The 288,358-nt window shown below is 39.6% G+C and overlaps 3 protein-coding genes across 13 annotated transcripts; all 3 read right to left on the bottom strand.

Moving 5' to 3' along the window:
- Positions 1-98,446: 98,446 nt before the first annotated feature.
- LPIN1 (lipin 1) lies at positions 98,447-175,763 on the bottom strand. Of its 4 annotated transcripts, XM_030446845.1 has the most exons (22): positions 175,600-175,763; positions 154,166-154,222; positions 135,042-135,242; positions 134,012-134,107; positions 132,410-132,744; positions 131,928-132,047; positions 130,963-131,070; positions 126,668-126,797; positions 125,796-126,105; positions 124,460-124,553; positions 122,955-123,142; positions 121,738-121,831; positions 120,147-120,216; positions 117,589-117,681; positions 116,164-116,237; positions 113,690-113,834; positions 111,562-111,710; positions 109,972-110,058; positions 107,638-107,790; positions 105,712-105,826; positions 102,646-102,749; positions 98,447-101,971 (listed from the first exon to the last, which is right to left on the bottom strand). In XM_030446845.1, the coding sequence occupies exons 1-22, from the start codon at positions 175,654-175,656 to the stop codon at positions 101,812-101,814; spliced, it is 2,940 nt and encodes a 979-aa protein (XP_030302705.1). In that variant the 5' UTR covers positions 175,657-175,763; the 3' UTR covers positions 98,447-101,811. The 4 variants fall into 4 exon arrangements, with proteins under 4 accessions (XP_030302705.1, XP_008493249.2, XP_030302706.1 ...); XM_008495027.2 differs by lacking the exon at positions 130,963-131,070; XM_030446846.1 differs by lacking the exon at positions 154,166-154,222.
- Positions 175,764-184,268: 8,505 nt separating this feature from the next.
- GREB1 (growth regulating estrogen receptor binding 1) lies at positions 184,269-235,223 on the bottom strand. Of its 2 annotated transcripts, none has more exons than XM_030447813.1 (32): positions 235,067-235,223; positions 230,214-230,336; positions 229,296-229,472; positions 222,221-222,403; positions 221,771-221,914; positions 220,341-220,466; positions 218,384-218,506; positions 217,462-217,599; positions 217,103-217,288; positions 216,220-216,570; positions 215,429-215,557; positions 213,901-214,026; positions 213,242-213,439; positions 212,984-213,164; positions 210,978-211,170; positions 210,247-210,383; positions 208,361-208,700; positions 206,613-206,728; positions 205,734-205,933; positions 203,876-203,965; positions 202,651-203,285; positions 199,670-199,772; positions 197,905-198,063; positions 196,296-196,438; positions 195,409-195,570; positions 193,339-193,543; positions 191,966-192,140; positions 190,799-191,017; positions 187,205-187,340; positions 186,764-186,964; positions 185,437-185,575; positions 184,269-184,432 (listed from the first exon to the last, which is right to left on the bottom strand). In XM_030447813.1, the coding sequence occupies exons 1-32, from the start codon at positions 235,221-235,223 to the stop codon at positions 184,269-184,271; spliced, it is 5,859 nt and encodes a 1,952-aa protein (XP_030303673.1). The 2 variants fall into 2 exon arrangements, with proteins under 2 accessions (XP_030303673.1, XP_008493275.2); XM_008495053.2 differs by having other exon boundaries at positions 202,669-203,285.
- A 37,880-nt stretch (positions 235,224-273,103) lies between these two features.
- On the bottom strand, positions 273,104-281,449 carry LOC103529858 (transcription factor E2F6). 7 transcript variants are annotated; one of them, XR_003987400.1, is made up of 9 exons: positions 281,065-281,425; positions 279,887-279,935; positions 278,320-278,530; positions 277,871-278,029; positions 276,607-276,721; positions 275,736-275,883; positions 274,577-275,048; positions 274,105-274,183; positions 273,104-273,829 (listed from the first exon to the last, which is right to left on the bottom strand). XR_003987400.1 is itself a non-coding variant. In XM_030448214.1 (8 exons), exons 1-7 carry the CDS (start codon positions 281,128-281,130, stop codon positions 274,999-275,001), a joined length of 798 nt encoding a protein of 265 aa, XP_030304074.1. In that variant the 5' UTR covers positions 281,131-281,377; the 3' UTR covers positions 273,104-274,183; positions 274,972-274,998. The 7 variants fall into 7 exon arrangements, 2 of the variants coding, with proteins under 2 accessions (XP_030304074.1, XP_030304073.1); XR_003987401.1 differs by having other exon boundaries at positions 274,972-275,048; positions 281,065-281,377; XR_003987399.1 differs by lacking the exon at positions 274,105-274,183 and having other exon boundaries at positions 281,065-281,449.
- Positions 281,450-288,358: the final 6,909 nt, after the last annotated feature.

Genomic DNA, 288,358 nt, shown 5'->3' with positions numbered 1-288,358 from the left:
TTATTAATGGGTTTGTTACACTCATACCTCTAGAAGTGAAGGATGGACATATAGACCCTGGGTTGCCTCACAGATCAACGGCCATGTGGTACAATTCTTAACTTCACCTTCATGTCACACACAAATTCAGTGATCTCAAAGTTATGGGATTTGAATTCTTCAGTTGTATATACCAAATCCAAGTATCAAATAAGACAGATCACACACAATGTGTCATAATGTAAGAGTTATGTACATAATGATTAACAGACTAATATTGGGACTTTACCTAGGGTGGGATTTATCTCATCTACTCAACATATCTAGAAGATGTACATGTAGTGTATAAATGCTTCAATAGTCAGTGGAAAGAGACAGGTGCCTGTGAATATTGATTATCTCCATGCATCTTAAATCCCTTATTTTGGAGAAGAACCTGGAGTTCCATCTTAAACAAGACTAACATTTAAATAAAAAAGATGAAGTGAAATTCCTAGTCACTCATCCTTGAAAATCCATCTGCTTTCCATAAGCACCTTTCTTCATCAAAAACAAGAGTTTAACAAGGATTATATTGTCTTGTATGAATCTACATTTGTTTGTTCTTGCTCTATCATGTGTCCAGCCTGTACCTCCACTGTGTTCAGCTGTCTTTCTGACTTTTCTTCTTTTAAATAGTAGTAATCAACTAAATCTCCCTCTCCCATCTGCCTACTCACCTCTGCTGTGAGGTTTATTACATACTGCACAAAGGCTGGGCAGCTGAGATGGAAAGGATACAGCTTATTATGCAGATCATGTTTGTTTCATTGCTGCCTGATCTTCTCCCTACTTGTTTGTTTAACTCCCGTATTATATATGTAATTTTATGCTCAGATTGTGAATCTGTGGTATAATTAATCTAATTTTTTAACTACATCTGATACAACATATAGAATAACAGTGCCCAGACCCTCAGTGAAATGCCTAGACATTACCATAATTTGAATGAACAGCAATTTTAAACAGTAGATGTATAATGAAAGGATAGAAAATATAAAATAAATTCATCATGGGTGAGTCAGTGTTTCCATTGGCGTTAACTGAGCCATGAATCAGTGCAGCATTAAGTATTTTTAAATGTATACATACCTCTGTCTATCTCTCTCTCTGAGGAAAAGTTAAATATACAGAAAAAAAATCTTGTCAGTGTTCCAAAGTAAATTGGCTATTACTTGTTACCTAAAGGGACAGTTTGCACAGAATAGCTCTTGAACCATTTATAGTTAATGTCCTATATGCCTGCTCTTATTCACAGAAAAATGTTACCTTGTTTTTTTTTGCAAACAAGCTCTATACACTATAGATAAAATCCATTTAAAGCACAGTACTTGCATTCTGGAGTAAGCATGTCCAATCGGCTATCCTTCCCACCACTGGGCAACTGATGCTCAATTTCCTTCCTTTTGACACAGACTATCAAATTCAATGTTATAGCAATATATCAATATTCTTTCCAAGTAAAGCAGTAGATCTTTAAAGTCCATTTAGACTTTCTGGTGTGTGTAACTGGGACTTGACTGATTTTTTTCCCTTACATACACAACCCTTAATATTTTCAACATCTTGATTCTGGGAATACAGGACTAATTCTTCGTTCTTTGTTCTGCATCCCTCTTTGTGACCAATTATTTGCAAAGCACTTTGGAAATTTCATTAGCAAGATATAAAGTCTATTCACCACTTCTTACAATGAACAGGATAAAGAAAAACCTTAATAGCTTAGTTTCTGATAAAAATCAATCATTTCCCTTCAGCAATCAGAATTCTACATGCAGTCTGATTCCAGTAAATAGGAACTGGTTAGAGAAAAGGCTTGAAAATCAAGACTTTCCAGGTTATTGGGATTTCTCATGTCTCTTCATAATCCTTAACATGGCATGTCCTCAGTTTACAGTTTACAAACTGATGACTGCAATAAAATTTTGTTTCATAAGGTATTATACTCCTTCAGTTTGCTAATATTTTTATTAGAAATTTTTTCTTTCTTAAATAACAGAGCTACATAAAGTGAATAGTATTTTTGCTATTAGACCCCAAGACTTTGAGACTTATTAGCTAAAAGTAAGCCAGCTCAGAACAAAAAAAGTCTGTAAACGTACCTACTAAATGTTTAAAATGGCCTGCACTGTAGCAAACCAAGGAAAAGCTGGCCTTGCTTCAGATGCTGAGGATTCCCTCTTTGGACTGCATGAAATATACTTCAACTGAAGCCACACAGCTCCCAGTTTGAAGCTGCCTGTAGCTAACAAGTGAAGGGTCAATTTTGGTGCAGTAGGAAGTACTTTACTCCTACAGGTCACCACCTGCACGTGGTGCATTCTTAGATATAAACATTCCCACAGAACATGGGAACAACTTGTTTATGAGAAGAAACAGTGCACCCATTTTTCTCAGTCCAAAAATACGGAAGTTCAGAGGTTGATATAAGCTTTCCCCAGAAGGAATGAACTGCGAACTGCCTTTTCCAATTTTTTCAGTAGTTTAAGGGAAGGATAGGGGAAAGAATCAGGGGTGAAGTGTGAAAAATTCCCACAGTAGGACAATGGTTTAAATATGACCCAGTCATATGGTCTAAAAGTCTTTACTATTATAGGCAGTTTGGTAGTCTATATAAAATGGTCTTGTGGAATTAGGTGGTTTCACATCACAAAAAAAAAATATCACTGCTGTTCTGGAGCTAACCAAACGCCTATGTTTATAATGCCAGTCCTCCCACGTTGGGACTGACAAACCTGACCAGGCTGCCCTGCCAGAGGCATTCCCAGCTTCTAAACACTTCTGCAAAGGTGTCCTACAGTGCATTTTCACTTGTTGAAAATACTCATAAATATCTCACTGCTTTCTGCTGTTGAGTACCTGGGACACTGATGACACAAACAGAATCAGCAGCAACACTAGCTGGTCTGCAAACAAAACTCTTTAAAAGTCTCACCATCCTTCATATAGTATTTCTTCCAAGGTACAATAAACCATTTATTCCTTTGACCAGACTTTGCATGATGATCTTTAACAGCACCATCTGGTGAACTCCAGCAGGGTAAAAGGTTTTAGCTGGAGTGAACTTGAAATATAAAAAAAATTATCACTTTAACACCAGAAGGTTGTATGAAGCTCACTCTTTTGAGTAGGAGTCAATTACATACCTTTCAGTATCTGACAGTATTGTGCCCTAAGTAGGAACAAGTGCATTGAATTTTTGCAAACACTACAGCCAGTTCTGTAAAACTGCCTCTGGATGATGTTGAGGAAATACAATTTGGGTGCGTGCAGCTGCTGTTGTTTTGAAATTCTTATGTTACATTTTGAGACACGAGTTTTGTAAGAATCTGTTTCTACATTTGAAAGCTTGTGTAATATGCATAGTTTCTTTATGAGATGTGATATCCTGTTTGGATTTTTTTATTTTATGCCTGAAAGAACACAGTTCAAGCTCATGGTACCAGACCAAAAGAAAAAGAAGTGTTGTGCCTCTACATACACAGAAGAAATATTAGTTTTCAAAAAACTTTATTTAGATATAAATAAGAAACACCAGTGTTAGGTTGGAATAATTAGAAAAATTATGTGAGGAGGGAACAGTCTACAGTAGCAAATTCTTATTAATATTTCAGTCACTGGAATCAATATACACTTTACTTGGGTTACCCATATATCTAATAAGCAAAAAAAAAAAAAAATAAGTCTAAGGAGGCCACGAAGACCTTCAGGAAAGTTACTGGAATCAAAATGTTTGACTAGCTATTTTACTGCCAACTTGTTGTTCAGTATCTCCAAACCTAATGGATTTGGGCCCACAAATCTCCCTGGTAGCCTGAACCCACAGCCTGGGAGGAGGCCGTGCTGGTTCTGAACAACAGGTGTTGCCTTTATTTTTGTTGCTCCCTGGAATGCTCTGGCCTCTGATCTGAGACATTCTGCTTTTTCTTTCCTGCTTTCAACCCCAGATTTAATGAAAATTCTCTTTACCTAAATATTTGGTGCAGCAATATTTTTAGATTATGTGTTATTAGCATTTAAGAAACAGTTTATGTAGAGGGTGCCTTGGTGGAAAGGTGTCCTCCAAATAAAATGTACTTTTGTGGAGCATAGACCCAATATAACCATCCTGAATATGATGTTATCTTTGGATATCAGATGTACTCAGAAACTCCAACCAGTGCATTTTTAAACACTAATATCCAATATAACATGTGGAATACATAAAAGACTTATTCAAGGCATTTCACTTGGAATTTTTTTAAGCCAGAGGTTGAGATCATCCTCTTCTTAGTATTACAGCTAGGAATACTGATTGAAAAATAATACTGGGCATGTAAAAGCCTAGATTTACATTTTATATTTTCTTCTATTTCCAATTTAAAATGTGATTTCGGATCTTTGTTAAAAAATACTCTGCAAATCTAGGAAGCTCTACATGCAATCTCTAAACACGGTAAAAAAAATTGTAGGAACTTCTTATTCTGTTGGTTTCTTTTTACAGAACCATTTCTTCATCCTCTGTTGAGAGGCGGTTTTTCCAAAGAGAAAAAAAAACGTACAAATGGTGAGGAGCAGAAAATCCCCAATAGGGTACATTGATATTTCCACGATACAAATGGGAAGTGAAAATAGATCTAAATTTCTTTAAATTTCTTTTAATTTCTGGGAAAATGAATAACTGAAGAACATTAGACCTTAAATGCATCTTTGCAAGAGATGCAGCTATTTAACATGCCACCCATGGAAAGCAGGGGAGCTCCCAAGCCAGGGACAGCTGGCGTGGGAGTTACCTGAACCAATCTTGTACAGTAGCCCTTTCCCTATGCAGTCAAGGGAATAGCCCAGCAGAGTTGTGCTACAATGACCTGGTTTCAGAGGTGAACATTATCAGAAGTATTTACTTGTTAAATTATGGCAAGGTCCAGATGCTGAGATCCAGACCATCAGCTGCCCGTACAGCTGAGCTGCACTGTAACTTCACAAAGAAGGCACCAGACCTTGTGTTAGAAGCCTTCCTGATGGAGAAATGTTGAGTCATTGGTAGCTGACTCATCTCAGATGAAACTGAAGTTGTGTGTAGGAAATCATGAATGATGGAAATATCTCCATACTGCACAAGATAAAGTCAGAGTGATCAGGAGGTACATCCAGTGGCAGAATATTCCTGCCTAAAAAGATATACACAAGCTGGTGATCAGTGCATGGCTGACATATTCAACCTCTTTTAGCAGGAGTGATGCACACAGAGAGGCTTCTGCACCTCTGCAAGTCAAGGTTGCAACAACAACTAGCCCAAAGATAATTTTTCCTGTTTTTCTTTCTAAGGTCCTATCCATCCCTATCACATCAGCTTTTACTTGCCAAACTATTTAAACATGTAAGAGTGCAATAAAAAGAGGAATTATATGTTAAAGGAAAAAATGTCATTTGATTTCTCCTGTGATGTTTTATCACCTTACTTTATCCCATATCTCAAATTCAGTGTGGCAGTAAAAATTTCAGATTAAAAACAAATACATTTCAAAGAGAAAAACCAAAAAGCTAAAGAAACTAGGAAAATAGAAAGGTTTGTGTTGGAAAGACCTTCACCTCCCACTAGACCAGGTTGCTCAAAACCCCATCCAATATGGCCTTGAACACTTCCAGGAATGGGGCAATCACAACCTCCCTGGGCAACCTGGACCAGTGTCTCACCACCCTCACTCTATAGAATTTTTTTCCTAATTCACAATCTACATTTAACTTCATTCGGTTTTAAACCATTTCCCCCCATCCTATCACTGCATGCTCTTGTAAAAAGTCCTCTCCAGCATTTCTGTAGGTCCCTTCAGGTACTTACTGAACTAGATATTAACCAGCCCAGCCACATTAAACACCATTCAATCCATCAAATAAAACTGCTCTATTGCAAAAAAACAAACAAACAAAAAAAAAACCCAACCAACAAACAAAAAAGAAACAAACAAAAAAGAAACAAACAAAAAAACCCCAAAAACCTTCTAAGTTCTTTACAATCAAGCCAAACACAACATGCTGATTTTGTAAACAAAATCATAGAAGGGGACTGCTGTTAATTTCAGCAAGATTTGACAAGCAGGTACAATGATTTATCAGTGCAGACAGGGAAAAAAATCCAAGATTGACATGAGCAATTCACATAATAAATAAAATACAAATAAAACTTAAAACAAAGATTATATAAGTTCTCTGACATAACAGGAAGGCATTTTCTCATCATGCTATGCCTGCCAAAATATTATTTTGGGATGTTAAAGTAATGACTGCTATGTATACAGCCACAGAGATGTTTAAGTGTTTCAGCTGCACCTGGACATTTTATTTATCTTCAAAAAATAGTATCTTCCCAGTAAGTATAGATGATATTATCTCAAAATTATTTTAGGTATCAGTTGAATAAGTATTCACAGTTGCACATGCAAACAATTTTCTCACAAGGCTGTAGCTACTTTACTGCCAACAACCAAGTCAGTGTCCCCACTATCATATAGCAAAGTGCTAATGGAGGTTGATGGGAACGTGGCTTTCCCTGCTATTGTACTGAGAAATCACCTACATGTCCCTGCCCCCAGAGGGTGAGCAAAGTGGTGATGCTCTCAATATCTCTGCTTGTGGCTGCTTTACATTATAGCATTGCTAAATTTTCACAGGCATGAGAACAGGTTATCCACCTGCCTGACAACTGTCCTTGTTATTAGGCTAGAAATAATTTTGTCAGTCTCAGACCTGGAGTATGCCCCATTCAACCAGGACATGCTGTTGCCTGATCAGTAGGACAGTCATTGGACTTCAGTTCCCTACCTGAAATCAGACATCTCGTTGTGAGCACACTTCTCAAACTATTTATACAGCCAGCAGTCTGGCAGTACTTTGAGGAACAGTTCCCTTCATCCTGCTTCAACAGGTCTTTATTCCTATTGATCAAATGAGGAACAACTAGCAAAATTCACTCCATCCCTTACCTCCACACCTACCCTTTGTTACTATTGACAAACGTGTCACCTCTTCCATCCACGCACTCAGTATGCAGGAACAGGGGAAAATTGCATCTTCTTGAAATTTTCTAAGGGGATCCTTCATTCATTTCTTGAAAGCAAAAAAAAACCAACAAAAAAAAAAAAAAAAAAAAAAAAAAAAAAAAAAAAAAAAACAAAGAAACATTTGATTTCAGCTTTGTGATAAAACATTTTGAGAGGGCTTAGGCAACAATCCCAAACAGATTTACCATTGAATGCTTCATCCTGAATTGCCTGTCCCCTCTATTTTGGCAGCCAAAGAAACAAATATCAACGATTTTAAACTGGCAGAGTTATAGCTAAAGTTGCTGTTTAGTTGAATCCTGACCTCTTAGTCTAAATTTTCTTGAGAATTATAGGGACTTTCAATATTAATCTTAATTATAGGACTAAAAATACTTAAATAATTTTAGCCACTATTGTAATGAAGAACAAGTACAAAGTAGCAGGAATCCAGTTAAATTACTCTTTAGTGTCCAATATCTATGGCACGTCTAACAATTAGACTTCTGTCCATCTATAAAGAATTATAATTATGTGCATTTATTACTATCAAACCCAGTAACTTGGGTGATTACTACAAAGAGTAGTTAACATATTTTCAGTCTGCAGTAATATTTCTTAATTTCTAATTATCACTATGTCCTTTAAGTTTCTTGTTCCTCACACAATTTAGATTTGGTGAGGTATGAGAAATAAGCATTCCAAAGTTTCTTAGTAATATATTCTTTTTTATTCAAACAATGGATTTTCATCAGTACTTGAGCATGTCTCTATATATTACTTGGAAACACAATGCAGCCTGTAGCTTTCAGTGGGCACAGGACCATTCAATGGCAAATATCTCTCATATCGTTATAGCCCTTTTTGTCTTCTACATAAAGACATGCAGTGCCTCACTATGAGGCCTGCAGCAGTTTTGAAATCAAAGCATTTGAACCTTACCCTAAGAGGCTGTCATTAATGGGCTGCCCAGGGAGGTGGTGGATTCTCTATCCCTGGAGGTTTTTAAGAGACTGATGTGGCACTCAGTGCCATGGCCTGATAACCATGGTGGACATGGATCAAGAGTTGGACTTGATGATCTCAGAGGTCCTTTCCAACCCATCTGATTCTGTGATACTGAAATACTATTGAATTTGTAGGAATAATTCCTAATTTATGAAAGTGTTATACATAGATTGTAACTTTTGGAGCCAACCTTGAAAAATGAGAGATGTATAAACTACGCCAGCTCAAAAGCATTTGAACAAAGCAGTATGGGCAGAACTTGTCAGAATCTAACACTAGAGGCAATATTGGCCCACTAAGGAATGAGATGGGAGCCCTGGTGACAGAGGATATAAAGAAGGCAGAGGTGCTGAATGCCTTCTTTGCCTCTGTCTTTACTCCTGCGGGGTTTCCACATGAGCCCCAGATTCATTTAGCCCCAGAAGTAGTCGAGATAGATGAGGAGTCAGACATAGTAGATGAGGATTGGGTTAGGGATCAGCTGAGTAATCTGGACATCCATAAGTCGATGGGTCCAGATGGAATGCATCCAAGGGTGCTGAGGGAGCTGGCGGAGGTCATTGCTAGGCCACTCTCCATCTTCAGTAAGTCATGGGTAACAGGAGAGGTGCCTGAGGACTGGAGGATAGCAAATGTCACTCCAGTCTACAAGAAGGGCAAGAAGGAGGACCCGGGTAACTATAGACCGGTCAGCCTCACCTCCATCCCTGGAAAGGTGATGGAACAACTTGTTCTTGTCACTATCTCCAGGCATATCAAGGACATGGGAGTCATCAAGAGCAGTCAGCATGGTTTTATCAAGGGTAAATCATGTTTGACTAACCTCATAGCCTTCTATGAGGAAATTACTAGGTGGATAGATGATGGAAGAGCAGTAGATGTGGTTTATCTTGATTTCAGTAAAGCATTTGACACTGTCTCTCACACCATCCTTGTAGATAAGTTGATCAAATATGGGTTTGGTGATCAGGTAGTGAGGTGGATCAGGAACTGGTTGAAAGGAAGGAGTCAGAGAGTTGTAGTCAATGGGGCAGAATCTGGTTGGAGGTGTGTGACTAGTGGAGTCCCTCAGGGGTCGGTACTGGGACCGGTGTTGTTTAATATCTTCATCAACGACTTGGATGAGGGTATAGAATGTACCCTCAGCAAGTTTGCTGATGACACTAAGCTGGGAGGAGTGGCTGACACACCAGAAGGCTGTGCTGCCATTCAGAGAGACTTGGACAGGCTGGAGAGTTGGGCAGGGAGAAACATGATCAAATTCAACAAGGGGAAGTGTAGAGTCTTGCATTTGGGGAAGAACAACCCGATGTCCCAGTATAGGTTGGGGGCTGACCTGCTGGGGAGCAGTGTAGATGAAAGAGACCTGGGGGTCCTGGTTGACAAGAAGATGACCATAAGCCAGCAATGTGCCCTTGTGGCCAAGAAGGCCAATGGCATCCTGGGGTGCATTAGAAAGGGTGTGGTTAGTAGGTCAAGAGAGGTTCTCCTCCCCCTCTATTCTGCATTGGTGAGGCCGCACCTGGAGTATTGTGTCCAGTTCTGGGCCCCTCAGTTCAAGAAGGACAGGGAAGTGCTTGAAAGAGTCCAGCGCAGAGCTACTAAGATGATTAAGGGAGTGGAACATCTCCCTTATGAGGAAAGGCTGAGGGAGCTGGGTCTCTTTAGTTTGGAGAAAAGGAGACTGAGGGGTGACCTCATCAATGTTTTCAAATATGTAAGGGGTGAGTGTCAGGGAGATGGAGTTAGGCTCTTCTCAGTAGTGACCAGTGATAGGACAAGTGGTAATGGGTGTAAATTGGAGCATAGGAGGTTCAAGTTGAATATTCGAAAAAATTTTTTTACTGTAAGGGTGACAGAGCCCTGGAACAGGCTGCCTAGGGAGGTTGTGGAGTCTCCTTCACTGGAGACATTCAAAACCTGCCTGGACACGTTCCTGCACGATGTACTCTAGGTGGCCCTGCTCTGGCAGGGGGGGTTGGACTAGATGATCTTTCGAGGTCCCTTCCAACCCCTAGGATTCTGTGATTCTGTGATTCTGTGATTTTTTTAGCAAGATATTGTTGTGCCATAGAATATTGTTTCATAGAAATCAAAATATTCCATTGAGACTTTTCAATGCACCCTGGAATCCAAATTCCCTCAGGACCCAGCCTGCTAGGCATATTCCCAACATATGCATCTTCTGACCTCCTGGTCTGCTCCCTCAGCAGTGCATCTGAGGGGCTAGCAAACAAGAGAGAGTGGAAATCTTGGATTTTACCACCTCAGATGCCCCACAGCCTGTTCCTGCAGCTTCCAGGTTTCTAATTAAGAAGAGGGCAACTTATTAGTTTCCAATTTATTAGTCCTCAGGAACACACACTCCCAGACTACCAGCTGATTGTAGCAAGAAACCACCAGGCCCATGGCTGGTGACTCTGAATCAGACTATTAGAAAGTTCACTCTTATAACATCTATGTTTACTCTAGTAGGAAATATCATAATTCCTGTCATCCATTCCTTCACAAACACAGAATTGCTTTTTATCACATAACTCTAATTGAGACTGTGGTTGTGCATCAGGCTTTTATGAGCAGTGAACTGTAACATTTGCTTTTTGCCTGTTCCGCCTGATCATTTTCACACATCCCAATTCACAGTCTGGACAGCACAAAAAGTCTCTTACACTTTGTGTGAACATATAGTTCAGGTCACCACTTATCCACAGGGAAGTTCAGAATAAGGGGATGTGCTGTTTAAAGCCTTAAGCCTTTCAGTGCTATTTGCCACCTCTCACAGAGCCTGCAAAATAATTTCCCATTCTACCTTGATTGTAGTTTATACCTAGAAGAAGATACAGCAGCAAAAAATGAAGAAATTCAAGGTATTTTCACAGACTGCAAATAACAGCCCCATAAAAACCATGAGACATTGTTCAACTTCCAATTATATTCATTATACAAATAAAATCCAAAATTAGCACCATTCATTCCTCTCCCCTGGAAACATTCTGAGCTGGGTAAGCTCTTGGGTTTGCTGCTCACTATTTGCTTTTTTAGTGAGATGAAAGAGCTCATGAAACATAGAAAGGGGGTGGAAGCTTCCTTGCCCTGATCAGAATAAAGAAGTTTAATTTTTAAAAAGACAGAGGAGATAGTTCTGGCTGATGTGGGAGGGAAGCCCACACGTGCATGTTAGAGTAGAGGAGCCATTCATGAATCACACTTCCTTACCCCAATGTTAGCCCTGCAGTGCTACCAAAGTCAGCATGGGCTCATGTTACCAAGTACACAAGCACTGGCTTTGAAACATGGACCTGCCCAAGGGCTGGTTTAATTGACACAGAGTTTCTGAAAATGTTGTGTGCTTGTAAATTTGAAAGACTGATACGCTGCAACAATGCATCCCCTTGTAGTCATTCCCCATGACCTGTCATCTTGCAAGGCCTTTGCTGCTCAGCTGGTTTACTCTGTTATCCCTTGAGAAACTTGGGATGGCTGCCATAGGTTTCTGGGTGATCCTGGCTAGTCATCTGGGATCAGAATTTTACTCACACTTAATGTGAAAGTTGTTCCCTTGGTTTTACAAGAATGACTCAAGGCATGAATTATTGTACAGGAAGAGTGGAGTTGTGAAACTTTAGCCCTTTAGATATTTTTGAAAGGGCTGGGTCAAGAACCCTGTAATTGTATTTTGGTACATGGATAAATAGTCCTTTTGGTCCTAAATAAATTTGGGTAAGACAAATTCTGAAGAAAATTTGCAAGGGACATCCACAAAGTAAATCTTCTTGTCGATCCAAGAGCTCCTTGAACACTTTGGTACTGGTATACATTAAGATGTCACTTATTTTGCCAGAGGATTTAAGTTTAAAAATGCTTTTAGGAACATTGAGTTCTCCCTTGCAACATCCAGGACGATTCTCCTGAATTACTTCTTCCTGCTCATAAGTACAGAGAGTACAGTGGGTGATGGACAACCTTGACATCCAGAGTGGGGCAGTGGACAAGCTCTCAAGGCATCTACCATGGTACACAGGTTCAGTGTTTCTCCCTGTTGAATGAACTATAACTTAGCAGCCACTGAAGAGCTGGCCAATTACCTTTACTGCTGAACACAGAGAAAAGCCACCAACTGCAAGCTCTTTGTTCCTTGGTCTCTCCTCAGGACATTTATGCTATGCTCAGGGAGGAGCTGGAGAAGACATGGGAAACAGATTTCTAGTTCCTTCTTTCTTTTTGACCTTCTTTTCTTTCTTTGACCCTTTTCTTTCTTTTCACTTTCTTACCAGTCTGATTAACATAGCATGTTTATAAATACTTCCTTTCCTAATGTCAGGGAATTCCAGACAAAATAGCATGAGTAAATGTATGTCTTTTTCTAAGTGGATGCTCAGAATTATGAGAATTCATTAAGAGCTCAGAAAGGTTTGCACAAAGGTTGTAGATAATGTTAGATGATAATGGAAATGTGAGAACAAATATGCTTTCCACTGTTTTTCTTAGCTGTCCAGTGTAAACAGCTTTGGTGTCTAGTATTTTGTAAGCTTTTATACGAACTCCAGTTTAGCCAATTAATTTTGGCCCCTTGAGGTTAGAAATTTGAGTCTAGACCTATACAAGTCCTCAAAGGTTCTGTAAGCACCTGTTGAATGTTTGTGCATTTATTTACTTCCCATTGTTCAGTCCTGAACTTTGATCATCCCTGTGTTGGAAAATTTCTCAGCACATGACATTTTTAATATTTGCTCTCATAAGTTCAAAACTAGAAAGAGTTTCTTACCTGTGCCAGCAAATTTTTCCAAAAGCTGGTACCTGAGGCTGTCTGCTTAATCCATTGTCAGAGATATCTAATATAAAAAAAGATTCTGTAGAAGATGAAAAAGTGCTATTCAAGAAAAAATCCTTAGATTCTCTTCATGTCTCATGCAACTCAACAGAGTAGATACTTTATGCAACTTACCCTTTGGCTTCTACGCAGAAAGCAAACAGAAAACCAGTGTAAAAAATAGCTATGCCATTCATGCTCATTGGTAGTGGTTTTACACTTGCCCATATTTTTTTTTTCCTACCACTGAAAAGTGGATTTTGGCAACTGAATGGCTGGTTCAGACATGTTTTTTGGAGATAGATGTTTGGTTTCTAACATCTCTTATTCCTGAACCATAAACATCTGTGTAAAGTGCCCATAAGGCATAAATTACAGAACACCAAGCTTTGGTTTTTCAACTTGTGCCATTTACAGAAGAAAAATATTACCATTCAGTTTTGTTTCCTTATATTTTCCCTTTGTAAGCATAATGTACTTACAGATGTTACTCATCAATTCAAAGCATTCCTTTACTTCAGTTTGGGTCCAAAATTAATTCATCTCTAATAAAGGTGTCTCATTATGCTTTAGCTTGAGGTCTAGCAAGTCCACAAGGCTTCCAGTAGGTTACTGAATCTGTGGAACCCTGTCACAGAGTTCTGCCCCCACCTGCATCTCATGTGCTAAGAGATCAGGCATTTCTGAGTCCCTTCAGAGCTGAGTGAATGTCCCATGCCTGAAGTGCAGGAATTTGAGAGGTCCACATCTGGAGTACAGCATTTTGAATACAATGAAATATATTTCTCTTGGGAGCTTAGAAACTGATTACTGACAAAGAGTCCTCGTCCTTTGTCCTACTGACAAAGGAGTTCTTACTCCCCTCTACATGACTAAAACAGAGACTTAGTGTAACTTGTAAGGAAACAGTCATGTAGAGAACAATGTGAAGTTTTTCAGTCTTGACTTAAAACAAGGCAAAAGGTAGGTAAAAAAAGGCTACTGAATTTAATAGAAATAAGCAATTTTTGAATGCTGCTATGGAAAAAGAAAAACTGGCTCATGAAAGAGTTTCAAGGAAAAATATTAACAAGTGCTCAGCAAAAACAGGGCAGGCCAAGTATCTACAAGCTGCTTTCTATGGCTTTGATTATTTGTCTGTATTTTTCTTTCTGTATTTCAGCCTTACACTCCAGAAAAGATGATGGTTTTCTTTTAAAACACTGTGATACCTACTGACTCTTGCGTAAATGAGCTTGAAACAAGCTGTTAAACTATAGATTATTTTAAAGCTGTTAATTTAAGTAAACTGCATTTTGATTCTATTTTCTTAATATTCCTTAGGCAAAACAGCTCTGTTTGTTTTGCCTTATGTCTGTGTACAGTTGTACTACTTTGAACTGTAGAAGACAACAGTTCAGGCTGGCCAAAAGGTGTCATGCAGAGGACACTAAGAGATTTTGATGAATAATGCTGGAAAATCCACACTCTTCCCACAAGTAAATCAAACTCTCCAAAAAAAAAACCTAAAGCTGATTTTCAGGGGATAAGATTTATTTTTTTTTAATAAAGAACTTGTTCATATAAATACATATGAGACCAGTCCTAAATTCAGAACCAAACCTGAAACTTCTGTGGTTCACCCAAATCTGTGTCCTAGATAAACAGATTGAATCCATGGAAATTCAAAAGGTAGATAGAAACAGGGTAAATAAAAGACATTTTAAATGTAGGGATAAGTCACTATATAATGTTGCTTGTATCATTACAAACAAAGAAAAATAAAAAGGCACACTGGATACCAAAATTACAAGGAAATCACTCTGAGCACTTTTCTGAAGTGTATATAATTGTATTTCCTAACATTTTAGATTTCCACTTTGTCATCTGTCATCTTGAGAAGATTTCCTGAGATTTAATCTGAATACAACAGAGAGATTTTCTTTTGAGATTTTCAACAGAAGAATGCAAGTCTTGTTCCATGGACAAAATTTGCAAACAATCTTGCTTATTAGTTCTCTTTAGATAGATGGACCAAATTTAAAAGGTTTCAAACAACAAGACTTGCAAAGGTGTGTAAAGATTTTATACTTATCTCCCTTGACACATAGAGGAAAAAATTAGTGCAGTGTAGAAACCAGTAGCTCAGCTCTTTGAAAAAGCATTTAAACCCTCCTCCTGTGTTTGACAACATATATCCTGGACTTACATCAAAACTGAGGCAAGTCTCCCTTTAAATTATTGAATAAGATACAATTTAGGTACTATTGGAAAATGAAATATTCAAATGGAAAAAAAAAAAAAAAAAAAAAAAAACCCTTAAAAAAAAAAAAAAAAAAAAAAAAAAAAAAAGCAACAAACTGATTCGTTTCTATGAATTCCAGCCTGTTTCATGCAATAATTCATTGTGATGGCCTGGATTTGCCACATACTTGCATATTTTTTCCCAGAATACTGAACAGAACTCATAGCATAAGTGCTGGCTGTAAATGGTAACTGTAGGAAACAAATAAAGATTCAAGCAGATGGGGATTATGCAGAAGCAACCCTGTGTCAGGGGAATAAGTTGCTTTCCTCAGCCTGCCACCAACTGCTTATCATGCCCTCATCTCAAAGGTTATCCTATCTCACAGCAGAACAGCTGAAGAGGAAACTACTGTACCTGCTGCAGTCAAGATAAGACAAATTATCAAAAAACAAGTCAGGCTAACATCATTTTGACTGAGACAGACTAGGTGGCCTTCATTGGACAGGTCTCTTCCTGGCCATGAAAAAGCAGTAGCCTTCAAAAGAAACACAAGACCAAGGATCCCAAAGCTATGTCTGCTAACATGGAGAGATGGACATTTATCTGCAGCCTAAAATACACATTCTTCAGACCATGTCTTCCTAATACATCCAGTTGACATTCAGAGCGACAAGAAAGTAGAGAGCAGAGATTGTCTTAGGGAAGTACTCCTGACAGACAACATTAATATTCCAGTTACTGTTTTTAAAGCCATGCTCATGCTGGTTGATTTTATTGGATAGGAATATTTGAGAATTTCTGCTATGTTTGGAACTCTTTTAGTATTGGAACTGACTATGAACAGATATTATTCTCCATTTCCTCAATCTTACATTCCTGGTCACTTGTTTTACAACTGTCTGTTGCACAATCCAGCTCCAAATCCTTGGCACAAATGGCTTTGATATAATTCCAAGCACTACTCTGTTTTTTTTAACAAATTAATGGCTCCCCAAATTCATATGATTTGGAAGTCTGGTTTATTCTTGCCCGCTTTCTTTTATTTTCCTAAAAAATACTACCTTTCTTATATCATTCTTTCTTTTTAAGAGCTCTGCTCAATACTCAGCCAGGATCCTTTTCAGTTCTTCTTTGTCTGCCTTTCTATAAAGCACAAAGAAATTAAGGGGTCAAATTTTCAGATACGGAACTTGTAAACTGTCTCTGTGCCCCTAGAGAGGGAAAAGAGAGCAAGTAAAGTTTTAAAAAGCTTCAGAAAGGACAATGTAACTGAATATCAGAGGCTAAACACAACACAGTCTAAGGGTCTGTCTACCCAGAGAGAGTTTAGTCCTTTGATTATAATGTTGTAGGTAAAGAATTTGAGCTTCTTCAAGAAGGACAGGGAAGTGCTTGAAAGAGTCCAGCGCAGAGCTACTAAGATGATTAAGGGAGTGGAACATCTCCCTTATGAGGAAAGGCTGAGGGAGCTGGGTCTCTTTAGTTTGGAGAAAAGGAGACTGAGGGGTGACCTCATCAATGTTTTCAAATATGTAAGGAGTGAGTGTCAGGGAGATGGAGTTAGGCTTTTCTCAGTGATGACCAGTGATAGGACAAGGGGTAATGGGTGTAAATTGGAGCATAGGAGGTTCAAGTTGAATATTCGAAAAAATTTTTTTACTGTAAGGGTGACAGAGCCCTGGAACAGGCTGCCCAGGGGGGTCGTGGAGTCTCCTTCACTGGAGACATTCAAAACCCGCTTGGACACGTTCCTGCACGATGTACTCTAGGTGGCCCTGCTCTGGCAGGGGGGGTTGGACTAGATGATCTCTCGAGGTCCCTTCTAACCCCTATGATTCTATGATTCTATGATTCTTCATTCCCAAATATGTTCATTTCCCTTTTGTTCATGCCAGCTGTTATTGTTTTAGAGGGAGAGAGATTATGCTTATGAAATTATTCTTCCACTTTGACTGAGACGGCCATCAAATAGATGAACATCTTAAAGCACGTTTGTATCAGACTAGCAATTGTTGATTCTTCTATAATCCTAAGTGACATGAGTTAAGGATGGGGGGAAATAGTAGCCTATAGCAAGGAAAAACACCAGCTTCTCCCAGAGCCAGGGAAATGTTGCTAAGGGTTAGAGCAGAGGGCTCTTTCAGTAGACCCATACCAAATATTTTCAACACTGTGAAAAAGAAATTAGTTACACCAGCCAAGGGAAGAAGGAAAATGCCTGGCAGGAACAGGACTGATCCTGCCATAGGCTGGAGTAAGAATAGGAAGTGGCAAAAGTGGCACAAAGAGCAAGTGAAGCATCTGAAAGCAGGACAGTCTGCTCCCTGCTGCTGTGAAGGAAATGATTTGGATGAAGGGCAACAAAGAGACTGCTACTTCTTGTAGATCCAGGTCTCTGGCCACAACACTGCATACTCTAAGCAACAGCAGCACCCAACCTGGCTTCCCAGAGTTTGTTTAAAGGCAAAGCAGGAAGCAAAACCAGAGCATTTTTGCTGTTGTAGACTAGCTTCTAGACATCTGCCTACCCTGTCCATATGCAAACACCTGATCAGCTCTTGGGATCTCAAGTGAATCCAGTTCCCAGATTAATTTTTCCTCTGATGGGGAAGTTATCTATGTATTTGGGGGGATAATATATGAATGCCTGGTTTCTAGGTGATCAAGGGGAACTAGAGGGGCTTTGAATCACTTCCAGAGCCTTAGCTCTGAAGACTGAGAAATGGCTTCCTTTCCTGCCTTCCTCTGTACTGGTGTTACGTTTCCCACATTTATAGTGCTGTAAGGCTGGACAAGATCTGTTAGGAATCTGAATGAGGTCAGGGGTAAAGTCTCTCAGCCAAGGACAGCACATTAATTTTTATATTCTATAGGAGATAGCTTAGCTTGAAGCTCAGTCTCTTCAGCCCCAAATTTGCAGGCATTCAATATGCAGCAATTTCAAAAGATCTCATATAATTCAAGGTCACTTTTATTCAGCATTTAGTTACAGACCAAATTGTAGTAAGGGAAGAATTTTAGCTGGCCCCCAGAGTACAGACATCATCAGTTTTATGCCTCAGAAACCCTTCAGGAGCATATTTTTTGCCTGTGTGATTCTGTACCATCCCTGAAAGGCATCCTGTTATGAAGTAGATAGTAAGAAAAAAGCACATGCTTCTGACATGCAAGGGCCCAGAGCTGTTATTAAAAGAAGTAAATCCCCCTCAAGCTCCCTCGGCCATTCCTTCCTCTTTCCTTTACATAAAGAAGTGAACTCAAGAAAGATTATTGCAAAAAATATTGTCAAGGTTGCAGCATTGCAGGCTATGGCTACATCTGTAACAACAAAATGAAATGGTATTAAGTTAAATTCTCTCAGCCAGAGGACAACCAGCACAACCTGGCCATGCCTGTATCCTCAAAATTCAAAACAAGGTGTCATATCCAAGCATCCTGTTGGGAATTGGACTTGGCCCATGAGACCTGCCAGTTTATGACCAGGAATAGTTTGGGAAACTATTAGTAGTCCCCTGCTGAAAGTATATCAAATATTCTGCTAATAATTTAAGAGATTATTACATTTCATTGCTTGTGCTTGGACTCTGACCCATTTTAATATATTAAAATAATTTTAACCTGACAGGTCATTACAGAGAGAATTCAAATAAGGTTAGAACAGAAATCACAGTCGGTCTGATCACAAATGCTGCATGGGCAGCTACACCATTCCTCTCTCCAACCAGGCTTCCCAGCTGCATTTCATCTCCCATACTTGGTCTGTAGAAAAGCAGTGAGAGAAGGGGTTGTGATGACCCATGGGAAGTGGCATCCAGCATGGCACACTGAAAGCCTTGACACACACAGATGCATGAGGTACCCAAAATGCAGCATGCTGCTAAAAAGAAGCTCACTAATTACTATTATATGCTACTTTAATCAATAAAACAAATGTTATTCTGTAGGGATATTCAGTCTGCAAAAAGCTTAATTTGCCATTAAAATATTTTGACAGAAGTTTTTCTGTTTGTTTCAATGTGTTATACTAACTGACTGCCACAGGGCAGAATAACTCTGCCTAAAGCCTTCCTCCCTGTGGCATCCATTCTGCATGCAAGGCAGATGAACATTTGCTTTTCACTCTCTCACATTTTCTGCCACATTTCCTTCAAAGCTGTATTTGCCTGATGGTTCTGAATGGTTATATTTTAATCTTTATCTGCCACTATGCAAGAAATTTTGCTAGTGCACCTGGTAGAAAGAAGTATGGTTGCACAAGGTATAAATAGGGCTAGTTTCAAATGAAGTACCTATCAAAATATTCTTCTTACTTCACAATATACACAGCAGTTTTACATTGCTGTCATTTCACTAAAGCAGTTAGACCCATGTTTCAAATCAACCTTCAGTGCTTGTTTAGAATGAAACCAGGCCCAGTTTTGCTGAATAGAGATAAGCTTCAGTGACACCAAAAGGTCTGCTATTAGTAAGTCACAGAGGAATCTCTTTTTAATAAAGTGATTTCAAAAAAGGCAATAGAACAATGCGAGTTCAACATGTGTTCTATTGTTTTGGTGAATCTGAGGCTCTAAGATACTGTTCAGCTATTCCTGTTCCCAGTGAAATGTCCCAGACAAAATGGAATGAATAAGTGGAGCTATGAAAATGAGAAATATCTCTTTTATTGAAGAAAATAGAATGAGACTAATAGGAAACAGAAAAATAAATACACACTCTGCACCACTGAAGTCAGGAAGAACTGATTTCAATAGGTCAAGAGCAAAAGTCCCAGAAAATGAAGCAGGATACAAAAAGTTCATGAATACTCAGAATTAAACAAAAATAAAAGAGGAAGAGAACAGATGGAGGGAAAGTCCTGCCGGGATTAAAGATTTAATCTAATCTGGCAACAATTTGGACAGACTTCGTAAAAGGAGAGATGTATGATGGAATATAGTTAATACAGAATGAAGCCCAGTGGTTCATAAGATTTTAATAAGACCATAGCAAACAACATTGAAGGATAAGTAGGAATTTATTTGTGAAATCTTAATCTTTTGCCTGGAGCAAGGATGCTTAGCATTATGCCTTGTACTGATTATTTTCTAAAATATATTTGGAGAGAAAACAGATAAGCAATGCAACACAGATCACTGTCTGTTTTTATTAATATCTAAGAATAATTTAGCTGTCATAAGATAAATTCTGAAATTGCTTGGATTAAAAGATATAACAGTGAAGTTGCTCTGGGTTTTGACAAATTAGATGTTTGCATTGAAAGCCAATGAGTTGAAATGGCCAGAGCACAATTGCCTGGCTCCACTCTGCCTGAATCTAAATAAAACAAAGCAAGCAAGTTTTGGCAGAGGACCAGAAGAATCATGGTCCCATAGTACATGTAGGATGGAGAGAGTAGAAGCAGTAGTGAGAAATGAGTTAGTGAGAACATTCTGTCCCTGGGGCAGAGGAGGAGAATGTGACCTCAGTAAGAGTGACGAAGAAGTCAGGAAGATTCTTTAGCACTCAAAGGTGTAATAGCACTGGAGGACCCATACCCTTATCTCACCTGATAAAGTATAATTTATTTCACCTGGGGTTTCTGGTCCTTTCCAGGTTTTAGGTCAGCATAGGCTGGTTTACAATGGCAGATTGAAACCTCTGAAGAATCAGTACTCCATACTTGTATCTTTCTTCAAAACCCCACTAAGCTTTCCAAGCCCTTTTCCACATTTTTCCTTCACACATTACTCTTAGGTTGCTATAAAACCAAACTTTGCAACTGCCAACACCAGGAGATGCTGCATTATTTGTATATGGGAAGGCTTGCAGGGCTGGAGCATAGAGAGTGACCCTTAAAGCAGGCTGGGGGCTGTGGGAACAGGTTGGGGCTGCCACGTGCTGGAAAAGAGAGCCCTTTTGCAGGACAAGACCAAGGCCATCAGCAAATTTTGTGGTGCCTCTGTGAAAATATGTTTATGAAATTGCAGAAAACACTGGAAATGCAAAGAGGGAGAAGGAGGGAACAAAAGAGAAACAGCAGAGGGAACAGTGAGGCCAGAGGAGGATGAGACAGTCCACTGCAGATGAGATAATGCCAAAAGGACTGCAGCATATGGAGGCCCCATGCCAGAGAAATGGCTGCATAAACACACCCTGCTTCCCTTTGCTCGAATAAAGGGACAAAGTATCAACTGAGTTGATAATAACCAAAAAGGAGAAGAGTCAGAAGATGAGGGGATTGAGTCCATCATCAGCAAATTCGCAGACAACACTAAGCTGGGGGGAAGTGTGGATCAGCTGGAAGGCAGGAGGGCTCTGCAGAGGGACCTGGACAGGCTGGAGAGTTGGGCTGATTCCAATGGGATGGGGTTCAACAAGGCCAAGTGCCAGGTCCTGCACTTTGGCCACAACAACCCCATGCAGCACTACAGGCTGGGGACAGAGTGGCTTGAGAGCAGCCAGGCAGAAAGGGACCTGGGAGTCTGGATTGACAGGAAGCTGAACATGAGCCAGCAGTGTGCCCAGGTGGCCAAGAAGGCCAATGGCATCCTGGCCTGTATCCGGAACAGCGTGGCCAGCAGGTCCAAGGAAGTGATTCTGCCCCTGTACTCAGCACTGGTGAGGCCACACCTCGAGTACTGTTTCCAGTTCTGGGCCCCTCAGTTTAGGAAGGATATTGAGGTCCTGGAGCAGCTCTAAAGCAGGGCAACTGGGCTGGTGAAGGGACTCGAGCACAGACCCTATGAGGAGAGGCTGAGGGAGCTGGGGCTGTTCAGCCTAAAGAAGAGGCGGCTCAGGGGAGACCTCATCGCTCTCTACAGCTCGCTGAAAGAAGGGTGTAGCCAGGCGGGCATTGGTCTCTTTTGCCAGACGACTTTCAACAAGACAAGAGGGCATGGTCTTAAGTTGTGCCAGGGGAAGTTTAGGTTAGATATTAGAAAGAATTTCTTTACCGAGAGGGTCATCAAGCATTGGAATGGGCTGCCCAGGGAAGTAGTGGATTCTCCGTCCCTGGAGATATTAAAAAGAGACTGGATGTGGCACTCAGTGCCATGGTCTAGCAACCGCAACGGTGGTTCAAGGGTTGGACTTGATGATCTCTGAAGTCCCTTCCAACCCAGTCAATTTTGTGATTCTGTGATTCTGTGACTGAAACTGAGCCTGGGAATAGGGGAGGAAGGATGTTTTCTTTTTTGTTTTTCCTTACCAATACCCTAATCAGTACTCAAATATTAATTGCAAATAAATCAAGTTAAATTCTCCAAAGTTGAGTCTGATTTGCCTGCATTAGTAACCAGTAAGTGACCTCCCTGTCTTTATTTTGACCCACCAGTCTTCTCACTCTTTCATCCTTACTATTTTCTCACCCTCCATATCACTTTGTTAGGGGGAGAGATAAAGTGGCTGAGTGAGTGCTTGACTGCAAGCCAAGGCCAACCCACTACAAATGCATCATCCATGAAGATGACAAGATTCAATATTGTATACACTTTGTAGAAATATAAGATTGGTTCAATATAATGTTCAATTACTTTATCTCTCATATGGTACCAAGGTGATTCAAGACTTTCCTATGGAGGAAGTGTTTTTAAATTAATATATTTCAAAAGGGAAAATGGAAAACTGCTCCTATTTTAATGTTTTTGTTATGAGGAAGAGATGAAGATCATAATTCACTATGATTGCACTGGGAGCAATGGGGTTGTTCAGGATCTGACCATAATATTACTCAGTTTGGAATATGAATCAAAGAATTCTCTGTTAACAAAGACATATCATGAAAACCAGCACATTCATGTAGAATACAGGAGAAAGTCAATTCTTCCACCTAGAAAGTTAGAAAAAGCAAACCTAAGGATTCAACATCTTCCCACTACAACCAGAATAATCTTCACTGTACCTCCCAGGTACTATAATATAATCAGAAGCATGCAAGTATCATTCCATATTCAACTGCAGTATGCGATAAATGACAAGATTTTAATGGTGCATGCTGGTAGAAAATCTAATATTGGCTTGTTTATCTAATTCTCTTTTTTAAGTTTATCTGTAAAGATGCTGTGAAAATTACAAGATCCTGAGCACAGAGTTTAAATATATTTTTCTTCTCTATGATTAAATGTCAATATTATTTTATCTCCCACCATTAGTGTTACATAGATGTTTTACATTTAAATCTTCCACAGTTTTTGAGCCAAAGAACCTGTAGAAATCAAATTGTATGTCTTGGAAAATAGCACTGAAATTACTTCTTCTTCATCATAAAGTAGGTCAGCGATGGAAACAGTACTAAATTTGGATCTCACAATTCCATATCTATCACCCAGTCTCAAGAAGATACGCTTTCATCTTATATAGTATTAATCTGGTTTGTAACTGTTAAACACACAAGGGCCTCCAGCCCTATTTAGCTTCTTCTTCCTTCTAAAAGTAGAAGCAGATCTGCTGACTTGTACTATTGGATTTTTTGATGCAGGCACCTTTTCTCAATAAACTTCACTTTACCTACCAGTGCATTTTACACAGGCTGCTAAGCATCCATCAGATGCAAATGATTCACAGTCTTTACTGATCAGGTCATACTGGAGCCAGTGACCTAGAGCTGAAGAATAATGACACCTTATATTGCTTTCTGCCATTCTGAAAACAGCCACACGATGAAATACAGTTGAAATAAGCAATTTAGAATACTTTCATTTTATAACGAGCAGTTATCTGTTGCAGCTTAAATTCCGGTCAAAGCAAAACCTTTGACAGTTCACTACTTACAAAGTACTAACCAACCAAATATAGTTATGAGGAACTGGGAATGCAGGCATTTGCACACAGAGATCAACAGTGATTTTGTGTGGTTTTTTTCAACAGCTGTGGAGTGTTGTCAGCATACCAAATGCTTCATTTCATCTTCTCAAAGTTTGTTAGTGTTAAGATCCAGAGACAGAAGGAAAATCTGTGAAAGAATTACAAGAAAAGTTGTTGCAGTTGCAGCATTCTTAGTATAATCAAGTCTACTTTGTGTGGTTTGAAAGTACCAAATCAGAACTTTATAGTTTTTTTTTTCCTTTGGCTGATTCTTTCAGAGAATCAAATATTTGGTAAATGGCAGTAAATGCCAAATGATTATATTAACCAAATGATAATAATTTTTAACAGTGGCTTTCTAGGTTGTGTCCACTGTTAACTCAAGTGGAAGGTGATGTGATCGCATTAATAAACTTCTTAGGACACTACCATAGTGCCTTCCATATCAAAAGAAGAATTCCTGGGCCTTTTGTGTGTTGTTTAAATAAAGGCAATAGATCTGCAAAGAAACAGCTACTCTTCCATCCTTCATTTATAACATGAATTCAAATCTGATTTTCATTCAAGATAGCATATGAATTTTCCCTTATATTCACTTTCAAGTGTATTGAGGGAAAGTGAATTTGGTTCAGTTTTATGCAGACCTGAATATAAATCACAGCTGTACTTGACATCTCATTGTTCTCTTACTGAAAAAATGGTGTTTGTTCAAGAGACTTTCTATGCCAGCTGCAGTTTTCACACTAAAGAAAGAAAGAAAGAAAGACCACACAGAACAGTTAAAACCAAGTTTTAGCTCCCTATAGTGTATTCTGTGAATTTAAAATTCTTGCTCTCTCTCTTCACATTTTAGCATTGGTAACTACATTTGCTCTAATAAATCTGACCACAAAAAGTATTGCTTATCTAATGATGTTTGCTATACTGCCCGGTACACTGCTGATATCCCTGTAGAAGTATCTTCTTTTATGCCTTGAATATAATGCATAGTTAGTATTTGAGAACATATTTTTCCACAGGTATCTAAAGTAAATTTGTCATTTCAGTGACATTTCATTTTCAGTGAAATCATGCACATTACCAAATAGCATGTGGGTTAGACCAGCAGTAATTCAGAAGAAGATTAATGTAGACATTAAGACACTAATTTTTCTGACTGTTTTCCTGCATGATCATGTGCTAACATTACAATATTTGAAAAGATCTTAAAGTCTTACTGTTTATTCCCACAGTATAGACTAAACAGACTCTAATTTATAATCTCTACAAAGATTATGTACAACATCTACATGTATGCAGAACCAGGAAAAAGATGACGTTCATTGGCATTATATCGATTTGGTTGCTGTTTTTTCTTGGTTTTCTTTGTAAAAACAGCATACATTTTGGTTTACACCCTGCCCAGTTCCCTCTGAAAAACTTCTCCGTCCTATTGACTGTTCTACCCTGTCTGCTGTCATCTGTGAGGGTACTGACAGATGTTAGATTGACCAGCCTAAAGTTCCCAAGAGTATCCATGTTTAGCTGTGACAGTCATGAGAAGCCTCCTCTAATCATCACAATCTTCCTGTGAAGAAAGAGAGCAACCTTGCAATGACATCACACAGGCTGTCTCAGCAATCTTGGATACACTCCTTCTTGCTGCATGGACAGGTGTATGTCTAATTTGTTTACTCGCTCCTTATTCAACCTTTCTCTTTTCCATTCACAGAATCACAGAATCACCCAGGTTGGAAAGGACCTCTGAGATGATCAAGTCCAACCCTTGATCCACTGCCACTGCGGTTACGAGATCATGTCACTGAGTGCCACATACAATGTCTTTAAAAACATCCAGGGATGTTTCCCTTTATCCCATTTAGCAGTGTGCTCTTGGTTTCATCAGGCTTCCATCTGGTGCAGATGTATTTATAAAAGTCCTCAACCATCTATAAGCGGTGGTGTCTTCCTGTACTCTCTGTTGATACTGGAAATGAGGCCACCTGCAACATCAGAGCTGCACCAAGATTTCCTGATCAATAGCACCAGACATTCTGCTCAGTTAGTGGAAAACTGTGTTTACCAGATCTTTGGACAAGATGTAGAAAGTTCAATAGTATGCAAAGAAGTGACCAGATCATGTATGCTGACTTTGATCCTGTCACAGTCAATCAGAGACACACCTGAGCTCCTGGTGCAAACTTAAGCAACTAAATGAAGTCTCTGTAGGGAGGTCACTGACTAGCTGAACAAGAAAATTCAGGGGAAAAAGGACAAAATACAGGAGTTTACAGTTCAGAGACACCATAACAACAAGATTTTGTCTTCTGAGGAACAGGAGCATCAACCTGCCAGTAGCTGAAGATGGTGAGCTCTGAAGAACAGGAATTTCATGTATTTAGCTTGTGAATGCTATCATTATGTTCCTACAACATCCCTCATGATAACTGAGGGCCTGGAAGATCAGTAATTTATATCTTTTCTAAATGCAATAGTTGTAAACAGTGGTGTTGCACATTATAAGTCATGAGGCATCCAACACTCTCTTCCCACAGACTTCCTTAAAAACAAAAAAATAAAAATTACAAATACAAATAAAAAAACAAAAAATAAAAAATACAATAACCCTCACTTTCTGTTCTGTTGTCTGACTAGTAAGGTGTGTGCCAATCCTATTCACCTGAGGTTTTAATGCTGAAGCCTCCCTAACATCTATTGTTCCTCTTCAGCACAGTCCTGGAACTTCCTTTGTCTTGGCAGACCTCTGCATCATGATGCCTGTTGTCATGTGCTCTCAAACCCAAAACTGATTCTATAAATGAGGTAGTCTTCTCTGTCATCTTTGAGCTCTCCATAGGCATGCTCTGAATGCAACCAGCCAGAGCTGAGCCCACACAAAACTGATCTCTGTCTCCAAAGCTCACCTGCTCAAGCCAGGTCCTTCCATGCAGCAATTCCTGCTCTGCCACAAGCAGTGCATGATAAAGGCAAAACTGGGAGGTGGAGGTCGTGGCAGTCAGCACATGTTAGTGACACCTCAGGCAGCAGTACTGAAAGAGATTATCACACCAAGAGGCTTAAAGGACTCTTAGGAGTCTGTACGGGTAAAAACAGAGAACTAGCATTGTCAATTTTGGCATAGAAACACACCAGAAATATCTTCTATAAAAACACACATGTTTAACAGAAGCTTTCTCCTGTTCTCTCTGTCCTGTTTCCCCTGCCATGAGTGGAAAATCTTACTTTCCTCTATATTTCTCTAAATGGTAGATAATCAGAAAATATCCCTGAAACTGAGCATTTGGTTAGACAGTCTTGCTTATGGATATGTTTCTCAGATGCTGAAACCCCATTGAGATTTGTATTCCAGTATGAGTCATATTTCATCACAGTATGTTAATTTAGTTATTCGTTTCCATTGAGGGATTGTCTTATAGAACATGTCAATGGAGGCCTTATTGTTTCCAAAAGAATATTATGTCATCTTAATGCAGTTTAGATCCAGTGCCTGCAGCTGCCTTCTGTTTAAGACTTGTTTCATTTAAGTTTATAACATTCTGAGAGACTTAATTCCCATTCATAGCTACTTGGATCTAGGTCTTTAGTTTTATTATTGATGTGATGCAGCATGAGTTATCCCTCTAAAAGCTGTTCTCAGCTGAATGGTTAAGCAAAACATCAATCTGGCCCCAGGGCTCAAAGCTAATCTTTCAGCTCATTACATTTTAAAGATTGCAAACAGTCAAAAGGCCTGGAATTTATATAACTTGGGCTATATACAGTAAAAGCATGTAAAAGTTATATAACTTAATGTTCATATCAGATGCTGAAAAATAATAGGTATATCAGACACAGGAACATAGCAAAAATGTCTCAGAGGAGTACTTAAGGTTATCCTTTGACTAAACATACACAAAGAGCAGTGTACTTTCACATATAAAATTAATTGTCTCACCATTTAAAAATGAAATGCATATTTTTCCACTATTTGACTTTTATAATAATATTCTCATAAGTGCTTTAATAATATTTTCAAATCTTTGCAGGTTTAAATTGAGTTTATGAACAGGTTAATTAATTTTGCTGTTCTCATTACGGGAACATCAAAGTTCCTATTTACCTGGGCTGTTAATAGCTTGGCTGTAGACAAATATTACAACTAACACCAAGATTTTTTCACAGATATGTTGAAGGAAGTGCACAGTCAGATTTTTAGGTAGAAAGACAAAAATTGTGCCAGTTTAAATACAAGACCAAGAACCCTTGCTTTTAATCTCTTAGAACATATTCTAAGGTGTTGACACTAAGCTGTGTGGTGTGGCTGACACGCTGGAGTGAAGGGATGCCATCCAGAGGCTGGAGAGGTGGGCCCATGCCAACATCATGAAGTTCAACAAGACCAAGTGCAAGGTCCTGCATCTGGGTCGAGGCAACACCAAGCACTGATGCAAGCTGGGCAGTGACTGGCTTGACAGCAGCCCTGAGGAAAAGGACTTGGGAGTGCTGGTGTATGAGAAGTTCAACATGAGCCATCAGTGTACACTTGCAGCCCAGAAAGCCAACCCTGTCCTGGGCTGCATCAAGAGAAGTGTGGCCAGCAGGTCGAGGGAAGTGATTCTCCCCCTCTACTCTACTCGCATGAGACCCCACCTGGAGTGCTGTGCCAGTTCTGGAGCCCCTATTACAAGAAAGACATAGACATGCTGGAGTGTGTCCAGAGAAGGGCCACAAGGATGATCAGAGCTGGAGCACCTCTCCTGTGAAGACAGACCGAGAGAGTTGGGATTATTCAGTCCAGAGAGGAGAAGGCTCTGAGGAGCCCTTATTGTAGTCTTTCAGTATCTGAAGAGTACACAAGAAAGCTGGTGAGGGACTTTTTAGGATGTCAGGTAGTGATAGGACTAGGGGGAATGGAAGATGTGAGGAAGAAATTCTTTACCATGAGGATGGTGAGACACTGGAGCAGGTTACGCAGAGAGGTGGTGGAAGCACATTTCTTAAGGCCAGGCTGGACATGGCTCTGAGCAACCTGATCTAGTGAAAGGTGTCCCTGCCCATGGCAGGGAGGGTTGGAACTAGATGATCATAAATAACCCTTCCAACCCTGAAAATTCTGAAATTCTATGGACTTAGTGAACAGAATTCCTCTATCAGAATAATCGAGACTTTCTGTATTTAATTTAGAATGGATATCTCCTCTTTCAGGTATGAGTCAGATGAAGAAATTCCTATGTGGTCCTCCAGGCTGTATTATTAAGGAAGCCAAGTGAGAAGTTCCTAGGCATTCTTTCTGACCTTAAACTCTATAAATCCATCTGACACACTCTATACTTAAAAGAGCACAGAATTTTAAAAGTCACTGTTTGGATTTTTTTTCTTTAGCTATGTCAAAGAATCATAGAATCAAAGAATAATTTGAGTTGGAAGGGACCTCTAAAAGTTGTCTAATCCAGCCCTCCTGCAGTAAGCAGGGACATTCTCAACTATATAAGACTGTCCAGTTGTAAAGCCTCACCAGGGAATATCTCTAGGGATAAGAGCTCAACTATCTCCCTGGGGAACCTGCTCTATTTTTCCACTACTCTCATGGTAAAGAACTTTTTCCTAATATCCAGTTCTCAATTATCTCCTGTCAAGCTGTGGTGTAACACTGTGGCCTTTTCCTACCCAAACAGCCTACTTAATGCATGAGATACCTCCAGGCAGTGGAATACAAAGGGCATCACTTTCAAAAGAGTCACAAGAGCTGGCATATGCCTCAGATGTGGAACAGCACTTTTGTCTCTCCTGTGCTAGGCATGTACTTGGCCTGGGATGGCTCATTTCCCAGCAGTCAAGCTATCACATTCATACCTGGATTGCTCCATGCCACCTGATTATCAAGCATACAGGGAATAGCAACAAGAAGCTGGGAAAGAGAGAAGTCTGAAGGTCACTGTATAAGGTGGTTGAAGAAATCATGCTGCATTTATTCCAGTAAATATAATTCCTCACTTCTTTTAATTTTTCTGATGGCACTGATACAGTCATTTATTCCATCATAATTGCAGCACTTAACAAGAGCTAAATTAAGACTAAAGTCCTCTCAGTATCCCTTCCTCCTCAGTGGAAAATAAAAGGCTTCTACTGAGGGCAATTTAACCCAACCAAAACCCAAATCAGTTCCTGAGATTCTGCCACTATATTAAGATCTATTACCACAGAGTCCTTCTGGGACAGGAAGGCTTCTGCTGCAGTGAGACCAAGCCTAGGAGTACCCACTGAAGGATTCAGTAGCGGATGTTGTGGTTCTCAAAGGCGTCCAATATTTTTCTGGCTGTTTGCCACTCTGTTCACCTACTCACAAGGAGAAAGTACCAAGTTCAAAAAGGTTTCATTTAAAATATTATTCTCATGGAATCCTTTAATCCCTGGGTAGTCATGGACAAAATGCATCTCTGTTTTTAAAAGTGTATCAACAGACCAGCCCACTGCAGTCGACCTAATGGAAAACAGCTTACCTCCTGCTTACATTAAAATCAGTTTCAGAGGGATTAGAAGGAGTTCTTTAATAATTTAGATATTTTTTTTATATACCTGGGAAGGAGAAGACTCTATTCCCATTGAAGTTAATGGGAGTTTTGCCATTAATTTCCAGAGGAAGAGGATGAGGCCCCAAACTTTTGAAAAAATGATGCAGTAGTGCTTAATGGATCGTGCAGACCTCCGCAGCTGAAAATACCTCTGTGGTTCCAAGTTTCCATCTACCTTTCCCGGATAAACATGAACATTTAGTTCTCTGTTTCAAACTGTTTCCAACTAACATTTGCAACATAGTCGTATACCCTTTTTGTCTTCTGTTAAAAAAAGAAATATTCCATGATGTTAGGAAATGCCAAGGAATGATTCCAGCAAGTAAAATTTCATACATCTAGCTGGCTAGAAAGGATAAATAATGACCTTTTCCACATGCCAGCAAATATAAAACGTTCATATTTCCACAGGCAAAAGCTTAATGGCCATCTGAGATGTCTGATTCATTTATGATTTAAACACTGTTTATAGAATTTGACCAAAGAATTTACTTGATATCACTGAGGAATGCAAAACATATTACTATATTATACAATGCAGATATCCACATGCAACTCATGAGAGGTGAAATAAAGCACATTTACCCTAGAAAAGTAAATTTTTGCATGCACACCCACCTCTATACATTCATGCAGTCCCAGTCTCCATCATTTCAAATCAGTCCTGCAGTTTTTCACTTAGCATATTACAATATCATATTGGAAGCCTGAACCTAACTGATACCTCTCATTTTCTTGATTTTCCTCCCACCCACTAATCTCCACCTCTGTGTTGTGCCTATGCTTACTAATGGGCTGCTACCAACTGCAGCCCCTACCCCATGCCGTAATGTTGTTTATATGAGTAGAACTACTACCACTACTCCCTTATCCAGAATAGGCAAATAGAGCCTTTGGAATCTGGGTGCTTGTCTGGAAGATGCTGCTGCATAAGACTGTGGAGCTCCAGAGGTCAAGTGCTGAATTTGACAGACTTTAGCAGATAGTGTTAAATGTGTATGGCAAACAAGGGACAGCAATTTAGGTGTGTGCTACGCTGCATTAAAGCTCTTTCAATGTACTCTCACCACAAGGTACCCAGGCCTCACCCCAGTCAACACAGGAACCTCCAATAGGTTAACCTCCTGTATTGTAGATGGTCATTGATGGGTGCAATGAATCAGCCTCTGATAGTTCCCATCTCTCTTCAGTGCCTATGCTTACATTTAAATTAATAAAGTAATTATGGCTAGTGTACATGGCCACCCCTTGGCATGCCATTGTCCGTACTGCTTAATTTTTATCATAATTCCTGATGCATTTTTGACCTGAGTCAATTTATATTCTCCAAAATGAAGTCTGGACATATTTCAGTAGCTGGGGTTTTCCCAGTACTGATGAAAGAATGGCCTTGTCTTTTTTTTAGTTACATATATATAACATACATAACTAGCTTAGATGATGTACTTACAGCATGGCTCTAGACTAGATGAGATAAATCCCATCTGGTATGACTAAAATGTTCATAGCGGCACAGTGACTGCAGACTTTCACTAGGGAGAAGAACTCTGGGCTACTTTTGGTTACTCCTTCAAAATTATGTCTGACTCTAAAATGTTTGTCATAGGATTTTTCAGTCTTACTTAGATTTGGCCTCAGGGTGCTAACTGCTCTACAAAAAAGACCTAGCAGAAAACATCTCAATTACCCTGAATGAAACAAAGAATATGAAAAGGAAAGGAGGCAGATGGGGTTTAAACTGTTAGAGTTTGTAACAACAACAATATAATAATTTCAGTGAAGCAGTGAAAATTTTATAGAATTGCAGAATAGGCAGGAACATAGATCACTAGATCACATTGCTCAAAGATCCTTCCAGCCTGACCTTGAACACCTTCAGGGGTGAAGCATCCACAGCCCCTCTGGGCAACCTGTGCCAGTGTCTGACCACCCTCACTGTACTAAAATTCTTCCTCATGTCCAAACTAAATCTAGCTTCTTTCAGTTTACAACCATTATCCTTAGTCCTGTTTCTACAGGCCCCAGTAAAAAGTCTCCCTCCATCGTTCTTGCAAGTTCCCTTTAGCTGTTGAAAGACTGCAGTAATGTCTCCCCAGAGGCTTCTCCAGGCTAACCAACTCTAACTCTGTCAAGCCTTCCATCCCAGAGGAGGTGCTTCAGCTCTGACCATTTTCCTGGCCCTCCTCTGGATCCGCTCTGACAGCTCCATGTCTTTCTTGTACTGGGAATCACAGTTTGAAATGTTTGGCTATTCATCTTCTCATGGTTGTCCAGCACAGATATAATATTTCACTTTAAAACAGATATGCCATGTTGCACAGCAGATATAGTACCATGGTGCATACACTGGCATGCCATGGATAAGACATTTCCTTGAGTGCTTCATCTGGCTGCTGGAAATTAGGCAGGATCAGTGAAGGCTGCTGCACCTAAAGGAAAAAATTCATATTTCTTCTTATGTTAAATATAGTCACACAACATGATAACATGTAAAAACAACATGAGCAATGTGTTTCCCTTTACAGTCTCTCATCCTACCTGTACACTATTTCCTCCATGTGGACTTCTCAAAAGCATTAGGTAATCTGGATGTAAATACTGGACTTATACTCTTCAGGGTCCTATTCTCCTTATTCCACAAAGGACTTGCATAAAGAGCATTCCAGAGCACAGGCAGACTTCAGAAGATGGTTTTTTTTTTCAAAGCAGTAAACTGGCTGCTTATTATGGCCTATTATGTGGAACATAGTCAAAAGGTACAAGTAACCTGAGTGTCTAGTCTCAGTTAAGTGGAGAGTGGGACTTGATTCATGGTCAAATACTTAGACTCCGTGGAACAATTTATTCGATTCCTGGAAGAGCTGACTTGGCCACTGAGATTTCCAAGGTTCCACTGGATGCCATGGAACTCACTGTGGGAGCGGCTGCAGTCTGCTAGCCAAAAAATTAGAAACCTGAAGTTCTCTTACTTGTGGTAAACTTTACACACTGCAGCAAGTTTCACATGACTCAAATGAGTCACGACCTGTGGCCAAAGTAGTACTTGTAGTGCAGCAGTATAAAGTATGTCATTGTGGTTATTTGGCTACTTCTGTCATCCCAGTTGTAGCTCTAGGTAAAAGCTCTTGATGGTTAGCAATAAAATACACTTTAAGATCATCTGGAATGAAAAAAGTTCTGAAGTGATGCAACATTCACAGGTATTGGTACAAAATGTCCCATAAACTTCTCATGGGTTTTAGCTCAGGCCCTGCAGGGACATACTTTACTAAGTGGGCAGGGAGAGTAGGCAGTGAGGAGGTGATTATCATCTTTACATAAGCCTCACGCCTGACTACTGGGAGTAGGAATTCCAGCTGGGAATGTTTAAGCCACTGTCTGTGTTGAGGTTATGTCATCCATAATGTAGCTCTTGGCTGGAGAAATTTCAAATTATAAAAAGTCGCTGTAGTTTGTAAAACTGGGTTTTGGATATATAGAAGGCAGCCTAATGTCTCACAATTACACTCCAAACATCATCTTTCACTCTTAAACAGTGTTAAGGTCCAAATTCTCTGTATGGCTTCAACCCAGACCCCAACACTGCAGCTGTAAATTCTGCACAAGGTGAGAAGCCATCTAAATATACTGTTCTTGAGGAGTGCAAGGTTTAATTCACACACTACCCAGCAACGAATGGCAATGGACCAGCACAGAGAGTGAATATTCATAAACAAGCCAGAACATTTAATTTGTTTCTTTTTTTAAAAAAAATATGTCAGGAGTGCTGGGGAGTTTTATTAGAAGGGAAGCTGGAAGGAAAAAAATGCATCAGGTTAAATCAAAAAGAACAGAATGAGGTTCCATAATGCCTCATAATTCATAGTAAGGTTTAAACCAAGCAGAGTAGAAACATGTGATAAGTCTCAGAGTCACTCGTGGGAAAAAGAGAGCCAAAGAAAGTGTAAGAGTGAGCTCTTCCTGCCCTGTAGGATCCTAAGCACTCACTTCCTTGGGGTTATTGTGCTCAGCTACCAGTGCAGCTGCAGCGTATACAACCACTGCTCTAAGTTGCTGAAGTTATAAGAAAATGTAGCACACTGTGAGTCATAATCTATTGCACATTGACTTTGGAAAAGTTAGATGCATTTTATTAATCTCACGTGGGATATAATCTCCCTAATTCAAGATATAGTTTTTTAAAAAAGCAGAGCTAGGGCATGAGCATGAATGACTGAATCCAGCCATCCACACTTCTAATTTGCTGGCATGATTCCTGCACATTTTCAGCCATTTTGGAGTCTTCCAGGCATGGTTTGGGCACTGACATGCACCAGGGACCCTTCTAGTAGGTGAGGTGTTCTTTCAGAGGGGGAGGAAAAGGAGTGAAAACTTTAACAACATGTGCATGGCTACTCTGTGCTATGTGGCCTCAGAGATGGAGACCAGGCCCTTGCTCTGCCGAGTTTATTAGCTTGGGTCCTGTCTTGGATGCCTGGGCAACCACAGGGGTTCTCACTCTAGAAATTTCTAAAACATCCAGCTCTCTGCATGTGGGGAATCTGCAGTATTCTGCTTGGTACTCAGTGTTTCATTGGGCTCCTATTTTGATTAGGCAGCCAGCTCCACACATTGATTTGCTAGAGCTAAGGAGCACTACAGGGTGTGCCCAGCAGAAATCAACATACTGCAGTCTGATAACATCAATGTGTCCTTAATAGCAGTGATATTAATTAATGAGCTATGAAGTATTCCCAGCATAGAACATGTTCAACAAAATAAGTCTCTTCTTTGAATTAATTATTTTAATAAAGATGAAGATTTTCTTAACTCAGAGCAAATCACTTGAACAAACTGTATCATGCAGACTAACATTTTAATTGCATAAGTAATTCAAGGCAGAGCAAAACAGCGCTACTTACATTTGCAGACCCACAGTGTCATAATTTTTTAAATTTTCAGAGTCAACCTCACTTCTAGCATATTCTGTACTCAGCTTTTGACTTTTTAAAAGACTCACAAGAGTGAAGAATTTCTGGTGTTAATAAAGGAGCCACAAATACAAGCAATTCTTTTTAAAAATCATCTGTATGTTCTACTACCCACCATAAACTTCTCTTTGCACCAAACACACCTCTTGCTTTAATCCCACTTTTACCCAGAAGCATCTTTTTTAACAGGCTTGAAGCCTCCTTTTGTTAGCAGCAGCAGCTGAAATAATAACTTTTAGTGCACCACTCCCAGCAGCACCAGTTCTCTTGGACAGACCAAAGACTGGGAAGTGTTACTCCCCACATGCACTCCATGTAGCACTCACCTATGCTGGAGCCTTTCACTGATTCTACTGGAATCTGAAGGAAATATCCAGATGACATTGTTCAGTGATGACTTTGTCATTCATGCAAGTTTTCATGAAAGTTGTTTATCCCAGTTTGTTCCACCCCTTCAGATTTAAAGAGACAGCCCTATACCTCCTGGCAAACAGCAGAATTTATCATTCAGAGAGATGACAGTAGCAACCCTGGCAGGAAGGTATGAAGTATCTAGCATGTCTTTAGCATTTTGAGAAAAGAAAGTAGAATAGAAAAATCTTCTGAGGTTGTTTGGCTGGTCAAGTTTAGACACTGGTGAGTACAAAACAAACCAGAGAGTAAATAAAGTTTATGAAACAGATATTTGTCACATTAGTTAATACAAGACTGGATGTTTCACTGATAGACATTTATTCTAACTCTTGCATTGAAAAAGCATTGGGCACCCATTATGCTCCTAGCATATTGAACCACCAACCTTTCCTAGCCTCCCAGGCTGACCTTGAGACATCCCTAGGGATAGGAAGGGGTAGGCACACAGTAATTCAAGCTGCTTTTTTTTTTTTTCACAGACAGAAAAAGATTCAGATTAACTTCAGTAGTATCATTCAGTTCTGAGTCTCCACCATAATAATAAGCAGTGGACACTTACTGTATTCACATGCAAAATGGAGGGTAGTTGTAAGCAGGACAGTAATCAGAAACCTATTCTACGTCTGGAGTGATTAAAAGAGGATGTGCTAATATGTCTTTTTATTTCCTCCTTAGGAAAAACACTCCATTACACCTAAAAAGTTTATTACATTTTTTGGCTAAACATCATGTCAATTAAAGTAGTAATAGCTACAGTGTTCAAACAGTTGTAACCAGGTTCCAAAGTCAACAGCCCATTATAAAAAAAGAGGGAATTTCTCATCTTTCTAGATCTTCTCATTTGACTTTAACGACAGAGAAGTTAAGACTATGAAATAACATTATGAGCTATGAAAAATGTTTTTACGGTAAGAGTTCAAAAGGTAATCCCAGAATTTCAGCTCTGCTTCAGAGTCCTCTGATGTGACACAGACCTTGAGCAGTGGCCCAACCGCTCAGCCTGTCTCACAAAGCAGAGCAAGAAGGAAACTTGTCAGCTATTACAGATTAATAATTTATTATCATATTTTATTGTAGCTCTCCTGCTCCATGACAGATAAGCAGTGTCAAGAAATTTACAGGTCTTTTGAACTTCTAGGCTAAAGTGACAGTGGCTATTAAATCATGAACTGCTATAAAAGAAGCTGAGGTCCCATAAAAGGAGTAAAATGGTATGAAAAGTGTCTCCACAGATCTTCATCTCATCTCTGACACACTTATACTAGTCCACCAATTTCTGATTAATATCTCATTAGAGGCTGGAGTAAATTTCTAGGAGGAAAATAAAACCTGTAATAAAGTGGCATGATTTGCTAAAAGCAGCAGATATCACCTCCTTCTTCTCAGTGCAGGTAAACAAGTACTTAGTGAAAAATAAGTATGGTCATTAAGCATCAGCTACTTTTATACTGACAATTCACAATTACATGAGGTGAAATCTGAGAGAACTTGAGCTTTCCATTAAAAGTCACCAGTCTTCCAAAATTTTCTGGGCTAGATTGATTAAATCACGTTTTCTTCTTTTGTACATGCATGCCTGAGGGGGAAAAATAAAATTACAGGTACATATCATGTCACTTGGATACTTAAGTTAACCCTATTTAAGGATATTCAGCACATTACATTCCATCAGCTCTGTAGGTCCAAAGGAGATACTGCCAGAAATATTTTGGGGAGGAAAAGTTGGGGTACTTTATTTCATTTTTAAAAGAAAGAGTCAAAAGGGTTTGGGTTCAGTTGGTTTTTGGTTTACCTTCATGGATGTTTTCAGTTCAGGTAAACCAGCATTTTTGAAAAATCTACCTTTTGGTCTCTAAAGTGTCTTGCAACCAAATATATAGGCTCAAAAATACAGTGCCCAGCTGTCATAGTGTATTCACTTCTTGAAGACAGTGAATGTAAAATTAATTCTATAGAATTATAGCCTAAGAAAGGGAGATAGGATCAGAATCCCACTCAAAGTCAGGCATCTGAAGGATTCATAAGACTCACCTATTAAGTGGGTTACAGCAGACATGCAATCTGCTTCTACTTTATGAGGCCAACTGGTAAATTTAGCAGAATTCCCAAAGTGTTGGCCGAAACCATATATTTTCAAGGAAAGGTTTGTGGGAGATGTGAAAGATGACTGCATGCACCAGCCTACTTCTGGGGCCATGTTTTAGCCCTCATTGCAACCAACCAGTTTCATCAACTGTGGAGCTGTCAGTGAGGACCACTGTGCTACCCAAAACACTGATCTTTAGTTTTCTAGGCCCTCCCAGGGGGCATGACAGTCCCCTCTGATTCATTTCTTCCTTTCTTCCACTCTCCAGACATGTGACAATATCCTCCTGTCACTCTTGCTATTGCAAAACCAGTCTCATTTCTCTATTTCAATAAACATCTCCAGCATGAACATCTATATATATTTTGAAGTAATTTCTCTTCTGTTACTTTACTCAGTCCTCCCTTAAACTCGTGTTTATTTTAAATAGCTGTACCACTTCTTTTTGTTCCTTCTGGACTTGTCTTTGTGTGCCCTCTTTTGATGTCTGTGTTCTTATAGGGGACAAAAGAGCACAGGTCAATGAAATTCCACCGTACATGACTTCCTTATGCTTGTTCAACAGCTTAGCAGCAGGTCTGAAGATTAAGAGCACTTTGTCTGCAAAGTTACTTTTCTGTCTCTGCAGAAAGATGTCTTACAGTTTTCTGACTCATTCCTGAAGCTAGAAGAAGTGTCTTCCTTATTTTGCATTCAGAAAAATTCATTCACCCAAAGATGGTCTCCCAGTGATTAAAGGCCATCAGATCTTACTCACAGATGTTACTATGGGGGAACAAATTGCCCATAGCATTGTTGCCAGAATTTCAGGCCTGAATTCAGCACCTTGTTAAAGCAGTAACTACAGCAAACCTTATCTTTGCATCTTTTGTGCTTTTTCTCCAGTCATTTAGGAGGTGGAGCTGTCCTGGTCAGCATCAATACAGAGCCCACCAGTGTTTCTGTTCCTCATCTTGTCTTTGAAGCAGTGAAGATCAGCAAAGACATTGCCTTCCCATGGAAATTTCCATCCAAACATCTTACATTTCAGCCCTGCTGTTCACATCTCTATGTGTCATGTTTAAATGAAACCACTCTTCGTCTTCCTTGATGGTGTCCTAGCTCTGTGCTGCTCACATCATTGTGCCATATGTGCAGTATGGATGTGTTGTTCTTAGTGTAGCTGTTAAGCCCCATATGCTTCAGCCTGTGGGAAAGAAAATATTATATACACAATCGACAGGCTATTTCTTGTGTAAGTTATTCTTCAATGCATTAAAATGGATTTTCCAGTGACATTTAATATTCATGATTCATAAATCCTGACTTATTCAAGCAAATCCCAGAAACATGTTTGATATTTATTTATTTATTTATTCCCTCGAGGTCAGGGGCTGTATTTGCCACTGCAATGTGAAAATCCCGCGTAAATAGCAACCAGTACACAAGAGGAAATGAGAAGAAAGTTGTCTCTACAGTCAGCATATGTTATCTGATATTTTTAAATGTTATGCAAGTAACTTAATTCTGCAGTTCTTCACCTCTGGAATAATGCTTAAGGATAACTCCTTATTGTTCCAGAATCAAGCACTATGTATTGCAGAGATAACCTAGCACCCTTCCAATGGAAAGAATAAAGCAAGGAGATGACATAACAGTAGGAAACTGATTGACATACACAGAAGTAGACTGTGCTCTGTTCAAATCACTTCATGATGAATTCCCATTTTATGAAGTGATGCCCTTAAATAAGAGAAGTTCATGACTATTAATTGTCTTCCAGGGTGAGACCTTAACAGCAGACAGATTTTACAATGAGGCTGTAATTCTAATGCAGCTAGGATAGCTAGTATTCCCTGCATGCCTTGGGAGTACCCAGGCTAATATAAATTATTTAAATAATATGCAAAAGAACATTTGAGGATTTAAACTGTGACACCCATATTCTCAGTAAAACCACATGCTGTGTGCTTTGCAAGCCTGTTCTTGATTTACAGATTGTAGAAGGTACAATAAAATGCTATTATTGAAATTACCACAGTCAGGAGCTTTTTTTAAGCTAGTCTACTAGCTATTCAAAGTATCAGTGTCTATTATGATCTTCAGAACAACTAAGTTTTACTCTTCTTCTTGATGTGGTGCTCTTTGCTTTCCTTCAAGCATTTCTCATATATCTGAAGACAGATGAAGTCTTCAAAACTACTCAAACAAAAGCAATGCAAGAGACAATTATCTCAAGTTTGTGTCTTGAAAAAATCAGAATAACACAAGTTTAATAGAAACCATCACTTCTTTTAGCATGTCACTCTTGATTGTTACTAACTCATAGATGACAGTATAAATGGTATGATTCATATCCAATGCTATGTAGCAGACAGTGATGAGAACAATGTACTCAAGCTCCTAACTGGTCAAATTGACTTGTCTGACTAAGACACAGGAGGCTGAAAAACAGGTCTAGCTGAAGCTTGCAGACTGCTTAGGCATGTGGAGAGCAAAACTAGCAGACCACTTCTGTCCATCATTGTCTTCTTCATGGCCTAATAATGTTGATGAGAACCAATTGAAAAGTAGAAGTGAATAAACAAAACTGATCCTCAGTCTATGTCTATGTAAGTCTAAGGAGCATCAGAGAGCTGCATAAGATAATTACTTATATTATATGCAAGCAGCTGCCTGCAAGCATGTTTCCTGGAATGATTTTTGGCTCAGGTAGAGCTCAGGAGTTAGCATGGACCAGGCATTGCTCTCAGTGGATAGCTGCATATGGCACATCTTGTTTCATCCTTTTTTTGCCACAACAAATCTGTTGGCCTTCAGGCTAGAAATCAGGTCCTGTCATTATTTAGTTTGCATATCTGAATTTCAGTTTAATTTAATTTATCTCTGAGCCTGGAAAGCCTGTTGCACCACAAGATTAGAATACAGTGCAAGACATGATGTGTGAGTGCCTGTGTAAATTCATCCACCATTCCCAGGCAGAGGAGGAAAGTGAAGGGAATAAGCTAGCAGCCAAGCTCTGGGGAGGGCATCCCTGAAGGGACAGCACCAGGAGCTGTTGCACAGAAAAGCAATGAGAAAAACCTCCATCATTTATTCAGCTTCTCACAGCTTAAAAGGCCCATGCAGTTCTCACAACCCCTCTTCAGATATGTAAGCCAAATTGTGTTTCAATCTCTCCGGAGGAAAGAAAAAAATGGCTATTGAAAATAGCTGAACAACAAGGAAGTTAAAAGGTGTTGGTCTTCTCCCTCTCCATGACACCTAGGTTTTCACCAAAAAATGTGGCAAGAAAAAGGCTGAAATTTAAAATGTAGCTTTGTTTGGCTTAATCTATTGAATTAATGCTTAGTTATTAGGCTATTGGCCTATGAGGTAGTTATTTTTTACTGTTTCAGTCACTGAAAACATTTGTGAAGATATTTTCTTCGGTTTTTGTTTTTACTATCACAGATCAAAAAAATAAGCTAATGATGCAGCACATTATGGGATTCTTTGGTACTTAGCAAGCTGCAGAATTAGTGAATCATCACAGCAAAAGCACTACATTGTCAAAGTAGGTCCACTGATTGACTCTGAGATCATAGTTCTGCAGTTAATGAAGGCCCTGATCTCTTTGGATGATGAGGCCAGATGGAGACCATGTGAGCCTGCCTTAGCAGGGGCTCCAGCCCAGATTCTGGAATCTGCTTGCATATAAGATAATTCTCCAGTGTCAAAGAAGGAATTTAAACCTTTGATTTAAAGTATGCCTGTCAATCTGCTACTTTTACCAAACTCCTAGATTCCCAAATTGACCTCTTTGTAATATGGTCCCTCAGACAGAAGACCTCCTTATTCTAATGGGAACAGTGAGGGAATGAGCGAGTGAGAACATACACGCATGCATGCACACGCTCTTTGAAATGCACATCAACAGAAGAGAGAATTTCAAGCTGTATGATAATACAGTGCATTAAAATGCACTCCTAATACATTATTTGTTGTGTGACTGAGTAGAAACAGCATATGCAAATTGATTCCAAGCGTGCGATGTAATTCCCATGTATATGAGCTGTGCAAATGAGAATTCAGGTTTGTTATGAGCACTGACTGAGACATGATCCTTGGTTGTTTCATTTTTTTCCCAACTCTGAGTCATCAGTCTCACTGTCTGATAACGAATTTGAATGCAAGTCTGTGTAATTCTTTCTCATTCTCAATCACATACCCTCCTGTCATCATGTCATTTCTAAGGAAATACAGTTCAAATCACATCTTGCAGCGATGAGGTGAGAGATAGCTTTTTCTAGAGAAGGAGAAAATATTTGTCACATTTATAACTTAAAAATTGATGCTTTTTAGATTTGTCTGTGACAGTTTCATTGAGCTCAGGAGCATTGTGCTATTTGCTTGGGGAGTTTCATTTTCGTGGCAAGTGAGTACATGCCCCTCCAGCTCACAAAGGGTTTCATTTTCATGGCAAGTGAGTGTGTGCCCCTCCAGCTCACAGAGGGGGATAAAATATGAGTGAAGTGACACTGTATGGTATGCAACAATGACAATCAAATACAGGATGAATCTTCCATTTGTGGGAGCAGTGTTGTCCATTGCTGCAACTTTCAGCATTCTTTTCTTAAAAAATTATGATGTCTTTGAGTGGACTCTTCCTCTACTCCTCTCATTAGTCTATTTTTTATCATAAACACTCCTTTAAGTGGCTTTATGAAATTATGACCATAAAGACAATATATACCCTGGGGTAATCTGTCAGAGATGTATGCTATATTTGCTACTAGAAAAATAATATTATGTGTGGGATGAGAGATCTAGGAACAGACTGCCCGTTCCCTGCAATAATCCTGGGTCTGCTGTAAAGAGCAAAAGGTGATCAGCTAAAAATCAAGGAAGTATTTCCAAGTCTTTGAAATAGGAATAGGGTTTGGGAAGCCATGGGAGGACAGAAACTGTATGGAGATTGTGGCTTGGAGTCAGCAGGTCTGACAGCTCTCTTTCTTCCTATATGCATCTCATGAAATTTGGTGTGAGAGCAGCTTAAATCATTACTAATTGCACCCAGCCCAATCAGATCACCAGCACAGTTCACATTTCTAATGGGATGTGGCTCTTACAAAAGGGGAAAAAATGGCAGCCTCAAAGGGAAAAACCTGCTAGCAGCAGAGCACACCCAGTAGAGCCAGGGTTGCAACTTTCCATCCCCAGTCATAGGCAGAAATAGCTGCCTGCAGAGAGCAGAGAAGACAGTTTCCTCTGTTCTCTGACACACAACAGTAAACATTGGCATCCATGTGAACATGGAGCAGCCTTGAGCTAACAGATGAAGAAAGACCCACACAAGACGTGTCTTCTGAAGTCTTCTCTGTAATTCAGGAACCTCAGCTCCTTGCCAGTCCAGGAGCTGACAGGCTCATCCATGATGCCCTGGGATCCCATCCAGTTTCATACAGCAACCTGAGCACACAGTTCTGCAGCAAAAGGTCTAGGTCCTGCAGCCACAGGTCAAGCTGGTTTTAGCCCTCAGACCATCACTGAAGCAGTTAAGGACATCCTCCACTCCTCCTGATGAAGTATTCTACATAACACTGAAGTTTAGTGATGACAGCACTTAACCAGGCTATGGGAAAGCCTAGATACTGGTACCTACTTACATATTTTTGTGTTATGTACTGTGGATGGATAGTTCAGGCATAAAGATCAGGACCAATGCTTCTTTTTCAGTGCCCTAAACACTCGCACAGATGAAAAAGCACTTTCTTAGCTCTTATTTTTCTACTTTTCTACTTCTATTGTTTTTGCTTTTATTTTTTTTTTTTTTTTTTTAGAGCAGGGCACAGTCATGTTGTAGAATGGAAGATTCCTTGGGGAAGGGGCAGAGTTGACAGAAAGATAGATGGAGAATTAGCAAGCAGTGGGAACGTCCAGAGGCAAAAGCAAGGTTCAGAAAAGAGAAAGAAGTCTCCTGAGGAGAATGTATTTGCTCAGGAGCTGGAAACAGATTTCAGATCACAAGCAAAAGGGCAGAGCATCAACTCTGAACAGCAGGTGGTAATAATGGTAAGGAAGGAATGTGGAGAACTACCACAAGACTTAGAGGTCCAAAATTTAATAAGCAAAAGCCAAAGGGAAGGTATGAGAACAGAAGGTAATAGGGATGATAGAGCCACAGCACACCTTGCTTTTAAGAATTTGCTTATCGATGTCTTACTCATCTGCTTTTCCGTTCTAACAAATTGTTGACACGCAGGCATAAGTGTGTGTTTCCATCGCCCTCTAGTGCCAGGTCCACCGATGAGATGCGTGGAAACTCAGCCCTTTGGCCACACAAGGCAGCAGGTCTGGAGCCCAGCCTTATTGATAACCTAGAAAAAGAGATCAAGAATAGGGAACTAGATCTTTTTTGCCCGAAATCACATCAAAAAGTTTAAAGTAAAGGATAACTGAACACAAATAGCCACTCATATGACTTCTTAAGAAAACAACAGGCAGTTGTTATCTGGTGTTGTCAACCTTGCTTGACTTTGTGCTTGGTAATATTCATGTTCATTTAGCATTATTTGCACAGATATTGTGCAAAACGTGTGTGAGAGAGGGGCTCTAGTAATACTAATTCACACTCTTCACACTGCATTTGTTTCTTCATACTAGTTGTACAAGTTTATCCTTCTTCCAGGCTTGAGGACCAACTGAAGAAACAGAAGCATGTAAATGGGGCAGTGGAGAGGAGAGATTTATAGACTGCATAAAACCCTGTTGATCTTCTTTTGGTAGTTTTTCCTTGTTGAATTTTCATCTGGACTCAGTTTTACTTGTGCAAACTTGGCACTAAGTGGCAGAATACTGTGCATTCATGTAAAATGCAGAAATATTTACTTTCAAAACTAATGTTTATGTATTTCAGGTAGTGAAGTGGAAACTTTAGGGAAGGTCTTCTCTACACAGAGGTTATTTCAACAGGTGCAAATTTCTGGTATTAAACCAAGTGCTGAGGTTTGGTTTAGTCTTATTTAATTAAACCTCTGGTAAATCACAGTCATTCTAAAAATGCCTTTAAAACTTGTAGTACAGCCTGTTCCTTAAAGCTGCCTCATCTCACCCAAGCTGTCTTACCATAATTGTTTAACCCATTGCAGACTTTCTCCAGTTCTTCACTAAACCAGCTTAAACTCAGAACCAGCATTTCTTGGCCTCTCAAGGTAGTTGTAGAATAATTTCTGCTCTTTAGAACCAAGAAGTGAGTCAAAATTGTCTCTCAAGGAAGATGTAGAATGATGTCTGCTTCTTGGAACCAAGAAATGATTCAAAAAAGTATATTGGCTTGCAGTTTTGACCTAATGCATCAGAGGGACACATCTGGAAAATAAGAAAACTGTGTGGCCCCTCTGAAGGACCAGACTTGTTATCCACTAAAGGCAAGGATGTAACTCCAGAGCAGATACACTGATGGAAACGAGCCTTTGTTCAAACTTGTGACTCCTCCATTCAAAACAGGAATGAAAACATGTTAACTGCTCAGGCCCCATAAGTCATTACAAACCTCCACGGCTGGCCACACACCTTGTGTATTTGCTAATCATCATTTGTGAAAAGAAAAAAACATAGGACTGATGGCTGCATGAAAAACAGCTGTGGGTCATTTCTAGCACCCAAGGCTCTAAGTTGTCACTCAGAGATTGCAGACTAACTAGATACTATTAATTTCAGATCTCTAGCAGCTCCCCTGGAGTGATGGCATTTCTGATAGTTCTGAAGCCAAAAAGCCAAACAAAATCCAGCCATGAAATCCAGCATCCTTTCCTCCTTTTAACATCCCAGAACAAGATAATTGGGGCGAAAAGACACAACAACTTACTTCTTCTACATAAGCCTTGCTAAGTTTTTAAAAAACATTAAGGAATCATTCAAACATTGGTTACACTATGAAAAACAAGAAAAATATTTTAACTGGATCATAGAAACATTAAGTTTGGAAAAGACTTCTAGGATCATCAAATTCAACTGTCAGCCCAACAGCACCATGACAACTAAACCATGTCCTGAAGTGCTATAGCCACACACTTTTTGAATGACTTCAGGGACAGTGACTCTACCATTTCCCTGGGCAGCCTGTTCAAGTGCCTGAACCCCTTCAGTAAAGATATCTTTCCTATTATCCAATTTGAACCTCTTCTGGAACAACTTGAGTCCATTTACTCTCATTTAAGCACCAGTTACATGGTAGAAGAGACCCTCACCTCACTACAACCTCCTTTCAGGCAGTTGTAGAGAACAAAAAGGTCTCTCATAGCCTCCTTTTTTCTAGACTAAACAATGCCAATTCCCTCAGCTTTTCCTCATAAAACTTGTTCTCCAGACCCTTCACCAAATCCATTCCTGTTCTCTGGATGCACTCCAGCAACAAAATGTCCTTCCTGTAGTGAAGGGCCAAAACCGAACATTGCATTTGAGGTGCAATTTCAGAGATCTATCTTTAAAATCAAAAGATAGACAGGACTTAGCAGTCAGGGTGGCTGATGCACTCACTGTTTGAAAAATGTGCATGGCCCCCAGTATGTGTTTTATAAAACTATGTTTAACGCTTTATAGAGCTTGAACTGGCCATGCACACTTTCTTAAGTATGTTGAAGCAGCTGCTCACAATTAAGTTCTTTATTCTTCAAATATCTACTACTGGGCACAGAATTGACTGCCATATGTAATCCAAGTTAGTGACCTACACCTCCATATAGACATACTCCACATTATCCTTAAACTTTGTTTAGTTTTCCTGTGTAGTAAAAAATGGAAACTCAGAATCTAATTCTTGTCTCATTCTTAAACATCTGGAGACTTTTCTTTTCCTCCTCTTGGTAATTTCAACATGCATCAAGGCAATGGAACTGCGCTGATGAAAGCAGACGTAATCCCTAGAGCCCATTCTAATTTTTGCAAGCTGCATATCCAAAAACTAAACCAAACACCTGCCAAGGTGTTTGTTTTTACTGCTACCAGTAAAAAAAAAGGTCAGTCTTTCAGGCAACAGCAGAACTTCTCTTTGTGACAGATATCTCTTCCACAGGAAGGAGGAATTTTTTGTCCCCACTGTTACGCATAAACCATGGGAACAGGCATCAGCAGCCTGGTCAGAAAGCTGTTTTCCTTGACTCTGCATACACCTTTTCCCTTGGCATTATTAAAATACTCAAGAACGGAATATTCTGTTACTTCTGCAGAACAAGATACGCAAAGGAAATGATTTGGCAAGCTTGTTTCCAAGTGTAAAGGGCTTTCTGAGTTCCCAGTAGCCCTGCCAACAAAATTAAAGCTCTTCAAACAACACTCAAGTTGGTCTTTCCTTAGGATACATTTAAATGTTCCTAAGTCCACTAAGCTACTCCTTTCTTTAGAGTTCTTTGTGTCCCAATGTCAAGTACTAATGATGAACAAACATGTTCCAACAGATCCTTAATAACAAGTATAATAAATATCCTTTAAAAAAGGACATTTCAGGCTGTCTGATACAGCAAGGTGTTTAAACAGGTGTTCAGACTGAACCAACACCCAATGCTGCTGGATGCATAAGCAGAGTGAAAACATGAATCAACAGTTTACAGAGGACATGTGTGCTAATGTCTGCATTGGTAACTGAGAGTTCAGTCACTCCTCTGCTTGTTAACTCTGTCCTGCCCCAAGACATCCATGTGCAGCAGAAGAGCAGGGTTTGTGGCATGCCTTTTTCCTGCAACTTGCAATAGGATCTGTATGCAGCTCTTCTTTGGAACAGCTTCCCTTTGGAACTCAATCTCACCAAGACAGCATAAATACAGCCCAAAAGAGAGCTGGTTCCCAAGCAGCATTCACAGTGAGATGTGTTTGGCTGGGGGGTTTTTAATGGCATGGGACACACTGTCAGCCAAGAGCATGTGGGATTTATAATTGCAGCCTCAGCATTTCACTGTAGAAATGAAGGTATTTGAAACTATTCTAATGTCAGTTCTGTAGAAATCTAGATTAAGTAAGATTTGTAATAGACATTAGTTTATCTAATATATGACAATCACATATCCTTGAGTATATGATAGTAACTTAATAGGTAATATTTTAATACCAACCATGGCTTAAGCACTACAGATACAGTTGCTGGGAGAAAAGTCTGAGCACAAGGACTGAGTTAGTCTGTGTTTGCCAAACTCACAGAATTTAGCCACGGTAATGAAATAACTAGCTGTTACCTCACATTTTTCATATTAATTTCCCTGATGAAATTATGTTTTTTAATGCTCAGACTAATAACTCTTTCTTTGCACCGATGGGCTGAAGACATGTGAAAACTGGTGTTTCCTTGAAAGCAAGGAGGAAATTGAGGTTTAGCTTGGACATCCTTGGAATAGCAACACAAATCTTCATTAGAGTTGTAATGAGCATTAATGCACTGTAACTAAAATGGTCTGTTACCTCTTCTTCTTAGAAACAGTGATAGATGGAGAACATCATTCTGATTACAGTTGCAATTCTAATGAGTTTGGTGAATGAATACATGATTGAACAAATCATGGCAAAAAAAGAGAGCATAAGGCAGTGATTTGATCATATAGCTACCTTTCTTCCCTAGAGACAAAGCTATTTAGTTTTAATGGCTAAGAACATGGGTGCTACAGAATGACAAAAATGTTCACATGCGTTCCGATGAATTTTGGAGGGATGTGTTCTGTTATTTTCTCTCTAGTATTATAAGACCTATTCTAGGTGATGAACGTAAAAGAAATAAACTTAATTTCCATGGTTTTGCTCTCCTTCTCACTATTTCTTGTGTCCTACTATTCTCCTGGTTCTATTTCAAAACAGCTTTCTAGTTTCATTTTATGAGGACATCAGATCATGCACTGTGTTCCACTATTTTACAACACTTTTAAAGGCTCAAGAAAATTATGGGGTTTTGACACATAACAGCAGCCTTCAATATACTTTTCCTTTATAATAACTTTTTAATAACAACTGTGAGAAATATGAGTTGTAAGTGAATATATGAATATATATTATCAAGAAAAAAATACTTACAAGCTGCATATATATCATACTTAGGATAAAAAGTGTTCCTCATATGTTGCAATTATCCCATTGTTGAGTAGTCAAAAAATCAGAAGTAGGATGTAAAGTTCTCCTGAAAAGCAATCCATGCTTTAAGGTATGAAACTGTGTAAGAAAGGCACTAAAAACTAACTCCACTGTCCAGCTGCACCCTGTAACAAAAACCCAATAATTTTACAAAATCTCAAAGTATTATTATAGAAGTTTTTCAATATTTGTGATTCTTTTTTTAAACCATTTCAAAGATAAATTCAAATCTTTAAATACATTTTTCTTCTCCAGTACAATTTCAATATCATAACGCTATGTACAGCACATAATCTAGATTACCTGTTTTTCAAGGCAGAAGATAGAAATTGTAGTTTCATTCATTGTAGTTTTTCTTCTGATCAAAGCAATGTATGGGCATACTTAGGGGAACAGCAAGAAATCTGGTGCATCCTAGCACATATTCAAAAGTACACAACAAAAATGTGTATCAGTTCTTTCCAATATGATGTCTTCAGTCACTTCCAAGCAAAGCACTTCACAGATGGCCATGAATTGTGGCTTACAGGCAAAGTGGGGAAGTACAGCACAAATCAAGTTGTACTTTAGATGATAGGAAAATCCTAACTCTCACTTCATATCATCTTGACTGAACATGAGCGAGCAGTGTGCCCAGGTTGTGTCAGAAATAATGTGCTCATCCCTCTCTACTCAGCACTGGTGAGGTCACACCCTGAATACTGTGTTCAGTTTTGGGTCTCAAACCACAAGAAGGACCTTGAGGTGCTGCAATATGCCCAGAGAAGGGCAACAAAGTCAGTAAGGGCTGAGCACAGGCCTAGCAAAGAGCATTTGAAGGAACTGGAAATGTTTAGCCTAGAGAATAGAAGGCTGAAGGGAGACCTTATTGCATGCTATAACTACCTGAAAGGAGGTTGTAACCAGGTGGGAGTTTGTCTCTTCTGCCAGGTGATAGGATGATAGGAAATTGACTCAATTTGTTCCAGGGAAGGTTCAGATTGAATATTAGGAAAAAATACTTTCACCAAAAGGATTGTTAAGCATTGGAACAGGCTGCCCAGGGAAGTGGTTAAATCCCCATCCCTGGAGGTATTTAAAACCATGTTGATATGGCACTTCAGGACACAGTGGACTTGGCAGTGTTAGGTTTATGCTTGGGCTTTACAGTCTTAAGGGTCTTTCCCAGCTCAAATGATTCTATGCTGTCATGACCACTTTTCACTTTTTCTGTTACATAGTAACAAGCCCATAGGTTTATAGCCTTATCTAATAGCCCACTATGTTCCCCTGCTTTCTAGTTCTCATTCCTGTAGTAGGGTTGCCAAGGACAGCAGTGCCAGGAATAGAAATAAACCCTTATCCAGTGAGACAACAGTGTTTGCCACATCCCCAACAATATCTGTATGCCTAACTCATTTGGTTATGTCCTGGCACTGGCCCTTTAGGTCAGGTAATGAACTTGTGGTTTTGTTCTTGAGGAACCACACAGAAGCCATAGTGAAGAAAGCAGGCAGCTTCCCACATTTGTATGGACATACAGTTTAGGGAATTTTTTTATAGTACCAACCAAAAGAGGAAAAAAGCAGCACCTTTTACATCTAGATTTTCTTGTCAGAGAAGAGGCATTTAATCTTGATAGATTTTTACTGATAAATATTTCTCAGTGTGTTTTATGTCACAGTTCCTCACACAGAATGTTTAGTGGAAAAATCCTTCTACTCATAAATATCAGTTCAGCCATTGAAAATTGTATCTTTACAAACAGCCACTGTCGTGGACTTGGTTCTTGAAGCGATCAAGGAAAGTGTGACCCAAGTGGGACTAATGTGGCCCTTCACATATGGCATATAAACATATGCATAGGAGACCACTATTCCAGGGAAGAGGCCAGCCTAGCATTTATTGTGTCTCTAGGCTACACATTCTTCCATTTAAGCAAGTGAAAAAGTACAGATGTCACTTTGGCCCATGAACAGATCCTGTATTTTTTTATGGATGCCATAGGAAAGCTGATCACAAGCAAAGCAGCCAATATAAAAGCATATAATACAAATGCTCTCAAGTTCAAACAATTCACTGCTTCACACCAAAATATTTTTCAAAGTAAGTTTCTCAATGCAGTTCTTGCAGCAAAGAACTTTCCAGAACTTGCCATGTTTTGGCTATAAATGTCTTCATAAAAATAGCACCTATTAATATGAATTTTAAATCATATTAAAGCACAAAAAACTCATAAAGAAATATACCATGAAATACAATTTTCCTTTGTGTTGTGTCTTTCCCATAAACTATGTCCCCAAATCATTTGCAGAATGAAATCATACTATTTAATTTTATGATTTAGATTATTGGTTCATATAACTATAAGGCCATGTACCTGGGTTCTCCACAGACCTAGTTGGAATGGGTCATGTAGTCACTTTGTCTGGTCTTAACAGGCTAAGCGGACAGAGGCTGAGCCAGCATGAGTGCCCAACAAAACCCTTTTTGCCTTTTATGTCTCCCCTCTTTCTTCCCTGCAACAGCACTCAAAATTTATTCACAGCTGCCTTTCTTCAGGTTTTATAAACCTGTCATGAGCCATGCTTCCAAAAGGGAGAAGTCAAGCTCGGGCACTGCAACGCATTTAAATTCCACCGACACCTACTATTAAGTGCAGAGTTTAATCATTTATTAAGGGCAGAGATGTGGAAAGAGACTGAGCTTTGAAATGCTGCTGCTGCTGCTGCTAGGTAGGATACTAACAGGGACACACGTTTGGTCTTTAGGACATGTTGCATAGTGCTCTGTTGCTTTCCTGTAGGGGATTCAAGAAGTCCTGCTGTGACTCCTCTCCTGTACTGGTGGAATGTCCCAGTGGCATGTGATTACAGAGCTCTGGGATACTCCATGCTCTGGAAATATGTTCCAGTGCCCTTACCCCTACAAGCATCATAGAAGAGAGGAAAAGACATTCCAGCCATTGAGCCATTGTCTCAGCTGCAGCACATAACATCTCACTATCTGGGCAATCCAGGACCCGCAGCACACAACACATCCTTCACCATAAGACAGAGTCAAGCAAACTGCAAACTGGAATACTAATTCAGAGAATACCATGTCTGTCTTATGTCACCTTGCTGGCACAGAAGATAAAAGCAAAATTCCCACTATTTTCAGTGCCAGAAAGCATCATGAACGACCTTGAACTAGCTGACCTCATGCTATTTGGAAAAATCAGGCCTTTTATTTTTTTCTAGCTTGATGCTGCAGAGACAGCTGGACAAATTATTTACTTCCTATCCTAAACCATTCTGCTCTGCTGCTGTGTGGTTCCAGACAGCTGCTGTTTTCCCCCCCAGTCTCTGCGGGCAGAGATGAGCAGGATCCTTGGCCAGCAGCCAGGTGGCAGCGGGGTATCGGGCACAGGGTCAGAGGCAGCGCAGGAGGCACAGGGCACACAGAGTCGCACAGCCCTCACCATCTGCCCAGGGGCCACACCCCAGGAGGTCAAGGACTTTTCTGTGGAAGAATGAGAAAATAAGGCTTAGGGAGACGTTCCACAGCAGGGTCTGACGTTTTGGGTTACCTTCAAAATTCTGGTGAATTTAAAATCCACTGGGTTGCCCTGATTGCTCCTGGTTTTTAGCAGCTCTGCTTCAGTGGAGTCATGACTGAAACAAAAATGTCTCTGCCAAGCAGAGAGTACAGACGTGAAATGTTAATGCCACTACTGAGAAGTAGCCGCCTTACATAAAAGAGAATTATTTTTTAAATCCTCTGCAATCCTGATCTGTTGCAATCAAGTGTTATATATATGTATGATAACGTTGTGGTTTACCAGACCACTTTCTCTTTTGCTTCTCATTTTCCCAACACCTGGAAGAGCTTAGTATAAAATTTTGCAGCCATGTTTCTGATTCACAAGCAATGATTTAACCTTTTTTTTTTTTCTTTAACTCACACCACCAGCTCATACAATCATACCAAGTAAGGCTCAGCTTCCCCTGGTGATGTGCAGATCTCCTTGAAGCCCTTGCCGCTGTTAACAAATATTCCAGTGATGGTGCAGAGAGCATCTCTCAGAAACTGCAGCTTGATTTAAATTCAGGCACTGCAGCTCCTCATCTCAGCTGGTGCCCTGCTGTGTTTAATTGGCCCTCTGAAAGTACATCTTCCTTATATCTTGATTATTTTGAATAGGAGGTGAGAGGGAAGGAGAGCACTGAGGAGGGGATCTGTGAGGAGTGGAAGAGGATGGAGGAGTGGCAGTAGGCAAGTGCTGCAGCAGTGGAGTGAGTTATTGCAACGTGCTCCTCAGAAACACAGCTATGAATACAGGTAATTGCTCTTTTTCCTACAAGAAATTAATTTTAAATTCTTTGGAATAATCTATTTAGTAAAGTTCGTCAACATTGGCAAATGAAACAGTGACATGGTGTGTCCCAAGGATATGAATTTCATTGTCTACACTGATAAATTTTAAGAATGGCCCTTGGCAGCACTTGGCCTAAGCCAGGCAGAATTCATTCAAAGAGTTCCCAGTTGGGAACTGGCACAGTTCTGGAGTTAGCAAAGGCCAGGACCCATCCCCAACAGGCAGTCTGGATGCAGCCACCTGTTCCAGATGGCAACTGAGTTCAATAAGATGAAATCAGTTACACCAGAGCAGGACCTCATGCTCAGAAGAGACCATTGTATTCAGAGATCTTAGTGAGGTTACCAGTACATCCCAACATAAATGGATACTGTACTGTTTAGGATTAAAGATGTATTTACAGCTCAACTTCACAAGCCATTCTCAAAAATACAAAATTTACAGTCATAATCTGTTTAAATTTCTTCCAGACTGACAACACAAACCTCTATTCACTGTTTTCTGGGTAAATGCTGCATCCAGGAGGCTATTTTGAAGATAATGTTATGAAATTCCTTCCCCTGAGACATCTGATGAAAGATGAGCCCACCATAAGGCAGAGCTGAGGAGTTGCCATACCATGCGGCTGGTGTGCTAAATGGGATCACCTCTCTGCTCAGCTTGGACCATTTATCAAGACTCTTCAGTCACAAAATCATAGAATCACAGAATGTCTTTGGTTGGAAGAGACTTTCAAGATCATCCAGTCCAACCTTTGACCAACACCACTAAGCCATGTCCCTAAGGACCACGTCCACATGCCATTTAAATACCTCCAGGGTTGGTGACTCTACCACTGCCCTGGGCAGACTGTTCCAATGTCTGACGACCCTTTCAGAGAAAAAATATTTCCTAACAACAAGCCTAAACATCACCTTGTATAGCTTGCATCCATTTCTTCTGGTCTGTCACACACGACCAAGGAGAAACCAAGGAGAAGAGGCTATCTCCCTTCTCCCTCCACCCTCCTATGAGGTAGTTAAAGAGAGCTGTAAGGTCTCCTCCCAGCCTCCTCTTCTCCAGACCAAACAACCCCAGCTCCCTCAGCTGCTCCTCACAGGACTTGTGCTCCAGGCCCTTCATGAGCTTTGTTACCCTTCTCTGGACACTCCCCAGCATTTCTGTGTCCCTCCTATAGTGAGGTGCCCAGAACTGAACACAGTACTCAGCATGTGGCTTCACTAGTGTCAAGTACAGAGGGATGACCACCTCCTTATTCCTGCTGGCCACAGTGTTTCTAATAGAAGCCAGAATGCCATTGGACCTCTTGGCCACCTGCACACACTGCTGACTCATATTTAGTCGACTATTTAGTCCATGCATGTCCCTAAAAATCAAGGGCTGGATCCACATGAGATACAAACAACACCCTCATGGGCTTCAGAGGGACTACTCACATGATTCTACATCAGCATCTAGGTTACCTTTAGAAGTTTGGTTGGTTCTGTAGCTAAACAAAGTGCCAAATCCAGCAAAAAGTATTATTTCTATCTACAAAGGCATGTACTGGCACTCTATCTTCATCCTAGAGGGAAAATCATGCTTGTAATTAATTTAAGAATGTGTCCTTTATAAACCACACTTCAATTGGGTTGTATTTTTGAATAATTAAGCTTTAGAAAGAATATCTAATGAGACTAATGGCTATCAAATTACTAGATTTTGAAAATCATTGATTTTCTCATTTACACTCATACATGGCTGCTAAAATTAATTGAATTCATTTGCATATAGAGATTGCATTTGCTTTGACTTCCAGAATGTTTCTCTCTCAAGTTTCTCATCAAACTTTCAATATTCATTTTCATAAAAAGGCAAGTGATCCTTTAACTATGCTCATTTGCATAGGAACTGAGACATTATCCCTCATCTAAATAAGGACTATTTTAATTATCCTTTTTGTTTGAATATATTCTATCCCAGACTGCTTAGATATTTCAGCTGTGCTCATCACCATGGTATCTGAATACCTTGCTAAAATTATAATAGCTCTAACATTAGATTGTTTCAAACATTTTGCTTTCTCTGTCTTCTTAGAGAACAGCTTCTCTTTCTCTTTTCTACCACATCATTCTTTCCATTTCCTACTAACTTTCTGCCTCACAGATTCTGCTCCTTCTCTAATTCCCTGGTTGAATGGGAAGGCTGAGCTGTTCATGTATTTGGAAAAGGTTAAGGTGCCAAATGACTCGTCTTTCCCCTACTCTAAAAACTAACACTAAGAAATGCAGATTTTTTTTTTCCAAGAGGACCTATTCCTACCAGCAGAGACAGAAATAAAACAAGAAACCCAGATAATGATGTGTTGATTTCATACTAGTAAAATATTTTGGTGCAAACTATTTATCCAGAGAAATCTCTACTTAGTATAAATAGTTAGCCTTTATCAACAAGGAAGATGCATCATGTACATTTCTCCTTGTCATCTCTCATTCATGCTGTGCTAAGCTGCCTGTATGATTTATTCTCTATTTTTGAAGTATGAAATGATGCTTGTCGCTTCACAAAGTATATCAGCGCTTTTGAAAATAATTAAAATGAGAATCTTTATTTCATTTTCAGAATCTTCTCTTGCCCAGTCCTTCCTCCCACCATCCTCCATTGTGCAAAGATCTGATTTATTGCTTGGTTGCCGTGGGAGTTCTTTTCTTTTAAAAACTGCTTTTGTCAAATTTTGGACAGAAGGCTAGATTAAATAAGTGGAGTTAAAATTATATTCTGATTTTTATGTATTTTTGGTAGCACACAGTCCCATCCCTCCCCAGTGAGGGAGCCACTGCAGAAAAGCCTCTTCTCTTGATTAGCAGAGCTTTACCAACCAAACCACCTGTGCCCTGAGCCTTCAGGATGTATGTGCCATAAGAGACTGTGAGCCCCTCACCCACAGAAGGCTGTGAAGAGCTCTCAATCAGCAAACCAAGCTGTCCTGAATGAAAGGAGTGGTTCTCTAATTTAGGTGGAGAGACATTTTGAACTAGCAACTTTCCTTCACTGCACAATTTTATTCAAAGCAATAATTTATCAGAGGAAGAGCCAGGGATACCCTGGTCTTCTCAGTCTCTCATGATTGATGGTACTTTAGTAAAACAAAGTCTTGTTGCTTGGCTATCCAGTATCATTATCCAGGAGCAGCTCAAGTCAAGTGCATGTCCACCCAGTCCTTTGCCTCTCTGCCAGGAAGGGTGGCACTTTTAATGGGACAGTATATTTCATTGCAACTTCTTTTGTTGCAGTTCAATGACCTTTAGATACCAAAATGTAACATTTTAACACAAGTTAACCTCCATATCTGTGTATGTGTGTGTGTGTGAAATTTAGTTTAGAGGTAGGAGTCGGAAACCAAGATGAAACCTACAAGAAAGATGGAGAGGGACTTTTCACAATGGCATGTAGTGGCAGGCCAAGAGGTAATGATTTTAAGATGGATGAGAGTAGATTTAGGCTAGACATCAGAATGAAATTCTTTAGTATGAGGATGATGAGACACTGGCACAGGTTGCTCAGGGGAGATGTGTCTGTCTCCTCCCTGGTAGTGTTCAAAACCGGCTTGGATGGGGCTTTGAGCAACCTGGTCTAGTGGGAGGTGTCCCTGCCCATGCAGGGCAGTTGGAGCTAAATCATCTCTAAGGGCATTTCTAACTGAAACCATTCTATGATTCTGTGAGTCTATGGTGATTTTCTGCAGGTGAGGTTTTCCAAAGATGAAAAAGTCCACGTGATAGAACCACTGAGAAAAACAGGAGCATATTTAATCCAGTAAATGATCTGCTGTAGTACTGGGTCAGAAATGTATTCAGTGAAAATTTACTTTGAAAAAAGTGTTCTGCAGTAACATGCAGGCCTGGCAACTATTTCAAATGTACTGAACCACCAAATCCCTACTATTTTGATTGTCTAAGTGTTTGGTTTTTCAGTTTCCAAATCTTAATTATTTTTCTCTTTACCTTCGTAATAGTTTAACTATAGCTATGCCAGACTGAATGCACCCTGTCTGGTCTCATCACAAATAAACAGTTCTGTGCTTCTTACAGAGACCAGCTGAAAATGCTTTGCTATATGAATTAGCCAAGGAATCATGGTCAAATACTAGACCACAGAAATTAAATGAGTAGGAGGAATACTTCTTTGCCTGTATCATCTCTACTAAGATGATTGATGTGAACAGAACAAGAAATAAAACAAAAGATGTGTTTGCCTTACCAAAGGAGAACATTTTGAAAATTATTCTCTGTCACTGTCTGCACTGGTTTTGAGAATTATCATCTGTACTTGCACAGAAATGGAGTGGGGTAAAGATCCCCTCACCAAAACTGAACAATAATTAGTATCAGATGGTCATCTCATTTTTGGTGCTTAGTGATGCTTAGTTAGAAAGCTGTACAGGTGATATGCCACAAAGGCAGACTGTAAAAAACATAACACCAAATGCAATTAGGCGCCTGACCACTAATAGTTCCACTAGCATTTGGTTTGTGCATCATTTAGGAGTTGGGTAACATCTTAAGATCCATGAGTTCTCTGTAGTCTGCAAGAAACATATTTTGGCATTTGTAGGGAGAGTGCAGAGAATATAATTTTGAAAGGCTGGACAGAAAATCTCTGTACAGAAAAGAAAAGAGGGGAAGTTCAGTCCTATAAATACAAACCTGAAGTCCTGATTCAGACACATGAACATATGTGTAACCTTAGGCTCAGAATTCTTACTATTGACATTTAAAATAAGGTTTTTAATTACTGATATTTTCCCCACAACTCTCATATATCCTCATATTCTCTAAAGCAGATTTCACTAAATCATTTAATCTGAATGAAGACAATGAAGAGCTATTGGTATTCTTCTTCAGATGTTTTGTCTGTGTTCTTACTTAAAATTCAATTGCAGACCTAGCTATAAAACTTTTCACATACACCTCTGAAGAAGAAAATGAGGGGGATTGGTTTTAGTCATTTAGCAGACAAAATATATTCTTTCCTGAAAGCACTGAATTATGCTTCTCTATAAAAAAAACATGATGATAGTTAAAGGACCAGAAATATATTTTGTTGCCAATAATGAACCTAATACTTTCTTTATACAGTTAATATCAAAAGGAGAATATGGTATACTTGTTTATATACTTGTGTACACATTTATTTGAATAAGACAATTCACCTTCAAAGTAGGGGATTTTCCATCTGATTTGATAGGACATTCCAGGTGATTGAGGGCTGACAGCACTCACTGCTAATTTGATAAAAGATGCTGATTATTATAAATATTGGGAAATTTTTTAAATTTATGTGTGCAGTGTGTTAGACTAAAATGTATGCAACTTTGCCATTTCTAAACAATAATGCCACAGACAGGCTTAATGAAGTAAATTATGGGTCACTACAGTCTCTATAAAGAAAGGGATGTAGAAGAATGGAAAAACCCTGCATTTTCAGGCCAGAATACTAACCAGAATTTCATAATTACAGCTTGCAATAGTGATGTGTTGTGCTGATATCTTAGAGCCAAATAAATCTGAGAAACAAAGAGATTTTTGTCCTTCTTACAGTCACAGTATTAATATTGTAGATCGATCCTTTTACTTCAAGAATAGCACTATTGTAAAAAAGAGCACCCTGAGGCTTCCTGCTTAAAAATAAAAGACCAACCAGAGGATTTTTTTGGTTGGAGGTTTTTTCGTGTGTGAATTATAACCATCTTCTTACCTTGAAATTGCCCCTTTTGGCAAGGAAAATGTTAAATCCTGAGTGTGTTCATTAGATGCTCTTGAAGAACAAAATGCAGAGCTAAATGAAGCATGAATACCATCCAGAAATTGCTCTGAAGATGTACTTGGAGTCCTAGATTTGAAACTGGCTTTGCTGGTTTGTGTGCAACCTTTATTTGGGGGGTTGTTTAGGGATTTTTTAAAGTGAATTACATGAAGGCATGTTGTAGGGTAATGAAGCAAGGCATTTTACTACATAGCTCACAGTATGGCTATTGTTCATCATGGCTATCAAAATTTTGATATAGAAAATTACTTTAGGATGCAAAAATCACCAAAAATACATGATCCATCACTGCAAAATGTAATAATAATAATATTTAACACATCTGGGTCATTCCACTACTGAAGTGCAGGCATTATGGACTACAAGCTGTGGCTCTAAGGCACAGGCTTGGCTGATTAAAAAATAATGGTCCGGTGATTCTGCAGGACGGGTGATGTGCCCAAAGGCATCGCTAAGGACAGAAGCACAAACCCATAATTGAAGGGTTCTGCATACTGCAGTGTGTACTCCTCCTGGCCACTCTGTGCTCTGTCATTAGTGTGTCCAGTGTACAAAGGAAGGAAATTTCTAGCAAGAGCAGAGCCTTTTAGGGCTGTGGCCTGGTTCAGTGCTTCTCAGAGACTCAGGTAGATATTTATTGCAGTTGACAGGAAGAGGAAGTGCAGACATCTTGAAAAGCTGTAGGGAGAGTGAGGACAAAGTATGACTTTTGTTCTTTTCCTTAAAAGCTGAAGGAAGAGTGTAAATTATTTCAAGATTTTAAAAACTAGATTTGTTTTTTATTTAAATTGAACTGAAAATCTGGGACAAGTCTTGTTTTGTTTGGTCTTCCCTAACAAAAATTTTGCTTCAATTACAAATAAGGAAAAAAAAAAAAAAAAAAAAAAGGAAGGGGAATGAAGCTGACTTGGAGCACAAGTCTTATGAGGAATGGTTGTGGGAACTGAGGTTGTTTAGATTAGAGCAAAGGAGGCTGAAGGGAGACCTTATTGCTCTCTACAACTGCCTGAAAGGAGGTTGTGGCGAGGTAGGGGTTGACCTCTTATCCCACATAACAAGTTATAGAACAAGCAGAAATAGCCTCAAGTTGTGCAGAAGGATGTTTAGATTGGATATTGGGAAAAATTTCTTCACTGAAAGGGTTGTCAAGCACTGAAACAAGCTCTCCATCCCTGAAGGAATTTAAAAGATATTTAGACATGACTCTAAAGGACATAGTTTAGTGGTGGGCTCGGTAGTGTTAGGTTTATGGTTAAACTCAATGATATTAATGGACTTTTCCAACCTAAATGATTATATGATTCCATGGTTCTATTAAAACTCTTCATAGCTCACTTACTATGTTTGCTCAAGTTCATAATAATTAGCAGTAATTGGCCTGAAAAGCAATTTCCTATGCAGGATCTTCCATGTTAGAGCTGAATCTGTGCCTGTGCTTGGGACACCAGAAAGATCAAGCCACATCCAAAGCAATAAATATCTAAAACCCTTCCCTTTTCTTATCTCTTAGTGTGGAAGGGCACAGATTCTTCTGTGCTTTACACAGCAGATATAAAGAGAGCATGATTAAGAAAAGGCTTTACAGAATGCTATCTCTTGAGGTAAGCATATGCAAACATTTCTGTAGGATACACTGAGAAGGATGTGTATTAAAACCTTCTTTCTAGGGATAAGGTTCTATATTGTGGACTGGGACCTGGAAAAACCTGGCCACAGTTCTCTTTTTCATGTGGATATTGTCCTGACTCAGGTGCCTAATTCATTTCTCAAACCAGAACTGGGTTACCTGAACATAGGCATCTAATGAAACTTGAGTCCCACAAGTCCTTCATCACATCTGTGATCCCTGAAGAATCCTGGAATGGCAAGGGATGTCTCAAAAAAGCAGTGAGCACCTACACCTTGGCAACTCTTTTCCAGCCAAGGTAATTCTGTAAGTAAATCCCATCCTTCACCCTCAGTTCATTTGCCCAAACATTGAACATTGAGATATATCCTTTTCTACCTGGTCTTCTTACACTGCTTCTGCTCCTAAAAGATGGAGTTCATTTCAAGGCCCTGTATCATACCTGCTAAGTCCATATAGATGTTGTGCATATCTTACAGCATCTCCAGTGGCAGTGGGTGACCTTGGTTGGAAGACAGACTTCCAGGTGCAATTCTATTCAAGCATAGGACACTTAAATAAAGGTAGATATATGCTGGAAGGGCTACTTAATACAGCCAGCAAAGTTATTCAGTGGATCCTATAGGATCCACTGGTCATCTAAATTGCTCCTCAGGATACTCTGCCTGTACTGTCCCATTTACTGTCATTGGAGTTTAAACTCTTCTAGCATAAATCAACAATTTGGTATAGCACTCAGATATCTTAAGATGAAGGTAAATCATCTGGTGACATTTGGAAGCTCTAACCCTTAGGCAATAGGCTGCTCTTAATAGTGGTAAACCAGGTAAGGTAAGAGGTTTTAATCCCTTTTTAGAAGCTGGTGTATTTTACGGAGAAAAAATAAATAATATCTGCACAATTGAGAGACAAATAGATTAGTATTCAAGTTCAAAGAGATGTTCAGAAGGATCTTGAGGTAAATAAGGATCATTTATTTCTGCCCAGAAAGACAAAACATTGTCAGAGTTCCTTATTTTCAGGAAAAAGATCTGTCGGCCACAGTTAAACAGAATGGGCAAGCAAGAAAATTGGAGTAGAGAGTTCAGAAACATTAAAATCAGGCAATCAATATAAAATATTTTAAGTACTCTCTTCTAAAAATAATAAGGACCTGTTAATTGCCCCTGCTGTTCTTTAAATGGTGTTTCTGTCCAAAGAAGTAATCCAATTTTAATCGGCCAGCTTTGTTGTTCGTGGGTTTGTTTGTTTGTTTAAGTTAGGCTGCACATCCTTGTCAGCTGCTCCTAGGAGCAAAAGAAAAATGTTGCCTGCTTAACATCTGCTGTCACATTTTGTTGCCTCTGCTATCAGAAATGAATGCAGAAGACCAATTCAAGTTCCTGTCAGCTGTGATGCCTTTTGGACATGTTTCAATCAAGCAGCAGGCTTTTCTTTACACTTAAAGAATCATTAGAACAGCCAAAGTCTTAGGGAAAACACACATTGATTGCAATTGTAAACTTATGTCTAATTCATTTAAATTATCATGTATTAAGTAAATATTTTAACTACTTTTGAGATCCATCATGCGTAATTGTAGCTGTATCTTATGGTTTAAATATTTCTCCCTCCTTTAAGCTCTAATCAATAGAAAGCAAAACATCTTTTAGATTCAGCACTGCAGCACTCTGATGTGCCAGTGTATACGCCCCCAAATTCTCCCTGAGGGTTCTCTGACATATTTGCATATTAACTATCGATGGTTTTCACATTTCAGGCTGAACTTAGTCAAAGTCAATGATAAGCCTGAACATCCCTCAGATGGCTCATTTCCATCTGATGTGTCAGCTAACCTTGGATTCTGGTGACCTGACGTCTGGCAAATCTTTAAGGTGCCCCTGCACCCCCTATGTATGGCAATGGAAGGTGCAATGTGACTCTATCTGAATTCTCTTTATGTTAAATAATCACAACAATCTGAAATCAGAGATGAATAAGAAGGAATCAAACTTATTGTTTGCAAAAGGGCTGTATGGGCTCCTGTTAGAAACGCCTTTTTCCCATCCAAGAACTCGTCAACAACTGCAGTTCTGCCATTTTCCACAAAGAAAGAAACAAAATGTTATGACACCTATTCTAGTAATGTAATTACAACATTTGGTGTTCTCCCAAAGCCTCTATTTCTAGAGCCAAGTGATTAGCCAAGTATCTCAGTTTTCAGCCTCTGTCAGAGGCTTCCAGGAGAAAACTTGGAAATGTTATGTTACCCCTACAGGCTCATAAACCAAAAGCAAGCAAAAGTAGTTAATAATGTTTCCTCATTTCTAAAGCTCACTATTTCAATCCAGTCACATGCCTTCAGATGGCCTATTTCATGATATGGTTTTGGCTATACTGGTTTCATCTCCAATGTTGATGTTAGTATTCCCTTCTCACACCTGCAAAGAGGACCCTCATACTGTTAATTTTCTGGGCTAAAAACCTGTAGTGCTGACTCATTTGAAATCAATTAATCTGTTCAATTTAAAGTAGTCAGCTGAAGTTAGTTTCTGGATGAGCAGTGTCCAGCTGATCCCATTATAGTGGTGTCACCATGTTATTTTCTTTTTGAACAGCTTCCAAAGATTTCCATCAGGCCTGTTACAGATCTACTGTCTTCATCAGACTGAATGTGTCCAACCTAATCTAGATGTCTTACCAGGAAAGAACGAAAGAAAAGAAGTTGAATATCCCGGATAGGTTGGTGAGCAGCCTCAGAGTAATAGTGTTCAGACACAGAAAAGCAGCTGCAAAGAGACAAATACTCTTTTGTCTGTCTAGTGGAAGAAAGGAAAAAAGAATAATAAGCTTAAATGACAATGTAAAGAATCATAAAATTTTCAGGATTAGAAGGGACCTTAAAGGTCCCTTTAAGATCATGCTGTTCCAACCCCCCTGCCATGGGCAGGGACACTTCCCACTAGATCAGGTTGCTCAGAGCCCTATCCAGCCTGGCCTCAGCACTGAGGCAGCTCAAGATCTCAGAAACATCTTTCCCATCTGTTGGGGAAGAAGGATTGGGCAGAGGAAAGCAGTGTGCCATCTTCACACTGAACAGAGCAGTTTGTTCAGTGGAGAGAGCATAATGGTGCTATCATGACTATGCTTCAGGAGCAAGCAGGTGCTAATGGGGTGTTGGGTGTCCCCAATTGGCAGCAGTGGGCCACGGTGGGCTGGGTGCTGCTCTGCCCCATTCTACCTTACAGCTCCTGGATGCTCCAAAAAGGGAGCATGATGGGCACAGAGCTGCACAACACAGGCAGGGCAGCAGTGGCTAAACAAAGGAGTCTGCAGCTTCAGTGGCCTCAGGTTGGTAGTTTTTATTTAGTTAGGTCGCAATTTGTATTTAAGCTCAACATAGAATCATAGAATCATAGAATCCTAGGGGTTAGAAGGGACCTCGAAAGATCATCTAGTCCAACCCCCCCTGCCAGAGCAGGGCCACCTAGAGTACATCGTGCAGGAACGTGTCCAAGCGGGTTTTGAATGTCTCCAGTGAAGGAGACTCCACGACCCCCCTGGGCAGCCTGTTCCAGGGCTCTGTCACCCTTACAGTAAAAAAATTTTTTCGAATATTCAACTTGAACCTCCTGTGCTCCAATTTACACCCATTACCACTTGTCCTATCACTGGTCATCACTGAGAAGAGCCTAACTCCATCTCCCTGACACTCACTCCTTACATATTTGAAAACATTGATGAGGTCACCCCTCAGTCTCCTTTTCTCCAAACTAAAGAGACCCAGCTCCCTCAGCCTTTCCTCATAAGGGAGATGTTCCACTCCCTTAACCATCTTAGTAGCTCTGCGCTGGACTCTTTCAAGCACTTCCCTGTCCTTCTTGAACTGAGGGGCCCAGAACTGGACACAATACTCCAGGTGCGGCCTCACCAATGCAGAATAGAGGGGGAGGAGAACCTCTCTTGACCTACTAACCACACCCTTTCTAATGCACCCCAGGATGCCATTGGCCTTCTTGGCCACAAGGGCACATTGCTGGCTCATGGTCATCCTCTTGTCTACCAGGACCCCCAGGTCTCTTTCACCTACACTGCTCTCCAGCAGGTCAGCCCGCAACCTATACTGGGACATTGTGTTGTTCTTCCCCAAATGCAAAACTCTACACTTCTCCTTGTTGAACTTCATCATGTTTCTCTCTGCCCAACTCTCCAGCCTGTCTAAGTCTCTCTGAATGGCAGCACGGCCTTCCGGTGTGTCAGCCACTCCTCCCAGCTTAGTGTCATCAGCAAACTTGCTGAGGGTACATTCTATACCCTCATCCAAGTCGTTGATGAAGATATTGAACAACACCGGTCCCAGTACCGACCCCTGAGGGACTCCACTAGTCACACACCTCCAACCAGATTCTGCCCCATTGACTACAACTCTCTGACTCCTTCCTTTCAACCAGTTCCTGATCCACCTCACTACCTGATCACCAAACCCATATTTGATCAACTTATCTACAAGGATGCTGTGAGAGACGGTGTCAAATGCTTTACTGAAATCAAGATAAACCACATCTACCGCTCTACCATCATCTATCCACCTAGTAATTTCCTCATAGAAGGCTATGAGGTTAGTCAAACATGATTTACCCTTGATAAAACCATGCTGACTGCTCTTGATGACCCCCATGTCCTTGATATGCCTGGAGATAGTGACAAGAACAAGTTGTTCCATCACCTTTCCAGGGATGGAGGTGAGGCTGACCGGTCTATAGTTACCCGGGTCCTCCTTCTTGCCCTTCTTGTAGACTGGGGTGACATTTGCTATTCTCCAGTCCTCAGGCACCTCTCCTGTTACCCATGACTTACTGAAGATGATGGAGAGTGGCCTAGCAATGACCTCCGCCAGCTCCCTCAGCACCCTTGGATGCATTCCATCTGGACCCATCGACTTATGGATGTCCAGATTACTCAGCTGATCCCTAACCCAATCCTCATCTACTATGTCTAACTCCTCATCTATCTTGACTACTTCTGGGGCTAAATGAATCTGGGGCTCATGTGGAAACCCTGCAGGAGTAAAGACAGAGGCAAAGAAGGCGTTCAGCACCTCTGCCTTCTTTATATCCTCTGTCACCAGGGCTCCCATCTCATTCCTTAGTGGGCCAATATTGCCTCTAGCGTTAGTTTTACTAGCTATGTATTTGAAAAAGCCCTTTCTATTATCCTTAACCTGACTTGCAAGGTTAAGTTCCAAGGAGGCCTTAGCTTTCCTAATTGCCTCCCTACATCCTCTGACGACAGTCCTGTATTCCTCCCAAGTGACCAGCCCCCCCTTCCATGATCTGTAGATTTTCCTTTTCCACTTAAGTTTTCCCAGCAGTTCCTTTTTTAACCATGCTGGTCTCCTAGCTCCCTTACTAGATTTCCTAACCATAGGGACGCTCTGATCCTGTGCTTGCAAATAGTGGTCCTTGAATATTGACCAGCTATCTTGAGCCCCTTTATCTTCTAACACCCTGTCCCATGGGATTTCTCTTAACAGTTGATTGAGGAGGCCAAAGTTTGCCCTGTGGAAGTCCAGGGTTTTGGTCCTACTGGGTATTCTGTTCCTTCCACACAGGATCCTGAACTCTACCATCTCATGATCACTGCAGCCAAGGCTGCCATTGACCACCACTTCTTCGACAAGGCCCTCCTTGTTGGTTAGTATAAGATCCAGCAGCGCTCCTCTTCTAGTCGGCTTGTCCACCATCTGCATTAAGAAGTTATCATCAATGCACTGGAGGAACCTCCTAGACTGTGAAAGGCTGGCTGTGTGAGTCAACCAGCAGATATCAGGGTAGTTAAAATCCCCCATGAGGACTAGGGACTGTAGTTGTGAGGCTGCTTTCAGCTGCCTGTAGAAGGCCTCATCAACCTCTTCGCCTTGATCAGGAGGTCTGTAGTAGACCCCCACAACTGTGTCACCCACACCAGCCTGCCCCTTAATTCTTACCCACAGACTTTCAACTTGCCCCTCATCAGCCCCTGCACAAAACTCAACACATTCTAGTTGCTCTCTCACATAAAGAGCAACTCCACCACCTCGCTTCCCCGCCCTATCTTTCCGAAAAAGTACATAACCATCCATGGCCACATTCCAGTCATGTGACCTATCCCACCATGTCTCTGTTATCGCTACCAGATCATAACCCTTAGCCCATACACTGACCTCTAACTCTTCTTGCTTATTCCCCATGCTGCGTGCATTAGCATACAGACATTTCAGGAAACAAACAGAGCACACTGGTGGGACTAAATCCTTCCTAGACCAACTGCCTTTGGGCCCTGGTTTGTTCTTCTTGTGTTTGTCCCTAACAGACCCAGTTTTCTCCCCTTCCCCCTTCACATCTAGTTTAAAGCTCTCTCAATGAGCCCTGCTAAGTCCTGCCCCAAAAGCCTCTTCCCCCTCTGGGACAGGTGCATCCCACCTGTCACCACCAGGCCAGGTGTCTCATATAGCATCCCATGATCAAAAAAACCAAAACCCTGTCTTTGGCACCAGTCTCTTAGCCACTCATTGACCTGTAGACTCTTCCTATATACCTCCCCACCCATTCTTACAGGAGGGATGGAGGCAAACACTACTTGTGCTCCAGACCCCCTAACTAGCCGTCCCAGGGCCCTGAAGTCACTCTTCATTGCCCTTACATTTCTTGTGATAATTTCATCACTGCCAATCTGAAAAATCAGCAGTGGATAGTAATCAGAGGGACCCACAAGATTAGGGAGTTTCCTTTTAACATCTCTAATTCGAGCCCCAGGGAGGCAACAGACCTCCCTGTGGGATGGGTCCGGTCGACAGATGGGCCCTTCTGTCCCCCTCAGAAGGGAGTCACCCACCACAACTACTCTCCTTTCCTTCTTGATTGAAGAAGTCCTAAGTACACGGGGTGACTGACGAGTCCTAGGTGGTTCACTAGGTGAGTCTACCTCTGTAACTACATTTTCATGTCCCTGAATTTCCAAGGCCTCATACCTATTCTTCAAGGGCAATTGGGAGGGAGGAGGGGGTCGGGAGGATTTTTTCTTGCCCTTCCGAGGCCGGACCTCCTTCCATTCATTCATGTCTCTTAAGGCCTCTCCTTCTGTCTGGTGGCAGGAGGGGTGGGGATCCATAATCTCCTCAACCTCTCCCGTCTGCCCCTGCCTCAGGGTGTGATTCCACCAGTCTATTTCCCTCTCACATTCTCTAATGGATCTCAGTCTCTCAACCTCTTCTGTCAGTTTAACCACCTGCCTGAGGAGATCATTTACTTGCTCACAACGCACACATTCGGTGTCACCGGTTCCATTTGATACCAGTGCCAGGCACAGGCATTCACTGCAGCTAGAGACTTGCACTGCTGCATGCCTGCTTGGGAGCTCCGTCTGAGTCCCCACATTCTTTTTCACTGTGGTTTTTGTCCGCGTTGTGACCATGATGTATCTATCTAGTAGTTGCTCCCTGTCTAGCCACGTGCCTGCCCTCTGGAAGCTAGCTGCCGCGCTGCCACGTGCTTACTCCTGCTTTCTTTGCCTGCGCGAACTGCCTCGCAAACTGCCGCGTCCCTTCCTGTTTGCCTGCTCCTGTTCGCCGCGCTCCGGGTCGCTGGCGCTCCCGGAAACCTCTTAAATACCTTCTCTCCGGTGTGGTGGCCGTGCCCTTCACAGCCCTTAACAGCTGATTGGCCTCACCAAAGACCCTCCAGCTGAAAGTTGGGCAGCAGCAGGCTCCCAGCAGCCTTATCTTCACTTAGGTCTTTAAAATCATTAATCTAAACCTACATCACTGCCCCACAGACATTAAGGGCTCAATTCAAAAGCCTGTTCAGCTCTTTAGAAAGGGCAAACACTTTCATACCTATCCTTTCTTAATTTTTTCTTATTTTGACCACTGTATGCCCTTAAACTACGATAAGTAAGACAGGATCCTTCTTTCCAGGATGATAGGGAAACATCTAGAATCCCCCATAGAGAAGTAAAGAATGTCTCTGCTAATATCTTGAAGGAGATGGACAAAGCAGCAAAACAGAAGGGCCTTCTTTTGCTGGTGTTGGAGCACTTTCATTTTCTAAGACCCGTAATCCAGAAACTTCCACTCCCTTCACATTTTGCAAAGATGCATTATCTTGCTCTCAACTTGGATTACGAGCTCCAAGGTCCTGCTGCAGCAGACTGGTGGGGTAGGTCATAGGGAGAAGCCAAAACAAACTTCTAAGACAAACTCATTTGTAACCCTAACTATGAAGAATCACTCCTCAACAATGTTAAAAACAAAATCAGCATCAGCAAGTGGAAAGGGCAGGATAAATACTGTACATGCTGGAGAGCTACCTCTCTCTGCTCTGCTGACTCACAGCTTAAACATTGTAGAAGTCAGGTGACATTACCACAGTGATAAATCTGATCTGTATCTACAGGAGAAGACTCCTGAGCCAATCTTTTGTTGAATGCTGAGGAAATCATTGCCATATGTGAACATTTTTAGTGGTGCCTTCTGACAAAATACATATTTTCCATTCTTTATTGAGCTGTTTATCTAGACTAGAATTATGATAAACTTCTCGAATGGTTCATTTTCCTAAGATTCATGTGGAACAAATTAAAAATAAGTTTCCACAACAAAAATTACTTAGCAGTAAAGATATGAGATCTCCCCCTCCTCCTCCTCTCCGACAAGCTTAACAGCCAGAAAGATGCAAATGGCTCCATTTGTGGCTTCCCAGCACACAGCTGCACGTGCAGGAGGATACACAAGGCCAGGTGCTGCCATTGAGAGGCTCCAAACCAGTGTGGTGAATCAAGCAGGATCTCATATATTCACTTTTCCCATTCCTTTTAAGGTGTTTTAGTTAGTGAACAAGGGAGTCTGGATCTGACTCCTAAAAAAGCCACTGAAGGATGGGGAGGAAGGCATTTGCCCTGTATCTACATGCCTCTATCATTTCAGAGTACTTGAGTATAAGGAGTAGAGATAATCAATCGGCTTCTCAGAAAAATTTTTGCTGAATAACATGTGGACATGGACATACATGGCAGGCCTATTTGTGCTTCTGCTTGTTGTCTATCCTTTCATCCAAGCTAGGGATGCCTGACATTCCTTTTTATATAACCATGTTTTCATTTACAGCTTGTAGAAACTTTGTGAGATTTCACACTTGTCATCTCTCATGATATCTTATTTTTTTAAATCGCTAAGACCTTTTCAAAACCAAAAAGCAAGAGGGAAAAAAGAAAAACAACTGCTAAACAATGTTTTTAAAAATGTAGGTGCAAAGCTTTGAAACTCTGTTTTGCAAAAATCCTGTGTGGAGGAAGAGCACTGCCTTTTTAAGGATAAACCTTATTTATTCATTTTTATTCCCTGTGAAATACATCCCCCTCCTAAAAATGTACAAGTCTTTGACAAGTAGTAGCTTACACATACTTCATAAAGACTTGCTGGAGTTTAATAGCTGAAGTCTCCAGGCAGTCTGTCTTCTCTGAGCATGTTCCAGCTTCTCTAAAGCTCTGTATGTGACTGAATCATTTGTGCTTCATGGCTACTGGAAAATGAAAGTTTTTTAAAATATATATATTTTACAGCACAGGACTACAGGAATGAAATCAGTTTTCCTCTGGAATGGCCAATTTCTTTTGTCCTGGAGCAGTCCTGAGCACTGGGTATAGGAAAAGGGAGCTGGTCTCTCTTGCACTCTCAGCACACCAGCTGCTGAAACAGAGAAGGGAGATACCTGCCTCCTGGTGGGCAAGGACAAGGAGGCAGATCAAAGGCTGTCAGGAAAATGAAGTATGTAGAAAAAGGTTATTTTTTCTGGAGGAGAATGCTGGGTCTAGATGTTGTCAATGACAAGGACTAAAGCATGGGAATGATAGAATCAGATAGTTTAGGTTGGAAGAAACCTTTAAAACTCCACTGGTCCAACACTCCTGTAATGAACAGGGACATCTTCTAGTTGTTTGGATTCCTGTCCAATATGGCCTCAAATGTTTTCAGGGATAGGACATCTACCACCTCTCTGGACAACTTGTTTCAGTGTTTCACCACCCTAATTTTTAATAAAGTCTTTCTTATTTCTGTTCTGAATCTACTGTCTTTCACTTTAAAACCATCACTTCTTGTCCTATTCCTACGGGCTCTGCTAAAAATTCTGTCCCCAAATCTGTCTGGAAAGGACATGGAAAAATGGAAAACCTGGAAAACCTGGAAGAGAAATAAGGGATAGACCTTAAAACAGCAAGGTGTGCCACAGATCCAAGTGGTGAGCATGGCCATGCTGAGGGTAAAGGTATCTCTGTGTGACTGTCCAAAGAAATTCTGCTCAGGAGTGTGCAAGGAATGGGCTGAGGATCCAATGGGAAGAGGCTGGGTGCCAGTGCAGAAAAATAATGCTGACAGAAGGGAGTTTGAGGGCTGGTGAAGACTGATTGAAGATTTAGGGAGGAAAAGGAGTTTTCAGAAAGGAAAAGAGTAAAAAATGGGTGAGAACCCCTAAATGGGGCTTACATGGACTTTCTGAGATTTCTGTGGTGGTAAGCGAAAAGCTAACTGGAACTGGGATGGGACTGGAGTGGGACTGGAACAGGACTGTAACAAGAGCAAGCAGCTCAAAATTCTGCTTAAAGGGCACATACACTGAACAGAACCCTCCTCAGAGCTGCAAACTAAATTCAAAATCCTTCAGCTCCGTCTTTTCCCAGACTGCATGTCCCATGTCTTGCTGGTGTGCATATGGGAAGTCTGCAGCATCCCTGTTACAACAAGGATTCAAGCTCTGCCACACGCAGTAGTGTTGATGGGCAAGAAGGTATCTGCATGGGAATTGCTGGGACGAGAAGGTCAGCTCCAACTTGTTTAATGTGAACAAATTCTATTATTATTCAGTTCTCAAAACAGAGGACAAGATCACAAGATTGATGAGCTAGATGGTCCTCCTTTGGCTGTAGTGAATAGTCTGTGTTGCTGCCTCTCCCAGGACATTTCTGTTTTGTCCTGGATTATTTTCAGAACTGAAGAGCTTTGAAAGTACAACAGACCCTGTAAAGTAATTGCCAAGGTTCTGACTTGGTCCCTACTGGATGAGGAGACTCAGCTACCTAGTACACTCACAGAGCAAGGACAAAGCAGGAGGGTCAGAAAGCATTTGTTTGTAACAGGGAGATACATGAAGGAACTGAAATCAGAACATGGGCAAATGGAAGATCAGTGTAACTTCATAGAATCATAGAATGACATGGGTTGGAAGGGACCTTAAAGAACATCCAGCTCCAACCCCTCTGCATAGAAGAGGACACCTCTCACTAGACCAGGTTGTTCAAAGCTCCATCCAGCCTGGCCTTGAACCCTTCCAGGGAGGGGACATCCACAGCTTCATGGGAAAACGTTTCCCAGTGGTTCTCCAGCCTCAAAGGAAATAATTTCTTCCTAATATCTTATCTCAACCTAGCCTCTTTCAATTTCCCCCATTTCCTATCTCTACTTGCCCTTGTAAAAAGTCCCTTCACACATTTCCTGTAGGACCCCTTTCCACCAAAAGGTCTTTCCAGAGCTTTCTCTTCTCTAGGCTGAACAACCACAACACTTCCAGCCGGTCTTCATAGCAGAAGTGTTCCAGCCCTCTGATCGTCTTCATAATCCTCCTCTGGACTAGTTTCCACTGGCTGATGACTGGAAAGAACAACTCTACTTTAAATGATTTGCACCCTTCCTCATATGATCTTTGTGTCAGAGGCAAGGGTAAAAATCCAGTTCTCTGGCATGACATTTATCAGCCTCAGCCACCAGACAACCCGCGCTCTCCCCACTGTCCCAAGCCTCATTCATTTCACATCCTCCAGCTCCTGAAACAAATGAGTCAGGGGACTTAACAGACAACAGATGCCTTCACACTACAATTCTGATTCATCCTTCTGGCAGAGTGGAAAAAATCATATGTAACTCTTTAATTCAAGACTGCAACCTAAGAAAGTGAACGATAAAACACAGAAAAAAATAATTCTGCTGTTTTGTTAATTTTTTAAATCTTTGTCTATGCAACCCTAAAAATGTTCTTTTAAGAGTGGTTAGATATTGTGGGGGGTGGGGGCAGGGTATTCTGGTACAACCTGACTTAACCTGCACCACATGGAATCAGATTTATCACATTTATCAGTTCTATTCTGGATCACTATACTGAAAAAGATGAAACTACTAATTTAATGTAGCTCTATGCAAAAAGATAGTTATATCCAAATAAAAAGATACCCAAAAGACCTAGACTAACTTACAATTCTATGTGTACTTGATCTGCTTGTACTTGTTCCGTATAAGTGGTTACATCTTTTTCTGATGTGTGCTTCTACAGGAGTCCTAATCCTTGAGGACTTTGGAAATCTGCAGTCTGGCCTGGTGGCAAATGTCATGCACAACCCATGGAACTGTTCTGATATTACAGATGTTCAAAATAGGGTATGCTTGTTATGCAAAGCATACACACAGACACACACACTGGTTAAAATGCCCCAAATGAGTCACATGTTTTCATTATCCATTCCACTGGGCTGCTAACATTTGCCATGGAATATAATAATGTAATAGATTCCCAGCAGAGAAGTTCTCTGCAAAGGAAGAAAAACAAAGTTCTCTACAGAGTACATCACACCAAAGCTGTCGGCCCTTCAAGGGTTCATAGAACTGGCACAGAGATCAGTGTTTGTTTTCATACACCTCTAATCCTCTTCTGTCTCATGGGTTATTATTTGACAGGGATTCTGTGTTCTCATTATCTTCTCTTACATGCTCACAACACACTCCAGAGAGATGCAGACAGTCTGGATGGCAAGAGAAAGCAACCTCAGCAGACTTTTCCTCCCTTACAACAGAGGGACTCACTGAATTTGATGAACTACAATGATTTCTACACAAATCCTTAAAAGGTCTCTAATTTCAAGAATACCTCCCCACACTACCATTAATTGTTCAGGTACTTGGATATAGAAAATTCTCCAAGAAATAAATATGAAGGATATTGGAATATTGTGCCCTATGGCTAGGCTTCTTGAAGTCTCTTGCACTGCAAGTTACTGAGGAGCTGAAGACCATTTAAAGCAAAAAACTGACTTACACACTGTGAGATGAGGTCTGTATCACTCTTCATAACAATACTTGAGATCCAAGTGTCTGATGCAGTGGTATGGACAGTAACCTCAGATCCTGGAGAAAGGTCATGAACAATCCTGCCTAAATTTCCTTTCCTGGAGAACCTATCACTCTCCAGAAACAAGTCAATACAGAGGTGTGTGTGAATTGGGCTCAGGTGTTATCTCACCTGAGCTCATCTGTGACAATACTAAAGGCGGGTTATGAGCATCTGAGGCTTCACCTCTAAGTCATCTTCTGGAAAGTTTTTCTTAAAAAGAAAGATTAAGAAATTTCTGGAGTAAATCATACATCTTTTTGTGACTTTTCCTTCCCTTCCACTCTTATTTTCAAGTCAGGGCTTCTTTTAGCACAGAAACCAATCCAGGCAGGTTCAGAGCCAGCTATCCCCAAGGCTGCTAAACAAACATTTGAACTTCAACATCTCTTTAAGTAGCAATCAATGAGTCTTCAAGTCAAAATTTTTTTCTATCATGCAGCAAACAGCTATATTTGTTATTAGTTGTTCAGTTCTACTCGAAATATGCATACATTGCCATAAATGTCTCCGTCCCTGGAGATATTTAAAAAGAGACTGGATGTGGCACTCAGTGCCATGGTCTAGCAACCGCAACGGTGGTTCAAGGGTTGGACTCGATGATCTCTGAGGTCCCTTCCAACCCAGCCAATTCTATGATTCTATGATTCTATGAAATAGGATGCAGCTTAAAAAGGGCCATCTTCTCATACATATTTGCCTCCTTGTATAAAAATTAGATTACAATGATACATCAAGTCATGAGCAGAAAGGTATTAGGATAAAATTTCTATTAAATTCCAGCATACTTTTCACTGATTCTTATAGTTTCTCTTTGTAGGCACACAGTGGTGCTACACAAAGTACAAATGTCATCAATCTACTGTTTACAGTCTTCCTAACCTGAATGGTTAATAAGTTTAACACATTTGTTTTCCAAATTAAACCTGTCAGAAGTACTCACGTTTCTATATAAAAGAAGTTCCAAACATATTTAAGAGGAAATTTAGCCGTCAAAGTCAGTTAGCTTGTTAAAGTAAGAGGAATTCCATGTTTCTTTGTAACTGTTCAGAGAACAAAATACTTGGCAGATGCAGACCTGTACAAAATGAGTGGTTTCTAAACTTGTTTGTGTATACGTATGTGTGTGTGTGTGAAAGAGAGCGATTACATACTCTAGAGAGCAATTCTGGAGAAGCTGAAGACATATTTCTTTTTCCTTTATTACTACGTAGGGGCTTTCTGTAAGTTAAGTTAGAGAGGTCTGAGGAAGGGCTTGCATGTCCATTTCCCCCCCCCCAGTACATAAGCTGATGTACTGAAAGACATTACTCTCCCTAGAAATCTTGCCTTGCTAGTACCCTCAGTTACAACACTACTGCTTCTTGCACTTCAGGATTATCTTTCATCGCTGGTTTCTGAAATGCTTCATACAAACTTTGGTGCTCAGAATGATCTTTTTATGGGAAAGGATCTAGCAAAGCAAAGATTTAGTAAGTTAAACATGGCTGAAAGCCAAGAAATTCTACCTTAGTTTTTTCCAACCAAAAGGGGGAAAATTCAGAGGTATGAAGGAGTTCGTCAGTTTCATTGGTCAGCTAGTGAAAAACCTAATTTTCTGTTTAGGCATTGTTTCAGTGGAAATATTCTGAAGAGCTCTTAACGAATTCCCTTCTCACATTGTTGGTGAAAGAAGACCTTAGAAAGATGAAATGACAAACCAAGAATGCAGAATAGATTAGCTGCCATCAGTATACCCCATATCTCACCAAGAGACAGGAGGACACTCCTTGAGCTCACTTTGCTGCATTCAGTACTTTGTTTCCCTGTTCAGGCCTGGAGGTCCATACACTGAATTAATTGTTGCCTAAAAGGCATGCTAGTAACTGCCAGCTTATCTGCCTCCAAAGCACAGGCCCCTGTGCAAGTCCAAAATTCACTTCTTGAAATCCTGTCAGAAAGTAAGAATGTCATTTCAATCTCAAGTGCAGAAGACCCATAAAATCCCTGAGTCAAAAAGAAAAAGAAGCAAGAGGAAGCCTAAGTTTGGAGCATAGTGGTGAAAGCACTCAGCTGGAAGGGGGAGGATGCTAGAATGGGAAGATTGACTTATTGCTGAAGACATAAAGGAAAAGGAAACAATATCCTTGCTGATTTACAATGGGTGATGCTGTTTCATTCTGAAAAGGCTGACAATGAGGATTCCAAGTTCCTTCCCCCAGACTCCACTCCTGGACTACAGCCCACATCCCTGAAATGAGGCTATTAAAAAAAATAAAAAATAAAAAATTCTAAAGTCTGAGGTACCTGAGAAGAAGTCTTTCTTTCTAAAGACAGACTGCCCTCATCTTGAGGCTGCCCTCCTCTTCAGGTTACATACATAAGCTTCTTCAATATACTGACCTTAAGAAGCCCCAGTATGCTGCTCTGGATCACATAGAACGGTTGGAGCCTTTTCCTAGGTGTCTTGAAAGCTTATCCAGTGAAGGCATAATTCATGCTGAATATTTGCCTTGTGATTTGTATTCTTGGTCTTTAAACATCAATAAGTCACCTGAGTGACTTTTGTCACCCATGACTTTTTGTGGATTTCAGTCCTTATTTAACCCTTAATGCAACATGTCCCAGCATGCAGCCAGAGCTGAAGAGGGGGGTCACTCTGACTTTTCCTTCTTCTCAGTACCCCTTTCAAAGAGTAGAAAATATTCAACAAAAAATTGTTTGCTTCAGGATAATGAGAAGATCACTTTTGTACCTGCACAATTTTAGAATTACAGTAAAATGCATGTTAATGATGAGACCACTTAACTGAGTCGTTAGAGGTGAAAGGAAGTTTTAACATGCCACTGTCCACTTTTTCTGTGGGCAAATAATGCTGAATTCACCCACTACTGGAATTCCTGCATTTTTAATAGCACATTTGAATGCTCCACTTCTACTCAGAAGACTCTAAATCATACGCATCCTGGGGCGGGTGAGTGCAACGTCTTTTTACAAGGATGATTTTTGAGTAAAATAGGACCCTATTTTCTAGCTCACTTTTCTTTAAACTCTCAGTTTCTTCTACCTGAGCATGTTAATAAGCCAATATGGCATCAACAACAGGTCATGAGAAATTGTTATTACCTAATCAAAAGAAGAATTGCCTTTTTGGAAGATTATCTTTAGTTCCTTTTTGCGAGAAGGGAAAGGAAGCTCAGCATCAGCCAAACTGTTTCAGGTCAGGCCAGTCACCATGGCAACAATTTTTTTCTGATATTAGAAAGTATCACTTGGGAAGTGTGGTTAGTATAATAGCATCATGGGTCATTTTCATGTATTCACTTCAGACTTACAGCTCTCCTTCTGAGAAAGACTGCAATATCATGCACAGCACACAGATTTTAGGTGCAAAAAATTGTACGTATCAGAGAAACAAGGAAATCCCAGCCAAATATAGGCCTTCAGATGTTTGACTGAAACAAACACAGATTTAGCTACCTATTAACCTGATGGACATGCATGGCTGTCCTAGCTCCTTTTTTTCCCCATTGACTATAGTATAACAATATATGTATGCCTTTTACTATAATTAGCTACACATACGCAGAATATTTCTGAGCAGTAGAATATTAACTTGAATAGTGACTGTACTTGAATTGTTTAATTTCTTGTCACATTGGATTGAGCTGGGTTTGCTTTTCACGGTAAGGATAAATATGTAATTTGACTACACTCTGGAATTTTCAGTTTGTAATGTCATTCTTTTCACTTTCTTCCTGTCTGGTGGTAGACTTGAAAAGAGCTGCTTCAGGATATGGTGGATTCTTAAATTAAATCTTTTGGTGTATTTGTTTTCATGGCATGGGAAGTGCTGTATTCAGTGCAGATAGAAGGAATAAAATCTGTTGTGTACAAGGCAGAAGGTCAGACACATCTATAAACTGCAATTAAAGAGTCTTCCTTGTCAGCTAAGCAAGTCCATATTTCATGACCGGAACAAAAAGTCCGGTTACTTCAACTTCACCAATTCAGTCTAAACATAACAGTTCAGGATAAAGCGATGTACCACAAATACATAAACATGTATCTCACAATTTTGTACATGGAAGTAAATAAAACATTTTCCTGGCTACCTTGTTGTGAGGAAAGGTGAGCCAAATTCTCATTTCACTTTAATCTGTGTGAGCCTTGAACTGCCAAGCAAAACTCCTCAGTATTTACAAGCCGGTAAAATGAACTCAGGATACGGCCCAGAGTATTGCATGAGGTAATGCTCACCCATATAGCTGGCTGGAAAGCTTCCTTATGGACCAGGGAAGAGCTGCTCTGCCTGTGCAGGAATCCCCGGGGTGAATGTCTGTGGTCCCTGTTCCACATGAGGTCAGACTAGATAATCAGAGTGTCCCTTTTGGCCTTAAAATCTTATGAATCTCTTAAGTGAAAACAAATGTTACAATTAATCAAGCTGCTTTTCCTCTGCTCCAACCCACAAGGTCAGTCATCAAAAACTGGCCTCTCAAGATATGCTCCTTTATGGCTACTCTGACTGCAGTTCGTTTCAATTTTGCCATGAATTAAAGGCACAAGAGATGTTGATCTTTCAGCTTCATTTTGCATTGGTTACCTACTGCAACTGGAATCAAAATCTTTACACAGTTCTGGCTTAGCTGAATCAAGTTAGATAGGAAGGTCTGAATAAGTCATTTCAGGGACTGGATACAGTAAGTGTTGCTAAAGCAGTAAGATAAAGCTGTAGCAGAGACGTGTCTGTCAGCTGCAGCCTGCAACTGCAGGATGCTGAATAACAACAAAGGTCAATGTCACACACGTGGGCAGAGTTTAACCTAAAATGGAAACCCTGTTGCATCATTCTTGTGTAGAGGATTGAATTATTATAATTGTGTAATTGGAAACAGGATACGTCATATATTTTTACCTGCATCCTGCAGTCATGATCTATTTGTCATGACCATAAACCATGCCCAATGTATGCTGCAAAACCTGAGACACATCTGTGGAAACACAAAGTACATAAAAATAGAGATGCTGACATCACACAGTAAAAATATGACATTTTTACAATACCACCCAATGATTAAACTACCCTGAAAACAATTGTCTTAGTCATATTAGATTTTGAGTACAATAGTTCACTCCTTTCCGTGAAAAAAACAAACAAAAAAAATGGTAAATCTATCTGAGATATTGAGGAATTTACCAGCAGTTAAAACCAGACAAAATGTACAAACTCCAAGATTTACACACTTCAGTTGCAAAATATGATCTTAATTGTCACATGAAGCCTTGGAAAATGGTGAAGATATTCTGATGCATGTAATGGAATTTGTTTACTGTTCTTGGTACAGTGACGTAAATAAAGATCTTTGCACTCAGAATAGTCTTTTCAATGAAATTTTCAGAGCTTACTTTCTAGGCAAGATACAAAGTTAAAAAAAATTCTTCCACCTTTTTTTCAATCATATATCTAGCAGCTCATATTATTTTGAATCACCATAACAGAGTAAGAGATTAGAAGCTTTCAGTTATTCAGTAAAAAAATAGAAAATAGCTGTCATAAAGTTGGTTGAATGTGAAAAAAAAAAAGTATTATTTCATGTTTAAATATATTTTTGTTAACTTGTGCTGTCATTCTTCAGGCTTATGCATGTGAATTACCAAACCTGCTGGTAGAATATGACCTGACAACTCACTGAAGGGAGTTTGAAATGGCAACATCTCCTGTGATTATCAAAACTCGGAATGACTGATATAGGTTTTCCAACCAGATTAAACAAAACCTTCTAATGTGACTATCATCTAAATGAACATATCATTATATGAATGATTCAGAGTATTTTAGTATTTGTATTTAAGTGACTTCATGTAGTACATCCTATGATCTATGATAAAAAATACAGTATTTTGTTGCCCATATGTAGCTTTCTTGCAATTTTTCAAGTGCCATAGAATGTCTGGGACATCTGCATCGAGCTGAGAGAGATGACCTGCCATTTCTGAAGACAGCTGGAGGCCAGCCAGGAGACTAGAGCACCTACCATGACACTAGACATCCAAGTTTACTCATCTGAATTAAGCCTGAGGCATCCCAGTTCTCACTGTATTAGCAGAGACCTACTCAACACAGTTATCAGAGTCTGGAAGGTAATTCAACTTGTCCAGCCATAGATAGATAGCAGCTAAGCAGCCAAATTGCTCTCTAGGTCTCAGTGACTGCATTAACTGGATCTCCTCTGACTATGACAGGATCTATATACCTAGTTCATATGAAAATGGGCATACGTGGGCATGTGGAATTTTAATCTCCAATGGATTCTCAATCATAGGGCTAAGTGCAGCTACCCAAAACATTGTCATTTCAGATACCCAGGACACCACTCATGGCATCTAACTGCTTTTCAAGAAAGGCAAAAGTCTACCATACATCCCGTGGTATACTTGCCATCATTATGGAGGTGTTGCTTTTTGGCATTTCAGCTGGCACCAATGACATAAATTCAGGCAACTGTCCTAAATCCATAATGTCTTGTCTTGGTTCCGTTGCACCTTCAGACACTGCCAGTGCACTCCATAGTGGAAAGACGACAGGCCCTAATAAGGACTAAGAATGCTCAAAGTAAAACATTATATGAAGAACTGGGCAACTAATTAACCAACTGCTCATCCAGTCTGCATGTTGGGAGAAACACAACTCACTGTTGCCTTTATTCAATGGCACTCTCTATCCTTTCTGTCTCATCATCCATCATCACATTCATTTAGTGGCATTTTAAATCCTTCCCGTCTATGACTGCATTGACAGAACAGATTATCAGGGGCAATCAACCTCAGACTGCCCAGAAAAGGGTCAAATTAATAACTGAAGGGGGTGCTCCAAAATTGTCAAGGGCAATCAGAATTAATGCTTGAAAGGAAATAAAATCAAGCAGATGAAAACCAAGAAACTGGGACTTCCCTGAGGGATGACGAAAACACTTTAGGATAATGGCCCAATTATTTAATTTTGAATTTCAGTGAAAATCCTATAAAAGTACTTAAAACACACCCATTAACACTAAATGATCTCATCTTGATTAATGTTATTAAAACAATTGCCAAAGGGTTCAGTAATGATTAAGTCTTTTATCTCAGGTGATAAATTCTTAACATTTGAGCTACATTAGAATAAAGGAAAAAATTATTTAATTTTATTTCTTCTAATTCATTATCTTCTTTCTTCACACCTCAGTCAGACCCAACACCATGTGCATGTTCCCACTCTGATCTTAGTGAGTGCTGCAACCCACTGTTTCACTTAGGTTCTTCACCCTGATCCGTCCACTAAGTTTGGCACTATTCAAGGCACCAGATCAGTAGATTAATCTCTCTAATGACTCTTAGCAGTTAACAGCATGGGACAGGCTCCATTAGTCTAACCCCCCCATCTGACTGCATCTGCCTCTTTGCACTGATTTGCCTTAGACACCTTCATCAAATGCCTACATTTAGGTGGATGAATCCCAGTCTTCAAGCCATGTGCAGGCATGCAATTAGAGTAAGAATCCAAGCCCATCTGAAGCCATCAGTAAGGTACTGGTAGCTGACAATCATGTTTGATAGTTTTCACATCCATCATCCCACAATATCCTTTTCCCTCTCAGGGGCCTCAGAAAGACAATTTGAAAAGAAGTATGAGTTCTTTCCATGGCATACACATGAAAGAGCCAGAACTTGGAAGTCCTGCACCACCCAGGAGCCAGGCATCTCACATGTGGAGCAGGTTTGTTCTCACCCACCTCCATGCCTGTAGGAACAGCAGGGAGAGAAGCCAAGGACTTCTTTCTCTCCTTGCCAGAGGCAGGCAATATCAGTTATGAGCCATGGCACAGAAAGCCATTCTGTCCTTCCAGGGGAGCTTTGCTGCCATGAAAGCCAGGAAAACTACAGCTGCACTGTCTACAGGAGCTGAAGTCTTCCTGTAAGTAATTCTAGATACTCAAAACTTGGTAAGTGCCAAGTATGTTCTCTGTTTGATATGTTCTCTTCCATTTGCATAAAACAAAATATGCTGGATGTTTCTAATGTCATGGCTCAAACCTCAGAGTGCTTAGCAAATTACCTTCTTTGAATAACTTCAGAATTTATGATTATTTTTCCTCATACACACATGAGCATGTGCTAAATCCCTTCCTTCCCTCTGTCCCTATAAGAGCATATTAGTATTACTCTGCTGATGCTGGGTAACAATTTTGCTGTTCTACTTGTTTGAATGGTGTGGTGTGCAAGTCAGAATACCTTGACAAGATCCTTAGAGCCCTTACTTACATTTCTCAAGTTCTTTTGTCTGGCAGCAGGCATTTTCCTTCAGTCAGGGCTGAGAGCAAATGGTGACTCAGGAGTGCTCAAGCTGTGTTACACTGAGAATGTTAGAAGGCTGCTTTCCCTTATCTTCTCCCTCAGAGGCTCTTCTGGCTGCATCAGGGCACACTGAGGCTGGCTCTTGGACAGACATAAAAGGGAGATTTGGGAGGCTTTCTTTTCCTGTGCAGTCAGATGAGCTCTAGTCCTTATCACTGAGTAATCACACAAATATCTCTGGGAAAGCCTTTGGAGACAGGTGCAGAATGCATTATTGCCCTTCCTATACATGGCATCTCCTCCTGAGAGGTACTGGGAGAGTGCTGTCCATGTGCCAAGGAGGTCTGATGATCTCCCATCCTCAGATAGACAGAACAGAGAGAGCTACAGGCTACTCATGAGAAGGAGACACAGTGGACTTACAGCCACCAACTGCAGATCCACCACCCTGCACAACCCCATCCAGCCTTTGGTGAAGCCTGCAATGGCCACAGCTGGGCTGTTCTAGCACATCTGCATGGGCCTCTGCCACAGCTCTGCCATGCACTGCAGACCTAGCTTCTCACCACACTGTGCCTCCAGCTCTTCATTCAAATCCTTGTGGACATCAATACTTCCTTGTGTGTTTCCCAAGCGGCCCCTCAGGGGAACACAGCATGGACTAGAGCAATATATAGGATAAGGATCCTGCTAGCAAATCCCTTCAAGTGACACCAAGAAACTCTGAAGTGGAAAGAAAAGATGACTTCAATCCTGTTAGGTCTCTTGGCAAATCTGCTTCTACATATTGTTATCAAGTTGTTAGTGATGCCGACAGAGAGCTCACTTGATCTGAAATGACCTTTATTCAAAGAAGGATTTTGTTGTTATTTGTGTGCTTGTATACAGGATAGCTCTTGGTCTGTACAAAGGGAAATGACAAAGAAAGTGACTGGGCCTGTAAATACAGGCCTGGGAAATAATTTCACTGAAGGACTTAATAAAATAAAAAAAAAACCCAAACAAGCTTTAATTACCTTTTCTGACTTGAATAAATTTTTTTAAAGTTATTCATGTGTTGTGCAAAACCTCTGGTTTTCCACTTCCTGACATTTATTCGACAGCTTGAAAGATCTGATGAATTCTCTGGAAATGTATAAAGTGTGAAATGTCCTCATGTTTCACAGATCTTTTCCTTCCATCCCACATTTTGCAACACGTGGCCATTACTGGATAGCAGTTTGCAATTTGCTTGTCTTCACCAAAGCTTTTGCAAAATGTCCTCATTTGTTGCTGCCGAAAATCCACTTTGGAGTTTTGGTAGTCATGTAGGAAGACTACATGACAATGAACTGACAGCACATGTGCTTTCTTACAGCTTTCTGAAAAATATATCCTACTCTAGGTCACAGGCTTTGACTCCTAAGGACTCCTTTGGCTCCTGAATTTATTTCTCTCTGGCTTTATTTAGTCTCTTTCTGAAGTGGATGCACTTTTCTCTTTCTGACCCCGAATTTACATTCAGTCTTCCCTATTGACCCTCCATCCAGTTTCTCCTGTCCAAGATGGTTTTCTTTTGTCCAAAAAGAAGATTTCCAAGTCTCTGCAGGTCCTTCTCAGAACTTCTGCAAACAGAAGCAGGTATTTTGGAGGCTGTAACCTGCCCTAATCATTAAATGTCTCCATCTCTTGGAAGAGCACATACCCACAAGTCTGTGAACAAGCCCATGAACACCATTTGCAAATGCAGGTGTTCCTTTTCAGCTGTGCTTTGGCATGGGTTTTCCTGAAACCTCCTCCACATCCAGACACTCCTCACGCCAACAAAATATCCTTCAGTGTTGCTGGCAGGATTGTGCTGAGTGACTACTGCTGTGCAGGTGATGCTAAACTCCCATTGAGAAGTAATGCTGAATTTGGCTGTAGGTGTTTTTCCCCAATTAAAACTGTCAGGACTGTACAGGGGAAAGGGAGCGTGAAAAAACAGAAGAGCCCCATTCAATTGCACAAGCTTCACGAGCAATTAGAGGGGAAAGAAATCATGAACCAGATCATAGGAAATGGCAATGGAGCTGCAAAGATGACATCATAGTTTATTGGCATTATTTAAACATCTTAGACATATGTGCAAAGCTCAGTGGAGAACTCCAGTGCTACATGCCAGTGAAAACCAGCTTTTCATTCAGTATCAAGTCAAATATCCTTCTGACTTCACAATGAAGTGCTTTACTCATCTTTTTATACATGGCATCTAAATAAAGACTCTGTCACAATTAGCTGTGCTGAAAGAACCTTGGGCATCACATGATGATGCATATGCTTTAGCTGATGTGCATCCGGAGAGAAAGCTAACCAGAACCACAGGATATTTCAGACCTCAGGGGGAGGGAAGTGAGCAACTCTGCTGTGGAAAGTAGCTGGAAGTTATCCAGTTTCCCCAGGCCAGTCAGTCATGAATATCCTGCTTTGGCCACAGAGGGGTTGTGGAGGAAGCAGGCTCACAACAATTTGGAAAGGTTTGTAACCACAGGAGTCAAATGAATGAAGCCAAGAGGCTGCCAAGTGATGCAATTCATGGAAAAAGAAAAAAAAAGGAAAAAAGATGAAGAAAACAAAAAAGCTCTCCTCAGCTCCTACACAGCAGCATTCATCATTCACTGTGACCTTCCAGGAATGTGCTGACAGACACAAAGCATTTTGTGTGACATTGTGCCAGTGAACTGGAGTGACTGCTGCTTGCAGCATTGTTTCGTGACAGCAGGGCACCATCTCCTGGAGGCTGCACAGGCTGGAGCAGCACGGGGCAGGCTGGGGCAGGGAAGGGGGGGGAAATGATGCACCAACCCTCTGAAAGCAATTCAGGATCTAAAGTAAATAAATAAATAAATAAATAAAAATACAAATGAGTGTTCAGACCTCATATTAAAACCAGCCGCTGCCTCAATTAGGCAGAGGCGCCTGAGAGCCCAAGAGGGGTGCTGGAAGGGAGGGGGGTGCTGGCAAGGAGAAAGCTTCCAAAAATGTTATATCTTGGGGTAGCCAGCAGATAGGTTTGTGCTGCTCATCAGCACAGCCACTGTTGGACAGGCTGAGAAAGAAAAAAGGATGTATTGCAAAGAGAATAAAGTAAAGTTCTTACCTTTGCTGGGCATTCCCAAATTTTCCAGGGTTAAGAATATATCTCCATTTGTTGGCCCAATGGAGGATAAGTTCTATCCACCGCCTCTGGGTTTGCTGCCTTTCCTGCTGCTGCAGTAGCTGTGGTGCTGGCAGCAGTAAGCTGGTATCTCCTCAGGCCATCAGGATCTGATATCATCTACTTATTCCTAGAAAATTTCAAACACATTTTAATTATAAGTGTATTTTATGGGAGAAAACAACTCATATGCTAGATACAGGCATATGTGGTACACTCTTTTGGCTGCTTTGGTTATGCCACACTTCATTTCTGCTACCACAGCACAGTGTTCCCACCATTTCAGCATTGTCTGGGAACAGCCTCAGTCCCCACAAGCCTGCAGATCCACCCCTGCCCCCTGCTACTACTCATCCATTGGAAAAGAGGAAAACCCACAGCTGCAGCATCCACTTGAGTCTCAGCTTAGCGAGCCAGCCCCTCATCAGCTTTTCACTTAGATGAAATGACTGCTGCAGGTATAGGGAAAGCACAGGTAGGGTGACTGAAATTTGCTTTTATTTTCATTTTAAGAAAACCCTTAGGGAGACCCCCTGCATGGCCCTCTGCTATAAAGATATAAGCAGCACTGTACACAGCATTGAGAGTTGCAGACACTCCTGTAAAATCAGTAGGCAAATCAATAATGAAAAAAAATGAAATCATTAAAAATAAAATAAATTAAAATGTTTTTTGTGAGTCTCAGTCTACACCAAGAAGCTCAGGTCCCAGAGCTGTCTGCTAGGAACAGGAAAGGTCAGAAATGTTACCAAAATCATATTTCCAGCCAAAGTGTTACAGGAGGGGACACTTTTGGGGTGGCAGAGATTTTCCCTTCAGCTCCAGCTTTGCTGAGGGACTTCATTGGCCCAGGTGCTGCTGGCAGAGCTGTAGCAGAGAGGTGTTTACAGACTCACAACATCCAGGGCAGGCTACACTTCTTCATGAGCAGAAGATGGGGTCCTGGAAATTTTGAGGTCATATCAGCCCATCATTAATGCAGATGATAGTGTCTCATTCTTCAGAAACACCTCCAGGGACCTGTTTGTCTCCTTATAAGCAGAGTTAACTTTGTTCCCTGGTGATGAGTCAGGCAACAGATTGCTGGTTCAGCTCTGCCTCCAATGTCATCTCTCAGACCTTCCTTGTATGTCCTATTGCCCTCCCTTTTCTACCCAGTTTGAACACTGAATCAGTACAATGTACATTTTCTTAACTAAAAGTGGATTTTATTCTCCCCCGTGAAATGCTGTTGTCCAAATCCCTAGACTCATAAAAATTTAAAATTATCTGCTCCATTTTATACCTGCAAAAACTCATGAGTCCCAAGCCCTTTGATGTCTTGCTGTTCTGCTCTTATTAAAACAGAAGTCACGTATCTTAGCTGAAGGACAATGCCACAGATAACATGAACAGAAGTGTCTAGGGCTGGGTATGTCTAGGACAAGATGCTCACCATCATTTGAAGGGTGGCTGAGCAGACAAAAGGTTTCCCCTGGTCATCAGTTGCTTTTCCCAAAAACCTTCCAGCTCACCACATAGTGCAAAGGGAAAGGAAGAAGGAGTGATGCAGGGGCATGTGGTGTCCCAGTGCTTGCTTTACTGAGGATTTGAGCAGCCAGGATGGCAATTCAGAGGATGCAGGACAGCAGAAGAGAGGCTGCCACACTGCAAGAAGGGACAGTGCAGCCCTGGCTGCACAAGAGATCTGACTGCTCTTGGCCAAATTTTGTGCCTGAGCAGAGCTGGGGCTCAGCAGCCTCACTGCCAAGAAGGTAGGGATGGAGTCTCTCCCACAGGAGGAATGGATGAGTAGCAAGGTCCTGGAGATCATGGCCATGGCTGGGGTTGCACACCGTGTGATTCCCACAGGTTTTGCTGGATTTCAGTACTGCAGACTGGGATAGGCTCATCTGAACAAGAAGAAATAAAATAGAGTTCCAGTGGAAGGTGCAAAAGGCTATTGGCTCCACTGTGCCCTCTACAGAGCCAGTGAGAGACTCACACCCAGCCAAAGCCAGGATGAGGACACAGGCAGGTGATACAAAGGCAGAGAGGAGGAAGGTAAGAAGCAACTACAGGAATGAGTGTGGGATTATGGTCCTGGCTCAGAGAGGTAGGACATGGGAAAAAGATGGAGAAAATAATAGATGCTATAATCCTTTAATAAAAAGAGTAGAAGAAGCCAGGATAAACTTACTCTTCTGCCCTTGCCTGAAGCTAAATTTTCAGGGCCATCCAGGTGACAAAATTATGTCAGGCAGAGGTAAATGACTCACAGCACCTCTGTGTTGCACTGCCATTGTAAAACTGGGTGCTCAGTGATGTCCAGCATGCTTTTTAAAAGCATTTGGGTTTCTCACATCAAAACCAAACATGCTGCTTTGTTTCTCACAGTCCAGCTGCAGCCCTCAGCCTCCCACTGCTGCTGCTGCCTGCCATCCCCAGGCTGTTCCCATGCCCCTTGCTAGCTTGCTCCTTGGCAGACACTTCTGGGAACAGCCATCCGTGTGCCCCATCTATCTGGGAGCATGTGATCCTGGGCAAGAGCCTTATACCCTGCATGCCTCAGATCATGCTTGCTGGGAACAGTTCCCAGGGACTTCCTCAGTAACTGCCCAGTGGTCTCTTACGGTGTTTACTGGGGAATGGGGAGACAATCAAAGCAAACCAGTAGGGAAGCATAAAAGATCAGATCTAATCTAAGCTGTGGGTAACAGCATGGTTAGACAGTGTAGAAGCTTCCAGATACAATTCACTTAAGAGACTAACTTCCTCCTATTCTGCTTCTGATGCAATAGCTGATTTTCATGAGATAATCAGCCAGAGCTCTCCAGTTATCTAAGGGAAGGCTTCACCTCCCACTGAGCAAAGAAATACTAAACTCATCATGATGTCAAATGGAATAATTTAGCTGGTGGTTATCAAAGAAAGATCTGACTTGATATCAGCAAAGATAATGGTAGTGAAAGGTTGTTTCTGTCCAGTGAACAACTGTGGGTGAGAAATAAAGAGTATTGTCCACTTGGACTTTCATCCTCAGGTTTCCCAGGTCTCTTGAACTTGTTATGTTCTGTGAATATACAAAGATAAGAGAGCTGTGTCTACCTTTCCAAAACAAAGCCTGAATTCCTGCAACCACTTCATTGATTTATGCTGAAGATCTAGAAACCTGGCTTAATACTCTTTGAAAAAAGGTTATAGATAATACAATTTATCAGAAAAAGCAGGGCTACCACACTGTGTAAGGAAATTAACACAATATTTTATTTATCATAAAATCAAGGCATATTGCGTTCAGTAATTGCCAATTTCTTTTTTTCTAATTCCACACATACTGGGACATGGAAATTTGGGTAATGGGAGGCTTTTAGGGAGGAAATTGTATCTTAAAGTTTTTTCTATACTTCCATAACTTCCAAGCTTTTCAAGAATTACTGAGGAATTAGAGGACCTTAGTCCTGAGAGCTGAATTTTAACAACCATAAAAGGGCTTAAATTTCAGATAATGGGTGCTCAGCCATTCTGAAATTCAGGCATCATTACAGTGTTTCCAGTTAGGCACCCAAAGCCATTAGTCACTTCTGAAAACCTTGGCATCCAGTAAAAGAGGAAATCTCCAACTGAGTTAAAAACCTTCATGTACAGTCTACTAAAACAAAAACTAAAAAAAAAAAAAAAAAAAAAATGTCCTAAAGCCTATGAGTGTGTGGGTCAATCTCATTCATCGTGACTGCTGTAAGCTGTAAATTTTTTTTTTACTTAATAATGGGCAGTACCTGGATCTTATACAGGGTTGATTTGGCGTTTTTTTTAGTTTTATCAGTGGGCTATAAATGTATTAGAATGTTTAAATGCAGCATCATGGAGCCATTAGCACAAGAATTTAGTCACTGTAGACAGACCATCATAGCAAAAGAATCTGGCTAAACAAAATATACACCAAAGTATTTGCTCCTTAGAAGACAATGGGAAATTTTAGGCAGGCAAAACTTCTGATGCCTTTCTCACATATTATTCTTGAGAGTGTGTTTGTCAGTCAGATCAAAACAGTTGTGCTGTTATTTCTTTCTGTTTCTTTTGGTTTCTCCTATTAAACCAAAAGGAAGGAGGCTGTAATGCAGATCCCAGCACCAGCTTTTCTATCCTGTCTTTCAGAGCAAAAAGGCAGGAGGAGTGCACGAGTGCACAGCGACTGCTGGGACTGTTTGCACAGAAATTGTTTTAGGCATTTACCCAAGGCTGTACCCTGGAAGAAGCCCTGCCCATAAGTCACAGGAACTGACTTGGAAGTCTAGGGGACGGAATCATCCTCTGCACCATTCTCACCCTGGGGCATTTAAGTACCCTGGGGCACTTATTAAGGTACAAAAAATTTGCTGTGGGAATAGGTTCATTCAGAATGTACCAGCATTTTGTCCCTGCTGGCCAGGCTTGTTTTGCTGCCGTCTGAGCTATCACATGCCTGCAGGAACCTGCCAAGCAGTGGAGCCATTTGCAGATGGGTCTGGCTTTCTCAGGTTCAAAAATTTCAAGTGCATGGCCAGCAAACACCAGCACTGGGCTCCAAAGCAGAAAAGCCAAAGCAGTGGTTACTGCCTGAGCAGGAACACATTTCATCCAGTGCAGCAGCTCTGTGCTGGGTCCATCACTCTGCAGCTTAGATAAGCCCCAAAGTGAGTTTAAGGTGCACAGAGCTCTACTGCTCTCACCACATTTTTGCTGTCTGGGACCAAATTTCCTGCACAGTTTTACATGGGGCTGAAAATATGAACAAAGACAGGCATCATTTTGTTCCTGCCGCAACCCCCCTACAGCCCAGCATCCTGACAACAGAGAAGCAGGCCAGCAGATAGGCAGGATCAGGCCCAGTGCAGCTCCATCTGCCAGTCCATCCAAAGAGAAGCAGCTCCTGACATTGGCATGCAGAGCAGGCAGCTCTTAAGTAAGGCAAGGACAAACTATCTAGGAAGAGGCACACTCTGAAATGCAAGCACAAGTCTCCAGGAAAGAAGGATGGAGAGGCAGATGCAAAAGAAAAAAGAAATACATAATAGCCCATAATTCATCCAGAACAAAAGAGCAACTGTCCTGGGTAGGTGCAGTCAACAGTTTTCTGGATATTTTCTTTCTAGTCCAACCTTAGAATTCTGCGGTTAGGTGGTAGTTTTATACATTCATTTAACAGTCAAACCAACCCTCTCATTTTTATCTAGTTTTAGAAGCTGGAGTTTCATTTGCCTTGCAAATAAAGCTTTCTTGTCCTGTAAAAGGATTCCAGATTTTGAAAAAACAACAAGCCCACACCTGAAAAATAAAACTTTTAAAAGTATTTTAAAGACTTAAGAACTACAATGTATTTTTATAGCACATCACTGAAATAAATACCACTTTTTCATCCCTAAATGCAAAATATGAAATATTCATACAGAATAAAATATTTTGCCAAAAAGGGACATAAAAAAATATTATCTCATTCTGGAAAGGAGGTAATGGTTTTATTAGACTTATGGGCTTACCTCCTGAATTTAATAAGTGTTTGCTCACCACTGTGGAAGTCATTGCATCTGGTTATTAGTAATACATATCCATCAGCCTCAGGTAAATTAGAAAGTACCTAATTTGACTACATATCTGGAATTTTCCATTTTTTTTAATTAACCATTGCAATCAGAGCATTATTTTCAGGAAAGGTTATTTCTATTATCTGCAGTTTTCCCCACCAAATGTTTTCTCTTCAAAGATAATATTTAGAAATTCAGATTAGGCAAATCTCTGCCTCTGTGTTTGTCACCGGTACATTTTGGAAATGTTATCTCTGGGTCGATGCTCATGCTGCTGCATTTTAATGAATGGTGTGAGTCTGTCCAATTTGCATAAAAGCCAATGTTTTCAAATCCAGCTGGAGCTGACACCGTATCATCCCTTTTTACAAGAGTACCTGGATAGCAGTGACCTGGACATGGCACTGTTGCCATTATTCAGTGGATGTCATAAGTGCTCAAAGCTTCTGCAAACCATCCTGCATTTATTAGGTAGCTAAAAACACACAGGCACAGGCTTGCTTATGAGCTGTAACCTTTTAGCCTCCTCACCCTGCCTTCATGCCCATGCCCCCAGCTATTTCATTTTCTTCTTGGCGATGGGGATTAGGAAGTGCTGTGATACATAACTGCATCGCTGTCACTTAGCAACCTTTGCTGTTCTCTAAATGAAGTGTTTTATTGAGGAATTCATGTAAGTTCAGCATTTATAAACAAATCAAAGGCTTTCCTCTCTGTCACCAGGTAATTAAAGTATAATAATTAAAGTTTAAAACCCATGAGAGCTGTTTCTTGCTGATAGAAATAGAAACTAGGAAAAACTGATCTAAGGTTCTGCTGCCAGTTACTGAGGTGACATTTACCTAATTTTTAACCTCTTGCCTGCTTGTTGTGAAAGGACCCTGCTGAGCTGAGGTGCTTGCTGGGAACCACTGCCTTGGAAACTACCTCTTGCCAGAGATTCCATCAAGTCTTACCTACACTTAGAGTTTAGTACAGTAAGAGCAACTCCAGTGGGAGAAGTGATTGTGTCCTGATTTATTTATACCAATGTAATTTTAAGGTTGGGAGAATTTCAGCATTATGATTTATTCCCCTTTTTTATGTTAATGATAATAACAATAAAACACTGTCAAGTATACATGATAAAATTTGAAGAAGCATATCTGCATGAGAGGCTTGTTAAGATTTGTATGGGTAATGCAACAGTAATTTTTGCACGCACCAAGCCCATGACTATTTAAAAATATGGACCAGTAGCCCTGACTGGCTGGAAATGGCTCTAAATCTAATTTCATCTGCTAAGCATACTGTGGGAGATGGGCACCAGTCTGAACCTCCTGACCCTCTCCACCACCAGCCAACCCACCCTTGGCTTACTCTCCCTTGGCTGGTGGAGATGTTTCTGGGTGGGCACTGAAACTGAGGCAAGTCTGCATGTCACTGGAGACACCTTATCCCATGGGTCAACAGAAAGGAAGGCCTTGAGAGGACCATGAATGCTGGATACACAAACCAGGCTGTGTACTCTCAGTTCCATCATCAAGGGCCAGGCTGCAGCTGGGACTGAAAACCACAAGTTGGCTAAGCCAGCTGCATGAGTATGAGTCCTACTCAGCCTTTCTCACAGGAGAAGATCCCCATCCCTGGCTGAGAACTTCCCCCCAAGAAGCTCTGGGAGGCACTAAGCAGGAGACACAGGTGTGTCAGGCTCTTTGAGTGATTTTTTTCCCACAAGAGAGCACTAAAAAAAGAAATGAGAAGTGGCCTGTCATGGCTGAGATTGGCTCTGGAGGGCTGCTTCTCGCCTGCTGCGCTCCTCCCATGTTGCAACACAGGAAATTTGCTTCTGCTCTAACACCTGGTGTTGTTTCAAACAGCCAGATGGTCCTAACCTCAGCCTCCTGTAATTGATGGCCTAGTTGTCTAACCCTGTAACTATCTCTCACTTTAGACACAGATGCTGCATCTCTCTAAATACAGTTCCACATGAAAGCATCCTACCTTCCTGTTTCGCATATCAGTCAGTGCAGCAATCCTTACAGAAACCAGCCATAGCTTGTGTATAAACCAGGAGACAAAGGCTGTAAGCAAGCAGAAGTAAAATTATGCAGGCTTAAACTACTAAATGGATGTGTGGTAGGACTTAGACTTGCTTTGCAGAATTATCTGGGACAAAAGCAGCATGCAAACAACCATCACAGTCACCCCAGGAGCAGACCTCCTGGCTGTTTGGACTTAGCCCCCAAAGGCCAGGATCCCTTGGTATACACTACTCTCTGTTGCAATGACTAATGCAAATTTGGTGTTTCTATGCACCACCCCAACTCCCTGCCCACTTCTACCAAATTGAAATAGCTTTATACTTGTAATATCAACCTTCTGGGTTCTTCTGGGTAGGTGGCTCCCTTTGGGTCTCTTACTTCAGCAATCATTATGAGACATCCAAGGAGCCACCACAGTACCAAAAGCTGTGACACTTCATGAGTCTGAAGGCCAGAAGCTTTTTACTTGACAAATTAGGGTCTGCCCTGAGCTCCTCGCTTCCTCAAAATCTTTGTTTTGAACAGACCAAAAACTGATACTATACCTGGTACCTTCACAATGGACTGAGAAAATTGAAGCTGAAGTTGCTGAGGCTACAAAGTTGTTTTTTTTTTTCCTGATGTTAAATGGAGACCATATTCTTCCATCTCTCATGGACCAGCAAGGACAAGACTTGACTGTCAGGTGTTAGAAGTTAATCCATTGGTGTGGTACAAACATTTTTCAGTTTCACATTGCAGTGTCTCATAGCTGTTGATGCTTTTTGTCCTCAGAGGATACCTGGGACAGAGGAACTGCCATCCTCTCCATCTTGTGCACAGAGAACTGAGGCACAAAGCACACTGAAGGATTCATTTCAGACAACATGTCTGTGTCTAGCACAGGCTGAATCCTGTTCCCGACATGAGACCAGGATTTTGATTCCTACTCAGTCTTTGGGCAGATGGTTTTGATCCTGTGATTTCTTTACTTGTGGTATGTCACCACTCATGATCCCATCTGGATGTGGTTATGTCCACACTCTCAAGTTCACTGATAGACACCAGGCATGCCACATCATAAGATTTGCCCACAATTATGTGATGATTACTATAAGAATAAAGAGACGGCGTGTAGGACAGATATGGACATAGTAAAATTTAGTTTCATGGGACACAGAAAAAAGCCTAAGGTCCTGCGTCCCTCTGAATTCATTTAGCTCACTAATGCAGAATAAAATCTATCCTGGGAGTACAGTGAGGGAGTTAGGTAGAGGATCTGGAGGACCAAAGGAGGAGACAGGGAGAGATAATTTTTCCTTCAGGCAGTAAGAGGCTAGATCAGACCAGTCACCCATGAAACCACAGCCTTTGTTTACAAGAATTTACAGGGTCAAATGAAAATGGAACTGATTCCACACCGATGATATGTGCAGAGGCACAGCCCAGAGGGAGAGAAGAAATTAGCCTTGCGAGGAGGAATATTACTTGTGTGGGCTCTCGGGTTGTGCAGAGACTACTAAAAAGCAGAGCGGGTGTGAACAGCTGACCTGCTCTCTAAGTCACAGTATCTCAATACAGTCTGCTACTGACACAAAACAAACTCCCCCAATAAAACCACCCCATCATACTTTAGACATAAAGACATTTCTCATGTTATTTCCATTCACACTGTACATAGATCAGCAACTAAGTCCACAAAACAGGGCACTGTATTTTTAAATAGCATCTGGATCCCTACAGGAAAGTGAACACGACAATATTGGGTGCTCCTCTTTCTTTCCTCTCAGTACTTTCTGGACAAAAACTGCTTCCATTTCTTAGCCTCACAATTTTTCCTTCCAGCTGTCATCTCTACCAGCCTGAGCTTGACAGATGGGTAACTGAAAGGTCACCTTTTCAATGTGATCTTTTGAATGCCTGCTTTCTTAACGTGTTTATTTGCTCTCCAGTATAATTTTCTGTACATCCCTATCCATGTTTTGCATTTGATTGTTGTTTGGTTTTTTCCTCCAAAAAGCCTGTGCTCACAGAGCTTTTAGATCTTTTTGGCCTTTTTACAGAACTGCAGGGATGAGCTCAGCTTCCCTAACATGCTTTAATATTGCACTAGACAGAGGTGAAAGCAATTTGGGACCAGATAGTGCCCTCTCTTGAAATCAATGTGAACTATTGAAGAACCAAAGCACCTCCTCAAGCCCATAGGAAAAGCCCAGTTTATCCCAAACCCTCTAGAAAGAGAGTTCTCAACATCTTGTTAACTGGCCAGCTGGGATGCACGTGGGGAAGTGAGATACAGCCCAGACCCAAGCCCAAGGCTCTTCCCAGGTACACTGGGAACACATCAGCAGATGGGAAGGACACGAGCCCAAGTTCTGGCAGGCAATCACCCATACTGCTAGCACAGTTCCCAGCCTGACATCAGCCAGGCCAGGCAGTGCCCAGGCACAGACTGAGGGGTAGCAGGGACAGTGATAGTCACGTGGCAGGCAGGCAGCTGGACACTCACCAAAACGTGCCACTTGGCCAGGGGGCTGAAGAACCATCCCTGCCTTTCACTGGGCAATGATTTATCACTACAAACATAGTCCCTGAATCTGAAATATAAATAGCTGTATCTAGCAATAGGGAATGGAAACTGTCGTGGGCATTGGTTTTGATGTATTTATGGCTGCTTTTAACGTAAATCTAAGTTTTCGGTGCTAACGGTCCAAGCTTGCAGAAGAGTCTGTCCTTCCGCCACCATATTTTTGGCAAAAGTTAGAAGCAAATTCATCTGCATTTCCTATGCCTTTACCTCCACTGTCCTAATGGGATGAGTGGGATGGGGAATTGGATGGAAATCTGCAGGGCTCGCTATTCCCACTTCAGAGTGCAGCTGTAGCTGTGCAGATCTGAGCAGCCACCCAGATGCTAGTGGAGTTGCTCCTGTGTCAGTAAGACCAGAAAAGGCCTCCAGTGTTTTTAATTTTTAAATGTTTATTGGCTATAAATCAAAGAGCCATCACATATTAAGGTGCACATATTTTTTGCCTGTGTTAACAGCAATGTTCTAAGATAAGGTTGTTATTTTAAAACATGACCTATGTTCACTTTGCACTACCCTTTTTAACTGACCTGAAAAGTAGGATGTTTATGCAGTTTTGCAAAGAAACATGAACTGGTTTACTCCATTTACCTTTCTTTGTTCTAAAATGTATTCCTCTTGTTGAGATTCCAGCAGACAAGGAAAGCAGACACAGCAGTTACTTTCCAATGTGAAACTTAAAACCACAATCTCCCGCTCAGAAAACACAGAGTGAGTCACAGGAAGGGGCCACTTGCTTGCAAAACTCATTAAAAGCAAGGCAAGGCAAAATGGATTTCCTGTATCAATAAATAGATTGCTGGCAGCAGGCTGAACACCTGATAGTGCTGGAGGCTAAAAACTGGTCCAAGGGTAACCAGATCAATTCTTCAGCTCAGCAACTGTAGCTCAGTACACAGTTTTCTTGGCATTAGTTGGATTAATCCAGCAAAGTCTCCAAGAACATGCACAAACTTCTGTGCAGGGAGGGGTGACTTTAATCACACGCTTAAGTAGGCTGATAAATTCTGTCTGTATCTATTTTCCAAAGCAAGCCTTATGAAAGGGGTGTACTACAAAGGATACTAGAGAGGTGTACATACTGCATGTGAAAATTTCATTTCCCAAGTTCATGAATAAAAATAAACAATCCCTACCTAAATTTAAAATTTAGCTGTTGCAACTTTGTTTTGCCACTAGTAGTAGCCTTTGGATGCTTCAGTAGAGTTTCTTTTGGCCCACACAATTCTCTACGGGGTGGCAAATGAAGACAAAATGGCCTTCTCACCTCTTCCATGCAGTACAGACACAGGAGATTTCAGGCCAGGCTGCTTAAGGGGCAAAAGGCAGAGCCCAGTGCCTGTTACAGCACAGGAATGGAATCAAGAGACTGCTTTTTGGCCACTTGCTCTGTTTTTGTTCTTTCTCTTGTTCTTCCTAGAACTCATTTCTCATTTTGCCTTTATTTTTCTCCCTCACATAGCAAAGGCTGGAAAGGTGCTTGATGAGGATCTCTTCCCCAAAGCATCCAGCAACTGGAATTCCACTGCAGCACTGCCAAGTTTTCTTCAGAGACAGTCTCTCATTCACCATAAGCCCTTTCTTTGCCTATCTTCAACATGATGCAGAACAAAATCAGGGGGCGGATTTTACTGCCAACAACAGGACTGTCTGAGGTTGCAGCACTATCAGTGTACCTCACACATTTTGCTGGACTTTTATAAAAAGTAAAAAAAACAACCACCAAACAACCCAAGAAAACCCCATGCCAAGAACAGTCTCCAGGCTTCACTTGTTATAATTTGCAGAAAAGCTTAATTACTAGTTCTATTTTTATGCACTCGCTCTTAGTATCAATGGTCTTCTTCTTGCAGTGATCTAGACCAAGGTATTTTATGGCATCTGCAATACATAGGAATTAAGGACTATGTAAAAAAATTCATGTATTCTGGTAATATTTCCTACATCAATATTCCCATGTATCAAAAAAAAAACCCAACCCCAGCTTTCCGACCTTTGCTTCTTAGCCTTGCTCCCTCGGAGTTTTCTACCTCTAGAGCTAATGGGATATTCCAGGAGCAATGAATATGTCTTATAAAGTTTGGTTTGCTGATGCAAAAGCTCCCCTTTCTCTGACTTTTAATTAAAAAGGCACCTTCATTTCAAAGCCTGTCTCCAGAGCTCCAATGTAAATGTTTATACAAGCCAGAGACATACAGAAAATAGAGAAGATTGAAGCAGCAGTCACTGCAGGCTGCCCAAATACGGCTGCTCTCGTATTTTTAACACAGAACTTGAGCTGCCACAGACCCTTATCAACCCCAAACATCTTTGTTTTCATACCAACCAACACAAGCTTGGCAGTATCACTACGGCTGCAGTTAGTTTGTTCAGCAAACCCAGCAGAGGCAGCAAAAGGCATCACTGTGTGTTCACAGAGGAAGGTATTTGCTTCTCGCTAGCACAATGGCCAATGTCAAAGAAAAGGAGAAAGAAATGTTAAAATGAGGGGGGAACAAGCTATCAGGTCTCATCACCATGAATGAAAACACTCCCATTCAAAACAGAGAGCTAGTTTTTCTTAGGTCACACTAGAAATTAGACAAAAGGAAGATTCAAGGGGCAGGGTAGGATTCCTGACTGGTCCAATTTGCTTCAGTTCCCATCTGGTTGCTCTTGGCTTTGAGGTGCAGTTCCCATACCCCCAAAAAAGGCAGAGATCAGATCATGGCACAATAAACTCGCTCAATAAACTCTTTCCATTTGAACAGGATCTGGGTCAAATGCTGTAACTGAACAGCAAAAATTTGGCAAGTGCTGGAAGTTACACCGTATGGTTCCAATAAGAGACAGGCAACTGAAAGTGAAGCTACAAAAGCCACATCTTGCTGAGTCTCAGCAGTTCTGTAAAAGCACTCTGCCATTATCATAGCACACAGAAAAATAGAAAAGTCAGGAAAAAAATTAAATTTGCCTTTATTACAATATATATTTCTACCCTTGTTGCATTCAGCAGATCAAAATGAGGTGTTAAAATTATTTTTGTCATTGCAGTAGCACATACATACACAGAGTGAGTACTGTATATATATAGGCTTTGATCTAACAATCCACAACTACAAATTAAAAATTCCCAATATCCTCTTTTCTTCTCCTTCCTCAAAATACAGCAGTAACATTTTAACTTCAACATAACTAATGCAGTAAGTGTGGTATTCTTTCCCTCACATATAAATACTAGTTATAAATACTAGTTATCCCTCACTCCTGCATATTCTAGTTTATGTGCGTTGTATAGAATATACTGTGGTTTAATGAGTTCGCATATTTATCTTACCCAAAAATTCTTTCTTTAACAGAAACCAGCGATACACTTCAAATAAGGCTTAATTTTTTTCTTTCACAGAAAGAGTAGGAATTTGTTAAACCATCCCTTTTCTTCTACATGAATTAACAAAGCAGTTTAAATATTATGCATAAAATCACTCAGCTACCAAATCAACACGTCTTATTGTCTCTGAAAAACATGGAGATGTTTCTAGCAGGTCAAAACTTTGCTTTTTGTGTTTTTTCTGCAAGAAGGTTTGATAAGCATTAGTTATAGAAACACACAGGCTTTTCACTATTCAGCTACATTTCAACTCTCAGATACAAAGCAGTACACATTATGGCAGAAGTAAGGCATTTCACATCGCAGGATCACAGAAGTGCTGGTCAAAAGGGACCCCTTGAGGTCATCCAGTCCAACTTCATGCTGGAAGCAGATGATTGCCAGCATTAGATCAAGTCTGCCATAACTCTAACCCAGGCTCAAAAATAAAACCGAGACGGAGATTCCGCAGCATCTCAGGGCTACCTGTACTGGTGCTGCACTATGCCCACACACCTGACAGAATTAAAATCACCACCCATCCAAACTATCATTTGGTTTGAAATACTTATGGCAACAAACAGCCCCGGATTCGCTACTTATTAAGTAATAAATAAATATATCACAGGATTTAAATGCAGAGAACTTTCAGGGATTGCCCATTATGGTAGAAGCCACCATGTCATACCTTAGGAAAACAGAGCTTAACTACTGCTTAGGATAAAACACAAAACTTACAGCCTCTTACTGAAGAGAAGAATTAGGTTTGTTCTCTTTTGAACAATATATGGCTTGAAATAGGCCTTTACCAAAACTGAACTAAAATAGGATGCAGTCAGTATATTCACCCATTTATTCAAACATTAATGACAAGTATTTAAGAATACTTAAAATATGGCTGTATTTAGAGATTGTAACCTTCTGGTTTGCAACCTGTAGTCCCCACTGATTGTCTTTCAGAAAATTCATAACACATTAATTCCAATCTTAAGTAAAAAGATATTTGCATTTTTTTAAGCTTAATCAGTCTGAGTTGTATGCACTTTTTCCTCTTTGTTTTTGCCTGATCCTGGTATCTCCAAAGTGGGACATGCACCTTGTTCAAAGCAGCAACGTTCATGTGAAAAGAAAGACTCAGGGAGGGCTCACCACTGCACAGTGGAGCTGGATAAAGCACTTACATTCATTACTATTGAAGGCACAGACAAGTCATAAATTGGCCCCCTGACATCCCAGATAAAGTCTGCAGCACGGAAAGTTAGAAAACCTCTGCTGCAGAACCACCCTCCTATCTATGTCACAATCACTCATGACACACAAAACCAGAATTTTCTGAAACAGAACAAATGTGATACAGAGCAGCTGTTTCCAACCTTTTGGGTGCTAAACGACCACAATCACATCTTAAAATTTCTCCTGGACCACTCTGCTGTTCTATTATTAAACGAAAACACTACTAAGCAGCTGCAAAACATGTACCATAGCCTCCCAGATCACAGGCTGGTATAGACCACAGCTTGTGAGCCACTGTTTAAGCTATATTGAAATACAATAAACATGGAACACACTGTTCCATTTTCAGTGTTTCAGAGACCAATTGGGCATTTAAATATATTTTTAAAGAAAAAAAGTTATCCTAGATACCAGCACATTTAAGAATCATTTGGCATATGGTCTCTGATGTCTACATTTTAAGTCAAGTACCACATCATGTAAAGGCAGATCATTTGGAAAACATTATCAACAGATCAACAGATCTGCAGTATTGCTTTTTGCACACACAGTTAGGTCTTTAAGGCTCTCAAAAGCAGGTGACAAAAAAGTATCTACAGCTTGTGTTTGGACAAATAAGGAACAACAACAACAAAAAGATTAAAGAAGAGATTTCATTATCTTGAAGGACAGTAAATTGCACTAAAGGTATCTACTCTTTATGATACAAAACCAAAATAAATCCATACAGTAAATACCTGAGATGCATCATTCTTTAGCATCAAAGTTCACATTTTAGCCAAAATAATGTTTAAAATAAAAACACTCAATTTTGACAGAATCTTCAGTGTTCTTGGCTCAGTAATGATCTTGAAACTCAGCACATTCTGTAGGTAAGATGTCTTCACTGAAAATTGCTGATTTCAATAAGATGGACACTTTGCACAGTAGCCTGTACCCTCCCACTTGCACTCTTACCTTAATCTAAACAGCTATTCCTGAAGCATAGACATTCTCAAACTGAGAAACACTACCAGAATCTAGCCATCTATTTCATTTGCTTTCTATTTGGATTACACAACATGTATTTCCTCAAAAAAGTATTACCATGTCAAAACAAGAAGCTGGGATAAATCAACACAGTTCAAATTGGCTTTGATAGCTACACTTATTTCCAACAGCTGAGGATCTACAGCTGTAATTAACTCTTAAACTGTTGCTGGTCAAGCAAGGGGAAAGAGGAAGGATCATTTGCTCCTTCAGAAATTGGATTTTTAACATATAGATTGCAATTGCCAACCATGTCACCAGATGATGTCAGGAATGGTGAGCACCTTCAGCTATCTCACTTGCAGGGGGTTCTGATGAGATGAAGGATGACTTCAGTGACACAGAAAAGATACAGAACCACTTTACAACCTTATGGCATGTTTCACTGCAACTCCAACATCACTTCACTTTTATTTGATCTTAGATAATGGAACTGTTTGGCACAATTGGAGGAGCTGGGTGAAGAGCTAGAAATGCAACTCCTACTCTTTTTAAGACACCTTCTTGTCATCTGGCAACGTGTCTAAGTATGAAAAAGCATTTCGAAATTTGCTCACAGCAAAAGAAAACAATGCTCACAACATCACAGATTCCACCTGAACTGTCAACAGCAAAAGTCAAGTGGTGTCCCTCCATTACAAGCTAACTCATTCTTTGAACTGAGGCCAACAGTTTGGAGATGCACTTAAGATGAGGCTGGAGTTTCATCCTGAGTTTCAAAAGGTGGCAGAGGTTCTCTCCAGTATGTGAACTGACTGTAGGTATCAGAACAAGGGAAGTCTGAAGAATGGCTTCTTTTCAGCAACGGGAAAATGTGATCTACCACTTCACACAGTCTGACGTAACTGGAAAATAAACAAATAGAAAGTACACTGAACCATTTCAGATCATCTTACTTTGAATTTTTTTAAGTCTCCAACCATTACAGCATGTCTATTCTTAAACAGGCAAGTCACCCTCCTCAAATGAATAAACTAAACTTGATTTTGGTGCCTAGCTTCCAGAGAGGACTCACAGTTCAGATAAGAAATCCATTTATTCTAAGTTTATAATACTTACCTAGTGAGAAACACATGCCCTCCTTCACCCAGATCACTTGCTAAAATAGTCAAGTCCTGTTCTCTGCTCCTCCATTTCTGTCTAGCTTGGCTCAAGCAGCTCCCTGCTCAACTGAGTATTCATTTTCATATGCATATGGCTCTCCTACAGTTAAGGACACTTAATGTTACTGAAAGCTTTTTCCACTCAGTGTTATGTGGCTAGTCTCATTTCTATGCAGCAATAAGTCCTTTACACAATTAAATTGGATGGAATATATTAAACAATTTCTTTTTTACACTTTAACAGAAGGAAAGTGGAAAGCTTGTATTTTACTTTAAACTTCTTATGTTTTGTCTGAGATATTCCAAGGAATCTTTCATTAGTATAATTAAATGCATCTTTGAGCAACTTGACTCATAAATTAAAACAGCTAATTAATTTAGTCTGTAAGGTGTTGAGGACAGGAGAGATTACTTACGATGAGATGTTTGTCTTTGCATGCTCTTGTATAAGCTCTCCTTTGGGGTTAACTGTAAATATCCTGTTTAAAGAAACTCCCACCTGTTTGTATGAATAAACATCCTAAACAGAAGAGAGAAATAAAGAAGAAAAAGAATTTATGAGTCTGCCATTGCACAATAATGTTCATTCTGGCTGGAATAAATTATGCAGAACATATTTGCACAGTATTGGTACTAAATTTACCTAGTTATTGCATATCTAAAATTTCCCATTACGTTACAAACAAGGTCAGTCTAAAAAAATTCTCATGAAACAGACAACTTGCAGCTAGGTGAGGAGTTTGCCACTTCAGTTTAAACTATTGATCAAAATCATGTTCATTTTTTCAGTTGACAGATCTTCCCTTGACACAAAAATAACATTCAATAAAAAACTAATTATATTTGGTGTAAAAGCATTTGCACTTGCATTTTCCTTTCAGAGAATTTAATTTCCTGAGTGTGTTGTACTGAGTATCTTGCAACAGTGTACAGAGGTTAAGATATGAGTGACACAAAAAAACATTATTAGTTTGTAAAGAAAAGAAGACAAAAGGATTGTAACAGTTGTAACAACAGTTATAACAACTGTGCCTGCATTAAAACCCCTGGAAACATCTTAGCTCCCGAGTTCTGTTTTGTGCTATACCCAAACACTGACTCCATATCAGAACAAAGGGGAAAGAAGGGAAAGCAAAGAATATATTCCAAAATAGCAGCAGTGAGCCCTAGCAGGTAATGCAGATGCAACTCTTGGAAGTACAATTAGAAGTAAGAATTAAGAATGTCTTGTAAGGTATTCAAATTGTTAAGCATAGCAATGAATAAGTTTTGATCAGCTCTGAAGAAAAGCTTGACAAAAGCTCCCAGCAGATCAAAGCAAAACATGCTTCCATTTTACTAACATAAACACTGTTTTTAAAAGCTGAGGTAGTGTAAGAAGTGTTTATGAAGATAAAAACATTATTTTTATCTCTATCTTGTAAAGAATGTAAAAAAAAAAAAAATTAGGTAACTGCACAAAAGTGAACAGCAGTCACTTAAAGAATTAAGCATCCTGACAGTCCATGGACTATATACACCTGTAACATCTATGAGTACTGAAATTTCACTGACTTTTCTCTGGAAAAAAATAACAAACAAAAAAACAAACAAACAGAATCTGTGCAGAAAACAAAGTTATGATCATAACCTTCACAAACTTAGTGTCTAATCTCAAACTGGAAGACCACACTCCAACAGTGACCAAAGGAGTGAGTGACCACTAATTCCTTTTGAAACATTTACTTACTGCTTTGCTTCAAATTTAATTGAGGTACATGTGAAAATAATGATCTTAATTTTATTCCCCTGAGGTTCAAAAAAAATGAAACTAGAGGTACATGTCATCTATAATATAAAACCATCAAAGTGTTTAAAAATTTCTTTCAAAATCATATGTCTAAAGGCAGCTTGACAATAGAAATTAAGTTCTGTACAACATAAAAACTTAATATAGCAATTGCACAGTGAGGGCCTCCTGTCCTCACTGACATAATGCTTTAAAAAATGTAATTTGCTGAAAGATGAAGCTGAAATAGTTGCTGCTTATAAATGTCAGAAACCCTAACAAAAACATGAGACAAATGTTAAAACAAAGTCCCACCAAAAAGGCATGGTGAATCCTTTCAAATGTAGCTACAACATCCATGGTTTCAATGCCAAAATATCTTGCCAGGCACTCTGTCCAACACTGAGACATCTAAACTGCCCAGTCTCATCTTCACACTGGCAATGGCCAGTGTCTATATTTATACTTATCATTTCCCAAAAAATATCAATGTTTCTGTTAGTGAACATATTGCAGCTCTTACTGAGCCAAGAAGCTGGGACTGGACTCCATGGTCCTTGGGCACTTAAGTGAGAAGCCTTTAGCTCTCATGAAGTCAGTGGGGAAAGGTGGTCACCTAGCACCTGAATTCCAAATATGTCCCATTTCTCTCTACCAGCTAAAGAAATGAACTGGAAGCAACAAGCCAAGAAATAGGAAAGATCAAGGACCATTCTCTTAAGAACAAACTGCATAGCCTGACATGGGCATATAATTAAGTAGTCCTAGCTTCCAAAACAGGATGGAAACACCCAAGCTGCATGCCAGTGGTCCTTAGCCATAACCACCAAACTGGTACCTGACAGTACCGAGCTGGAGAAGTATCAAATGCTCTGCAGGGCTCCTGGGCACACATAAAGAGATTATATGCCTAATTTAGCCAGCATGTAAACCTAGGTGGCTGGTGAAACTTTAATCATCTAAAGAAGCAGATTTGGTACACATTTTCTTCTGAAAGTGAGATGCTCTGAGTGAAACAAAGACTGTGTCCCTCCTCAGGGACCTGTAATGATTTCTGCACTAGTAATCTGAACAGTGTGAGTGCCCATTCTCAGACTTAGAAAGTCTCTGACACTGTCAGTATTACTAAATTCTCTCTACTTCTTCCCTCAAAAAAACCTCAAACCTCCCCCCCTCAAAAAAATACCAAAACAAAAAACAAAACAAGCAAGCAATTAAAAAAAAAACAGAGAAAAGCCTATAGCCCAAATTCTACAGCCTTCCAGTGAGTGACCGAAATCTGTCTTCTCCTCTCCATGTCAAAGAATGTATCACTTCTCATGCAAAGTAGAACCTTTAGATTTCAGTGAGATACCCAAGTGCTTTTGAATGTACTTAAGAGTTAAAAGTATAAGTCCCACCAATATTCACGTCAAAGATTTTCTGTCTGTCCACAAGTATCTCACTGACACTGTATTGGTGTGGATTAAAATGAGATCAGTGTTTTCATACAAGCTTAACTGCTAAATTACACAGATATAATGTAGTTACTTTGCATCTCTGCATCCTACATTGTGAGATCTTTGAGATGAACCTTTATGCTTTCCTCTGTACAGGGCTAAATAAAATATACTTAACTCCAATTTAAAGCTTGTAGGTTCTAATACAACAGCACCATGAAACAACACTAACTTTTCTGTTCTCTGGCATAGAAATAAATTCAACTATTACTTACAGCAGGTCTGTTTCCAAAAGCAGCATAAAAGGGTTCTGTGTTAGGATAAAACAAATTTTTGATGTCTGTCAAACACTGGACTTTAAATTTTTCTGGCTTCTTTTCTATCACCTCCCTGAAATGAGAAAAAGGAAGGCTGAATAAGTACACACAAAATACAACACAAAGCAGTTGATTTTCTTTATTCTATGTTTTCACCTAGCTGGATACTCCTATAGAGCCACCACCCTTCTCCAATAATTCTTGATTTAGATATCAAAGTGCCCATGAAGGCAAAAGAGCATTCCCAGGTTTACATAATGGGCACAGTAAATAAATCTTCTGGAGCAAGGGAACTTCTACCCAAGCCTATATTGTAAAGATGGTTACTGAGCAAGGATGGTTGATTACAGGGAGCAGCTGCTAAATAAAGCCTTATGAGCCATAAATTCTCATCAAGTAAAATGCTTCCTAAAAACTACAAAGATTCACAAACTATATTAGCCCTCACAGTGAATAGCTTTTTTTTAATTTTATTTCTAAAAGTACTGCAATTACCCTATGATCTAGAAGCACCTCAGCCTGTTAAGATACTTCTGCAGTCAGGGTCCTCCATTACTGCTAGTTAGTAAAAATTAAGGAATAAAGGGATCTACTTCTCTTCAGTTGCTCCTTACAGAATATAGAATTCATTAATGAACTGAGGAGTTCTCTCATGTCTGGGTAAAAGCCCTTCCACAACAGCTACTCTTGGCAATGAGACTGAACAGGTGGCAGAGTCTGGAGTTCCCATAACATAGGAAGATGCCAGCATGACACAAAGGCGCTTGAGAAGCTCAGAATCCCACATCCTAGCACCGACACATATGTCAAAGAAGATGTGAATACTAGAGAAGCTTCACAGGAGTGCTACAGCTCTTTGAGACAGCAGCTTCATGTATAGATCATAGCTTGAGAATGTGCAAAAGAGGAGAAAAGCCATCTTTCCTCAGTGTCACATACACCTGATCTCAGAGCCCTCAAAACAGCAATTAAATCTATGGATAACAATGAAGTCCTTTATTGACCACATATCACAGCAGTTAACAACAGTGCACACTGAAAGATGGGCATTATTTTACCTAAGCAAGGTACATAAAAGTGCATCACTTTAAATGTATAACTAGATATGAGGAATATAACAGTAACTATCCTTTCATTGCATTTATTATTTAATCAGTCTAAGAAGTGCATTGCAGTACTTCCACAGTCTCTTATATTTAGAATGTGGCTGGTAAGACAGCCTGCAGCATGTCACTCAATCAGGAGAACATCTGAACAACCTTTCATTAAAAATTTTAATGAAATATATCCTGTCACAGCAGCTTTTAACAGCTTAAAATATTTTCAGTAATCACTTGACATACTTCACTGCATGTGGAAGAGGGTACAATATTCATAGTCTGTGATATTAATATTCATTAATTACAGTTCAACTGTGAGAAAAGAACAACACTGTCCATAAAGCCTAACTCAGTTCAGTCTGGAGTATAAGAAGTTCATTTCTTCTTCACATAAATTTCTTCAAAACCCACCAAGTAATATCCCTTCACAAAAAATATTTATGCCAGTTGGAACAGCTAACAAGTCGAGGCTGATTGCTATTAAAATGTTCACATTTTACCCATATATTAATACTAACACACCATGTAAAACACATTAAGTCAACAGGCAGTACCTACAGGTAAACAGTGAACACAGATGTATATTGGGGCATGCCTAAGAGATAAACTGAGCAACTAATTAATTTTGGTCTTCCTCTAACAAAATTTTTTAATTAAGTTTTGCACCAATATGCAAGAAAAAACATTATGAATTACTATTTCAAGCACTCTCACTTAAAAAGCTGAGGATTCAGCCTCCACCAGCCTCTGAGTTTCTTTCTGCACAGAAGTGAAATGGCAGTACCTGTGTAAAGCTGAGAATAAGCTGCTTGGACTCAGCAACACTGGCCCCTGAGGCAGCACAGTTCCTCGCTCATTGACCCAGTGCAAGTATCCTCTGGTCATGTCTGCCATGCCAATAGCACGTGCTGAGCAATACAAAAATTTATACCCATTTCTGTGAACAGAAATAAAAGAAGAAATTATTGTAAAGATAAAGCAGGTGTTTTGAAATTAATAATTTGGGGGGGTTATTTTTACGTTAATCAAATAATGACCGATGAACAGATTGATGTTTAGCCTAGACGTTTTAAAAAGGAATAAAAACATCTGTTCCAGAATCTTGGATAATTAAAATCCATCTAGCTCCACCGCAGTTAGTTATTCACACCTACATACAGTTCATTTATTTATGGTCTACTCATGGCTTATGACTTCTTATGGTTTTCTATCAGCCCCTGCATGGTGGAACCATACTCCTTAGAATTAACTGAACTCTGCTATCAATGGTGTAATGGTATCATACTCCTGCCTCTGGGGCCTCTGCAAAAAAAAGGATACTACATGTGCAGCAAGAACATATTCTTTAAAGTATGAGCAAGAAATTTGAACTTCAAAACACTGTAAGAAGTAACCTTTGACTCGACACTGAAATAAAAGTTTTGTCAAAAGTTACAGGCTACCTTTAGTTCTGTTTAATCATATAGCAGAGTTCGGTTATGTTTATTCTACTTCATGGCAATTTATTTTGCAAGTCCTCTAAAGAAACTGTTCATAAAATAAAGAAAAATTATATTCCATACATGAGTGGTTGTTGAATCTACCTATTGAATATTTATATCCTGTTCAGCTGTAATATCTAGCCACTACATAATTAACTACATTGGACTACACTGCATGGACTGACTACATGGCAAAATGCATCCAAGGAACCATCAGTGCACTTGTACTGTTGCACAAGACTTGCTCACCTAGAAGCATTTCCACACAACACCCGATGTGAGCTGGTACAGTCTGATTGGTTTTCTCCTGTTCACATTCATCAGAGGAAGCATCTCAGGTTTTTGGGATATATTGTTCTAAATCATACCAGGGTACTCTCCCTGTCAAAGGCATTACCTGACCTAAAGCACAACTGATCTGCTGCTGCCCAATGTTTCAAGAGTTAATGGGAAAAAAAATTTGTTTTCAGAACATTAGATCTCAGGTGTATTAAGCTACTTTTTGAAGACGCCTGCTCTCTGTGTACAGAGTGCATAAGTCACAAGTAAATATGATGAATCCTTGTCCTTCCAGCCCACAGCAGCACAGAAGGTATTTATTAATGTGGACTAACAGGCACCTGAGCAGATCAGCTACTGAGCTATGATACAGCAGCTCATGCTGGTATTGCCAGGTACAAGCCAGCTCCTCAGATTCTTCACAGCCTGTGTCTTACTGATTTTCAGTGCCTTTAAATTGCACTTTAAGTAATGTTTACTTATAACCTACTCCTGAAATTAACCAATGACACGAAGATTTTTTTAGACTGACAATGGTTTAATAATGGAATTAAACCCAAAAATTATATACTGACATAACAAAATAAATTGTATAATCATCAGTAATAAAAGTCACCATCAACAGCTTCAAAGCTCATAATTATTTATAAAACAAATAAAACAAGAATACTAGCAGTGAGTTTCCAAAATGGATCCATCTTTAGTCAAGATAAGCCATCATGCTCTGCTTTAAAGGTGAGTTTTATCTTGCTTGACTAGAAGCCTGGGCTGTTTAGACAGCTCAAGCCTAAGCTGTTTCACTAAACTCCCTTTCTGCTCAGTGGAAAATGACAGAACTCACAGAAAACTGATTCATCCCATGTGTTTTACACTTCATCCCTGCATGTCTCCAAGTGAGTGAAGTCTGGCAAGTACTCCACCTACCGTGACCACTCTGGGGTAAACAGTCTCTTTGCATGTCACAGTCTGCTCAACAAGGAGGGAAGATGTAAAAGTAACTTACAAACTAATGCTGCTGCAACTCCCAGATTTCAAAAAAGTTCTACTTGCTGCAACTGCATAACTACTTCAACCTACTATAGTTTTTGAAACTAGATAGAGCTATCTGTTTGGGATAGTTGGAAGAGGAATCACTACTCACTGGTAGGGGGCTTTTGCTTTTGACATCACAAAGCAGGCTTTGCTTTGTATTATACAGCAGATGTTTACATTGTATAAGCATCACTGAAGTGACAAGACATCAATGCAACTGTCACCCTAATAGCTTGATGCAAGCCTAAAGAAATTTTAATTTTTATTTGCAAGTGAATAAACATAAACAAGCCACAGATCAATGAACAGATTTAATGAATACTCACTGGCTCACTTTATGGTACAACTTTGCAATTCCTTGGTGTGTCCAGTCTTTTCCAAGAGTAGGCAAAATATGACCTAAAGTATCCGACCTGAATGACAGAAAAACAATATAACTGAACTGCAAAAAAAACATTATTTATAGAAGAGATGAGGCTTATACAAAGCCTTAACTGGTTAGTGGCAAGGGAAAATACAGTTTTCTGTAAGGTACTGATTGTGATCTGAAGATCAGTTTATTCCCATTTTTTTTGAGACAGACTAACACGCACACCCTTGGCCATGTCGTTTTAATTACTCTTGTGCCCCAGGACTTCTTTTCATGGATAAGCTTCTAAGGTAACAAGGAAGTTACAAATATATGCTATTAATCAGACCTATGTACAAGGCTGGTCAGTACTAAGCATATATTTTGAGATTTATTAAAATATTTTCTGAGTAAATCATAAGGAAAGTTTATGGAAAACTACAAATATGATATAACACACTTTCTAGCTTACTTCACATATAAAGTATGAAATACTGGTTTTAATGAATTTCCAGTTTTACATGAGAAAAAATTATTTACATTATGGTAGCATATAAAAGTTTGAACAGATGACCACCTCACTTGACTAAGCATTATATAGATACAAAGCAAGAAATACACAACCTAATCACCTTGCATCTTAGAGAGAAAACACTGGGCAGCAGCTTAGAATGGATTTGCAACAGTACTGTAGGGTGATGTGATTCTCTGCTCAGCTCAATAGCAGAGAGAAGAGCAGATCCCATTCACTTTAATGAAGCTTACAAAAAAAAAGGGGTGGGGGGCAGCAGAGGTGGATATTTATGCTGGCACCAAAATAGAACAACTTTGTCCTATAAAGGGAAAAAAAGAATTTTAAATCAAGTATTTTAGTTTAATTCACCCCAGATTGCTCTTGGATATTATTTTTTTTTCTAATTTAATATAGCCAAGTTTGATTTTAAAACAAATAATTTTAAAATTTTAAATTTCATTTTTAACAGTCAAAAGAAAACCATTTATTTTACTATATCTCCTTGTTCCACACACAAATGTTTCACCCAGTGTTAAACAAATAATAAAGATCAGTAAGTGAGTGAATTGTTTCAGTCACTCCAAAATTGTGGGGTTTACCTAAAACAATAATCTGAAACTTTCCATCACATTCAAATTCTTACATTGATTTTGTGAGTCTTGTCTTCTAAACACCAATGCCTCTGACTGGAATGCCCTAGTAATGCTTTTTAAAACAGAATTCATAGGCTTCTTTTAATGTATCCAATGTACTTCATAAACATGATGCAGCCAAAAGGTTTTAATTTTGCAGAAGGTTTTCCAATACTACTGTGAAGCCTGTTGTGAAATACCAACAGGAAACAAATAATGGGCACATATCATATGTGTCTTTATGAAATTAAGATTCAGCTAACGATTCTTGCATTGTTTGAAAGCCAAATAAACATAGACCACAAAACATCAGCATGTGATGATTCCCTGTTAATTTCTCAAAATTTCCTGTTAATTATTTTTTCCTTTAGTTGCAGGAACTCGTCCTTGTAGAGAAACCCTCTCTTGTTCCTGAACTCACCGTGTGATTGTTCCATCGATGTCAGAAATAATAACTTTCTCATCCCAATTCCACAGGTAAATAGTTCCTTCACAGCGGCAAGTGCCTTGATACTGTGTTGTAACACTAAAGGTGACATCATTGGGGCCATTCTTGAGTTTCAAGCTTTTCTGCAAGACATAATCAGCAAGATAATCAACAAACTGAGCATATGAAATGGAAACAGTGCAAACATAAAGTCACAGATGATCATTGCCCTGGTCACCCCGAATCTTACTGCTTTCAGCAGAGCTATTGCCTAAATGATAATAGCAGAAGTTTGCTCTGTGCAATACATATTAAGCGTTGATTTATGGAGCAGAAAAAAACAACCAACCAAACAAAAATCTGTTCCATAGTCAGGGATCTAAAAAAAAGAAAAAAAAAAAAAAAAAAAAAAAATTCCTGAAAAGTTCACATCAAGGTTAACAAAATATGGAACAGGGACTACCCATGGGTTTTTTCCATTCTGCAATACAGATAGATATGCAGAGAAATGTGCATAACAAGGCATTCCATGAACTCTAAGAAGTGTGTTTATATGGAGATTGCTGTTCTATGATATCACATCTCTTCCCTGTAATAACCCAGCTCTCATACCATATGAACCATTACCCTTCAGTCCCCACCAAATTTCCTCTTTCCTCCCTGCCCTTCCCTCTCACTGTCTCCTGTGTCACTTAGCAACACACTGGGAACTGATTTGAATCTATTTGTGGACTTAACCACTCATTTTCTAAACCCACAGGAGTTAAATACTTTAAATGTCTCTTTCTCTTAGTTGTATTTCACTGCAATTGTTTGGTGAGTTTAAAAGTAAAAAGGAGGTAAGAATGCAAAACCACTGACAGGTAACTGATGAGTCTCACCCACCATTTCATCAAGAAACCAATCTGAAAGTAGTTTAAGATTCAGCTAATTTATGCAAGGTTTCTGGATCTGAAAAGCATCAATATATTTATGTAATCCTTTCTGTTTGCTGCAGAAAATTACCTACACATCCCACCTGTCTCTTGGGAAAATTTTATATTTCTTACAGATTATTCAGGCAGTGAGTGATGGGCTGTTTAATGCTGTATGCCTTGTGTGGGTTTCCTTCAGAAAATTAATTGGCTGTAGATAAGACGACAAAAAGTATTTCCCTGAAGTAGCCCATTTTTCCAGATCAAATTGGATTGTGAAGAACACAAAACCGTAACAGTTTTATCACCATTAGTCAAAACACCTTTGCCATAGAGGAAGAGAACTGGTTCCAAAGAAATTAACAGCCTAGCCTCATAGTAAATTTTTAAGCTGCTCTTTCAGAAGTTACTAAAGTTACTAATAGAAAACTGTATTTATGTGAAATGTGGCTGTTTGCCTAACAATGATCAGAAAAGAAAGAACATGAATTAAAAAAAAAAAAAAAGAAAGAAAAAACAGAAGGAGAAAGAAGGAAAAGAAAGGAAAAGAAAGGAAAAAGAAAGGAAAAAGAAAGGAAAAAGAAAGGAAAAAGAAAGGAAAAAGAAAGGAAAAAGAAAGGAAAAGAAAGGAAAAAGAAAGGAAAAAGAAAGGAAAAAGAAAGGAAAAAGGAAAAGGAAAGAAAGGAAAAAGAAAGGAAAAGAAAGGAAAAGAAAGGAAAAAGAAAGGAAAAGAAGGAAAAGAAAGGAAAAAGAAAGGAAAGAAAGGAAAAGAAAGGAAAAGAAAGGAAAAAGAAAGGAAAAAGAAAGGAAAAAGAAAGGAAAAAGAAAGGAAAAGAAAGGAAAAGAAAGGAAAAAGAAAGGAAAAAGGAAAAGAGAGGCATTATACATACACATACAATACAAAAAAGGACACGGTTCCAGTCCACTTGTACAGGTCACAAGTACATATTTGGAATTTCTTTTTTTTTATTTTTCTAACTAGGATGCCATGTTTCCCAATCTCTGAACAACAGCACTTGCTGCAAGGTACAGCATCAGTGTTTAATAATGAAAAGAGAAGGGAAATATTTATTTATTTTTAAATATAACAAAATGGAGACTTAAATACATGACATAAAGGCTGATTAGGCTTTGCAAATCTGAATAACAGTAGTGTTCATGTTGTATTAGAAATGACATTTCAGGAGAAGGATGTAAAATTAACTCACAAGCTGGTCAGAAGTGAGTCGAAGTGTTTTTTTGTAACCAATTCCAGACAATAATGAGAGATGACTTGAGTTGCTTTGTAATGACCCAAGGTTTTGTTTAGCAGCTCTGGGGTCTTCGTCACTTGAAGAAGATTCATCTTTTATCCTGGAACATTGCACACACAGAAAATGATGTTATGCCAGTAAATGTGTCTCAGTATCCATTAAAAATGCATTTACAGCAAGTCAACAAATAAGTCATTGATTCTCTGCCCCTAAGTACAGTCTCACAGGAGGTCACTCACATTATTGCTTTAAATGTATCAATGAAGTGCCAAATTTTCATTCAATCATGCTTCCCACTATACATACTTTGATTGTTCTAGACATACACTTGTCTATGTCATCGTTTCAATTTTAAGAACTAAAGCAGGAGGACTTTCAGACTCTGAGAGGGGCAGAACACAGAGGGGTCTACTCCCTCCCATTCCCTGCTCCCTATATGTCAGGCAGCCCTCTCGCTCCTGGCTGCGCTGCTCTTCCCCTGCACTCCTTTACCACCAGCTCCCCACGTGCTCTTCAGAGCCCGGATCTATCAGGTTGTGTGTGTGTGTATATATATATATACATACCTGTATTTTTTGATACTTTATCTCTTATGTTACTACCTTTACCCTGTGTCAGTAAATCTGTATCCAACTGTCTTCAGTTTCCACCCTAAAGTCTGCTGTCTTTATCCCCCTTTTATGTTTCCTTTGTGGGAGGAGAGGGCAGAATAGAGAGTAGTTCTGTCCTTAGGTTTGTGGTCTGCCCAAACTTCTAAGTCTAGACAGCCTGTAAAATACGTTTACTTACTTAAATTTAACAGATGAAAATTCATGTGCCATACCATCTCACAAACCTTATAGCAGTAAAAAATAATAATAACATTACAAACTTCAACTACAAAAATTCCAGTGCTAAGGAGAAGGAGGTATTTGTTACAGTGGCTTTCTCTTCCCTCCCTTCTCTCCATCCTCAAAGACCTCAGCAGTTAATTAAAAAGAATTCATATTATTGAAATTTTTATTACATCCTTTTCTTTCAAAGGGCAACTTTAGATCATTTTATTACTCTTTCCCAGGACTTGCAGGATAAACCCATTCAGGATATGTTGAATAAAAGTTCCTTTAATCAATTCTCTTTAAATATTCATCAGGATTTTTTTTTTCTGCTGCAACACTTTTTTCAGAAATTTTTTAAAGACATTTTTCTTTAGAGAAAAAAGTTTTCCTACAGAAAAAAATCTATCACCTTAGGTGGAAGATAAAACATACTTTCAGATTCTACAAATCTCATTTTAAAAACAGTATTTTGTTTCTTTTTTGATCAGATCTCGATGTTGTTTGAACTTGGTAAGTCCTGACTTAATACCAAGGTACCCCATGCCACTACTAGCAACATTTAAAAGCCTATCTTACCCTTTGTAACATCACATCACAAAGCGATACTTAATGTCCCACTTGTCACATTTTGCTTGCAATCAATAAATTCTTACTGACAGATTTCTAAGGTCAGTTAAAATTTAAACAAAGAATAACACTTTGAGAATCTAATCTGCTTTAAGTCTTAACACCACTTTAAAATTTACCTTTACACAACCATGTAAGAAACAGACCTAAATGTCACTTGTCACTCTTAAAAATAAAATCAGCCTTTCCCATTTATGCTGTAGTTTTCAAACTTCAAAGAGGCCATTGAGGTAATAGCTACAGAACAAGAAATCCTCTTTCTACTACATCTGCCTGGACTGCAATTGTTGACCTCCAGAAAGAGTGATGGCTAATGTCTTTTTGTTTCATAAATGTAATCCTTGTACTGAGCTTAAACAGCATAAAGAACATTTGAATCTGGCCATTTTCAGCTCTAAGTGCAGACAGCACACAGATGTGCTGGCTTTACAGTAACATCTGCATGCACCAAAAAGGGTCAAGGTAGGAGAGCTGTCCCTGGATAACTCCTCTCTCCAAAGCTTCCAAAGCAAATTAAACCTCATCTTGCAGAACCCTCCTGAAGGAGATGTTCTGGACAAACATGAGAAGGAGAAGGAAGAGTTAACAGAAAACCATGAAAGTCTGAGACTTAGACTTCCCAAAATATACAGAAACAAATTAAGTTGTCAGGCCATAAGGACAAGTAAACCACAAATTTCAGCAATTGGGGTGTGACAACAGCATGGGGTAATCTACAATGTTTCCTTGAAAACTCTAGATGGATACCTATACTTTCAGAGAACTGTTTTTTTCCAAGGAGCTGTCACAGTGCTGCAGTCAAACTGCAGAAATGCCAGAGCACACTCACAATGTCTGCAACCCTGCCATGGGTAGAGCCTTCACATCTGCACAAATTGAATACATTTCACTGGTCCAGTACTTCTTTGTTTAAATATAAGAGGTTTTTTTCATTTTTAAAATGCAGCTCCTGCTCATTCCAAGTACAGATAATGTTGGGGATACCTGTTTGCCATGCTCATCTGTGAAGAGCCTCCTGTGAGTCCACTCCCACTCATACCTTGGTCTGGCTTTGTTTCCTGTAAAAAATAAAAGTATGAGGAGCATCTCCTGTTGGGCCAGAAGAAAGAGTTTTAAGAAAAATATTTGAAAACCAAATTCTGTCCTATGTAGACTTGGTAAAAACCTGTTTGTTTTCTTCACATGTAGGCAACATAAAACTTTATGGTTTCCTTAAAAAATAAAGGCTTAAAAATAAATAAAAAGTGCTAATATAAGGCTCAAAAAATAATTAGGGTTTCCTTTTGCAAAGAAGAAATACAGAAACACACCATTTCACATTTAGGAGTGTTTCACATTTAGTTCTGGAATCAGTCCTATAACTAACTACTCAAGTTCATGTACCTTAACTAGCTAGAAGAAAAAATAAAATTACTTTTCATAGAATCATTAAAATCTTTGATCCAATAAAATTTTACAAATTCTGTTTACCTTAAGTAGAAATCTGTCTGTTTCATACTACAAGATTTTTAAATAGTGAATGATTTTATGAGACACACAAACAATATATTCCCTTATCCATGTATAGCTGCCACAGCTCAACATATAACCAAATACTTTTACTCAGAGAGAAATTCTAAAAGCTTCTACAAACTGTAACAACTAAAATCTCATGCTCTGATGCTCATAGCCGCAGATCAGTATAAAGGTTATTCATGCAAGGTTAAAAAAGTTCATTCACTAAGGCACAACCATAAAAATGCATCAGAAGTCATTTTCTCCCCTCAAGTACTAATGTTTCAATGGTAGAAATTAATATGAAGAGGTTTTATAAGACAGCGTTAAAGATTAAATATGTCTAGACAGGAGATCAGTATTTCATATAAAGTTTTGAGGTTTTCACTGTTCTTTAATGTTCACCCATGGCTTTAAGGCTGCTACTGCAAACTCTTAATTCTTAGAGAAGAAATTTAAATTAAAGACTTTAATATATAGTAAGTTTTCCATCTTAGGTTTTGCCGAATTTTACACGTAGGGCTACTCATTAAATACGTCTGTTCTTCAGCTATCAAAAAAAAAGCTGCAAAAAGGTAGGTAATATTCATGAAAACATTAAATTAGTAGCATAGCTCTTTGATTCCAGGATCCTAAACAAATTTAATCATCAGATAATACCACCTCAGGTTTGTGTAATGGAAATAAATGCAGAACCAAAACACTGCAGGCAAATATTTCAGGTATGGTCTGATTCAAAGGTTTCTGAAGTCAAAAGAAGCCAGACTTAAGACCCTGTATAGGCATCTTTTAATGTTTAAGATCCTCAAACTGAATATTGCTCCTCACAGAAGCAAAGTCCTGAAGGATGAATATGAAAATACCCAGCTTTCCTACTGAAACCAGAGGGAAACTCTACTTCCTTCTTAAACTTACCTCTTTAATAGTGCTGTTCCTCCCTCGCCATGAAAACCACCACCTTCCACCCTTTTTGGGCATCTTGTCCCTCATTATAGATTCCACAGTAGCCTGTGATAAATGGATGGTAACATAAAAAAGAAAACAAAACAAAGGACAACCTGATGTATGTAAATGAAAGAAAGTGCAAATAACACAATTTTAACTGATAATAAATAGAATAAAAGTAAACATACTGTCTGTGGACCATAAATTCTACTAAAACAAAATCTAATGGTATCCAGAGCTGCTCTGAAGTAACTTAAGCATGAATACTTATGGTATTGTTAAAAGGAAAATGAAAAAGAGATAAAATCAAAGAAGAAAAAAGCATAAAAAAGGTATTAGTATAATATCTAGAATGGAAACTCTACTGGTTTTAAGGTAGTTACTCAGTGTTAATTATATTTTTAAAAAATGCAAAAATACATTTCCTCAAAGAGCTCTCATGCAAAACAGTAAGAAATCCACATGCAAGATAGTTATTCGCGTAACTACAAAGTTCATATTTAATCAGTAGTATGGAAAAAAGCAAAGTTACTAGCTTTCAAATTAGCTAACCATGATGCTATTAATTTGACTGATAATATTAGAATTGGTGGTTGTTATTTTTTTTAAGCCTAGCTTCTTTTCACCCTTTACATATAACAGATCTCAGTCTTTCAATACTCATGACTGGAGCCTTACGTATTATAACATGGAGAGCTGAATTCTTTCACTCAAAGAGCAAGCAAAAGACAAAAAGATAAAAATTTACATTAAAGGTGGGCACAGTATTTGGTATACCCTAAAATAGCTTAGCCACTGGCTTTCTGGGATGATAGCCTTCACTGTAAGACAAAAAAAAACCCAAATAAAAATGATAGTCACCTGTGATTTAAAAAAAAAATAAAAAATCATTCCAATTAATCTTAGGAATTAAGAGGAAGGGTTGAGTTCAACTAATGTATGAGACAACACAACCCTTTCCTAAGTTTCGCCATTGATTCTCTTCACTATACTACATAAAGCATATGACAAAAAAGAAAGAAATGACAGAGAAATAAAGTTGTGAACTTTCTAAAGAAAAAGAAGCAAAACAAGGAGCAGATGGAGCTACATGGGATGCAACTGTTGAGAACAATGGCTATAATTTAAGGAGGTTCTCTAACATATGGAGAACTTCAAGCAGACATCCTATTGATTTTTAGTGGGGTTTTTTGCAAGACCTCCAGTTTTCAATCACTTTATGAAGCCTCTTAGTATCTTAGTATTTCAGTTCCTCAGTTCCCCTATTACAACTAATTAAAAATCTCATTAACAAGTCATTAAGGAAACCAGTAGGATGACTGGCAGTGTAATTTTAGTTTCAGAGGTTCAGCCAAGTAAACCTTCCCAATCATACAGACTGTTCCAACTATATACACTGGTTTCTCCATTAGATTAAGACTGCACTGTCTACAAAGTGATCAGCATTCAAAACAGAAGTTAACCATCTATCCTGAGCAAACCCCAAAGCATTTGGCTCAGGCATCAAAGTGTTTACTTCAAAATGCAGTTACCTTGCATTATCTTTACTGCCACTGAAGATCCCATAGGCCTGTATCAATGTCTGAATCACTCTGTGGAAGTGCCCCACAAATACTGAGTGGGATAACTTTACACCTTCTGCAGGCATTTGAGTTCCATGGGATGAATCCCACCTTTGATGATTACTAGAATAATTTCAGTAAAGCACAATATTTGGCTCTCTGACATCCTAGAAATTTAAGCCAGGTTTACCAGATGTTTGGGACTTTTAGGATCAATTTAATGGTATTTAGAGTATTTTGAGTCTTGAAGAAATTTTTATCCCAAGATGATGGCAACAGCATTTGAATTCACAGTGATTAAACCCAAAGATATGTGAAATGCAGCAAATTGCAGAAGGAAGATTATGTTCCAAAATCAATTATATCTATGGTTAACCAGGATAGAAATTAGTGCCAATGGTGACACATTAGGTCATGTGGGATTTGACTAAATTCATCAACACGTTTAATATAAGGCAACATAATGATGTCACACAGTCATAACTTTCTGCCACTGCCTACCTGGGTTAGTTATGAACAGCCAGCTGAGAAATAGAAAACTAGCAAGCTACAGGCCTACTTTACCTAGCAGTTAAAGCTTATGCCCTGAAGTTAAAAATCCTGGCCTTTAATTTTTATTTGATAATATATGCTGTATATATATTAAGTGGAAAGCTGTCACCAAATATTCAGTTACAGCAAACACTAACATAGTTTGATTTATGTATGTTTACTATCCATATTAATGAAGAAAACAGGAAGGTCTTTTTCCTTCAAAATATTTCTAATTATCTTAGCCTAGCAAATAAACACATTCAGAGACCAAATTTAGTCCTGCTTATTTAGCCCTTAGCATAAACTAGATGGTTATGTGAGGACAGATACTACTGATGTGCAGATTCTTTTGTACAACAAGCCCCTCCCTGCCTTAATAAATAGCAGAATGCCACAACTCCTCCCCTGACCAACCTTCATGTTCAATCTCACCTTTGGCAAAGGTCTCTGGAATGCCTGCATTGCCAGCAGAAGGGGACCAGCTGTTGTCCAGTTGTAGTATCTAGGCATGCAAGAGAGATGATTATGGAATTTTGTAATCCCAAGGTTCCAATTCACAATCTACCAAGTATTTACCATTAAAGCCATTTAGCCTCTCTAGCACAGCAGACCTACCTCATTTCATAGTATGTTCACAGGTATTCACAGGTATTCACAGCATACACTTCTCAGAGTATGCAAGAGAAACTAGGGCCTTCAGTAGAAAGAGTGTTTGTTAGGTGTTCCTCACACCCCTTCTATACATCATTATCATAGCATGAGCTGCATGTTTTACAAAGTGTTTTTTACTGTTTTACCATCAAGTAACAACACAAAAGTTAAGGGCCATGGTCTGTAGGGTGTCAAGCTTTTGCTACTTTGTGCTTAACATCAGTCAAATCTTCTTAGAAACAGTAGGATAAACACAGTATTATCATCTGTCTAGGGAAGCTGACACTCATGCAACGACCAGAGAACATGACAGTAAGATCCTCACTAAGAATTCTTCCCAGTATATCAGTAGGTAGGTAACCTTTACCATCAAATTCAGAGAACCATGTCAGGGAAGAAATAGTTGACTCACCTCACCCCATTAAGAGGGTAAGGTATGAGACTACAACATACAGGCACATACAAACTATCACATCAGGATGCACCAGGCACCTGAGATTAGCACCTGAGATTAGCACAAGCAATGTCTGTGACTTAGGGTAGCCACCTTCAAGTGCAGCACAATGCCATGATCTCTCCTCTACTCTGTAACATTGCATGCCAGGTGCAGGAAGCTCTGAAGTTAAAACAAGCTCCAAATAAGCTATATCTGGCATAGACCATAGTTCTGTGCTGCTGCCCACAATACAAACATATGAAATAATGTCTTAGCTTTGCAGAAATAGAAGTTTCATACTCAGTGGGTTAAGTTTGACAAGTCTTGAAAAGCAATGATTCCACAGAGGCAGAGTAGAAAACACTCAGTATATATACAGACAAACTGCTGGGCACAGAGTGCTTGCAGACTTCCATATCCACGTAAAAAATACGCAAACTGGCTCAAGGCAAGCATTAACAAGTTCATATCCTATTTTATTTTTACTCTGTTAACTGTGTGTGAACACTATCAACACTTAATACTAGCTCCAAAAATTCAAATTTATAGAATCAGGAAGATCATCTAGTTCCAAATCCATCTGCCATGACTAGGGACACCTCCCACTGGACCAGGTAGCTCCAAGCCCCATCCAACCTGGCCTTGAACACTTCCAGTGACTGGACAGCCACAGCTTCTCTGGGCAGCCTGTTCCAGCATCTTCTGCCAGTCAGCTGTAGCAGATTATCTGAAATTGTTCTTCACTTTCAATTTGAAGGAGAAACGTTAACTAGAAGAGTCTGAATTCACTAGAGAGCTGACTCCTCCTGGATGAAGCTAAGCTATGAACATTCAAAACCTATTTTCAGCTATGGTTAAACTGATCTTATGCACTGAAGTACCACAGAAGTTGTTTTGTTAGCACAGTAAGATATTTTGTTCCCAAAATGTACTTACTTATTTCCAATCTTAACCACAAGGTTAGGGTCATCAATTATAGCAGGATTGTCCACAAACTGCTGATATGTTACTGCATGTTCTAAAAATTCTTCTGTAGGGAGAAAAAATTACATACGTAAAGCATGCATTATTAGATGCCTAGGAGGAGCCAATCTAAACCTCTCAGCATTTCTGACACATACGTTTTACAGACAGGGCCAGCCCTTCATTACTAGGGTAACACAATTAGCAGTATTATAGAACAAGATATTCAGAGAGTCTCAATCTAGGAAAATGCTGATGGTTTCTTTGTTAGCTGATGGGTATCTTTCACACTGAAAACACAAGCTAACTGAAAGCTCATGGATGGAACTGTGAGGAAATAAAATTAGGCTTCTAAGCAAGGCAAAGAAATACTTCATTATGCCTTTCACTGTTCACCTGTCCATGTTAGGAGCAGGAACTAATGGGCTCTATGTATATGTAAACCAACAGTCAGAAACTTGTGAGGCTGACATAAAACTGAAAATGTCTATGAATAGATAAATCTTCCACCAGCTAAGACTCCTTTCACAAAATCTATAATTCACAAGTGATTCAGATAATGATGCAGCTCCAGTATATCAAAGTACATTTGAAATGTTTTAATAACTAGCTTCTAACATCAGGTTTGTATAATTTTATGACACTGTATCACTGAGGGAAGTACAAGTCTTAACCCATTTATCATCACATTATGTGCTCAAAGTTTAAGGTACAGGGTACTGAAAATAGCTTCCCTAAAAGATACACAAGAAATCTTTTGCAGAGGTAGAACAGGAATTCAGGTTAAAGTTTACAAGTTCTCCTCACAGTGTTCCCATTTACAGACCACCTTTCTGATTCCTGCCACTAAAAGCTGTGGATTTCCTAGCTGTTTACTCTACCATGTGGCAAAATTACGATTAACACTATTGTTATACAAAGTGCAGTACTTTCAAGAAAAAAAAATCCAATTACATATTTTTTAAAAAATAGGCATATATTGTATTATTAAAATGTGTTAAAAATCCTAAAGTCCTATATAAGTCTACTATTTTAAGTATGAAAAATTCCAGTAAACCTAGCATTACAGGGACAGTATTTATCTTCTCAGCATTTTCTCGAGTTCAGCCACAGGAGGGCACTGCTTCCTCAGTCTAGGACGCTAACACTTGGCTGCCAGCACATGCCTATTACTGAAAGTGAGTTGGTACCTTTGGTTATTTCTTTGTTGTCAATAAGGCCTCCGCAGAGAGAAATGGCAATGGAAGGCAAATCTCGAATTCCATCCGAGGTGCTTTCAGCTCCACTGTCAACACCTGAGCTCCCAACAGACTGTGGGGAGTTGCTGGCAGACCGAGGCCCCGCATCGTTCGTGTTCTTGCTTTGGACATTATCCCCACTGGAAAAGAAGAAACAGGCATTTATCCCTTATGTATTCATTACCAAATACACTAGCACCATTTACATCTGACACTATGTAAGAAAAAAGAATGGTGAAAAAAAGAAGGAATTTGCTTTGTTTTGCCATACATTTTAAACTAACTAGGCCTCAGGTATCCTCAAATATTAGATTACTTGTCCTTGCCTAAACTAGGCATAATTATAGTTACATGTATTTACAAGAGACAGGAAAAATAAGACAATGAACTATACAATCTTCGTAGTCAAATAATGCTAGTATAAGCAGAGTTTATACTAGTAGAACTGATTCTGCACAGGAACAAGAATAAATAGGTAAGTTCATTATTATTTATTTTATATTAATTATATCAACTAATAGCTAAATCAAAAAAAAAGTTGTGTATGTTTTTATTTATATATCCATGACAAAAATACACAATACTCTACATATACACTACTAGGATTAAAATTTTAAGAAACACTAAAACACTGTACCCATTTAAAAATCTGTGTATAGATGAGATTGTTGTTGCAAAGTGCAGGCTTACCAAACTCTGCTCTCCATTCCAGATTTATACTAATATATCTGAGAAAAGAGTTTTCAATCCATCTTTTTTTCTCCATATTACTAATCTTTCTTAATTTTATAGAAATGCTAATACTACAGCAGCTGTGTTTAAGTAAGAAAGAAAAATAAAATATGCAAGTTACTTCATTTGTTGCTCAATTACTTTAGCCAAACTGTAATACAATGTAGAAAGAAAGGACTATAAATGTTCTAAGAGGCCCTGATAAAAGAACAGAAAACATTGGAAATTTTATGTTTAGGATGCAAAATTTTCATAAACAAAACTGTCATGCATCTTCCAAAAATTCTTTTCTAATATTTATATTTATAGGTGATCACCCACAGCAGAACTACATGAAAGCACTAATTTTGTGCCAATACTATGACCAGTAAGGTATGTTAAGCAAGGACACAGAGATAAATATATCCCAAGGCCAATTGCTCTCCCAGGGCATGCGAGTAACACTCACAAACATCACTGTACATTACATAACAATCCACAATCCATACACGATGTTTAATTAACCAAAATAGAAAATCAGTCTCAAGCACACCTCTCAGCCCCAACTGCAGAGCCTTCCAAAACCTCTAACATTCCTCTCTACTGAGTTTCATTGTCCTGCCTTCACCTCTGCTTGGACTCTTTTACAGAGACCTTAACTGGTTGGCAGTGAAGGTTTTGATCTAAATCTGAAAGGTGACAAGAGATCTTTATATAGTAAAAAAATATAAGCAAAGGACTTATACTTTTTGGGGAAATAAAGTGCAGCAACTTCTGGATCCATGTCAGTGAGGTCATCTAAATAGACACCATCAGCACCAAGATGCCGGCTTCGTTTGTCTGTAAGGGATGGCAAAAATAAGCCTATTAATGAGCGTTTTCTGAGTAACAAGCCAGAAATGTTAATACAGCTTATTTATTTATTTTAAGATTGAGAAACCAGACATATTACAGCAGTTTGCAAATGGTATTTGTTTAAGATGGTACTGCCAAAAATTGCACAAGTAGTTGCTCATATGCATCGTTCAGACTTTGAATATGCAAAATGGAAGCAGGACTGGTTTTGAAGTATGGTGACAAAACCCTACCCCAGACAGAAGCACCAGGAATTGGAAATCAGTGGTCACTGTATGAATAACAGCAAAAGGAAAACTTTTTGCATATTTGTGTAGGTCTATTATCACAGCAAGGCACTGACAGCTTTTACTCGCTGAAAACTGATCTTCAGCCCTACCTTGCACCAGGGAAATAACACAACAGACTACAATAATACACTACAGCTGGCTTGGTATGGAGACAACTCATGGTTTAGCACATTACATGTGCAATTCACGTGTTGTGTGTGCACATGCACCACTGCAGGGGACAGGACAACCCTCCTAGGTTTTTTACTAGTCACAGAATTATTGCTGTCTGTTGTTGCTGGTGCATCTATCTAGACAGCTGACCACTGCAAGGCCTTACATAATTATAGACCAAGCAGAGCTTTAAAATGTAACATTTGTAATAGAAATAAATTTAATATGAAGATTGTAACACATCATTGACAGAGAGTCCAGAAATGAAGAAGCAGAAAAGCAGATGGAGTTATATTTCACAAATTCAGGACAGGACATGTAACACACAGAAGCCGAAATTCACCTTATTTTAGAGCAGATCTGTTGTTTGTGCAAAAGCCATACTAAAACTTTGTGACAGAGCAGAGAGGTTTCATAATTACCAGTGACATATAACTCAGAAAGCTGTCAGAGCTGGTGAACCAGTAGATCTAAAGAGTGCTTTTACCAAAAAGTGAGGTCTCTGAATATGTCAAATACGGATTAATTTGGATTAAGGTTTGCAGCCTTCCTCATTCATGCAGAGCTGCCAAAAATCCCAGACCAGGAAGAATCTTCCACCTTGCTTCATAGCTCCTGTTAATAGCCTGCTGAATTTTTGAAGGTTCTTTCCAAAACTTACTCCTTTACAGATCTGAAAGTGCCTTCAGGGCCCAAATTAATTTAAATTACAATGAGGTGCTTTATCACTGTGAAATTTAAAGACAAAATCATACATATAAAAGTGCAGGATCAAAAGGTTTACCTTTTTTTCTGGAAGGGGAATCTGTCTTGCCAGCTGGTTGGGATGAGCAGGCTGTAGATTGTTTTAATTCTTCATTGGCAGACAATGGTGCCACAGCTGCTCCTGGAGACTCTAACTCTGGCTTATTTGCATCAGCAGGTGAGGGCTCCCTTTCATCAGCAGTTGCTGCACCTGCTTGTCCAAGGTCAGGTAGAGGAGCTACAGTCTCAAACTCCTCTACAGGAGAACTCTGGATGACCCGAAAGTGAGTGCTTTCAGAAGGATTTACATCCACTATGCTGGGTTCCTTTGCTTTGAGCAGAAAGCTGGCCTGTGAGGAAAAATAAGCAGAACAAAAGAGAAAAGCTCTTTAAGAATGCCACCACCAGAGTTTAAAACTTGTTCTCTTCACTCCAGTGATATCAGAATCAAAACCAACTGCAGCAGAAAGCCACCACTAATTGAGGTGGAGACTGTAGTGTACAAAAAGACCTCTCTGCTGTGCATTTGCTTCAACAAAATTCCTCTCTATCTCAGGGCCAGGAAACATTTGTTCTGCAATGTGCTCTACAGTCTTCATTTCCCACTGACCTGCCAAGGTGCACATCACAGATCCCACTCTGTCCTCCTCCCTTCCTGTGCAAATCCTAGCTTACAAGATAAGGTCTCAGGTACTTCCTCATTTTCTACTGTCTATCAGTGGTATTGAAAACATCTGCAGTACAAGGAACTTTCCTATATTCTCTAAGGAGCAAGAAGCAATTCTATTACATAAACATTGCAAATTTTAGGTAAAAACAGGATCCATTTCCTCTTCAGCAGTTTGCAATATAAGAAGCACATACCCATTATAGCACAAGAGATACTAGTAGGAATTAAATTACTCTGGATACCTTTGCAGCCTGGGGTAGCTCTCCCCATGCCCAGTGCATGTGGGGATTATTCTTCGATCCACTTCTGTCTGTAGGTTTACTGACTAATTCTGAATCACTTTGAGGAGTAGGAGGGCGTGAACCTGATAGGCTGAAGAAAAACAACATAAAAATATTACAGAAGCAAAAGTAACATTGTCCAAACTGATAACTACTCAAAGCACTGAAGATCTAAACAATCATTAGCCAACCTGAAAGAGATGGAACAAGAGCACTGGAGCTGAACATTTCAGGAGGACTTTTTGTTTTCTACGTGGAAAAAAGCACACAGATGGTACCAGAGGCAGTAGATAAAGAGATGTTAGTATTGTTATAATGAATACAAAGTGCAGAAAATGGACATTCAAAAAGACACTTGATCCTGACTAAACAATAAATTAGGCAAAAACCAGATGATTGCTTACTTCTATTAACTTGAAGAGTTCTTCCCTCAGACGCATGATACAGGGGAACTCTAAGGATTCAAGAAATGCCTGGTGGGTTTTTCTGCAACTCATACATCTCCCACTTTGTAGGATTTTCAGTATTTTCCATGTAACTAGGGCCGATTCATAGAATCACAGAATCATAGAAAGTTAGGGGTTGGAAGGGACCTCTAGAGATGATCTAGTCCAACCACCCTGCCAAAGCAGGATCTCCTAGAGCAGGCCACACAGAAACACATCCAGGCAGTTCTCTGTCTCCAGAGAAGGAGACTTCACAGCCTCTGTGGGCAGTCTGGTCCAGAGCTCTGTCACCCTCACAGTAAAGTTTCTCCTCATACTGAGATGGAACTTCCTGTGTTCTAGTTTATACTCATTATTCCTTGTCCTATTAGTGGGCACCACTAATAGAGCCTGAGCCCTGCCTCTTGAGACCCTCCCCTCAAGTATTTATGGACATTAATAAGATCCCCTTTCAGCCTTCTTTTCTCAAGGCTAAACAGCCCCAAGTCTCTCAGTCTTTCTTCATAGGAGAGATGTTCAAGTCTCTTAATCGTTCTCAGGTCTTGGACTCACTCCTGGAGATCCCTGTCTCACTGAAACCTTGGAAATCAGGAGCTCAGGCACTTCAGAAAGTATCAGCAGGCAATAATGCTTCTACTGCTGCTTTAAGCTCAAAACATCTAGATTTAAGGAAGCCTGGTCACTGCAGGAGTTACTATGTCCCCTAAACACATTGTCATCTTTGAAATATCTACTGTTTACTCAGAAAAATCTCCAGCCTGGGTTTTGGTGTCTGTTCATCCCAGGTTCGCTTATCCTGCCAAATGACCTGAGAGAATAATGTTGTTGCTTCTGTTTGAGCTAGGATCTCTGCATTTTGCAGTAAGAACACTGATCTGCAGAAGGGGGAAGGGGGGGGGGAGGGAAAGGGAACTTGTTTTTTCTATAATTTTCCCTGAAAATGCAGAACACCCGAGTGGGGAAGAAGCCAAGGCTTCTCAGTACCAAGAGGCACAATATATTCCTAGACACACATGCCAGTGCCAGAAATATGGCACTTGTATATGTGTGTACATTAAAACAGGCGGTTATCCTCTGAGAAGGCTCTTCATGTCAAAGTCTGCCCGGTGATCCATGCACACACCTGGGTTATTGATTCAGTGTAGATATAGCTATAACCACAGTGAGTTTGGAACAGGGTGAGAATCTAACTCCCACGCTCCCAAAACAAAGTAAACAAAATAGATACCATCTACTCAACTTTTGACACAAGCACCATAGAGACATCTTAATTCTCATTCTATAAATACTGTTTTTCTGTTCAACAAAACACAAGGACTTAGTAGTAATAAAATGACAAATGTTCAGAATCCTTTTCAGTTGATTTCTCCTTGTAGGTATGTGTACAAATGCCAAAAAAAACCTCAGGTAGACCAGAATTATCACTGCAATGTCACCTTAATCTAAAAGGCCCAAGACCAAATCAGACTGCAAACATGCATCCACAAGGCAAACAGGATAAATTATTTTGTTTGTATAAAAAGATACTAAAGGATTCTTGTTCCTTCTATCATCTGGAACTGGAATTTTCTTTGCCACTCACAAACACTAATACAGGGTTGGTGGCCTCCTGATGAAAGTTGGTTTTGCATTACAGAGTAATACCTTTACTTTTTCCTGTTTGTTTAATACTCATTAGCTGTTCTCTCTAACTAATACCCTCCTGGAACAGCAACAATAATCTCTGTAGTTTACAGACACAGATGGCAATTACACCTACTACAGTCCTGTTTATATAGTTCTGCTTCCATATGTAATGCCAGATGTCTCTTTACCCTGGACTATTTTGGCTCCTATTCACCTCACACTACTGCCACTACATTAAAATGAGAATGAAGACTAATGAAGCTTACAATCACATTCTTTTAGTATTTTTTTGTTAGCTTAGTTAGGTTGAATTAAACCCCGAATTTCTGTCACATTTACTTGCATCAGTGGTCAGTAAGGTTGAGTACCAAGACTATGATCATCTTAATATCAATCAGATTCAAAATAGGTTTGCTATTCCTCTCATCACCAAGACATTTGTCTTGGGCTAAACTATGCTTCACAATTCTCCTGTCCGTGTACTGACCAAGCCCAGCTGAAATCCTCTTGCCTTCCATACATTGCTGAGACATTGCAGATCATCCTGCCAACACTGCACAAGAAGGAAACTTCAATTCAATCATTTAGAATGGCATATCTGATTCACATCCCATAAATGCTGAATATTTTTCTCACACTCCTATGTATGCCTTAAGAGCTATGACTGCACTTAGTGTAATCCAATGTCCTAGAATAAGAAAACTGGCCAGTAGTCAGCAGCTCTGCAATAGCAAACAATGCTGATCTTTTCAGTGTTTCCCACTGAAAGCAAAGAGCCTTGAGAAACCAGTAGTGTGACCTGAGAAAAAGTTCTGCCTTGACTTAGGACAAATAAACCAGGAAAAGACAGTGAGAAGTAAAGAAGCCTGCTTTCTGTGTATGTCACAATAGCTGAGAGTCTTTGAACCTCCTCTGAAGTGGCCATAACGCAGTTTTTATTTCACACAGATGAAAGCAGCTGCAGACAGAGAGAGCCCTACACTTATCACAGTGCTATCACAGCACTGCAGCTCTAAATGCAGACTGCAGGACAGGTGACTTGCAGAGCAAAATCCAGGGAGCCACCCATAGCACATCACTGCTCCATACCAACATTTGCAACTGCCCTTCCCATCCAAAAAAACCAATGAGGACAACAGCTTCAAATGTCCCAGAATTTCACCTTGACTTGTTGCTGTTATATGGTCACTTTAAAGCAAGTAGACCTAGAAGCTGTGAAAACCTCAAGATTTTCAGTTTTGACACAGCCTTAGGCCACCTACTATAGCACATGTGTTGAGATAAGAGATGAGAAATTTAGCCTGTTGTATTATTCAGTTTCCCTAGTATTACTGGAGAATTGTAGAGACAGTCAGACACGTAGTGTAAAATTTTTAACTGCTGTGACCTCTCTCCACTGACTTTATGGTGAGAAAGTGCCTGGCTGCAGAGTTTTGAGACATCTTGAGTTTAAGACACCATAAAGTGTCTGTATCCACTTTTACCTCTGTAGAAAAGAGCCCACAGTCAGAGGAATCCTACACTACAGCAAAGGCTTAAGTCTAGTTCTCCCAAACCTTGGACAGGACATTTTATCTCTTGTGTCATTTTGCAAGATGCTCCCTCACTGCAATCTAACATATAGAAAGTCTTCCCTGACCCAAACCAGGGAACACAGGAAGTAAAGTTCTCTTTTGGTACTGGGCTCCTCTCATTACAATTTTTGCACTGCTTGTTGCTCAGTTAACCTCTGAGACTTTTGTTTTACTTCTACTTGTGCAACCTATGCTAGAGCAAACTCAAGAAAACCATGGGATAAAAATGTCATCAAAGTATACGCTAAATGTAATAAGCCAAATGGAAATATCCTATCTCCAGAGGAACGTAAGTTTTCACTAGCTAAAATCTTTTTTTTATAATGCCAATCAACTTCAGATTTAAGCCGTGTTTTTATTGGCCTAATTTTGTTTTAATCATCCTCATTTTATTAATGATTCATCAAGGTAATTTACCTCCAGTTTATGCTTACAAAGAAGCAAGCAAAGGAAGTGGTTTTCAACATCACTTTCTTTCAAAATGCCTGGGTTAGTAGTAAGTGCAGCTGTAAGTTCAACAAAGTTCATATACTGTTAATGTGTCAAGAGTTTATTATGTGTTAAAATTATTAAAAAGCAGCCCAGAAAAGAGGAAGGACAACTGTTCTACCTGACTGGAGGAGAAAAGTGAAGAGACTGTTGAGGACAAGAGCTAGATAGGCCTCCATCTGCTGGAGCAGTGAGAAGAGAGGATTGCCCTGTGCAATCTATAGGCTTACTGGCAGCACAGCATGTTGGTAAAAAGAAAAACAGGGTGCCATTATTCACAAGTGCTGATTAACATAAAACCTCTTTCAGCTACATGAATGCTGAATTTACATCTAGAGTTTTCAAAATCCAGAATACTGCAAAACAAGAAGCAAAGAGAATCTGCTGTTGAAAAAGCCATTGAAGGGGCAGGGTATTGACATGCTATCACCAGACTCGTGAAGCTCATCATGTTAAGCTTTACAGTCAGTGCAGAATTGTCCCTTCTTTTTGACAGTGTTCCACAGACACAAGAAAGGAGGTCAAAACTGATCTGTTTCATTATCAAAGGTATTCCCGTATACAAGTATGGGAAAAAGTAAGAAAATACTGTATTTTTTTCTTTTCACAAAATAAACTTTTCATATCCATCTAACTGCAATTCAGTAGATTAGCTTTGAAAGTAAACAAAAAGCTCACATTCTTATTCATTATGAAACTCTTATTTTATACATCAATTCCAATATTACAAGTTCTTAAAAGGATTATACTCAAAATACTAGATAATTGCATTCACTGAAGTCCTTCTAAGGTGTATGTATCAAGCAAAGATACAAACGTTAATCCTCTCTATAGTATTTATATGCAAACAGTGACATTACCAAATATATTCTTCAGAATTCATGGACCTGCATTTTTATGCATCCATTTGTTGAATCAAGAACAAAGACAACCACTACCTGATTTCAAATACTGACAGCACTCATCTAGTAGCTGACAGTGACCATGTTTGACACCCAAATTTTTAGTAAGACTCAGTATAGCACTGACATATGTGAGTTTAATGAAAGAGGAAGATTATTGAGAGCTGTACAGACAGAAACCTACCTTTGAAGAGACGACCATTCTCCATCTGAATTAGGGTAAGATGCAGACTGAGAAAATGTAGTAACTGCTGGAGCCTTCATGACAGATGCATCATCAAGAAACGCATCTGGAACAGGGATTCTAGGTACAGGGAGAGATGTGACATTTAAAAGCCATACTTGATTAATGAACTCTCATACACTTCAAATGATTAAAAAAAAACTCTTCTGTAGAGAAGACTTAGTATAAACTGAAATAAAAAGAGATAGAGAAATGTAATCTGATTCACAGCATGATGAAGAACTGTTCTTATGTTTCTAATGTAATTTTCATTATTTTTATTACTAACATTCCCAATAGCTTTCTAGCCTCAAGCTTTTTCTTAAAGAAACAAGTTGATCAGCCATGTGTACAGACTTAGACTGGAATTACTATTAGAAGGTATTGAATGGAATGTAAACCTTACAGTAGGTTTCCATTACATATCTCAATTTCACTGATACCTTGAATCATCCAATGGTTCTTTTTCTTCCTCTGAGCTAATCTCTATAGGAAACATATCTTCATCTTCTGAGGTGTCTCCATTGCCTTCTCGTTTTAAGCTATCTATTTTATGGGTAGACTTCCTCCTCTTTTTCCTCCTTTTTTTCACAGAGCTACAGGATGGAGATGTTTCAGTCAAAGGCTGGGATCCATAGGCTTGGGGTGATAGCTGTGAGGATGCACTGGTGTCCAGGTTTCTTATCCTGTCTATGGAGTTCCTCTTCAGCTGAACTTCCATTAAAGCACTTCCCTCAGACAGAATGGGAGATGTGGCAAGATGAAAAGGAATTACCTCCTGAGAAAGAAAAAATTCAAACCATGCAACAGATTAGTTCCTCCTCCAGTCATAAATCTGGTTCTAAAACCTATGTACAACTGCAAAAATCTAAGCCATTTATCTCTCAGAAAAGTAAAAAATTATTAGACATCTTTATGATCAATATGATCCTATAGCATATGGATACTGTTTCATCTCCCGTTGCATCTCCTTAGACAAGACAGAAACAACACTCTTAGTAAAAAGGATCTTCTCAGAACCTTGTATCAGCCAGGTTATGGCATCAGTCTCTCTCCACCAAATGCTAGATACAGAGTAGAAACAAAATCATAGTGCATGACCTGAAAATTTTATAAAATCCAGTTTACCTTCACAACTCAGATAACAGATAGTAGTCATATAGGTCAGCAGTTTATAACTTAGTCACACAAATTAATACACATACAAATATATATACATATATATACAAGATATATACAAATCTCTAGACATTCATGGAAGTATTTCTAGCAATTGTCAGTTACCACACAGAAGATTTAAATACAAATATCACAAGATTTAAACATAAAGATATAGGGATGAATACTGGAATGTATGTACACACAGCTCTCACCTGAAACTAGTAACATCATATTTAATTTAAGATTTTGAAAACTCATCCCACTCTAGACAGTGACTAAAACTATTAGGAGTATCTGAAGATAAATTACTGTAAAAAATGTATATGTTACATTGCATGTGGAGTATTCAAAATTAGTGTGTCCATAACTTATTTAGCCTAGTCTTTAATGTCTAGCTCAAGAGCAGACATTCTCATTTAAATATATTTTCACCTGAATAATAGTTGCAAGATCACATCTTTTGTGAATACCAGAATTACTATGTACACAGATGGTTATAAAGCATGTACACTTTTACTGGCATTCTGATGAGTGCACAGGTTCAAAGGAAAGATTTCTGAAAAATAGGTCCATGGACATATTAACCTCTTGTACACACCTTCTGAGGATGTGAACTCTGTACGTTATTTCTGTTCACACACTGGTATGCACATAAACTATTATTACTTTTTCAGTTATGTGATTATTTTCTTTAGATTTTCCAAATTTCAGCAACAAAAAAAACTGCATAGTATTGAATTTACACAGCAGAAAATTATCCATAAATTTTCTAAACTACAAATTAGGTAATGGTGAATTTTTCAACAAAGTTCATAAACTCAAAAATTACTCTGAAGAGCAGGCATTGAATTTTTTAACAAATTATAATTAGTTTTGACTCTTACCTGATCATTATCCATCTCCTGCACAAAGAAAGCCTCTCCATTGTCTCCTAGTTTCATGTGCAAGTCTACAGCCTCTCCGTTAATTTCTATGTCAACCTGGAAGAAAACAAATACATTCTTATACGAAAACTATTTTAAGGACACAGTTCTTGTTTAGCTGTTCTACAGCTGTCACAGGGCAAATGCTTCTCATAAAAGTGTAGGAAATCCTATAATAAACATAAAGTAGTGAGCTCTCCTAACCCCTTCACAAGGCTATTACTTGACAAAATGTTTTTGTAGCTTGTTCAGGTCATTGCCCTTTCTCCTCCACCCAGGAAAGTTTATAGCCATTCTATAAAGTCTTGAATCTTTTCTGAACACTTCACTCACCACTCAAATCTTTTTGCTCTTTTAGTTCATAGCCTAATTTTGAATGGCTTGAGTAGTACTTCCACATGCAAATTCTTAATATGCTGTCTTTCAAGTTCATTAAACAGATTTCTCTTTAAAGTATGAGAAACACAAATACGCAAAGTTGTTTTACATTCACAACACGATTCATGTGTCTATTTTTTCCACATGTTTACCTCACCACTACACAACCTATTTCTTTTCAGGATGCTCTCTCACTTTGCCTATGACCACTCTTGTCACCAACTCCATTTTCACTTTAATTTTTTTCAGATACTTGGAAAAGCCTATATTGAAATGATAATGTTATTAATTCCTACCCATACTAAATACTGGAATTCCTTTCTGATTTACATAAGAATTTAACAACGTCCACGATGACATTAGGATCTGTCTGCTGAGCTATTACAGAACATTAGAACCTAGACCTGAAATTATTTCCTAATAATATTATAGTCAGTACTCTGAAATGCAAGAATCAGATAACTACCATTTTAATAGAACCTTGCCTCAATTTAGACACTTTTTATAGAGCTTTTAAACAAAACCTTGAGCAGAATACCACAGAACATTCAATAACTTTCATGCTATTAGTTACCCCACAGACAGAAGACAGCAAAATTGTCAATTTTCTTACCACTTTCTCCCTAGAACGTAGAACTCCCATTTTCCCAAAGCGTACATGGAAAGGGGAACACTGAAGATTTCCATCTGGCTGTCGTACAACAATTATATCTATACATCCTGACAATGTGGCTGGGTTTAGTCCCTTATAGAGCTCCTTCACAGTTACAAATACTTGCCCTGCTAACTGTCCAACGTAATTCATGGTTTGGACCTAGAAGGAAAAAAAAGATAGAATAAGTAAGATTTTAGAACCCTGCTTCATATTTTAGAGACATTCAAGAGATGGTGGATCCAGAAGTGGGGTGTTCTCCTGTTTCACATATTAACAACTTCACTTATAATCAGAATCTCCCAACTATTTTATTTATATCTGACACAAGTTTGTACAGAGCTATTAAAAGAAAAAAGCAAGAGATACCTTGTAAGTCAGAGAATTGTAACAAACTTCTAAAACTTGTAAAATCAGTTGCCACCAAAACCACTGTCAGTCTGCAGCTCATAAATGTCTCCAGTTATCTCTGAAGAGCATTACTTCCAAAATAACATCTTCTATCATTTACTGTCCTCTCCACAATAGACTTTTCTCATGTATTTCTACAGGCTTTTAAGGGCAGGGGAAGTGAAAGCTTTTAAGCAGATCTAATTTTCCACTAGACTGAAGTTAAAGATTATTTTCCCACTTCACAGAAATTTCTTCCATTAAAAGATTATTATAATGCATATGCACAATAGATATGCGATAAGATTTGACAAGCAACCTTCAATCCAGACAGTCTGAACTTAAGAGTGCTTCCTAATACAACTTTACTGTCTTTGTTTTAAAACAGCCTTTTGGTATCAGCAGTTCAATTAAAAATTATGTATGTGTTGATGGTTGAAGTGATTTGCCTTATCCCCTGCTTCTGGATCTGTTTAATATTTAGCATTTAGTTTCCTGCTTCAACTCTGTCAATGCATACCTTGTTCATGAGCTGTTAATACATTTAGCCCCCTAGATGGGATTGTATGTATACTCTGATAAATCAAAAATTCAGTAAGTCTTTTAAGGTCTTCCAAAATAGAAATTAATTTAAGCAAATACCTTCCTGAAAGGTCCTGAAAATTTGGATTTCCTGAAAATGGATTTCCAATGTCTATTGTTTTCATTTTTTTTCCAAAGCTTTTTTCAGATGCTAAGATACAGATCTCAGCAAAGACCATGTTCACCCACTATAAAGCATATCCCTCATACACAAGTTCTTTGCAAGGCTGCACTACATCACCTGGACCTCAATAAAAGACACTTGCAGGATAGGCAATGCTGAAATTCCCACTGATGGTGATGAGAACAGAACTGAGCTCATAGTCTGAGACAATCACTGTACTGAGCTGTGCCACATGTGTTAACCAGCATCATCTGCTGCAATACTCTTTCAGCTGTGCTCTTTCATAAACAACAAAAAGATGTGTGAAATGCTGTACAAATAGCTCAAACTTTTAACTGTGTTTTATACTAAGAAACAAAATACCTCTTAAAAGAATATAATGAGAGCACTACAGTAAAAATTTGGAAAGTTAGAAAATGCTTATTATAAATAAGGCTGGTCTCTTCATGCATAACTGTTAATGATCACCTGTGGTTTCTTCCAAAAGTCCCTCCACCTAGGATAAGATGCAGCTTTGCTTTCTTCTCTATTTCTATTGCAATATGTGGGTATCAGGACACAAACCATGCTCTGAAGGATTATTTAGGCTCTTTGGGACTTTACAACAGTCATCCTTACATTGTTCCTGAAAAATTATGGCCTCCTCATCTGAAAAGTAAGGAGCTGAACCACAAGTTTAAGATTAAAACAAGGCACTAATTTTGGAAACCAAACAAGATGTGTTTGAAGTATTTAAAATAATGCAAAATGTTAACTAATTAAAGAACAATCCTTAAATAGTCTTTGGAGAAGTATTCCTGCACAGCCCTCAATTCAGGAATCTAGAAAGTACCACCTACTGAAAAGTCAGCACACAACAACTTCACGGCATTAAGAGCAATTATATTTGCTTCTCCAGCATTAAATTGGTATCAGTACTTCTGGGCTCCTATTCTACATTAAGAATATGCCTTCCTGAATCCAAATCTAGTGGCAAGCTGTTTAACAGGGAACTGCACTTGAAACTCATGCTGTACACTACACTACCACACAACAACAGGTTGGAACAGACTTCTAGAGGTCACCTGGTGCAAAAGCCTGCCCTAAGTAGAGCCAACTTAGACCAGTTAGCCCATGACTTTGGCTTGCTGAGTTCTCAATGCCCTCAAGGATAGAGAGCTCTCACCCCCCCTAGAATCCTGTAATTAAAGCAAAAATTTTCTTGTCAGTACCTAGTCTGAATTTCCCCTTAATTTAACCTGTGCCTGTTGCCTCTTGCCCTATCACTGTGTATTTCCAGGATGTTGTCTCTGTTTCTTCCTATACCACGCAACAAGTAACTGGATATCCTGATGACTTAACAAAACTAGCTCTCTTAGCCTCTATTTTTAAGTCATAAACTCCTAGCTCCCTAATTGTCTTGACAGCCACCATAAAAAGCTAGAAGCACACAGGCACAGATCTAAAGTTAGAAGAGAGCCTCCAGGGTGACAGATACAAGCAAACTCATCCCTTTGCTTTGAAAATACACTTCAGTTTCTATTGGGCATTTTTCTAACCTAAAGCACAATAGGAACCCCTTTTTTGTATAGCTAGTATTAAATTTAATGATAATTACCCTCAAAATTACACTCAAATTCACCCAATTAATTCTTGGTCTGCTAAAGCAACATAAGTTTTAGGTGGGAAACACCCCTAACTTCTTTGGTGGGGAAGGAGTTGCTGGGGAAGTACAAAAAGCCACTGTTAAGGAGAGTTACAGGCAAACAATCAAAATATAAGGATATCCTCTTAACAAATAACACCAGCAGGTTCCTTTATGTTTGCAACTGTTCTTTTTCACAGACAATTTTAGCAACACTGCACACTCTGTCATAGGACACAGAGTTTATTTTAATACCTGTGAATTAAAATTTGGACACCATCCTCAAGCTCTGAGGCCAACTAGCACTGCTTGCTTCCAGCCAGTAAAAAACTCCTGTGTCTTTAAAGAAAGTGCCACATCCAAACTGTGAGCTGGTGATGGACACTGCTTTCAAGCTGAGCTGAACCTAGCCTGTGCCACAAAATCACTAGAATTACAAGACTGGCAGACTAATGACATAAAACCCACTTCCTCAAGAAACTTGCCAAAAACGGTTTTATACTTCAAATGTAAAGTATAAAAGATGTGGTACTTAAAATGGAAAAGAGTTCAGAAATTGGACTCTGATGAATGCCCTTTACCCTGAGATTGTTTGGAGTCAGAAGTTTGTAAATTTATCCTGTGAACATAACATCAGTGCATGATACTGCAGTACTCCAGGAAACCAACATTCCTGAAACCCCAGAGAGACTGCATGTGGGTTTGGAGCAACAATTTACTCTGGACACTCTAAGAAGTCTTTCACTTGCTAACCAGACAGCAGTAACTTCAGTAGTAAACATGAGTGTACATCACGAGTTAAACCTCCAGTGCCTGCCTGTTAATTATACTGAATTTAGTAAAACTTGATCTCATACCATGCTAGTGGACATAGTATAGAATACTTTTTGTTCCTGAGAGCAAACTGAGAATCATTTCAATCTAAGCTTGCAGCAAGTGGGGACAGTCTGTACTGCTTCTGTCAGGATTTTCAAATGGCTTGAGTTCTGCTCTTTGCCAGGACACATTCCACAGCCCTACAATATGCATCTACTATGAAATTAAAAGTATTTTCTAGTATCATTTTTAATTTCAATTTAACTAGAATCACCTGTCAGGAGGCTCAGAAAATTTCCAGCTCTTTTTATTGAAGAAAACAGCATCCATTTTTTCAGAATTTATCATCTTGTGAAAAAGTGAAAAATGAATAGCTAGGTGCTACTTGATTGCTTAACTTGATTTATTAACTTAGCAGAGATTAACCTAATAAATTTAATTCTTTCAACTCCCATTCTACTGGATGCCACAGTAAGATCAAATGCACTGTTATCTATTAACTTCTTCCATAGAGCTACACCAGACTTTGTCCTAATTCCACTAGTAACTGTACCCTTTGTGGCCTGTTTTTCACAGCCCACCTCTTATTTGCACCATTTCATCTTTCTTTATCATGTTTTATAAAATAAAATACTTGGAGACATAGAAACTGAAGGCCTCTTTCCCTTTTGCAAGACCCAGTGCCACAAGACAATGAATAACAGGTTACATATCTACACTCATCCAAATTACTAAGTGTCCAAAGCTGTAAACCAAACCACATCACACCACAGACTCAACCATTACAATCTGGTCATCTACACTGAGTATCTTTAAATTACAAAATCTGCTTCCCATACATTTTAAGCACAGGGCCAGTACCCATAAGCCCTCTCCAACAATCCCAACAGCTGATGAGATAAAATGGACCAGGGAAAACTCCCGTGGGTTAGATTTATCTTGTTCTAAAGGAGAGAGCTTTATAGAGTGGATAGGAGCAGACAGTGATAACTGGTCTAGCCACCCAAAACTGACTGGCATTTTTCCATTCACAAGCTGGAATGTAACATTTAGGTCCCTTTTAGACCCTTTTCTCAGATTCAACATTTATGGCTATGCACTGGTTTTGTAGGCTGAGGGGATGATTTGCAGCAATGGTAAACACAGCAAACCAAATGCTTAGCACAAATTAAGCAACACATAAAAATGTATCTTTTGTTTATACTTTTTATACCTCGTCTCATGATAAGAACCTGGTTCATGACTGAAATGATGGGCATAAGCACAAAACAAATCAACTTTCCTAAGAACTTTTCCATACAACTTGTGAAATTGTGAAAGGAAAACTAAAACCAATGTGTTAATGTTCTGTTAATTATTGCAGCTCTGCTGCTGACTATAACAAACTATAACAATTTTACAAACTTCATCCATTTTGAGAGAAACTGCACTATATCTGGGAATCAGACTGTGGCTGCTTGAAGAGAATTTTTCCTCATTTACAAAAAAGTAAGTGACAGTATTTCAAAGACTCCTAGTAAGTGCTTACTGCCACTCTTTTATTAACTATCAAGCATGTATTGTTTGACTCTGAAGCAATTCAGTTTTGATTGCAGTATTGAACACCAACTCCCTCTACACCAGTTAATGGAGTTTTACTACTGACATATAATTCTTAACCATGAAAAACAGAATCAGAGGTTACATTCTAAAAAAAGATTTATGACAAAAATGTAGGGGAGAGAAGGAAATATTTCAGATGAAGGTTGCCTAGATGGATTTCTTTCAAAATTAACCTTAGCTCTATGTTACTACAGTAACAGTAACTTCTTAACCACAAAAGATCATAATAACTATCATTACATTGTTTTTAAAAGAAGTGCTTCTGTTTGTTAGTAAATGGTCCACAGATTGTAAAGTCACTAATGTTGCAGAACCATCACACTCAAGCCTCTTAATATATACCTCATTTCAGGTTGGAAACTGAAAATCATTAAGAACTTTAAGAAACCTTTTTTTTAACTATTTGGTAGTTTCTACATCAATGCAACCCAGACTCCTTGTCATGAATTCCCATCCCACTTTTTTGAGTAAATTCCCAGACAGAACTCCAACTCGCATTTCTCAGAGCAATATCAGAGACTGGATTTTCTTTCTCTAGAGGAACAGTGAAGGCACTGCTCAGGACTTCAGAAGACCTCAATTTAGGTCCCTATCTTCCTACAATATCCCCATACAGTCTTGGGCAAGTTGTTAAGCCTTAGATCTTAAGAGAGTGTTTCAGTCCCACCAATTTCAAACAGGGTCTACCAATGTGTCTATATCTCAACTGAAGCACACCAAGCTCATCAGAGCAAGATATAGAAAAGCACTATCCCTGTATATTCTAAATTCCTGGGACAGGAAAGCCTGGCCACATGAGCTAGAAGGGATTCATAAGCAGCTATGATCCTGATTTTGCCAAGCTTCTGAGGAAGAACTCCAGAACTCTCTACTGAGCAGTATGACTCTGGTTTTTCTATAAAGAGGGCTCTGTCCAAATCTGAGTTTGTGAGGATTTTTTCCAGACTTCCCCATAGCCACGGCAGCATGGGACCACAATCCTGTAGGAGATTTGTATATACATCCCAGTCAATCAGGAGAGACGTGTAACTCACTTGTACACCACAAGCCAGAAAGCAACACGCCATGTGTGCCTGTCTCTACACCAAAGACCATTTTGCTTCACCCTAGAGAAATCTTCAGAAATATTTTACAGTTGGAATTATTCAGAGATTAATTCTATTATGAAGTACTTGACTCTTATTCCAATTTAGCCAAGGCCAGTGCCAAAACCTGTGACTTCTTATAGTGGCCAGAGTCAACTGGATCAAATGTCAAATTTATCTTCCAAGCTGCCAGTCCCTCCTAGAGTCCACTCACTCACACTCACTCACAGATATGGACTTTGACTATGAGATGATTATTCACATGACTATGGCATTGCTCTATCTTTCAAATACTTGAAACATTACTTGGCCCAATACTCAATACTTCAAAGTCCCCATAAAGGACAGGATATTTTCTTGAGAGCAGCTGAAATAAAAAACTTCAGCTGAAGACTCAAAACTTGCCTGTAATGAATCCTCATGTTCAAATGAAGGGAGGACTGCCCTATAGTCCCACAGTCCTCCTATCAGATTGGGACTCAAGAGTTCATGAGTATTATTTCATGGCCAGATAAAGTGTACCACCATGATCCCCACACCAACCTCCCACCCATGCACTCCCCAACTCTGAAAAATCTTGCCCTTCTGTCAGCACTAGAAACTAACACCACTAAAGCCATACAGAAATAATTTCCACCTGAATCAATGGGATAATCAGACTAACCACATACCCATGCAACTGCTAGAATCAAATGAAGAGAAGCTGAGAAAGTCAGTGGTGGGTGTGGGTAGTAGGAGGGACACCTCTTGGCATTTTAGGCCATCTTAAAATCATATCTCAAGACTAGTCTCCTCCTTTCCCACAGATGTCCTGGCAGACCTCCACATTTCACTTGATCTCTCTGTGCTTCAGCCTCTCAACTGTACAGTGCTTCCCTCCTCCTGGAGTCACTTGGAGGGAACAAACATAAGGGCTGACACCCTATGGACTGATGCTGCCAAATGATTTACAAGAAATCAAGAAGCGCAAAAATATGCCTTAAAATGAGAACTTTTGAAGTAACTGGACTGCTACTGTTCTGATGTCAGAGGAGGAACATAAATCAGAAGAGAAGCACAGCAGTAGTTCTACTCTGCTTTGGTACTTCATGTGACTTGGCATCCTTTCAGTGAATTGGAAAACACATTTGTTTGTTAGGCTATAACATGACATTTTCTGCTTTTATGACTTTAAAATAAGCTCTTACAGTATTTCAACTGGTTTTGATGATTGCTGTGTGTATCTGCGTTCACAGATAAACAAATGTGTGCACATACACATCCTTAGGTATAGAAAGGGGCCAAAGGCTAAAACTTGTCCAACTCCATCACAAACAAGCCACAGTACATCAGGTAAGTAATTATCATTAGGTTGTCTAGATTTCACGTGAACTGGAGTTACCAGAAAAGCAGAAAGTATCCAAAACCATTAGAAGCTAATTCCATGGCTTTATGCCTAAAATCATAACATCATTATGTTGCATCTTTCCCATACTAATTCCTTCACTATTTCCCTGCTTCTTCTACAGTCTTCTTCATGGAATTAGCCTCATTTTACTCCAATAAAAGTATATCCATCTGACATCTAACTGGTTATACTGATGACAGCAAAACCTTTCCTATATACACTACACATTTGCCAGTATTTGTTTCCTAGTACAGCAGAGACAGTTAAAGTCACACAGAAAATAAAATTTAAAAAAAACATTCCAAAACACCCTCCAGTCAGTATACCAAATCAGAGACTTATCGAGTGTGAAAGGAAAAATTATCTATTGGTTAGTCTGCACCATCACTGGTGAAATCCTGTTACGAATACAGCCCTCTGCACAGTTCCTCTTTTTGACAGAAGTAACAAAAACATTGCACAGTTATATCTTCTCTCCACTCTCCACAAGATACTTGTAATTTCTCTTCTTGAAAGTAGAGGAGATACACTAATCAATAGAAAAAAATAATCGCTGTTCTGTAAGGGGGAATACTCACTTAAAAGGAACCCAAAATACCAGAAAGCTTAGTTTCGTATGTATTAACTGCCCTGCTGCCAGATAGGCTCTGCTATGCCATTAAATCCCTCTGGACTCGTACAGCTTTCATCATTCCATCTCAGGGAGCGAATGAGCGAAGCCAAGGTACTCATGCAGCAATTTGCATCAGCAGTTGCCGGCCGAAGAGCGGCAAAAAGCCACCTCTAACGCCGCCCTGAGAACAAGTGGAGCTGGGAGGGGCACACACAGCTCACACAGCTCGGCAGAAGCCAGGACCCCGAACCGGGACCCTGAACCGGGACCCCGAACCGACGCTCCCCGCACCTGCCCAGCGCTGGGTACCTCCCTCTGGAGATAAACCAGGAAAGCATCAGATTTCGCCTTTCCCTCTATCCCCGTGCAGAAAAAGCTGTCAACCCCAGATAACCCCTCTGTCTCCGCTGTTTGCTGTCCTTCCGGACTCCTCAGCAAAAAAACCAGGTGCTGCGGGCAGCCATTCGGAGCCTCGCCAGCACCGGCGCAATGCCCAGGCCGGACGGACCCGCTGCCTCCGGCGACCCCAACGCTCGGCGGGACCATCCTGGCCTTCCCTGCCAGGCTCAGCGCCGGGGAGCCGCGCTCCCCTTCCTCCTCCTCCCCAGTCCCGACACTCACCTCTGCCGACCACCACCACCACCTGGGGACTGCGCTCGCCGCTGCTTTGTGCGGGGCACCCGCCGCGGTGACTGGGACGCACCGGGCTGGCCCAGAGGTGACGCCCCGGAGGAGGGACCGCAGCGTCTGAGAAAGGGGCGGAGGGCGGGCGGGGAGGGAGCTCCGGGCTGGCGCTAGACCCGTCCCTGCTTAACCCGCCTGCCGCCTGGGCGCGCCGGCTGGGCACCGCAGGGCGGGTAGAGAGGGCAGCTGGAGCTCCCCGCGGGCAGGTCAGCCGGCGTTTACCGGCCGCCGGCGTGGGAGTAGGGGCAGGCAGCCCCACCGCCGCCCTCCCCCATCTCCGGTGTCCACGGCCGGGTGACCGGCGGCCGGACCGGGCCCGGGGGCGGAGCGGCGGTCAGGCCCCGCGCAGGGCGGTTGCTGGGCCCCGCGGCCTGGCGGCGCTGAGTCAGCGCGGGGGGAGCGCTGAGGGGGATCCCGGGCCGGGCGGGCGCCCTCGCTCTGCACCCCGCGGCGCTGCTCGGAGATCCCCCCGAAGACCGACGGGGGCATTCTCGGCATCCACGGCTGTGCCTTTCCTGGAGGGGATCTTCGGCAGGTCATAGCAGTGTTTTTGTTGTTTTGCGCGACTTTGAAGCTTGAAATAATGGTGACAGAAATACCTTCCTTCCTTTTTCTTTTCCATGCTCATTTCAATCTGTGTCCACAATTTTCAAAGCGGGAAGCATCGCTATTCAGGTTCGAAGGTGGGAAAACCGGAGAGTTAAAAAGGGAACAGCCCAGCCCAGACTGTGGGGCAGGTCCTTGGAAGGCGTGGATTGAAGCCAGGGATCCCAAAGCACTAGGCCGTAGGAAACAGACCTTTCATTACTACATGCTTTATCACGTGAAATAAATGCGATGAAATAAAGTTTTTCTACCAAGCTGTGGTTACCTTGCATTTAAACCATACTGTAGCCTCTTTTTACACTGGGTACCTTGCACAACTTACTAGGGAAGTGGATGTCTCAGAAATAAATCAGCTATCAGAGGGATCTTCCAGGTTTTTTCGAGTCTGTTAGCAGAAGGCAGAAGAGGGTGATGCGAAGTGCAAAACATGACTGGGAAACAGAGTAACAGAAAAAAAAGACAAAGAATTGGTACCAAAGGGTCAAAGTTCATTTGTTGTTAAACAGACTGCTAATTTTAGATTTTGTGCATGTACATGTTCTAATCCCCAAATCGTACATGCAGCTCAAGTTTTGTTGAGTAGACTTAAGTCTAAGTGGTTAAGTCTTCTGTCTACTTTTCACTGACACTGTAAACTGTTTGTTTTATTTTTCTGGCACATCTTCCTCCTGTAGTTCTGCTAACTCTGCCTCCACATCTTTATACAATTCACAATGATGACAGAACCTCCAGGTGAAAGGGCCTGGTGCACACTCAGACTCTGAATCCCTGCTACTTCTTTTGCGTTCCTAGTTACACAGCTACGCTTATGAGTTTACCTTAGTTTTAGAACAAAAAAGTTAGTGAAAATGCTTTAGAACAAAAAAGTTCTAAAATGAAGATAGTTTCTGTCCAGGTACAAAAAACAATTGCAAATACTTAATCCTAAAGAGAAATACGCAACTGAGCCCAGAAATACTTGAAATTTTGTTTCCCAAGCATATAGCATGTAATCCCTTGCTGATAAATAATCCCATCCCGGATGTAAATAGAAGAAGCTGTGACTGTGCTGGTTGTGGAGCCTGACCAGTGCTCTGCCCTCCACATTTTTGTGGAATATGATCCTGTATTGTGTTCCCTCTGAGGGGGTGGTATCCTCCAGCCATCACCATCCAGGACTGCTCTAACATATTGTTCCACTATGATCTTTCACTCCTGCACTCAAATAAAAACGTTATTATAAAACACTGAATCAAAACCACTGTCTTTCCACAGCCTGGACAACACCCTTCTCTGCCTCTTTCAGAAAGCCAGCAGCTGCAGCCTCCATTTGGAAGTACAGTATTGTGTTCAGTTGTTTATCATGTCCAGTCTTTTGCTGCTTTATGTAAAATAATCCACAGAATAATGCTGTGGGTTTTTAAGCATATAAGCATTTTTAATGCTTATATGTGTGAGGTCATGTTCTCTCTTCCTACAGAGCCATGTAAATATAACCATGATACACGAAAGATGCTACATGAAGTGCCAAATGCCTGCACAGCAACTGTGCTTCTGTTAACAGCAGGACACCATCTTCATCCTTCTGTGTTTTTTCACTGTTCTTGCTGATGGTTTGACCACAGTGCAGGGCAGTATTCCTCAGATTATTTCTCTAGAACAGCCTCTGCCAACTGATTCTGAGACCCTTGCAGTCTTTTGCTGCACTTCATCTCATAACTATTCTCAGTTACATCTATACAAAGGACCAAGCAAGAGTACACAATCTTCCAGACCATCCAAGCCCTAGCATGCCATGGCTGTGGTTTGGGCTCATCCCATTGCAGAGTTTGGTGAGCAGTATGCTCAAGGATGGTTTTGAAGAAGTAATCCAGAGTTACCCACAAAACTAGGTGACTGAGGGAGTGTCATCACAAGACATGCTCTGCCCTTGCAAGAGAACAGTTCCTGCCAGTGTAATTTCCAAAATGCACTCAGGAATTACAAAGTTCTGAACCATTACCATTTTCCTCCTGTACTGTTTTTCCCTTGACAGGTTTTTCCTTCTGGAGGTATTTTGCTGCCCAACAGAAGTTTGATTCCCAAATTTTGAATTAAGACTGTCCACAAACTTTTGAAGGACTGTCTCATGAAAGTTTTTACTCCCAGTCCTTGCCTGGCCTGTTTATATCCATCCATTACCTAACTCAATTCCTGTCCCAAAGCGCTTATAGTTTACATATTCACTCTGTGTTTGTACAGTTCTGGCACAACAGAGTTCTAGCCTATGATCTGGGGTCATATTTACTGTGAAAATACAAATAATAAGAAAATTGAGCTATTTAGTCTTCTTTAAATTAGTAAAACTGGGTTTAAAAAAGTCTGCGAGCTATTTTTTTAATAAAATTCAAAAACAGATTCCTAGAGATGATTACATGAATTCACAGAGGCGAGGGATTCTACCTGAGGAAACTAGATTTTCCTAGCAAGTGTGTTGCAAAATTGAGAGAAAAATAACCACTCAAACAAAAAGTTAATTATTCAGTGCATTATCAGCATTATCAGTGTGGAATTTCCCTCACTAAAAACTGGAGTTCATGTTCAGCCATGTAGTATCTGGGTTATGCAGGACTGCAACTGTTAATGCATGCACAATGTGCATGTAAAAATTATTCAGTGAACAGAAAAGTTGAGCTTTTAACTTATAGTGAACTCATAAGTAGACTCCATAGTCTGGTGCTGATATACTCTGTATTAGTATCAAACTTGGAGTAATTTAGGAAGTACAAATTAAGAGTTAATCTAGTTTTATTCCAGTGTAAATGTTAAAAAATAGTTGGACTCTGATTCTGTTATTACCTAATTAAATGCCCTACCATCTTAAGAGATGAATACTTCTAAAATAAATATTTTTTTACAATACTTGGAGTATCTATGATAATCTGCTGAAATCTCTGGTTCACATTATTTTTCCCTCTCTTTTCTTTCCAAGTCCAATTATCTAGTACTTTATTTTGTCTTTGTTTGAAGGCACAATAATGCTGGCTCTTGTAGCATGTAAATCTTGGCATTTAATCTGCATCTTAGTGCTTGGTTTATTTGAGAACTTTTGTTTGTTTGTTTGTTTGGTTTTGTTTTTGTTTTTTTTTTTTGTTGCATGCAAGTAGATATTATTTAGTTGCAGTGATTTTTAAGACTTTTGAGCCTCCCTAACTTTTAACTTGTTGCCAGTTTCTGTCCCACTGGTTTTGCTTTGTGTCTCTATTCCTGGGGTTGACTGTTTTCACTGTTTCAGTATCAGGTGCTTGAAGATCTGTGTAGTAAGCAACTTACTTTGAAAACAGAAATAATGCCACCCTTGTCCAACATGGAGTCATACAGGACTTTATTCCACATGAAACCATCTTTCCTTCTGCAGCAGTTCCATCTGTCACATGCAGGGTGATGCTTCCGGCCTGCACCATCCATCAAGTCTGCCCCACCTGAGCTCCTTGCATTTTGCCAACTTTAGCTTTTGAATTTTGCTTTCTGTATGGTCACAGTTACCACATATTGTAATTGTCTGCTGATAGTCATGCATGCTAGCCAATGCACTTCGGACATAATTTCTTATCTTCCTTTTTTGGCCTCACTGTTAAGAGTTGAGGTGATAACATCATCCTCAGGAGGACTGTTAAAGCCTAACTACTATAAAGTTTAAGTCATCATTAAGGCAGGGGAGTGACAAGTGAAAAGGGGAACTGAGATAAGTATTTTTTCAAAGGATCAAAAGTGTGACTGTGATTTTCCAGGAACTGTTGCACCTGGCAGGGCAGAAGGTACTGGTCATGTATCAAAATTCTCATCTGTAATGATAACACACTTATGAGCCCTAAAGACATAAGGGTCTACATCACACAGCCCAAGTGGATTCTGAACCAAGTACTTGCAGACTTAGTTTTTGTGACAGATACATCGTTTTTATCCCCTTCACTAAAATACAGTCCCAAAAAAGGGGGATCTATAGCCAAGAAGGTGCCACACAGGGGCTTTTTTCCTTCTCAGAATATAACAAGTCTTGATGATGAAAGTTCTCAAAAGAGCCTTTCTTTTCCCTCTAGACCCACATACAGCCTTGCAAAGCCATGAAAACCTCAATGCTTCCATTATATCCTAGGAGCTCTTTCCACAGTCAAAACTCAGTTCTTTGCTGCAAAATATTTGGCTACTGAGAAACAGAAGCATCTATTAAATCCTATGATTCAAGTATGGCCAGAGCAAGAGTATATGGATATTTAAGTTAGGAACAAGAGAGGGTAAAAGTATCAAGGCTGCTGGAGGTCCATTTGTACCAGTCCAATATCATCAGACAGTAATTTAGCTCCAAATCTGTAAATAACCCAGCTTCAGCCCTCTAAATGTTAACTTCGGAAGCTTACAAAATCTTTATCCCTGATAAAGCAAAGTGGTCTTGATGCATGAGATTAAAGATATAACAGTGAAATCATCATTATCTTTCTTCAGCCCAAGCCCAGACTTCTCCACAGGCATGTTCAGACACAGGCCCATACTCTGCTCAAGCAAAATGTATCATGATGTTTAAATGAACACAAAACTCCACAGAAAACCCCTCCACCCTGTTTTGGACTGAAATGCTCTCCAGCCCAGAAGCTAGCTTTTCACCAGTCAAGTAAAGCTGTGCATGACTAGGAAAGATTTTGCCCAGAAATGCTGTTTTCAAAGCACAGCAAATCAAAAGCAAGATGATCAGAATTATTTGTTTAGAACAGAAAAGTACAAAACATGCTTTGAGAACTTCAAACAAAGCTTCTACACTTCCCAGAGTATAATCTTTTCTTAACTAATCCTGGACATCTCGCATGCTAAAATAGAAATCTTATTCCTGAAGACGAAAAGGTATTTGGAAACCAAGTCCTGTTGGAGAGAAGATTGCTGCTTTCTTCTCAGCCCTATGTCTGCAATTTCTACATCAGACTGCCTACCAATATTGAATTTTTTTTGCAAATGTGTTCTGACAATTATTGCTTGGGGGTTTTAAAGTAACACATCTTGATTAGTTCACTGTATTTTTACCTCATTACTATGCAAACTAGTCCCTCTTTTCTGTAGCTAGCCAAGATCTAACAGCTATGAACAACTTAAGATAATAGGAAGATAAAGAGATATAAAGCTTTTCCTTAAGGTAGCCTACCCATTAAGTGGTAATAGAGCTCAGCTTGAACTTCATTCTGTGTCTTGCACAAGAGAGTAGTGTCTAAAATCAGTTTTATAATAAACATAACAATATTTTTTTAAGTTAGGAACTGTGTCAAAAAAATTCTTCCTTTCTGTGCAGAGCATGGTATATAAGTGGTTGTTCTATGTTTTGTGTTCTCCTGGTTAATGTCCCTCTCTCTTGCTTGCTTGTAGTTACAAAAAGCAGGTTTATTTGCCTTTGAAAATTATTGCACAATCTCAGGTACTGTCATTAGTTCAGGCTGTCACATAAAGTGGATTAAAAGGATTTTAATCTTGTCTCAAGAAAGACAGAGGGAGGATTGTGAGCAGACTGTCAGGAGTAGAGGCAGACCCTGACCACTTTCTCCCCTGCCACTGAACTAATAGGGGAAGCTTCTGCAAGCTTTACCCAAAAGTTCCTCTTTTTCAATCATATGAAATGAATTTTTGTTGAATAAAGTTAAATAGCCCAACTCCCTGCTAATTTTTTTCTTTTTCTTTTCCTCTCACTAAGCCTTAACTTGAGTGTTGAGGTGGTAGAATTTTGAAGTGACTCTGTGTTTCATTTAAAAGAGCACTTTTCACTTTTCCCCATCCAGTGTGTGCAGCAGGTGTGGATCCTCCACCTGAAGGTGTGGATCTGCCTTCCCTCTGCAAGGCTTTCTCTAACATCAAGGCAGGTGCAAGGGTGCAAATCTGTTCCAGAGCTCTGGCCCCATTTCACAATGTCTTCTTTTTCCTTTGCGTGTGCCAAGCTGTGAGGACATCTCAGGCTGGCAGCACATATCTACTCTGATCTTTAACAAGTCTCAGATGATAGAGGGGAAGAGGTTTTTGGGGCATTTTCTTTGCAATTCCATTCCTGGGGATTTTACTGATTATAATTTATGCCAAGAACTACACTTGTTCTGGATTTTAAATACTGTTATCATTTGAATAATTGTTATAATCATTTATTCAAGCAAAATTTGAGCTTTGTGGAACCATGATAACGTTTAAAAATATATTTAGCTTAAGCAAATCTTTTCAGTCTTGCCTGCTGCCAGAGCTGACTTAATCTTAGTGCTTCTAGGACAATTTGTCCTCATAATGTTACTTCTAAAGATACAATGATCAAGATTGCTCTGAAATCCTAGAAATAAGTTGAGGCACAGAATTATACCCTGCACATGCAGTCCCAGACAAAAAAATTCTCTTGAATTACTTGCATAAAGTCTGAGCAATTTTTCAGGTAGTAACATTGTTTAGTGCAGTCTATCTCTTATCTAAGCAGTTCACTCCTCTGATTTAAGCTGAGGACTTGTATAAAACTTACTGGTGCCTCTAAGTCGGGCATTTAAACGCAAGAACATTGACGTTTATTTCAGTTCTGCACCTGCTATCTTAACAAGCAGTTATCATGTAATCTGGCCCCCCAAAATATGACATATTTGAATGGCTCTGAGGCAATAACTATTAAAGAAAATTTAATGCAATATTGAACTGAAAAATTTCAAAAAATTTTAGCTCATCCAGAATTAAAATACTGTAAATGAATGTATTAACAACTCTGCCTGATCCACTTACCACTCTCTAGACTCTGCCCTTACATAAAAGCCTATGAAGATTAACTCTGTCCATGAATTTCTGCCCGTTATTTGAAAAAAGCTTACAAGCACTTGAAAATACATACAAGAACTGTTTAAAAATTAGTTCTCAGTGTTATTTCGCAAAAATTACTTCATTCAGGATTAGTTGTCTATGAAAATCATTTATCCCTGTTCCATAAATTTGGCAGCAGTGTTTCTTATATAGAAGCATTTTGCATAAGTCCATGGAAATTCAGTGGGATTAGCAGAATCCATTTCGTTAGGTCCAGCATGTTCTGGGGTAGAAAGCCTTTTTTCTGGCAGGCTGCATGCTTTACATATTCTGTTAGGCACATCTGAGAACTTGTCAGAGGCTTTGTCCCATTCCTGGTACTCCTGTTACAGTTTACCTTAGAGTAGCAGACCAAGCTACAGACCAGGAGCAGTCTTTCCAACCTAGCAGCTTCCTCTCACAAAAGCAACATAAACTTGTTTTACTGTTATTCACATGTCAGCAACATTGTGTTCTGTGTATCAGGTACAAAAAGAATCCCTGTTCCAGTGAGTTTGAGTCTGAAAAGTATCAGACCTGATGCTCAATTCACCCAAAGCAACATAACTCTGTTCAAGCCAGTGAACTCTGTTTCAGACAAGGGTCTTGCTCATTGTTTCAAACCGCTGGAAATTATGTTTTTTAAAAAAGCAAGATTAGGAGCAGGCAAGCAGGTAGTGCTTTTGTATCAAACTCTGCCTCAGTACCAGAAGAGACAAAGGCCTGGTCAGAAAAGAGAGAAAATTATTCTACTTAACAGAATAAAAAACAAAAAGTCATACCCACAGGTAGCTCAAAGTCATGTCAAGGTACATGTCTGGTTCTGATCTGAACTATTCAGACACGGTTTGCTCCCATGCCCACCCCCACACTGCAATTTGAGCACAAACAAAAAGCCTCCCTGTGCAATCATCCCAGTGATAGCAGCTGCCCCTCCCCTGCAGCACCGCCTGACAGCCCAGCTCATTTCACCCGGCATGTTTTCCATGTTGCTCCTGTGGGGTTGGGATCATACCTATTGCTCATCCACTTTGACCAGACCAGATGTAATTTACCCTGTGTAATTCTGCTTCCTGTGGCAGATTCAGTTTGATACGGTTTTCTCACTTTCTGTTTCATGCTGTTAATCTGTCCCTACAAGCATACCCACAGCCTAGTGCAAACAAGCCTTTTGTCTGCAAAAGCTTTTTGATTTTTTTATCATTAGTGGTTTGCTAATTTCCCATGATCTCCCTTCTGTGCAGCACGTTATAAACAGAGCACAGTCACATTACAAAATTCTTCCTCCTTCTTTACTTATTTCTGTATTATGAGTAGTCTAGGAAAAACAGTTTAATAATGATATATTTAAATTATTTCTAATTTTTGCCAAAATAAAACTTAAACTGACTCTTTTAAAAGTCTGATCTTGCTACAGGAATGCATTATCTTCAGTTTTTACAAAGTTACAGTGCAAGTCCAGGTGACATGTTTTGGTTATGCAGATGTTCTTTTAAGGTTCAGAGCCTCACCTGAATGCAGATCTAAATGGAGAGACATTAAATTTTCAGATTTTTATGCTATCCTCTGCTTTCTATTTTCCTGGTGTTTTGAATTCCCAAGTACCTTTCCATCTGCATGGCTCAAGTGCTAAAATGGGTGTCCAGACCCAGTCCCTGCCAACAGCAACAAACCTCACCCTCATTTCAGATTGCCTGTTCAATTTATCCACCCATCCAGTTTCCATGACATTAGTAGTAAAAACCTGATCACAAAAGTTAGGTTCTCCATTTATAAAAGCTGACATACCTTTGCAGGAATCTTGACCCAAACATAGAAGCTGCCAGGTGAGCACACCAAGGACCTACATGCAAGTCACCATAGACTGCTGGATCAGAAAGGTTCCTCTGTAAGCCACGGAGTACATCCTGCACTGCACTGTGTGGGTTGTATGGAAACACCCAAGTGGAACCTACACAAGATAGCAGTGTAGCTACACTAACATTATACTCCACCCAAGCTGATCCATTTCCTGTGAAACCTATACAGTGCTGCACAGTCACTCCAACAGTTCAGCTAAGCAGACGTGTATGTTGTGCTTCACAGAAACACTGTTGTCCTAGCTGTGATTTCAAACATGTCAGCCTCGAAATATCCTGCCCCACCACAGCTTTAAAATTAGGTCACTGTTGAGGAATAGATTCCAAAGTCATTTAGGAAATCATCAGGTAGCTCCCTAGATCTGTGTCCTTTCCCTCCTTTACCAGTTGTTCAGCAGTGGCAGCTCTATAGCCAGGCAGGACATGCCATTGTCCTACTCTCATTACTTCTCCTAAGTGATTTTTCTTTCCAATTTGTGTCTGTGTTCCGTGACCATCACCACACAGAATGAGCTCTCTTCCTTCAGCATCAAGGGAACTTGGGCACAATTTCCCTGGCTTGAGATGCAAGCCTTGCATCCCACATTTGTCACAGCTTTTCCAACTCTGTTCCTAGTGCCTGTGTCAGGTGCTCAAATTTCTGAATTTTTGTGCTGTTTTCCAACATCATCCTGCTAGGACTGGCCAAATGTGAGGGTCAGCACTTTCCCAGAACTGCTCAGTCTTTCACAGCAGTAATAATACCACAGTGGACATAGGTTAACACAGCATCCAAAGGGTGATGCTTGGCCATGCTGCACTGGGTACTGGAAGGTGGACAAAAGTTAACCACTGCCTTTTCCCAAAGACCATCAGGCTGCTAGCTTGGCTTGCTCTAAGGTACTGAAGGTAAAAAGTAAATGAACAAAAAATTCCTACATTTAGATTGCGAGTCCAGACATTTCGAATCCAACCAGGATCTTTCATCAACGGAATCTGAAAGACACAAAGAATAATGAGGGATAATCCTGCATTAAATATGCACACAAGTTATTGTATCCCAGCCTCCATGATGGTCATTGAAACTCAGCTGCTCTAATGGATACCTCTCCTGTGATTTCTTTGTAAGCCACATTGCCCTTTTCTTATCCTTACTTTTTATCTGTACTGAGAGATATTCTCAATTCTGTCTTTCTACCATCTCAGTTTTCAGATTTTTGACAGAAGGATTTAGTCCTCTGCTAGTAAGATCATAAGTTGAAGACAGCTATGAAGCAGGGGATCCCTGTGAGCTCTGAAGAAGCATGGACCTGTTCATTCTTTTGCAGGATGGGGATGCCCAATGCAAAGGACAGAGGCAGAGCAGTAATCCCACCCTGGGTTTTCATATAGGGCATTCCTAGATCTCTTTGTGGTACAGAAAGGCCTCTACTATACAGCAAGAAAGGAGAGGGAATATTTTAGGAAAAGAGGAGCACACTTCAGCCCCTTTGGAGCAGCAACCTGAGTTCAGGGACTGAATAGTGGAGCCAGGACTTTATTCCCTGAGTAGTTCCCTGGTGACAGGCACCACAGGAGCATCAGCAGAGGGGCTGTACCCCAAAGCTGAAGTGGTACAATTACTGTGATCAGCCCTTTCTGAATACACAGAAGAAAGAGTGAATAGTCACTTCATTTCCAAAGAAATCACAGTTGCAACACATGTTGAAATAAATTCATAACTAGAAAAAGAGTGTAAGTTTCTGGTGTTGCTGGAGATGATAGGTTTCATGCTTAAAATGAAAGGATGAGTTATTGAAGAGAAATCCCATACTTGTTTTTATACTATTTTTTATACCATAGTGAAATTTCATACTGAAAAGACTAATTCTACAGGTTTGCTAACCATGGTGATATGAGCAAATAACTTGAAAGATATCCCTTTTTATGTTTAGAAAAGTTCATTCAAATACAATCAGGTTTGCTGTCACAAATGCTCACCAGAAAAAACAAACAATCAAAAAACAAGCAAAAAACTCAAAACAAACAACTTATTCCACTCTTTATCATTCTAAATCCATTTTCTAAACTCTCATTTAAATTCAACTAGTGAACCAGTAACAAATAAGGAGGAATCAGAAATAGAAATAGAAAAACAAGTATTACAGAAGTAAATTCACCTGGTTCTGATAGATGCAATACATAAAAGTTCCACTAATGTTCATTACATTCACTCACTCATTCTGTTATTTCAGGTAGATAACATGAGAAGTAATTTTGGGGTAGCAGCATCAAAAGAAGACAATTGAGGTCTGGCATGTAGCCCTTCTCTCTTCATGGTAATACCTTACATTACAGATTGCACCACCCTATTCGAACACAACTTATCAACCTTCTCCCTATGGGCCAGGAGGTATTAATAATTCCATTTTCCAAATATAGAATCTGACATGCACCCTGATTTAATTACTTAATCAGTGTTACAAAGGAAGTCAACATCAGAATTAGAAACAGAACTCTTTCCATATGACCCATTGGTTTAACAACAAAACTATCCTACATACTCTCAGAAGCAAAACAAAAATAGTGGTATTACTGCACCAATAATCAAGTGAATAGAAATGATCTTGCAATTAAATTATTAATTAAAATACAGTTGTGTGTTGCATGCAAATTCTGGAGCTAATATAATTAATGTGGGTTTTTTAGATTTAACAGGTATCTTGCTGCTTTGTTGACCAATATGGTGGCTTTAAGATATCATAGCAGTTGACTGCTCAGTGATAACACTAAAATTTTAGAATATAAAATATCACCATTTCCTCCCATTTTCCACAGTCTGAGAAGTGGGCTTCTGTGTATTTCTTCAGTATTTGACACTTTTTTAATTGTAGGAGCACTTCCATCTCCCAGGGAGAAGTGCCAGCCTGGAAACCCGTGTGCTGGCTGTTTGCAGTGTTTGGGGAACAAACTAGGATCATTCTCTGGAAAATGCCACCCCACAGCTGGGCTGTAGCCTTCAGATTTCCCAAAGGGTATCAGCTGTGCAAACAAGAACCAGTTTGGGTACCAATCTGTCACTTGTGCACACTGCTGGGTCCAGAATAGCTGCTTTGGAGATGAGCTGGAAGGAGTGGCTGTGAGGCATGGAGTGCACTAAGAGGTGCCCCCTTCTTACTCCAAACACCAGGGACATGTTGGCAGAGTTGATCAAGGGTTTTCTGTATTAATTCATACCTCCTTCCTCTCTCCCCAGCCTTTGCAGCCTGGTCTTGACCCACACCAACTAGAAAACAGCTCGGATGAGTGGATTTCTTTTCAAATATCTATATTCACAAAAGGACTAGACAGACCCTTCCTTCCTTCCTTCCTTCCTTCCTTCCTTCCTTCCTTCCTTCCTTCCTTCCTTCCTTCCTTCCTTCCTTCCTTCCTTCTTCCTTCCTTCCTTCCTTCCTTCCTTCCTTCCTTCCTTCCTTCCTTCCTTCCTTCCTTCCTTCCTTCCTTCCTTCCTTCCTTCCTTCCTTCCTTCCTCCTTCCTCCTCCTCCCTCCCTCCCTCCTCCCTCCCTCCCTCCCTCCCTCCCTCCCTTTCCTCCCTTTCCTCCCTTCCTTTCCTCCCTTCCTTTCCTCCCTCCCTTCTTCCCTCCTTCTTCTCTTTCTCTCTTTCTCTCTCTTTGCTTTCTTTCTTTACCTCACTTTTGTTCCATCTTAAAAGAATCAGACTTGCATGACTAAATATATAAATCTCAGAAACACAATAATAGGAACTCCCCAGGAAAACAGTACATTTCATTAGCAGAGAAGTCAACAGTGTGTTGCAACAGAGTTGGTTATTGTACAATAGTGCTGCTGCCTGTGCATTCAGTTCCTCTGAAAAACAGTGATCAGATACAGTGCTGTAAAACATTCTTTGTGTACTGGTGTTAACAACCACGCAACCCTCTGGGATCCCTGCCAGCCATTTAAAAGTACATTTAATGTTTCAGCTAAGTATTTGATCTTCCAAGTTGTCTAATCTTTGCCCCTCCTCCCATTTGAAAAACAACCCTAAGGAGCTTCCATTCAGTTCTGTGGTTAATGGAAAAATATAGTATTTATTGAATGATGTTTTGTCCATTGTTTAGAGTGACATTGTTAGGAGCTGTCTACTTTTTTCTATTTAGTAGGCTTGGAAACACAAACTGAGAGGAGAAAAATTGTTTTAAAGCAGACACAATGCATCAGATCTTCAGCTGTGCAAGCCTCCACAGTCACTCTGCTGACCTTAGAGATCTAAGCTAGCAGAGGGAAATGATGACCTTGCACTTAAGCTAGTGAAATAGGACACAGTGGCTATTCCTGTACAAGAAAATTAAACAGTCAGGACACAGGCACCAGGACACTCTGGTCTGTGCCCTGATGCTGGAAGAACAGTGTTTGGCACAGCTGCAGCCCTGGCCAGCTAGTAGCTCCCAGTTTGGGAATGAGGATGGAGTATTTCCAACAGGCATCTCAATAGAGTCAACTGGTTTGGGGGGTTGAAGGAGCATGGAGATGACTACATCATGAAGGATCGAGGCCAGAGGATGGGCAGTATTATTGTTTAGTTCACGAGCACCACTGTAGCTCAGAGATCCAGATCTGCTCTGGAACTTCCTGAATCTTTTTTCCTTCCAGGAATGTGAATGTTTCTCAAGCCTTGTTGATCAATTCTCCTGATGTCTAAAAAGAATAATAGCCTCCTAAACTGTCAGGGTAAATTTATTAATAGTCGTAAGAAAACTGTAACTTGTGGTGCAAAGCAAACTTTTCCTTTTGACCCCTAAAAAGAGACTCATGACTCTATTCTGGCTAGTGTGGCAAAATTAAGCAAAGCTGTACTTTTGCCAGGTAAATATAAAGTATTTATGAATTACAAGTTTCCTTACAGCAGATAGAAGATGCAGTAAAACAAGAGAAGAGTCAGAGGTAACAGATAGTATGGCATGATATCTGCAGGAAAAGAGATTAGTTTATACACCATACTCTCATTAGAGTGAAAAATATATCTTAAAGAAAAATATTGCAAGGAAAAATGAAAAAATGGTAACTGTAATCCATGCCTCCTTTGGAGAGATACAGAGATTCAGTGAGCATGACATGCAACAGAAAACATTTAGGCATTAGCAAAAACCAGGAGTAGGCAGGGTCTGGCATAATTTATCAGAAAAGGCTGAGATCTTTCAGAGAAAGATGGACATGCATTTGTCAGAAATGGTTTAATTATAGTTGGATTTGCCTTTAGGCATGGAAATGGACCACACAATCTCTGAGTTTCCTCCAGCCTTTATTCTATTATTCTGTTACAAAGTGATATGGCAGGATGAGGCTGCATTTTTAGGAGCTCTATTCTAGGAATGAAATCTCACAGTGGAAAAAACTCAGAAACTTCTGGCAAAAACCCTGTTACATGAAAGGTTTTACATCTGATTAAGAAAATAGTGCATAAATGAGCTGTAGGGAAGCATGGCAGAGCAGCCCAGGGACAGGCTGGTGACCTAAGAGGCTCTGCTGTCTCAAACTTCTGATTCAGTCTCACAACATCACCTGACTGGTGTTTAAGTCATCACACTGATGCAACAGATGTTGTAAACAAAGTTCCTCATTTGTGAAATACTCAGGTAATTTAAATCTGGTTCCTACATGCCTCTCACTGTAATTAAGTACACACTGTACCCATGCTTTGTTACTGCTAATACCAGAGAGAAGCATCCTATTTCTTCCCTTGGGGACCATCTGACTTTACAGTCCAACTTCTGATGCCCAGAGGTGACTTACATTGTCTCTGCTGTTTGGTTGCCAAGTGAAGAGCAGCTGAGATGTTTTTCCAGAGACCCAAACCAGTACCTCTGATGAGGGGATGCTGTCTCCACTACAGAGTATCTTTTAAGAAACAAAGAGAAAGGAGGGCTGCCTTCTTTTAAGATAAGACGACAAGCCTACATTCAGCAAATGACCAAATTACCTTTCTAAATGACCTAAAGAAAGAAAAAACCTTTCCTAGTATCTGAAATAGTCAGGTTTGACTGACAGCCTCCTGAAGAGGTGAAGCTTGGGACACCAGTAAATAATCCCAAACAAATGCAAATACAAAGAGCTCTTTCAGAAACTACAGTAGGGAGTGCCTGGTCAAATGGCCCAATACCTTAACTCACCAAGCCAGAGAATTCCTGTCTACATTTACTTTCTACAAGAAAGTTAGGAGAATATAGCTGCTGTTATGTAGGAGACCACATAGGGGACTACAGTACAGAGAGGTCTGCATGGCACAGGTAAATGCTTTGCAACATGAAAACCATAATCAAGCTTTATTGCACAAAGAAAAGGAGTAACCAGATCTGCTTTCTCACCTCACTCAAACATGGCCTGCATCATTGCTTTCAAGTCAAAGGAGCAATTATTCTCAAGTATTTTGGTAGCTCTAGGATCCCAAGGCATCACAGAGGGAGAGGCAGAGGTATAGGGTGGGAAGACCCCAAGGAGCCTGGAGCCTCCCCAGTCCTGCAGCCCTCACAGCCTGCATTGCTCCAGGGACAGTGTGGAAGCCAGAACAGCTCCTGCAGCGCCAGCACAATGTTCTCCCTCCCCCATCATGGCTGAAAATGTGGATAGCTGCATTTTGCACTGCCTCAGGTCCCTATCTTATTTTAAAATTCAGACACGTGCTGAATGTTTTGTAATAATACAGCCACTTCTTAAAAAAAAAAATTAAAAAAAGAGACACTATTCATGTTATTTCTGTCCTGAAGCTCCAATCTTCTTAAAGAATGTCAGTGGGATGAGGAACTGTTGGACTGCTTCAATCTGCAGCAGAGCCCAGGCATAATGGTTTGCTAATCATATCCAGAAGTGAGTTTGAGTAAAGACAAAAATAAGGACCTGAGGTGTAATGCTACATGGCAGTTAAATTATTTAGCCAGACACCTTGTTGAGTACCTCCCAGTGCTGGGTTAAGGCACGAGACTTCAGTGCCAGACTTTTAATTCACCATCCAGCCTGGTGCCTTATCCAGGTCTGAATTCTTTATGCCAAACTCTTCCCATTTCTTAACCCCACATTAGTCACTCGCAACAAGAATTATCAGCTGTTTATCTGAAATCATATGACACACCTACTGATGGCTGATAAAGGCCTTTTCCTCATCTCAACCAAACCATTCATCTTCAGGAGCATGTTTGGCAGCTGCCTCCATTGGCTGCTGTGGTGGCCCCACTGCCACACCTTGCTGCTGGCTTTTGGTGGCTATTTTAATGACTGCAGTTAACACCACACCTGAGAATGTTCCTCTTAGGAACTACCTCAGGCTACCAAAAGGAGTTTCATGAGGTGATATTTCCACATCACCCAATCATCACACCTTCCCTTCCTCATGGCATCCTCCTTTCCAGACCCAGAGGGCTCCCAGCCCTCTCCTTTACAGAGCAGCCTCTCCAGCAGTCCTGGAGATGGTGGCTGCCAGCTGCAGCTCTGCATCCTACTGCCCAGGAAGGCTACACATACCTTTTACAAGAGGAGAATTAAAAAAACTGCTCCTCTTCACAATTAGGAACAGAAAGCTGGTGGGTAGTGGAACTATAGGACCATGGTATCTGGACCACACATGCCCTCACATGTTTGGCTTAGCCTTGTGGGAAGCTTTGGCTCATCTGGACCCTTGCTGTTAAGTACAAGGCAGAGGGGTTCAGAGTTAGATCTGGCAGAATATGTCTTCTGCACCCATGAAGAATCTGAAAACTTCTGGGTTTTCATAGTAGAGAACAGACCAAGCTGATGCCTGCCCCATCGATATACGTTCTGAGACTCCAGATACATGCTTAGTCATGTACACAGAGGATGCTTAGGTAGAAAAAAAGGCAGGAGTCATTAAGAAGCTTTTGGCTTAGTACAGACATATTCTGGTCAAACAGGTATGGCAGCAGAGCTTAGCAGGGAGCAGTTTTGTTTACAGGCTTGAGAAACTGGGTTTGTGACAAATGCTGGATCCTCAGGCTCTGCAGCACCCAGAAGCACACAGTAGCAAAAACTGCTCTAACTGCTGTGCTGCTCTCTGCTCTTTCAGTAGCACTGGGCAGAGCTTTTGTGTTTTCACTTACTAGTCAGTTTTGTCATAGGTCACACACAAATACCTTACAGAAGCTTGTGGGGAGCTTTCAGACAGAAGCAGTTTCCAGATCCCATTTTTTTTCTATGTGAATCTGGGCATGAGTTTCAGGAGTGGGGATGGGGTTAGGAAGATGACAGGCACAAAACTGAGTGCTGTACACTGAAAAGCTGTATGAGCTTTTCATGTTGAGAACTGAACACTATTATCTATTTGTCTATGGTAGCTGCCTGTGTAGTGTGGCATAAATGTCAACGCATCAAGTGGGAGGTAATGATCACAGCTGGGGGCAACCTTTAAAAATCAGCTGGGCTTTTTATTCTCTCTTTTTACTGGCTTTTTTTGCTTGTGGATTATTACTCAGAGGTCTTCTCTGTGATTATCATAGCTATTTTAGACTGCAGGTGATGCTTCCCATCCCCCTGCCCATTGATTTGTGGTAACCCTACCATCAGAATGCAGTTTATTCAGAACAGACTAAATTTTGTCAGAGAAGGAAGTTGCTTCAAGTCAGTACTGGTATTTAAGTACTTGTGTGTAAGTTACCATGCAGAGTCAGCAAGGGTACCAACAGACTAATGTACACATTAGTTTTTAAGATATGGCTTCATGGCACACTTGAAAGAGGGATAACAAGCCTGCATCGAAGTACAAGTGAATTAAAATATATAATGGGGGAGTTTCCACTTTTCTCTGTCCACATGGGAAAAAAAATACAGGTAGATTTGCTATGATGCTTTCAAACCTTTCATGCATTCAAATCTTAAAGCTTCGCATGCACATTATTAACAAAAAAAAAAAAAAAAAAAAACAACCAAAACCTAAAACAACACCACAAAAAAAACACATCACTGTCTTCTATGTGATCTTCATAGTTTTTTAAAGAGGTTTGCTCACCACAGCCTTTTAGGAAGTAAATTTAGGTCATTTCATGGAACATGAATATGTTTCTCCCGAGGAGAGGACAGAGCTTCTGTCGCAAGGTCAGATTTCTGAAGTGGTAACAACAGGAGAGGAAAAACAATCCTACAAACCACAGGTGGCTCAGGAAGTTTGGAAACTTCCATTGGGGCTGGCACTATCTGAGGCTTTCTGTGCTCTGCTGCACAATCCAGCCTCTGGTTTTTTTTAAACGTAAAATAGAGAAAACAATATAAACGTCAGACTACTGTTATGAAACTGAATTTCTCAGTATTGACAAAGGCTCTGAGTTCCTTGGGTCAGTACATAGGGTTCATATGTAATATAGACTACGTATACACAGAAGTAAACACAAGTTCATAAATAGACTCTGGGAGCAGTTCCCTGCTGGATTTTCTCCAGGAGATCAGAAAATAAGGAGGAGGGGAAAGCTAAGTGTGCCTTTCATTGTACATGATTTGTTTTTCTCACTAAGGCTACATGCTGTTCAGGACTATTTCTAGGAAGAAGGAGGAGATCATAAAAACCAATCAAAATACACTGTGACTTTGCTGACTAAGAAGAATAAGAAATGTGCAGAACAAGAGGTGGTTTTTAACTCAAATTCCTGGGGAGAAGTGTCACAGAATGCAAGGCAGCATGAGGGTATTATTCCTGGAGATTAAGTTTGGGATTTGTTAATATAAAAATCTTTAAAAGTCTTTAGAAATATTTTAGAACATGTTAATAAACCCTTGGCCTTAACTGAGGTGAATTGAGTGATAGGTCTCAAGAGCTGTGACACAAACCTCCCCCAGCATCATGGCCAAGACCATCAGAGATCCACCCCTGTCAGTGGAGGATCATGAATGGTATTTTTTGTTACCTACACAAGGCTGCTTTTTCCTAGAAGGGAAAGCAAGGAATTTAAAACTCCATTTTGTAAATAACTCGTACAGAGTATGTTGGATTTAAAGTACTCCTGCATTCAAATGGATGAAGGATCATTAAGGGCTCTGTGAAAAATTAACACCTCCTGATACTCCAGATTGTCAGGATCCATTTTGAAATTAACCTCACAGATTAGAACATCAGCAAAGAGCAAGACAGTGAGAGCAAGAGATAATCTGCTCACTGTAGCAGGCTTCAGGATATTTACTTGTTTTCATTATGCAATGCCCACAGTGTAATTATTGCTATGTAAAGTGATTCCTGCAGAGAGCAAGCACATAGGTCCAGCTTTTTCTTGTTTTTAAGGTGGCGACACAGGACTACCCTTTCAGAGCCTTTGTCACCCAGGTGGCAATACACATTATGTGGCATCTGTTGAGCAGGAGAAAAACTCCTACCTCTGGGTTGGTTTATTAGTGTTAGTGATAGTGAGAAACTCTCCTATATTCAGCCCAGATGCACCTATCTGACTTCAAGGACGGAGAACAGTTCCCCTGACTTCAAGACCACCTTTCTTAAGTGGGATCAGATCATGGGGCTGTCCCTCTTACCTTAGACAACTGTAATCAAGAACCTGGATTCCCTTCCTAAGCAACAGGAGTGGAGCATTGCTAGTACACAATCTGTTTCACCTACCTTAAGATGGCACGACACAGAGCACCTAAAAAAGTGCTTTTCTCTAAGTGGACCTGTGGTCTGCTGCAGGAAGACCATTTCTGTAACTGCCCCCTATTCTTTTCCCTCTCCATTTTTCACCCTTTTCCCCCACAGGATAGATCTGGCTTCGTACTTGCCCAAAGCATGCTGCTTCCATCAGGGGTTTTTCTTCAGCAAAGCTCTTATGGGCAGTGGAAAAATGACAACAAATATGAATACATTCTGAAAATCAGTACTGCAGTCAGAAGAGCTCCTTTTTTGTCAACATTAAATTATCTCGGGTCTTACAAACCAAAAAAAATTGCACTAAGACATTCTATACTGCTGTTTGCTTGAATTTAGCAGTGCTTAGAAGCTTCCATTGTGCCCCACTTTGCCACATGCTGTACAGGGACAAAATGGAAAGGCTGTGCCTCTCTTCTGTGCAATCCTCCCTAATTTAAGCAAGTGAAGGACTTCCTAATGCTAACATTCTAAAGTCTGATCGGTCATTCACTGGCTTGTCACCAGCTTTATTAATACAAGAAGGAGTAAGACGACATTAATGCAGGCAGTGCAGGATGAGCTTAAAAGTTTGCTTAATGTGCATGGCCCACGGAGGAACGTGCTGCTTGGCTGCTCCAAGGTCAGGGAGTGTCAAGAGGTGTGCTGGTCCATCGTTCCCAGTGTCCTGGTTTCAGGGATGCTTGTCTAGAGATACGTAAAGCCGTTTTACAAAGCAGAAAATAAATCACTGATGCTACCAAGTCAATAAAGCCAGTGGTTTTCAATAGGCATGCCCTGGCACAAGCCAGCTGAAGCGAAGGACTGCCTTTCCCATGTGGAAATGTCCTGCAGATCCCCAGGGAGTAGCATCTTCCCTAACTTTGGCCAAAGCCTAAACGAGATTAGAGTTCCCTCTGGAGGAAGTGGAGAGGTAGACAAGATTTCCAGGGCTATTTACTTCAACGGGATTTTTGCCTTTGCAAAAACGAATCCTGAGGGTTCGAATGAACCCTCTCTTCCTACTGAATTAAAATCTGGGAAAAAGTCTTTAGTATCCTATTTTTCTCCCTTTAACGTGGGTGGAGAGGAAATGAGTCCATGTGAAAGCAGAGGTGGAAGCCCCAGGGAAGCTCTGGGAATCCCTGGAGCAGCTAGGATTGAGGCTCCCTCCCCAGATGGCGTGTGAGGAAAGGCTCAAGGACAATGCCTCTGGCCTTTGGCAGCCCTCCTCAGAGGAGGCTGAAGGCTCCCTCCATCTCCAAACCAAACCTAAGAGAACGCATTATTGGACTGGATGCAACCCAGTTCTTTCTTACACTTCATATGGGTGCTCAGTGGAAGGGAAACCTTTTCCCTACCAGCAAGTGCCCTATCCCTCTGGATCTGCCATCTCTCACCCCATCCACCTCACCTGACATTAGCTCCCTATCTTAACCCAGCCTTTCTTCCTAGTCAGGTTCTATCACCACAGGCTGTCTCACTCATAGTCCTTTCCTACTTAAAGGGAACAGAAAAAGTGCCCAGACCATGCAAAATCTAATTATCTGTAGTAAACACTGGGTTAACACTTAGTCCAGCACATTTCCATAATGCTTCAACCATCACAGAAACCTCCCTCTCATACTCAGTTGCCCAGGACCACTGAGAAATCTGAATTGGGAAATTTGACCATTGCTTGTCCTACTGCACTGACCTGTCAGCCCTTAGGTATGTATGGCCTGCAGGAAACTAGACACATGCTTTGGGCTTGCAGTCATTAAGTGATGGTATTGTATGTTTGTCTATTAATAAACTATTCTTGCCTGTTACAGAGTTATGCTAAGAGAAAATGCCATTCCCCGTTGTCTTCTTTGTTTCACAGGCCCTAATGGAGATTTCTTTTCTGTGCCATTTCCGGATCTACAGAGATTTTTCCAGCAGAAACATGAAGTGAAAGAATATAAAAATCAGTGAACTAATCACCTAAGTAAGAATTACAGGAAACTACTTGTTCTCAGCTATACCATTAGGGCCTGACTTCTCGAGAAGGAAAAGAGACAGAGAAAGTATATTAATTTTGAGCAAAACATAAGCTTTATGGCATAGTTTATATCCAAATGTGTTGCTGCAGAAATAGCTTGTGGGCTCCTACTTTACACATCTAATATAGCTGGTGGAAGGGAGAAGAAGGGAAAGATGACATGAAAAGTAAAGCACACTTCCTTCTCCCACAATTTCAATTCCCCTCCTTTCATGATGCTTTTAACATAGAGGGTGCAAAAAACATTATTGTGCTTATAATCTGTTCATTAAATTCATTAACCCTCTTTTATATACAGCACAGTCTCAAATTACAAAATATTTTATTAGCATAATCCTCTTTTAATAGATGTAGCCACTGCAGAAGTTGCAGTGGGTTATTGACACTCATCCAGTAGCACAAGGGAAAACAGCTTTGTCATCCTGTCTCAGGCCAGTGCTCCACTGATTAGGCCAAGAGTTCATTTTGGCCTCTATTGCACACACAACATAACATTTCCAGGGAAGAGGATTTATGAGCGTACCCAAATATTTTTACCAAAGGTCATGTCTGTATTGCTTAAAACTAGCTCAATTGCTGCATTTTCACTAACCTTCCCAAAAGGCCAGGACTCAGCCAGTGAATCCAATTTAACTAAGGATATAAAGATGAAGGACATTTAAATACCTATGGGAAAACTCTCCTTCAAATTGAATCTGTTTGTGTTTAAATTAGGCCAACACAAATTAAGGAAACTGTTGGTTTTTTGAGGGTATTCATACAAATATTTCTTGCAGTTATATTAATGAGTATATTTCCATTGAATTTCCTCAGTGTCCTTCTGCAGGAAAGCCCTCCTGCAGCTGTCATTAACCCATAAAAACCTCTAAGCAAAAGCAGCTAGACTGGAGGTGCTTGAACATTTATGATGGAGGCTGATCCCTGAACTCTAGAAATTTCTCTTCATTTACTTGAATGGAGATCCCACAAAGCCCTGACCTATACCTCTGCCTCATGTTTCTCTGCCTTCAAGCATTCCAGAAATAACAAGTCCATTATGTCCTAAAATCCTTAGGGAAAGATAGGACAATCAATCTTAATTTCCATTAGTTTATGGGAAAACTAATTATTTTATTAGCAAAGCTATGCAGAAATCCCAATTAATGTGTAAGTAAAAATTAACCTTGAGATGCCTGATGATAAATTATTTGCTTTTTAAGAGGTCAGCTCTATCCAGTAGCAGCTTGCCATATGGAGGATGTTAACACCAAAGCTGTACTACGTGCAGAAGGTAAGCAATGAGAATGGTGCATCACACCCCAGTAAAATGCAGAAAAAACCACCCCTGAAATGTAAAATAGAGGCATAGAGGTCAGTAAATGAAAAACCTTCACATGGTCTGCAGGTATACAAAATATCTGGATGTAAAGATACACCCAGATTAACTGTCTTTTGTTTTTTTAAGAGGTTACCTCCAACTTAATTGACTGTGCTTGCTGCAGGCTGTGAATGATCAGATTGCCTCAGTTGTCACAAGCAGAGCAGTACTAGGCCTCAACTATAAATAATGTGTGTGACCACTGGAGGTCACTTCTAGTTTAGAAATCCTACACTTCAGAGGCCTTTTGGCACCAACATAACTTCTGCAAAACCATAAAGGAGAGGAACTGGAGTATGCAACTTGTTTAGGAAAATTGATTTTGAAATATTCTTTTCAATTTAGGATATTTTGTAGCCCAAATAATTCTAGCAGATTATCTTTATGGAACAGCTATTCTCACTACATTTTTCTGTATTACAGAGTTTTGCAATATGGCTATTTTGCCCTGAAAGACAGAAACATTAATAAATCAATTAACTGAAACAACGACTATAGGATTGGGTTAGAATGAAAAAGAACATATTTTTTTGTCTTTCTGTTATGCAGATACATTACTCTATGTTATTAAAAAAATAAAATGTCAAAACGTTTCATCCGATCCATAGGTCAAATGTCTACCACTTAGCTGAAAGGTTCCAGCTTTCAGGACTTTGTAACTGGAGACATAAAGAAGAATTAAAGTAGTGATATCCTGTGTACTGCCTAGTTTCTAGATTAATCCTGCTAATTCTTACTTCTATGAAGGGGTTATGCTTAGATGATTGCTATGACTGACTTCTGAGGCAGATTGCATCAATAAAAAATGCATTTTAGACCAGTCTCTACATTTTTGGTTGGGGTTTTTTGCATATTTTCTTGTTTGCTTTGATTCTCATGAAAGGGGGCTGCTTCCTGCCATCTCTTGCTTGGCAGCAGCCACTCCCTTCTTTCTCTGCATTCCCTGTCTCTATTGGACAACAGAGAGTTTGCTGATCCACTGAAGCAGTGCATTTCAGCAGGGATGCCACAAAACCAGCATTGCTGTAAGATCAGACCAAGGCTTTTGCAAAACTCAAATGACAGGAGGGGAAAAAAAAAAAAAAAGGAGTGCAAGAGAGTAGAATACAGAACACCCTCCATCAAGTATTTTCTTCTTGGCCTTTCAAAAGGAAGGATGGAGAATTTGTTGTAAATAGGCTCATCTCCATTGCCTGGTAACAGTGCTTCTAATATAGCACCCAATGTGTTCAAGTAAATTATTGCTCTGATGTGCTGTGGTCTGTGGTTTTGATTGTGAACTTCCTTGGAGACTGTAAAGATATAAAAAAATCACAGCTTGCCACTTGTTGAAGATTTAAAGAGCTGTAACTTCTAAGTGGTACTACTGAGGGATAAACAAGCTTTTGACTCCAGACTCAGAGTGCCATGGTACTGCTGCACAATTTTCCAAGACACTGAAACCTCATCTCCAGAGTACTTACTGAAAGTGGATATTTTTACTTCAGTTGCTAAAACCTAAGCAAAACTGAGGCACATGCACACAGAATTCTTGCTCACAAAAAGATGATCCCTATAGGACACAATGCAAAAGGCTCTGCAAAGGTGAAAACTCTCCTTTGAAGTCAGATTTGCAGGGAAACTGCCCCAAAACAGCAGCAACAGGCAGTGGTGCAGTTGTACAGAGAGCTTAGGGTTGGCAATGAAGATGCAATAGAAGGCACCAGCTTCAGTTGGAATAATAGAGACCAAAGGTTAAATGAGAAATGGTTTCAGGAACTTCTTTGTCCTTCTGCATTCATATTTATGACATTGTACAGGACGTCTCTCAGTAAAAAATGGTGGCTGATTTTCCTGTGAAACTGGCTACTGGTACGAAAGAAAAAATTACTTCTGAGTATGGTTTCAGGATCACTTTGCCTCCTCTTTTCATGAACTGCCATCCCAGGTGGGATGTGCCTTTCTAATACAGTGCATTTAACCTGAGAGCAGAGGATCTTCAGCTGAAAGACAGTGTGTCCTGCCAGGATGGATACATACAAGGCTGTAAAATGTACCTTTCTCACTGCTCCTTTACTACATTGGCAAACACAGATTTGCTTTCTGCTCCTAAATTCGGTTCCACACCCATCAGTAGACCTTGACATATGCAGCTTCATTTGCAATTTCTTAATTATTTCTAGCTCTAGATCCACAAGACCATTTTCTCCCTTTTCTTTAACATCCTCCCCCTTCCTGTTTATATAATTTTGAGCAAAGTAGAAACCTGTTCTGCATTTCCTGAACCATTTTGCCATGAATGCTCTTCTCTGACGATTTCCCTGGCTTCTAGCCATTAAAACCAGAGGATGCATGTTCTGAGGTAGCAGCACAATGGTCTCTTTTCATGTGCACCCCATTATGGCACCCACGGCCTCATGGCTCCCTGGGTGAAGGTGTTGGGAAGCACTCAGTTGATGACAGCCCAGCCCTTATCTACTTGTCTATTTGGGGTAGAAGCTCTTTGGGAACCTGCAGTGTAAGCTCCAGAATTCTGCTGCTTTTCAGGAAGCTTTTCTTATCTCCCAGAGACAGGGGACTTTAAATGGAAAAAAAATGTTAGCCTTTGTCATGACTAGTAAGAGCTTGATAAATTTTTAAATGCAGACTTCTGAAAGTGAGTAGCAGGAAACATATAATGTTTTTAAAAGTCTCAGATTTTAAAGCCGCCCTGGTTCTCAGAGATGTGTTTGTTCTTTCTTTCTCTTTGGATTGGATTTTTTTATTTGCTTCACTCTTACAAGTGTTTTACACTTACAGCCCAGTTCTCAGTGTAGGTTTTGCTTAGGCACTCAGTCAGGACTGCTGAACCTTACCCCTGGACTGACTTGTCCTTAGGCTGTGGCCTTGACATGGTGCAAACTCCTGCTCCAAGCAAGATTCAGCTGTCACAGACCACTATAGGAGTAAGATAGTTGGAAAAAGAAGTTAACACTCCAATTGCATTTACAAAAGCGTAGGATAAGTGTTACTAAAGCATTACTCATCACGAAAAGAAAGGTTATCATGCAGAAGCAGTGTAGGCGACAGGAACTGAGAGATGAAGCAGTTGACAGCCTTGGTACTGTTTGCTACCACTTACTGTCCTTACAGTCTTTCATCCCCGTGGACTGAGATGAACTTTCAGGTCTATATTAAGACAGCACAGGCCCTCTGAGACATGATCTCCAGACACAGAAAGATTGCTGACCTCCAGCAATTTACTCTAAATAAAATGCAAAAGGATTTGGTCTCTGATCAGCTCCCCAGAGGGGTGATCTGTTAGGGTGGGGGTCAATGACAGGGAAGGATCCAGGTTCAACTTATGGTTTATTTTTTAGTAGGTGGGAAGGCAGCACATGTACTTGATGCTGAAAAAAAAGATCTGCAGTGAATACCTCTGAGACTTATTTACCCTTGCACAAATACATCCTCCAGTGGCTGAAGTGACAGTTCTCTGAAATGGGAGCAAGGGGCTGCAATCAGGCAGCATCTGCTCCCCAGACTGCAGCTGCAGCCATGGCAGGGGAAGGGCACTGCAGGGGAAAGGAGCTCCTGCCTCTGAAAAGCCTGAAAAGCAGCTGCCAAAAAGTCCAGAAAAATAAAACAGAAGAATGCTCACCATTAGCCCTGTACATAGGGCAGTAGTTGAATCCTTGTGCCTGAAATTGTACAGATCAGCTTCAGGTCAGAAAGCCAAGGGGGAATCAGGGCCTGTGTGAGAGATCCTTCACTGGAAAAGGTCCACAGTATGGGGCAGTCCCAAAGCCCAGACCATTCCCATCTGCAGGTAGAGCTGGGTACATTCCTGCTGTCAGAGTAGCTGGGGACATCCTTGATGCAAAGTGCAGGAGACTGGAGGTAACCAGAGCCACCAGGTTACTGGCTCTGATCTCCAGCCAGACTGAGCCAACACAGCACTGGTGGGGTGAGAGCAGCCTCTGGCCCCGGCCCACTTTAAGCAAGGTAAAAGTTTTCTTGCAGTAAAAGTCTCACAGTGAGAGGCAGATAAATGTTTTTAGATTTCCAAAGAAACTGATGCTAATTAAACTGTTACCCCTCACTGGAATTCGGTAAATCCAAGCCTGCCTGCAGCCCTGCAGAAGTGATTGTTTTATCAATGACCTAGGGGTTTGGCCTGGGACTGGGCAAAGACTGATTAAAACTTGTCCTTGAGAAGCCAACCAGTCCCCCTCCCATGGCAGCATCACCTGCAGCTGTAGCTCTGGCAGCAGGTAGCAGCTTAATTGCACCAAGGCTTTGAATTTCTACAAGGCTTCTCCCAGAGAGTCTCAAAATACAATATAACTTTCAGGCTAAGTTTAAAAAGTTGGGGGGAGGTGGGAAATGAAGGTTGCAGTTTTTGCATGAGCCCACTTGCTTTGGGTGCCCAATACAAGCAGCTCAAGGGGGATTTTCACAGATGCTCAGCCCCTGTAGTTCAGGTGAAATTTGTAGACAAAGCTGTGAACATAAAGGCCTTGAGCCTTGAGTATCACAGAGCAGAGTGGAAGCACTGAAAAATAAAACTGAGTTTTGCCATGGGTCATATGGGAAATTTGATTCAGGAATTTGCACAGACCTCCTTGTGTCTTCTGTGCCTTGACAAGCCCAGTCCTGCTCTAGAATTCAGTCATAATGAGGGTGGGTGAGTACTTTCAGTGTCACTCCTAGGTATTTTTTTAATAAAATGTGAGGAGCATTGACAGCACCTATTAGCTAAACTATGTAGCCCACAGGATTTTATTACTTATCAGCTGGAAAAAACAGTCTTTATGAGGTCAAACTAGGGAAACATACTACCATGTGGAGTGCTTGGAGATGTTTTAATAATATTCTGTTTTCTTCAGAGTGGGGTTTGGTTTTGGTTTTTTTTTTTTTTTTTTTGCTAAATATGTTACCAGTTCTCAACACCCACCATAAAGTGTAAATCAGAAAATCCTGTCATGGCTCAGGTGCTGGGAATGCTGCGGACACAGCAGGAGGGCAGCAATGCTGGGACACACATCAGGCCAGGCATTCGTTTGAGTACTATTGCTCTTTGTCCCCAAGCTGGAGGAGTATAAATGTTCTCCACACATAACCCATCAGTGGCTGGTTTGGGCAGTATTCATTTGGAAGAGAATCTCCACATCCACCAAGGAATCCTCCAGTCCAGCTGATTGCTCTCCCAGCAGAGCAGCAGCCGTGCAGCCTGAGGTGTCTCCCCAGGGCAGCCTCACACCATCCCTCATTGGCAAGGCAGCTGCCTTACCTGCAGCATGGGGATTTCAAGCACTTTCCTAAAAACAAAATAAATAACCTCTGACTAAACTGGCAAAACAATGAAAAATCTGGAACCCAAGCAAACTAATTCCTAGGTTAAAGGGCCTTCCTTGATGTCCCCACCACCAATCTCATCCCTGCACATCACACTCTTGGCCAGATGCCAACAACAGCAGTGACACAAACCCAGCTGCCACTGCACTCCCTGCATGTGCCTGTTGTGGTCACAAAATCTGAAACCAGGTTTCTGTGCCCAGCACACACCTATCCTGACTGCATCCCTCCTTTGCTGCCATTTATGGCCCAGCCTGACTTTTTGGTGTTATGTAGGCACAAGCCATAGTGTCTCCATCACTTTGCTGGGATGCTCCAGCAGAGCAGAGCAAACAAGGAAGCACAAGGACACCCCACAACACAGCAGTGTCCAAGAACTGGGAGCAGGGGTGAGCACAGTTTCAGGGAGGCACAGGTGAGCATAGGAATTGTTCCTTTCCCTCTCCAGCTCCCCCAGCCCACCTCATTTGGTGAATATGCTCAAGAAGAGACAGCCTTGTCAAAACACTGGTGGCACAGCACTGCCATGATGACTCTTCCATCACAGTTACACCATTCTCCTGAGGTGGATGTACTGTCTGCTGCCCATCTTCCTGTACATCCAGCAATTCTCACCTCCTGAGCCATCACACCTTTCCACCTTTGCAGGCTGCAGACTGGGGATATCACCAGTGCAGTGCTTTAAGGGGAAAGGGTTGGACAGGGGAGGCTTAAGTCTGTGCTTCCCAAAGTTATCCAGAACTGTGAAATAAGCTCTCCCCAACACAAGAGAATACTGTAGCATACAGAAGCCTCTCCCCTCCTTAGATATGGGCTGAACTCATGCAAGAATGGGCTAGCGGTGTCCACATTTGAATTATCCATACTAAGTTGTGGCAATGTGCTATAGCAATTGCAGAGGATTTATAATTATCCTAACTTCTCAGGAATTCTATAAAAGCAAATACCTAAGGACAGTATAACCTAAACAGTCCTTCAGGTCATGCTGCTCCTGCAGAGTTCTCCCTCCTGAACATTCCCATTTCCGAACACTGGTATTGGTCATGTGTTTCTAGAGTAACTTCACATACCATCACATTGCCAATGACTGAGAAAAAGTGAAAAAGAAATTGGGCTACTTATGCAGGTTTTTAAGGTAATTTTTTCCTTGCTGCTTAATTTATATAGTTACCAGGAAGCTGTCTTCCTAAGAATCTTTCTGTTTCACATCTAAAAGCACTTGCTTGTGCTTATATTCTATTACCACCATCCCCAGTGTTATATTACCTCCTCTCAGTGGTGCATAATTTATTTGTTATGATTTCTCCATTGAAAAGGACATAAGGGTACAATCTTATTCATACCCTTAGAGAAAGAAAATATCTGCATGAAATCATATTTATGTGATCTTGGGACATCATGGTAAATCAGAGGAAGTGTTTTGAGCTCTAGATGCTTACAAAAACAAATTTTTGCTCCCGGAAGCATGTAATTTTTTAATCATGCTACATTTCAAAGCCTAGGGCTCATATGTTTATCTTTGCATTTTTATCAAAGAATTTGATAAATTTAATATCAAATATTAATATTCTATCACATTAATATTCTAAAATATTAATATGCTAAAACATATGTATTCTGTCATCCTCTCAAAGGACCAAAATTTTCTTTGTACCCTACAATACATTGACATGCAGAAGGACTTCAGTAAATCTGTGGAGACAAATGGTCCTTCTCTGACATCCTTATCGGAAGCCCAGAGTCAGCAACTCCTGGAGACCAATAGCAACAGTTTCAAATGATCTTTAACACATCTATTTCTATCAGAAATCCAACATGCTTTATATGCTGCATAACACTGTTTATTTAACTTGTAATAAACTTACACATTTTTTGCAGAACAAATTGTTCAGAGCAGTGGGATCTATGGTTTCTCAAGGCAGTTTAAGAGACCTACATCTGAAGGAAATTTCCAGAAGGAAACTTGAGCTAAAGTACATGTCATACAACCACGGTAGTCAAAATGTTGTGTGGCATATATCATAAAACTGATACCCTGAAACCACTGATGTTTGAAATTAAAAAAAAAAAAAAAAAGAAAAAAAAATTAGATCTCTGCCCTCTTTGTTTATACTCAGAATTTGCTTCTTTTTGAATATGGTTTAGACAAGCCTTAGCACCCCAACCATCTGTAACCATTTGGTTCCTAGCTCCCAGTCTGCAAGACTGCCCAGTCTATAAGAATGAATGGCACTTGAAATTTTCCACTTATGCCTCAGTAAGAAAGCAACATCTATAAATTATCATCCTACCCATGAAAAGGAGACATTTACCAGTGCACAAATACTGTAGCTCACCAGGAAATCTGTGTCCTGATAGTGAGTACAAATGGCATTGCTTTTCATCCTCTCTGCATGGTCTTCTGAAAATGAGACTTTTTTAAAATCCACATTCCTATCATCAGCTAAATCAATTGCTTTTATACCTTGTACCTTCAAAAATTGTCTCTGATAACTCCTTGAATACCTGCAGAAAACAGCTGTTCTATGCTTACAGAAACATTTGTGCCTGACAGCAAATACTTAGAAACCATTTTAAACATTGACATTTCCAGAAAGACCATTTCTACTGTTAATGGAGCACCACTACAGATTGTCTTTTATTAAGGCAGCTTCTCTTTCTGAAAAAATCAAGGCAAGTAATTTCTGTATTTGTAATAGGGGTCTCACTAGCTCATTTTCAATGCAGACATGCAGAGAAAACACTTACACAACTGTTTACATACTTTTTCCTCCCTTATACCTAAAAAGTATCTTTCAGCAGTGCTCATTTGGCCAGAGAGACAGCAAAGGATACAGTACAGAAACAGCCAGGTTTTTTTATTGCATCTGCCATACACAACAGAAACACAAGAAGGTTTTCCCCATTCATTTTTTAAATTCCCACAGGTAGAACTAAAGCAGGCAATCTAACCACCTATGACACACAAAATTCAACAGGAGAGTAAAATATGTTGATGATAATGAGTTCTGAATAGGTTCACAGACCACAGCTTGTTATTTTTCTAGAGCTTTAAATTATACTTATGCAACCTTAGGGGATAAGCTCTTACCCAAGACCAAGGGGAGCCAGTTGGGGTCTCTGGCTGGTCTTCCTCCTCAGACGACATCCTGAGCTGTTAAATTCTCCCCTGTTCTTTGCATATGCTACTAGACCCTCTCTTGATTTCAGCCATATACAAAAATGCTTCCTTGAAGTTTTAGCTGTTGACAGCAAAGCTCCAGAGAATATAATTTCCCAGCTCTGCTGTTTGCTTGCTAATTTTACCTGCTGAAGTTCTTGGAAGCAGAGCCAGAGCAAGAAATCTGAGCTCAGTAAACCAGAGCACGCTTTCCTTGCAACTGACTCCTCAAGTGTCCTAATTAAGTCATAAGGTCCAGTGAAAAATTAGAGCCTGACAAACACAAATTCACTTCAGTCAGCATCCTTTCATACATGATTTTTATGGTCATCCAACTTGCTGATTTATTGAAATTTTCACCCCCAACATTTTATTACCATCATTAATCATGTTTAGTACAGATTTAATGGTGCAATTTTTTTTTTCAGGACAGGTTCCTAATGTCAAAATCTCACTTTGCCATTCTGCATAGCCACACAACTCCACAGCCCTTGTTCTATGGATGTGAAGGCAGCTTTGCAATCCATTTTAAAGAGGGCTGGTTTCTTTTTTATTTGTTCTTTTTAGTTCTGTACCAGAGGGTAGAATCCGATTGTTACAGATGTCACCCTATGCAACTTCAGACAAACTTGCTCTGTGAAAATTCTAGGTCTGTAAGAAAGGACTGCAGAAACCAGCATCTTGAAATCACTTCTGGCAGCTGTGAGGAATGACAGCTTTGTCTCAAAGATCAGACCTAGGGAAGGCTTTGTGCCTGAACTGACCACTGATGCACAGATATGATATACTTTCAAACCCACAGCCTTTAGCTTGAATTTCATTATTTATTATTTCTCTACTTTAAGGCATGAGGCTGCAGTAGTTGGTGAAATACAATTTCTATCAAAAGAACTGCACCCTGCTGATACATCCCTGACTTCAGGCAAAGGCTTCTCTATCTTTCTCCTGAGTTATGTAGCAAAATGGGCTATTTATAGCACACCACTGCAGGAGAGTCCTAACATTAGCATTATCAAATGAATAAATATGCCCAGCTATGTTTGATATTTAACCCTAAGATATATGAAAATTCATTAAGTAGGAAAATAAGTGATGAAAAATAAAACTTTGGAAATACAGTACTCAGTAGAGAACTAGCTGCTTGCTGGCACATGGCCTCTCATCACTGTAAGCATCACTAAGCTTGGCAGTATGTAAGGACAGAATAAAAAAACTGCAGCCCTCTCTGCTAGCTGGCAGCAAACCAGGCATTGTCAGCTTGCAGATAAATGTGTCACAGTCACACAGGCTGTGGTTTGGCAGTGTGTTGTTTTCAACAGAAACAACAGCAGCAGCTCTACTTTTGTCCTTACCCCAAGCCCCAAAATATCAGGCTTTTTAAATTCTGTGACAGTTTCCTGAGACAATTTATTCTTTGGTCTCCAGAAGAGCTGTAACATGCCATCTGAGGGGTAAACTTCCTGATGCCTGGAGTTGCCTTAAGCTTTGAGAGTACTGGGAACCTGTGCACCTTTGAGTTATTCGTGTGCACCACCAAAAACTAACACAGCTGCTGCAGATGACTAACATGGCAAAGGAAATGTCAGCTTGCATCACAGCACAGGTATCAGGTAAAAGCAACACACTCTCAGATCACTCCAGTCACTCACTGGGCCTATGGAAGCCCAGTGAGCTGCCCTCAGCATCCCTCCTGTGCTGGAAGGCAGCCTCCTGCTGCCAGTTCTGACCTGCTCCTGCCCCTGAAAATGCCACTCTGGCCCACTGGTGCCATTCCCTGATGGAATTACCACCTTGATGGATGACTTAGGATCACAGGATATTGACTTGGAAGATATCTGGAAGAGACCTGATTTTCAGGAACAGTGATCCTTACTTAGGGGTTTCCACATTCCACACTAAGTTGTGCCGGGAGAGGTTTAGGTTGGACATTAGAAAGAATTTCTTTACAGAGAGGGTGATCAAACATTGGAATGGGCTGCCCTGGGAAGTAGTGGATTCTCTGTGTCTGGAGATATTTAAAAAGAGACTGGATGTGGCACTCAGTGCCATGGTTTAGTAACTGCAGCGGTAGTGGATCAAGGGTTGGACTTGATGAACTCTCAGGTCCCTTCCAACCCAGTCGATTCTATGATTCTATAAACATGGAATCTGAGGTGGCTCAATAGCCAAGTCACTCAAATTGTAGGCTAACTCTTCCAAGAGAAAACAGCACAGCACTTAATTTACCAAGATGCTCAAGTTACTAATTTCTGTAATACACCAGATCTTAAGACTGCACGCACAGAAACCCATTTATTAACTATCTGACAGATCACATTTTCTTCCTGGAACAATTTCAGGGAAGGAAATTCGATTCAATTCTTCTCATTTCAGCTAAACAGGGAAATACCTGTTCAATGGCATTTCTGATTCTGCTGAAAGGTCTATTCACTAAACTTAAAAGATAGGAACCACTGTTTGGTGGAGTAATTTTCCACTGTTCTGCACATTTCTTCTACTAAATTTTCTTTCAAGCTGTAATGGGTAGTCATTGCAATCTATCAGAAATACTGCATAAGTCATTGTAATATGTTGTGTAATGTTTATTTATAAATTCTTCAAGAAGTAGCCATCTTTCCCAGCATCTTTCCCAGCACACTGTACTTCTGAAGCCTATTTCATATTCAGCACCAACCAACTTCAGGCCATTTCTGTTTTCACAAGGAGGCACTAACAAATACGAGCAACATATATGAACCCAATGTCTGCTGCTCCTAGATCAATGCATCTGATAGTCTGGTACCCTGTGTCCAAGGCATCATCAAACACTTCTGACCAAGACTTCTGGAAACTGAATAATCACCAGATGTAAAAATAACTTATTCCATAACTTTCATAAATTGGGATGGTGGGTTTCCTACCTTTTCCCATTTCTGCCACTTAGTCCCCTTCCCACTTCCTCTGCTGCCATGCCAGCACAGCCAGAACACTGCCTCTTTTCCTCCTTCTCAGTGCTCTCCCACAGCCCCAGTAGCTGCTTTTCCCTCACTCTGTACCCATTTTCCCACTCTCAGGACTTCCCGAGTTTGCTGCTACTTTCCTAGTTGGTGTTTTCAACCACAGACACACATGAAACACAAAATTCACAGAAAATACTCTCAGGCTCACAGTTCCCTTTGGCTTCACAACAGTTCTGGGACTCCTGCTCGGCTCACAGCCTTCGTGAGATCCAGTAGCTACAAGATTCAGTGGATAATTATGCAATGTAAACAGAAATCTTGATGTCAGTTTTAAACACTGCCTAATGATTTCGTTGCACCATGACACAGAGTAAACAGAAGCCAGCTTCTTTTTATAAACAGCATTTGTAAGTGTTGTATCATGAGAAAGAAAAAAACTGTGTAGTCATCCCAGATAATTAAAATAGCAATATTAGCTCATAGTAAACTTTGTGTGAACTTGATTTTGCTGGACTGATAAGATTGTCATCTTATTTTTAGTAGAATAATTGTCAACTTCGATTTAAATTTAAAGACTCATTTCAATTTAATTTTCATTCAGTTTAAAGATTCATTTAAGGTATCTTTAAACATGATCAAAACACTACTGTACTGGGACAGTGTCACTCACCTAAAATAGTTTAACTTTCTCCAGCTTTTTCACAGTACTGGAGTTGTCATGGACAAAGCATATGGAACTGATCTTCTCTGTTTTCATTCTGTAAAGGCTTTTCCTTACAAATGTCCATAGCAATTCTAGCACTTTAGTACCTGAAATAGGGCTGTAATAAGGAAGCTGCTGATTTGAATCTTTCCTGTTTTGCATCTCCTGCAGGGGTAAGATTCAAGATGCTGCATGTTCAAAACAAACATGAGCCTAATGGGCACATAATGCTGCCAACCTGCCCCAGCACAGGTGCCGTCTTGTTTTGGACAGATCTGTGAGATTTATGGCTGGTAAATCAACAGGATTTACAGGATTATTTTATATTCAAATAGAAACAAATCATTCCATCACTGAAAAACAGGTTCTGTGTGTTTGCAAAAGCACGTTCTGCATAGGTGTCATATGACTCAGAACTAATCTGGTGGTAACTGCCATACTCTGTGAGCCAGTAACACTTTTTCGAAGTGTTACTGGTCCCTGTGTATATTAACAAGTAAAAAAAAGCGGTTTCCTGTTGTCTCTAAAAATAAAGAAAAATGTTAACAGTGCCACTCAATGTTTTCTGTATCACCTCAGCACACACTGCCAAAATAGTTACTCTTTAGTGTGTTCAGAGTTTAAGCACAAAATCAACACATCAGTCTTGTGCCAAGTGTGAAGAAATTTCCTTCTGCTTATACTGCTGTGTAAATCAAACATTTCAATTTTCTTGAAGATCTTAATCAAAACCACATTTACATATGAAGCAGCTTTATGAAGCCTTTCTTAAAATACTGGCATAGGGTTCCAAGCATGTTTTTCTCACTGAGCAGGAGTCTTGCTGCTATATCCAATACCCCATCAGCCTCTTAATAAGTCATCAGTGGGCAATGCCAGCAACTGGGCTATTGCCTCAAAACTCCCAGACTTGTGTCCTCCATAGTCATCAAGAGTTATTTTAGAGGCTGTCAAAACAGGACTGGAAATGTTATAAAAGCATTTGCAAAATACCAGAACAAGTGAGAATTTCTTCAGGTGAAGATTGGAGAAGGGATAAGGGTTAGAAGATAACCAATGGGCAGTGAATGTATGGGACTAGTGTTCTTTTTGTTGAAGAGCTGCATCCCAAAGTAGGAAAAAAAATAATACAGATTTTGTTTTACTCCAGCATAGCCACTGTATTTCAGTCATTGCTGATGAAATGTTTAAGGTGATACCACTCTGAGAAACAGTTCTGGCACCATCATTTCTGCTACAGGTGCCATGGCAGTGGTTGGGGAGCAGACCCCAGGAAGGAATGGTCTAATGACCTCTGCCAAGCACTGCACACAGCCCAGCCCACCAACCCATGGCAGATGGCAGGGATCTCTTGATTTAGATGCTTACACCACCCACCTGAATTCTCCCTGCAGTGGAAATCCTGATTCACACAGATCCTCACTAATGTACTTGCATCCCAGCAAACACTTCCTACTCCAGCCAGGAGCCTGACAAGACCCCAAGCTTCTTCCATGCTGCTGCCCCCCATTCATAGCCCCCACTTCCCTTGCTCTGTTTTCCACCCTGTAAACCTCTCTCTTGACCCTTCCTTTGGGTTGTTTTTCTATTACTTGTACCTCTTTCTTTTTATGTGAGTGACACATTTCACCAGAGTGTCACAGAATCAGCCTTTGAAAAGCAGCCCCCTCTCAAGCAATATATTTAGCAGCTGCTTTTAGATGCAGCGTGGGAGCTGAGATCCGTACATTTCCTATCACCACAGCACGGGGCACTTGCTAGGGAAAGACAAAATCCCTTACATCCTCTAGTGTTCAAATAATCTGTAATGCCCAGGTGATTAGATACCAGACATAAGTGATTAAGTGTTTGTGAAGAGTGCTTTGATAGTGGAGAGGGGATGGTAAGAAAGAAAATAATGTCACCTTCCCAGTAACCTTCTCTGTATTTGAGTACTGTATTTTGCAGAAACTGAAACATAAACTACTTCACTTTTTGACACACAATATAGAACATGCTAACAAGAGTGTCTGCAGGTGATAATAGTGAATGATTAAACCAACAAGCATGGAAAGCATTAGAGAAGGATGCAAAGGCTGTAAAAGGTTTGGTAAAGTATGCAAGCAATGATTTTTATTTTGTTTTGTGCTACTGTATTACCAAGTCAAACAATGTGATGGAAAGCTCTGTCTTCTTGCTACATCCAAAGTCAGAAAGGAAATACTTAAAATATTTGTGTACATAATGGGCATGGGCCAAGTTTTCTCACAAAGGTCACTACCACTGAAAACCAGTAATACCCTCCCACAAAAGGCAAGACAAGAGAAGGGTGGAAGTGGGGCCTGGTTTCCCAGTCCTACACGTGCACCCACAGTAAACAACTACAGCACGAAGAAGCTGCAGCACAGGATGCCAGTCCCATCCAAACAGATTTGGTTTTATTTATAACTGTTATTTATCTGCATTACTGTGCCACCTCAGATTCCTGGTAGGACACAAACCCTATGTTGTCCTTCTCTCTGAAAGCTTATACTCTAAGGGAGCTTAGCTTGTAAACTGGGTCAGGGATGAAGAAACTTTTGGATGGAGCTCTGAAGAGTGGCTCTCCCTCACTCATCCACCATTACTTTACTGGCCCCCTGTGAAGAAATGCTGTGGTTTTCTATGATGTTGGGTGCATATCTAATTGTACAATGGGAAGTAACTGCATTTTGAGTTCACAGTAAGTGCATATCTGGTCTTAGAACAAGAAGTGTTCCACCAGACAATGAGCTACACAAGCAAGCTTCACCATATATGATTGCTTATTGTATATAGTCCATGATGGAGAATAACTGCACTTGGTCACAGGAGAGGCAGAGGTCTGGTGAGGCCAGGTTCTGAGACTTCTGTCTTATAGACAGAATGCAGTAGGTGGGTAGCTCAAGGAGGAGCAGGTTAATGTGGAAACAGCACTCAGAAGTATAACTATTTCAGCCTGTTAGAAGCTGCATTTTGTCAAAGTTTTGAAGAATTTGTGGCAAAAGAAAATTCTAAAAAAGGATGTGAATTACTTTATTTACTTACTATTATATCCTTCAGGCCTTTTTTCAGTTTCTTGGGAAAAATGGATGTCTAAAGACTTGCAAAGCAAATCTTGGATCTAAAATACAGGAAAATTAATAGACACTTCGTATATGTTGTTTAAGTGTTTGGATACAGAAGAGGAGATTTCAACTCACTGTCTTTAATTCTATATTTCTGTATAAACTCTTATACCTTTGAGGCTGTGTTATGCTTTAGGCCATTAAGTAGTACTGTATTTTCTCTTGATTAGTTCAGAGCATTCCCTAGTTATATTAACTCCTTTCAGCTAACCCTTTGTTTATCTGCATACAAAAACATACTTGGCAGTCCTATACATCACCAAGACAAATGTTCATGCAACATGAACTTTATTTATAAAGGATTGATTAGACATGAATGCCACACTTCTGTAAAAAAAAAAAAAAAAAAAAAAAAAAAAGTTTAAATTAATGAGCTGGTGAAAACTGAACAGGTAACACTATTTACATAAGACAATGCTCACCTTCCTTCCTGAAACTTAAAGTGAATTCTCACTCTGAAATAAGGACAATGAAATATAGAAATATACTGATTTCTAGCAGTTAGCTTGTAAATAGCAACCTAAGTCTCTCAGATTTACAGAACTTAACTTTCTGTGTAAAAGAGCCTAAATTACCTCTTTGGCATAGTCATACTGATGTCTGCATTTTCAAGACCAGTACTGTGATCAGACACCTAATGGCATTTCATCAGCACAGTATCAATGATCCACCCATTGGTGCATACAGCAAGAAAATCATATTAGCTGTCTTCTGACAGTGTCTGTACTTATCCTTTCTGCACCTGGACTAAGTGAAGTTAACACTGATTCTTTAAATACAAGCAGGAGGTTTGCAACTCAGAGAATATTTTCAAAAACTTAGACAAAGACTGTGATCACTGACTTCATATTTAGAGCATACAAAATATCATGATGCCTGGTGCCATTCTAGAACATGTTTTTAGAGTTCCACCTGAATTTCTCAAAGATGTAGTATCCATTTGCTTTTTTTGAGGCACCTTGGCAAGAAAATATCCCCAGAAAGTGTATTGGGAGTGTTTCAGAACAGTCTCATCTGCTGTCTTGAGCACACAGGCCCAGCTTGAAGTCTGAGGCCAGTGCAACGATTTAATCAGAACTCAGAAAACACCACTGTTCTAGATAATAAGTCACTTGCAGATCAGTGTCACCATTTGACCTCTTCCATTACTCAAGGTAATTATGGTTGCAGGATTAAATGTTCAGATCTCATTTTAAAATCTACTTTCTTGACTCTATTCTTTATGTTAAGAACCAGACATATAATTATGCTTCTATCCCAAGAGTCCTGTATGGTAAAACTATCCACTGTGGCACTTGTTCCAAAAAATAAGGCTTCAACTGAGTTCCCACTATTAAAGAAATGCATTTTACAAATCTTCATACAAAAAGCCTGTCTGGATCAATCAGTGGCAGTGTACTACAAAACTGTAACAATTCCTGTTGCCTTGCGCCATCTGTTAGATAAATAAGATTTGTAAAACAAAATCTGCTCCTCAGTTTACATTTCCTATTTCTGGAATGTACAAAAAGTTTTCTAAACCTCTCACTTATGGATTTGTGTTTTGTTTTTTTCAAGAAGTGCACTCTTTGACCTCCCTTCTGGTCCAAAATGATTGCTGCCGTGCCTAGTAGCAAATTTCTAGGTATTAAGAAAGACTTCCATCAGACAATTAAATAAGAAAAGTCACTTCAGTGTTGGGAAATATGAAGATAAATTGTCTGATTGGGTATCATTCTAATAAACAGGAAAACAGTCCTGTTTCTGTTCAGAAGGCAGAGCCTCTCAGAAGTCATCTCACGAGACAGTGGCAACTAGTCTCTTGGATCACTCAGGAAATGTGCCTCTTTTCAACTAAATGTGTCGTCCAGTCAAGAAGAAGAGTGGTCTGTCCTCCTTTGCATTGGCAGTCTGGAACTCATCCCGCAGCCGGAACTGCCACTCATCTTCCAGCTCCAGCCGCACAACCGTCTGGCGGAGAGAATTCCGATCTTGACAAATCACACACAGGGTGGCACCTAAGCAAACAGTTACAAAGAAATCCACATGACTCTCCCCTTTGTTCTCAGATCACCCAGCTCAAATCACCTCTTAGCATGTGGAGCCCCACCACATTCACAACAGAAGTTACAGAAGTTACAACAGAAGGGCTTGGGAGAAAATGAAAACCCTCATGTAGGACTGATCTTCATCTCCCTATTTATCAGGGCCTTCTCATGTAACTTGAGGTACCTAATATTTAAACTGGAATAGGACAGATTTAAGTTAGATATTAGGAAGAAATTCTTTACTATGAGGACAGTGAGACATTGGAACAGGTTGCCCAGAGAAGTTCTGGCTGCCCTCTCCCTGGAAGTATTCGAGGACAGGTTGGAGGGATCTTCGAGCATCCTTGTCTAGTCGGAGGCGTCCCTGCCCATGGTGGGGGGCCTGGAATTAGGTGATCTTTGAAATCTCTTCAAATCCAAAAAATTCTGTGATTTTGTGATTTATCTGGTAAGCAGGACTAACAATAAATTCCCTACTCTTCAGGATGAGGAGGGGTAAAACTGTCAGGTCTAAGGATGTGGTGATGTGTCCTGGCAGAAGACTAGATAAAGCCTTATATCTGTTACTGTTCTAGACCTACTGATCATTATCTTGTTGAGTAAAACCCTCACTAAGCAAAACACTTACACTCCAAGCCAATCACCATGATGACTGACTTAGGCTTTATGTGCTTTGCTGACCAGAAACAGTCTGAACATGCCCTTAAAACTAATGACAAAGTAAGGACTTATGGATATAAATCCAACATTCCTCCCCATTTAGAAATCTTCAGGACTTACAGTTTTGTTATATACTAGTTTACTACAGTAACAAAACAGCATGGTCAAGCATCAGGTGGGATGTAAAGACAGATATGAATACATGCATTCATATATGTATGCATGTATATTTTCAGATAAAATACATTTTTGCCCAGGTTCCCAGAGACCAGATCATATAATTGCCCATATTAAAAAAAATCATGGCAGCTCACCTTTAAGAAAATGAAATTTCTTCAAAAAGCTAGCTACAACAAAGGAGTCACAGAGGTATAGGAGGAGACCACTGAATGTCAATCCAGAGGAACTGATATTCAGAGAGTGAGGCCGGGAGCTCACGTAGCAAACTGCAATCTGGTTGGGAGAGGGGGAAAAAAACCCAAACATTTTTCAAGCTTCTACATACAGCTGAAGCTTGATAATCAAGCTGATTCAAATTCAGACTTGCTTTCCAACTCCTAATATTGTGATATTTGTACTTCCTGCTTAAATATCCCTCCAGTTACTGAAAATCTACATAAAAGTACCATTGATAACTATTTATTCATTACTATTAATTAAGATTATTATCATGAATTTTAGGTATCATAGGTTTTGAAAGCTTCATAGCAATAGCTGCCCACAACCATAATGATGTGACTGACCCAGCACAGTTTATTTATAACTGTAAATACAGTAAATGTGCAGCCAGACACAAAGACAGACCTTTAGAAATGTCTGATTTAATTAGTTATAATAGCATTACTCAAGTCAGTCAAGTTGTTCATATATATAAATGTACAAGGTTTCTTCTTGTCTAGTTTATTTTTATGGCTATTTGCCAAATCCACTACAAGCAGAAAAGAAATTAAAAGATGTAATTCAAAAAGTTCTGAGAGAAGTATACATGAGAAGGTCATTACCAGCTGTTTTTGGTAAAGAAGTTAGGTAAACCAGCAAGACTGAATTAATTTAGTATTCAAGTCAAGTGCAAAGGTAAAAACAGTTTCTCCCTCCTGAACACCACCATCTTAATATCTACTTGTATCCAAACTATATTTGAGCATAAGTATGAACTTGCCCATCAGAGAGCCAACAGCTCCTGAGAATTAATGTCAGTTTCTCCCATTCTGTCTGTTCTTTTTTTTTTTGCTTCCCTGCTCATCTTAACAGTCAAAAATGAATGAAAACATTTGTATTTGAAGTGCTTTCCATGGACTAACAAGTATTTTTAAAACACTCTTGTGGAAGAAGTTTGCTGTAGGAAGGGGCATATTACATCAGGCTGAGAAAACACTACTTAAAGAAATGTGCTTAATTCAGAATCTGGTATAATTTACAGATTATATTATATTTAGGATAACTCTGGGCTTGTCCTCCATCTACTTTATTTGAACCCTCTAATATCTCTATGGGACTAAGAATTTGTTATTTCTATTATAAGGACATAATACCTGATTCTTCAAAGGCTGTGTAACTATTATTAAGGAATGTATCAAAGAGCTTATTAAAATTGTAGCTCATACATCTCTAGAGCTGCTTGAAGTTTATTCTGTTCAGTACCTGTGGTCCTAAGTTAAGGTAACAGTCCACAGATAGCACTGGATGACTGTAATTCTTCAGTGAGAGAGGGAAGAAGCGATGGCTGTGATACTGGAGATATTTTTCAAGGAGCAACTGAGCAGGTGCTGCCAAGAAGGTGTGCTTGCTGTCAGGAGCACAAATGTACTGAGCAGGGGAGATTGAAACTGGAGTGTCAGATACCTATGAGGAAAAACAATCCTGATCAATAAGCTGTACTTATCAAAATTTTGCTTTGTATAAAATATATCTCTATCCTACAAGTCCAAGATTTATTTAAGAAGCAAAGTCATTCAGCCAGAAATATACCCCATTTTTACTGGCAACTTATGACGCACCAAAATACTTCAGCTCTCCTGGTTATAGGGTACAAAAAATAAAACAGAATTTTAACATCAGTGAAATAGAGGTCTCAGTTCCCACCTTAGACTTAATGTGGAAGGATCGTTGTCCTCCTACTGCAATTTGCTTTTTCATGACACTAAAGTGATTAAACCGACAGATGAGGAGGCCAGCACTGTGGACACGCAAGTTGAAGTCAACATCATCACAGGTAAATCTGCAAAAAATAAAATCATTGCAGTCTAGAGGAATGTTTTTCATCAAGCATTCAGACTCTTTGATCACCAGGGTAGAAACGACAGCTGTCAAACATCCTGACTGCCCCACCAGTGCCTACTGGCCAGAGAAAGAGGCTTTTGTATTACAAAACTCAGCTTGAATGAGATCAAGAAGATCAGACTGATGGAAGGGAATCACTTAGGGAGGGAAAAGACCAGAAACACAGAAGAAAGCAGGAGGAAAAAGGTAGTAAAATGCCACAAAAAAAACACCTAGGAGTTAAAATACTTTCTTTGCCTTTTACTACAACAATGCAGTCATAGAAAATGGCTACATACACTCCTGCCCCAAAAAAGTCAAGAAAATAAATTCCTCTGACTTCCAAGGAAACGCATGAAGCACTGAATTTGATTCTCTGACTACTCATTTTCCCCATATAATATGAATATCCAGGAAAATTTTTCTCTGCCAAAAATAATGTCATTTTACATTAGAGACAAAAACTATTTGAAGCAAAGGAGTCTTTTCTTCATACAACAGAACTGTTGAGCCATGGGAATAAAGTAAACAGAATGAAGCCGAACATCCCCGAGCTAGATTTGATCCATTTAAAAATAAGATGGAACAGAATAAAAGATAAACTTCTAAATTCAAATACTTTAGCCTTTGGAAAATTCACTCAGTTCTCCATTTTGAATATATATATTATACAGCAGATAGGACGATGTGCAGAACCATTGGATTAACACCAAGGACCAGGATTTAAATGAGCTGAGCAGTTAATTCAACAGTTGGTAGAGTGAGAAAAAAGGCATTTAATTATAGGTTTTGAAAATCTTGTTTTTCATCTTAATAGTATTTACATTAATATTTGGTACCCCTGATTGTCAGTGTCTCTGTGCTTTACAATGTAGCATTTTCATTTCCACCCCAGACTTGGGATGTCACACAATACTTCTCTCCACAGCCCCCGCACAGAGAATCATGGAGAACCAAGTGTGGTCAAAAGCCACAGGCAGGAACTGGTTGGTGGGATCTGGAATTCCTGGCATTTTAACACTCTTGCCTGTACTCGTATCATGTTGCTTTACTGTCATTGTCTTCATTTGCCCTTCATAATGCTTCATAAGATTATGCAGTTAGACAGCCTAGGAGCACAGTTCTGTTCTTAGAGATGCATAGGAGCAAGTTTAAAATTCTCTTTTAAAATGTCAGGTTGGTGATGTTAGAAATTTAAGTCATCTGTTTATCCAGAGATGATGGGAGGCTTGCTAATGTGACACCCATATACAAGGGACAGGAGGATCTGGGGAACCACAGGCCTGTCATTCCAACCTCAGTGCTGAAAAAACTAATGAGAGGTTCATACAAGTGAGCTCACTTGGCAAGTGCAGGACACTGGCCCAGCCAGCATGGGTTCAGGAAAGCAGATTCTGCTTGACCAACCTGGTCTTGTTCTATGACTTCATGACCCACCTAGTGGATGAGGGAAAGGCTGTGGGTGTTGCTTGCTGGACTTCAGTAAAGCCTTTGACACTGCATTCTCCTAGAGAAGCTGCCAGCTCAGAGCACAGAGAGGTGTAGGCTTTTTTGGGTTAGAACTGGCTGCATGGCAGGGCTCAGAGAGCTGTAGAGTTAAACCCAGTTGGTGACCAGTCAGCAGTGGTGTTCCCCAGGGCTCAGTTTGGGGCCCAGTCCTGCTCAGTATCTTCAGCACTGATCCAGATGAGGGGATTGAATGCTTCCTCAGTAAGTTTGCAGGCAACACCAAATTGAGGGGGAGTGTTGATCTGCTTGAGGACAGGAAGGATCTGCAGAGGGACCTAAGGTTCAACAAGGCCAAGAGCTGGTCCTACACTTTGGTCACAGCAACCCCATGCAACACTACAGGCTTGGGGAGGAGTGGCTGGAAAGCTGCCAAGCAGAAAAGGACCTGAGGGTGCTAGCTGGCAGCCTGCTGAATATGAGCCAGCAGTGTGCCCAGGTGGCCAAGAAGGCCAACAGCATCCAGGCTTGTGTCAGGAATTGAGTGGCCAGCAGGAGGAGGGAAGTGATGGTGCCCCTGTACTCAGCACTGGTGAGGCTGCACCTTGAGTCCTGTGTTCAGTTCTGGGCCCCTCACTACAAGAAAGACATTGAGCTGCTGGAGTGAGTTCAGAGAAGGGCAACCAAGCTGGTGAAGGGCCTGGAGAACAAGTAGGGAGAGGCTGAGGGAATTGGGAATGTTTAGTTTGGAGAAGGGCAGGCTGAGGGGAGACCTTACTGCTCTTTATGACTACTTGAAAGGAGGTTGTGGGGAGGTGTCTGCTTTCCTTTTCTCTCAAGTGAATAATGATAGGACCAGAGGAAATGGCCTGAAGTTGCTCCAAGGGAGGTTTAGACTAGGTATGAGAAAGAAATTATGTACTGAGAGAGTAGTGAGGGACTGGAATAGACTACCCAGGGAGGTGGTGGAGTCACCACCCCTGAAGGTATTTAAAAACTGTAGATGCTTCACTAGATGCTCTAGTGAGCATGGTGATACAGATATTGATAATTATTTAGGGTTTTTTATTTTATTAGTAGGAGGCAGTTATTGATAGTTGAATGCAGTGACCAGGAACAGTGACAGAAAAACACATGTAGATTTCATGTCACACCTGACAGTCCCACATAGACATCTTGTCATATTCTTACATATTCTGAGTTGCCTGAAGACCAGCTTTAGGCAAGTGAATTCCACCTCCACTAATATCTACTTCATTCTGTTGTAATAAACATTTGGTCCTCAGAAATGGCGAAAAAAGCACAGTTTATCTCACATAGACCAGTGAAGTTCTGTGAGATGAGGTACCCAGCGAATCCAGTTCTGGTAGCTGTGGTGATGCTGCGTATGGCAATATTATAATCTGATATATCCTATGTGGCACAATAAAATTAAAAAGTTGAATTTATAAGACAGCTGAATATGAGAAACAACCACCACTATTATTGAGGTTTATTTATTCCTTTCTTCTGATTGTCCTAATGAGCCCACACAGTATGCTCCAGTGTTATGGTATTCAGTGTAAAAAGCCAAGATATATTTCATTTCCATTTCAGATGAAGACCTAGTTATGCACCATTCACCCACACACACATTTCCTTTGGCAGGGAGTACAGACAAGCAGACAGGAGGGGAAGAACAGTGTTTACCAAAGGGCCACTTGCAGCAGATAACTGAGGGAACATAACTGCAAGGCACACTGCTAAGTGTATCTACCCTGTAAATTGAATATGAATGTTTTGTTTGGAATTATGGATACTGATCTCTTTTCCCAACTGCTGGCAATTTGGAAAGGATCTGAACCAGCAATAAGAAAACAAAATCTGTCTGCATCCTACTAACAGCCTCCCCCAAAAACCAGCAGGAGCTTTTTTAAAACTTCTTTTATTTAGTTTGTTATCTCTGTTGAGGGATGCTACAGATTCACTTACCTGTTCTGGTTGTACTGTACATTCTGTGTCAGATCAACATTCAGCATAATGAAATCATGCACGTGGCAGCAGGAAAATGGTTCCTTGATCTCAGCACTGTTTGTTTTACTGGACCATTTCCTCATCCCAATTAAGGCATAGTGAGTGACATTGGGAGTTGCTTCAATATGTTGCAGAATTTGCTTCAAGGAAACATTCCTTTCAGTCCATGTATAGTCACTGCAATAATTACGAAAATGTGTTAATTTTAAAGTATATAGAGAATACTCAGACTCTCATTCAGCTGAAGAGTATTTCTTAACTGTCAAAAGTAGTTATGAGTATCAGGTAAATAACTTCAATGTTGTCTTTACTGCAACCTTTTGTCTCTCACGCTAATCAAAATTTAAAATTAACTACTGCTTATGTGCTGGGGACTGCTATGACAGATCTGAAACAGTCTGGACCTTTCAAAGTATTCACACAAGTATATGAATTTTTTAAGTTACCTGCATATTGTTCTAAATTACTCTGGGATGATTGCTGACTTTGTGCCATAACTTAAGTGCAGATATAAGATCCCCCTAGCCCACTATTAGAGCCCATGAATCTGAGTTTTCACTGTGTCCAGTTCTGTGTCTTTGAAGGTTTGCTCTAAATCCTGCATAGCATTGTTCTCAGGATAGATAAAAACATCTAATACAAACAACGTTCTAAAGTAATGAAAACACAAAGACTTGTTTCTGGAGCTAATAAAGGAGCTGTATAGGCTGGGACTGACAAAACAGCCAGAGGAAATCAGCTGCAGAATTTGCACAGAAATGTCTTTTAGCTCCTCTTTTAATACCCTGTTAAAAAATGTACATGTGAATGCTCCTGCCTCCTCAGGGTATTAATGATTTTTTACATAGTCTGAATTCTGCAGACTAAGTAACAAGTTTGAACCAGAATCAAGCTATATAGCAAAGGCTGCAAGGCACTTACTTACATCCCTAGGGAACGAAAACAGGCAGTAAATATGTGCTATGCAAAGGCAGATATCTAGGGAAAATACTTCTCTCATAAGGCATATGTTATTCCCTGCTTGCAAAGGGTAAAATTTGTTGTATATCAAACATAATTTCAAAACTGATATGTAATGAAAGGTTAAAAGAGATTGGCTAAAAAACCATATATTACACTCTTTACCTTTTCCTGTCTCCTGAACAATCAACTTCTACTGCATTCCACATAACACAGGAATCATCTGAAATGACAATGAAAGGCCAGATATCCTGGGGTTTTATCCCCAGCTCCTCCTGCCGATTTCGTTCCAGCTCCAAGTTATGGTAAGACAACTCTTTAATTAGGAAGTGTGCAGCACCTGAAACCAGGGATATAAACCATCAGATTAAAAGCAGGGGCTGAAATTGTTTTCTTTTAACTTGAAAGCCTTTTAAAGTGAATATTTCTGCAGACCAGAGTATGAATCACTCTGAAGACTTTTAGCACCCTAACACTCTACAGAGACAACTTGCCTTATTTTTTGCCAAGCAAGCAGCTTATAGGACCCCACTGGGAAGCATTCAGAATGAAGCCTGACTTCTGTGGAAAAGATCTGCTAGTGCCTGGGGACAGAGTGGCTGGAGAGCAGCCAGGCAGAAAAGGACCTGGGAGTCTGGATCGACAAGAAGCTGAACATGAGCCAGCAGTGTGCCCAGGTGGCCAAGAAAGCCAATGGCATCCTGGCCTGTATCCGGAACAGCATTGCCAGCAGGTCCAAGGAAGTGATTCTGCCCCTGTACTCAGCCCTCGTGAGGCCACACCTTGAGTACTGTGTCCAGTTCTGGGCCCCCCAGTTCAGGAAGGATATCGAGGTCCTGGAGCAGGTCCAAAGGAGGGCAACCAGGCTGGTGAAGGGACTCGAGCATAGACCCTACGAGGAGAGGCTGAGAGAACTGGGGTTGTTCAGCCTAAAGAAGAGGCGGCTCAGGGGAGACCTCATCGCTCTCTACAACTACCTGAAAGGAGGGTGTAGCCAGGTGGGGGTTGGGCTCTTTTACCAAACGACTTTCAACAAGACAAGAGGGCATGGACTTAAGTTGTGCCAGGGGAAGTTTAGGTTAGATATTAGAAAGAATTTCTTTACGGAAAGAGTGATCCGTCATTGGAATGGGCTGCCCACTGAAGTGGTGGATTCTCCGTCCCTGGAGATATTTAAAAAAAGACTGGATGTGGCACTCAGTGCCATGGTCTAGCAACCGCAACGGTGGTTCAAGGGTTGGACTCGATGATCTCTGAGGTCCCTTCCAACCCAGCCAATTCTATGATTCTATGATTCTATGAATTCCCATTAAATTCAGAGAAGAGTAAGTATTTCTAGGGTGCAAATAATCTAGCTTGACTTAGGTGGCCTGAATTAGGTGAATTGCATCTTTGACTGTGACACCTCGTCTTCAAAGAGAATCCACATCACCAGATCAGATATGGTAGCCACAAAGTGTCTCTATTTCACTGTTGGGTAACAATATCTCAAGGGCCCAAGTCCTGCGTCCATCTGTTAAAATTTTTGTTATACCTACCTACTCCTGCACTGTTGAAAATGCTTGGAAGCACAAGCATGATGTGGTTGGGCCAGTACTTCTTATATATGGCCATTTCATACTCCTTGACAACTAAAACATGCAAATGGCTGGCTCCATCCATTGCATGATATAAATTGAAAAGCCCGTGTTCATGACGACCAGTGGTGGGAGTAAAAGTGGGGCTTTTTATGTAATCTTCACTCTGTAAATAAAGAGAAAAGTTAGTTTCTGTATTAAGCTGGAGTATGTTTGAACAAAGAGAACCAGATCCTTTAGGACAATAAATCAGATTCATTGACACTGGAGAAACTGCTGCTTTTCTTTAGAATTTCTTTACTGAGAGAATAATTTCTTTGCTGAGAGGGTAGTCAGGCACTGGAATGGGCTTCCCAGGGAGGTGGTGGTATTAAATCCCTGGAGGTATTTCAAAACCATGTAGATGAGGCACTTCAGGATATTCTGTAGTGGGCATGGTGATATGTCTATTTTTTTCAATTTATTCATTTATTTATTGGGCAGGAGGGGAAATGCTGATGGTTGGATGCAGTGATCTTAGTGGTCTTTTCCAACCATAGCAATTCTTTAATTCTGAGATTCTGCAATTTTAAATAGTTTAATAGGAAAATAAGCAACTTCTGTAAGAGGAGGGAGAAAAACATAGTCTATATCACTTTGTTTATTTGACTGATGAGAGTGTGGTGGACTAGATAGGCCTGCTAACCTTGACCTGCCACATGCACAGGGACTTCAAAGCTAGATCTAGGAAAGGATTTAGGTCCATATGATGTAAGATAGTAAGAAGACAGAAGAAAACTGTAGTACATCCCTACTGACTGGCTGTCGCCCAGTCTTGAATGCATTGAAACTGCCTGGGTGCTTCCAAGTGTGATAAAATAACTTCTGAAAGCTCTGTTTCTACAGACATCCAGAACTGTTCCAGTCTGGACAACAAATTTTAGCCTGGTTCCTACTAAGGTTATTGAGGATCCAGAATGAAAGTTTGCCCTTTACAGAGCCTCTCCAAGGAATTTGAAGTGGAACAAGAAAAATATTTATCCGGCTGATTCTGTGATATTTTATATGGGTTTAGTAATCTACCAATAGTCTAGGTTTACACCCTACAGCACTTTTTAGGCTTGCAGCAAGACTGCAGGCACCATTTTGGAGCAAGTGAACAGAAAAAGAGGCAAAGGAAGGTTTTGGTAAAACCTCAAAGCAGGCTGGTGGCAGAAGCAGGAAAAAGAATTCACAAGGAACCCAGAGCATAGTTCTGTCCGCACAGCCAGGCATAAGTTGAGTGGGTGAGGAAGAGAAGAAAGTTTATCCTCCCAGCTGCAGTGTTGCTGCCTGAATTCTCCTGTTTCAAACTTGAACAGGACAAAAAAGTCCAAACTAGAGGGTGGTATTGATTGATTATTGTTTACTGGAAGCAGTTTATTTTCCCCAGGATATAAGTCCTACTGCTTACTACTGTTACATAAGCTGCTTCAATACATCAAGCCTGATGCAAGGCACAGTTTCATCTTAGACACAGATTGTAGGAGCCACTACAAAGGCTAATGTCAGTTTGCAAAGCATGTCACATGGACCACGTTATGGAGTGTTTCCTCTAAGTGTGATTCTTTGGACCATCTTGAAGCCATGAGAAAGACTGTTTGAAAGCCTTATTTTTGTATGAAGGCAACAAAGCATAAGACAGAATAGTTCAGTGCCTTCACTTTTCAGTGAAAAATTATTATGGTAAACAAAACCGTGTCCCTGAGGCTCATTGATGGAACCATTCTCACTTAAAAATCTTAACCCATAACCAAAGACCTCTTGGCCCAGATAAGAGTGTTTATATGATATGATCAACTTTGATAATGAGCAACAGAAAACAGGTGATCAGTGTCTTGACAGTTTTGCTTCATGTGTCCCTTTCTGGGAGAAAATACAAACCCAGTGTCAGGACATCTTCATTATCTCTTGACAATAGAACCAGAAGTGAAAAGAATCCTAATTCAACAAATTTTAAAATCGGTGGTTTCTCTCTCCAGTATATGGCCATAAATACAATTAACCATCTACCTTATCTGTAACTAATGGTAGCCTCATGCTTTCCAGTTGTCTTCCTGGTTGGCTAAAGACAAAATGATGCTCCTTTGACTTTGGAATGATAAAATGTAGTTGGATCTCTTCTCCCAGCATAGAATAGGAAAAGGCAAATGCATGCAGAGTGGACTCATAAAGCTGTCAGGAAGAAACAGGACAGTTACACTGGTTAGAGTCAAATTACAAGGTCTCAGTATAGTTAATACATATTTATAACCAAACAGACTATATTCATTTACTGTATTGCATTGGATTTTACCTCATGATTCAGTAGGTGTTAAGAAACACCCCTAGGCTGGAGGAAAAAAAATATTTTAGACTATTTCTCTGCTTTCAAACCATAGTTTCAGCTTTGTCTTGCAGATAGCAATGATACTTACAGACAACTGTCAGATTTCAGAAATACTGACACAGAAAGATTTGTACTTATATTGCTTATACCTTCTTCCACACATTCTAATAGGCAGAAAATTGAAGAGTTACTAACAGCCCATGTGCCACATAAAGACCCAGTCTATGCTGGACTACTCCTGTTTCAGAAGTAGCATCTTTTGCAGTTACTCAGGCAAAAATGTAAGCAAGTCTGAGAGGGAAAAGTTCACTGGGAAAGTAGTTTTAATTGCTAATGTACATGTAGAAAGCACCAAGTAAGCTAGTGTAAATGAGGCAGGGATCAGTCCTATGATGTTCCCAAACCTGCAGTCTGGTCAAGGAAGGCACATTTCAAGACATAACAAAATCAGCAGCTTTTAGCACACTCATACAACTTGTGTGCAGATTCCGATAGTGAATATACACAAAATTGTGTTTGGGATGTTTGTGCTTCAGTTTCTAATCTGCTGAGTAATATAAGAAAGCTTTACCTGGTACCTGGGATTGAACCCCATGTACTGATGACACTGTTCACAGTGATGGTAGGTGTTATAGGCTGCATACTTGGATAATCTCATCCTAGTTGTTTGACGGCGCATATATGTATCCTCCTGTCTCCTGTTCATTGGAGTGTCTATTTGAAAAACACAATTTAAATCTAACATATATTCAACTGTTTTCATCACTGTATTTATCTTCTCAGGACAATGGCAGGATTAAACACATACAAAACAAAGTATGAATTTATTCTGAGCACAGCATGTTTTACAAATTGTTATATATAGCAACAGGGACTATAAAGAAGTATCTTCAAATTTGTCATTATGATAATACTGTACAAATTTTACACAAGGATGAGGTGTAAGCAAAACCAGATTATTAAAATTATTGTTGCTTTCATTATTATTTGTTCAACACTCAAAAAAAAAAATAGTAAGAAGGAGTCTTATGACAGACATTTGCTGTCCTGTGATAGATATCACAGTAGAGTGTGTGAAATGAACTTGGCAAAAATTTAGCCATGCTGCTTTTTAGTGAATATCCACAGTTTAATAAAGTCTCCTCAGCAGGAGGCTGGAGGAAGATGAGATGTAATTTCTGCTGAAAAGGACTTCTGTTTTGCCAGCTGAGCAAATCTTTCATTCATACTTTCATCAGATCAGGTTTTTCAAAGTTGTTCATTTTCCTGTTAGTTTTTGAAAACCAGTAGGAGTGGCGTTTCCACAGTCAGATGCCAGTCTGATCTGTGCCACTCATCACAATTTGAGTTAAATGGTCTTGCCAATTTTCCACCCACTTTACAATCTCCACCTATCCAAATCATCTCTCTGAAGCTTTGGCTATAGGGATATCATACTAGACAAAAAAGAAACCTCGATGAAATCAAAATGAAACCATACTCTTTCTTTAGCCACAGTACCAGTCACCTCATACAGGAGAGTTTGTTCCATAATTGTTTTGAGGACTGAGTATAGGATGACCAGGCTGCAAGCCCTTCAGTCTTCATGTTCTGTCAAGTAAGGGCATGGTGTTTTCCTTTCACCAGCCATCAGGAACCTCTACCAATTATTTTTATCTGTTAAAAATTATAGAGAGTAGCTTCACAGTGATGTTGGCCAGCTCCCTCAGCATGCTTGGTTACATCCTACAGCCTTATGTCCAGTTGGCTAATTCAGAAGATTAGTCCACACCTCAGTACTCCAGGAATCTACACCTGTATACACACATCTCACACTTTCCAAGTCTAAACCAAAACCTAAAAAATGCATCTATAAATACTTTTAAGTACATAAATCATTTCACACACAAGTCACTTCATTCCTACAGACCAGGACAATGCTGCTACATAAAAACATTCAAATACACAGCTTATTGTGGAATAAGAGCCTTTTGATGAAAGACCACCTATATAACAATTCATAAAACATTTAAAAGGCTCATGCTCTCATGCTTTATCTAACAAACTTCAAATCTTTTTTCACTGTTACATAGTCAAGTGAAATTCTGATAATTTCACTGTTTAAAAATTTAACAGGATGCTCATACTAAAAACAAATAAATACATATATTTGTATCAATATAGATTTTTCAAATTCTAACCTTCACTGTTTATAGTCTGAAGCTTTGAACAAATCAGACTTGCATCTTCATATTTTGGGTCATGGATAGTGTAGTCAAAAGGTATCTTCTTAAATGTATCCAGATCTGGCCACATATCTCCAAGCTGATGGTAGTATTTTTCATATTCTTCTTTTATGCCTATGATATTATTGAAAAAATAAGAATCAATTAATTTTTAAGGTCTTTATATTGCTATGGATGTTTTTGCTATTTACTGCGCCACTTTTTTCTTTCATCATTCTGAGGAAGTGGGATCATCATGCATTAAGAAGTGGACCTTTGAAAAAATGTACCTCATACCTCAATGCAGTTCTGGGTTTTAAACCTTTTTTATCAAAGTAAAACCTTTGTAATCTTACTGTTGCTGTTGGTAAGATGATAATGAAAATAATGTCAAAAGTCTGATAAGGCTGATACACCTGCATCAGGTATTTGGAGTGTTCCCTCTGACAACCACATTTGCTAACTCAGCTGGGGAAAGATACAGTATTCTCACTGAGGAAAAGAAGTCCTTTTAAAGCTTCATAAATTTCAGAGCTGAAGTCAAATGTCCTTTCTAGTGATAATTCCAGAGTAATCAAAGATAATTCACCCTAAATAAGAGAAAAATTGTAAATGATATTGGTATAATGTGCAGTGGAATATTGCTTTTCCTGAAGCAAGTAAACATTCATAGAGACCCAGATATACACAAGTCCTTAAAATTTCTTTTCTATTTTTGTCAAGATTATGACAGATCCGAAAAGAGTTAAATGGACTGTAGTAAGAGTATCCATGCCTGTGAATATATATTAAAACATAACAGGTGAAACCCTGTCTTTTGAACTCAAAGTAACTATGAAACTCAGATGGAATTAGATGGTGAAATTATATTCATGCCTTGATTGTGAGTTACCTCTAAAACCCTGCCTAACATACCAAGGTTTGCTTACACAAACCTCTCCTCTAGCAGACTGGTCATATTTTCCACAGGTTTTGATATAAACCTTGGGGAATATCTGCCTCTTTTTTAAGCACAGCTTGACTCATGAATAGTGCCCCAAAAAGCACTGAGAGACAAGAGGTGATCCCAGTCCAGTCCAGTGACCAACCAGCTTCCAGCCAGGCTCCAGTGGAGGCTGTGAGCAGGCAGGTAGCACCCACCTGAGATTCCATGGCTGACTGTGGGCATGCTTTTAGTGCAGAATTAGACATTTACCATAAAATATCACCTGTATTTTTCTATGTAATCCAGTCCTCAATTACAGAAATACATCTGGAAACACAGGGGAGTAATATACTGCAAATAGGAGAATTTTGGACTAAAATTAGTTATTAGAGAGAGGTAAGTGTTTGCCTCCCTCATGTCTTATGTACTGAAAAAATACAATATTGCTCCTCATAATATAAATCTGCCAGAATTACACCGATTCTTTTTATATACTTTACCACAAAATTTTGTTCCAATTCTAAATTCATAAAGCAATGGCTGCATTTCATTTGATATAAATAAATGCTGATGAGAAACAGAGAAACAGAGGTGTGAGGTTTTCTTACCAAGAGGAAGACTACATTCTAAATGATGCATAAAATAATAAAATAATCTTAATTATCAGTTGAAGAGCTGATTTTTTCAATTTTTTCAATTAAAAAATGTAAAGTGCTTGCAAAGATGAATGGCACAGAATGGCATGGAATGGAATACCGACAACTTTTAATTTAACAGTTGCTTACAGTCTACAGAGACTGTATATTAAGAACTTACCAATGTTGATTTCTTCCTCATCATAAACATCCACTTCTGTCAGTCTAATCAGCATTCGGGACAAAATACTGAGGAACTGCAGATAGGCACCTGTTTTCCCTATCTGTAAATACATAAATTAGAAAACACAAAAGTAAACTTTGATTTTTCAACATAGGACTTTTCCACTTATCTGGAAACTGCAGCTGCAATGAAAGCAAACAATAATATTTAGCACTCTCATATCCCTGTATTTATGTATTCCTTGGCTTAAGTTAAATACTTAAATGCTCAACAATTCTGATCTCTCTCTGCAGGAAGCTAATCAGGAAAATTAATTTTATATCATCGGACTAATTACAAGTCCACGGCTGAGAACCTTCTCTCCTGCTATAGTTTCTGCTTAGGCAATGAACTTTTAAAATTCCATACAAGCTCAGAAAATGTTCCAAAAAACTCCTTAAACTACAGGATAACTAAGGAGTTACTTCAACCCTTTCATGTTTGCATAGTTTACCAGTACATTGACTGCGGCTGAAGTACAGTGCGTATGCTGAATAACAAAGTGGCATGCATCTATAGGAGAACTTGTACAGGCTGCATCCATTCCTGCACGACCATGTGATGCTCCACCTCTTTGTGCTGAAAATACATTATTTCCCTTCCACTGTCTAAAAATTACCTTTTAACTCCATCTTAAATGATTTTAAGATCATAACCTTCTCCTTTGTTTTCTAATTGTCCAACACCATATACATTTTCTCTTCATGACACCAAAGGGCATTCCTGCCCTTTTGTAGTTTTTTCCAGCTGAAAATTATAAGCCACAGCCAATGTTTTACTCAACAGACTGTGTTGATTCAAGTAGATAATGCCATCTCTGAGCAGGCAGCTTGCAACTCCACTTGAAGAGGATGCAGTACACATTCAGTTTCAATGAGAAAAAAGAGCCCAGCAAGCTCATGTCATTATCAAGGAAAGAGAAAATGCCATGATTTCTTGTGCATTAGCATAGTTCAGCCTCAGAATGGCACTGATGTCCTGCTGATCAGTGTAATGTCACACCCATACAGGGAAGGTTAACATATAGATCAATCACATTCTGCAGCAACTCTCTGATCCCACAGAGGGGTAACAGATTTTGGACTAAGTCTGCAATGCTACTGAACTGAAAACCCAGCTTCACCCTATTAGGCCATATCAGAAGCATAAAGTGTTGAATTACTGATTATAGTATTGTATTTACTATTTTTCATATATGCCAAGCAAAAATTTCATTTTCTCTCAACATTTGAGAAATGGAGGCTTTGAAGCCAAAGCAAGAGTAGGTAAACAGGTTTTTTGTTGGTTTTCCTGAATAAATCAGACTGCATTTGAAACAGTTGCTTCCCAAGGACTGAAAAGGGTATTTTTATCCCTGTTGAGGGTCAAATAAAGCTTTCGGGTTCAAAAGGCAAACCATGTGCAAGGACACAACTTTCTCTTATCCAGGAGTAACACAGAAAAAAATTACTTTGAATAGAGTAAATGATAGCATGCACAATTGTCAGCACATGGACCAGATGCTTCTAACTCCCAATCTGTGTTTTTACAAAAAATCCATTGACAATAATGAGAATCTTTCTGCTGACAGGGTTCTAAACTTGGTTGCAATAGCTACTTAAATTGGTGAACTAAACAAAAACATCTTCTCCTCCTACATCTGCTGCAAACATGGTGATACTTTGCTCTAGAAGAAAATACTTCTAGAAAATACTTCCAGCATTTTCTGTAAACTCTGAAAATGCATTTATTTGCTCTTATGAACACATTTTTTGACCTGACAGATGAATGGTTCCCCAGTTTCAAACAATTAAGGTTATTTGCCAAAAATATACAACCTGTTCCTGTGATCTTAGGTATCTACGTGCCAAACTAATTCCTAACCTTTTTGAAGTACATATTTAGATTTGTCAACATAAAAACAAGTTGAAAATCTTTCTTTTTCTTGTTGGAAAATCAGCCATTTCAAAATGATTCTGTCAAAATCACATTTTTTATTTTTTTTTCCCTGGGAGACCAATCTTCACCAATGGTGTACAATAATGCATCTGGAGGTGACCAGGCTACTGCTACCTGATACCTAAATGAAAGGTACCAGTTGTCAGTTGACTGAAGTATAAATAAAGCTATATATTACTGAGGCAAAAATGTTGGAAAACACAGAACTGCAAGTGCTAGTCCCTAACCACTAAACTAAGCCATAGGTACTTGATAGTCCACACAACCTACCTTTCCCAATTTTGTTATCCACCTCAAAAAAAGGTGTTTGACACAATACTGTGACTTTTATGAACCATTAGACAGTAGTAATTTTGCATGTAAAATGCTGGTGGAAACTTGCAGGAATCTTTCCATATTTTCAAAATGTTCAGTTTTTGTGTCAAAATGTACACTACCTAATAGGAGTGGAAAGCACTCCAAAGCTCTTGACCGCTGAACTGTGTTTGCTGTAGATGTGAAGGATAAACTGAAAACAATCTAAGAATGTGAGATATTCCAGTCAGAGAAATTGCATGTGTCTCCAAACTTATTCATGAAACAGAGAAAAAAACACTCAACTATTCACAGATCGATCATAAGTTGGTTTGTGACAATCTTTGATCTTTATTTAAGCATAAATGCATATTCAACTTTAATAAACTAAAATTATGCATTAAATCTACCTTTTGACCAGATTGTCTTTTAAAACATTTTAATGGAGAGAGGCTGACAGAAAATTACTATTATTAAAGCTTCATCGCCTTTGAACTCAGGCTAACAGTAAGAAAGGGAGATATTACTTTTATGTGAAAGGGTTAGAAAATTAAATATATGCAACTTCATCTTCACCCCCAAAAGCATAATAATAATAATAAAACGAAGAAGTAAAAGAAGAAGAAGATTAAGAAGAAGAAGAAGAAGAAAAATGTGTATTTTCTGATATTATGATAAAAGTAAACAAAATAAATCAATTATAATACCTTGCTCTTATTACACACCTGTGGTGGCCCACTCAGCAGCAGCCTCCTTGGGTGAAAGGTGTCCATTCTGCCCTCATTTCTGTTGTTGTAGTCCATATGGATTGGCTTGGGAACCGTCCATTGGCGGTAGTAGAGAGACTGCTCCGTGCAAGTCATCATCTTACTCATAAGAGGACGAAAAGAACTTGCCCACATAACAGAATGATAAGGCAAAAGAGAAGATGATTTGGGAAGTCCACTGCTGTCTGTAGAAGTAACGATGTCATAAACCAGTTTGGGCAGGAACACTATGGGAGGCTGTTTTGATGCTTTGGTCATGGAGCACTGAGAGGTCTGTAGGATGAAGGAGTTATGAGTAGGTGCAGAAGAGGAAGAAGAGGAGGAGAAAGGTGAGGAGGATGATGTAGCAATGGAAATTTGGGCAGTTTTAATGTTTTGTTTTGTATCCAGCTGTTCAGTTACCGGTGGCAAGTGTTTGCTGATTGTTGTCTGTGCCCCTTTGTCTACTTTCTGCTTCTGCTTTTCACAGTTATTTGTACTTTCTTCAGTGCTGTTGCTTAGGACTTGATGGGGGGATTTTACTGTATCCCCTGCTGCTGTTAAAGGAGGAGATGACTCACTGCAGAATGCTGTAACTGAAAGAATATTTGTGTTTCAACACAGTGCAACAATCTCTGCTACTCAATGCCATAGTTAAACAAAACAATATCATTTAGATAGAGTATCCAAACCAGGCAATCCCACCCCTGTTCTTGTTGTCACTTTTCTCCTGCAGGAAGCCATAATGGGGCAAGTTTGGAGTATTTATCTCAATGCACAAAGTGGCTTTTAAAGAACAGAAGTGCATAGAAAAGATGTTAGCAATTTTCCTGTCCCTTACTTCACCCAAACATTACTTGCTTACGGTGTTCGTCAGATACTTGCAGCACTTAAAATAAATTTAAAAATTAACAACACCATTTACCCCATCAGACTACAGACTGTCTACACAGACTGACACCTAGAAACAGTCCTGAGTCAAATCTGATCTGCATCACTGCAGCACTTTCTCTGATCTAATAAAACCAAGTTCTCAGGTCTCTGGTGCTACATAATGCATTAAAGCATTCACACAGCTTTTGTTCATCTCAGAGAACATTACCAACCCACAGCTAGGTGCTGGTTTTCTGAAAGATCTGTTTAATGTCATAAATGTATGGTAATAAAGTTGATCTTAAGGTCTTACTAGAAGCTTTTGAAGAGAGAGATGAAGACGCAGAATCATGGGAACGAGATCTTTCTCTTTTCATAGGACTTCTATTTTCTGTAGCAGAACCTGTTTCATGAATGGTAGTAACGGAAAACAAAAATAAAATATAATTTCAGTAAGCCTGTAAGAAGGCACAGCTGCATTGCTGAAATAGGGAAAAGTACACAAGTGTTTGTGTGGATTTTGTCCTCATTCTGAGAGTGCTTTCAGTATGGAGAGTATCTGTTCCTACCACACAATATTGGGTCAGTCTATGGTCTAATCTAACTATGCTGAGCTGCAATAGTTTCATAAAATCAATGCTGCAGCCAGAAGCTGGTTAATCCTTGGCATGTCTTCACCATGTTTTCCTTTCTCCCCATGTCTTACTTTCTTCACTAATCCCATGTTGAGGAAGCCAACAGCGAACAAGTTCTATTTTTTCAGTGTCTTTACCTCCTGCCCCTAACAACTGACTACCTTACAGCTTTATGGCCAAGTTATACCTCAGTTTTGGTGATGAAAATCCATATTTGGATGGCCACCAAAGATTTTCACTTAAGGTTCCTACCTTAGGTTTCTAAGGTAAAATGCTTGTTTCTGTACATTTTACCATGATAAACAGAGACATAAGCACTTCCAGCAGAAAACTGAGATTGTAAGTCTATCTCAGATGTCCTGATTTGGACCCTGGAGGAGCATACCTTTTTTCATGAACTAGGAAAGCAGCATTACAATCTAGACACCTTATGACTTAGGGGCCCATTTGACTCAGATCACATAAAATCTCTGTGTACTTCAACCTAAAGCAGGCCTCTATTAGAGAGTCTAAGTATGACCTCAGGTTATTTAATTCCTCAATAAAAACTACTTATTTGATTAAAGTATTTTTGTTCTTTTTGTTCTGCTGTCCTTATTATCAATGAATAAGGACTTAGTAGGGGAACAGTAGCGATCTGCCTTTTCCTCATAGTATAGAAAAGGAAATGAGGGCAAAGAGTTTAGGAATTAAATAGCCTACAGGGACAAAAATCCTTTATTTTCCAGTTAAAAGGCACAATAAAAAATATAGAAAAATGTAAATAACTTCATAACTGCTAACACCCGTCACTCAAAAAATCAATCAAACAAACAAACAAACAAACAAAAAAACAGCAGTTCCTGGGTAAATTATTGTTGATTGTTTACACACTGATATGGTCTTAATTGCTTGCTTAAGAAATTATAAACTCACCAACTCTACAATTTGAGTTCATGGACTTTTTCAAGGAGTACTCAGAAGTTAAGATCTTCAGATATATTTTCTAGCCATACTATTTAATACTTCACAAACAAGAGAACACACAGCTGTACTATATACAGTTTCCTTGGGGGGAATACTCCTCACTTTCAGAATGGAGGCAGGGGTTCAGCAGCATCAGTCAGGGACAGTTAAGGTGGAGTTGCCTCTGCTGTGAGGGAGGGGATGGGGTCACTGTGTACCTGCCACAGGGAGGGCAACCCAGCCCAGCACTCCCAGAGGTGAGCATCACAGGGAGTACCCATTCCAGCTCCACTTTTTGGCTGCCAGAACATATGGGGCAGAGGAGAGAGGGAGGGAAGAGAAGGGAGTCAAAGGGAACAGAGAGAGAACAACGACTGCAGCAGGACTGTAAGAGGTTAAGATGCTGCAGTAGCAGTCCCTGGGCAGGAAGGTGGGAAAACACATGTTCAGTGAGATGGAGCAAATCTGAGAAGCAGAGCTTACTCAGTAGGGCTAATTCCAAAACCCCTCACTGAGTAAGTCTCCATACAAGCCTGCTCTTTCTAATACAACAGAATCATTTTACAGCTTCGTCTTCACCACCAATTATACCTTCAGTTGCTATTTCTTCATCTTCATTATCAGTGCTGCTTAGTTTCTCTGGGTCACTTTCTAACACATCATTCACAACTGCTTTCTCTGTGTGAATTTCTGAGCTCACAAAGTATGCCGCCAAACCGAGTTCTTGCTCCAAGGTTGTCCTTACCAAAGAAGATGAATTTATTAAACGTAGGTCACAATATCTCAGTGATCTGGTGAGAAATAAGAAGGGCTGGTATGAAAACTCACTGTAATCTGCTTCATTATTTTTTTTCATGATATGGATATTTTTTCATGGTTTGCTTAAACTATGGATGACATAGAGCACAGTACACATTTTGTGCTTAATAAGTTTACCATTGCAGTGCATACACATTTCTTTTTCTTAATTCAATTATCAAGTGCAATGAAAATCAGCACTACCATAAGAAAAAGAATAATCATTTGGGTTCTAAAGCCTAACACACAGAATGAGATTCAGTTGAACATATAAATGTATTTATTGCCCCAGGGTGTCCTCTCTGGCTTCCAGCTGCCAGTCCAGAAGACATAGATCTCTCCACACATCCTGTAACTCATATGATAGCATCATGCAGATGTCTGAGCTACTCTCAGGTATCCAAAGAAGCTATACTTTTTTCTCTCTTTTTTTGCCTACCCTTAATCTCTTCTCTATACTGGAACAACTCTCACAATGTTTTCTGAGCTATGCATACCTTGCTATAAATAATCACAATATAGATTTTTTATTTATGATACAAAAACTGACAAAAAATAGAAAAGAAATATCTCGACATTTAAGTCAGTTTTCTTCTTCCACAAGTAATTATACAGTTAATCTTCATGCAATAGATAAAAAACTGCCCCTGAGAAAATACTAGATCTTCTTACCGTGGCAAAGATTCCCCTTGTGGATCCATGCCACTAAATATCAATATACAAGGCAAACCCTCCAATTCCAAATAGGTCTGTGGCCTCCAATCTGCATCTTCAATTTTCTGCCAGGTCTGTAAGGTAAGAAACACTGTTGCTCATATCTATAAGTCACAAATAGAAATACAGAATACATGCAAACATGAATCAGTTTGTACAGTGGATGGAGGTTCCACCAATGGCAGCCACAGAGCAGAGCCAATTTCAGCACAGGTAGATTTCACAACTCCAAGAGCATTACAGGCAGTCATCTGCCTGCTGAAAGCCTGAGGAGATTGGAAAAATATGTTCCAGACTGAAAAGTCTGACAGCTTCCCAGCTGTATAGCACTGAAGCCAGGACTCAGACATGTAGTGTGGATATGGTGCAATGAATGGTAAAGCTGAGTAGGGGAGAAACTAGTACACAGGGTTGCTTCTTGTGGCAGATAACTTATGGATATCCGAGATCAAGGAAGGAATGAGGTTTTCACCTTATAGGAAAAGGAGAATGCTGGAAGTGTTCCACACACATGTCCTCACATGCTACCCTCTGCAAATCCCTGTTCTCCCCCAAAACTGTCAATTTTCCTGAAGAAGTTTGATAACTAGATCTCTTGTTTGACTGTTCAGCATCAGGCTATACTGCTTTACTCTCACCAGTCCTTTTTGCTGTAAGACTGATCTGCAGATAAAGCATACACAGTAGAACCTGCAGCATGACACCGCAGCTACAGACACTTGTACCACTACTATGAGTGTCAGAGGAGATAACCTGGATGGGATTCAGAACTAATATTGGTATTTCAGCCTAAGTAAGACTTATAGCAGAATGAGATCATCATTAGGCCCTGGATCTCCAATGACTTTGTCTAAGTCATATTGATGCAGATACATTCAGAGTGTGCTGTATGTAATGCACCATCCTAGAATGCAAATATGTAGAGAAACAAGATAAACCAGGTGCCTCAAGTTGCCAAAGAGTGGGTGTGTGTCCCACCTTTATTGGCCCCCTGGTAATAGGGGGCCTGCCCTAACCAGGCACAGGTGGACTCACACCCACTCTTTGGCAACTCGAGGCACCTGGTTTATCTTGTTTCTCTACACAAATACATTTTTTGCTTTGATGATCAGATGATGGTAATTTTATGAAAAGTCAGGCAGTTGCAGAGGCTTCTGTTATCCAGATGACCCAAGACTCTAGACCAAAAGGATATAAGTTAATCATAAACCAATACCTGGTCCAGAAAGCATACTTGAGCTGTGAATACTGGGGCCCTCTAGGACCCATAATTAACATCATTGATTTGGGACCTTCATGCCACCTGCTGGTGACAAGCATAATGTAACTCTCAGCTGGTCACTGATTAAAATCTTTTCAGACTATGATGATTTTGTGAGAAAATTCTGCTAGAACTGTGAGAATTTTATTTCAATTTTTCACTATTGCACATAGGTCCTGTAGATAAAAGCAGTTCAACTGTTTGGGAGGGTTGGTGCTGAAAGCCAAGTTCCAGCCACATTAGTTAATACTCTACTAAGGTATTAACTAGAGGGAGGACAGCAGAGGAGTCACAGACAGTGTATCTAAAAGAGAAAAGTTCTGCTCCTTATGATAGATTTTCTTTTTACTAGGAAGAGCCACACTTCAGCTCCCTATGATAAGCATCACCAGTAAAGTTTCCCCGGTCATCAAAGCTTCCAAGAATATGTAGTTCAGCAAGTTACCTTTAGCTGCTCCACAAAGTGCTTCCCTATTGTGATTCCAGAATTAGGATTTCCCAAGATTATTTCAAAGTTATCTTCAAGGGCCAGTCTTTCCCTTACGTTATACAGACGTTCATATGCCACTGCAGCCAGAGGAGTACATGGGATTCTCAACACTACCATGAGGCCATGACCACTAGGACACTGTCTTGAAGAGTTTATAAGGTTTTGGGTGATTTCCAGAGTTTCAACTGAAGTGTAATTCTTCATCTGAGAAAGACCACACACTGCCATCATTGCTGCAGAGTAGTGTTGTATGAGAACAAAAGTCCTTATCACCGCACTGTGCAATCTGGGGAACCTGAAATAAATGGTTAATTAAATAGTGAAGTATTAAAAGTTAAAAGTGAAAAAGTTAATTTTCACAAAATACAGTAAACTCAGGATTTCCTCATTTAAAGAATCCTTTATATCTACTATACAACAGAAACTCACCAAATTGCAGTTGGACAGTCTTTGCAAGGCTTGATTCCACAATCAGAACTGATCTTGTTTCTCCATTTCTAAGTAAAGATTTACTAAGCAAGTAGTTCAGTAGGGCTACATCACTTAAAGTTACCCAGACATTACTGCTGTTAAAAATTTATGACAGAATATTTGCTAAGGCACTCAGTAATATCATCAATCGAAATTATATTCTCTTATCAATGAGAACAGCATTCTTCATAGAATCATAATCATACAATCATAGAATGGTTATGGTTGGAAGAGACCTTAAAGACCACCAAGATCAGGATTAGATAAAGATCAGATAAAGACCGTCATGATTCAGGAGGGTTGCCTCCTGAGTGGGCAGAGACACATCCCACTAGGACCAGGTTGCACAAAGCTTCATCCAACCTTCCCTTAAACACTTCTAGGGAGCTGTGTTATTCTTAAGGGGCAGAAGGACAAGTAGGGTATTTCTTGTGTTTTCTTACTGAAGCCCTAAACCAGCTTCCTCTTATTTCCCAGAAACTGAATACATACTCAGCATTCAACGAGCATGCCAAGTTCCCAAACCCAGGTATACCCTGTCTCAATCCCCAGCCTATGGAAGGGAAAGACATGGATATGCAATACATTCCTGTGCTATGCTTTTCACAGTAATGAAACCTAGGGGCACAGGAAAAAAAGGAACTATGAACTGCCCAGAGAAGTGCGTGATAGGTGTGATCAGAGCTCCAAAGTACCCTGCACCAAGCTTCAGCAGTTAATTGTGGATGTGCTCAGTCTCCCAGTTAGCAGTAAAAATTCACAAGATTTCACTTGTCCTGTCTCATTTTTCTTATGAATGACAGAGTTCATCCACAGCTGCACATGCACATGTGTCACTACTCTTTTGCAGTGATTCCAGACTTCTCTGCAGCAGCCAAGGAAAATGTATGTATGATGATGTATTTTCAAGCTCTGGTGATTCTCTGAAGTTTTTATTACTGATTTAAGTATACAAACCACAATGAAATATCTTCTTGTCTTCATGGTCCAAGTGCAGTATATACAAATTCTACACATCAAAATCAGGCAGTCAGGATGTGTTAACATTGGACAAAAGTAAGAAAAATTTTGAAAATAGATGAGGATTCAATATTACATTATAATATAGAAGTAACTGCTGATCACGACAAGAACACACTCTGTATTTGGCTGAGGAGTGTGTATGCTCATAGTAAGAAGTAGCCTAAACTGATGAGATTGCAGGTCAAATATAGACAGAAAAGATGGAAGGAGAAAATACGAGTAACTGAAATGCCCTTGTATACACAGCTGATTTGTGGAACAGCAAGGCAAAACCCCCACACATTTCTAGTGACACACTAGAATGCATCTCCTAAATTTCCTGTGTTAAACAAAGGAGGGTGCCATACCTCTTTCCCAAGGCCATGACCATTGCTTCAAAAGAGCTGTCATACCGAAGAAGTGGAATACTATGTCCAGAGAGGGTGGATTCAATGAATTCTGACAGTCCAAAGTATTTCTTGTTTTCATGGTATAAATCTACACCCTAAACCAAATTAAGCAATAAATATATAAAGGTATATATAACAATTATTAATTTACAGTTGATTAACCATTGGAATCTGATGTATCTGTGGTCACACTTTCTAATAAGCATACATCTACTCAAACATAATAAAACAGGAGAGGAAGAAACACAATTTGTGTTTTCTTGAAGGAACATAAGTTTGACCCAATTTTTCCTTCTTTCTTTCTCTCTTTCCCCACATATACACATATGCAGATAGAACAGCTATGTATAGAATAAATATGCACACATATGAAGAAAATCTATGTGTATACCGTGTATATGTATTAATGCGGTAATGCACTACAAACAGATTTTCAGCTCATTTCCATTCATGTGTCTCAAAGATTTTAACAAAGCTACTACAGTTTATAGATTATACAAAAAGAATAAGGAAAAAAAGCAAGAAATGACAGGATATGCAAAGGAAAAAGACCTTGCTGCAGACTGAATAAGATGCCATGCAAGCTTTTCTTCTGTTCACAAAAATCATGGGGCCTCCACAGTTAAATACGTAAAAATAAAAATCATTTCTGAAAAGCTCAAAAAAGCACCTCAAAGCATCCATCTTACATTGCTGTATGAAGAAGGCCAGTGGATCTCATTGTAAGGGCTGATATGAGTATGCTGGGTCTGCAGCGCATAGGGGAAGGAAGTCACATGGAGAGTCACAATATTTGGAGCTTCTTTCACCTCCCTGCAGTTCAACAGTCTATCAACAAGTCCTGTAGACAGTTCTGTTTGAGGATAAAGGCTATGCATAGCACTGCAAAAAAGAAACCCAAAACTCTCCAAAATGATCAGCACAAGGGAACATTTGTGTCAGTGGAATAGCTTTAACCTGGATGGGAAATCACAGTTAAACACATACAAGGAACTCAGGCCTCTATTATTTGCCTTGGTTTTGTTGCAAGTCATTTCACTGCAGCTGAAAATTTCTGTAGGTCTGAAAAGCTCCAAAGATAGCAAATTCCCTGCCCCTTATAGCTACCAGAATATGAGAGATAAAAGTTGAAAGGAAGATGACGTTTTGGCAGTTACCAATAGACACATAGTCCTGTAGTTACTTTGGCCAGATTATTAGTGCTGCCCTTAAGAAAATATAATTTTTCCCTACAATAATCAAGTAGAAAATGACAGACAGTAAATCCCTATGACAGAAAAACAGAGGGAAACCACCTGTGATAGAACAGTTATGAGAGGGGAAAGTAGTTATTGTTAGGGAAAATGCAAGTATTACGGAACATCTACATTCAATTCCTTGCTCTGGTTTAAAATTCCAATCCATATTCATGCTACTTAATTTTTTGGCACCCACCAGCAGTGACTAGGTCATAAGTCAAGCCACTGCAAGCTCCTTCTGAGAGAACTGAGAGAGATAAGTAACTCCAGAAATTGGTTGTGTCCACCCATGCTGTCGGTCAGCTCTCAGACATGCCTGTGTCTCCATTGGGACTGCCTGGGCAATTGCACTCCTGTTTTAGGCACCTCATTTAACTGTCTTCAGTTAGGTGTCATGAACCATGCTGTGTCAAAAAGTCACTTAGATACTGGTACTTACTTATCTTTATTAGATTGGAAGAAAAATATCAGTAATGCACCAGTACAGGTACTTCCCTGTCACCCAAGGATGCTACATGAGTAGATGCCTTAAAAGCTGTGACAGCTATAATAGGTCATATAAGTTCCTTAGATGCAAAGGAGATAAACAAGAAAACCCTCACGTGCAAAAAGGCTGAGAATCATCATTCTTAACCAGAGTGAAAGACAAGACCTTGCCATTTCAGACTCAAAAAAAGATTCCATAGTTTTTGATTTCAGAAACACTACTGTGCTTCCAAAGCTGGAATACAGTGGTGTTTCTGCAATTAGGTACCTTGTCCAAGCTCCCCTGTACCATAGGAGACAGAAAACAAAAGCAGACAAACTTCCCAGCAGGCAGATTGTTGAGAAGCCCAGGAATCAGGGCTCCATGAGAGAAGCAATGAATTATGCAAGTGAGCTGCTGGGGGACTTGGTAAACACAGGACAGAAGCCTCCCTCCTTCCCTGAGAAGTCTGCCCAATATTACTATTACCACAGAAGCTTTGAATTCTTACAAATCAGTGATGCTGGACAGAAAAGAAGATTTTACTGGGAAAATTCCAATCAGTTAAAAAAATAAGCAGCACTGCTGGCTCACTAGTTGTCTACCCATTATGGAGGGGTTTTGCCTGTTTTACAGCCCAGAGGACACCAGGAGAGTGGATAATGAGCGCTGTGTACTTTCACAGGAAGCTTCCCTTTGAACAAATGACAACCAGATAAAAAAAAAAAAACAAACATGTTTTCAGTTATGACTGAAAGAAGACAAGAATTGTGAGCAAGGAAAGCTGAAATGCTCCACTAAGACATAATATAATAAGCAGGATAAGAATGTCGTGAAGGACCTTAAAAGAAAACATGTTTATTCAGTGTATGGGAAGAGAAAGTTAGCAGAAAGATGCAAACAAAGATGAAGGAAGGGATAAATCAGAAATCTGATCTTGGCAGCTAATGCAAACAACAATAATTTATCTAAAAACAATTCTTTTTCTTACCTCATTAGATCCCAGTGTGCATGATCATGGATTAGGACAAACAGTGTGTGTGGATTCTGCATAGAGTTTTGTAAAAACACTTTGAATTTAATCTGTGCTTCTGTGTCTATTTTCATAACATACTGTTCCACCCTCTGCTTTGTAAGATGTTCCTTTTCTAATCCAAGTTCTAGTAAAATACCTAAAGAAATGGAACAAATGTCAGTATTTCCAGACAAAAATGCATTTAATGTTGTAATAAAGCTAATTAACGAGCACCTGAGTGCCAGAGATGAAACAAAGTCTGCTGATAAGTCACTTCAGAAGGTGGAACACAAATCAAGAAATCAATTTTCTCAAAGGAGCCCAAATCAAGATTTTGAGTGCTGGAGTCAGCAATTGAGCAAATATGAGACAGCAATTTCTGAGCCACTGCGAGCTGGAATGGACGAATCTGGTGTCGTTCAATCTCATAACCTGGAAAAAGGCAAAACTCTGTTAAGACCCAAAGTTTAACCTAATGCAAAATGTTAGTCTGGCAAAGAATGACTGATCTGTTCTTTCAGGTACTTTGCTTATGAACAGGAGTTCCAGTTTATGACAGTCTATGTGAAATATGCAAAGAAATCTTTCTTCATTTGGGTATTTTGGGCCTATAAGTCTCTTAAATGTCTGCTAGCTGCAAATGAACTTGTAAAATCATGGTTTGCTACAAAGAAGCAAGACTTAGGGCTTCAAAGGCTGCAATACCCAGTGGAATGAAGCAGAGCATCCATCATCATAAATCTGAATATCCTAAGACATGAATTGCTGTTTGACTCAGGACCTTTGCCTTCAAGAGCCTAGGACCCTTGCCCACATGGATCTAGCTGAACACCCAAAGAGCTGGTTTCAAATGCCATATTCTGTTATCTCTTTCAAAAATCCTCCTTACTTACTTGTACATGCAGTTGCTCCAGTTCCATTCAGTGCTGTTGGTTTATTCACTGAAGCTGAAAGTGATGAAGAGATGTGCCCTTGGTTTTCCTGATAAAATTTCTCCAGCAAAAGGTCAATGTCACCCTCTAGCAAATTGAAGGAACAGTGGAATAAACTTCCATGTTAATAAGAGCTGCATTTCATACTGATTTTTATTGGGCTTATTTGCTGTTTTATACAAGAACTTTCTCATTATTTTCTATTGCATCTGTTTTCACATTGTATCACTAATAAAATGCAAACCAGGGCAGTAAATGACAGACTAACTCTACAGGCTAGAGGCTAGGACAGAGCCACAAAGCCTTGTTGAAAATCAGCAACAACAAAGACATGAATCTGGCTTAGTTTCTGTTCAGACCATCAAGCTATGCTGTTCATTAATAAGGAAAGAAGCTTTGGAAAATCTGATAAATAGTTTTAAAAATTTATATTTCTGAGAGCCAGAACAAAAATAATTCCCTATAAAGCTGAAAGAGAAGTACGAGTTTTATAGCTACACACAATGCTGAAGCAAGGAAGGTGTATTTTAGTGGATTATACATATCTGCAAATACATCCTGTTCTATTCAGCAGGGGCCCTGTTTACAAATGGAAATTGCTAATATCTCTCTCTTGAGTATATGGTCTTTCCTCAGCAGCTGAAAAGATGTTTGAACATGTTTGTACTGAGCTCAGAAAGCCGGGGCCTGCTTCGTGAAGTGCAATCCAGTAGATAGAGATGGCAACTGTTTTTAGGATGCTCATTTACTTGTTCTGTTCAAGTAGCCATAGCAAAAGTGATTTTTAAAACCATACTTTTAAGAACAGAAACACTGACATAACTACATGATGGTTCAAGGAAAACAAGTTCCCTTCAGTGACCACTCAGAACATCGAGACACATCCAGAGGGGTTCTTGTGATGCAAGTACAGATTCACTGATGTGATGTGAACAGTGAAGGGGACTCTGACAAATATGCTATAGTTATCGTTCAACTTTCCATGGGACTGGATCGATGCCCAGAAAATATTGCCAGTATTAATCTTCAGAATACTCAGATAAAAAATGTTTCCATAACCCTGGCTTCCTGCAATTTCATTTCTTTCCCGAGCATCAAGATCAGGTTCATAGTTCATCAAGTTGAAGAGGCAAGTCCTATTTTTTATACAATAAGTTTGTTCTATCATAGCCTACATTATTTCTGTACTTGGGGCAAAATAATGCATATATTCATATGGATATCAGCTTGCACAGTATATGCATGGATTTGCATAGCTAAGAATAGTATGCTCAGCTATTTGCCAGCATATTTTTATAAAACAGGTATTTTAGAAACTGACATTTTTAGAAGGAATTTCAATTCAAATGTACTTTCACAGCTTTGTCCTGCATTTTTTATATATTTTGAATAATGTTTTGTTTCAGGATAGGTGATGAGTACAGTTATTTTATCTGACTTAAACATTTCAGGACCTTGGAAACATGACTTTTTATAACTTATTAGGTACCTGGGCAAAGCGTGCTAAAGAAGGACCCCAGAGTTTCCACTTTCCCTGTGACCAGCTGATAGTTAACTTCTTTTTGGTAGTCTGAAGGAGTGAGCATGCTCTCAGACAGAATTCTTGCCTGATATTTTCCTAGAAGACAAAAAAGTAGTTTAAAAACATTCAAACTAAAGTTTAAAACATTGTAAGTCATAATAAAAATACTACTCAGGTAAATTAATACAACACACTAAAAATGGCAGTGATGAATCTCTTGTCTTTTCCATCTATGTATGCACCAGACACTTGTAAGATATATTCATGTTTTATAATTCCTTCTGTTTCTTACCCAGTTGAGGAAATGTTTGTCCATACAGTTTATAGAAAGGCCACATAAATGGTCAAAGGAATTGTCAATCATCTTATACTAGTAATGAATATTTGAATGGGTATTCAAGTAATTTCTTTAATTATCAACATAGCCCGCAACAGGTTGTTGAAGGGAATGCACCAGAAGACCATCTTTTAAAAGCTAAGAAAATGTTTGGTCCTCTGCCTGTAGTAACATCCCAGTCACACAGAGCAGGAGAACTTTATGTGTCTGCTCTAACTCGCTGTTATGTGTTTGTAGTAGTGTGAGGAATCAGGTGATGGAGGCAGAGACCCAGCTGTGCAGCATCAACTGGGGTTCATCAAAACCCATTCCTTGCTGACTAAAGCTCCGCTTTCTGAAGCAGCTTATTGAAACTCCAGCCAAACTCCTGATGGCACTGAATTACTCTATTTTGCCTGGAGGTGCACCCTTGGGATCTTACCTGTAATCACAATGCAGGAATCAATGGCTCTATTTCTATTGGCACATATGATCACCACGTAGTTTGTCTTTATTAATTTCCCCTCAATGAGTAGCTTAAACATTTCCGAAAGGCCCTCAGCCAGAGAGTAGGTGCACTCGATGATATGGACACTGTCATTACAGGAGCTGGCTGCCAGGCCAGCCAGCCAGGGCAGCTGGGCTGAAGTCACTGGTGCAATCTGGCTGGGCACCGGGGGGAAGGTCTGTGGCATCACCTGCTGGTACTGGCGGATCTCAGAGAGGTGCGATTCCCGCCAGGAGCGCATGAATATTTGTTCCAGATCCTCAATCAAAGGGACCTGGTCCGAGGCTATAAAAAACAAATTTAGAGGAAAATATTATGAGTTAATGTGTAATAGTTCAAAATATGTACTTTTTGAGAGATGGTCATGTTTCAGGTTTGTGAATGCATGATATTATTTCCTTCAGCAGAAGTGAACAGAATGTTTCATTTTGAAGTGCTTTGGGGATACATGAGTAAAGCTGTCTGAATTGGAACCTTAAGTATCAGGAATTAGAAATACTTAAGATGCTGGGTGCTGTCTGACTCAACAGAATACTAATGCTAAACCACAGACTATACACAAGAGCAGTTAATTACAACTCTTCCTTTTTTTAATTGCAGTTGCCAAGGTCCCAAATTATATGAGAATATTAGCTTTGCGTTATTATATTTAAATCTCTCTGGTCTTCGAGAAACAGTTATTTAGTTTTGTTTCATTACTAAAAATGAAAATGTTTAACATCATGTCCCAAGACTGATATTTAATATCATCCTTTCCTAATATTCCCTTTCCTGTTTGCCAGCATGTAATATACTTGTTGAAGTAAAATAAACTTACCTAATTGCACAAGGTAGTAGACAGTCAGTAAGAGCTGCATTTCCTCTGAAATAGGCTGTATGGTGGAGGCACTGTATTGTTCATATGCCCTAGATAAAGACTGTGAATTTCTGTAACAGGTGTACAACAAAGGACTCACTATCACATCATTAATGTTCCCACAAAGATATGGGAAGTTTCCATGACCTACAAAATAAAAAATGCTTGCATACATCACAATTATTTCAAAACTTCACACATATGCACTAAACAGTTTTATTAACAAACCTTTTAAAATTGACAGCTTTGGTAGTGTTTAGCAGCAGGACATATCTTTACAACTCTTAAAAAAACATATGAGGTCTTGTTGGGGGATTTACCTTTAAATATAACTGGCTTTGCTTTACAGATTTTCAGTAAGTTATCAGGAACTGAGACCGGTTCTCCTGAACCCATCATTGGAGATGAGGCTGGACCCACCAAAGCAGATTGTGGTAAAGATGACAGGCTTCCTCCATCTAAGATTTTAGACATATTATTACTAGAGTCAGGTCTAATAATGATTTCAACATTATCTCATACCCACATTTGTTATCCATATAAATGCTTTTCATGGTGACATGTAACAAGCTGTGACTGCAACCTATACTATTATGCTAACTTTCTTGGAAGGACTAATTATTTTTTTGCAACCTTGAACATTACATAAGCATCTAAAAATTTTTAATTGTTTATAAACAAACAGTTCCAGGTATGAATGCAAGAATACAGAGACTTATTGATGTCAATGCACCAAGAGTTACAACTGTGTCCTGTATGATATATGTAGTTTCACTGCTTCTAAACAGGCTTTCTTGCTACAGAAAGAAATAAAAAACTAACACTCAACATTTGCTTAATCATAACTTCTTTACAGTAGTTTTGATTTAAACAATAACACATTAAAACTTTGTGGAGAAAGCGGAGATTATTTCACCACGTCACTCTAGATGGTACCTTGACCTGAGGTGTAACACTCATTTTCATATCCCAAAGCTGTCTTGGTGCCATAGGATGCATTTATAAATAATGACTCTGACTGAATCCTACTGAAAGTTAAGCTCTGAGCCTCAAAAAAGAAATCAATGTAAACAAAGCACTTAAATGTAGGTGAGCATGCAGGTATCAAACACCACAACACAGGTATCAAACACATCAAAACTCTAATGCAAATCTGCATGAGTCTTTAAAATATTTCTTCTTTTCCCTCATTATTTTCTGCAAATTGAAACAAACAGTATTATTATATGGGGTATAGCTTACCATTTTTATTTCTGTTTGAAGCCTGTGGGTTGACCTGCATGTTCCAAGTTTCAGTAGATGATGGAGATTCTGGTGACCAACCTTTATGGCGTTTTTTTGGAGGCCCTGAATTAGTTAAAGTGCCTGAATAATGGTAATATTTCAGAAATATATTAGAATAAAATATATTTAGTTTTGTGCATGTTAATTCAATATGTTTTGATAGATTGAATGCGTGCATTAATTGCCATGGTCAACTCCATTAATATAATAATTTTTTATGGTCTTTATTTTTCTTTGCTATGTCCTGTTTAAATTGCTGGGAACTTTCTGCTGCAGGGAACTCTTAATTATCTAGGCAGACTTCATTTATTTTATACCAACATTTACTGTTTACTAAGAATGCTTATAAGTGTAAATATTTTGAAGGTAGGACTGTGGGCATTTTGTTCCTTTTATTTCTGAACATGACACACTGTTTTTTGTAAATTACTACAAAATAAAATTCTCAAGGATTTTTCAGAAAGATCTGAGTTATTTTCAACAATTTTCTCATTTACAGGATTTTTGCCACTTCTTGCTGGTTACCATCTTTGGTTTTATGTTATTCCATATTAACTTCTAGCAAATTACTTCTGTGTTTGCCTCCTACCCATATGTAGCTCCAACAAATCTGCAAATATATCACTTTCTTGTAGCTTTTCGAGGAGCTCCCAATGATTAATTTCTTGAATACTCTTTGATTAACTGCTTGAATTCTTTTGTGCACTCCTGCAAACTTCTAGAATGATGAGCTTCTGCTAACATTGAGTATTTCTAATTCTTGAGAGCCAACAGTCCTCCAGGAATTGCTCAGCATCTTGACCAGTATCCAGCTATTTCTGGTTTTGGATATGACTATTCAGAGGTCTTAACGCCACTTCACACTGGCAAAGCTCTATCTCCTGGCAGAATGGCTAATCCTATATAAAATTCATAACAGAGTAATAATCTTATATAAAAAAGAGGGGTTTAATTTTGAGAAAAGATTAAAATGAAAAATAAACCTGAAGTCTCCAGATCTATAATAATAATATTATTCACTTGCAGAAGAACCTTGCAGACAGGTATTCAGATGACTTTGCCCTTTGAATGTTTACCAGGTGAGGGCAGTATTTGGACATTTCTGCTACTCATTCTTTCATCTCAAGGAGTAATGTTGAGACTACAGTCACAAGACAGGGCAATGCAAAAAAAAAAATTAATTTGAAAATGACGTACTCTTTCCTGCAGATATATTTATATGTGAAAATAATCCATCTGAAATGAATTGGCAAGAATATCTTGCTGCATGGAAGAAAAAAGGTCAAGGACCTGGATGAACAGAAAAAAATAATTTGGCTGTGATACCAGCAGGGAAACAGGAAGACTTACTCTAAAATAGAGCTGTGTTTCTAGCCATAGAGAAGAGTATCTTTCCTCCTCAAGTAAGCCAGTGACACAGAATGTGGTTTATGACAGAAAACAATTAATGTAAATAATCAGTGAAAGAGTTTCTTTAATCTGGAGCCAGCTGTCAAAGTCTAGTGCACCCCCCTTGGTGAACTGCAACAGAGGAATTATCTTATGAGTGATTATTTCTCAATGTATCTTAATTCCCTTCATAAAACCTGTTGTTGGATCAATGCAGACCAACACTTTCTTTAACAACCTGGATTGGGAACCTAGTCTGTACTTCAATTAAATGAATGAAATGTAAGTGTAACAAAAAACTTCTGATCAATTATCTGAACTGTAACAAAGTAGCTGGAAACATAAAACTGTCTCTTTTTCTGAAATTAACACAGAATAGAGTGTTAAGGTCATAAAGGACTTGGAAAGGAACAGTAATTTCTATTCATACAGAAAACTGTGATCATTATATCTTTTGTTTAGTACTTCTATTATACCCATGGAGTATAGATTCTAGGGTTATTAAACACCAAATCCTTTCAAATACCTAATACTGAAGGTCTTGTCAGAGCAGACAGGTTGCTTTTCACCAACTGTTGTTTGGGTGACTCCTTGCCATTATAAACTGCTGAGCTGAACACTGCTGTTGAAGGGATGTGATCCATGGCTGCAGCTGGCAAGAAAAAACGAAAATACTTACATTAAGTATTTCTAGGATAAGATCCCAAGCCGATATAATAAAACTGATCATTTGATAATTTACTTTAATAGAGACCTTAGGATCTGCTCAGAGTGAATGCAATGGTGAACAAAGCAAACCCACTTTTGATCTCACAGAATCATCTCAGAATCATCAGAGATGGAAGGGACCTCTAGAGATCACCTAGTCTGACTCTCCCACTAAAGTAGGATCACCTAGAGCATATTAACAGCACATTAATATTAATCTCATACCAGATTATTTCTATCTGACTCCCAGTAAAATGCCGGGGTAAAATCCATTCTGCAAGTGAATACATACATCAGATCCTTTAGCTTCTTTGCAGGTGGACCCTAGCTCTTACATGAAGTTTACTCAAGAATATCCAAAAGAGTAAGAAAAGCTGTTTAAAATTTCCTAAAAATCTCCTGAGCCTCCATTCCACTTTGACATACTCTTTCCAAGCATCTTTTAACTATGCTGCATCAAAGAGATGTATTCCCAGGCTTAATATACTTGTAATTAATGTTGCACTTTTATACGTGTACCTCTGATGAAGAAAAAAGCCAGTCAATCTGCTATTATAAAGAGATAAATGATCTGTTCCCCAGGAAAGCACCATTATTGCAGATCCCAACCACTTAACAGGTTTCTGTCTCACAGAAAGAACATATCCACCAAAAGATGTGCCTCAGTTCTCCTGTGTGTATCTCCCTAAGAGTGACAAGACTCTAAAGAGCTGTTTTCATTATGAAACTAATGTAAAAGGAAACAGAAATAGCTCTAATGCAAAAAAAAAAAAGTTACTGTTCAATAGTTTATTTTTTAATATTAAAACCACTTTTCTCAGCAGATGAAACAGCTCAGAAGCTTTTAAGCTGCAACAAAGCCTGCAACAAAGAGGGTTCTGGTCATAACGTAAAACAGTCTCTATCCAAAGGAAAAGCTGAAAAGACACTGGTTCTGTAATATTTGTCATTTGTGACCAGACACGCAGCAGCTGGAGGAACATAGTACCTATTCTCAGCAACTTTAAAAATAACGTATTTTAAGAAGTTTTGGTTTGCCTTAGCTACAAGCAAGCTGTAAAATACCCATTTTTAATTGTGATTGCTTTCTCTGTTCATAATGGATCTCCCACTCCACTCGACTTGATATATTTTATGTGGTAGCGTGCCTATTTGTTTGTCTTTCCATCCACAGAAGTACATATAAGTGTACATGTAGAGAAGAGTAAAAGGAGGTAGAAACCCCGTGTGTTTTCCTTCCAATGTTACCTGTTTGCTGAGGCCCGGTCGGAGCACTGGCGTTAGCTGCTGGCAGCGGCTCGCTGGAGCTGCTCCCCGAGAGTCCCGAACTTTCTGGCAGCTGGAACAACGTGCTGGAGCAGGTGCTGGATGAAGACTGTTGGCCTCTGAACTCTTAACAAAAGAGAAACTTCTTATCCCCTGACAACGGCATCATTTGCTTTTTTTTTTTTTTTTTAATTTGATAATTTCACACATGAATTACTTCGAGGCTACAGCACTTGGAAGAGGGGAACTGATGTCTTCAGACATCCCATACGCAGTCAATTGCTTTTTACAGCTGGTCGAGCAATCACCTAGCTTTAAAGAGTCCTTTTCCCAACTGATCTGTCTTAGGTTTTTCACAGACGCCAGCCCCTGCGATAGCTGAGCTTGGATGATGAAAAACAGAGCTCAAGAAAAACAACTTCATTATCTTACCTGCCCCTTTCCAGCAGATTACAGATCCTTTGGTCAGAGCTCCCTGTGCATTCCTGACCAGATAATACTTTAAGTGTTTCTGTTTCTTGGGCTGAGTGGTCAGTTTAAGATTAATGTGATTTGAGAATTCTGTAAAGTAGCAGAAACCCTTCTTGCCACAGCCAACACAATTGCCAGAGAAGCCTGATAAAATAAACAATACATATAATCCAATGAGATAGGAGTCACTATTAAGAACATCCTAACACAACTCTTTCCTGGGGAAAACCTGTATTTATGCATTTTTCATAGAATGAACTTTTTAGTAAAAAATTTCATTCAAAAAAAAAATTACTTAAGGCCCACAGCCTTGCAATTTGGCTACCAGCTTGCAAAACCTGAACAAATTAAAATAAGCCATATTTTTCATTTTCTCCAACCAGAAAAAAAATCACAACTTCTATTTATTACCTACCTATTAAACACTAAATCAAGTTTCTGACAGAAGAACACCTAACCATATACTTAAACCCAGTCCTGTTCAACACCACAGAAAGTATATGCTTCACTTCTGATCCAGCTTTCATTGAAATTAAGCATGCAATTAAGTCTCAAGAAGTTAAACATATTTATTATAACTAGATCTAAGTGTATTTAAGTACCAAATTCCTACTACAGATGCTTTTTTAGAGAGGAAAAAATACTAAAGCCTTTCTGGGCTTTTAATTTAAAGTAGTTTTCTCAAATTATGTGTGGACTGTGTTAGCACTTCATAGGACTTCAAACTATTTATGATTACGGAAACAAAGTGTCTGCAACTTTACAGACACAACAGAGACATAGTCCTTGTGAAGAAGCTTATTGTACTCAGGCTTGATGGGGCATTTCCAGGGATATTGCCATTTCCTCTCCTGAAATAGATAGTTTGAGCCTCAAAGAGTAGCTGGTGATGGTGATATCACTATCACCATTAAAAAAAAAAAAAAAAAAAAAAAAAAAAAAGTGCATTCCTTGTACAGCTGACTAGCTGCCTTTTGATTCTTAAGCATCATTTTTGTCCATTTTGCAAAGCATTTCCTAAGGAATTTTCATCCTGCATCAGACAAATACAACTATCTGAAAATATTTGTTATCTACAAAGAAATCCTTGACCTGAATAATGAAGTTTTCTTTTAATTATATCTAATGAATGTTTTTAAGTATCGTCATGGGAGCTGGAATGGTAAGCATGTGTTTTGGGAACTGAGAGAGCAGAAATTAAAGAAATAAATTTCACATAACATATGGACAATAACATTGGAAATAAATAACTGGAGTCAAGGATCAATAATATGGTAGATAAAATTAAGAACTGATTATCAAAATTATTATTTTCATGACATATTTGTAACAATTTAAGTTTTCATTTCAATGGTCAATACCTTTTTCCTTCTGAAAAACACAAACATTGAAATATGAGGCTTTGTAAACACCTGTTGCTTAGTTTACAACCCAAGCACTTTCATTGGTTTTCAAATGGTTTAGAAGAACCTATTAAAACCTTAAGTTCATGTGGAAATTGGTCTAGTATCCATGGGAACAAGCAGCTAACAGCTATTGAAAGCTGCCTATTATCTCTCTGATCCTGGTCAGTAGGATGATAAAGGTCATTATGACTCATAAAATCAGGACAAGTCATGACTGCAGAATCCTCTGTGTGTTATCTGTCAGCACAAAAGCATCTGTCTAACATCACAGAGCCTTCAGTAGCTGCAATAAAAGCAACAACAAAAGGCAACAAAATTAGAACGGATGTGGCAAAAGCTGTAGCGTTTTCATACATTTCATGCAGGTTAAGAAATCATGAAAAATGCTTCTGCTGGTGAATGAAAACTTCCTATACATTTAGTAGCACAGTGAGCATGACCAGCAGCACTGCAGTGGCCACTTACAACCCCTTAGGTGTTTTCAAATACAGTGTTTCCAAAAGTAAGATAGAAATACCTGTACACTGTTAAGTTTTGTCATTTTGTTCAGAGAGTCCAAGAACTTGCTAAAGAAACAGGTAGAAATATTTGTTCAACAAATACAATTGGACAGTGGACAGAATCTTTATGTGTGGACCACATGTAGCTCAGTCATTATTGGTAAGTTTTGTAAATCATCATCACCTAAAACATATTTAGCAATACTACATGAAATATCCTTTTGCCCTATCTATTTTTAACTCTGTGAGGTATACTGGAAAATTAGTTAACATCACTTAGAGCTTACAAGTGAGGCCTTGTAAGGATTAAACTGATCTAAATTGTCCGCTTGTTTTGAAAAGTCCTCAGAGAACATTTTAGAAGTTTATTTTTTCATTTCCTTTTAAGTCAAATTATTCTTCCACCTCGAGCTTCCCCAGCCCCTCTAAGTCAGACTGAGAGTCCTTTCTTGCAAGCTCCTGCCAACACCATTTCTCATCCCATTCATTCTAGCTGACACTCTCTTTGATGACAGCCACTGCTTCATTAATAGAGTTCAGCCCTGACATCAGAGATAGAACACAGCATGGTCTTATAATTCCAGTGCAGTAAAATGCTGTCCACTGAGGGCCTCTGCCAGCCTTGCTCCTAGCACTTTGTGTAGCAGACTGAGTAACATGGAGAACTCAGATATTTCACCAGTCTCCTTTCTCTGAACACCCTTTTCACATGCGTGGCCTAAGGCAGCAGCTGATGCTGGGCACAGCTTGTTTCATACACAAGCTGCATTAAATATTCTTCCATACATTACAGAGAGGACAAAGGTCAGGGGACCCAGGGCAGCCATAAGGTGACTCAATATATCTATGTCATGGGACTGATTTCACAAGAGAATTAAAAATCAATGCCTGGAGTTTAGGGGCTAAAAGCCTTTCACCTTTAGGTCACCAGTTCATAACCAACTCAGTTCAGTGCTGACTTAAGGCTGTTACCCTCTAAAGATTGTTTAATCAGAAGGTGTTTGATCGTATCTGGTATTTTATCCTATGCCTTTGCTTGAATTTGATCACAGCATAAAGTTCAATTGCTCATAATTTAAAAGCTCTTCCACAGAAGGGACCTTGTGGTCACAGGAAGGACCTTGGACTAAAAGGGTATGAAACCTGACCTACCTTCTCACTGGGGAAATGGTTCCTTTGGATCAACAGTGAGCTTTGGCTAGGAATAAAAAGAGGACTTCAGGATGGAACGATATCGATCTAATATTTCATAATCTAATCTTTCATGAATCAGCAGAAAAATTTCTTCCTGTTTCTGGTTTAAGTTAATAATAGGTTTTTAATTAACATTAATAGTTTTGTGGAAAGTTGGCAGATTTCTTAGACAAAGAATGATTGTATTTTCAACTTTTCAGAAAAAGTATTTCTTCTTTTCAGTCCTACTTACAAGAAAAGGTAAAAAAACACTGACAATGCTCCACATTTTTCCCACCTACTCAGTACCACTCTATTTGAGAAATGAAGTCCTAAATTTAAAAAATAATGAAATCAATATGGTCAAGCTGGAGAGGTTCATTGTATAGAAACTCAATGCTATTACAAAAGCCCACCAGAACACTTCACATTTGAACAGAAGCAGCCACAGTATTTTATACTGCAATGTTTTCATCTTACACACCGCTTACAATGCAAGCCAACTAATCTTTTCCTCTGCCATTCTGACCTCAGGGACCCACTGAAAATAAAAAGGATTTCTTATTCCCTGCTAGGGAAGTGGGCAGCTGTTTGGTCTTTCGGGAAGGAAAATGATGGGTGAATAGCTGCTTTGTTTATCCTGAGAGACATTTCTTAGGAGGAAGAACTGGAGAAAAAAATCCAAAACATAAAAACCATTGGGAGCCGTATATGTTAGCTGCTTTTATTAGGAAACAATAAATATCACACTATCACAGAAGTGCTTCCTCCATCTAAGCACTCTTTTAGAGTGCTTCTAGAACTCCTAAGCACTTTAAGCACTCCCAAGAAACAGGTTCCTAAAGGCCAAAAGCTGAATCTGTTTTGCAGAGTAGTTAAACCTCTGATCTAACATGATTAACAGAATCATACGAGGTACATGCTCAGACAAAAGAGCTTTGTGCTTGCCAAAAATACAGTTTTTTTCCAGAAAATGGGATAATATGTAAATTTTAAAAACAAATAAACAAAACAGCCTCTGAAAGAAATTACTTTCAATTCACGACCATATATGTCTTGATGATGGAACTACTTAGTAGCATAATCAATAAATTGGCACATGCCCCAGAGGCATATCAACAACTTCTAATGGAAACAAGACCGTAAGTTAAAAGCTGGCCTGGAAATTACCAAGGCATTTCCTGTTTTCTTCTGGAATCTTTGGAAGACACTCCACAGGCAGCTTCAGAAACACATGCAGACAGGCCATGAGAAATCAGGGAACTATTGTATAATTCGTTAGTGTATTTTCCCTTTGAACCAACAGTTTTGGAAAAAAATCTACAGCTGCCTTACAAAAACATAGGATATTAAGAAAAGAAAAGCATGAAATAAAGCAAAAACAATAGGATTGCAGGTTTAAAAGTGATGTGGCTGTAACACCAATAAGCCTTATCAAAACTGTGGGATCTACTCTGACTCATGACAACAGCTCCTTTCTGTTCATAATGAACCATTGAATCATTGAATCATTTGAGTTGGAAGGGACCTCTGAAGGTCATCTAGTCCAAACCTCCTGAAGTAAGCAGGGATACCCTCAACTAAATCAGATTTCTTGGAGCCTTGTCAAGCCTCACCTTGAACATCTCCAGAGATGAAGCCTCAACTACTTCCCCCGTATAACTTGTTTGCTTTTTTGACTACCCTCATGGTAAGGAACTTTTTCCAAAATCCAATCTAAATTTACTCTTCCCTAATTTAAAGCCATTGCCCCTAGTCCTGTCACTACAGATCCTTGCAAACAGTCTCTCTCCAGTTGGCTATTAGGTCTTCTCCAGGCTGAACAACCCCAGCTCCCTCAGCATCTCTTCATAAGAGAGGTGTTCCGGCCCCCCAGTCTTTTCTGTGGTGCTATTCAATTGAATCCAATTCAATTTCCTTCTAAACTTAAAAGGTTTGAAGGGACTACTTGTCATCTCATTTCAAAAGGTTAACATGTTTGAAGGAGAACAGCCTAAACTCAGAATCCCAAAAAAAGCCCTCCAACTTGTCTTTAAAAGCAAGATAATTGAGATTTCCTTCTTCATATGAAATCTTTTCAACTTAAATCTGTGTCAAGACAGAGGTCACTGACAATAACAGACAGAGAATTTAAAGCAAGAGTGGTTCTATCTCTTATATCACTGTATGGCTGAAACTGTAACACTGTTCGTGTCTGCTTCTAATTTTACTTACCACATTTTGACTTGAATCAGTGTATGGAAACCAGAATCAAACAATCATTTCTATCTACAGTATGATCAACATCTACAGTACAAATAATATGCTATCCTCACGTGATAAGTTTTTTTTTTCCATTAGATTAGGAACCAGGAACATTATTTCTAGCTTCCAGATGAAGACTTTGGATCTTAAGGTATTTGAGGTCTTTCATATTTAAGCTTGCTACAGAGTACATAAAAGTCATTCTACAGAACTACTAAAATTCTTTGCAAATTAATGTGATTCACTGGTGTTTAAGTGTATAACAACAGCCAAAAATAACCATTTAATGGTTTCAGGAAACTAAAATGCATTAAACAAGTAAGCTGAGGGTGCAAGTAGCATAGAAACCTCCCATTTATGTTCCTGTTGCCTTTTTCTGTTCTTGTTTAGCGTGCAATTAACAAACACACTACTTCCTCTCTGCTAACAGCCTAAGGAGCTTAAGCTGTTAATAGTGGTAGCACTGAATGACTTGAGTGGTCCAACATTCCTGTCTTTATCTTTAAAATGACAACGCGTAGGTAATTTACAACCCTCTTAATTCTTTTACAATCACTGGTCAAATGTACTGTGACCAATCCAACTCTGCAAGATCACATGTGGAAAGAAATTACTGTACATAGAATTACACTCTGCAGCTTCACACTATACTGTCATCCCAAATGCCTTGCAGAATTGCTCAAACTAAGATAACAGCTGAGTTCACATCATATCCCTCAGTGTTTGTGAAAGAAAACTGTTAAGACATCACAAATGCTTCCTTTTAGCTATTTAAATTCAAACTTCTACACAGACACATAAGGCAGCATTTACCTAATTTAGAAAATTATATGCAAGAACCTGAGAGTGCCTGGTCAAAAAAGTTCTTCTGATTATATACTTCTTTTCCTAATATAAAAAACTATTCCATTTTAGTAACTTTAATATTCGGTTCATTCATTCACATGATTTCTAGTCTTGATTTGGATGAGGTAATGGCCATCAGAAAGGCTGTAATAAAAATACACAGAAGGACCTAGTTTTAAGTCAGAAGCTAGACTTTTAAATAGATTAAAAGTGAGAAACCAAAGTATCCTACAAACAGTATTATTCAAACTCACAGTATTACGTTAATACATATAGGTAAAATTTAAGCTTACAATCATTCATATTTATTTCTATTGTGATAATAGCAAAAAATCATAGGTTAGGATCCATAACCCATGCTATTGTTCAAACACAGTGGAGAATATTATTCTTATCTCAAAGGGATATATCAAAAAGGTCATAAATCTTTGTTGTCCAGACCACCATTAAACTGTTTTCATGTATATGGTAGCCTGAAAGTTTCCCTGGACAGACCTACAGTCTGTCCATGTCAGTGTTTGGAAAGCAAAAAAAAAAGACAGGCAACCCAGTTGCCAAATGTTCAGTTCCAGCAAGTAGGACATGAACTGATCAGACAACTTCATCCTTGGACTAATGGATAGAAAGTGATGAAGCATTTCTAAAGACCTGGCTCAATCTGTATTTTTCCAAAACAAACATAGCCAGCTCTGAGCTGTTATCTTGGTGTGCATCACCAGTGAACATTACTGTAGGAGTGGAATGGAAGTAAGATCTGCTGATCTCACTCTGAAAAAAAAAAAAAAAAAAAAAAAAAAAAAAAAAAAAAAAGATAAGCTATTAATTGTAGCCCACAGAAGAATCCCCTTACTGCAGACACAGACTTACCCAGCAGGGCATTGCGTCCATTGTCATCTGGCAGGAATCTTTTATCCACAGCACACACTAAAAGGTGATCAGGTAAATTTGGTGACTTTGCACCAACAAGTAAAAACCCTGATGGCACCTCGATATGTTCATTGGAAATTGAAACCAGTCTCAAATCTTTACCAGCTTGGCAGAAACCTAGAAAAAAAACAATTCAGTGTATGTTAAGTTAACAAATTTTTTTTGTTTAATGCTCACATTTGTCTTCACTAAAGGACTTAATACATTTTAAATGAAAAAAAAAAAGTTATATACTATAAAGTGAAGGTCTAACTCCCTGCCTTTTTGGTCAGCCATAAACAAATTCTACCACGACAATAAACAAAGAAAAATCTGAAAATGGACAGTGATGTTTCTCTTGATCATGTTTTGCAACCTACATATTAAGAGGACTATTTACCAACATAGCTTAGGTCAAACACTTAAAAACTGAGATCAGAGTCCTCAGTATGTGGTGAATTTCACTGGCTTTTCCTGGCTTTTTTTATCTGGTTTTCAGATATTTTTTGCAGTAACAGTGAAGGAGGGACTTTAAATAGAAAAGAGCGACACTAAACCCATAAGAATTACCACTTTCCTTTTAGCTAATACCATGCCAGCAAACTCAACCTTTTAAAGGTCACGTTGCCTACATGACCAGGAGCTCTCCCCTCGTGCCAGGTGTTTCAGCATCAATGTTTATCTGACACACAGGGCAAAGACTCTGTCAAATGTAAGGGCAATCCAGCTTTGCCTGGCAGGTAAACACCACTGATATTTTTAGGATTTCTGTATCGTATAGACGATGTCATTCTGACGAATTATAGGGGAAAGGGCCCAAATCCTTCTCTTTTCAGTCGGGAAAATGCCTTCCGACAGCACATTTAGAGCATTTCTCACCGTCAGTAGTGCAACATCCTTCTGGGGGAGGCTTCATCTGGTAAGACACAGGAGGACTACTTGATTCTGAGCCTTCTTCCTCCTCTTCTTCTTCTTCTTCCTCATTATCTGCTCTGCTGCCTGCTACAAATTATCATAGCATAAATGACAGGCAAAAGAAAACATTGGCAACAAGTCAATTAATGAACAGGGTGACCCAGTTACAGAAAGTATTACAGCAGACTGGATTCTCTCCTCTTGACAATGACTTTTCTTTTGCCAACTCTTAGGATATTTGTTTTTGCCTTAAAGCTCCAGCTTCCAGTCATGCTTACAATAGAATGTCTTTCATCAAAAAAAAAAAAAAAAAAAAAAAAAAAAAAAAAAAAAAAGCTCCTAGATCCTGTGCAAACAAAAGTTCAAAAGCATGACCCAATTGTACCTGAGAAAAGAAAAAAAAAACACTAAAAGAAAAAGAAAAATAAGCCTCTGTTTTTCTAAATCTCATTATTTTTAAGGTAACCTCACAATTTTTAGAGACCTAATTCCTGCTGTTTGAACTATTGCTGATCACAACAATGTCACTGTATCCTTTGTTTGTAATATTAACAGACCCAAAGCCATTACTTCTTAGCATTTTAGAACAACCTGGCTACAGTCCATGTACAGATTTTATTTATTAGGTATCGACCATGTCCTTGATGTTGTACAGGAAACTGAAGAAATGGTTCCTGCTTGAAACAAGATTCACCCCAGATGATGCCAGAGTAAGAACACCTAATTCTTGGGCTGCTGGCTCCTGCATACAGAGCTCTGACTAAAGCACTGCCACTCCCTGTACAAAATCAAGGAAAGACAAATGCCTATGACAGCAGCCTGTGCATGGATAGTGCTAGTCTAGGAGGCAATACTGAGTGGAGAAAAGAACACAGGAAGTGTGTTCTTCCTTTTTAGAGGGCTTTAGGAGTTTCCTCTTCAGCTTCTCTGCTAATCTAAATCAGCATTTTTACCTGATACCTTGCTTGTTATGAGAATTTGCGTATACATTATTGATGTATGTTTCAGCCTTTCAACTAGAGCCTCCTTTCCCTCTCTTCATCCACAGGATCTGGCAAGTGGAACAAAGATGGCAAGCAGAGGAATGCTGTGAAATGATAAATGGGGAGAACACTTCCACAGGTAGAACTAAGGAAAATTTCAGACCAGATTCAGCCTTACATATGTCAGCAATGGGACACAGCTGCTAAGTGAACCCAGTGGGGCTTCTGTCATAGGCTTCCAGCTTCTTGGCTTCTGTAGGAACATGTCTGCAGCAAACACAAAGAGCTTTCACTGGCAAAATTGGGTGGTAAAAGTCTTCAGGTACTTGAAGATCATCAAAAAGCCAAATAGCTGTTTGGACTTGTGCCAGTAAAGCAGAAGCTAGGCTCCTACAATATTCTGTTGTTCCAGCTTTAATCTTGAAACAGAAAAACAACAAAGCACCCTGAAGTCATCCTCCAAAGCTCAGAGTCAGTTGGACATACTCACTTTACTTCAACTGACTTGGAATCAGACACTCAAAATCCCATAGGATATTCATCAAGGACCTTTTCCTCCTATGACCCTCATCTGTATATTGTTTTATTTTATTGACAAATTATTATAGAACCAGCTAAACAAATACTACAGGATAAATGAGAACTAGAGATGAAGCTGAAAAAATAAATATGGAGTTTGAAGATTTGTATCTAAAGGTTATTAAGATTTAACATCCCAATATAGAAGAGGATTTGGAGGCCAAATCTTTTAGAATTTACTTTTAGATATCCAAACACAGAGCTTCACTCTTAATGCACACAGATGAGAACAGACCATGAAACACAGCTGTTTCATGGGTGTAGTCTAAAAACAAAATGCTGAAAGTGGACTAAAGAAAAAGTGAATCTCTCCATCCTTACAATTAAATTCACGGGTAAGTTCTGTGTTTTGACATAACCTTGTCTAACATCCAAATGCAATGCAAAAGGGGGGAGTCTGGCTCTCCTTTCCCCACGCTCCCAGCCATGAAAATCCTTCCTTCCACTTTATGCCATCTCTGACACTGGAGGCAGTGCTGGGCCATCCCAGCTTGCTAACCCAGCAGAAAACAAATAAAAATTGACCAGAGCTTTTTTAATGGGTTTATGTATAAAATAAGCTCAGTGGATGATCCAAAAATGTCAAAATTTATTAAAAGGGAGAAAATGGGAACATGGGGCTAAGAGGAGTTGGGAAGGAGAAGAAGGTTGGATTTTTCCCTTTTGCTAACTGGTTTTTATTCAACCAGTGGTTTGGTTTGGTTTGGTTTGGTTTGGTTTGGTTTGGTTTGGTTTGGTTTTTTTCCAGTGCTTTCAGGTCCAAAATCAAAAGCATACAATAGCAAATATATAGGTATAATAGAGAATATTCTAATATGCTTCTGGCACCTGTAGAGATTTCTGCTGCTTGTTTTAAAAAAGATCTAAAATTAATTCTTCCGCTTCAGTTTTAAAGCAGAACATCTCCTAAGAGCTCTTATGTTTGCATTGATTTTTATCAAATCTAGAATGTGTAGGCTGGAAAACCATACTCAGTGGAAAATGTTCAAGTTCATTGCAAAAAATGTAACTTCTAGGCCAGAAGGGACCAGCATGTTATTTTAACTTGTCTCCAGGCACAGTACAGTCTTTTTTTCCCAAATAAATTCTTTCAGGCATAAGTGACAGGTATCTGATGATATTAGGCTGGCCATTTTTCTAGTTTAGATGGTCATTTATGTATGAAAAGGATGCAGAAAAAAATGTTTTTTAAACAAAAGAATATGGACCTAAAAATAATGCCATGTTACAACAGATGATTTATATATCTTAAAGCAAACACAGTTGGGTTTTTTTCTTAAACTACCTGTACCCTCAATTGTCTCTAGGGATTTTGATTTTGTAACATGAGAGACACGAATCCATCGTGGCTGCTTTTATTCTCAAGTGTTGTATTGAGGAGCTGTAACATGTTATCAGCCCACAAAATGGAAAGTTGAAACACTTGGGTTGCAGTGACCCACTCACTGTACTATCTTGTCATGACATTATTTATGTCATGGCTGCTTCACTGTAGGAAAACATTTATTGTACTGAGGACCAGCAGGCAGCTGTGACCAAGGACACCCCCAGTGCATCCCCATTTCAGAATACCAGGGCTAAGGAAAGGTAACAAGGAAAGGGCAGAACAGTGGCAGGACAGGGACTTATATAAGACTCCAAGGATGGCTTTCTGTTTCACATGCCTCCAGGTCCTCAGAGGGATTAATGTACCTGGAAGTGCGACTTTCAAGTTATGCTGAGGCTGGAGAAAAGGATGCCAGCTTACAGACCTCTTTCACCTGAGGAACAACCTAGGAAAAATCCTATTACAGGCCCCCTCAGAGTTCTTCTTCTCTGAAACTTTCATGAAAGGAATGTTCTTTGCCAAGCTGTCATAAGACTTTTAATTAATTGCAGTTCAATTCTGTTTCCATTAACTGCAAAGAAAACAGAATTATCCACTTATGGTTTGGAAGCTTCTTTGAAAGAAAGAAGTGACAGAAGTGTGAAATCACACTTTTGTTCCTGAACAATGTGTCTGCTCCTGTAGCATCTTTCTAACTGACATCATAATCCTTTTTGTGACATCACAGTTGGTTGCCATGGAAAAGTTTGTGGAATCCTCATAGAAGGGTTTGATGGATCACTTTTTGTGGGGAATTATCAGTATATATTTTTAAGCAATGAGCGTATCTTCATTATTATGTCCTATATGAGCAAAAAAAAAGCGTGAGCTGTAGGCAGATCAATTTTTTCAAGAAACGTTTTCTCAGCCGTTGCCATGGGGTAAAATTAGAGTTTAATCTGTGCAGAATACTTTCATCAACTAAGAGTTCTTGGGCTGATGTTTTGGGGGTTTTCTGCTACTGTGGATTATTCACAATTATGCATTTTTCATTACATATCCATCCAAGTCATTTTTAGCAAAGTATGATAGGTGAACTAAACCTGGTCAAAAGAAATGAAGCAGCACCCTTGTGACAGAAATGGATAAATAATGTAAATATTGAACACAACCTTGCGCTAGCATGCCAGTGTTCTGCACACACCAGTAAACTCATTAAAAACCACAAGACTACAACACAGAACAGCACACCAAAACACCAAACTGTATCATGAGTTAGATCTATCATATCAGTTCATTTAAACTGTGCCACTTCCAAGAAAATAAAACAAAAGTGAGCAAATGCAACTCAGAAATCAGGCTTCTCTAAACATGCACGAAAATTCAGTGAGAAATCCCATGTGTCAAAATACCAACTTGTGCATGGCTTATGAGAGAGCATAACCTGAATTTTTACTTCTGTAATCACAGAATAACTAAAAACATTATGCCCAGTGTATATATAGACCTTTCTAAAAGCTAAAAATATTTCTGCTGTATTTATTCACAATGAAATTGGTCTTGACATGTATCCTTTAACATGTGCTTATCATTATTTACTGTATAACTTTCAGCAGAATATGACAAGTTATATGACAAGAGATTTATGTTCCAAATCTCCAAAGATCCCTCCATACATTATATTAGAACATTTTCTAGTATTTTAACTTATATATCTGATAAATCTGAACAAGCTAGGTGGCTTAATGTAACCAAAATAAAAGATAACGTGCTTTGTATTTTTAATCCACTTCTAATTAATATCGATACTGTAGATCACGAAAAAGCCAAAGAAACACTTTTGGGTTTTCTTTATTCCAATTCGAAACGTGTGCTGACCCTGGGGAGAGCAAACAGCAGTGCTGATTTTGAGCAGAATGAGCAGAAATGTAAATTCCATTATTTCCTACCTTCTAGTGATGACAGCTGCTGCTCAGCTTCCAAATACAACTGAGAAAAGATTGGTCTGGGAACTAAGTTGTTTGAGCGGAGAGAGGCCTCAATAGAATTATGCAACACCTCCTCAAATCGTGTTGTCTTCAGCTGACCAGCGTAAGAATTTCCCATCTTCTCAAAAAAAAAAAAAAAAAAAAAAAAAAAAAGAAAAAAAAAGGAGAAGAAAATAAGTACATAAAAATACTTCAGTTTTAACACTCAGAACTAGATCACTACAAGTTGCTGCCAGACTACAGCTTTTCTCATGAAAGAGAGAAACTTCATTTTCCACAAAGAAAGGCAAAGAACATTGACTGCTGCAGTTGCTGAGCAGATCCTGCTGGTAAATTACAGGAAGTTATCTAAAAGTAACAGCTTTCTGTAATTCAGCAGAAAGGCAGCAAGGCTTGACACCTTCTTGAAGATGTGGCTAGAAATCTGATTAGAGCAATTCCTTGCTCTGTGCAGCAATTGAGAGGACACATTTTCAATAGTCAGCAATATCATCTGTAACACAGCTTTTCTGCTTTTATGTTTTACATTATTTCAACCAAATGAATGTTAAAAGCTCTGGGGAATAGCACAGTTCTTTGTATTTATACATTCATGGCCCTCATCATGGGTAAAAATTCATGGCTAAAGCAATTCAACATATCCTTTAGAGATGCTGTCTCATAAGTAACATAACATTGCTGTAACTCAAATACTGAGTTATACATATATATGTACGTATATAAAATGGCTTTACTGTCTCACATAAAGCAGTGCTTTTCCCTGTAAACAGGCATTTACATTTTTCTTAGTATAAAATATGTTATCTATTAGATTTTGGGTATAATTATTAGGACTTTATTGTCAGGGAAACCACATAATTTAGTCATTCTGTCACTGAGGAGTCAATCCATTCCATTCCAGCTGAATATCCTACATACTTAAATGTTGCCTGCTTTCCACAGGGAGCATAATGAGCTGGTATAACCAAAAGCCATGTCAGGTCTCCACTCCTATGACAAAGTAGCTCTTGCCCTGGGCCCCATGTCCCTTCCCTCCTCAAGTAACTGTGAATAGAAAGCATGAAATGTTTCCTGTTTGGGGCAGTAATTCCTAAACACTGAACAGCCCCTCCTCAGCTCTGCTGGGAAATGAGCCTGTTGGGAAGCAGCCTGTAGGAACCAGTCAAGCAGAAGAAACACTACTGTGAAACCAGATACTGGTTGTGATGGAAAAAAGGATTTGAAAGCAATCACATACATAGCTGATTACTTGGATATCTTATGATTTTGTAAAGCATATTTTATATACATAATCATATTCTTATATATATTTTTGTGTTGCATACATACTTTAAATACAGTATAAGTGATAAAACATAGCATTACATAATATATATTATATAGGTATTTTATATATAGTATTAATAGAAGCACAGTAAGAATTATAAAAGTGTGCAGGCAGTATTTAAGAACATAATCTAGACTAAAAGCAGGCACTAATGAAAAAAAATCTGTGCTTGTCTTACAAAGGGTTGGATTTTATCCAATCTCAACACAACTGTGCAAAACAAATGTGATTTTCAAACTGATTTTTTAAGAAGCTTCATTAAAGACATGGAAAATAAGAAGCTTTAAAATTCATCCTAAGGGAGACAAAATGCTTTAAGACAACTCAAAATCATTCTAAGACAAGTAGGCTTACTCGCTTTACTGATGATTATCTGTGTCTACTTATGACAAATTGATAAACACTAATATTTATGTTTATGAATGAGTTCATGAAATGAAATGAAAATATGCTTTCTGGATTTGTACATCTGGTAAGCTGACACATACCTATGGGATCTTACAGTCACAGTGCTACACACAATCATAAATCCAGGAACATACTTTGGAAGGTAAGTATTTTGTAGCCATTTTCATCATCAAACACACACCACTGGAACCAGAAATTGGGCATTGCAGGAATTGCTCTGCCAGCACCAGCCTTTGGCATTCAGACTCCCTGTGACTCTCAGTTGCAGGAGAAATTATTTCCATGAACCAATCAAGAGAGAAGCTGTTTCTCACTACCTCTGTGATAGTTCTGTGTCATAGCTCTTTTCCTTAGCTCAGACTGAGGTGCCTGAATTGTAAATTGGTGACTCTGTGGCACCAGGAAGAAGAGGCTTTGAGTCCTGTTTTCCTGCTTCATTGAACTCAGCATTCTCAGCCCAGATTTATGCCTCTCCTGGATACAAGTGGGTGGCACAGGGTAAACTTTCAAATGCTTGTCAAATTCCAAGCCATGAACATAGACAGTGATCAGATTTATTAAAAAAAAACACAGAAGGATAGCCCTCCACCCCAGCTACCTGTAAATCAAAGGGCATCTCCCTGTCACACTGGCAGTTGCCAGGGAAAGACCTAGACCTGGGTGAGCTGCTTAAAACCATGACAAAAAGAAGAAAACTGCTCTAAGGAACTGGGAAGGCTGAGAAACAATTGCAGGTAAAAATGAAGCAGCTCAGACCGATGTATTAGGAACCCATGGATAGTGCTGTCAGAGGGATGCCAAGTCTGGGCATCTGTGTCAGTCAGTAGAGAGAAGAGCCCTCAAATTCCAAACAAGGAACTTTCCAGATTGCTGTGGTTAGCAGGAATTATATGTCTAGGCAAAACAGGAATCTTAAGGGTTAATTTCTGTCACATGTTGAGTCAATTCAAGTTCAACAGACAAGTGTTGAAGAAAAGCTGGACTGTTCAGCCACCACCCTATACCCCAGCTGCAGTGATTCAGAGGAGGTCCATAAGTTCCATCTCAGCCAAGAGGACAGAACCCACCATGAGAACCAGGACAGTGTCTGGTCAGGATAACACAGAACCACTGTCAGCATCAGGAGGACATGCAGTCCCATCACCTACACCTTAGAGTGGGATGCTCTGCACAGTCGAACAAGGACAGAAACACACAAGTGACTTTTTAGCTGCAATTGTCTGTGATAAAGATCAGTAAAGAGTATTAAGATTTTTGTGAAGGCTGAAGATCTAGCACAGCAATTCTGTAAAAAAGTTATCCTATATTTAGGATAAACTGGGTATCCTAAGGCAAACTATAGATTTCAGAGCATGGAAATTAATCCAGGGCTTTTGACAACCCCTATCAAAATAAATTAATAAAGTCTGCCTTCAGCTGTAGATGAGTAAAATTAAGACTATGTGTGGACAGTGTTAAGAAGCCCTGAAAGAAAAAGTGGGTAATTAGGAAGACAAAGTTAATTACTAATCAATTGAATCTTAGATGCAACTTGCAAATTATTATGGGAAGAAAAGTTTCATATTAAGTTGTGATTTTTTGCATTCTAAAATATAATTAATTTTACTACTTTAATATATTAATCCTTCCAGCAAAACAGTATAGCAAGGAGTGTTTTCCCAGTTCAAGCAGCTAGCTTTCATACTTTTGAAATGCCCTAACAGAGTCATCTCTATTGCATAACTTCTAAGAGAAGAAATGTAAGATGTTTCCAAGTTCACTGTTCTTCCAAAATTATTTTTTAGCACTAGGGCAAGAGGCAGTTCATCACTTGCATTAAATGAAGGGGTTTGTTTGTATGAACTATGGACAAGATGTACAAAACTATCTAATAAAATTTGTCTGGGAGGAGAAAGCATTCTTTACTGTAGTTTAACAACTGGTTCACATATTAGTACATGAAAAGTCATTATTGTGATCTTTCTTCTCTTGGAACATGAGCTAGAACCAATCAGTAACATCCAAACTCCATCAGTACTCCTGAAGTTCAATAATGTCTCTAATAGTTCTTGAAAATCTGTATCAAAAACAGCAATCTGATTACAAAGAAAGAGCTCCTAGGGCAGTGACTTAAATGTAGATTTAACTGTAAGAAGAAAAGTACATTTGAAGACAGCACAAAACAGATTCTCTTCATTGGTGGCGATACATACTATAAGATCTTTCTCATGTTCAGCCACAAGACCATGTAATCATGTTTTACTCCTTTATTTCCATGCAGATACCCATAGTTACAGACAGGCTTCCATTAACTTTGGATTTGGAAAAATAAAATATTTTTAATCTTCTGTATTAGCATTTGTCTGGCATAACAGTGATCCTGTGTGGTAAATCTATTTCACAAAGTTATATAAAAATCTTGATTCAGGAGAACGGAAGGAGACTCAGCCCCCAGCAGGCTGAGCATAGTATTATAGCTTATCTCTTTACCACTATTAAAACTCAGTTACTCCATCTAAAATGCCTTTTGGGACTGGTCACTAATTCATCATGACCAGAGCTACGCCAAGACATTACAACCAGAAATTGATTTCTGGCACACAGGAATTTCTGCCCCTGCTTGATTTATTAACACACCTGTAGCTCCAAGGGGCAAAGATGAAGAAAACTGTTTCAGAAGGCAACTTAGTTGGTCATGTACTCCAAAATTACCTCTTGTAGAAATAATAAACAGAGTGTTTTATTTGTCAGTACTACAGGTATTGTAAATAGGTAGACTATTGCCAACTTCTGCAAAAAATAGTAGTTTCTGGAAGTCAAATCTCCTTCCTCATAATATTCTGCCAGAATGACTTGGCAGTAAGAGAGGAAAAAAAGGCTCAGAAAGCTGCTGGCCATGATATAGTACTGGAGTGTGGGAAATGTTTAAATACACTTCTCCATTTGAGATAATTTCCAGACCTATATTTTACGATTCTGATGACCGTCATCAAAATCTTCAAAAAGGGTTCAATATTCTGCTATTTGTCTTATCCAGAAACATTGAATCTTCAAAACTCATGAGAAATGCTATGATGATCCTCTGCTGAGCTCAACTCTGCAGTGCTAACAAGATTAATATCAGTCATCACTTATGGATCTGCTGACTGAAATCCACTTCTTCAGTGAAGTAATTCATTCTGCATCAATAAAGCTGTCAGATCATGTAAAACTCTCCAGTGATTCTTTTTCCTATATGAATAAAAGTAGACCCCACTTGGCCATTACACATTAAAGGCAACATCAAAGCTTTAACTTAAACCATTATTACCTCTACTAAAAATTCCAGTTCCTTTTCTGTTACCAGATCTTAGAGTTCATATTTCTGCTGTGGAACTTTATTAGAAATGCTATCTACAGACCAGATCAGATTAAAGTTAATGATTTCCTAATAATTCCACCTGGGAAAGCAGTTTATGATTAAACACAGAAACTCTGATTAGGGTTGATGACAGGTCACAGAGAACATAATCCTACCAACTTTATACAGCCAAGAACAATTCATTCTGCTACTGTTTCCATAAGGAGAATACACTGCAAGGCTACTCAGATCTCTCTACTCCCTCTTATCCTTTTAATTTTCAACTGTCATCTTCTTTTGATTTTGAAAACCAAGCTGACTACTGATGCAGGATTTCCCCTGCTTTAACACAGATGATTTCCTCTGCTGATTCATGTTTCCAATCAACAGGATGTTGGAGCAAGAGAGATCTCAAGGTGCCAAGTTTCAAGTGCACTGGGAGGAGTGGGAAGTGGGAAAACATCACCAAGACTTTTGGCAACTTTAGAGCCCAAAACCTTCTGTTAATCTCTGAAATCAGTTCTCTAACTCACTAAGTAGCTAACAGGGAAATGTCTTTATTCTCAGGAGATTGCCAACTTCTGCAGAGATTAATACAGACACCTTTGCAATGAAACCAAATAAAAACACAATTTTCCCCAACTACAGAAAAATCAAACCCATTTGTTAACTGCCCTCTATGCTCTTGGAAAAAAATAACACAGATCCATATCAAAAGGGATGAAAACAGACTTGGACAAATCAGTGTTAAACAACCTCAATAAAAACACTATTAAGAAGCTGTAGCTTTCTTTTTTTGTTCAGGTAGGTAATAAAACAAACCATTTAATGGCTGACTCTTAACAGAAAATTCTTTCACATCCACTTTGGCCACTGGAAAGGGAAAGAACTTCAGCTAAAAATATGCATTTTCTTATTTTTGCTCAAATTTTTTGACTGCAAAATGATCAACATTACTTCTGAGGACAGTGTTTTGATTTTTCAATGAAAACGTTACAAATCATGCAGGAAAAAGTAGCAAACATGGCAAATTAATATTTTTTAGAGAAAAAAGAAAATATAATTTCCCAATATGTCAAAAAAAAATGTACATATGCTTCTCATATAAGTTCAACTGTACTTCAAATGAAAAACATGAAGCTTGTCTAAATACAAAGCAATCTAAATTGTCATAAACCCATTAAAATATCCAACTATGCTTGGAGATCCAGACTAAAGCATGCTGGCAATTTAGTGACAAGGAATCTAAGCTGTGACAGCCTACATAGTACTTTTCTGCAGAAACAAAAAGCTCCAATTTCAACCAGATTCTTTTAGTTATTTAAGAATGAAAGGTTGTTTTGGTTTTAAGACAAAGTTAGTTTTCCTTTATGACTGCAGAAAACTTTAATTTCCTTCATGCTAGATTCTTTTATGGCTACTCTCAAACCAGAGCTGAATTTTTCTCAGGCACTTAAAATAATGATTTGTTTTAAAATGGCACTTTATTTTAGCTTATCTTAATATAGAAGAAAAAAAAGCCAGACAAAGTTCAAATTGTTCATACTAGAAAGCCCTCTCTGAAAAGTCATAAATTGGATTACTACTCATTTTTTTTTTAAATCCTAAACATATTCACTATTGGGACTGATGCCTGATAAAAATCTGTATCTACAAAAATAATTTGGAAGAAACCTTAATCAGACCTTGTATAGATGACTGAAATCTATTATTAATCTGTTCCTTAAATACAATTTTCACTGGAAATCCATTTTGAGACATATTGGTAACACTGACTTTCATTTACTTGCTTTTTTGATCCAGTATGAGCCTTCTTTTCAGACAACCACATGTGCCATTCCTTAGCATCCTGACAGTCGGGCTGAGGGCCACTTCATAAAAGTAACTGTAGAGCTGGGTGATAGTCCAGTTTTGTCAAAATAGTGCAGACTGAGCCTAATATATGATATTTCAATAAATACATTTGGGCAATGGCACTTCATCCTGGAAATGCTTTCACATTCCTCTCTGCTGGGAACAGTGTTTTCTGATGCAGATTCTTTGATTTTCCTGCAGGATCTCCTAAACTTTGCAGGTGTTACTGGAGAGAAAATCCCTTATCAGCAGCTTCCAGCCTAGTTCAGCTGATATGGTTTATTGTTCCTCCGGCACAGCACACGGGTGCTATGGATGCTCAGGCAGTCCTGCCTGGGCTCCCACTCAGCTTTTGTGTGTTGCTTTGATCAGCTCCTGGCTTTGGATGAAAGCAATTCTTTAGAGACCACCTTCCAACTCTCTTAAAAAAGAAGAATTACATACATAAAACAAATTGAGCTTGTTAAGCAGCAGGAAGAAGCCAAGTAGAGGGAGGAGAAAAGGAGGGAAGGATGTGTCACAAATCAGCACTAGGAAGTGATGATCAAAGTGGGGAGTGGGAGATTAGTAAAAAATGATCCTTAAGTTGTACAGGTCTGGGTCATTCCCTTTCCCAGCCCTCTAAGCACAAAGACATTCTCACTATTATCCTGGAAAGAGATATAATTCTCTTTCCAAGAATTGTCTCACATATCAGCTCTGTACTTTCGAGCTCTTGAGACCTTAGTATAAAGCAATAGGAAGTGGACTGGCAAGCCAGAGGGAGAGTGATTGTCTGGAGATGCATGTTTTCCAAAGAAAATTCTAAGAAATCAGCACTCAGGGTGTATTACTCTTTCTTCTGGCTACTGTTGCTAGACACTGTTTCTAAGAAGCTTTTCAGAATCCAAAATGAATACACAAAGAGTAATCCTACACTGGTTGTACAATCCCAAAACCAAGCTTTTCCCTACTCCAGGCATACCCCTCCAGGCTCATTCCTGGAAGCAGGGCAGCAGCCTCCCTAGGGCAGCTCCAGGCACACAGGGATGTGGAGCTAAAGACTCTTTGGAGCCTTCTCCTTCAGAGGAGCAGAGACAGAGTCAGTTTCTGTGGCAGGTCTCCAAGGATACACTGAAGAGGTTTACAGGCTTTTACCTTGCTCAGGAAAGGGTCTCCTAGCTTGAAGGAGATCCTACTGATTTCTTCTGGCAGAGCACACTAGGCTATATCTGTATCATATTTTCCACCTAATAAAAAAGATTAGACAGGAAGACAAATGGAGCACTCACCATCTGTGGACAGCAGACACATCTTCAGATGAATGTATTACATTGAAAAATACAACTGAACATCAAGCTCTACCCAATCAGGTCCATTCCACATATAGTATATGTTAAAATACATTAAATAAGAAACATTCACAAAAATAAATATGTAATCAAAAAACATTAAACAAGGATCTTTAAAGAACACTACAGAGGTAAAATTTCATCAATTTAAGAAACTGAACTTAGCAGTTTGAGATCTGAGCTACTTTAAGGGTTTGAAAATTCAATTTCTTTTTTGTTGTTGCTGTTTTTTAGTCGGTTGGTTGGTTGGTTTTGGTTTTATATCCCAGAGTTTTTCTTAGAGGAAATCACTCACCCCAAAGACAACAAATAACTAACAAGGCAGGAGGCACAAAAAATGCAGACAAATACATATAGTTAAAACATTATTATTAGCTGTTAAATGTCTCTCAGATACAATATTTGAACAATAACCAATATAAGACAGTGTGAGTATGTTAACATTTTCACTAAACAGTATTTTTCAGCAGGCAGATACTGGCTATGTAATAAAAAACAGACTGTACCGTGATGAAAGCATGCGTTCCTCAGTGACATCCAGACACCCAAAGTTTCAGATTCTGACTGCACTGCCGAACATCTTACACCTGTGGTAGCTGCCAGTGATTATATCTTTAGGGAGTTTTCCTTCTTTTGATATACAAGAGTCTGCTGCTTGGCGAATCAGTCAGGACACTTAAGGCTCCTGAGTCAGCACTGTGTGCAACTCAACAACTCAGTCAGGTCACTGTGACATGAACACTCTCTTGTCACAGTAGAGAAGGTTTCAAAGCTATCTATTCTGCAGCTATGGGAAAAACAAAGTAATGAGACCACAGTATACCCTGGCAAGCTGTTCTCTAATTTGTGTGCTGGATATACTAAGTGATGAATGGTCTGATTTTACGTCCTATTAACACAGAAGTGAAGTGCTGTGCTGGGTCATGGTGCTCCTGGCCAAGCACACATCAATCTGTCAGTCTGAAGCATTATTGTCAACAGTTTTGATGCAGGTTTGTGCAAGAACTGAAGGTGAGTTTTCCAAAGAAATGGGGATGTCCTTTTGCATTATATAGGTAACAAAATCATTAAAGAAAGCATAAAATGTCTACTGTGGGCAATTCATTTTGCTTACAGAAGTAAAGATCAACAGAAGATAAATTAGATATGTAGCAATACTATCTTTGTGTACATACTGTGCCTGTATCTTCTGAAAAAAAGGATAGGAAATTAAAGCAATATTTGAGAGATTATCTTCAATATACTGCTAAATATGCAAAGACACATATCGCATCACATTTGAACAAAAGCTGCATCTTTTCAAGATACAAGAGCACACTTAGAAAGAACATTTATTTCTGGTAAAGGCACATTTATCACAAATTGCAGTACATCACTTCAGAAACTGAAGGCAATTATTCTGAAAATGGAATTTTATTTCTCCTATGGCTTCAAGTCATGAAACTTTCAGATATGAGCTTGCTTTTAAACTCAGTTAAGTATCACTGAATTTACTAAAATTAAGCTGTTATCTAGGCTCTCAGCTGAACTGAGGTTTCTGTCTCTTGTATGCAGGATACTCTACAATGAAAGGAGATTATTTTATGGTTCAGGTGTTAAACTTTTTTTTCAGCCTTCAAGTTTGGGGCAGGGTTTAGTGACAGGCTCAAGCTGCTCTAAACTGAAGTTACAGCTGAAAAGGAATGTCTCACAGTTCTGATTACATATTCCCCTTCTATTGTTCAATGGCATGGATCTGAGCTGAAAATTAGTAATGTTTGTATGGCTACGTTTAGCTAGATCAAAGCCCTCATTTAGCTATGTATAAAATATACATATGCAAAAGAAAAGACTCAGAAACACGAGAGAGGATCTTCTTCAGCAGACTACAAAAATGCTTTAACCAACATATTTATCTCTTAAAACTGCACTTTCTGATTCTCCTTCTAAAACACAAAGGAGAAATAAATTATTTTAAAGCCTGCTACGATATCCTTCAGAGGTACCATAGGTGATTTAGTGTTTTCACTCTGAACAATTTTCATTTTAAGGGAAAGCTTATTTATTTGGTAATTTTTCAAAATATACACTCTGTACTCCATATATACTCAGTGTTTAAGAGACATTTGGACAATGCCCTTAACAACATGCTTTAACTCTTGGTCAGCCCTAGTTTGAGAGGCAATTGTACCAACTGAAGGTTGTAGGTCCCTTCCAACTGAAATAGTCCATATTCTTTTCTTTTCATATTTCAGTTTTAGATAGAAACACTGTATGAAAGTATGTGAGAAGGAAAGTGTACAGAAAGCAGTATGTGATGCTCTAGGACAGTGACTGGTATGTTTTTCTGTTACTATGGAGGTGAACGAGTTTCATAGATGTTCTATACTTAACACCAAACACGGGAAACTTCAGTCATGTCATTTTCAAGTAGGGTACAAAATCATTCAGCTAGAGAAGCAGAAATTGCTGTCTGGTTTCCTATCAGCATTATAATTGTGTGTCTTAAACATATTAACCTGACAAGATGACACTTAAAAGACTGTATTGACAACTGAAGTTCAGAGAACACAAAAAGGAAAACAAGTACAAGAAAGACACATGTATGTGTGTGATAGCACGTGATTTTGGAAGAGTCACTTTTAATAATTTACCAGGTTAACAATGACACAAGCCAGAAAATTTACATTTTCAAGAGGCATAACTTGATTGATGCCAGCCAAACATACTTGTCTCCTAACTGTGGTGCATTCATGGACAAAATTTCCCTAGGGTGCTTCACAGGGTACTGCCTAGGACAAAGTCTAGGATGCTGCAATGCCTCTCTTTGGGGCTGGAAACACCACATCTCTCTTAAATGGGATTAATGTAAAGTGAGATTAATGTAGGGTAGGTGTTAATGTGATTTTCAGTAATGGAATGCAGAAAGTAAAAGGAGCCTGCCTGCTTTGGATACAGGCATGGAGGAGGAACTTCAGAAGGAGAAAAGGTGAGCAAGCACAGAGGGGCTTACAGTGTTTGATTGGTACCCAGAGCAGGAACTCCAGGCATGGGTGATGAGCACGGGGTTAGAACCAGTGGGAGTTGGTCTGTATGCAGCTGCTGATGCAACAAAGACCAGAAAAGAGAGGGTCTGCCTGCTGAATCTGCACAAAATGAGTCAGTAATGTAAGTGATGAATTGCCAAAACATTTGAAAGGGGCAAGTCAACCATATAATTAGACCAACAAAAGGTATATAAAATATATATCTTGTACCCTAGGCACTTAGATAAAAGAATCCCTTTTTTTCAAAGGAATCTACAAGGCATGTTTTCCAAAGCCTGAGGACACTGGAACAGAAGTGAAACAAGTGACATTTGAGGTTATAACCTCAAAGAAACAAGATTTTCAGAAGTTCAAAGAAAAGAGTAAGGCCAAAAATAATGACCAGTATAGTGAGTATATTTTACCAGGACACTAATTTACAAAGAACAAATTAGTCTACTGCACAAGCAGAAAGGAAAAAAAATGTTATTAAAGAATAAAACAAAAGGTCAAATAGAACAACCCCATCAGGCTTCAATACTGAATGAAAAGGAAAAAAAAAAAATAAAAAAAAAAAGGAAGAAAGAAAATAATGACAGGAAATACACAGTGAAAACACTTAAGAGACCAATAAATTGCAGTCTCTTGGTAATTCCTCCTTAAACACCAACTTCAGGGACCTTCAAGATTGAGAAATTAAAATAAACAGGGTCATGCTGATCTTGAGGCAAGCAATAGACTTAATTACTGCAGCAGACAAGGATGAATCATACCTAAGCAAACTCCCATTCGTTTCCAATAGAATGCATTATTAATCACACATTGTTTTACAACTGGTGCAACCCTTGCCAGAGCAAGCCTTCATTTTCTCAGGGCACGAAGGAACATTTCAGAGTGACATGACTGTTTCTTCATTGCTCTTCAGGGTAACCAAAATTGTTGTTGCTTTCATATCTCTCCCACACTTTGTTTTTATTCAGGCACTGCACAAAAGCACTTGGCACTTGTGCAGTCATGCTGTACCTGTGCAAAAATCTTAAATGAATGTTCACAGACCATTTTTAAAAACATAAAAGCTACAGCCTGACTTCTGCAGCTATTAACAGCACTAACTGTTCAGAACACTTCCTTGAGTGTTCCTTCATCTCTAGCAATTGTCATACCAGTAAAAAAACCCTCCAAATCTTCAGCTTGAGTAACATCCATTTGAGTGCTTAGAAACAGCTCCTAAGAACTCTCACCTTTCTTTGCTCTCATTGTGAGAGATCTCATTTGCCAAGACATGATGCAGGATGCTGTACTGTACACTGGGTCAGGAGACAAAATGTGGCTCTGTCTTACATACACCTGGGGAACAAGCACATTACATTCTGGTGCGAATGTGAACTGAAACTACTTGAAAAAATATTGACCTCAGTGTAAGTCATTTGATACGCTCACGTTAACCCACTGCTTTCTCCAACTTCAAATACAGTGACAGTGCTATTCCACTGCAAACTATTAAAGAAACTCATAATATTACCACTGCAATTGCCATGGTTTGTACCTATCTCCCAATATGCCATTTATTTATGTTCCCAACCCCTGTATACACTTGGGAAGGAATCACGTCTGTGTGTACCAATGCCTGGCTTGCTTTCATAGCTGAGGAATACAGATCTCTGCTCATAGGAAAAACAAATATAACACAGCACAACTACACACATAGCTGTTGTACTAAAGCACAAATTTCCATCAATCTCTCTTTAACTAGTGGAAATCACTGAGGCTTCAATCTCTTTAGTTTGCCTTGATTTTATATAAATTTTTCTTAAGAATTCTATCATCTAGTCACTTGATTGATATTAAGGAGCTTAGTGCTGCATATTGGATGCATTAATTCAAAATGCTCACAACAGCAAAGCTCTCAATCCCCCTTAAATAATAACTGTGCCTTTTTACTTTTGAGAAGCATCTGAATCTCCAGCTTCTCTTTCTTCAGACTGAAGATTCTGTGTCAGAATTTCTAAGCATTTCAGTGGTTAATAATATCTCCTAAGTCAGGATATGTTCTTCCTTCGTTTTACTGATGGGAAATTACAGTCTGGAGTGATACTAGCATAGCTCCCATGAGCATCTAAATTCCTAATTACAACTGAAATCCCTGGCAGTTAATGCTATCTGAATACTTTAAGAATCTGAGTTCAGATATTTCACCTGTGGAAATCTGAATGCAACACTCCTGAGATACCTCGTTGTACTGGATCATCATCTGTTTTAGCATCTTATTAAATATTTACCTATTTAGTTTAAATACTGATAGATGCATAGAGTTCAAAGGGTATGGAGGAGTTATTCTTTCAACTTCTGCAATGCTAATCAGAAAACCTAATGATATAGCCATGTAGAAACAAATTTTTGATTCTTGCAATGTTATCTCATATATTAACATCACTGTTATTTTTCAGCTGTGAAATTAGTATGAGCAATGTGAAAATACTTTCATTATGTTACCACCAAAATACTTTAGTACTGTTTCCAGGGCCTCAAAACTTAGCTTTCAACAGCAACCTTACAAAATCTATTTTAGCATAATATTCTGCACATCCAAAATTTGGTGCTGAAGCAGCATAGTGACTATATATAAGGCTACTTACTTTGGAAGAAAAAAAACTATAAAAAAAACCCAAACACTAGCATTTATTTTAAAATTACATTAATTTAAAGTGTAATGTTTGCTCTTTTACCTTAGAATTTATCAAAAAGAAATCCTTGTCTGCCAGAATGATAATTAAATCTTCAACAAAATTAGAACTGCATTTGACAGTTGTATGGTTTCTGGTGTTAGGCTGAAAGCAATGTTAAAATCTTTACTATTTACCAACTGCTCATACTACAGAAAAGAAGCTGCAGAGGAAGAATGTCAGTGTGACATTTTTGCTCTGACATTTTGTCTTGTCCTGGTTTGAAATCATTACTGCAGGTTATATAACACATCTTTAAAGTATTAGTAGGAGAGGCCATCAAGAGCAATAGATCTTTACAGAGAGGAATAGAAACTACAAGAAGTAAACTTTTTTGTTGTTTTCAATATCAAGCAAAGCACCAAATCAGATTGTAAGAAACACAGAAAGAAGCCAAGAGCTAAAAACAAATCATGATTATGCCATAGCATAAATGGATAATCTGCTTATGCTGGTGTGCATCTTGTGCAGTTTGGATATGTTGAGTAATAAAGGACATGGTAGAACATAAAAAGGTTCAAAGAAAGACAAGAAGGAAAACTAAACTTTATAGTTAGCTGGTATTCAGAATGGAAAAGAGGTACCTTAGAGGCATGGGCTAGAAGCCTACAAAATCATTACTAGCACATCAAGGGTGCATATTAGACATTAGGAAGAAATTCTTCACTGTGAGGATGGTGAGACCCTGAAAGATGTTGCTCAGGGAAGCTGTGGCTGCCCCATCCCTGGAAGTGTTCAGGGCCAGGCTGGATGGGACTTTGAGCAACCTGGTCTGGTGGGAGGTGTCCCAGCCCATGCAGGGATGTTGGAACTACATGATCTTTAAGGTCCCTTCCAACCCAAACCAACCTATGATTCTAAGATAAGACACATAGTTCACTATATCTAAAAGTTTAAAAATTAAGAAATTCTCGCTTTTATATAATTTTAATGCCCTTATTTCAATCAGCTGATAGTGTCTCATATTTTTAAAAAAAGCTGGACATTGCTCTCACATTACAGTATTATCTATTCTACATTGTCCTTGCAGCAGAGAACAGTCTTTCATGATCAAGGAGGATTTAAAAGAACAGAGTTCATGTGGCTAGACAGAACAAGCACTCTAAGCAGACAGCATGAACAGTACAAATGGTGTGGCTGAAACACCACGTCTGGACATATTGAACCAATTGACATGTTAGGAACAAGCTTTTATGTAACAGCAAAAATCTTGCCTTAAAGGGCTGACTCTTCCATATCTCTCAGGCTCCATTTTCCTGTAACTTGCATTAGAGTTATGCACCCAGTATATTTTACACACTCATCACTTGTTCAATAACAGAAAACGTTTCCCACAAAACAGGTTTTTTCCTAAACATCTCAGAAAAATAGATCTTAGCTTTATGATATAATTTGAAATCATGAGAAAGATGCATTTTAAAAAGTTAGCACAAGATCAACAGGCAACAAGTTCAGACTTCTAATTCAAACTTTGAAAATGAAAATTTTCTTTGATCCAGAGCAAGTGGCTTCACCTGCCCACCACATGGCACTTTGGTTGCACTACTTTGTCCCATATCTCAGGTTTTGGAAGGTTTAAGATTATTCTAATTTATAACAAATCCTAATACATTAATATTATGATATCAGCTTCTGGTCTCCAAACCTATATATAGTTTATCACTAAAAAATACAGGTAATTCTACTTACTAAAACATGGTTTCTTGAAAATGCCTTGGATCCTGAAGTACTGCTTATTTTGTAAACAAACACTATTGCACAGCTTTCAGGAAAAAGCACTGCATCAGAACTTAAATTCTGAAGAATAAATAAAAACATTATATTGAAGGTAAGGTAGCAGTATGACAGAATATGTGATAAACCATATATAAATAATTCTAAAGGATTTATCCTATGCAGGGAAACACCTTCATAAGTACTGAGGTATATATTATAACAATACTCAGGCTGCCAAGGCTAAGTCATTGAGTCACCATCTCTGGAGGTATTTCAAAGACCTGTAGATGTGGTGCTGAGGGACATGGTTTAGTGGTGGAACTGGCACTGCTGGGTTAATGGTTGAACTTGATCTTAAACAAAAATTATTTTATGATTCTAAAATTCTGTAAAGAGTTTCTAGTTTGTCTACAAGCTATCTAAGTCTCAGAAACATGGTCTTTGACTAAAGAAGAGTTTAAGTCGTGCTCACAAGGGGCCCAGATAATTTTCAGCTAGAAGTATTACTTCTCTTCATTGTCTCCTGTGTCAAATACTGTGAAGAAGAAAAGAGAAGAATTTGGTTCACACAATTGTAAATTCTACCTCTACTAGAATTCTGTTATCAAAGTCCTTCCTTTTCTTCTAACACTCTGACTGGTAACTTGTTTCTGTGCTTGACATTATGGACTTAGACAGAGTATATTATCTTTTTGGCATCATCTTCTGCATTCAGTTAACAGTCTGTATATTGCATCAGTAGCATCATCCCATTAAGGTGCTCATTCTTTACCAAACTAGAGTGTTACATAACTTTTTTCTTACTGAATGCCTTTTTTAATTCCTAAGAAATTTTGAAGATTTGCTTCCTTAGAATAAATTCAGCTTATAGGCATCTTGGGGTTTTATACCACAATATCCTAGTATCCTATTAAGAAGCTCTTTGTTGGCAACAGCTATATCCCAGTGATGGATAAAAATAAATCAGGGTGGTAGATACTACCTGTAAATACACCCATATCAACACACATGAACACACACACAAGTTCTATAGTCCTGATGCTGAGCCTCCATTTCAGTGCATAACCTGACATTTGCTGATGCAGTAGTTTCCTTCTCCAGTTGACATTAATTGTTCTGCTTTCATGACCTCACAAGAATTTCGCACAACAGGCAGAGGAAAAATATGCCCCTTACCCAGCAGTATTACTTTTAGTTTTTCCTATTAGTTACTTTTTCTCTGTCTGTCACATTCAACAGTTCTTAGCAGTAGACTCCATATAAATGAGTTTATTGGAAGACCCATGCAGATGAAGCCCCAGTAACCAGTGCTGCTGAATAAGGCAGGTACTTCCATTCATGTGAGGTTGTAATTTCCCAGCAATCTTATCCACTTATCAGCTACATCCAAACAGGGAACATGGCTCCTTTGCTATGCCCACACTGCTAAATACAGCCAGGCCATGGGTCATTCTGTGGTGTGCCCATGTTAGGTTCCTTGGATACATGTAGTGCCCCAGGGCTTTGTGGAAATAACCATTATGGGTGGTTTGACACAGAAATTTAATCAATGCCAGTACAGTGTTGCAAGTCATTATAATTATGTTTTCTTAACATGAAACTGAAGGGCTGAGAAAATGTTTTAGTAGGAAAAAGTCTACTGGGACATCATGTGAGGTCCCTGCATACTGGGAACAGCCGTGGGTTCATGTCATTCCCAGCCCAGGCACTTTCTGGTAAATTATTAACCACCACAGGCCAAAACTGTACCAGAAATCTAACTCTAATCAGGAGTTCCAGTGCTCAGACTCACCCCAAAACTGTTTTATTTAGCACTACAGACCGTGCCTCCAAGGCCACATGCATCCTGATCACAGTTTTCCTTTCTTCATCCTACTTTTTGTGGTTTCTTTTCTATGCACTGTCTTTTTAAAACTGGAAATTCTCTCTAAATGTCCTTCCCAGAAATTATATACACAGTCCACTTCCACCTACTTCTTCCCAAGAACTGAAATATTAAGCAGTGAAAAAACTAATACTATACACCATTAGGCTTTAAGAGCACAATTCTTATGAAAGATCAGGAAAGTTCTATTTTGAGACTGAATTGCAGACCCAGAGGCATTCTGCTGGTTTTATTGCAGTTATACATATGCAGCTGTGGGAAGAGACACAATTTTATTTACCTTTACACTCCATAGACTAAGTGAATATGTGAGCAAGTTGCCTATCTGCCTTCTTTATGTTAGTAAAGCTCCTACATCAACTCCTGAGTTTTGTAGGTGATTTGTGGGTGATTTGGGTCATGTCTTCACTCCACGCTTCTCGTGACCCATGGCACCAGGGAGGGTAAGATGCTGCTCACACCACTCAGCAGCAAATTTTTCAGTCTATTCCCCTTCCCATTACAACCAAGTTCATGTTTTTCATGTGTATTCTTGTTACTTTGCATGTTTTAAACTGCTTTTACTTCATCTCCCTTACTCTGTCCCATTATTCTGCAGTATCAATGAGAACTGACTGCACAATGCTAGCTCTTCATTTTCTGAGGCAAGTCAGAGAGGAGATTCAGCACCCATTAAAAAGAATAAAAAGATATATGATGACAAAATGGCCTGAGAAGTTTTTCTCACTGAAATGCATAAAGGCTGCTTTTATGTTTCTTCTGGCATTAGTAAGAGAGTTATTTTAATTTCATTTTAACTTACACATATGTCAAGCACCTAAGCAACTAAGTGATAAAAAGGCTATTTAAAAATATAGCAATTAAAGGTAAAAAAAAAAACTTTTTTGCAGGGGAGCTGATACAGGTGGCAGCAAAATTTAATCTGAACTTTGGTTGCAACTTCTCAGAGCATAAAACCTGTACTATCCATCAGTATTTACTTTTCACTTCTTTTCAGGTTTCTCAGACTCCTGTGTATCCTCCCATGGTAGTTAAGAAGTTTCTCAAGCTTTCTCTACCAACCCACAACCAAAACTCACTTTTGAAAGACTGTTAGACCAAAAACTTGTGGGACACCACAAGACACCAGTTTTTCGGAAGAAAATTCAAGCTTAACTATTTCACCTAATCACACCTAGTTCAGTGCACATAGATCAGAGTGAGACTTAAACCATTCTTTCCCTATGAAAATTAGCATGGGCATCAGAAAAGTGTTATGGAGAAGCATGGGAAGTCAAACATAAAAAAAGAAGAGAGGAAATAACAAAAGCAAGCTCTTTTTTAATATCTAATTTGTTGCATAATCCCATTGGCTCCTCTGTTTCTTTTATTAGGAAAAATTGTGAATAAGTATGCCCAGTATAATTTCATATCTTTAATTACCTTCTAGGCCTCCTAGAACTTTTATCCCCTCTTTCTGCACTACCCAAAGCTGAAGAACTCTTGCCCATCCAGTCTTTCCTGTAGAAACTCCTCTATAGCTCCAGTCATCCTCGTCTCCATTCCAGCACTTCTCTGGCTCTACTATAAAAACAGACCCGCATACATTATTCAACATATGGGTTAGCAGCAGATTAGTATAGTGGTAAAATACCATTTTCCTTCTTATTTTATTTTTATTGTCCTCTTAATAATTATTCATACTTGCCTAACTGCCACTGATCTTTGACATAACCTTTAACCTTGATCTTAAGATCTTTGATCTTAAAGCCTGTCTCTTGAGGCAGAACAGCTAATTCAAATCACATCCCTATGCATGGATATTTAGTTGCCAGGCTTTTTTTTTATACAACACTGGACACTATCTATCATCTAATTTCTAGGTAATTAATTCTGCCTTACCTTTACCAATGGAAAGCTACAATGTCTGACTTCCCTATACAAAAGTTATAATGACTTTTCCAGCAGTTCTTGTAATTCTAATTAGGCTTCTCTATTTAAGTGATATAGAATGAAAGCCAATACTTAAAAATGGATTTTATAAAGCTTTTTTATGGACAAGTGATCTATAGCAGATACACAGAAATATCAAACAGACAGATTACCCCATCTGAATTTGGAAGACCATTCATGTACTTCTAAGAATGTCAGACTTGCACATCTTACCTCAGATGTGAGCATCTGCAAATGTGTAAAAGTAGGTGTCAGAAGAGGGAATCCACTCTCCTCTAACACAGGTTCTAAATATTTTTTTCAGTAGTTTTTCCAGTTTGTGCAGTGAGTATCTCTCCTTTCTGGACTGACTTTAGACATATTCATGCCTCTTATTTTGTTTTGATGCAGTATTCATACATGTACATGATAGATGCGATTAGAGCATGACCTAACTGAAAAAATTATCTATTGATTTTTTTTCTAAGGTGAGTTTCAGCCAGATCAGTCCCTTAAGCTATTTCACCACACAGCCACACAAAGCATATGCTACCTGTGCAGCTGTGGAACTGCTGTGGGAGTGAGTGGTTTGCAACACCAACCACCTAAGATGTTGGCCATAGTCATCAGGAATATTATACAGCAAATCTATGTTTTGAAATACGTGTTTAATGACAGTCAAGAGATAAATACTTTTCATAAATTTATATAGCAGAAAGTTCTGGTTTAGTATCCAGCAGAGATAACTAAAGAGGCAATTCTGTAATCCTCAAAGATTGGTGTGGAAATCTTTACGAGAAAAAATACATTTTCCTCTTATTTCCCTGACTTCTGTCATCCTTATTTAGAAATTACACATTTGTGACATAACAGAATATGTCTTGAGTGCAAAGAGCAGTGACCTATTAACTAGCTAAGTTTATTACCTAAGCCTCTGATGAAATCTGATACCTGTAGATGTATCACTTCTGATAAAAATTTAAGTTAATTTGTTTTGTCATAGGATCAGAATTTAAGTTCATGATCTTATTTCTGTTAACACTTCTTTTTTATGTGGAGTGTGTCCTTGATTTATTGGAACTGTTCTTTCATGTAAAGCTAGGCACAGAGCTGCCTGCAAAAATCAGGGTGTAACTCTGACAAGAAAAATGAGGCAGGGGCAGTAAGAAAAATTATAAAATTTTATAGAAAGTCCAAACCTTTGTTCTCCATGTTTTTCTATAAGTAATATTATATTCTATATTATAAAATATATTATTTATAGAATAAACAAGCTTAAGTATCAGTGTTCACTATCCATATTCTGAAAGTGAGATGCAATTACTTTGAACTCTCAGTATAGCAATTAAAAAGAATACAATCCTCCAACCTCTCTGGGGTCACTCAGGCATGCTAGCAAATCTGTAGCTGTTGATCCTCTTCACTAGATGAGGATACAGGAAGGTAAGGAATGGTGAGTCATCCAAATGCCCAAAAGATCGGTTTTCAAGTGCCATACCCATCCAAATAAATAACAGTCATCCCAGCACATCTGTTACTTGTTACTCAGTTTAGTGTAGCAACAGTGATACTGTTATACTCCTTCTCCCATCTAAAGTTTACCCATACCTTTTTACTAAAGCTTTATCTTGTCCTAAATTCCAACAAAATGAAATACAATAGAGAAACACAGTCTCCTTTAGTTTAATTTCAGACTCCTGAAAAAACATTGCACTTACTTTTTAGCCATACTAAAAGATGTCACATAACTATGTACTGATGAAACCCAGCTTCAATTTCCTTTATTAAAGAAAGTGTCATCGATTCAACCACAGGTTGTTGTATTTTTAATACCTGTATTACCATTTGGCTTAAGTGTCTGGTACTGAATTAATATTGTTCTCTCTACAACAATAATGCAATTATTTATATTGCTGTGGACTAATTTATTAGTAAACACTTCAAGTATGTTCTGATGATAATATACTCTTAGCAAAATGTGCAATATACTCTTAGCAATGAATCCCAAAAGCTGCCTTTATTAAATATTACTCGAGACTGATTCGTAGTCAGAAATTCTGCTTAGCCCTCAGTCCTGCAAAGAATGTTTTTTGTGTTGTGTCTACATAATGACAGAGGTATTGCATGATGACATAGGCACCACCATTGGTTCTGAATCAACAAAAAAACCCCAAGTTAGATTCACAGGAATCACATGAATGGGCCCATTTCTAGTCTGACTTCCTCTCTGTTGCTAACTATCTCAGGCTTAATGAGCTCTCCCAAGGCTGGGGCCCCAGATTATTGCCCTGGTTGTTCACCACTAAAACCTGCAATATCTCTGAGAAATTGGGGGTTTGAAGAACTCTGATCTCTAAAAAGAAATCCAACTTGAAACTTGACAAGGAGATAACCACATGTTCTGCTTTTGCATACAAGCAATGATAGAAAATACTCAAAATAGACTTTTCTCATTACATTTTCAGAATGTATTTTTAAATTGCATTTAGCACAAAGAAACGGCTAGCAATGGTCACTCCTTCACCTGTGTACAAACAGGTGAACTGGCAGAACAGGAGGTAAAATATATTAGGTACAGGCCTTGGTTTGATGCTTTTGTTTGCTGATGAGGAAAGCAACCCCTCTTAAAAATGACGGTATAACTCTTACAGACATCAAAGTCAATGCATTGAGCATGAGTTGCATCAAATATCACCTCATTTTTTTACTTTAAAGCTACCTCAGTGTGTACAGCCCATGAGAAAAAAATCACCACAAACTCTTTGCAAATGTTAAAGAAAGGTGGGTGTTGATGTCTTCTTTATTTTGTTTTCTCAGAACAGTTCTCCATAGTATGTCAAAGCAGGCAGGAAAGGAATTTTTTAGAAAGAAGGTCTCATAACACATACATTACAAAAAAACATTAAAACTGATTCTTGGATTGCAATGTATAATTTATAGGTTTGACTAATCTGCATTTTTAGAATCCAACAGATTGTTTTACTGGTTAGTGCAAATGTTATTGATCTGCTTCCTTGCCGAATTAATAGCACTAGCATAGGACAACTTGCTTTCTCAGCTTTCCCAATGTTTTCCTGAAAAGAGGCCCATTACATGGCAGGGGGCAAAGGACAGGGCCTAGATAACACTGTTTAGACATTTCTTTGATGTCCACAGGCATCATCCTCAACAACTGACCACTAGAGACAAAAGAGCACTCTTAGGCTGCTGGAAATCCCAGCCATTCTTCTCACCACCTTTTGATATCCCAAAGGCTTCTATACCCTGACCTCTGCACTCTGACACAAAGATCTTATTTGAAGGATGGTCAGCCATGTCAAAAATTCTTTCCAAATTTAGCCAATAAGCCAAGGATTTCTTTTGCTTTCCTCATAATTGCTTTGTGTCCTAATGTACCAGTGGGAATGCTAAGAAGATTTTACAAAAAGAATGGAAGGAAAAGTGATGAGAAAAAAAAATCCAGTTTTCTGGTTTTGAAACCATTCTCAAACATCTCCTTTCATCAAAAACCATGCTGCCTGAAGCTTCTCAATGATGCCACATTGTGTATACTTACCCACAGCATTTCTACCTGGTCAGTGCCACATAGAATTCCAGTTTTAACATGCAAATGGATGAGCTCACTAATGTAATTTCACTCAACAAATGTACACAGCTTAAGTTATGTGCATGCTGTTATTTAGGAACTGATATAAATTTCCATACATTGTTGTTTTAAAAAGAAATGTCAATTTTATGGTTTTCAAAATCTTCTGCTTTTTATGCAAGGTGTGATTGATAATTGGATCACTTTCTCATTGTCTTCCAGACTATTTAGAGAAAATCTTTTCCTCAAAACTATCAGAGCTGATCATGACAGAGTAAAATTGAACAAAATGGTCAAATAAAAATAATATACATCTAATGAAGACAAGGGGAGGCCCTTACATCATCAACATCATGGTACATTCCCTGAAGGATTTAAACAACACTTACTGCAGAATGAGAACACCTAAAGAAACACCCTTCTCTTCTTCACTATTATGAGATGTCCTGCAGAAAAGCTGTTCCAGATAGGCAAATGAAATCACATACGTAAGTATTTCATTTAACAAGACAAACTTACTGACTACCAGTTAGTATGGAGCTATTCAGAGCCCAAAGCAGTGTCTATATTCAGTCATTTGTGCTTTGAACAACCACTCTTGCAATGCAATGGTAAATTATCAACCTGACATGAAGTTCTGTTCCCAGGAATGGAGACACAGTCTGGTCCAAGGATTGTTGGATTTCACAGTATGCATTCTTCTGAACTAACTATGATTTTAAAATCTATAACCAAGGGGTAAACTGTTTTGCATTGATTTTTTTTTAAGCTGACACTGAGACAATTTTTTTTCTACACTGACAATGTTCTTCCCAATGTATAAGTCAATGACATATCAGTGATAACCCAACAGATGAAGAAAGCAAACAAACCAATATTTCAAAAATAAAACTATTTAGAAATTATAACACAAATATTGAGATTTATAATGCTTGTTTTAAAGCTATTTTTAAATCACCAATTACCTACTCAGCTCAGCCAATGTTTATTTATTTTAATGTAGCCATCTGTCAGAAAAGAACAAAACTGAATTGGCAAAAGGAAGGAGAGGATTATGACCAAGAATCCTGCCATCTTTAGAAACTCTCTTTTCCTCTCTATTAACTTCCTACCATAAAATTTAAGACATTTACCAGCAAAGAGTGGGAAAGAGGCACTTAAGGGTTCTTTTGAAGTTTTTGAATTCAAAAAGTTCTCAGCCAAAATGTTGATGATAGCCATACAAGGGCTGTTAGAATTGATCCTACTGGTTTCAGTGGATTTTTAACTAAACTAGACTTTACATTTTTTTGCTCAGGGATTACTCTTGTTATGTTAAAAATAAATTGTGTGCCTTTAGACAGAATAGGGGACTCAACTCTGAATTAAACAGAGCCCTCAGAGTAGTTCCAGTATGAATGTAAAATAGACAAACCAGGGTAACAAAAGCTCTACTGAACCACAAATCTGTAAATATTTTCATTTAACTCTGACCATAGACAATATAAACTACACTCAAACAGCAATGTATATACAAACCTCAGTTCATATCTATAGAGCAACACAAAAAGACTTAAAACATCAGTGGCATAAATTCAACACACATAAAGCCATTGACAAATCTTCCCCTTCCAGTGGTGTCACTGAAAAGATTATTATCACTTTAATAGAGGCTCATTACTACTCTGATCCTGGAAATTATTACCCTGCAGTTTTATCCACATAGCTGTCACTATGTACAATCCTTGAACCTCTTCAGAAAAAAAGAAAAAAAAAGTTAAAACTGTTAAAATAATGAACCTTCACCACCCCATTCATTTCAAGCAAGCCAGATTAGGATCCACAGAGGGGAGCAGCTCAGCTGGGAGAGCCACGTGCAATAACCTCTGACAGAAACACAATGCTGAGGTACGAGGGGCAGGAACCTTCTTAGCCAGTGCAGCCACAACCAGAGGATGTTTGAATAAATAAAGCCTTAATAAACACACTACATTTTCATGTGCACGGCCACCAGTGTAGGCAAATTCTATGGCCGAGTTACACTTAGTTCTGATGTAGGTAGAAAATGCAAGATTCAGTACATTATTGCTTTGCAGTCCTGTTATTTGTCAGCTTCATTGGGAGCTGCCAGGCTTTCATTACATAACCTAGCAAACACAAATGTGTAAGCAATATTTAATTGGATATCGAAACCTTCACCTTAAAAAGAAAAATTTATTCCATTCCAGACCCACAGAAGCACACAGGGTAAAAAACCAAACCCCATGTAGATTATGATCTCATTTGCAAAGTCTAACGGGATTACTCCACCAGTAAGTAAGATTTAGCTTGAATTCAAGATAGCATTTTTCATTTGAAAGTGAACACATTGCCAGAGAAACCCAATTTCATGCATAAGCAATGCCACCTTGCAGTGGAAAGGCTGCAAAGCAGTTTAGGTAATCTGAAATGGAACAGTACCAGCCATAAAGCTTTGCTTGGTTGCTATCATCCTACAGGACGTTACTTCACATCCAGACTTGCCTCTCAATGTGACCTTACACCTCTACTGCTAAAAGCATCTGGCCCAGGAAAAGATACCTGACCTTTATGTCAAGGATTGGAGAATCACTTGTGTCCAGGATCACATTTACATCATTTGATATTTGGCCAAAGTGTCTTTGGGCCTCTGTGGCCCTGACATAACTCCCTGTATGTATAACTCTTTCACCCACTCAGTTTAATTCAATTATTATGCAGGCTGTAGTGCAGCTTTCACCAGAGCAAGATCCTTTTAGACACAGCAATAAGGAAATGACAAAAATGCACAGGTATAACCAAAGGAATTATAAAGTCACAACCTAGCTTTTTAATAAGCACGTTTTTTACAAAATACTGCACTGCTGAGTAGAAGACTGGCATTATAGCTGCAGAATACTATCTTTTTCTATGCACTTCAATCAGTCAGGTTGTAGATAAAAATATGTATTTTACTTATTATATACAGTACATGGGATTGTTGCATTCTCCACACAGGATAGCAGCCCATCAGCTAGATATGGCATCTAAAAATCATCCATATGGCTAGTGATGCTATGGCTTGATTACCTCAATAGGAGCATAAAATTAATCAGATGAAGCAATATTCTAAATAATCAAATATGTAAATTAATTAAGCTATCAAAATATATGGCAGGATCATATCAGAAGACAGAATGATCGGTAGTGGAGCCAAAGATAGGGCTATTAAAGACTAACAGGTCCATTAACCAAGGAGCCTCATGAACATAGCTATCTGAACTGCTATGAATAGGACCAGGTTTGCATCAGCAAACCCACTGCCTGTTTAATAATCACAAATAAAAGAGAGTTGGCTGTGCGTCCTTCTATTCTGACTACAGTGCTAAGTACATCTTCCCCAAAACCACCAGTGCTGCCCATTATCCTAACTGTTCCTTCTATGATTTTTCTGAGCAGGAGCCCTCTTTATATTAAACCTCTGTATGTCATCCTTAAATTGGAAGATGTAGGACAGTCAGCTTTTAGTAAAGACTGCTTTTAGATGAGTACACAGAGTTAACAGCTTCTCTTTCAAAAATTTCTACTGTCACACTCCCAGGCCAAGAAGAATAGCACCAAGAATTGTACAAAAATATATACTATAGTATACAGAGTTGGGGGGGGGGGGGTTTAAAATAAAATAATCATTATTCAGTTTGATGGAAGAGGAAGAAAAGGGAAGAAGAATCAAAGAAATGTGGAGCACAAGATTGGAAACAGTTTGTAAGAAAGAGTGTGGTCAAGTCTAGGTGCAAAGTAACCCAAGGTCTCTTACTTCTTTATTAAAGCCTCACAAACAAAAGCTTTAAGCCATGGGTAACTGTGACAGAGCAGCTGGTCAAGCATAAAGCTAAGCCATAGGAACTTATATGTATATCCATAACATAAGTTATCTGTTTAAGCTGCAAACTCTTGTTTATGCATGTACGATGTGAAGTTCATCAGCAATATTGGTACTAATCAGTGAGCCAGCATAGGCAAGTGCTAAAAATCTAAGTTATTATCATTTCACTCATTTCATGTTTTTGTTGACTTTATTGCTGGGGGAAAAAAAAGAAAAAAAAGAAAAAAGGGAAAAAAAGAAGTTGGTTGCTTTTTCCAAGTTACAACTGATTGTTCAAGTGTCAAAAATGCAGTAACTTTATAAGAAAACTTATATTGCATATAGAAAAAGAATGTCATGTCATTTTGAGGACATTTTGAGGTGCTTGACTATATAGCTTCTTTCCTGTATCCAGGTTTCCTCTAAAGAGCTCCATAAACAAAAAATAATATAGCATGATGGCTGTCCCCCAAGTATTAAATATAACAAAAAATAAAATCAGTTTCTCCTGACATCACAAATAAATGTCTGGGAATCCACCACAGTCAGCTGAACTTGCCACATATGTCTGCAGAGCAGCACTCAATATTTATCAATGACTTCTGAGGCCTGGTACCAAAACTCAATAGAAGTCATCAGGATCTAAGGGGTTCAGAATTCAGCTGTTCAGTGTTGTCAGTGACTGCATTACTGAGCTCTCTGACCAGGAGCAACAGTACAGAGCATCCTACTCAGTGATAAGAATTAAAACAAGATTTGCTGGTGTCAAATTCCACAGTGTGATTCCTTGGTGATTTTATGCATTGTGCCCAGGATGTAAAGAGATTGGCTTGACTACCTTGAAAGCTGGTTACTTACTTGCAGCTTCTTTTTTCAGTCTGAGCAACCTAGATGAGCATCTCTAGACAAAATTAGATTTTTCAACTAATTCACAAAATTAACTTTCTAAACACTATTTTAAATAGCAAGAGGAAACACTTTCCAATAAATTCCAGACAGTAAATTCCACAATGATTCATCAACAATATTAAAACTATAGCAAGGTCTCCTGGTGGAGCTGCACCTTCTTTTTCCAATGTGAAAGACTTGACAGGGAATAGACTGCAGACTCTGAGTTGTTGGTTTTTTTCTGAGACCAGAGGTTTCTAGACACCATCACTCTGATTCTGCCCCTAGATTTGCTCCACTGAGATTAAGGGGACTTTTCCACATCTTTCCAAGCTCTTCTAAGTACAGAAGGGACACTGTACATTGCTTTTTGCTCCCTCTCACATGAACAAGCCTGGTCAAAGTCTCCTGGCCCTCATCAGGCTGTGCCATGTGCCACACACATGGGATGGGACTAATGCTGATGCCTAGGAAATATTCCTTCCAAATAGGGTTTCAAATGGGGAACTGGGAAGGAGAGTAGTACAGGGCATCACTGAGATTCCTCTCCTGCTTTTCCAGCATGACATGAACTTCAGATCAGGAGGTTTTCTCTATTGCTGTGCTCTAAGTGTGTGCAATACTTCTGCCATAGCTGGGGGGCTGCATATTTGGGCAAATGTTTGTCTCATACTGAGAAGATGAGGCTTGTTTAAGGGTTTCTTGCTTCAAGGACTTTCTAAGCAGCAGAGACAAAATTACCACTGATGTGAACACTGTGCTCTTGTTTAAAGGCAGGACAAAAAATGTGAGAATATAGCAGAACAAGGGGAAAAACTATGAAGTGTATAGCAACTTATACACTTCTTGACAGAAAAATTTTTAATGGAATGAAATTATAAACCTGAAAACAACTCATCAAAGTCAGTTATGTTCTAGTAAATCTAAACTGGCTGCTGTCCACATGCATTTTGTCCTCATTTGAGTGACAAGCGACTTTCTTATGACAGGAAGGACTGACTGAGGCTCATTTGCTTATGAATGTCTACACATATCTCTATGGCAGATTTGTACCTGGGTTTTGAACACTATAAGGCCCTAATCATTTATAGCTCCAGATATAAAAACATGCCACTGAGATCTTGATCCCTCACTTAACCAGAATATCCTTTCCATTTCTGTTAAGTAAATCACCAAGTTTTTATTTAAAACCAAAGGCATTTACATAGTAAAGTGACCACTTTATTACCTCTGGAGTGAAGATAATGACAAAGCTGTCATATTAGAATGAAACAACCTTTGCAATTTCTCATCAACTTCCAAATAATTCTTGTGTTCAAAATATTCTCAACACTTGTTACAAATAACATCCTGAACTATTACACCATTGATATCTATGGTTTTATCCACCACTCCATGTGTACTGTTTGACTACTTTGTGCATGGGGTATTTAATCCCTAGTTCATACAGAAACTGGGAGAGCACAGAGGAAAAAAACATGTGAAAATGTGGTTCCAAATAGGACTACACTATCATTTTTTTAATGCACTAAACTTCCAGTTGATAGAAGCAAAACTGCTGTTTTTAAGCCTGTCTGTATACCCATTCAAGTCTTCTTGCAGTTGATACAAATGCCCTGTAGGTGAAGACCTTTGACAAAATCATAACAGAAGTGCAGTGACAACCATTAGAACAAAGCCTCTCATTTCAAAGCACTGTGTAATGACACAAGAACTTCACAAGACATGATCAGGCCATTATTTTTATTTTAAATAAAAAACAAAAAAGAGTTAAAAATTTTTAAAAGAGTTAAAAAATTAAAAAATAAAAAGAGTTAAGTCAATAACTAAGTATCAGGATGAATTATCTTACCTATAAATACACCTTTGCTAGCAATGCTCTGCCAGTACCACATGTTTTTATGACTGTGATGTTAATATACTTTCTACAAATTATTTTTGTATAATTAAAGACCTATGCCTCCAAATTCTTTACAGGTTCTTTTTGGTACATATAGTACTGCCATGCTGTTTACTTATAAAAAGGGGTATTTTCTTCATGTGACACTCAATCAGTATCTATAATTCACAGTAAACATTTCTAAGATATGTAAGGCATTGTCTGAATGGCAATTTTCTTTTGCTGTTTCTTCAGAAACGCAGCACTGGTTATGTTGCTTCTTAGACTCCCTTTGTTTCTCACATAAAGCATGAAAAATAACAAATAACATATAGATAAAGGCAAATGAAGGCAAACTGAAAATCAAACCAATATTCTTTTTAATCCTTAGCTTTAATTATAGAGAAGCAGCTACAAATGTCCACAAAATGAGAACAAGTTACACATTTGAATTTCCTTGGTAAATAACAGTATTTCCTGCATAACAGAAGTTGAGAGTCAAATTTGCAGAGTGCCCGAATCATTAACCACATCCTAAGTGGGAAAAAGCAAAGAATTTTCAGCAGTAGCTGAAGGTGTAAAGCTTTCCCTCTGCATATACATGAATACATTCAGAGTTTTCTGTAAGCAGGCATGTTTGTATGTATGTAGATTTTGGTTGTTTTTAGTCAGATCAGCCTTTGAGACTCCTTCATGTAGCTTTTATTCATGTGAAATAAACCCATGGTTGTGGCTGATCTCAACTGAGAGGAAGTGAATGCTCTATTTTGTATGAGGGTGAAAAAAGGAGTGACAGATCACTCATCATTCACTGTGCAGACTTTGCATTCATTAGAGGAGCCACAATCAATAGAAACCAAAGGCAATTTTTCCCTAAAGATAATTATGCCCAGCATCTCTAGAGTGTTTAAGAGCCTGACAGGCTTCCATTTATTAACAAGAATCACCTCTGAAAGTTTACAACTTCCTATCCAAACCTGGCTTCACATAAGGCAGGCTTCTGGTTTATTTTGTTATACAAAACACTACTCTTTTTCTCATGGTAACTTTTACATTGTGTAAACTGCATGAGTTTCAAATGCAGAAAAGCTGTGAATGTCAAACTTATTGCCACCTATCACAATTTAAAAAGACATCTTTTCTGAGTGGCAGGTATTGTTTTTTTAAAAAGAGGAACTATGGAAGCCATTAGTTTCTTACAGAGAAGATGTTCTTTTAGTTCAACAAGAAAAACAGAATTCAAAACATTGTTTTCAACTTGCTATTTCATACTGGAAAACTCTTTCCCTAACTGCATATTATGCATTGCATTATTGAGGTTATGAAATCTCATCTAAGAGATTCTCAGATGACATATCCACAGAGAGACTCCCTTAACAAAGTCTTTAAATATAGGCACTAATAGACAACAGGTCTGACACCTAAGTCAGAAGAAAATTTCTGCAAAACCATATATGCATAATGTTGAGGAATACAGGCATTTTCAGGAGAAAATGAATGAGGCTTTGCTTCAAAAACCTTGTGCTTAACAGATATCCACAAAGCAAAGACAATCATGGCATAAGTGAAATTCCATCCCTAAATCATTCAGTTCTGTGCCTGTGCTTACAAGATCTTCTGTCAGGAGCTAATCTCATGTGACAGACCTGATCCCAACCCATTTGAAGTCACTGAAATGTCTCTTCCTGACTTCAGGGAGCTTTGCATCCAGCCCATATAAACTTCAAGAACAATACAGTTCATAGAAAGTTGTTTTAAGAGAACAATACTTAACTACCCTTTAAGTAGAAAAGAATGTTGGCTACAAATGAAATTTACCTGCAGTAGTGGATTTGTGTTAGGTTTTTTAGTGAACATAACTTAGTTAAACCTCTCCAAAGCAATTCCATTTATTTAGCAGAAGCCACAGAAAATCAAAACTGCAAATACTAAAGAAAAAAAACAAAAAAAACCCCACAATTTTGCAGGTAGGAAGTTAAGTTTTCTAAATAAACAAAAGATCATTTTAATGTTTCAATTAAGTTGAGGTTATCTTAAACAGCTTTACATTAAGGACAAGAAAGAACAAAAGGCTCCCAAAAGTGTACCAGGCATTCCTGCAAGTTGCAAACCAAAAGATATTAAAAGAAAAAACAACAGAAGTTGTGTGAGCAAGGTCGAGGATGACAGGAAAAGAAGTTATTTTGCTCTTTTTTACATAAAACCCCTGGTTCTGTACTGACTGAAGTCAAAGCTAGAGCAGAAAACTATCACCTCAGATAAGAAGCCGAAGTCAGACTTTTATTTATTGTTTGAATATAATAACAGAACTGTAAGAACTAAAATAGCAATTAATATAATTGTAAAAAGTCCTACTGCTCTTCTCTCTTTAATAGGAAAAAAGGGACAATGACAAAGTAGACCAATACAGAACCTTATTCTGACCCCAGTACACTTGTACCATTAAATTTACACTGATGAAAAAGCAAATAAAAATCAGTTCTCTCCTCCCCAAGTTCTCCAAATACCTCAAAAAGTAAAGTAAATGAGACAAAGCACATGGAAAAAGCAAGCATAAATTTCTGCAGTGTATAGATTGTATATTTTCTGACTCCTTCATCTAAGGTTCCAGTATCCACAACTAAAAATAAACAATTCACTTTATAATCACATGTAACCAAACTGCTGGCTTTTTGGGCGGAGTCAATGAATTGTTTAAATTTCATTTCAGACCAGTAGAGAATGTTATTGTTTCCTAAGTGAAATTAAACAGTATTTCTCAGGTCAAGGAGCATTCTTTTTTTCTGTATCACAAACATTTTCTTAAAATAGTTGTCAAGCAGCCCATTTTATTTGACTTAAAATTAAAAAATCATTTGGGTGTCTTGCCTTTTTTTTCTCCTGAAATGCAACTGAAACATTGTCCTAAAACAAAAAATCAAACTTCCGTGTAAATAAGTCAAAATAATATGAAGATTTTGGCTTTGATTTTCACTTATATTTTTTTCCTTCCGACATACACGAATTAATTAATTGCTTTATTCTCTCCGGACAATATTTTGTGTAAATAAACCATTTATGTACTTTGTTAAGCATTTAGCCATTTATTTCAGGTATCAGAGCACTGGCTATCAGAGTTCTTACCCTATTCTCTCCTCTTTCCACACAGCTGGGACACAAAGTGCCCACTGCTGGGGGACCCCGATCCCCTCGGACCTGAGCTGCTCCCCTCCTACTCCGTCCTTGCTGCTCTGCCTCTTCCTTACCCTTCAGGGGACCTGGGCTTCCAGCTACCCCCCTGCTGCCTCTGAGCATTCCCAGGTGCTGATAATCTTTTCTCTGGATTGTTCTTAACGCTTCTCCTTATTTTGGCAGATGCTACAGCTTTGCAAGTTGCAAGGATCTTACCTCTGAGACCCTCTTTGTTGCTCTGTCTGTGACCACGCTGGAAGCAGGGAGTGATGGATATTAGGGAAGCATGAGCCTCCTCTCGATGTTTAGCAGCGTGCTCTGGGAAGAATGATAGAGATGCTGCTCTCTCCTCCTCCCCCTCGCTGTCCCAGCTTCCTCCTCCCTCCTCCTCCTTCCCATCCACAATCACTAGCTCTGCCTGTGCTTAAACACAATGGGCTACCTCTCAGCACCAGCTACCTAAGGTCAAGAATACAACCCCCTCACCCTTCCCCCCTGCCTTTTCCTCTCCAGGCTCAGGCATCCTCACCCCTGCTTCCCACTGAATATGGTATCTTCCCCACTAGACGTGCTTTATCTGGCTCCAGGCTCTGGAGCACAGACAATTTCAGCAGTCCTAGGAGAAAAAAAAGAGTTACAATACAGAAGACAAACACGGGGAAGTCCAGGGATATGGAGGAAAGTGGAGATCTTCTGAAGAAAACAGAAATTTTGGGTGTTTAACTGTATGTGAAAGAAATAGAGTCCCAGCAGCCACAGCCTGCCACTTGGAGATTAGTTTAAGAGATCGACAGATTAAAGAAAAGCACCCTGGACAGCTAGTTATCTCCCAAATCCAGCTTACCTATTGTCTATGCTCTTTGTTTCTCAATCTTTATTCTAAATAGCTTTTTTAAAAGAAGTTTCCATTTTTTTCTCCCTCTGCAAAGACAGACTTAAATACCAGTATAATCTTATCATGCAAAAGTAAATGAAAATGAAAAAGTAACCAGTGGTATTTTTTAAGATTATGAGTTATTAAATAGTCAATTTTAAGATAATGAAAAGCACAGGCACAAGCCTTCTGACTTTTCAGCTTGAACGATCAAGGTTTTCAAGAACTCTTTTTTTACTTTCAGCCCTTACAATGACTAAGAGCACCTTCAGCCAGCCAGTATGTGGCTTCCAAAAATTGCATATCATTACAGCTAATCAGCATGTTCTTCTTAAGGACCTAATTTTAGACATGCAATAAACCAGTCCTTCTAAAGTGTTTGTTTGTTACAGACTATGGAGAGATGTAGGGGATGCTGTAGACTTCTAGAGATTTTATCTGCCCCAAGTTTAACACTTTAAGTGGACAGTATCTCCCTCTGGAGGCCATGAGAGGCACCTTACTCCCTCCGGGAAGGTATGAAGATGTATTCGGCACTTACTTTGTGAGGCCTGTTCTACTGACTGCCCAATATTGAGCAGTTTGTTAGCTACCATAAGGCCAAGGCCAGACACAATTAAGGTGTCATTATAACAAGAAGTTACCTTCAAACTTTAGATATCCTAACCCATGTTTCTTTGTAGCCCTGTAGGCCAACTAAGAGGCAGGACACATTTAAGGTTGGCAGGTGGTCAGTGCAGAGAACCAACTGTTCACATTCCCTGGATCATCTCACAAATAAAAGAGGGACTTCCTAAGGAAGCTCTTGGATCACAACACTAACATCCACCCATATCAAAACGACTTATTAATCAATCTTTATAAAACTCTTTATCAATTTTAAAATAATCAGAACATAATCTTCATTCAGTGCTAGGACAAGCTCAGTAACTAGTGCAAAAAACATGGGTTTGATCCAGCTTGAGAATGAAAACCTAAATGACTGAAATTACATAAAGAAACTAGTCTATTTACTGTGTCATAACCATCTCAATAATTTTGCCCAAAACTGAAGAAAAAACTGTGATCCAAACTTGCCACATCTCATATGCTCAGCACGTGATTCAGTCAAGCAGCTTCTTCCACCTCCTCTGCAGCAATGTTCACAAAACATGTGGAGCACTCGAGGACAGGGTTTAATTGGCTGGTGGTGTTGTGTTGATGGTTGGACTTGATGATCTTTAGAGGTCTTTTCCACCCTTAATAATTCTACAATTCTAAGACCTATTTCAAAGCACAGCGTTCTATTCCCTCTCCCTCTTGAAGGCACAGCAAGTGCAGCTCTTGGCAAACTGTTCAACTCTTGGCAAAAAAACGTAAAACAAGCATCTGATACTTACATTTGACAGTCAGAAGTGAGCAACAGTGTTGTTCTGCAGAAAAAAGTCACGCTGCCTATTTTCATGCTCAAGATTTGCACCTCAGTGCATCTCACCTAACTGAAAGAGCCAAATCTCACATCCCCAAACCAGCGCAGTGCTCTTTGAAAAATCAAGGCACAGACCTGAACATTTGGATAACTTTTGACTATTAGCTACACTGCCAGATGCAAGATTTTGCTTCCTGAGTTGTGGGCTGCAATATGTTTTTTAAAAACTAGAGCCATCTTGCACTATGCATGGAAATACTTCTACCAGCCTTCAGTGCAAACAGTACTTTCCAATAGCCTTTACCTCCCCAAAAGTAATATCACTCTTAAGCAGTACCAGAGGGTTGCTCAGGACTTTGTGTGTACAACTAAGTTTTCAGACCAGAAAAAATTCTTAGAACCATTAATGCAACAATTCCTGAATGAGTAATCACCTCAAACTGGTGCTGTTCATGGTGCACTTGATAAAAGAGGATTAAGTAGGAGCTCGTAACTTGGATGACTTTTTAACAACAGGTAAATTTTAAAAGAGAGAAAATCAGATGTCTCATCTACTTTGTTGCTAAAAGATCTCTATAAAATCAACTAGATGTTTTTTCTAGAATACTCCGGAGATTTTACATGTCAGCCCAACTCCTGAAATCAGAACTTCTTCCTAAAGGAAGCTTCAGAATGGACAGGTCATTTGGAAGCAGCATTGCCACAACCAGAGGTTTATTACCCAAATAATATGAAGTTGAATTACTAGACACAGGGCAAACTGTATCCAATAGCTTAAATGAACTTTAGTAGTAGGCGAGTGGGACACCAGTGATGAACTTACGTTTTCTGCTCCTCTTAAGGTGAACACTGTTTTGCTGCATCTTCATACACTCTGTAGCACAGAACAGTGAAATAACAGTAAGTTATTTTGGATGAACAAATATAAACCGTGAAATGTTGCAGCACAGCTCGTGGCAGTGGATGGTTAAATTAAGTACCAGTAAATGAAATAAAAACTCTGCCTCGCAGCTCTAAGAAGCCATAGTGGCATTCAGGGCAGTAAGTCAGAGGCAGATACTGGCAGTATGGATACTTTGTAGAGAATTGGAGAGTCTAGGAAGAGCAAGATCAGAGAGCCAGAAGAGTTCCCTTTCTAAACAGTGGGCAGTGAAACAATGGCCTGAGGCTGCTCAGGCAGATGGCAGCAGCCAGCAGCACCAGACAGGGAACTACAGCAAGGCCCAGCTCTGCCCAGTCTCTCCAGTACAGCAGACTAGTGGCACAGACTTGCTAGTGGCACAAAGCACAATCCTTTGCCCTCAGAGCAAACAACTCTTTCAACCACCGTTTTTGCCAGTGCTTCAGCCAAAAGCAGCAGCCACAGAAAAAGGCAGTCCCACAGGTACTTCCTCTTTGGTATCTGCTTTGTCCAGGGAAGCAAATCAGAATGGAGGGTTGCTTCCAAAGCCACATTCCACAATACCACCTTTGGATATCTGCTCTTCTAAGTTCTTGCTGCAGCTACCTGTATGTGCATAATGCCTTTTACCACTTTAATAAGAAGATCTTTGAGCACAACATACAGGTTTCTGAAAACATCAGCTCAGTGCTCACCAGTTGTCATACAGGCACACACACGGCTAACAGCAGAGAAACACGAATACCAGATTGACATTGTATCAGCTCTATACTTGTGTATCTGAAAGTGTCAAAGAAATAAAAGAAATTAGAAAAATAACTAAATTTTTGCTTCATTTCATGCCCTTTTGACTGCATGGTAGCAAATAAACAAAGTACTGCTGTAACCTGCATGTGAAATTGTTATGGCTTTAGATGGGATAGAAGACAAAAAAAAAGTTCCCTAAATTGCCAAAAATTGTTGGGAAAATCATATTGCATCATCTAAAAGTAAAGATTTGTTCAAAATGAAAAAAAAAACCCTAATCTTTCCATTAAATAAAGCATGTTCTGGTTGTGAAGACAAACTTTCTCAACATTTATAACATGGTTATACTGTATACTTTACTCCACAACCCAAAACACTGTATCATCACCTAACAAAATCCCACCCCAGCTCCTGGTGCTGACAATTTGTACACATCCCACAGCAAATGTTATTCCAAGCTGTTGACCCAGTGCAGGGGGATCAGTATTTGTCATACTGTGACAGTTTTGGCTAGGGTTGAGCTGATGTTCTCAGTAGCTAGACTAGCATTGTGGTTTGGATTTAGTCCGGGTTTTGTATCAATGTTGATAATATACTCAGACTTTTAGTTTTTGCTGAGAAATCAAGGACTTAACAATGTCTCATGTCTTGCTCGTGTGCAGATGAAAAGAAGCCAGGAAAGGTCACAGCAGGAGAGCTGACCCAAACGGACCAAAAGGATATTCCATACCACATGCTGTCCTCTTCAGTGCAAAAAGCTGGACAAACAAGGAAGTGGGGGACATCCGGTGCAATAGCACTTTTCTTCCTAAGTCACCATGAAGTGGGATGGAGTCCTGCTTTCCTGGAGATTACTGAAACCTGAACTGACTGAACACCTGCTTGACAATGGGAAGTGGTGAATCAATTCCTTTTTGTACTCAATTCCTTTTTGTACTTTACTTGCATGTGTGGTTTTTGCTTTATCAATCTGTACTCTCAACCCCTAAGATTTCCCACTTTTCCTCTTCTAATTCTCTACCACACCACCAAAGTGGAGTGAGAGAGGGGATGGGTGGTGCTTAGTTGACAGCTGGGGTTTAACACTGGCACTGACACATAGGCCTTTCCCCACCAAAACAGAACAGCAACATAAAAAATGTCACATCAGTTTTCATGCTCGCAACCATCCAGGGAATTCCAACACAAACTCCCACTTTTCATTAGACTGAACAATTAAGACTATTTTAAAAGCTTTAATAGTTTTATATGCTTATTTTATTTAATTGCTGTACAAAGGCAGAAATGCAAACCATCTCAGTGAATCTACATAAATAACTACGTAGACATGATACACATATTTACAAAAAGCCCGATTATTTAATGTCAGTATTGACACCATAGCTCATGCAGAGCTGGCTGCAAACAATGCAAACAGCATCTATACAGGGTAAGGCATACCTCTCATGTATATATACATCTTGTTCCTTGTAGTGAAGGTTTCCAATACACCAGTTCTTTGTTACATTTGTACTTGACAATCCTGCTTAGTGGTAGCCCAGCCTCAGAACTAAAAAGTGCATTTCTTTATTATATACATTCTCTTAAGGATCATGGGAGGTTTGAGAAATAGTTTATCCAGGTTTCACTGGGACAGAATCATAGGTCAGCCATGGAGGGCAGAACAGTAGCAGCCCCAAGTCAAGTGAAAGCTTACATCAGTGTATCTGCCCCCAGCTATCTGACAAGTGTATCCCACACCACTTCTCATGCTCATGACAGAGGGAGAGCTGTGCTGAGGGTGAGGAGTTGCATTTCCCAGGGCTCTTCCCTCTGGGCCTGCTGCTCCCACTACTACTTTGTCATTTCATTCAATCCAGATGTATTTCAACCAATGGGACTTCTCTTCCTGATTCTTCTCAGCTGGGATGGGGGTCACTGGGAAAGTGAGCAAACTGCTTCATTTTATCCCTGGATATAGGATAAACAAACATATTTTCAATTTTTCATTTCTGTCAATTAAAACTATTTCATCAGCTAAAGATATCATTACCCCAAAGCTCTGAACATTACATGCAATTATGATCAACAAATTTACTGATGATACAAAATTGGGTGGGGTGGCTGACACCAGCCCATGGTTCTGCCATCCAGCATGACCTGGACAGGCTGGAAAACTGGGCAGAAAGGGTAGGGTACTGCACCTAGGGAGAAACCCCATGCACCAGTACAGGCTGGGGGCTGACCTGCTTGAAAGCAGCTCTGTGGAAAAAGACCTGAGAGTCCTGGTGGAGAAAAGGATGACCCTGAGTCCAGCAATGGACCCTGTGGACAAAAAGGCCAGTGGCATCCTGGACTGCAACAAGAAGAGCGTGGCAAAAGGTCAATGTAGGTTATCCTCCCCCTCTATTCTGCCCTGGTGAGGCCACACCTGGAGTACTGCATCCAGTTCTGGGCCCCTCAGTACATAAAGGACATGAAACTACAGGAGAGAATATAGTGCAAAGCCACTAAGATGATTAGGGGACTGGATGATGCATTTGGATGTTTTGCTGGACTGGATATCTTGCATTTTCTTTGACATCTAAAATACAAGGATGAGAGAGCTGTGTTTGTTCAACGCATGTAAGAAAATACAGAGGAGGGATCTCATTGAAGCTCATCAGGCTACCCAGAGAGGCTGTGGAGTCTGTGTCTCTGGAGACATTCAAAACCCACCTGGACGGCTTCCTGGGCAACCTACTCTAGGTGAACCCCTGCGCTGGCAGAGCAGTCGGACTACACGATCTCCAGAAGTCGCTTCCAACCCTTCAGATTCTGTGATTTTCTGGTTATGAAAACAAAGCTCCTAAGAGCAATTCTGTGTTATCTTCTGAATTGGAAAGATAAGCAATCTTGTGAAGGAGGTGGGAAGGTATTCCTACCCACTGCAGGGGGGTTGGAACTAGATGATGTTTAAGATTTCTTCGAACCAAAACCATTCTGTGATGCTGTGAAAGCACTTAACCAAGCCACTGCTGTTTTAAATGTAAAACAACACTTGGCAACATTTCATGTTATTAAGTTTGCAAATCCAAGCAGCTCTAGAAAAGCTCTGTAACACAGATATTTACATTCTGTATAAGATTTCTGAGTTGTAATCAATCTGCCATCTCAAGTGGATTGATTTTCTCTTCCCCCGGAGATCTCACTTTGAAAGGAAAGTTGCAGAAAGGAACACAGTTACTGCCATTGTAGGAAATACAACTCTGAGTCATTTCACAAGTCAAATACATTAAAAACAACCAACAAAACCTAACAAACAAACAAACAAACAAAAACAAAAAAAAAACCAACCCCAAAACAAACAAAAACCTCTAGATATTAAAAAGTCAACTCTTCCCCTCAACCATAATGCAGCACAGCAAAAATCATCTAACTTTTATTCCCATCACATTTATTTTTAAACCACAACATCCTGCAGCACCGGGGCTCTTGACAGACCTTCCAGCCAATCTTCACTGTCAAAACACGACATCCCCTCTCCCACCTGCCCTCCTGCTAAGGACAAAAAGCAGCATGCTGTCCTGTCTGAAACAGCAACTCAACTCTCCTTGCAACTATTCAAGCTGAGCTGCTGGACTCTGCAGTGAGGCAGATGAGAACTGACACACACTGCTCCACCTGCAGAGCTCAGCTCTGATGGGAAACTGGTAATGAGCACAGCACACATTTCTCTTCCACAGGTTTCCTATACTCCCACTCACCTTGGTCCACGCACCATGTCCACACAATCACAATGCTACAGTACAGTTTCAACTTCATCAGAATGGTGACCTCTTTAACAACAACACCACCACAATCACACAGGGATAAAAACGTCAATGGAAGACGCTACCTTCCATGGGAGGAACTGATGGCTCAGTTTCAGAAGTGACAGTATCCATATCTTCACAAGTTTTGGCACCTGACTTCCCTTGTTCCACCTCACATAGATACACATCAATGGGTCCTTTTGTGCTCTTCACGTGTACTTCTATGCAATCCTATAATAAAGCAACTTGCATATAAACCAAAGAACAAATCTTAAACACTAGTTATCATTTTGCATGTATTTCAAGCAAACAGAGTAAGAACAGAAACACTTCTGTTTAAAATTGTGTTACTAGCTCTACATAAATTATAACTATTTACTTTTAAAGGCCAATTATTAAGCACCATTCATCTAACAAAGTTTCACTTCTGGCAAACATGCACCCTTCTTCATTCTTGTACTGACCTTTAGATACATGACCAAGATTTACTATACATTTAGGAAGAGTAACAAAAACTTGACTAGTCAATGCCACAGATCAAAAAATGGGAGGATACATGTGGCACAGTGAGGTGAGGACAGAGCACAGCTCCCCGCCCCCATCTAAATAATCCATCCTGAACATCATCTACGAGAGTGCCAAAAAGTTTTCTTAGTTTAACCATACTGTGTGTTCCATACTTCAGTATGACAGCAACAATAGCTGTATACTCATTAAGCAGTAAGACAGCATTTACATGCTGTTAAAATCGTTACCAAAACATGCTTATTGCTTTGGTTGGCTAGAGGCACAATTCCTGTAGGTTTTAATGGACAAACAGTAACAGCTCTGGGAAGTTTCATTATCCTAGGAAGTACCAAACTGACAGAAACTGGAAGTCAGCTACTGATTACTGCTGCAAAAATCAAATCTGTGCACTTTTTTTGCCTTAAAACAGAAGCATGTAGAACTTACCTCTTTAGGAATTGGTATTTCCAGTATGGTTTCCTCTGGAGCTTTGATTGCAATCACAATCTGTTCCTGAAATGTTTGAATGCTACGGATATCTTGGTATGTCACATAAGCTAGTGTATACATTGGTCAAGGACTTGGTAATTTTCTGATGGGCGGAAGCAAAGAGGACAATGTTAAAATACATTGGAACAGAATACAGACTTAAGAAGAGGCGAATAGCTCAGCTGATGTTACTTTAATACTAGCTTTGTAAAATTAAGAATTGGCTAAAAAGTTAGAAACATTAGGAAGGACAAGGTTTCTAAAAAGATATATGCGGTATTAAAAACCCCCACATTTGAAACAGTTTTCACAGATGCTGTTTTAAGTCTACAAAGCACTTAGGAAACTGAGAAACTAACAAGGGTTCAGCTACTTAGACCATGGAACTTGCTTTGAGAAACCTGGTCTACTGGGGGTGATGGTCTCCATCTGTCAGAGAAGGGGAACAACAATGCTAGACTTGCGAAGGTGGTGAAGACAGATTCACACCAACGGTGCTGGGGGAGCAGAACCTCAACCATCCCCATCCTGACAGTTTGACACCAGTGCCAGCAATGGATGTCCAGAGCCTGGAGAAGGATCACAGGTCAGCAGCAGAGCACCTCAAGTGCAGCACAAAGCACTTCCAGACAGTAAGTCTGCTTCATCAAGGGCCCAATTCAAATGCCTCTACACAAACACAAGTAGCACAGGGAATAAACAAGGAGCTGGAGATGTGTGCATGGTTGCAGGGTTATGATATCATAACCACAATGATATCATACCACAATCACAGGGATGTGGTGGGAACACTTCTATGACTGGAGTGTTGGAACAGAAGGACAAAGAATTTTTAGGATAGAGAGACAGGGGAGATGAGTCTCTATGTCCATGACCAGCTGGAGTGCATGAAGCTCTGCCTGGGGATGGAAGAGGAGCCAACTGAGAACTTATGAGTCAGGATTAAAGGGAGAGCAGGGACAGGGGACATAATAGTGGGGCTCCGCTGCAGGCCACCTGACCTAAAAGACCAAGTTGATGAGGCCTTTTATAGACAGATAGGAGTAACCCCATATTCACAAGTCCTGGCACTCAGGGACCAGTATAAACTAAAATAACCAGCAAGTTACTACTATGAAAATCCTAATCAAGTATCCCTGCACACCCCTACACCTCTCCCTAGATACCCGAGTACTTGCAACCAAAAGAGTGTGCTGAAGCAATGAGAGAGTGAAAAGGATATTTTGCAGTTTCTTTGTCATCTGTCAGTTCAAATAACTGACGAGCACATTCCTTGATTAATTCATCCAGAGCTTCTTCCATGGATGACAATTCAGAAAGTTCATCTTCAAGGCTTTCTTGCTCTGGTGGTTTTCTAACAACATGGTCAAGATTAGAACCTCTAGAAGAATAAGAAAAGTTGTCTAGCATCATTATATAAATATGAGCTTGTTTTCCAAACAGAAAGTAAAATACAGAAAACAACCAGGAACTCTGGAATCCTTTATTCTCCTGAAATGCACTCCAGTGTGCATTTGTACTTGATGGTTGTTCATACAGTAATTCAGACAGGTTGAGCATATAGAATAACTTAGAATACTTAGTAATACTTCAAATACTCAGTTATAAACATTACTCAACACTATTGGGGTTTTCTTGTTTCAGAAGCCAGAAGTTTCAAAGACAACTCACATCCACTGGATAACATTCTTGGATCTTTTCCGAATTAAGTCGATTCCCTCCAACACATTGGTGATGTCATACACTCTTCGCTTTCGTACTCCAAGCATTGTTGCTACTTCATTTAAATCAAGGACACCATCTGGAGCTGCTTTGACAAGATCCATGAATTTTCGGGTTAAATAAACCAAGGACTGATCAAATCGACGCCTCTCTAGACTTCCTGTAAAGTGTAGATAGAATATTTAGGGTGAACTACTACACGAGTATCAAGTGGTTTTAAAAGAAGCAATAGTGATGAAGTAACAATGAAAATAAAAGTCTGAAAGCAATATCATTATTATATTATCAGAAAGCATGCATCTTAAAGCTTTGAATGCTCATGACTTCATAGAACATTAGTAGTTATGGAAATGTATGTTCTGGAGAATGTGAGCTCAGACTACTGAATGAAGACCAATTAAACCGTTAGTTAACTATGAGCACCAAGACACTGTTAAAACTTTTTTCACACTGTTGTGGTGAACATACAGGCACATTTCAGGAGGCAGCCTGGTTTCAGGGAGTGTTTCAGCCTGGATATGAGCAACCTACTATGGAAAACTGAATATATGAACAAACTCTGTAATATTTGTTCTCAGGGAAAAAGGATTGGTGATATCATTGTTTAATTTACTAATGCAAATCAAGACACCAAAGGTTTAAGAGAGACTCCTGTGCTATGTGTATCCATTATGAGCATAATCATAGAAACAGCAGAAAAGAAACTGATGAACTGCTTCCATAGCTGCAGACTGTAATTTATGAATGCAAAAAGTATTAAAAAGTACCTATTCCTAAAGCACAAAAAAGACATGTAACCCAGGCATTCATCTGATGCCAGAGTCATTCAAAAACTACCCCACAGCAAATGACTGACTGCCTGTTCCCCAGCAAAGCAAGCTAGGTATTTCATAACTGATCACATTGCATCACTGAGTAATATTCCAATCAGATGCTTCAAGAGAATGTGTGTAGGTGTGTGTTAGTACATGTGGGTGCATGTGTAAGAAAACTTCCCTAGCAAGCACTTTGGCTTCAATATTTCTCCCCAGGATGAACAAGATGTGCACCTTTACTCACAGAATATCACACCCATTCCATGGCTGCAGGACTGTGCACCCTTTACCATGAACTGACTGGGTCAACAACTCACTTTTGTGGACTGGGCTACTGTGAGATGTTGGAGACTATTCAGATGGACTGAAAAAACAAAACCTCAACACAAATTCACTCAAGCTTCTATTTACAGTTGTTAATAATAGCTGAAAAACAGTGCTTGTCAGCATCAGTCTTCCACTTTTCTCTAACACACTCTTCCCAGAAGCTAGCACCTTTACAGCAATGCACAGGTATTCTGGCAGCAGATTTACAGAAAAACCAGGAAGAACACCTGGCATCATATATGTCACTTCATCTAATGTGCAGCATTCCTCCTGTTCTGCCTTTATTCCATTTGTTTACATCATGCACTCAGCATTGTAAAAAGCATGCAATACACTTCAAGAATCATCTTCACACAGGGAGCACAGAAACTTACTTCTCACAAAATTCTTTTCATTGTTCACATTCAAGTTTGTCATTGGTGTCTACGGAAAAACAAAACAAAACAACAAAAATATAACTGATATAGAACAGTATTGACACGGGAAGAAAACGATTGGTTCTCCAGAAAAAATACCCAAAGCAGCTTGAGATGCAACAGCCATCAGAGTGCTGACAGCTCATAACACAGCAAAGGAGACTAACTGCATACATCTTCATTAATTCCTGACACAATTTTCAGCCCTTAATCTCAGCACATCCCCCACTGCCTTGGAAAGCAGGAAACACCACCCAACTCCTGAAAACTCAGGCAAGTGTCACAACACAACCTGTGCAAACTGCAAATACGAGCTTTCCCTACTCTGCTCCTTGCCTTCCTCGCTACACCCAGGGTCTGCAACTCCGCTATTCCATCTCCACTACACAAAGCTCCTGGTGATTAACACGGCCTTGACCTCCCTGCCCTTCAGAACCACATTCAGGAAAGCATCACCATAGATGACTCACCTCAACACCGACACCAACAACGTGAGCCCCACACACTTTCATTCTTACAATCATTCCCAAGAACACCAACCTGCCAGCTACCTCTTTAAAACCTCATGAAAACTTTTCCATCCTCTTAAAGACAGAGCTATGAACTCACATTTACCACAACGGGCAAGGTTTAAAAAAAATAAGCCTCTTTAAACACTTTCACAGATGTCAAATCTAGCAGCCTGGCTGCTGCTAGATCCCTCAGAAAAAGACCAAAAGCAGCAGCACAAGCTGCATAGAAGACTACCTGAACATCACACACGTTCCAAGAAGAACACAACACTCTGGCACTCTGCTTTCCTCAAACACAGATGCAGCCTACAGAACCCCATCGAGAAGCCAGAGGCAACAGCTACGAAAACATCCCTTTGCACTATGACTGACATCACTGCATTTGCTTTGCCCGGGCAGCCTGCTAAGATGCGATGGGGAAGGGACGCCTCCCGCATCCACCGCTCCGGCTACGCCTGACACAGCTTTCCCACCCAGGGATCTCCCGCCACACAGCCGAGGAACGACTTGACGCAATCCCCGTCCCATCTCCCGCCTCGGCCGAACAGCGCTGCGCAGCCGTCCTGCCCTTTCCCCGGCCACAGGCAGCACCTCCCCTTCCTCCTCTTCCCTCCCGACTCGTACCTCACTCACACGCAGCGCTTCCAGCGGCAGCAGCTTCAGACACTCCCAGTCGAGCGGGTTGGTCATGTTCGACCGGACAAGGACAAGGCCTCGGCCCTGGGTCCTCACTCGCACCGCCGGCTGCGGCCTAGCGCGGCGAAAAGCCCGTCCCGCCCTGGAGCGAAGAAGTTGCAGAAGGAGGGTGCTCCCTCAGGCGCCTTCCCGGAGAGCCTGTGAGCCCCTCTCGGAAGAAGGCGCTGCCATCCCCACCTCCGGGAGGAGGGGGCGGCAGGAGCCCTCCCGCCCTCGCCGCACACCGCTATGGCCGCCTCCAGCCCCCGCGCGGGGGCGGTTGGGCGCCAGAGCGGAACCTCCGCCCCGCGCACGCACGACCCCTCCCGCCGCCGCCGCTCCCGCTCCGCCCATCCCGGCGGGCAGCTCTCGCGGGGCGGGGCTCGGCCGCCATGGTCGGCTCCATCGCGGCGGGAGCCGGGGGCTGGGGAGGGATTGGGCTGGCGGCTCCTCCCTGTTCAGCGCCGAACCCAGCGCTGCCAAGGCCGCCCTATCCCTTGTCTGGGCGGTGGGTGCTGGCGGCAAGGGGAGCTCCCTTGAGCGCTCACGGAGCTCAGGCGCGGTCAAGCGGGGATGTTGTCACTGCTCTGGGTTCTACCAGGAGGGAGCAGAGGTACCCCCGAGGTACGCATGTACCTAAGGATAGAGAGAGCACCCTGCCCATGTGCCTTCGTATAAATTGAGCAAATAAAAAACAGCTCTAACTTTTGGAAGAAAACCCCAGAGGGATGGGGATACAGGAAGTTTCTTGTCTACTTACATAAAAATGTAATTGCATTTCTTAGCTCCGCTGAACCTCATACCTATTGTCCTTGTCCCATTAGCTCAGCCAATCCAAGTCCATCAGCAGAACCTTTCTACCACCTAGGCAGATCCCACCCAACTTAGTGATGTCTGCAAACTTACTGTGGAAGCACTCAATTCCCTCATCTAGATCACTGATAAAGGTATTGAAGAGGACTCAATGCCCAGACCTGGGGAACACCACCTGTGACTGTCTGCCAGATGGATTTAACTCCATTCAGTGCAGGACTTTGGGCCCAATACACAACTCCACAGAGTTCAGTGTGGGGCTATTTCTCTATAATATCTTTATCAGCTATCTACAGAATGGGATTGAGTGCACCCTCAGTAAGGTTGCAGATGATACTAAGTTGGGTAGGGGTGCTGATCTACTTGAGAGTAGGAAGGCTCTTCAGAGGAAATTTTACAGGCTGAATTAATGATCCAAGGCCAATTCCATGAAATTCTATGAGGTCCTGCTGGGTCCTGCACCTGGGTCACAACAATCCCATGCAATGCTACAAGGTTGCAGTTGAGTGATGGGAAAGATGCCTGGTGGAAAAGGAGCTGCGGGTATTGATGAACAATTGTTATGCACTGGAACAGCCTGCCCAGGGAGATGGTTGAGTCACCATCCCTGGAGGTATTTAAGAAACATGTAGATGTGGCACTTTGGGGCATGCTCTAGTGGCTGAGATTGTAGGGGGGTTGTTTTTTTTCCTGTGTAGAAAGAAAATTAGAGAGATAAAGGCACAACCTGAACTGAATCTCACCACCTCTGTGAAGGATAACAAAAAGTCCTACAGATACATCAATGGCAAAAGGAGGGGCAAGGAAAATATCCATTCTTTGCTGGACATGGGTGGGAATATAGCTGTCAAAGCTGGAGAAAAGGCTGAGGTATTTAACACTTTCTTTGCCTAAGTTTTCAACAGTAAGACAGGTTATCCTGAGGACAGCTGGCTTCTAGAGTTTATAGAAGGTGACAAAAATCTAAACAGCCCCCCTGTCCAAGAGGAAACAGTCAGTGATCTATTGAACTGCTTGGATCCCCACAAGTCTATGGGACCAGATGGGATCCACCCAAGGGTGATGAGGGAGCTGGCAGAAGAGCTCGCCAGGCCTCTCTCTATCATCTACCAACAGTCCTGGCTCACTGGGGATATCCAAGATGATTGGAAGTTGGTGAATGTCACGCCAATCCACAAAAAGGGCCAGAAGGAGAACCTGGAAAACTACAGGCCCATCAGCCTGACCTCAGTGCGTTATGATTGGGTTATGATCGGGTGACCTGCCTGGTAGGTGAGGCTGTGGATGTGGTCTACCTGGACTTCAGCAAGGCCTTTGACACCGTCTCCCACAGCATTCTCCTGAAAAATCTGTCAGCCCACAGCTTGGACAGGAGCACTCTGTGCTGGGTTAGGAACTGGCTGGAGGGCCGGGCCCAGAGAGTGGTGCTGAATGGGGCTGCATCCAGTTGGCAGCCAGTCACTAGTTGTGTCCCCCAGGGATCAGTGTTGGGCCCAGTTCTGTTCAGTATCTTCATTGATGATTTAGATGAGGAGATTGAGTCCATCATCAGCAAGTTTGCAGATGACACTAAGCTGGGGTGAAGTGTGGATCAGCTGGAAGGCAGGAGGGTTCTGCAAAGGGACCTGGACAGACTGAAGAGTTGGGCTGATTCCAACAGGATGAGGTTCAACAAGGCCAAGTGCCAGGTCCTGCACTTTGGCCACAACAACCCCATGCAGCGCTACAGGCTGGGGACAGAGTGGTTGGAGAGCAGCCAGGCAGAGAGGGATCTTGGAGTTTGGATTGACAGGAAGCTGAACATGAGCCAGCAGTGTGCCCAGGTAGCCAAGAAGGCCAATGGCATCCTGGCCTGTATCAGGAACAGTGTGGCCAGCAGGTCCAAGGAAGTGATTCTGCCCCTGTACTCAGCCCTGGTGAGGCCACACCTCGAGTACTGTGTCCAGTTCTGGGCCCCTCAGTTTAGGAAGGATATTGAGGTCCTGGAATGGGTCCAAAGGAGGGCAACCAGGCTGGTGAAAGGACTCTAGCACAGATCCTATGAGGAGAAGCTGAGGGAGCTGGAGCTGTTCAGCCTGGAGAAGAGGAGGCTCAGAGGAGACCCCATCATTCTCTACAACTACCTGAAAGGAGGTTGGAGCCAGGTGGCTTTTCCCAGGCACCTCTCAGCAAAACAAGAGGGCACAGTCTTAAATTGTGCCGGGGGAGGTTTAGACTGGACATTAGAAAGGATTTCTTCACCAAGAGGGTGATCAGGCATTGGAATGGGCTGCCCAGGGAAGTAGTGGATTCTCCATCCCTGGGGATATTTAAAAAGAGACTGGATGTGGCACTCAGTGCCATGATCTAGTAACTGCAGCAGTAGTGGTTCAAGGGTTGGACTTGATGATCTCTGAGGTCCCTTCCAACCCAGCCAATTCTATGACTCTATGATTCTATGATCTCAGTGATCTCAAAGGTCCTTTCCAACAACTACGATGCTGTGATTCTGTGACAGCATGAGCCAGCAGTGTGCCCAGGTGACCAAGAAGTCCAACAACATTGAGTCATAGTATTTGCAGGGTTGGAAGGTACCTTTAAGATCATCTAGTTCCAACCCCTCTGTCATGGGCAGGGACACCTCCTACTAGATCAGGTTACTTAGAGTCACATCCAATCTGACATTGAATATTTTCAGGGAGGGGGCTTCCACCACCTCTCTGGCCAACCTGTTCCAGTGTTTCACCACTCCATGGTGAAGAACTTATTCCTAACGTCCAATATAAATCTACCCTCCTCTAGTTTGAATCCATTCCCCCTAGTTCTATTACTACCTGATATCCTAAAAAGTCCCTCACCACCTTTCTTGTAGCCCCCTTCAGATACTGGAAGGTTACAATAAGGTCTCCTCAGAACCTCCTCCTCTCTAGCCTGAATAACCCCAACTCTCTCAGTCTGTCTTCATAAGAGACACAAGAGCACAAGTCTAGAGCATAAGTCCAGCCCTGGAGCACTTCCAGCTCTGATCATCCTTGTGGCCCATCTCTAGACACACTCCAGCATGTCCATGTCTTTCTTGTAATAGGGGCTCCAGAACTGGCACAGTACTCCAGGTGGGGTCTCATGAGAGCAGAGTAGAGGGGAAGAATCACTTCCCTTGACCTGCTGGTCATGCTTCTCTTGATGCAGCCCAGGATAAGGTTGGCTTTCTGGGCTGCAAGTGTACACTGATGGCTCATGTTGAACTTCCCATCCACCAGCACTCCCAAGTCCTTTTCCTCAGAGCTTCTCTCAAGCCAGTCACTGCCCAGCCTGCATCAGTGCTTGGGATTGCCTCGACCCAGATGCAGGACCTTGCACTTGGATTGTTGAACTTCATGAGGTTGGCATGGACCAACCTCTCCAGCCTGTCAAGGTCCCTCTGGATGGCATCCCTTCCCTCCAGCATGTCAGCTGGACCATGCAGCTTGGTGGCATCAGTGAACTTGCTGAGGATGTATTAAATATCACCATCAATGTCACCAACAAAGATGTTAAAGAGGACTGGTCACAGCACTGATCTTTGAGCGATTCCACTTGTCACTGGCCTCCACTTGGACACAGATCCATTGACAGCCACTCTTCGGGTGTGGTCATCAAGCCAGGTCTTAATCCACCGAGTGGTCCATCCATCAAACTCACATTTTACCAGCTTGGAGACCAGGATGTAGTGTGGGACAGTGTCAAAGGCTTTACTCAACTCCAGGTAAATGATGTTGGTTGCTCTTCCCTTGTCTATTGATGTTGTGACTTTTCAGAGAAGGCCACAAGATTTGTCAGGCATGATGTGCTCTTGGTGAAGCTGTGTTGATTATACCCAATCACCTCTTCATTATTCTTCAACTCCAGCAGTTCCTCCAAGAGGGTCTGCTCCATGACCTTACCAGGTACAGAGGTGAGACTGACCAGCCTGTAGTTCCCTGGATGCGGGTTATGTTCCTCCTTCCAACCCTTGCCATTGTCTTATGTGACTTCAGGGGTTTGGTTGGAGCCTTTGCCAGTGAAGACTGAGGTAAGTCATTGAGAACCTCAGCCTTTTCCATATCCTTTGTGTCTAGTTCACCTTTCTGACGGGGCCCACACCTTCCCTAGTCTCCCTTTTTCTCTTAATATACCTATATAAATTTTTGCTATTCCCCTTGGTCTCCCTGCCTAGATTTAGTTCTAACTGAGCTTTGGCTTTTCTAACTAGGTCTCTTTCTGCTTGAACAGCTTCCTTATATGCCCCCTATTCTAGCTGCCCTTTCTGCCATTCCTTGTAGAGTTTCTTTTTTTCTTTCATCCTGGATTGTATCAGAAATAGTATGGCCAGGAGGAGTAGGGAAGTGATCATGCCAGTGGTGAGGCCACACTTCAAATACTGTGTTTAGTTTTGGGCCCCTCAGTACAGGAAGGACATGGTGTTGCTGGAACATGTCTAGAGAAGGGCAAGAAAGCTGGTGAAGGGTCTAGAGCACAAGTTTTATGTGGAGTGGCTGAGGAAATTGAGATTGTTTAGTCTGAAGAAAAGGAGGCTCAGAAGAGACTGTATTCCTCTCTAGTAGAGGGAGTTCTTGCAAGGGGAGGTTGGTCTCCTGAGTAATAAGCAGTAGAGCAAGAGGAAGTGGCTTCAAGTTGTGCCACAGGAGGTTTAGATTGGGTATTAGGAAGCATTTATTCTCTGAAAGGGTAATTAAACACTGGAATAGGCTGCCCAGGAGGTGGCTGAATCACCAGCCCTGAAGATGTTAAAAGCCCTGTAGATGTGATGCTAAGGGACATGGTTTAGCAATGGACTTAGTAGTGCTGGGTTAATGGTTGGACTTGATGATCTTAAAGATCCTTTCCAACCTGATTCCATGATTCTATGTAATAGCATTTAAAAAAAATTTAAAATATTATAGTGGCAAAATAAAACCACAAAATATCCTATTTTCATTAAATTCAAACTCTGAACCATTACAGTGCTGCATGAGGTTCACCAGTAATAACTTTTACAAAGCAGTCTAATTTCAGCTGCTTAAAATAAAAGTAAAAACAACATACCTAAGTAAAATTTTAAATATTTACATAACTGGCATTAAATTATGCAAAAGAAGCATTTTAAGAAAATTATGTTCTGACTTTCACTTGTAGTTCCTCAAAATTTTACTGAAACCACTGTTCAGTGTGTATACAAGTTAAAAAATCAGATTGACGCAACGAATTATTGCCCCCTGGTGGCAGATTACGAATCAGTACAACAGAAGAAAATTTCAGTCAAAGATGCAAATCTTTCATTTTAAGAATAATTTCGTGTATGGTTAATGTCTGGAGATACTAAAAATAACGTAAAGCTGTTTTCATATCCAACAAGAAGACATTGGATGGTTTATATTTTACATTTCCATCTACAATAATAATAAAGTTGTGGGAGAAATTTAATTACCAGCTTTGTAAAATGTAAATAATGACAACACTCTAGAAGCAATCTCTTGGCTCAGCAGAATGCTACAGTCAGTACTACTGATAGTCCATTCAGTTGCTCCAAAATCTAATTTTCATTTTAAAAAAATAATTAGGCATTACGTTTTTCATATATAGAGAAAAACCTTCCTGTATCTGAATAGATGTGGGGATTGTATATTCTCAGTTAGATACATCAGCAGCCAAGGACAGAGATGCACACGAACAACAGAATTTGATCTTATGACTGGCTAGAACAACAGCAGAGTTACATGTTGATGCAATGTTTTTCACCTGGGTTGATACAGATATTCATGTATTCTGATCCTCAAATTAGGGGTCTTTAGCTGCCACCCTAATATCTGAGTACCCCAAAATCATGAAAATAATATTCAATGATTTTTATATTTCACGGCACATTTCTTACAACACCTCAAACTGAAGTGACCCAAGACATCTATTCCAACCCATTTTGCTGGTCCAGATGGAAAAAAAAAGAAAAAAAAACTTTATCACAGCTGTGATTACAACACATTAAGATATGTCTTCAAGTTGAGAGTGTAACTGAGGGGCAGAAATATTCAGTCTTCATGGAACTACATTTATGACTGTAGAGGAGTTAAAGCAAGGATCACGTTACCCATACAAATAACGAGCATTTTTACATTTCAGTGAGGTGGTGTTTCTACTGTGACAGGAAAACCTTTTGCATCTGTGGCAGTCTAAGCTCCCAGCAAACTGACAAAAAAACATTTTCATGGTCTTTACCTGCACAGCTCAAGACTGTATGTCTCCTGATACACAAACATCATGCCTTTGATGTAATATATTTTCTGCCTTTGCTTTCTTGTAAATTGATTATGGCATGAGAACAATCCACCTTAGTTCTACATACCTCTACAAGGACAATTATAAGCATGCAAGTAATTGTTTGAAAAGTGATTACTAGGGAGAAAACTCCATCCTCTGTCAAGGCATCACATGTATC

Source organism: Calypte anna, chromosome 3 (assembly GCF_003957555.1).
Source record: "Calypte anna isolate BGI_N300 chromosome 3, bCalAnn1_v1.p, whole genome shotgun sequence".
Classification (NCBI taxonomy): domain Eukaryota; kingdom Metazoa; phylum Chordata; class Aves; order Apodiformes; family Trochilidae; genus Calypte; species Calypte anna.
This window is presented reverse-complemented; position numbering and strand designations above follow the sequence as displayed.

Bases quoted from the DNA above. Each gene is read 5' to 3' on its own strand.
- LPIN1 (XM_030446845.1), bottom strand. From the start codon at position 175,656: ATGTCGTCTGAGGAGGAAGACCAGCCAGAGACCCCAACTGGCTCCCCT. The intron at 123,143-124,459 runs GTATAAGTCCTT...CTTCTTTTCCAG, and splicing joins GCACTTTATTTCCCCAAAAA to TGGGGATAATGTCCAAAGCA. The intron at 105,827-107,637 runs GTACTGCCATTT...TTCTCATTTCAG, and splicing joins TTATTCTCAGCTTTACACAG to GGAGGTGATAGAAAAGAAGC.
- GREB1 (XM_030447813.1), bottom strand. From the start codon at position 235,223: ATGGGAAATTCTTACGCTGGTCAGCTGAAGACAACACGATTTGAGGAG. The intron at 221,915-222,220 runs GTAAGATAATGA...TCTTTTGTTAAG, and splicing joins AATCTGCTGGAAAGGGGCAG to AGTTCAGAGGCCAACAGTCT. The intron at 187,341-190,798 runs GTAAGTGAATCT...TATTTTTTGCAG, and splicing joins GTACAGTACAACCAGAACAG to ATTTACCTGTGATGATGTTG.
- LOC103529858 (XM_030448214.1), bottom strand. From the start codon at position 281,130: ATGACCAACCCGCTCGACTGGGAGTGTCTGAAGCTGCTGCCGCTGGAA. The intron at 278,030-278,319 runs GTGAGTTGTCTT...TTATTCTTCTAG, and splicing joins AAGAATGTTATCCAGTGGAT to AGGTTCTAATCTTGACCATG. The intron at 275,049-275,735 runs GTAGCGTCTTCC...TTCCTTTCAAAG, and splicing joins ATCAGTTCCTCCCATGGAAG to TGAGATCTCCGGGGGAAGAG.